Genomic DNA, 288,358 nt, shown 5'->3' with positions numbered 1-288,358 from the left:
AGAAAAGAATAATTATTGTTTTTATAAAATACATTTTATTAATGTAATTCTAGCAATATAAAGTATTAAGCAAACTACTAAAAAAAACAGCCCCATCAAAAGACATTAGTATCTGGAAACACACATCATGTGACAATCATTCCACAGTATTCTTTGTGCGTATAGAACAGATACGTAGAAAAAAATTAGAATTGTCTCAGTCACTTAGTGTGTTTAACAAACCACCCCAAACCTTAGTGGTTTATAACAGCAAAAACCAGTTACTGACTCATAATTCTCCAACTGTAGAGAGCTTGGTGGGATGGCTGTCTCCATTCAACATGTTGGGTGATGTCGTTCATGTAGTTGCAATCAGCTGGGGATTTGGGTGATTGGAACATCTAAGGTCACTTCCATGTTAGGAACCTCTGTTGGGATGGCTGGCATGGCTGGTTTAGCTCAGGGCCTATGGGCTGGGCTTCTTTTTTGCTTTGCATTCCATGAGTCCAAAGGATTAAGCAGAGTGTACAAGTATTTTAGAACCTGGGGGCATAAGACCCAGAACATCACTTCCACGCATTCTTTTGGGCAAAGCAAGTCACAAGGCCAGCTCAGACTCAAGGAGAAAGGAAACAGACTCCACCTCTCAGTGTGCAGAGAGACAGGTGCCTACGGAGTTGAGAGAAATTTCTGAGGATGTTAGGGAATGATCTACCACTGTGATAGTAATATAAATGCTGTTTTTCACAGTTGATCAGCCGCAAGCTGGTTTTGCATGGTTCTTTGAACAATGTCACTCAACAATTGTTATTGAATATTGTTCTAGGAACTGTTCTAATCACTGCAAGAGCAATGAAGCAAGCGACAAAATGTATTGCCCTCATGGAGCCTACACTTGAATGATTCAGGCAATCACTCAAATCATATGTTATTTTATATCAACAATCAGTAAAATTAGACTAAAGAGAGAAAGTTTGGTTAATTCAAAAAGAGAATAAGAACAAGTTATAGGTGTTGACCTTACTCAGTATTTCCCCTGAGCTCATATAGAAAAGAAGAAAAGTTGCCAGAAATATAAATCTTGAGATTCCATTCAAATACACTTAGCAAATGCCTACTTTACATAGAGGCCCTTGCTGGCCTGCTGGAATGGGAGACTGTTTTGGAAGCATTTGATTTAGTTCAATTTAATGCGAATCCATTGGATATATGTGAGAGGGGCCAAAGGAGATACAAAAGATTACAAACATGGGATTCACACCCTTGTTACTCACAACTATAATATCAAAGAGGTAAGGTAAGTGCCGTAAGTTGATTTCAATGAAGTGCTAGAGGGGTTCATAGCCAGTGTCTCGTTCATTGGTGGGAATCATTGAGTGCTCGTGAAGGGAGGTCGCGCTGGAGCTGGCTCCTGGAGACTGACTGCATGTTCGTTTGGAAGGGCGCCAGCAGGCTTGCTGAAGGACAGAGCAGCTGGCTGTGCGTCACCATTGCTCAGGGGGCAGGTGCCTATTTCCGCCTGTTTCCAGATGATGCAAGCTGGTATAGGCATTAATGGTGCCTCGATGATTTCCATTTTCTACTTGAATTCCTTGTTTAAACGGCCTGTTTACATTACTCCTCTGGGCGACACCTATGCCTAGAGATGCCTGCTAGTTGAAAAAGAACAAACAGCAGCCAGGTATTTCTTATCTCTAATGGATATCCTGCAAAGCCCTTAGCACCAGCGTTTTTTGTGCAGTGAATTTGTAAAAAACGAATAAAAGGAATAGAAGATGATGGGCACACACATCTAGGTGCTTTGTGCAAACATCACGTTATTCTCCGTCAAGGTGGCTGTAAGCATAGGATACGCAGTTCAAATGGGCTGACACAGAACTGCATGGGCCTCCTCGCTTCCTCGGTCTCCTCATTGTGAAAACTGGACTCGTGTGTGTGAGGTTACACTTGTTAGCCGCTGCTATACTGACATTCTTCAGGTATTGTTTTCGTCTGGGTAGTCCTCTACACCAAAGGCTAACCTGAGGTTTGAATTGTCTACTTTAGCCACACCTTCTCTTTTGGTGTCCTGTGTTTGCAGAATAATGTCTACTGGATTGCAAACCTCTCTCTCGTTTTCCACTGCCCTCCAACAAATATTAATTAATTAATCAATTCATTCATTCATTCATTCATTCAACAAACATTTATTAAGCCAATATATATACCAGCCATTATTTTATGGATTTGGGATACTTTTAACAAGAAAACAAAGTCCATACTTGATTAGAGCTTATAGTCCAGCAGGGTGGAACAAAATAAACACATGTAGTAAAGAAGGAAATTCTATAATATGTAACCAAGGTGGTGAGTATTCGGGAAGAACAGAACAGGGCAGGGGTTTGGGGAGGAGTGTGTGAGTTACAACTGGAAACGGATTGGAAGTGAGTTAGCCTCTGGTCATCTGGGTGCGAGACCCTTCGGGGCAGAGGCAGCCACCAGAGCTCGGGCCTAAGGCCCGAAGGGAGTTTGTGCAGAAATCTCCAGGAGCAGCCTGACAGGTTGGTGTGGTTGGAGCCCCGTGAGCAGGGGGAGAAGAGGGGAAAGGAGGGGAGAGGCAACAGGTCCAGACAGTGTGGACCGGGACCTGCAGGACGTCAGGACTGGCTTGCAGGGACGCGGGGAGCCACCGGAGGCTCTTCGGGAGAGAGGTGACCCTCTCCCTTTCTGTGTGTTCTCGTCATATATTTCACTTCTACAAATGTTACTGGTTTTGCTTTAAACTTCAGTTGACTTCTTTTGGGGGGGTAACTTTTGGATTAATGTTTGCACCACGTATCTTTTTCCATTCTTTTACTTTTGATCTACCTATGCTCTTATACATACTTGTAGTGAGTTTCTTGTAGACCACATATTAATGGGTCACGTTTTTGTTGTTTGTTCTTTTAAATCTACAGTGCCAATCTTGGTCTTTTAATTGGTATATTTAGAGTTTAGGGTAATTATTACTTTAGGGCTTAAGTATGCATTTTAATTTGTTTTCTATTTGTTTCCTATTTGTTTCCTCTAATTCTCATCCCTCTGTTTCTCTCTCACTTTTTAAAAGATTTTATTTATTTGTTTTTAGAGAGAGGGGAAGTGAAGGAGAAAGAGAGGGAGAAAAGCATCAGTGTGTGGTTGCCTCTCTTGCACGCCTCCTACTGGGGACCTGGCCTGCAACTCAAGCATGTGCTGTGACAGGAATCAAACCGACGACTCTTTGGTTTGCAGGCCAGCACTCAATGCACCGAGCCACACCAGCCAGGGCTGTTTCCCTCTTTTTTTTTTTCACCATCCTGTGGGTTACTTGAACATTTTTTAGGATTCTGTCTTGATTTATTTCTTATCAACGTTTTGTGCATATCATTCATGCTTCTTTACCTCTAAATACTTCCGTAGATATTTCCCAAAAGTGAGAACGATGATCTGAATCAGGAAATTTAACATTGACACAATATTTTATCTAATCCATACCCCATATCCAAACTGTGTTAATGGTTCCAATTATGTCTGTTATGGCTGGTCTCTTTAGTCTCCTTTAAGATAAAGCAATTTTTAACGTTTTCCTTATGCTTCTTGACCTTTTCTTTTTTTTAAAGTCAAGGCCATTGTTTTTTAGAATGCCCTTCAATTTGGGCTCGTCTGATGTTTCTTGAGGAAATATTCGCACAACTAATTTATAACAGAGGAAGTTTGGAAACAATCTAAAGCTGTTACTCTAAGGGTTTGTTTAAGTAAATTTAGATATACCTATACTAGGAGACATTATGTAGTCATCCAAATGATGGTATAGACATTTAAGTGCTAACATAAAAGTTGTTCTGAATATATTAAGAGCAAATGGCGAGGCACAAAGCAGCCTGTAAAAATGATACATTCTTTTGTGAGCAAACATGTGAATATTTACATGGATAGAATTGCTTAGGAAATAATCAAGAAGAAAATACACCAAGTTCTTATATGTAGGTGTTATTATCTCTGGATGACAGCCCAGAGGTTGGTTTTACCTCTTTTTCTTTTCAAGTTGTTCTACAATGAAGATCTATTACCCAAACAATTTTAAAAAGAAGTTTTTCCTGCAAACTTTTCAACTTTTAAATAGCAGTGCCCTGGTTTTTCCAGAAAAATAAAAAACAGAGATAGATGAAGAGGTGTTAGGATGTAATAGAAAAATACATTGAACTTCAATCAAGGCCAAGGATTACCATTTGCTATTTATAAGATCTCAGTCAGGAGCTTGATTTTTGAGCCTCAGTGTTCTCATCTTTAAAATGGGCACCACAGTGTAACTTTCCTGCCTGCTTCACAGAGTTGTTTGAGAATCAAGTGGAATAATTTATGCTGTTCCTCTTTCTAATCTTTCAAAACCAATACCAATATAAGACATTCTTATTTAATTTCATGGAAAATATTTTGCCGCATAGAAGAGATGAATATTTCCTAAAATTATTTACAGTAAAAAAAAAAACCTCCCAAATGCCAGGCATTTGAACTTCATCCTTGAAAGTTTCCAGAGTCACTAATCTTTTCATCTACTGGAATAGACAGAGCAGTAAGAAGAATTAGATCAACCAACATTTATAGCTTAAACATGTCCTCAGCTCACATAATTTGTTTTTCCATTTCTACTTCAATCTTTTTCATTTTTTATACGATCAGTTATTTTTCAGCTTTGAAAGAGTGTGGAAAGTTCTTTTTTCCTCTTTAGAAATTTCTGACATGCCACATCAGAGGAAAGAGAAATAAGGAAAAGCTATTAATGACCATGCAGTCACACCCAGATGCTTCTGGGGTCTCCGTGTGTCTGACAGTAGCACAGACCACTTCTGTGATGGGATGCTTTGTCGTCTCCTCCTGCTGCCTAGGACTGCAGGCCAATGGGAGTAGCAGGGGCTAGGAGAGGCAGCCACTGCGGCTGAGTGAGGCGATCTGGAAGGAGGTGGTGCCTTGGCTACGGCAGAGAGACTTCTGGAGCCATCTAAGAATTTTGCTGGAAACCAAAAGGGCTGAGGAAAAGGAGATGGGAGGAAGCAGGAATGAGGCTCCAGCAACCGAAGTCTTACCAGGTCACAGACATAGAACATTGGTTTGGTTGTGCTTATTTATCTGGATCCAGTGGATGGTCCTGTCTCAGGCTGGTAGTGTGACATGCCACACAATCATGTGTATTGTCATGGTGAATGTTAAATAAATATGCAAAAAACAATGCTTGTTCACATATGGAGTTTGGAGATCAAGCTCTCTTCTTATATCTTATATATGGCCACTCATTATGTTACACAAAGTTCATTGGAAAAAATCTCCTAGTAGCAATGCAAAAGAATTGTAAGCTCACAATACACCGAATCAGGAAGTCATTGAGTTACTGTAATACATAGTTCAGCTGTTTTTTTTATTGATAGCCTAAAATGTATCCCCAAAGCAATCTGAACAGTTTAGATATCAAGAACCATGCTGTGAAGCAATATAGCATAAAAACTAGTATTTTTTTTCCTTAAATATGAAGGCTGATGAAAAATGAACTCTTCAGTGCTTTTAAAAAAGATCTGAATTTTTTTCTTGTAAATTTAACACTGAAGAAGGAAATAGATAATGAAATAAAGCAATTAGGTGTATTTATCAAAAACATGGCAAACTTACCTTTATCGGGGTGCAAGAGCATTTTGATGCTGATTACCTTTTATTGCTCAGGCCCTGATGTCTGTCCTGGCCCCAGGACACTGCAGTGATGCTGAGGGCTTCCGTGGCGTGTGGGGAGGGCCCTTGCTCGGCACACAAGGTCAGGGAGATGAGTCGGCCCAGTTCACATACGCTCTGAGCCTTTTTACTTTTCATGTCTATTTTCTTTTGTTGGGTAATTCTTCAGATTATTCAGATACCATGAGATAATTTTTGATGGAATTAAATGCCAATAGCTCGAATTGACATAGTCATTGCACCTTATATAGAACTGGTATGAAACCATTAATTAAATGGCAATATCAGTGATCCAGGTCAATGATGGCTGGGGTTACAAAAGAAGCATTATGACGTTTTAAAAAAAGATTTTATTTATTTATTTTTAGAGAGGGAAGGGAGGGAAAAAGAGAGAGAGAGGGAGAAACATCAATGTGCAGTTGCTGGGGGCCGTGGCCTGCAACCCAGGCATGTGCCCTAACTGGGTATCGAACCTGTGACACTTTGGTTCGCAGCCTGCGCTCAATTCACTGAGCTACACCAGCCAGGGCGTTATGACATTTTTAAGGCACATAATGAGAAACTCAAAGGAGCATCTTTATACTTTTTTTTCCATTGCCACAGAAGATGATCGCTGAGTGAGAAAAAACAGCGTAGCCTGTGGAAAAACGCTACTCACAGAGTCAGCTCAGGATAGAGACACAGGGAGCTACAGCATCACACGGCTTGACCCTGCGCCGCACAGAGAATTTTGGAGGGAAACACAGTCTTCCCTAAACTCCAAATAAATTGCATAAGAATTAGCAATATCTTCCATGAAGTGATATGAAGTAAACATCCCAGTATAAACAAGCGGAACAAAGTCCAAAATGGGCCATAGCACATACCAAGAAGAAAAGGAACAGTTAGACAAACTGGCTAAGGTCATTTGAAAGAACAGTTGCTTGGCAACTGAGCTTACCTTAGAGACCCACTTGTACTTAATAGAATGCAGCAGAAGTGATGTCAGAAAAGGTCAGAAAAGGCCATGTGGCTTTCATGTTTATTTCTCGGGATAAAGGAGTCCTGATCTGTCCCTGGATAGAAGGGGCTGTGTAAGGAGTTTGGCAAGCCTAAGAGCACCATGCCAGAGAGAGAGCGGGTAATCAGCTGAGCTCCCAGCAGAAGGCTGGCCGCACTTGCCAGCAACGTGCCTGGGATGTCCAGCCAGGCAAGCCACCAGGTGCCACTGTGGCCTTGGGGGACGTTTGAATGAAACCTCATGACGGACCCATGGGAGAACTACTTAGGTAAGCCTTTCCCAAATTCCTGACCCTTAGAATTGCAAGCAAAATCAAACAATTGTAGTTCATGCTACTAAATGGTGGGATAATTTTTACACAGCAAGAGTGACTGGAAAAATCCTGTGGCCTCACACATTTTAACAAAAAGCAAAAGCAAAGTTTCAAGTGTCGTTATTCAGCTGTGAGAACCCCAGAGCAGGCACTCCTTGGCACTCGTCACTCCCCTGCCCGTGTCCTCCCTCGGTCGTGCCTTAGGGCTCTGCATCCGCCCCAGGTCTCAGCAAGCCAGTGTGGTTCAGGTGTGTCCTATACTTGGTCATCATTCTAGTAGTTTCCAGCTCTATAAAGTCTGCGTGAGGTATTATTGTTGAAAACTAGCAGGAGGAAAGAACATGTGTTTGCTCGAAGCCACTGATTGGATTTTGAATCATTTTGATTCTCTCTGACATTCCAAGAACAAGATGCCTGTTTTTGCTAGATGCTTTGCTGCTGCGTTAGACTCCAAATTGTGGTGCAACAGACTTTTGTTAGCTGTCCATGTGGGCTCAGCATTCTCCTTTCCTCCTCCCCTTTTGAGTTTCCTTAGACTTCCCTTCCTTAGGTTACCATGGAGGCAAGAGGAGCACGTAAGAAGTAAAATTTTTCTTGACAAATGTATAGGCGTTTTACATTTTGCCTCCTCCATTACTTCTCTGGCCAAAAGTTAAGGAATCTAATACATATTTAGTGAAAATTTATGGACTAATACTAGAGAACTTTCACAATTCAATAGCTACTTGAAGAGAGCCAATGCTCTTTCCCTCCCTCTCTCCCTCCTTCTTCCCTCCTCCCTCGTTCCCCCCTCCCAGCCCGTCCCTCCCTCTCCCTCCCCTCCCCCCTCCCTCCCCTCCTCCCTTCCTTCCTTCCTTCCTCCCTTCCTCCCTTTCTCCCTTCCTCCTTTCTCTCTCTTCTCTCTTCATTATTTCTTTCTTGATACAAGATACCCCATCCCTGGTATTTCCTGCCCCTCACCCTGTTTTTTGCCCTAGAAATAAAGGCAATTTTAAACATTCATTTATTTACTCAACAAACATTCACCGAGCACCTACCATGCATGTGCTTCACTCTGCTTTAGCCATGGGAACACGTGAGCGGACAACACGGTCCCTGGCCTCATGGAGACCGTGTGAATTAGTTGGCTTAAAGCGTCTGCAGAAGAATAAAGTGCAGCGACAAGGACAGGTGGAGGGATGGAGCAGAAGCTCTTCGTAGGTGTATCGGAGTCTTTTTTGATGAAGTAACATTTGAGCCAAGATCTGAAGGAAATTCTGTAGATAGGATAATGCCCCCTCCAAAGATTTCCATGTCTGAATCTCTGAAACTCGTGCATGTGTTAACTCTCATGTAAAAGGGACTTTGCAGATGTGAATAAGTTAATGATCTTGAGATAATCTTTTCCTTGCGATGCATACATTTTTTCATAGGGCCCACTTACATTTTTTTCTCTGTTTTTTTTTTTAATTCATGAGTTCTTTTTTTTTTAGATTTTATTTATTTATTTTTAGAGAGGGAAGGGAAGGAGAAAGAGGGAGAGAGAGAGAAACATCAATGTGCAGTTGCTGGGGGCCGTGGCCTGTAACCTAGGCATGTCCCCTGACTGGGAATTGAACCTGCGATGTCTTGTTCACAGCCCGCGCTCAATCCACTGAGCTACGCCAGCCAGGGCTCTTCCTCTGTTTTTTTTTTTTTTAATTAAAATTGAAATTTAAAAATTTTAAAGGAAAAATTTTGAAATATTTAAAAATTACAACGATTGAACATTTTTAAAAAATAAAACCAATTTAGTATATTATTAAGTTGATTGTCCCTTCAGCAACCTGGGTAGACCCTATCACATTTGTCTCTGCCAAGAGTACATGTACTGCAACCCATGGAAGAATCAATAATTTGATGTGTACAGTGCACTCTTGTTTTGAAGCAGCTCATGGCCATTTATAGACTTTTCATTCATTTTGACACAGTCCCTGAAGAAGAAAGGAAGTGCATTTATCTCTGCAGACAGTGGGTTGTCAGGGGCTTCCAGACGGGCGTGTGGGCATTCTGGACTAGATGTTTTCCAGCCAGGGTCTCCCCCCAAACTCCCCGTTCCTTTCCTCTGTGTCAGGCTGGCTCTGTTTTACCAAACAGTCTTGCCCCAATAGCAAGGGGGATTTCTCTCTACTACAATCTGCAGATACAGTGTACTGTAATAATTGTACTAAATTGTAAGCATTTTGGGTGCTGTCATAGTTGCCATGAAACTTTATTCTGTCCAAATTCTCAAAAGTGTAATACATGTCCAGAGAGCACCAAGATGAAGGGGGGTTTCCTGGCAGTTCACTGACTGTCATTTTCTCAGTTGTTCAAGACCGTGAAAGGACACAGATTCTTTCTCAGGGCACACGCACTCCGCACACCATTGTGCACCCTCCACCCTGAAAACATAAACAAGGGCAGTGAATAACTTCTACTTTTATAATGCATAAGCTGACATCCCTGCATGAGAGATTAGCTTGGTGAAAGTCAAGGTGACTTGGTGAAGAAGTTGCTGTTTAGGTTTGTACATTGTTAGAGCATCTGTAGCAAGTGGAGTTAAACTTTGCCGTCAAGCATCTTTTGGGCTCTCTCGTGCAGAATAAGTGTGCACATACTGTTTTGCTTGGGTCTTACTCATGTTCTTGGTATTTGTCTTTAATGGAGAACGTTGTTAATATTCAGCCAGAAAGCTTTGTCACAGAAAAAGGTGGTAGACCACTGGAATTTTACTCTCAGAAACAAAGTAGACTTTCTTCTCTACTTAAATCCTTCCAAAGAGCTGAGTTGCTGAGGAACTGGAATCGCTCTCCAGAGCCTAAGGACGATGTATGTATTTTACTTTGAAATAATGCTGAGAGAGAAAGAAATAGAGAAATAGATACTGTTGGCATACTTCAGTGAAGGATCATTTTAGGGTGTGGTTGATTCGAAACAGTGACTTATCTAATTGCCCAGTTAAACTGAATATTAAATCATTAAAAAATTTTTGGTTCCTCTTTTTGGTGACAGATACGCCCATTTGCCCATCTTGTGCCCTAGACTTCTCGTCAATTTTAGTGCCAATCAATGTTGCTACTTACATGTGCATTCTCCCTTCCATTAGCGCATTATTACATTGTTCTGGTCCATGCCTTCCCTGTGCCCCAGAGGCGACAGGAGACCTTAGAAAATCAACAGATTAGGGAGAAGGCATTCTGATTAAACACCAGAGGTCATAAAGAAATGTCAGCAAGAGAGTACGAAGCAATCACTCACTGACATAAAGATTCTTTCCCATATCTGACTTGGGCAGTGTACAATGGTGGTGAAGAGTCTGGAATCAGACTGTTCAAGTCCAGATTTAGTGGCGGCAGCCAAGTCTGCCAGACTGGTCCTCTGGTGTGGCCTCGTTTGGAGTGAGGCTGCTCAGCCTTTCCTAGTTCCCACTGTTCTTGAGGCTGCTTCTCCAAACTTCCCAGCAATTTGAATAAAGCCCTTATCAACCCAGCCATAATTTACTCTGTTGCTTACAACTAAGGACTCTAAATGTACATGGCCACCTAAGAGTAGTATATGTCTTCGTACATTTTCGTTCCCTTCTCCTACCTAACTTCTGTTACAAACATTGCTCAAACGTGGACACCTACCATTCTAGGCCATTGTGCGGTGGAGCTATGGGCCACCCGGCACTCGGCATGTGCACCGATGTCTGCTCCATCTATAAAATAACACTCTGGAAGTATTTGATATTTCTTTCACCCACTCTTCCCACAAGCACTTATTGAATAAATACCAGTTCTAGGTCTAGGCTAGGTATTAAAGTTGAATTATTTTTCAGTGAACTTTTATTGCACACATATATTCTTTTTATTAAAAATCAGAATGTAACAGATGATGGACAAGTTCCCTTTGACCATCCCCGCTCCTGTTCCTCTCTACACCTTTCTCACTCGTACCATTATTTCAATGTTAGAGTGACTTTCTCAATGCCTTTTTCTACGTAAAAAATAAAAACTATGAATAATAGAAAGCCACTCTATGTGTTCTGGGTGTAAGGATTTAATGTGGGTTTTAGGGACTTAAGCCTTTGGACTAGAAGACGATTGGAGGAATGACGGGCATTTCACTTCTAAATGGCTTTATCAGGCAGAGGAAGTAATGACATGCAACCGAAGTGGACTCTGGATTGGCAAAGGAGAAAAAGACTTCATTATAATTACTTACAATGTTGAAGTAGTGGGAGCATCTTCTGGGCACAAAGGACTATTCAGAAATGTACACTAACCAACCAAAGAAGCAAGCAAAATATAACCAGAGACACTGAAATTAAGAACAAACTGACAGTAACCAGAGGGGAGGTGGGAGGGGATAGCAGGGGAAAAGGGGGAAGGGTTTTCAGGAACAACTATAAAGGACATGTGGACAAAACCAAGGGCAGGTGGAATCAGGGGAGGGAGGTGGGGATGGCTGGGGTGGGGGGAAATGGAGACAACACTATTTGAACAATAAAAAAAATGTGGGGAAAAAAAGAAATGTACACTAACCAGCTCAGGCCCTGGGAAGTCCATGTACATCAGAGAAACAGTATGTCCCTCTGCCTCAGACGCATTTCTTGCTCATCCTGGCAAAGAGCGATGTGTTACCTACGTCCCTATGGAGTCACAGTGGAGCTGACTCCACCGTGGATTCCAGGTGCCTTTTCCGCGTGCAGTTCCGCCCCATTCTTGACTGCTCCTCATTCATTCATTCCACCACACCTCACCCTCCATTTAGCATTTCTGTGACAGAGAATGGACAAAGGACACAAGGGAAAGCCTGGAATCACAATGCTGCATTGAGATGAATGCAGGGATTGACGGAAGAGCCCAGGGACCTTAGGAATATTGTATAATGAATATTTCCTACACATAATACACAGTCTCTACTGAATGCATTGAGTAATCAACAGACACTTGTGCTCCATTGCCTGGGGAGCTTTCTAGTCTCTGCCTCATGAATCCCACTGGGCCATTCTTGTTTTGTTATTTGTTTAACGATATTGAAATATTGCTTTTGACTTAGAGTAGCATACCATTGAATGGCGACAACAGTGAAACGGGGTTAGAATAAGAACTCTTGCTACTGCCATTAGCATACAATGTTACAGAGGAATTATCATCAACACAGTCATTTCTGTACGCTTGGGGAGTCCTAAGAACTCTTCATCTTCGTAGCTTCTTGATTGTAAATAAGACAACTGTTTGTCAGTTGCACTAGCAATGTCCTCATTTACAGTTTTTGCCCCAGTTCAATTACTAATAGTGTCCTAGTTTGAATGCTAAATTATATGAATCATCCTGTTTATAAAAGTCTCCCTCCCTGTAGACATCATTATTCCCGTAAATCTCTATAGGTTTTTAAATCCCTAACTAGTGTAACTCATATTCCCTAAAGTTTGGGCAGATGTTTTCTGATTTTTTGTTTGTTTTCCACTCGTGCCTTTTTTTAAAAAAATAAATTTATTGGGGTGACATCGGTTCATGGGATCATACAAGTTTCAAGTGTGCATTTCCATGACACACGACCTGTACATTATTACATTGTGTGCCCACCACCCAAAGGCAAAGCATCTTCCATCACCAAATATCTTGCCCCCCTCTTCCCTCCCAGTCCCCCACCCCCTTCCTTCTGGTAACCAGCGTGCTGTTGTCTGTGTTCATGTGTTTCAGTTTCATATCCCACACATGAGTGAAACCACATGGTTCTTAGCTTTTTCTGACTCACTTATTTCACTCAGCATAGTGTCCCCCAGGTCCATCCACGTTGTTGCAAATGGCAGAATTTCATCTTTTCTTGTGACTGAGTAGTAGTCCATGGTGTACATGCACATTATCTTTATCCAGTCCTCTGTCGAAGGACGCTTTGGTTGTCTCCATGTCTTGGCCACTGTGAATAAAGCTGCAGTGAACTTGGGGGTTCGTGCCTTTTGAAATAGTGCTTTGGCCCCTCACGTACAGCCTCATCTGGGTGCTGACGTTGGTTACCTTTTCTGCTGTGAACATATTGGCAGTAAGGCACTATGTTTTCTTTTAATCCTCTCTTCTGTGATTAGAATCTCTGACGGCCCATACCCAGAATTACAAGCTTGGCACATTGTGGAAATTTGTAATGGCTAGAGGAAAATCCCATGATGCAATGCTAAGTGAAAGAAGAAGGATTTAAAATTGATTCCACGTGAGGTACTAATTATGATTTTTTAAATTAGTTGCGACTGGAAACGTAGCAATTTGAACTGGGGAATTCTTATCACTTCAGGAGAAGGTTATGAATCAAATATTTTGCTTTTTAGTCATACAAATTATTTTTATTCCATGATTCATACAGAGTCAAATCCTGTTTTACAATCAGAAAAAGAATGTAAAACAACACAGTGGTGTTAGTTGTCCCTTTTGCTTAAGGAGTTCAATGTTCAGAAAGTTCTAGAGGTTCCCCGTCAACTTTTTAGTGGATTTTAGTGGATTTTAGATTAGTGACAAACCCCGCCTTATTTACACATGAAAAGAGACGGAAAGATTTTCAAGGCTTTTGTCTGTAGCAACTTCAGTGTTTCTTCCAGAGAAAGTGGAGTCGAGGCCTCTTTTATTACTCAGAAAACCTCTCATTGAGGAACTCCTCAATCTGTCAGTGAGCCCGAAGAAGTTTGACTGGGCTAGATGGCCGGTTCTAGGCCCCTCTGATATTTCCTCTTCGTATTCCAGACACGAGTTCCATGATCTAATCCAGACCTAAAACAATCAGTTAAGAATGGTGGATGCTGTCTGAGGAACTTGACCAGCCAGTGCATCCTTGTGCGAATTCTCATCTCTTTAGAGGCAACCAATGTGATGCTGTAAAAAAACCCTCATCTTCCAAGTCAGGTTGACCTGCTGTTCACTCTTTAATCCACCATTACTAGCTCTGTGTCATTCGACGACCCTTAAAAAAAAATACAAAATAGCAACAAAGAAAAGCTTCTTGTGAAGTGTTTTGGCCCCCTTTATCCCCCCCAGTCCCCCACCCCCTTCCTCCTGGTAACCAGCGTGCTGTTGTCTGTGTCCATGAGTTTCGGTTTTATATGCCACATATGAGTGAAATCATATGGTTCTTAGCTTTTTCTGACTCACTCATTTCGCTCAAGTTCCCTCTGTTTTCTTAGAATAATAACAATGTCTCATTGATTGTGGGGAACATTTTTGAAGTTTCTTTTGTGGTGCCAGATTTGTAACAGGTACTTTGCAATTATTAGGAAAATGGTCTGCCCTAGCAGCTTGGATACAAGGACTGGCAAGTGTGTTCGTTTTCAATTAATTTTCCATGAATGCACGTGTAGTCCACAGGGTGTGAGTCTTACTTCCACATGCCAGGTGGAGAGAGGGGACTGGCAAGTTGAATCAGTCCATTGGCGCTATTGCTTTGGCTTTTGCTCCGTGTTGCTGCTGTGGGGAGGCTGGTCCCCCTCTGCGGGATGAGTGCCTGTCTGCAGTAGAGAAAATGGTCTTGAAGCTCTGGGTTCCTGCCAGCGCTGTGGTTCCTGGCTGGGCTGCCGCATTCTGTGCTTGGTCGCTGTTCTTCAGTCAGCTCATTCGATACCAGAAGGGCCAGTTCTGCAGGGGCTGCCTGTCTCAGCTGCCTGCTGCTGCCTTTCCCCTTGAAACCCAGGCTTGTCTTGAGGCTGCACCATTTACTCAAAAACAAAACACAAAAACTAACCTTTTCCCCCTCAGTGATTTCCCCTTTGGTGGACTGATTGTCTCTGTCTGCAAGCATCTCCTGCTCAGTGGCACCCTGGTTCATCCCAGATTTCCCTGGGGCTTGGACTGGGGGGGGGGATTAGAGACTGTGGTCTCCATCCTTTCCTCTTTAAAGATGCTGGGCTTCTTAGGAAAGTTGATATACTTGCTACCTAGAGCTTTCAGGGAAGAGCGGCAACCTTTCCCAGGTGAAAATATAGAAGCTGGCTTTATATTTGCATAATCAGGAGTTGTCACAAAAGTGAACTTTCACAGCATACACACCAGCTCTTTTTCTAGGTCTCTTCTTCAACCTAGATGTCGCTTCAGAATAAAAACAAAGCAAAGCAAAACAAAGCGAAGCAAAGCAAATGAAGACTCTGTGCCTCATCAATCACTTGTTAGAGTTCATATATTTTGTAAATTCTAAGACAACATTGACGGAAGGATGCAGCACTACTTTATGTCCCACTAAGGAAAATACAAAAGCGAGCAAGTAAGCAACACCTTTGCTGATGAAAGCATTATGAAGCTTTAACTACGAAACATTATGGATGGTAAGGCCCGTCCCAATTTCAGAGATGTTAAAATATGAAAACCAAACCAAACCAAACCCCCCACCCCCACCAAACCCAACCTGAGTCTTAGAGTTGGTGAAAAACGATAGATGATTTTACCATTAGCAAAAGTTAAAGAACCTCTGCTCTCACTGGTTAGGAGACTAACCAGGCCAGATGGCTGGCATCCTGCAGATTCAGAATGAGGTTAAAAGGTTTGGGGTAAGGAGGCCAGTGGGAAAGAATAATGAGGCAGCTTTACTTGGTCTGTGTTAAATGCAAGCATGTTAAATTCATAAGTGAGAAACCCCCTGCTTTAAGTCTTTGTTTCAAAAAAAAATATATATATATATATCTTCCTTCTTTCCATCTGGACTTTGTTGAAAATATCAGGTCAAGCCAGCTTGGAAAAAAAAATACAGTGGAGCTACCTTCTGCGGTATGACATCACGTCTCCCCTGTTTCTCATTATAAAATTGGGTTTCAGATGTTAAAATCATATCCTCCTCAGCCCTCTGTGCTTTTCCCCCCTACCCCCGCCCAGCAATCCCATCCTGCTGGAGTTTCATTGTTTTTACAGTTGAACCTCAGTGCCAGACACACAAAATTATTCACAAGGCATGGGAAAGTACATCTTACAATGAAGAACTAAGCTTTTACAGTTTTTTACTTTCCAGTTTTTATCCTACATACAAAGGGATATTTTATAAAATGACAAATTGTGGATTTGCTAAAGAGCATGATATACTTTCTTAGCGATATATGTGAAATTGTAACATAATTTGGAAACTAATTTATACAATTTTATTTTTAAAATTTATAAAACGAATAGTGACACCATTGAAATAATTTTTAAGATTGTGGAAACACGCCACAATAATGGGATGGTGCTCGTCTTTCTACCGGAAAATGTAGAAGGACTGTCTAAAAAGTTTGGCTATAATGTTGTTTCCAAAATCTTAATCTAAAAACATCCAAACTACATTATTGAAATTTAGTTAATTTCTTTTCTTTAAGGAGCAAGAATTTATAGTGAAATCACAACTTCAAATATGCTCCACTGATTTATTAATATTATTTGAAAATTATAGCCCCTAACATTTTGTTAAAGAGGCACATTTGTGCAAGGTGCTGTATTTTCTGTGTATAATGAGCACTTTATTTGCCCAAATTTTTGAGGGAAAAATAAGGATGCACATTATATATGGGGAGTACTAATTCCATATATATGTAAATATTTTTAATTCTTTTATTTATGCTTGTGCATTAAAAGTGTAACTCTAGCCCTGGCTGGTGTAGCTCAGTGGATTGAACGCGGACTGCGAACCAGGCATTGCAGGTTCGATTCCCAGTCAGGGCACATGCCTAGGTTGCAGGCCATGGCCCCCAGCAACCACACATTAATCTCTCTCTCTCTCCCCCCATTTCCTCTCTAAAAATAAATAAATAAATAATCAAAAAAAAAAGAAGAAAAGTCAAACTTTAAAAAAAAAGTGTAACTCTAGAAGGCAATAATGATATCCATATGCAAAATAATACCCTAGAATATGATAATCAGTTTTGTAGATATAAAGAAATAAATAATTGAATTAAAAAATTAAAATGAAAATTTTTTTTTCTGGAAGTTTGGGTCACAAATGTGGGTGTACATTATACACAGGAGTGCATTATATACAGCAAAATGTAGTATTTATTAATGTCAGTTAAAAATAGCAAATAGCCATTTCCAAGACAAGTTACATTGCACAGAATTATATCCATGGGACGTGCAAAGCTGTTACCTACCAATCTGTAATCTCTAAGTATTCAGAGAGAAGTTGTAGAAAACTGGAAAATGAGTCAAAGAACACTGGAAGTGTGGATTCTGGCAGGAATGACAGTTAAAGTGCTTTAGCTAAGAATAAACAGGGAGAATTAGGAGAGCTGATTTATAAATAGGCATAAAACTTTGTACCCTACAAAGAAAACACATTATTTTTCAGTATGTATAGATATTTAAAAATCTATAGTTATGTGTATTAAGATAGATGAATTATTGATACATTAAAAAATGAGAAATAATTTAAATCCCATTGTTTGATCCACCAGAAAAATATCAGAAATTGAAAATAAACAAGTCAGCTCATTGAAAATAGTTTTAAAAACTGGGTGGCAGTTACTTGTCCCTGTTTATTTGTTTTTCCATTTTACATTGTATTAGAATTTTTAATTGGGCCCATGGCCAAACAGGAAAAGACTGCATTTCCCACAATTCCTTCATTCTAGGTGTAGCCACGTGACTCGTGTGGATGGCAGTGCTATGCAACTTATACTTTACAAATTGTTTCCTTTCTCTTATGCTTCCGTGGGGATGGCCAGAGTGATCGAGTGATCTAAAATCATGACAGAGAAACTACCTACTGTTGTGCAGCAAGACAGAGGAAGGCGGAGCCACTCTTAGCCCTGGGCTGCCTGAGTGGACATTTACCTAATTTGCTGTGTATAATGCACCCCCACATTTGTGGCCCGAACTTGCAGGAAAAAAAATCTTTCATTTTAATTTTTTAATCCATTTATTTATTTATTTATTATATTTAGAAACAAAACCAATTATCATATTCCAGGGCATTATTTTGCATATGGATATTGATATTACTTTCTGGAGTTTTACTTTTAATGCATAAGCATTAATAAAAGAAAAACATTTATATAGATATGGAATCAGTACTACCCACATATAATGTACATCCTTATTTTTCCCTCAAAAGCTTGGGCAAAAAATTGCACATTAGACACGGCAAAATACGGCACCTTATCGTAGCCACTGCCAATTTGGACCTCTCAGAGAAGCCAAACCTGACTTCTCACTTCTCTGTGTCTTTCCGTGGGTTGAACAGGAAACCATTTGGAGCTGAGATTATTGAAAAGATCATGAGGACACTGGATATAAGATCTTACATATTGATGTGGCAGCACCTTGCTGTTAGAGCATGGTGCAAGGGAAATAAATATAGTTTTCTATGAATATCTTTGAATGAAACACAGTTACACAGAGGATTTAAACATCTTTCCTCTAAACCACAAATACCCATATAAGCCATTCCATTTAACTCCCCCCTCCCCCCACCAAATGTGTCCCTGTGTGTGTGTTTGGATAATCAGTCTGTTCTGTCCAACGGATTTAAATGCAGTGCCTGTTTAGATAGCATTGAAAGCAGCTGTGATGTGTGAATTAAATGCTTTGATCTGTTCTTCTGGAGAAAAAAAAGATCTTATATATTGAAAGCTAAAAGTGTATCTAGAATGCATTCTTTCAGGGCATTTCCATTTAATCATTAGAAGTTGCATAATAATCAAATTATTCTAAGGAAAGCAAGATAAAATAGATAAATGTAAAAGAAGAAATTAATCAGGACTGATAAAACAGAGAAACTACCAATAAAGTTCACCATGTATAAAACAATGTATTTACGAAGTAAAATGAGATCTAATTCTAAAAGTTATAGAAATTGACAAGAGAATATGATATTTAATATTAGCAAGTATGAAAACTGGCAGTTTTGTAGGAAAATATATATCACTCAAATTGAGTCAGGATAAAGAAAAATTGAATAGACCAGTAACTTTGAAATACTGCATTTTGCCGTATATAATGTGGACTTTTTTGCCCAAATTTTTGCAGGAAAAAGGAGGATGTGCATTATACGTGGGTAGTACCTGAAATACCTTCTATCTGTTCATCTGTTTTAATACGATAGAAATCTCTCTCTTAAAGTATCATTGGCATCATTTTAATGGTAAATGCTAAAGGCATTTTATAAAGACTACAAAGAGGACAAGAATACTCTCTTTCATCATTTTTTTCTTTCAGTTTTATTGAGATACAATTGACATACAGCACTGTATAAATTTTTGTGCAGTTTGAGCCAAGAACAAAGCAATATTATTATTATTTCTTAGTGATATTCTAAAAACTACAACAATAAAACAAACAAAAACTACAACAATAAAAAATTCAATAGAAAAAAGTGATGGAAATAAAAAAGTCCAGTTAAAATAACTATACTAGTATTTTTCTATATGTGAGAAACAACCTATTGGTAAGTATAATAGAAATATACATAATTAAAATTTCAACAAAGATGATTTTTGAGTTAAGGAAAATATTTAGAACTATGAGAGGGTATTCAAATAAAAATAAATAAATGGAGACATACATGTTTTTGATAAGTTGACCCAATAAATTATCAATTCCCCTCAGCTTAATTTACATATTTAATGTGACTTCTATCAAGACCTCAACACAGGTATTTTGAGCCTATCAATTTTTTTGGTGTGGAAGTATATGAAGTCAAGAATATGCAATACACATGCAACAGTTTTTTTAAACATTGTTTTTCTTGAGCTGTGATTAATACAGTAAAATGTACAAGCCTTGATTTTATAGCTTAATGAATTTCTACAAATGCATGTACCCCTTTGACCACCATGCAAGATATAGGACATTTTCATGTCCCTAAGAAGTTCCTTTGGTATCCCTTCCAGATGACAGCCTCAACCCAAAAGTAGTTACACTGTGACTTCTATCTTCATAGATTAATTTTGCTTGGTATTCGATTTCACAGAAATAGTACTCAGTACCGTTTGTATTTTTGTGACACTCATCTAGGGACTGTCATTATCTGTATCAGTCATTTGTTCCTCTTTATTGCTCTAGTAAGAATCCATTGCATGACTATAGCACAACTTGTTTATTCTCCTATTGACGGACATAGGGATTATTTTAAATTTTTGGCTATGAGGAATAAATGTGCTATAAACATTCTCGACCAACTCTTTCTGCGGCTACATGCATTCATTTCTCTTTGGTATATATATATAATGAGTAGAACTGCTGAATCATGGCATAGGTGAAAGTTTAACTTCATTAGAAACGGACAAACATCTTTCCAACGTGATTTTTGCCGTATTTCACTCCCACCAGCACTGTGTGTGAAGCTCAGTTGCTCCACGTTCTCATCAGCATTTGATACTGTCAGCCTTTTAGCGTTAGCCGTTCTGTGGTGTAAATGGTATCTCACTGTTTTGATTTTCATTTTCCTCATTGTCTTAGTCTGTGGAGCTGCTGTAACAAAAATACCATAGACTGCATGCCTTAAAAGCATTTCTTTCCTTTTTGGTATTTTTTTTATTGTATAATTCCATTTATATGAAAAGTCTAGAAGAGGCAAGTCCGTAGAGACAACAAGCAGATTAGTGGTTGCCGAGGGCTGGGGAAACCGGGGAGTGGCTACCGATGGGCACGAGAGTTCTTTTGGTGGATGATGAAAACGTTTGGGAATTAGGTAGTGATGGTTGTGTCACCTCACAGATACACTAAACTACATGGAACTGTGCACTTTTTAAAATGGTGAATATTATGGTATTTTCTCAAAGAAGAAAATGAAAAAGTAAAAAACAACCATAAAGAACAACAAAAACCCAGGCCTCGCGTTCCCTCTGCTTTTCCTTTCACTTCCCTGTTCTTTAGAAGCATTGTGAGCTCCAGTGAGTCTTCGCCCTTGTAACTCTCTATAGATCAGGGCATGGTGGGGACATCAGGGTCCCAGTGTGCCGAGGGTCAGTTCAGTGACCCCTAACTCTCTGATTGGACCCTCATTGCCACATTTCCATTGAGTGAGGACATCAGGAACCACATTTAAGTATGGGGGTGTGGATAACACTTTACGGAGAAACTCCTGCACTAGGCAGCCATCAGACATGGCTAGGGGCTCTGTATCGGAAGGTGTGAGAATCAGGTGTGGATGAGAAAGATTTAGTGAATAGTATCTGCCTAAGAGGCAGGAGGCCTGGCTTTCACTGGCTCTGATGCCGCTTCCTGAGTGGTTTATGGCCGATTGCTTTCATGCCTTTAGATTCAGTTCCCCACCCTCACTCCCATCATTCCTTAAAGAACTAAGCACCTAGTCTCTCCAAGTCCCAGCTCTGCCAATGATTTGCTGTCTGACTTGGGACAAATAGGTATCATTCTCAGGCTCTCAACTGATCATTTATACATTGAGAAGATCAGACCTGTCACCTGACCTTCTCTAGGCCAGAAGGTTTTATTTTCCGTGTCCTGACTGCTCTCTCTGCAAGCCTGGTTTTTGATCCATTGTGGAGTGTTCTGTGTTCATGGTATCTCAGCTTCCTCGAGTTCCCCAAACTCAGTCTAGAGCAGTGGTCCATAAACAAGTACATGTGTGAAATTATTAATTATAGATATTAGCTTACATCTCTTTTATTCTCTCCTTTTTAAAAACATTCTTCCTCCCATGTTTTAATTTGTTTATATCAACCTGTCTTCAAATTCATCGATCATTTCTTCTGCTACATCTAGTCTGATATTAAGTCTATCCAATGCATTCTTAATTTTAAATATTTTAGAATGCCTTTTTAAAATTACTATGAGTATTTTAAGTCCTCTGTCAAAATTATACATGTTTTCATACATGAGGTTTATTTTTGCTCTAATTTAAAAAATATTTCTCCTACTGATTTTATAGTCATTTTCAGCTAGTCTCACATTCAGGTCATCTATAGTTCTCCTTAGATTAATAATAATTTTCTTAGAATACAAGTCACATTTCCTTGTTCTGTCCATGAACTGTAACTTTTTGTTATGTTTGAAAACCATAGAGACTGAAGTAAATATTCCTTTCGCCCAGAAGGGGCATACATTTCTCTTCTAAGGAAGCTTGAAGCAGGGGCTGGGAGGGGTGTTGCTTTAATCCTGTCAGGAATTTAATAGGATTCAGGCTGGTTTGCAGCTTTAGTTGCTTTCAGGTTGCAATTGTTTTCCAGTTTCTTGGGCGTGACATCTTATCTGTGTCTATAACAACCTCTTCCTTCCCATGGACTTTTGGATCTGTGTTTGCTCTCCAGCCTTGCTCCCAGATTCCCAGATGCCTCTGCCAGACACCGAGCAGAAGCCAGTGGGGAGAATTGCTGGAAGGACAAGCTCTGCATTTGGGGTCCTGGAGATTCTATTCCATCACATCCACTCACATGGCCCATTCATTATGCCAGGGAAAGTTCCACTGGATTCTCCTTAACCCCCCAGATTCTCTCTGCAGAAGCTTGGCAAGGGCTCCCGGGGGAGAAGCAGGCCAGGGTCTCTGCTCACCCAGGAAGGGCCTGTGCCTCTCCGGAAGGCTTCAGATTCTTTTCATTCATAGGGCTCTGGTGTGTTAAAACATGGGAATTTAAAAGGTATCCATATTGCCCTGGCTGGCGTAGCTCAGTGGATTGAGCGCGGGCTGTGAACCAAAGTGTTGCAGGTTCGCTTCCCAGTCAGGGCACATGCCTGGGTTGCAGGCCATGACCCCCAGCAACCGCACATTGATGTTTCTCTCTCTCTCTCTATCTCCCTCCTTGCCCTCTCTAAAAATAAATAAATAAAATCTTTAAAAAAGAAAGATTCAGTAGAAAAATCTCTTTAAAAAAAAAGGCATCCATATTTTTTCTAATTGTTCTGGTGAAAGCCATGGTCTGTCACAACTTACTACATCTTAACCTGAAGTAAAACTCTGCAATAAAATTGTAAAAGACAAGGAATTATGAGGTGGCATTTGCATCACAGAATTTTAAAACATAGTATAATTTTACATTGTGGTATTGGCACAAGAGTAAACCAATGTAGTTTAGTAAAGCAGAACAGAATAGAAACAGACAAGGTTTTTAGCTTGTGATAAAGAAGAAAGATGATTTATCCCCCAGTTTTTCAGGGTAATATCTTATTCAACATAAGAAAAAAAAAGTAAAGTTACTGCCTTTTCTCACCCATTACTTCAAACATTATTGCATCAGGGTTAATTTGAAAAATAAAACTGCAAAAGAAAAACTCTAATAGATTCTGCTTATAAGGTTAGTAAAACATTTCTAACCATCGAATTAAATAAAAAATGATAAAGAAGAATAAAAAATAAAAATGTTCTACCTTTCAATTATTATAAACAAATTTTAAGTTCTACTCTAAAACAGGTAAAATATTTATTTATATTAAATAAATGACACAGTCTTATCATCCTTCAAATATAAGAGCTCTTGTAAATCACTAACAAAAAGACAAACAAAAAAATGTCTTAACAGGTAATTCACAAGCAAAAACATAAAAATGGCTTACAAATATATAAAAAATGTTTCCATCATTAGTAGTCAAAGATCTCTCATGCCATTTTTTTCCCTCTCCCTTTGAGGGATGGGAAATAACTTTAATAGGCTAACAGGCTTTTAAATGATAATTTAAAAATAAATTGAAAATTAGTCAGGGAGTGAATTGCTTACATCATAGTTAATGCGCCAGATTTAGAAACCTGCTTTGCTTCTACTCAGTTCCCTTGACTACTGAATTTTTTTCTGCGCCCATCTTGTGACACTAATGTTAATATGATTCTCTGTGTAAATTGATTTTCCCAGAACTCACCAGACCAGAGGTGTGGATAAGGGTCACTGCTGTCATAAATTCTACTGGCACTTGCCCAAGGCTGATAAAGGATGTCAAGTCCTTTGAAGTCCTTCTTGGTTGTTTGTCTCATGCCTTTAGCTCATATTCTCCCACCATGTGCACCGTTTTGAATGTCTGACATTCATGAAACTTCAGGAGAATCTCGACCTGGCATCATCACCACTGCTGGTGTGCACTGTGACAACACGGATGGCATTGCCCAAAGGTGGTTCCCCAAGTCCTCAGGCCCTTGGGCTGCCTAAGTGCCATTGTGGTTTTTCCAGTCTTCACCAAAAACCAAAGCTATGCTGCAGGTAGGCAGAAGGTGGGAGCCTGCACCCTTCTCGACTCTGTGTCATATTTTGTCACTTGGGTAACACTGTGCACCCTTTTTTCCCCTCAGGGAAACAGTTTCTTTACCTTTTTCTTACAACCCTTCTGTCTATTCCCAGGTGTCAGGCCAGGACCAAAAACAAGTCATACCCTTTTCTTCCACCCCAGTTAGAGCGCGGTCTCCCTCGCTAAGTTCACCTGGACCGTCTGCTCACACAAATGAACGCAGACAAACGGATACCCAAGCTACCCGGGCCACTCCTTATCTGCCATGTCCAGATGTGAATGACTTTCTTTGGACTCATCCACAATACGCAAGAACACACTCATCGGCTGAGTTGGAAACAAATGATGCTGCATTCTTTTATTTCTTCCTGAGTTTATCCTTCAGAGATGTCAGGAAGGAACAAGTGATGTTTCATTCCTTTATCTATTAAACAAAAAAAATTTTTTTTCACCCGTCGTGGAAACTTTACTTCAAACGGACTGTGCTGCAAACACTTGTTTGACCTCGGCTAACCCATTTTGCCTGATGGCCCTCACTTTCTTTCTCCATATGATAAGTCAATATCTCTACTTATGTTCTAGGGACACGGTGAGGCCCAAGTTATTGACTACAGAGAAACAAATGGCAGAGCAGCCCAAGACAGCCATAGCGAAAATCTGGAAACTAAACCAATGAATCAACTAATGAGGCAAAAACCTCCATAAGAAAGAGGGCTGACCTGCCGAGCTTTGGTCCCTCAGGGAGTATCAGTTTTGCCTTTCCTGTTAAAGTGATGGCAACCAGGCTGGGGACTCTGGATAGATTATTTATTCAATGTGACAGCCCCCCCCTCCTCTCTCTGTCTCTCCAACCCTTTACCCATGACCTTTTCAGATTCTTCAAGTTTTTAAAACAAACTTCATCAAAGAGCCAGAATTAGGTGAATAGGCATTGATTACCTGGGTTACCTTTGTTCTTCTCGTCTCAGAAAGAAGTTTAAACATTTCCCAGATGATCTTTTTTTAAATCAAGATATAATGACACATAACATTATATTAGTTTCAGGTGTACAACGTAATGATTCAATATTTGCATACATTGCAGAATGATCACCGCAATGCGTCTTGTTACCATCCATCACCACATGACTTTTATTTTTTGTGTGATGAGAACGTTTAAGATTTACTCTCTTACCAGGTGATATTTACCTATGGAAATGAAGGGCAGCAACAGCAGCCTTTTAAAATTTTAAATCACCTCACCGATGCTCAGGAAAAAAAAAAAACCCAAACATTCTGTAGTTCCAACTGCCTGTGTGGTGGAAAGAAAAATGAATGCTTGGAAAAGGCCTGTTGATTACAGCTTTCTCTTGTTAAAAGAGAGGTTGCTCAATGAGAAACGGGAGATCACAAATCTTCCTCTGTTGGAACCAAAAGATAGAGTTATAATACTCTAACAAAAATAAACCCTTCTCCTTCGGTGAGCTACCCAAACACGGCGCTGCTTGAATAATGTGCTAAGTTAAGTAGGGTGGCCTGCGACACAGTAATTACTCCAAGGAGGCTGCAGGGAAAGGAAAGTACATTCCAGACACCTAATCATTTACAATTGAGTTTAATGAGGTAATAATTTACAGCTTTGGGGGTGGAAGTATGGAAAGGTCCCTGCCAGGAATCGGGCAGACTCTTTAAAATCCTGGAGTTTAATGAAGGCATGGGAGGGTGGACTCATACAGCCGAACTTGTGTAACTTCATCTGCTCAGGGCTTGGACAGGAAGTAAATGACAGGCCACTTGGGACCTACATCTGGAAACAACATGTTTCAAAGGATTTTATAAATCCAGCAGTAAAAGAAGAAGAAAGGAGGAAAAAACCCCCCAGAGGTGAAAGGGCATAATTAATGGGGGGATGGGGAAGCACAATAGGGAAGGGCCATGGCAGGTTCTTTTTAGTTCGAAGAAATCACATTTCATAATGTCAAGGTCAGTCATTGATAATAATGGGCAAAACATGCTTGTCAAGCCCAACATGAAAACGAGGGACTGGAGTTTCCGTTGGGGATGGGATTTGGGTGAAGACCCCAAAGTAGTTCAGGATCTACACTGAGCATACCCGAATGCTCCTTTTCTAGGTTCACTATATACTGAGTTAATTTTCCTCTGTGTTCACCGGTACTCTTTAAATGCAGCTAATGCATGGAGGGAGTTTGTCTCAGAGCTGGAAAAGGCTCAAGGCACGATTACGGAGCGTGGAGGCAATGAGTGGCTGCTAGACTGGCCTTTCGTCATATCACACCAGTGACGGGACATACACATAAGTCAGGGTTTTGTTTTCTTCTCACTGAAGCTGAATGTCCCTCCTCTTTCATTTTCACCCCATTTCAACTCTCCTAAGAATCAACTGGGCACCTCGCAGTGTCCAAGTCCTCAAAAACATCGTTTGTCTGTAACCCAGTTTCCTCCTGTTTTCCTTCTCTAGTTGTTTCTGGAAGCCGGGAAGAAAGTTGAGAAAACAATGTGGGTAGACCCAATGGAACGGAGAGGAGCCGTTCCACACTTCTTGACTTCAGAGAACATGGATGCGGGTTGAAACTCATCCCATCATCAGGCTGTTATTAAATATTTAAGAAGGAAATATTGCCTGACTTGTGTGTGAGGCAGGCGAGGGATGCTGGGAAAGGGACGTCAGACTCCCAGCAAACTGTTCCACTGATCACGCGAACACTCCCCGTCAAAATCAGAATCGCAGCTAACGGTGCTAGAGCATTTACTCTGTGCTAAGTGGTTTGTGTGTATCACTTCATTATTTTTTTTCAGTAACCCCGAAAGTATGAAATGGGTCACACCTTTACCCCGTTTTGCAGATGACAGAGCTGAGGCTTATAGAAGTTGACAGCTCGAGGATAGTAGGATGATAGGTAGAAAGGAAAATTCAAACTTGAACTCCATCTGATTTGAGAGCCTATAGTCTTAACTCCAATGTTATATTGCTTGAATTTTACCTGTTTGGGTATCGGGTTGTAGGGACTTAACAAAAGATTTGGCTAGATAATAGAGTGATAGTCCTACCTCTGGAAAACCATTTCATGCCCTCCCCAGCAAAAAAAAAAATCTATAATTAAAGTATCACATCTGATATTTGAATACGGGAAAGAAAGGAGTATTCTTTTCCCCCTCATGCCATACCTTTTTATCACAGATCTCAGAAGCTGGCTCAAAGAAAAGGGGAAATTGGTTTCAAAAGCTTTATTTTCCTATTTTCTATGTCTTTTAATTTTGAACACAGGCTCTCACTGATTAAAAATCACAAACAAGGTTTTCAGCTTTCCAAGGTCTTGAGTCACCTTTTGAAAGTCTGGGAAGGCCTGTAGACTGGCACAGCAGTTATTCTTTGGAAAGCTGCGCCTGCCTGTCCGCAATGAGAAACAGGCGACAAGGTCATTAGTTATGGTTTTCGTCCACGTGAGCTGGGACGGGCTTTCAAGTTAAATAAATCTTCACCGTGGGATCGAAAACAAGCTTCAGTACACTATTGCTAATGCCAGCCGTGAAATCTGAGATGAGACGTGCTAATGAAGGTGGAAAAAATTAGAAAATTTTAACATTAACCTCTTATTTCTTCCTCTTTCTGGTCTGCAGAGTCAACAGCCTGATTACTGGAATTTCCTTCGGTACTGCTCAATTTATTTCCAGTTTTAAGAACATTACATTGCTAATCTTAGAAAAACCAGTCTCTTACTTGGAAAAAGTATAATTAGTCACCCACAAATAAGACTATTTTCTCTCTTTAGAAGATCACCAAACTACTAAAGTAAGACCCTCCCATTTCCCAGACCAGCTAATACCAACATGTGTTGGATTGTTGATATGTCATGTTAGTTCCATGATGCCAGAATTTTCATATACTTATTACCTATCAAGTTAAAAATAAAGATGAAGTGCACTTGCTGCTTCTGTTTTTATCCTTTGGAGGAGTACGCTAATCTCCTTACCCAGCACAACTAAGGGTTGAGCTCTTGTAACAGATTACCAGCCCCCCCCACCCCCCTCGAAAGTTTACCTCTTTAAATGCCAGATTTAAAAACTTACAACCAGATTTTATGTTCATCTTTTCCAAAATATAGGATGCATTTGCCATCTTCTTAAAAGAAAGCCACTGAATACAACGTAGCCTTGTCTTTTTGCGTCTCAGGTTGTTGACTTAAACAATTATTACCTCACGTTACCTTGTCTTTGACTGTGTGCTAGCAGAGTCACCCCTGAGGTGTGAAGAGTTAAGCTAAGGCTGAATGAAACCACAGTCGGTCATTTAAGTCCTTGCAAAACAAAGGCTTCTGGAACTTGTGTGTGTAAATGTGTGGGGGTGTGCTCCCTCTAGCACCATCCTTGGAGTTGGTTGCTTTTAATCATCTGTGGATGGACTGCCTAGCCCCTATATTTGGCTCTGAGAGAACCTGCTAAGCTCCTTGTGTGTAAGCTTGGGCTTTGGGACATCTGCGTAGGTCATTTGTAGGTTGCGGTTGGTCCATTTCTCATTCTGGACCGTGTTGTAGATATCCCAGACTGCCAGACGACTCACCCCTGAGTAAGCAGGCAATTTTTCTGATGTTATGCTCATTTTGCAAACTATTAAGTGATTTCACAACTCTCCATCTCACATCTTCCTTCTGTTATGGATCCTACTTCACTGATGATACTACCATCGATTCCAGTCTCCCCATCAGAGACACAGGCAGTAGCATGAAGCTTTGGGGTACATGATTTTATAAAGTCAGGTACATCTGGGTTTGACTGTCTGCTCCCCAACCTGGTAACTGCATGATCTTAGGCACGGTCATTTATTTATCTCACCCATCCATTTAGCAAATATTTATTGAATACCTGGTATGTGCCAGGCAATGTTCTGGGCCCTTGGGATAGAGTTCTTGGAGAATACAGCTTCGTTGGGAGAGGTAGGTGAAACCAAGCAAGTAAACATACGGTATGTCAAATGGTGGTGGTGCAAGGAATTGGAGGATAGAGAGTGTGAGCTATGCATGCAAGAGAGAATGGGAGGCGTGGGATCTGAAACACCAGGTATGGTCAAGCTTTTATGGCAGTTTTGCAGTTGAGGGAGGCAGAAATGTGTTAAGGTAGTTGGGAGGGAATGTGAGGTCAAGTGAGGATTTTCTTTTAAGAGCTAGCATTTTTGTCTGCTGATGTGAATGGCTTAGCAGAGAGGGAAATTGAAGAGGGAGAGAGGAAACAATTGTTGAAGAAAAACAGCTTGGAGGCCAAGGGTTTATCCGTAGCCACAGGAGGGATGGTGGAGAATGAGGGCATACACGCCAATTCTTGTTTTTCTGTTACTTCTGTTTTCTCAGTGAAAAATAAAGTAGGCTCATCATCTGGAGAGGGGATGGGGAGGAAGCACTGGAGGTTTGAGGAGAGAGAGCAAGGTACAAACTAGTCATTTTAGAGAACAGGTGAATGAGTGAGCTACGGAAATAGGGTTGAATGGCCTAGAGGCTCTGAGGGACGATTTGAGATTAGCGATCATCATTGTAAAGCTAGGTCAGTTATTTTCTTTTCGTGCAACACACTTCCACCGCTTTTCTGACTTTTTTGTTTTTTTTTAAAGTATATTTTATTGATTATGCTGTTACAGTTGTCCCATTTTTTCCTCCCTTTTATTACCCTCTGCCCTATACTGCACCTCCCATCAGCATTACCACCTTGGTTCATGTCCATGGGTTGTAGATATAAGTTCTTTGGTTTCTCCATTTCCTATACTATTCTTAACCTCCTGATGTCTGTTTTGTACCTACCTCTTATGCTTCTTATTCCCTGCACTTTTCCCCCATTCTCCCCACATCCCTCCCCACTGATAACCCTCCATGTGATCTCCATTTCCGTGATTCTCTTCCTGTTGCAGCTGTTTGCTTAGTTTGTTTGTTTTTAGGTTTAGTTGTTGATAGTTGTGAGTTTGTTGTCATTTTACTGTTCATATGTTTTATCTTTTTCTTAGATTTGTCCCTTTAATATTTCATATAATAAGGGCTTGGTGATCATGAACTCCTTTAACTTGACCTTATCTGGGAAGCACTTTATTTGCCCTTCCATTCTAAATGATAGCTTTGCTGAATAGAGCAATCTGGGTTGTAGGTCCTTGCCTTTCATGACTTTGAATACTTCTTTCTAGCCCCCTCTTGCTTGTAAGATTTCTTTAGAGAAATCAGCTGATAATCTTGTGGGCATTCCTTTGTAGGTAACTGTCTCCTTTTCTCTTGCTGCTTCCAAGATTCTTTCCTTGTCTTTAATCTTGGGTAATGTAATTATGATGTGCCTTCGTGTGTGCTTCCTTGAGTGCAACTTCTCTGGGACTCTCTGAGCTTCCTGGACTTCCTGGAAGTCTAGTTACTTTGCCAGATTAGGGAAGTTCTCCTTCATTATGTTTTCATATAAGTTTTCAATTTCTTGCTCTTCCTCTTCTCCTTCTGGCACCCTTGTGATTTGGACATTGGAACATTGAATGTTGTCCCAGAGGTTCCTAAGCCTCTCCACATTTTTCTGAATTCTTGTTTCTTCATTTCATTCTGGCTGAATGTTTATTTCTTCCTGCTGCTCAAAATTGTTGTTTTGGGTCCCAGTTTCCTTCCCTTCACTGTTGGTTCACTATATATTTTTCTTTATTTCACTTTGCATAGCCTTCACTTCTTCCTCTGTTTTGGGACCATACTCAACCATTTCTGTGAGCATTCTGATTACCAGTGTTTTGAACTCTGCATCTGATAGGTTGGATAGCTTTGTCCCTTAGTTATTTTTCTGGAGTTTTGATTTGTTTTTTCATTTGGGCCATATTTCTTTGTCTTGAGTCACCTATTATATTTTAATGGGCGGGGCCTTAGGTACTCCCCAGGGCAGGGCAACCCTCTTTGTTGGGTTGTGGCACTGTATGTAGGAGAGGTGTCAGAAAGGAGACAGTGCTCCTTGCTCAGCTCTTGTCTGGCTTACATTCATTTCCCCTGCTACCCACAAGCAAATTGGGCCCTTCTGGTGCTGATTCCTAGGTGGGTGGGTTTGTGTACATTCGAGGACCCTGTGGATCTCTCTAATGAACTCTCCTGTGAGGTTGAGAGTTTCTCCCACTGCTGCAACCCCCATGGGTTTTTACAGCCAGAGGTTTCAAGGCTTTCTTTGCCCATACTGGAACCCTGGGTTGTGCTGTCTGTCTTGCTCCCCAGTTTTTCCTCCTGGTTTATCTGCATGCAAATGTGAGGCCACCAGCCGCTGCTTTGTCCACCTGGTCCTCCAGCTGCCTTGCCACGTGCCTGCTCCTGACCAGGTGCCCATCTCCACCCCGTCCTATCAGTCTGGCTGAATGTTTCTTCTTTACCTTCTTGGTTGTTGGACATCCATGCAATTCAATTTTCCGGTAGTCTGTTTTTTGTTTTTAAATTTGTTGTTGTCCTTCTTTTGGTTGTGTGAGGAGGCAAAGTGTACCTACTTATGCCTTCATCTTGGCCAGAAGTGTGCCCTTTTTTTTTTTAAAGGTTGTAATACTACTATTGCCTCTGAGAAGCACTGGATAGTTCTGCTTCCATCCTTTCCTTCACATCCCCCTTCATAATTCCTTTTCCTTCTTTCTCCTCCCTTAGGAAAGTAAGTTAGTGGTTTTCTCTTTTGAATTTCTGGAACAGCTTACATATACCTTTATGATAGCACTCTTCAATAAACTGCACTCATTTTTTTACATTTCTGCCTCCATCCTCACCCCTACTATGCATGAATTTGTATTCCTAACCCTTCTTTACAATGCCTTCATATTATAGATTTTTTGGTAAATGTTTACTGAATGGAGGAAGGAAGGAAAAATAAAAGTTCTACCTCTTATTTCCATGTTTACAATCATTCCAGATGTCTTATTTCTAGTATTCAAAGATTAAAAAGCAAATAACCCTTTATGAATCTAGAGATGGAATGACAGTGATTTTTCTTTGGATTTATTTGGGAGATTCCATTTATCTTCTGAATACTTGTTATTTTTCTTCTGGTATGTCTTCACAAGGAAGAATATTTCTTGGCACCCCTTTCACAACACAAAGTAAAAAAGGTTTATTTTCTAACAACTGTTTTCCTTCCAGATAGTGGTAAATTACACAAAGCATTTCTAGGTTAACCAAGGCAACTGAGAAATTTTGACTTTGACCACGGCTGAGGCAACTTGCTTTGTAGATGGCTGCAGGCGCAGAGAGGTCCTGAAGCCGGTTGGGGGGCTGTAATTGATTTCAGATGTGCTCTGCACAACACTGAAGATAAACGTCCCAGAGGTAGATTATTGGAGAGCTCTTTAGCTGTTTCTAATAAAATTTTCTTAAAAATTCCAAGATACTTTTTCAACAGATGCATGTAATAATTCTAGCATGAAGTAAGTGGTCCTGAATGAAAACTACACGTTTGTTAATAATTTTTCATTTCCCCCTAATTATGAAAGGGCTTCATGGTCTTGGTAGAAAAATAGAAAATTACAGATCACTATAGAGAACAAAATAGAAAGACTCACTAGGTGTTTATACATACACTTATACAGAATGTAGTTTTGTATATTGACTTTTATGTGATATTATATTGTGAGTTTTTCTCTCATTACAATTTTTTCAGGGAACGACTTCAATAGTCTTATAATATTAAATATCAGTGTTCTTTTCACAGTTTTCCATGTAGTCTTGGGGATTCTTAATGGTGTTTCAGGGCCACCACGGGGCTTGGGGGAAGCAGGAACTGGAAGGGAGGCCATTGAGTTGATTGGGCTCTAGGCTCCCTTTGCAACTTTTCCAACAAGGCAGCTCCACATTTAACTAATTTACATGTCGGACTTCTGCACAAAATTCTCCTAGAAGAAGGGTTCCTAAGCATATAAAAATTTGAAATCAATTACTGATATATCATAATTTCTTTAACCATTTTGCACTTGTGCATATCCAGTTATTCTATAGTTCAAGTCATGTTATGGATAACTTTGTACCTACATTATGTACATACATACCTATATAATAAAATATCATATATTAAATATAATTATATAAAATATATAAATTAATATATTTTGCCTCTCTAAAATATATAAATATATAAATATATAATTATTTCCTCTAGGATATATAAGAATATACTGACCCAGATACTGGGTCAAGTTTAAACATAGTTACAAGGTCTGTCTAGAGGGTATCCAGACATGTAATATGAAGAATAGAGACATTTATCAGAGAAGATACAAGGTACAAGAAATATTGTACACAGGACAATGACATCTTACTCCCCTTCAAAGTAGGCACCTTGGGACCTCACAAAGTTCTCCCATTTGCCATAAGTTACCCCATTGTATTTTTTTGAATCTCATTGAGGATCTGAAATCTCTTCCCTTTCAAAAGTGATTTTAGTTTTTGGAAAAGCCAGAAGTTGTAGGGTGCCAAATCTGGGCAGTAAGGGGGCTGAGTCACCTGGGTGATTTGATGTTTTGCCAAAAAACTGCATGAGCTGTGATGCAGGAATGGGTGTGTTGGCATGATGAAGCTGCCAATCACCAATTGCCCAGAGCTGTGGCCTTCTGGATCATCCAAAGTTTCCACAGAGGAATGTTCAAGCTTCATGCAAGATTTGATGCAGATTCATTGCTCTACTTATGCAGTCATTCTCAATGTGATCGCCACACAGTCCACATGCTCACTCATTGGCATCTACCACCCCCACTGACTAGTACAGTGAGTTCGTCATTGTTCACACATGTGCATTCCAGTCCACTCTCCTTGGATGCTAGGTTATATCAATGTCACACAAACAATTTTTGTTATAGTAACAAATGGCTGGACTTTTTATGGACAGACCTTGTATATCGTGCTATATACATATGGCCTGGAGAACTGGTTATAGAATTTCAACTCCTAACAGAGGTATGCAAAAGGACCTGTCCCATAGCACACAAATTGCCTCTTCTTGATGTTACTTTCCAATTGCTGGCTGAAAAGTAACACATTATTTTTATTCAATGAACTTTTTGCTAATATTTCTATTGGAGCATTAGTGTTTTTTCAATGGACTTTAAGATTTATAAGTGTGTGTTGTATATTATGGGTACTAATCTTTGTCTTGGTTGTGGCTATTTTTCTATTTTGTCACTTAAGTGTTATGTCATTTTTTAAAATATCATTTAATGTGTTTTGTGGAATCTAATTTATCAATTATTTGCTTCATGACTTTTTCCATAGTTTTATACTTAGAAAAGTCTCTTTCCATTTACTTATTCACCTATAATTTCTGCTATTCACCTATAATTTTAGTTTCATTAAAAATTAACATTAAACCAAAATAGTTTATTTTGGGGTGAAGACATATTCTGTTTAAAATTTATAATAGCTATTTTTTATTATTTTTGGTAATCCATGCCTGCTGTATTGGATTATTAATGCAATTATCCATTTGAGAATGCAATTTAATTTATACATTTGCCTTTTATATAACAGCTTAACTAAACTATATTATTTGCTCTGATAGTTTATTTGAAGAGTTTCTTGGCATTTGTAAAAGGAAAAAATATCATGAGGAAATAATTATTGTTTTGTTTCTTCCTGTCCAACCTGGACACCACTTACCTTTTTTTCTCTCCTTACCCCTCTGGCAGGCGTCTGGTACATGGTTGAATAGAAGTAGTGGTTGTGGGTTCCCTTATCACGTTGCGGCCTTCCACAGGAACGCTCTAACTTTGCACGATTCGGGGCGATTGTTGTAGACTTTCCATAGATTCTGTTAATTGGGTTAAAGAATTCACTTTAATTTTTAATTGTTAAGCATTCTTTAAAAACATGATTTATCTTGGAGTAAGCAATTTTCCTTATCCAGAGAAATGTTTTATTTCTTTCCTCATTTAAAAGGGGACTGAATTACACAAATTAGGAATTCAGATGTCAATCCATCTGAAATTGGAGATGGTATTTTTTTATACCTTGCTGGATTCAATTTGATAATATTTTATTCAGGTACTTTTTGATTTATACTATTAAATAAGACCGGCTTATTTTCCTTTCTCACAGAACTTCAATATTCTTTTTGGAATCAAAGTTATATAAGCATTATAAAATGAGTTGGGGAGCATTTCTTATTTTCCTATTTTCTGGAAGAGAATATTTGGTAGAATTAGTTTTCAGAACCAGCTGGACCTGGGGTGGGTGTGCATACATGTGTATTATAATAATAACAAATATTATTCTGGTTGGCTGCTTGTAGAGGTGGACATAAGTCATAGGACAAGATGATCCCATCCCTGTATAGACATGAGAATTCTCCAACCAACTGTTAGAGGATATTTACCCTTTTTTTCACCCTGGGCTCATGTGCCTTTCTTTGGCCAATACAGTGTAGTCATAGTTGTGCTGTGCTAGTTGTGGGCCTTTTTAAAAGACTGGGCAGCTTCTCTTTTGGCTCTCTGGAGATCAACCGCCATGGAAAGAGACTCACGCTAGATTACTGACAGATGAGAGGAGAGAGAAGGATCTCCAGCCAGTCCAAGTCTGATCCTGCCACCCCAGACAAAGCACCAGACACAGGATCAAAGCCGTCCTGGAAACTTCAGCCCCAGAGGCGCTGCCCTAGACAACACAATGTGAACGAGAAATAAACCGTCTATTCTGAGCCCTACCAAGATTTCAGAACCATGGAAAGGAATAAATGGTTTTTGTCCTGAATTCTCGTGTGTAGTTGGTCTATTTCTGTTTCTTGTTTAGTGTGATTGATGGGACTGATATCATCTGGTTTCTCTTCTGCCATCTCTCACATTGTTTTTTCATATTCTTTCGTGACGTATTTCAATCTGGGAGTGTAATTCCCTTTTCTTATTCTTGTTGTTCAAAATAGTGTAGCTCTTCCTGCCTGGTTTTTTATTTTAGATGAACATCAGAATATTTTTGTCGATTGTTTAAAACCTTTGGAATTTTCATTAGTGTTGCATTAAATTTATGAATTATTTTGGGAAGGATGTTTTGATGATTATCTTTATAACCTAAATCATGATTTGTCTTTTCATCATATGTTCAAATATTTTTATATTTCTTAGTGACTTTTATAGTCTTTCTGTGTTTTATTTAATCCTCCATTCACTCATTCATTCATTCCTGCTTCAAAGGGCACGTTCCTCATGTTGCAGCCTAGTGCTACAAGTGTAACAGAGTTTATAGACTGTGCTTTGTTTATTAATTCTGTCACCTGATATTATTTTTGCTCTGCTTCACACTCTTTTTTTCTACTTTACACTCTTTTTCTATTTATTTTTATTTTATCTTGGTTCTGATGCATCAGGGCCACCTGGAATAATGCTGTGGGCATTCATGGCCAGACTTTTATACCCCAGCTTGCTTGGTCCTTGGACGTGGGCTGCCTGGAGAAGAGTATGACCATGGGCAAAGCAGTTCTAGGCAGATGAGTCTGATCCTAAAGTTGCCGTCAGCTGGAGGTTCATTGCCGACCACATTCCTCTCGGTTGTGCAGCAAGTTCAACCTTGAAGGAGGACCTGGGCGGTGCATTGCTGTGTTCACCACACACTGGTTCTGAGAAACCTGGGCAAGTCCTATCCTTGGCCCTGCCAAGCGGAGGTGTACGAGGTGGTTCTCTGTCATATCTGCTCCTTCTCACTGTGCTGAACTCCCCATGTTTTTCTCCAACACAGCTTTGCCTCTTTTCCCTGATGGGTGTTTATTTAACTTGCTTTAAAGTCACTGGAGAAGCTTGATTTACAGCTTTGATGTAAAGAGTGACGGCAAGCCCCTCAGCATGTAGCTGTTCACACATAAGCCGCAGCAAGGCACAGCCCTGACCGAGCAGGAGGCCTCGTTTCTGGCCCTGGAAAGAGGTCCCAGCTTAATTGCTTCATAGCTTTCCATTTAATTGAAACCCGTTGGTATGCCACTGCCATTGTTTTCTCTTTCTACATTGCTTTTGTGGCTTGCAGATATTTCCGTGAAGTTCTAACTCCCAGGCTCTCTGTAAGCAAATGGACCTACAATTTTATTAATACCTAGTTGGCTGCCGTCTCCACTTCTTTACACCCAGAAGATGATGTCCCTGGCATTTTTTTAAGATTTTATTCCTTTATTTTTAGAGAGGGAAGGGAGGGAGATAGAGAGAGAGAGAGAGAGAAACATCAATGTGCGGTTGCTGGGAGTTATGGCCTGCAACCCAGGCATGTGCCCTGGCTGGGAATCGAACCTGCAACACTTTGGTTTGCTGCCCGCGCTCAATCCACTGACCTATGCCAGCCAGGGTCCCTGGCATTTTCAACGGACGTTTCTGTCCTTGAAGCCAATTAATCAGATTCAGTTGATGCCATCACTGAAAAAAGTCCATAGGCAGAACAAAATTATTTTTCTTTTTACATTACCTGTCTCTCTAATCATCTCAATTGAGTTCTCCTTAGGACCACGAGCTAATGAAAGGAAGACAAATTTAGAGATGGATATGACAGCAGCAGAACCCTAACTTATGTAATTAAACAAAGGTATTTCCATTGAATTTTCAAAGAAATATCTATGTAAGTCCAAGTATCTATTTACAATGAGATACTCTGAGCAACTAATTTAAAACAGTAATCTGTGATCAAGAGGTTTTAAACACTCCTAAGTAGTGGCAACTGTTTATTTTAACAATGCCTACTTAGATTTAGTACTACCAAATTTGCTTTAAAAACTCAGTGTATGGCATGTCTTTCCCCAATATTCTGTTATTACTGGTATATAAAACTAAATTACTAAAGACTCGGCAAACTATGGATCAAAGGAGACCGTGCCCTGGAGAACAGAAGGAAAGTCCACCAGCTGCAATGCCATGGAAGTTGTGTTGAAACTGAAAGATCATGAACTGTACACACTCCCCGGACAAGGCCATGGAGCCTCGAGGGTGGGAAAATAAGGCAGAAAGAGATTTCTGACTCACCTCCGCTCTCGGCATTAGCTCTGAGAGACAGAAGATTCCCTGACCAGAAAAAAAGGTCAGCCTCTCTTCTCACCGCCTATGTATGAATTTTTTTGTCATGGTGCCAAATACAGTTCCCTTTCTCTCTCAAATTCCTAGTCCCCCCCATCAGTTATCCCCATTTTTCACCCATGGCAGCAACCTGATAGTTGCATGGACAAAAGGAGGGGAGCTCAGGGATGTGTGATTTCTCCGAATGTGTATTTGCTTCAACTAAGAGGTTGTACGTCAGGAAAGAAAGAAAAAGAATGTAGAGTGTGCAAGAAAGGCTTTCAGGATGGTGTACCTGAACAAAATAAGCCTCGGGCTGCATCCATTTTTCTACTGTAGTCAGAGACCTGAAGCCCCAACTAACTGGAAGGCTCTGCACATCTGTGTGTTTGAGATGGAGGTCTGGTCAGGCTGCAAATAAATGGGGGAGGGGGCAGAGTCTGGAGACAATGCACCACTTCTGACTGTAAACAAAAGTAAGGTCTGAATACACGTCGCCTTGTTTAAGCAAGAAAAACAGAAACAACACCAGGCCTATGAAACATTCTCAGATTTGCACTTTTCATACTGGCATAGTATGAGCATTTTAAATATTATTAGAAACATACTTCAAACATCTTTTCATAGCTATATATCACACTAGATGAATATACTAATATTTTCTAAGTTATTCCCCTGTTCTCAGAAATTATATTATTTTCACTAACATAAACTAATACGTGACAACCAAATTGGTGATAAAGATTCTCATGTAATTAAAGTATTTTTGTAAGAAGAGAACTCTAGACTTGGATTATTCATAAATGACGATTACTGTTTAAACTATCTTGCTATATACTATCTAGTTACTTTCTAAAATACTGTAGCACTTTTTTGCCACTATCAACAATGTATGAGAAGGCTTATTTTAGTGGACAGTTGCCAGCAATGGGCTTCGTGGATTTGTTCTCTTTTAATAACATAATTCATGAAAATGTATATATTATTGTTGTAACCATTTCCTTAATTAACAGGAAGTTTGAACATTTGCAATTATTGCAAGCAATAGTTATTATATTTTCTCTTTTTGTGAAATTTCTGACTGTGTGTTTCCATTTATTCCGTAGTAAAATGGTACTAGGAAAGCTTTCAATGGTTCAATTTTCTATCCAAGTAAAGGAGGAAGACAATTTTGTGGCAGTTGTGTGATAGGTTACAGCCCTAAATTAAACCATGAAAGCCATAACATCCTTAGTATTTTCAAAGACCTATTTGGATAACAGATATCTATTAATAATTGTAGTAATATCATCAGCTGGGGTTATTTCTTATTTTCCCAATGTGTAAGTGGTGTAAGTCTTAAATGAAAACGTTATTTCAAGGTCGAACTATATTTTGTGTTGTTAGTAGACAGGAAAAGTGAGGCCTATAGGGACAGAGCTAGAATTCAAATCCAGTAACTACAACTCCGGAATCCAGGCTTCCCCGCTTCCGGCGTCGTCCTTGAGCGCATTCACGCGTACAATGGAAGTCCTTGCGGGGGCACTGAGTCTTTGTTTAAGCGTCAGCATCTTACAAATTTTAGATGGTTTTCTTTTGAGAACAATGCTTATTTTTAAGAATACAAGCATATGTTCAATCACTGTCACAGGAAAACTAATACTTTTTGCTGGGTCGAGTAAAAATAACTATTATTAATTAGGAGTGTTTACAAGGTATTTCATTTCTTAAAAACTGTTTTTGCATATCCATATTTGCAACCTATTATGAAATAAAAATGAAGTGTATAAAACACCATGTATTTCTGATCCTACTTTTGTTAGAAAATATGAATGTCTTCACAAATATATGCAAATATATGGGTAGTCAAATGATAAGCATATATTTCAAAATGCACACTGGTGAGGTTATGGTGAGGTTAATTTGAAAAAATTTGGAGTATGTCTTTATTGAAAATACAATATTTATGTATTATTTTCATAATCATCACACTTAATATTTTTATATATATTTTATTTTTTATTTTAATCATTGTTCAAGTACAGTTTTTTGCCTTTTACTCCCATTCCAGCAATTTTTTATATTTTTAAAGCAGCTTAGAATTAAAGGCAAAGGCCAAAGTTAAACACTTTAAATGGTTAATACATTTAATATATAAGGAACTTGTATAATTTTATCAGAAACACACAGGAAACCTGAAGTGGAATGGTACAAAAGTATGACATTTGTTCCTCATAATAATCTAAAATAAATAGAAAAGATTTTAATTTTTTTTACAGATCAAGAAGCTACAATTTAGAAAAGTTTGAGTGATTTTTCCCAAACTTAAATAGTTAATAACTTAGGAAACCAGAACCAGAATGAACATTTTCTGAATATGAACAGACAACGTTAGACCTTCATTTTTAAGGACAAACATAGCCAAATAAAGCAGCTGCAGTCCCTTGTAACCAGAAAAATGAGAAAATGCCCTGGAGAAAATGAAGTCAGAACTTGGAAAATGAAGTAGAGATGGGAACCTGCAGCTTGCTGTCTGCTGATGATGTGCTTTTTTTTTTACAGTGGAAACAGAGGTGTGAGGACACCCTGAAAACCCAGGGGTGTGGTGCCTATGGAAAAAACAATTCCAGCTGGCCTGCAGCCTCCCACGCTCCTGGAGGGCCGCTCTTTGCCGGATGTGCTCTGAATTACCCGAGAGGCACCAGCCGCCGCCGCCTAGTGTGTCAGCGCCGGAGCCAGGCGTCCTCCTGACTCACGCAGTCATGGCCCGAATGTGCAGCTCCAGAGCCAAGTCTCCATTCCCTACTCAGAAATCTCTGTGGAAGCGGTTGGTTACTTCAAATCCACTTGCTTAAAATGGCCCGCTGTGCTTTATAAACTTCCATTCCTCTCCTGTGTTTAGCTAGCAGCTCTCCTAAGAAGTCAGGATCCTAGAGCACTCCTTGTTCTAGAGAGGGTTGGCCTTCAGGTGGATCAGGCTAGTAGTTCCTTGGGCTTCCTCAAGTTCTGATAAATTGTGTTGGATGAGCAGTCAGAGGTAGGTCCCATCAGTCACGAAACAGATCCCAATATCCAAGGTGATCCAGGGTGAGATACACTCGTGTGGGATCCCAAAGCTGAACCATTGAGGTCTTAGGTCCTTAGCCGGCATTGGTAGTGGGTATAAGGAGATAAGCTTCTTTATGAAAGTTTGGATTTGGGCTAAGAAGGAGAGCTAAATTACAACAATTTTATGTGGAGATTTTAAGATGGTTACAGTCTGACTGGGTCATAGGAGAGAGAGGGAAGTGAAAAACAGAGTGATTTTCAAATAAATAATACAGTATCGAGCGTCTTGTTAAGGGTGACAGGAAACTATATACGCCACATGCTTGTTTTGTTTGGGGGCTGTTCGACATCCATTTCAGTTTCTTTTGGTAACAGCACCTGCATTTCCATTTGGAAATGATATTTCTCCCCCCAGATACAGTCTAATAGTCAAGGAGGGCCCGTTGGAAATTCTCTGCCTGGGATTTGAATTGTGTGTAGAACGATGAAAGGCTGTTGATCCTCGCAGTTGACTGCACACAGCATCAGTCCCTGGCCAGCCCTGTGGTTCCCACAGTCCAGTTTCTGACGTTCTGCCTGGATTCCAAGTCTCGAGTCAATCCTGTGGGCTTTTCTTTACCCTTCCAATAAATTCTCTGTTTGCTTTAGTTAGTCATTATATGGCGGTTACAACCAGAGGACCTTCACTCGTATGCTCATATTTCAGATTAGGCAAAGTAATTACAGTTGAGCCAGTGATGTTCATAGTACTAGCAACACGGATACTGAAACTATATAGGCAATTCGATTTTTCTGAGAATCGAATGAAGCTGCAACTCCAAAAAGTTCAGGTGATCGGGACAGTGAGGAGGTTATGGGGGCAGATACAGCAAAGTAATATATTTACTTTATAATTTATTTAGAGCTTGGCCTGAGAATGTAAGTTGATTCTCCCTCCCCCATACTGTTTTATTATGAAAATGTTTAAAAATAGATAGCAAAGTGGAACAAATTTTACACTGGATGCTATGATCTATTCTGTTATTAACATTTCACTGTATGTGCTTTGCCACATATCTACTCATTCCTCTAATTATCTATTACTCCATCTTATTTTCGATGATGCATTTCAAAGTAAATTACACTCCTCAATATGCTGACATTAATGTACTATATCATATATACATCACGTATACATATATGAGTTTATAGTCTTTTGATATAAAACTCACATACAATGAAATACACTAGTCTTAAGTGCTAATTTACTGAGTTTTAATACATACACACATTTGTATGGTCCAAACCCCTATTAGGATACAGAACATTACTTTCATCCCAGAAAGTCCCCCTGTGTTTCTTTCTAGGCAATCCACACCCTTCTACCCTGTCCCACTGAGGTCAAGCACATCGATTTCTCATAGAGCTGATTTCATGTAATTGAGTCAACAAGACAGCAGCCTGGGTGGTAGAGGTACTAAAACATCACTGGAATGTTTATATGAAGAAAATTGTATTTAGCGTAACTACTCTTGGGTAGGGTTCTGTAGGTAGTTGAACAGTGTTTTGCCTACGTAAGCATGGGGGTGGGAGAAACTGGCTTCTAGGAAGTACCCTCTAGTCATAGTCAGGGGGTCTCTGGTTCGAAGAGAATGCAAGAGAGGCTGAGGGCCGTGATCAGCATTCAGGCGGTCTCTCCTCTAAGTAAATGTTGCACACATACCTGAGTGGTATCTGTTTGAAGATACACAAATGATTAGCTCTTTGTAGTGTCAAATGAGCTGTAAGTGTCCTCAGCTGTCTCTGGGCCTGAACTGAAAGGAAAATACGTGCGCTGAATAACTGTAGGGCAATTCTGTTTATGTTACCTTAATTACTAACAGGGAGACACATACTTTTGTATCTTTCTCTCGTCCACTTATATAGAACTTTTGGCTGAGAAGATTGGACAGAGGGGGCAGGAGAGCGGGGAGTTTTAAATTCACAGATGGTAGCCCTGGACAACAGAAGGGGGAGGGCCGGTTCTGGTGAGGACAGAGTATCCTCTCCTGTCTCTAGTCCTTTTTCTCAGAGAAGTTTCCCTAACAGTCTGTGGTTGTCATGAATTGGTGAAGCTCCAGATTTTGATGTTTTCTGTCTACCTTGCTGCTACTATCTCCTGCCATCAACAGAAGAGTTATCTGAGTATTCAGCATGATTCAATTTTAAACTTGTGTCCACAGAAGGGGAAGGCTCCTTAGTTCTTTCAAAAGGTTATCTTTACCCTAAAACAAAGGTGTATGTGGTCCAGTGAGACAGAGCCTCACATCTGTTAGGATGCTTATTATCAAAAAGGTGAGATAACAAACATTTAATTCTGGACTTATTTTCCTTTTATTCAGACCTTTTATATAACTATTTTATTGATTCTAGTAATTTATAGATGTATCCTTTGGCATTTTCTCCAAATCACAGTGACCATGACTTATGATACTTTGAGTAACAATGTTACATGTTATTATACATTTCATATTGCTTTAAACTGTGTTGTTCAATCATAAGAAGTTTCCGAGGTTACATCTTTCAAATACCATATGATCTCACCTACAAGTGGAACCTAATTAGTAAAACCAACAAGCAAGCAAAATCACCGGAGACATTGAAATTGAGAACAAACTGGCGGTAACCAGAGGGGAGAGGGGAGGGAAATAATGGGGGGAAGAAGGGAAAGGCTTGTCAATGAGCATGTATGAAGGACCCGTGGGCAAAGCCAAAGGGGGGTAGGATTGAGGGTGAGAAGTGTCCGAGGATGGAGCGGGAGAAAGTGGTGGTGGGAAAATGGAGACAGCTGTATCTGAATATTAATAAAAAATGATTTAAAAAGAAAAAAACACAAAAAAGAAAAAATTAATTAGAAAATTGTTTTCTAAGGGTTCCAAAATATATCACTGAGCTAACTCGTGATGAGGTGTTTAATTATTTTCCCACTCCTAGTCATTTTAGCTTGTCTCCATATTTTACTGGTACAATAACAGATTCTTGCACATATCATGTCCTGGATTTGGCACTTATGTACAAGTGTGAAGGGAAGCTATTGGTAAGGGATATGACTGTTTGTTGAGGAAGATGTATGCCCTACTCTTAGTATACATAGGAAGAGATAGTGAAGAGTCAACAAAGAAAGAAAGTAGTCCGTGGAGACGGTAAGTGTGCCCACTGCCCGTGCCATGGTTGGCTACTCTCCATCCAATCAGGCACGCTAAGCCACAGGAGCCTATTTTGCAGAAAATAACTCCTGTCTTTATGCAATTTTATATTTTAAATATTCAACTACTTTAAATTGCTAAATATATTGCTTGCCATTTTGTACCCATGCTGCTGCCTATTTTACCTCTCTAATTTTATATGCAATTCCAAAATGTTTATACTATATTAATGACATAAGTAATATACATTTCTGGTCTTTATTCCTATTACCATGTATGAAGATGCCACACATACGAGACCTTCATCTACATTCCAGTGTTTTTTTAAAACAAAGTTATCAATGTCACATATTTGAAATGGAGCTGTAGACCAGTAATCATAGGACTATGCGACAGGAAGACACTAAAACATCTGGAAAAGTAGTTTCTGTCTCACTGATTGCCTATTAAAAGAATTTATTGGTTTGTAACCCAGAGGTTGCTGACCTCTACAGTCGTCAGAAGGAGCACTTCCCTTTAATTCTTAATGAAAGAATCGGAGCGCTCATTATGCTTGACCGCAGGCAAGTTGGGTTCCTCCCATCTTCTCCTCCCCGAGGTCTCCGGGACTCCCTATAGAATACCAGAACGCTTTCCCGCTTATGCCTAGATTTCACGCATAGCTGGGCCAATGACCTTTCTCTGGCCTGTGTCTCCGATATTTGGATAATAACTCATTATCGTTTCTCAACTGGCTTCCTCAGTTACTTCAGTTCTCCCTCCAATCTTCAGCCTAAGTGTGGACATGGGCCCACTGACTCATATCCAAGCTGTGTCCATTAACCAAGTTTGCCAACAGCAGTCGGTGATGAAAGGGGATTTGAACATAGAGAAGAAAGTACTGGATGTTAGATATGAGTATTTCCAAGATTTTAAAACTAATCTGTAAACTATTTCTCAATCCCAGGACCCTCCAGGGCATCTCTTCTGTTACTACCACCTTATTGTCACATTGCATATTCCCTCAAATGGGATGTCTTTGACCTTGTGCCCGCAAGGGAGGCTAGGCCTATCAATTCCTCCCCAACCCAGTAAAGGGAAAAACCCTCCCTTCTCCCCACTCCACCACTTAATTTAGCCCAACGGACCCAGGTACAAAACAAACACACACAAATCGGCAGGTAAGCACCTTTGTCTATATGCAGCCTTCATGAATTTTAAAGAGCAGATTCAAAAAGACATAGATTGATTTTTAAAAATATATTAAGCCAAATCCCCATCTACAAGGAAATTTTTAAAAATGCTCTATGAAATAAGTATTGATTCAAAGATGAACTGTAACTACTAAGGAGAATATGAGAGGAATATAATATATGATAGAATATAATGGTTTTACTCAGAGTATCATCAGTCACAGTCATTGTGATTTGGAGAAAACTCCAAAGACTAAATCTAAAAATTATTCTTTTGGATGGGTTGAGTTTTACAAAACAAAATCTTTACACTCTGCCTATTTTCTTACACACACCAAAAAAGTCCATAACCAAACTCAGTAAGAAGGGCCCACAGTAGGACTCCTTCAGTGTTCTAGCAATGCTACTTTCTTTTTTTTCCCCAAATAAGTTCAATACTTTAACAAGTGTTTTTCATCAAGATGAGAAGAAGCTCCAGACACCATGTCTCTTTGGGGTAGGGGAAGAGTATAATGCTGTTAAAAAACAAAACGTAAAACTTCCTTTGCAAAAGAAAGGAAAGAAGGTGTCTTTGGCTTCCGTGAAGGTAGCACACAGAGAAAGGGGCAGTGTCCTGAGGCTCCACCGGGAATGGAGGAATAGCAGAGGACGGGAGGAAAGGACAGGATTCCTTTCTCAGGCCCAGGCCTGTGAAAAACGCTGGCCAGCTGTTCAGTCTTAGCAGGGCCCACAGGGGATCTGTGTTCCAGGTTAGCCCTCTGGAGTCTGGGGGCATCGGTGTCTCCGAGAATTCATTTGTGTTCAGTGTTGGGGAGGGGAATCCGCTGTTACTTGATGAATTGGGAAGAATAGACCCCATGGTCTGAGGGAGCATCCACAGTCACTTGATTTTGCAGGCTGCTGTTCTCCTCAACGGAACCACTGGCCAAGGGCACACAGGTGTACTGGGAGCCTCTTGCAGAGCTCCAGCTCAGGGAGAGGCGGCCCAGTTGCTGGGTAACAGGTCCCGTCACGAAGGCAGGCTGGAGAGAGATGGGGTGATCCCTCCCTGGTGTCAGAACTGGACAAGAGCGCTGCACAAGGTGGTGCATCCAGATGGGTTAGGTACTTGTGATGTCTGAGTTACTCTCTGATGTGAGGACCCAGGAGATGGAGGATATAGGGACAGCGCGGACTGAGCAAGCATCCTATGGGGGTGATGTCGTAAGGAGCTGGGTAAAACCCATTCTGGAGAGCTGTAGTGGGGTCATATGTCAAGGCCATACCACCCATGTCTCCATTCTTTGGCCAGGCGCATCTATTTTGCAAAAATTTCCCTTGGTTCTGTCATGTCTTTGGACCACCATCAGCAAATTTGCCAAGCAATGGATCAGATGGGGCTGGTACTCCAGGGGGTGTCTTAATATATTTTCCATTAAAGTGGGTGATGATGGCTTCACACGTCTCTGTGGACTCCACCCTTGCACAGCCACCCCCTCTGCCTGTCCTGCTGGTGTCTTGAAGGATTTGAGTGGCGATAACTTGGCTGGAGGGCTTCAGCATTCCCTCCAGTTCTTGCTTATCCACTGACAGTGGGAGGTTTGATAAGTATAGATTTGTGGGGTCCTGTTCCTGCAGCTTCGCCTGCTGTGCCTGTACTGCACTGGCTTTCAGCGCTGTTACAACTTCGTGTGCTGACAAAGGACTGTCCGAGTCCACAAAGCCAGAGCCTTTGAATCTGTCTGTGGTCTTGTCCAGTATGGCCTTATGGGAGACACGGTCTCGCCATATGACGGACACAACTTGACAAGGTCCTGCTCGGTAGTGCCTGGATGCAGTCCCCGGATGAAGAGGTTGGTTTTGCTCAGCTAGTCATTTCCATTGCTCCCACCACTACACTTAGGGATTCTGTTGCTTGGACCAGGTGGTGCCATCTGCTGAAATAATGACACATCCGGCTTTTTGTTGTTCTTGTTGTAGCCGAAAGTCTGAAAGTCCCACACAGTAGCATTTCCTCTTTAATAATAGGGAGCTGAGAGAGAGGAGAGGCAAAGGGACAGGGATGGGGCAGAGAGAGAGGGAGAGAGAGGGGGGGAAGAGAGACAGGGAGAGAGAGCGAGGGAAAGCAGGAGAGGGAGGGAGGTAAAATTATTATAATTAATAAAATAGCTAAGTGAAAGGCCCCCCCAAAGAAAAACATGTCCAGAACTAAATGTTTTTAACTATTTACCATAATAGATCATCAAAAAGTCTAATGTGGAAATGAAAGCTTTACGAAAAAGAAAATATTTAATGGTAACTTAAGAAATGTGGCAATCTAATATAGTTATCAACATACCAAGTTATTGATTCCATTATTTATACATTTCTTCTTCAGTCGCACAACTGCCTGTGCATGCCTGTGTCCCAGCTGCGGCATGGAGCACTGGGACACACCAGTGAAGGGGACAGATGGAGTGTCTGCCTTTGTGGAGATTACCGCCTATATAGAAGACACACATTGAAAATCTGCATATCTAAATTATGACATGTTAATTAAAACTGTGACAATTGCAGCATGTAAGGCAGGGCCTACCTGCACATGTGACATGAAGTGGGAGACTGTGGCACACCTGAGGAATTCAGAAAAGGCCACGGTGCCTGAGTGCAGAGAACAGTAGGAGAGTGAGTTAGAGGCGCCACGGGAGGGGGGCCCTTGTCACGCGGGCCTTGTTAACCGTGTTAAAGACCCTGACCATTATTCTGGGAGCCCTAGGAAGCCATCGAAAGGTTCCTGTGAGGGTTTAAAAAATGGAATGACAGGAGACAACCTACATAGTCAACAGAAAAGGGAACACTTTAGAAATTGTAACCAGAAATAACATCCTTTCATATTGAAAAATGTTTATTCAGAATTTTTAGTGGGAAAATAGATAACTAAAGTAACATTGAATATTAAGTGTGGTATCAGCTAGTTAATGTATGTACCTGAATAGAAAAAAAAACAGCAATGGTAATCTGTGATTGAGACTTTCAGTGAATCTTTTTTTCTGTAATATTTTTCTGTTTTTTCAGATTTTCAATAACCAATGCCCATTAATTTAAAAACTTCAGAAAAATTGTGTAAATAGTTTAATTTCTAATCCCATCTGAATTGGTTGCTTATCATATAATTTATTTATAGGCCCAATAAAAGTAAGTTTCAGGGTAAGATTTTGTTCATTTACTTTTTTAAAATTTAACTTCATTTGAATATGGGTGAGCCTAACACACACATGTACACGTGTGTGTCTATGGGTGATCCCACTTTGTTTCACTTAACATTAAGTTATGAATATTTCCAAATCATAAAATACCTTTCTAAAGCAAAGTCTCATTCACTGAATGGTGTTCTAACTTATGGATATTCTACATAATCAATTAACCTAATCTAATGGTACATATAGACAGTTCCTCAAATTTTAGTATTTAAACAGTTTTTGAAGGATTATATTTTAAAGCTGCTATGCTTTCTCTCCCTTTATCCTTCCCATTCCCTCTCTCTAAAAAAATAAATAAATAAAATCTTTAAAAAATAACTATGGAAATATATAAAAACAAAAATACAAAAATATAAAAGATTAAATTCCAAAGATAATATCATTGAACATAAGTTTGGTTTCAAATAATGGCAGAAATTACAATAAAAAGATTCTTAGCTTTGTCAACATAAGAAATGGAAATATTTACTGTAAAAGAAAAGCATAAAGGTAAAAGACAAACAAAAGAGAGAAACAAAGAAACTGAGAAAATTATTTGTAACCCATATAACAGGTTAAAATAACAGCCATAACTTACATGTTTATTGGAAAAAAAGAAATACAGTAATTGCTAAATAGGAATCAGTAGGGAATTTGCAATGGCCAAGAAAAAAGCTTTCAACTTCAACATTGAAGATATAAAAATGCAAATTAAAATAAACAAATACAACAACTCATTGTGGTGGTCATTTCACAGTATATACAAATATAAAATAATTTTGTTGTATACCTGCAACTAATATACTGTTACATGTCGATTATATCTCAACTAAAAAACAATACAAATGTATCTTGTCAAATTAAGTACAATGAAGAATCATAAGACCCAATGTGCATGTGGGTACAAGGAAAAACTCTTACTAGTAGTGGGAGTATAGACCAGCATAATTTTTGGCATCTACTAACCTCCCCAAATATTTGTTAATTGAATAAAAATGAAAGAAAGTAAACTTCTAGGAATGTTTATTAAAAAGTGGTTTGCGAGTAAATAGGCAACATTGTTCTAAGAAGGTAATTTGCGTTTTGTGTCAGACCAACCCCATTCCCTTCTCCGACAGGGAGCCAGGCTGGTAGGTGAAGCAAATTCAAGAGACACTGCATCTTCTCGCCTTCGGCAAGGTGTGGTGTATGACGTTACCTCTCCACTATGCTTATAGCCGATAGAGAGCAACATGGGCTTCCATAAATCTAAAACAGAGTTTTGTGGGTGTTTGTTTTAATTGTCAGTGGCTGGACCTTATTCTAGTCCTATTGACTCTCTAGAGTCAAGTTCAGAGAATCTTCAAGCTGCTCGGGTGACATTTAAATACACAAAGATCTGAGCACCTTTGGGCTAGATGCCAGAACCATGATGGGAACTAATGCATAAGGAGATGTTCGTATGATCTGTATTCTGGGTCCCCCAAGACCTGCTGATAATAATTTTATCAGTGACTTGGATCATGAGCTAAGGATTGTACCTTACAAGTTTTCACATATCACAGAGCTGGCCAATACCTTGAATGAGTGTATCAAATACCAAGGGTGGGACAGCTAGCCTGAGAGGAGATGTGATGGAAATAAAGGTAAGGTCATACACTTATTCTAAATGTGAACTGCACAGGGCACAAGATGACAGAGAGACAGTTTGGCTTAGCAGCAATGGGTACTAACAGGTCATAAGGGCTTTAGTCAGTAGCTCTGCTTCAGTGTGAGTCACCATGGTGAATTAGCTGTGTCAAGGGCTAATACTATTTTAGGATGCAATAATGCAAACAAAGTAACCAGAATACTCCCCAAAAGGCCTTTATTTTGTGCCAGTTAGTCCACATCGGATGTATTCAGGTTAGGTGCCAAACTCTAGGGAGGCTATTCATAAATGTATTTATGTTTAGAGAAGAAAAAGTGACTTGAAATTATGCATATTAAGATACAATGAAAGAAGAGGGATTTTCAGCCTGAAATAAAATGAACAGGTATGGGAGAAGGGGATGCACAGAGTATTTAGTTTTTAATTTGCCTTTTTGTTTGATTTATTGTTTTGTTATTATAAAAGTAATTGCATTACTTAAATTTTTTAAAAGTCTCACTGTATATGCTTTTAAACACTGTAGCATTTTGATCCACACACATAATTTCATATCCAGGAGTGCTGATCTTATGCCTTGACCAGCTTAAGTTTTATAATATTTCCCAGATATTGTTCTTATGATTCTCTCATGTTTATTTTCCCAGATTAAATTTGCAATTATTCTGTCAAATAAAAATAGAATCCAAGATTTTGATTGGATCTGCATGGGATTTATAGATTAATTCAGGGAGGGTTGACATCTTTACGATACTGAATTTCCCTGTCCCAAATTAGCCAGCCTTTATTTTATGTCTTTCTGCAGAGTCTTCAAGTTTTAAAATTGAGACATAGTTCAAGCATCATCAAATTTCTTCCCGTTACATTATAACATTCAGTGGATTGTAGTATACCCAGGGAGTTGTGCAACCGTCACCACTATCTACATTCAGATCCTTTTTATCTCCCTTAAAAGAAGCTCTACCTATTAGCAGTCACTCCCCATTCCCCTTGGCAAAAAAAAATCTACTTTTCGTCCCTATAAATGGAAGCATATACTACATGGCTTTCTGTGTCTGGCTTCTTTCACTTAATGTAGCATTTTCAAGGTTCATGTATGTGAGACATGTAGCGATACTTCATTCCTTTTTATGGCTGAATAACATTCTATTGTGTAGATACACCACGTTTTGTCATCCATTCGTCAGTTGATGGACTTTGGATAATTTCCACTTTTTGGCTGCTAATGAATAATTCTGCTGTGAACATCGTGTGGAAGTTTTTGTGTGAACATGTATTTTCAGTTCTCTTGGTGTTTAGCTAGAAGCAAGATCGCACGGTCATATGGTTACTCTGCTCAGCTTTTTGAAGGACTGCAAACTGTTTTCTTAACTGTTTACCACTTTACCATTCCATCAGCCATGTGCAATGGTTCAGATTTTTCCACATCCTCACCAACACTTACTGTCCATTTAAAAAAATATGTAGCCATTTTATTGGGTGTGGAGTGGTATCTCATTGTGGTTTCCATTGCATCTGTTGATGGCTAATGACACTAATTTGTTGATGGTTGAATATATTTTCACATGCTTATTGGCACATTTGTATATTTTCTTTGGAGAAATGTCAGCTAAAATCTTTGGCTGCTTTTCAATTGGGTTATTTATTGAGCTTAAGAGTTCTTTGTGGGATACAAATCCCTTATCAGATATGTGATTTGCAAATATATCCTCACATTCCGTGGGTTGTCTTTTCACTCTCTTGGTAGTGTCTTTTGAATAAGTTTTTAATTTTTATGAAGTCCAATTTATCTACTTTTTCTTTTGGTGGTTGAGCTTTTAGTGTTATATCTAAGAAGCCATTGTCTAATTCAAGTCATGAAGACTTACTCTATGCTTTCTCCTAAGAGTTTTATAGTTTTACCTCTTACATTTAGGTCTTTAATCCATTGTGAGTTAATTTTTGACGTGTAAAGTAGTGGTCCAAATGCATTCTTTTGTAGGTGAATATACAATTCTCTTAGCAATACCTGTTGGAAAGTCTGTTCTTTAATATTGAATTATCTTGGCACTCATCAAAAATCAATTGACCATAAATGTATGGGTTTATTGCTAGCTTATCAATTCTATTCCATTGATCTGTATGTCTACACATATTCAAGGGCCATACAATCTTGGTTACTGCAGCTTTGCAGTAAGTTTTAAAATTGAGAAGCATAGGTCCTCTACGTTTGTGCTTCTGTTTTGGCTATTCTAGATTCTTCGAATTCTTATATTGTTAATTTCTTCAAAAATAAAAAGCAGCTGGGATTTTGGTAGGAATTTCATTGAATCTGTGGATTGATTATTGGAGAATTTCCCTTGTAACAATATTAAGACCTTATTTTAATGAAGTGCTATGCTTTTCAGTGGTCATATTTTGAATATCTTTTTAAAAAGTTATTTCTAAGTATTTCATTTTTTGATACTATAGTAAATGGACTTGTTTTTTGTAAAATAGTTTCATTTATCCTCATCCTTTGTGCTACAGTGGCTATATGTTCTGCTTCTATACATATATAAATGTGTATAAATCCACAACATAATGCCAGTATGTTTTGCTTTATTTAAATTGTCAGTTATGTTTCACAGAAACTGAGAAAGCGAAAAAGTGCCAATCTTTATATTTGCTTAAATATTTACCATTTCCAGTGTTATTTGTTTGTTTGTGTTGACACGACTTTCGCTCTGATATATCATTTCCTTAAGCATAAAGAACTTCTTTAAGGTTTTTTATAGTGCAGGTCTGCTGAATACAAATTCTCTTAGCTTTTCTTTATCTGACAATGTCTTTATTTCATTCTCATTTTTTGAACATGTAGTCACTGGCTGAAGAATATTGAAGAGATGTTTTGTTGTTTTGTTTAGCATTTTAAAGATGACGTTCTCTTGTCCTCTATCCTCTGTTGTTTGACAGAAAATCAGATGTCATTTTTATCCTTATTTTCTTGTATTTAATGTATTTTTCTCCTATAGCTTCTTTTAAAATTTTGTCCTTAATATACCTAAGTTTTATTTTAATTTTTTCTTAGTTTATGCTACTTGAGGTTTGCTGGGCTACTTGGATAAGTAGGTTTTTGTTTAATACAAGTTTTAGAAAATTTCAGCCATTATATCTTCTAATATTTTTGACCCTTGCCATCCTTATTCTTAGAGCAGGGCTTTCACTTAAGGTCATGGTCAGTCCTTGCTCCCAGGACATGACGTTTCTGGAGTTTTCAACTTAATATCCATGGTCACCAACAAGGCCCGTCAATACTGGCTGGACTAGAAATCCAGCATTTCTCAGCTCCGTGCAAACTCTCTTGTCTCCAGTCAGCTCTTGGTTGAGTATCACTGACTCTTTGCTGGGCCTTGTGCATCTCATCCTGTGTATACAAGGTCTGTCCAGAACGTATCAGACATGGAATATGAAAAATAGAGACATTTATTGAAGAAGATAAAAGATACAAGAAACATTGCACATAGGACAATGATGCCTCGGTCCCCTTCAAAGTAGGTACCTTGGGATACCACACAGTTCTCCCAATCGCCATCAGCTGCCCTGTCATATTTTCCTGAATCTCACTGATGGTCTCAAATCTCTTCCCTTTCAAAGGTGATTTTAGATTTGGGAGAAGCCAGAAGTCACAGGGTGCCAAATCTGGGCTGTAGTGGGGCCTGAGTCACCTGGGTGACTTGATGTTTTGCCAAAAATCTCTGCATGATATGTGATGCCTGAGTGGGCATGTTGTCGTGATGAAGCTGCCAGTCACCAATTGCCCATAGCTGCGACCTTTTGAATCATCTGAATAGTTTCCATTGATGAATGTTCAAGCTCTGTCATGGAACCTGCCTTTTCATGTTAAATATTTTAGAATATGCAAATTATTGAGTCAGATACTTCTAGTTTAAAAAGGGCTAACAAATTTAGATGCCCACAGGAGTAATCCAATAATATTAAAAACAAGTAAGAAGGTCTAGATATAAATCCTGTAGATGCTGAGCTATATGTATTTCCTTTGAGAACATGCAGGCTAAACAAAATATTCTTTTTTTAAGTATACTTATTGATTATGCTATTACAGTTGTCCCAATTTTTTCCTCCACTTTATACCTCCCCTCCCTGCATCACCCCACCCTCCAGCACTCCTCCCACTCCCACCTTAGTTCATGTCCATGGGTAGTAGATATAAGTTCTTTGGCTTCTCCATTCCCTATACTATTCTTAACCTCCCCCTGTCTGTTTTGTACCTACCTATAATGCTTCTTATCCCCTGTACCTTTTCCCCCATTCTCTCTGCTCACTGTCCCGGCTAATAACCCTCCATGTGCTCTCCATTTCTGTGATTCCATTCCTGTTCTAGTTGTTCACTTGGTTTTAGTTTTTGTTTTTTTAGGTTCAGTTGTTGATAGTTGTGAGTTTGTTGTCATTTTACTGTTCATAGTTTTTTTTCTCCAGATTTTATTTATTTATTTTTAGAGAGGGAAGGGAGGGAGAAAGAGAGAGAGAGCAACATCAATGTGCAGTTGCTGGGGGCCATGGCCTGCAACCTAGGCATGTTCCCTGGCTGGGAATCGAACCTGTGACACTTTGGTTCACAGCCTGTGCTCAATTCACTGAGCTACGTCAGCCAGGGCTTGTTCATAGTTTTTGATCTTCTTCTATTTCTTAGATAAGTCCCTTTAACATTTCATATAATAAGGACTTGGTGATGATGAACTCCCTTAACTTTGCTGTATCTTGGAAACACTTTATCTGCTCTTCCATTCTAAATGATAGCTTTGCTGGATAGAGTCATCTTGGGTGTAGGTCCTTGCCTTTCACGACTTTGAGTATTTCCTGCCAGGCCCTTCTTGCCTGCAAGGTTTCTTTTGAGAAATCAGCTGATAGCTTTATGGGAACTCCTTTGCAGGCAACTGTCTCTTTTTCTCTTGAGGCTTTTAAGATTCTCTCCTTATCTTTAATCTTGGGTAACTTAATGATGATGTGTCTCAGTGTGTTCCTCCTTGGGGCCAATTTCTTTGGGACTCTCTGAGCTTCCTGGACTTCCTGGAAGTCTATTTCTTTTGCCAGACTGGGGAAGTTTTTCTTCATTATTTTTTCAAGTTTTCAATTTCTTGCTGTTCCTCTTCTCCTTCTGACAACCCTATGATTCCAATGTAGGAGCATTTAAAGTTGTCCCAGAGGTTCCTAAGCCTCTCCTTATTTTTTTTTGATTTCTTGTTTCTTCATTCTGTTCTGGTTAAATGTTTATTTCTTCCTTCTGTTCCAAATCATTGATTTGAGTCCAGGTTTCCTTCCCTTCATGGTTGGTTTCCTGTATATTTTCCTTTATTCACCTTATAGCCTTCATTTCTTCCTTCATTTTACAACCAAGCTCAATCATTTCTGTGAGCATCCTGATTACCAGTGTCTTGAACTCTGCACCAGATAAGTTGTCTATCTCCTTGTCAGTTCTTTTTCTGGAGTCTTGATCTGTTCTTTCATTTGGGCCACATTTCTTTGTCTTGGTGCACCTGCTATGTTGTAAGAGGGTGGACCCTTAGGTACTCACTGGGATGGGGCAACCCTCTTCACTGTGATCTGTGAGGGAGGGGTCCGAGAGGGAACATGCCACTTACTTGGCTCTCGCCCCAGTCTCTGTCACTTCCCTTGCTCCCCACAAGCAGATTTCAGGTGCTAATTCACAGGTGGGTGGATTTGTATACGTTCTAGGACCCTGTGGATTTTTCCAACAGACTCTCCTGTAAGACTGGGAGTTTCTTCTTCTACCATAAACCCCACAGATTTTTACAGCCAGAGGTTTTGAGTTTTTAGTTTCCCGTGCTGAAACCCTAGGGTTCGTGGTCTGTCTCACTCCCCAGTTGTTCTTTCCGGCTTGTCTGCATGTGAATGTGGGGTGGCCCAGTCTGCCAGCTGCTGCCTTGCCTGGCCTGGTGTGTCACTTAGCTGCGTGTCCTCGCCAACCCAGCTGCCCATCTCTGCTACTCCTACCAGCCTGTATGAATGTTTCTTTAACTTCTTGGTTGTCATACTTCCATGCAGTTTGATTTTCTGGCAGTTCTGGTTATTTTTTGTTTTTAAATTGGTTGTTACCCTTTTTTTGGGGGGGTTGTGTGAGGAAGTAAGATGTTTCTACCTACACCTCCATCTTGGCTGGGACCTGTGTGATGAAACAAAACATTCTAAGCACATTTTTGGCCTATTACAGTTCATGAGCTGGCGGTAGCAACACCTGTTCAGTTTTGGATCCTGTCTTCGCCATCTTAGTCTCTCTAAGCTTCAGTGTTCTCGTTTGTAAAACCAGAATAGTGACACTTAATTCACAGGGCTGTTGTATGGTTTAAATGAAATAAATGCAAATAATCCTTGGTGCATAATATTCACTTAATAAGTGAAGCTTGTCTAGTCAAGCGACTTGAGTCTTCTGGCTGCTATGACCGAGGACTGCCTTCTGCCAAGAGATTACTAAGACCAGATCTTCCACGCTTATTTCTTTCTAGCAAGTCAAAGCGTAAGTGAAGGCCCCATCATGCTCGCTGCTTCCGCACTCTTGAACTAGCTGCCCTACATGTCCTCAGCTCTCCAACCCTTTTGCTCTTCTCTCGAGACTTGCTGCTCCACAGCCAGTGACCCCTATCCTCATATATTCAACCTTTGCCTGAGTACCCCTCCGCTTCTTGGCCTGTAATGAAATCGGACTCTATCCTGAGAAGACCTGAAGTTCCCACACGTGGCTGTTCACGCTCACAAACCTTGTATGTATACTTTAGGACCAGCAGGTAGGACTGGTGTCTTCCTCACTTGTTAGCCACTTTCATTTATCTATCATCTTGTAAAAAACTCTCTCCACTAAGGCTTTTTACATGACGCTTTAGTACCCTCTACCTTATTGGTTGCCATCATGTAGCAACTTTCCCAGTCTTTTCTCCTGTCATTCATTTGAGAGATTGGCACCTGGGTGATCTCCATCTCAGATCCTCCCACCTTTTCACGTTACCTGTGGATGGTGATGGCACACCTGACTCATTCTATGCCATTAACTCTGAGTCCCTTAATTTCTTAATCGGTCATGATGTCCTCTTGCTTTCCACTTTTGCCATACTCTCTCATGTTAATTATTAGCACTTCTGATTAACCCACTTACAAAGTCCCACTACATACATCACTATTTGTAACCACCATCTCCTTTTCTTCTAGTTGCCTGTTGAACACTTCTTCTGGAATTTTATTCAACCTCTTCAAAACATATAATCCTGCCCTGGCTGGCATAGTTCAGTGGATTGAGCATGGGCTGCTATCCAAAGTGTCACAGGTTCGATTCCTAGTCAGGGCACATGCCTGGGTTGCAGGCCATGACCCCCAGCAACCACACATTGATGTTTCTCTCTCTCTCTCTCTCTTTCTCTATCTCCCTCCCTTCCCTCTCTAAAAATAAATAAATAAAATCTTAAAAAAAACATAATCCCATAACTCCTCTAGCTTCTTTTTTTTTTTTTAATTTTCTTCTTTGTCTTCAGGTTAGAGTCTAAGGCTCGTGAATTCAAAAATACTCTTTTCTGTAGCCAAAATTCTTCTTCACTTCTGTTGCATTCATCACCTCAGTCTGGCAAATGTCTGATCCTAGATGAATCTACTTATTTATTCCTCCCATGTCTGCACCAAGCGCAGCAGGAGGAAGTCACACAATAGCTCACAATGGTTCAGCTATAAAACCATAATTTACTCACCCATTTTCCACACTGGGTCTGTCAAATCTCCTTCTGGGTTTCCTCCCACTCTGAAGTTTTGTACCACTAGAGTGATGAAATTTGGGCCTTGCATTACGAGAGGTGTAGACAGAGGCTTCTGGTCTGAGCCAAGAGGGAGATATCCAGTCTCTGTTAATAAACTTGGGCAAATGTGCAGTGATTCTCCAGTCCCAGTTTATGCGTGAGCAACATAGTCCCAGTGCTCAGTTTTCCAGAGTGCGTACGGTTCTGGCTCAGCACGGCACTAGAGTCTTACGGTTCGGTTTCCTTCACCAAAGGGCACTGCAGTCCCAGCCGCACGGGCCTGTGTCCCACTGGGTCCTCTACGCTTCCTGACTTCAGCTCCCACCGAACATGATGGGTTCCTTCTCTGTTTCTCACTCCTAAGACCTCTCTCCTTCTTGCTCTTTGGCTCTGTAGTTTAAAATTTTTATTTATAATTCCATGTAGGATTTATAGTCATTAAGAACTGGAGAGAGTGATTTATAGTGCATGTATTTTTCCATCGTGACCTAGAAATCTAAACCTCTCTTTTGTTGCAGATGTACTTTATTTGGAACAGATGTAATTTTCTGTTTGTTTGTGTGAGTATTTGATTTGATTAATGTCTGTATCCTCCATCAGACTCAAGGCTTTGTTTGGGCAGAGACCGTGTCTACTTTTGTTCACTGTGTTTCTTCAGTACGGGGCACAACTTTTGCATTTTATAGACATTCAGTAGTCCATTAAATGGGTAATTTATTATTACATATGTAACAGTGTCTTTTAGCATCCTAGGCCCATGCAGTTCTTAGTACATTCCTCTTACCTCATCAATCTAAAATCTCCCCTCCCCTAAGACTCATGGCTGTTTGGATCAGGCCTTTCTCATCATCTGCTTGTCAGCTTCAGACTGTGCTCCGTATCATCACTTACAATTGTAAAAACACACTCTCATTATCTGAAAGCACCCTGGAATCATTTACGATGCCTTTGGTCACAAGGTACAGAAATGTACAGTGTAATTTGCCTTGAAATATAAGAGAGTTTATAAGCCATATAATAAAAATGAAACATAGGGTAGCCTCCGCCATATCTCTCGGGGCTGATTTTGTTTTTCTGTAGCTTCCTTGGGCTCTGTCCTCCTCTAGACATTGGTGTCATCCTTAAGCTGGTAGCAAGATACCAAGACAGGATAACATCCAAAGGTAGAAGAAGGGCTGGGTTTTTTCCCTGTGTCTCTCTTCTATGGTAACAAAAAACATTCCCAGGAGCTCCCCAGCAGACTTTCCCTCGTAACATCAAGACTACAGACCTAGTCCTAAACCTATGCTTAGTAGTGAGGCCGAGATTGCTATGTTTAGCTTCGTCTAATTACTTGGGATGGACTGGAAGTTGAGGGAGTCAACCGTGTTGACTTCCATAACTCTACCTTTAAAGTCTAATTTGGAATTCCAATTCTGATCGCACTTCCTATTCTTCCGTCTTTTTCACTTCTTGACCTCCATTCAACCTCTTTTTTGTCTCTACTGAATCCTGTAGTCTATCAATACAACTCAGTTTTTCTAATAGATCAGCCCTGCACTGCCAGCACTATCTTCCCTTCTTACTCTAACATTCGTTTCCACAGGGCTGTTCAGCACGTTCCGTTCCTTTGCCACAGCTGTGCTTCAGCCACAACAAGCAGATCAGCCCTCGGTCGGTCCTCCATCAGCCCTCGACTGCCATAACAATTAGCTTTCTTCATGCCTTTTCTCAAGTTGCCAAGCTGTGCTGGAAGAAGTGGCCTAGTTCTACAAATTTGTTTATAGGTGTTCATCTGAACATGGTTCTTACTGTCAAGCAGCAATTCTTTTCTTCTTCCTGGTCGATTCCTTTCATAGATAGTGGGTTGTATCCTGAGTCACTAAGCTGTGTGACCTTGAGCAAGTCGTTTAACCTCTCTGAATCTCAGGTACTTACTCTCTAAAAGGAGAACAATAGTACCTACTGGTTTTAGGAAGGTTGTTTTAGGATTAAAAGGGTAATGTATGCACATACAGCTACTTGTATACTGCTGGGCACATAGTCCTCAGTGCATGGTAACCTTGCCTGAATGGCAGATCCTAGCCCGTGCTCTTCTTAAGTCCTCAACCTTGAATCTGCTTTCCTTCCCCATTGCTGTCTACCCTTAACAACTGTTTTGATTTTTAGAGGCCAATTGTGGATCCCCTGGTTCCCTTTCATCTCCAAATATACTGGGAACTGAATTTATTATTTTTTTTATACCCTAAATGGCTAGCATGGCACATGAACCTATCCAGTGTTTGCACCACTGGATTTTGAATGTTCTCATTTTTTATGTTGATTCCATGAGATTAGGGAAAGATAAGGGGGCAAGAATCACAAAGCTGTAGTTCAAGATTAAGCTAAATGTTTGCTTCTGATCATTGCTGGGGGGGAAAAAAAACTCCCGGTATTCAAAATCCTCCTGCAGGACACTTGGGAACAGGAGATGTCTACATGAAGATTCATTTAGCTCTGATAATTAGCAACATAAACCAAAAGGAGATGGATGAGCTGGCTTTGTTTGTAAATAACATTTATGCTCCAAGTAATTTCCCTTCCGTGACAGAGACTTCCCTGCTCAATATTGCAACATCTCTCAAACACAAACAGTAAACCCAGATGACTAAGACAATGATCAGTGTGTTTTATGATAGCAATACGGAGGGAGGACAAACACTCCCTCCTAACTAAACACAGCCAAGCAAGCAAAGCCGTTTTAACCTGTAGGGGCAGGATTGGAGTATAATACCTATGGTTTTTAACACATACCCAAAATAAATTTTTATGGCCAATTCTGACATTAAATTAAATATCTTTTCAGGAAATAAGCTTGGATTTAGAAGAGAACGTTAGAATGACATTATTTTCTTGAGGATATTTATCCTAGTAGATGTGTGTTAAGCGAAGATCTTGGTATAGAAGTTGAGGTTGGGAATTTTGGTAAAGGAAGCTTGTGGATTCAAACTCCTTTGAAAAGTCATTCTCTCAACAACTGTTTTTCCCCCTCAAGAATCTCCGTTTTATTTGGGTTCCCTAGAGGTGAGCGTACAGACTTCCATAAGCCACCGGTCTTTGTGGGATTTTTCAGAAGGGAAGAGGCCTCTGGCAATTTCTGAAATGAGAGTATTCTGGCAAAGTGAAAGCAAACTGGTTATGAGCCAAATACCTTGTTAAAGATGTCTTCAAGAGCTATGTACCTTCTACATGAAATGTCATGTACATATTACGGTGATCCATCTTTAGCAATTTATCTTCCAAGAAAAACATATAAATGCCTGACACAGATGTCCCTCACCCTGACAGCACTACTACCACTCTCTGTGGGTTTGTGGACAACCCTGTCCGTTGTCATGGTGATCCGTACAATACTTCCTCTAAGAAATGGTGAAAGAAGTATGTCAGAGGGTATGTGCCCAAGAATTTCACTGGTATTACCATGTCCCTCTTCCCTAGAAGCGGTGAAGGACCCATTGGAGGGAGCTGAGAGACAAAAATCCTACAGGATGAAGCATATGCCTTAATATCTTATCGCATAATTCTTGAGGCTTTTAAAACATCTGGTCACTCTTTCTGTTTGAGCTATAAGATTTATCTTGATCTAGGCCACCCCTTCAGCTATTTGAGCATCAGGAACTCCCATTGGTGTAGAAACAAAAATCATATATCGAAAGTACTTCAAGTACCACATACTGGTTACAATGCATGGCAAACACTTGTTAAAAGTTTTCAGTAGTTTGACCAGATCAGTGCTGACCATTCTTGGTACTGTCGTGCTGGTGCTAGTGTCCATTTCTTTTTGTGTTTCATTGAAATGTATGTATATTCATGAATATTATTTATTCATTTAAAATATGTCTTTTATTCATGTGAATTGCCTTCTTAGATCCAATTCATGCTTGTTGTGCCTTACTTCAGATTTGCCTGACATTGATAGTGACCATTGCTTTGTTTTTGCTAGTATTAGCTTGATATCTTTGGACATATCTTTATTGTAGCTATTTTATATTATTTTTGCTTTGAATTTACGTCATAAAGATGGAATATGGCTGGATTTCATTTTCTGACACATCTGAGAGACTTTCTATATCCTAGAGAAAGTGATTCAATTTTGCATTTATTATAGTCAATTTATTTTTTTCTTATTCTGGCACTTTTGATAGTTTTCTGTTTGTCTTTTTTCATTTTGTGTTTTTCCTATTTTTGCTCTATGGACTATGTTTCCTTTGCTTTTATTTCTTCAAAGCTTTGGAATTTTATTAGTGATTGCTTTGACAGTTTTCAAAAGCATCCTTCATCTTCTATTTCTCTGGCTCTCAGAGAGTTGAGTATGTAGCAGTGTCCCTCCCACAAACACATTATTTTATTTTATTTTATTTTATTTTATTTTATTTTTTCTTCCTCCTGTTAGCTACTTGTGTACAAATAATATGGAGTCATTGATCTGAATTTTCCTAAAAAGTACACATAGATGGTACATTACATACTTGGAAGTGTAAATATCTTACCTTCACTGTGGCAGGCAGTTTGGCTGTCATCATTTGGATGTAATTACTGATTGCCTGCTGGTATTTTAGTGTCAGTGGGCATAGATGAAGTTATCAGGTAAGATGCAGAATGACTACAAAGAATCTAAAAACATGAGCCCTGGCTGGCATAGCTCAGTGGATTGAGCTCGGGCTGCGAACCAAAGCATCGCAGGTTCAATTCCCAGTCAGGGCACATGCCTGGGTTGCAGGCCATGACCCCCAGCAACCACACACTGATGTTTCTCTCTCTCTCTCTCTTTCTCCCTCCCTTTCCTCTCTAAAAATAAGTAAATAAAATCTTTAAAAAACAACAACAACCAAAAAAGAATCTAAAAACATGGTCTCCAAATTCTACAAGGGAAGAGAAAGGGGGACATTTGCGAGTGTGGAAAATCTAATCAATAGAGCAGAATAAAGGATGGATGTGTCCCTGCAGAATGCATCAGAAGAAAAGGGTGATGATAAGAAAAGGAAATGGTTCTACAGAAGACAGACTCAAAGATTCCTCACAGCAAAACTGGCGACCCTATGAACAAGACGCAGGACAGGTAGGAATGATTACATTGCAAGGTAGAAAAATGTTTCTGAACAAAATTAGTTGTGAAAATCTGTAAGCAAACACATCTAAGAAACACTGTGTACTGATAAGGATGAAGACAAACATCCTTCATGTTTCTAGGTAAATAAAAGAAGCAGTCTAGGTTGGAAGGTGACCTAGTTTTGATTTGTGGTCCATTTTCATTGTTTTTCCGGTGCCTTCACCATCTTTTTAGTAGGAAGTGGACCCGCTAAACGGGGAACTGCTAGTCAGATATCATTATGATCCTGAAGTGTTTTACTGAATTGTTAAAAAACTAGGGAAAGTTTTAGGGGTTTTTTTTTCTGTTTAGATTTTATTTATTTATTTTTAGAAAGCACAGAAGGGGGGAAAAGAGAGGAGGGAGAGGAATCCCGATTTGTGAGAGATGCATCAATCGGTTGCCTCTCACATGCCCCCAGCTGGGGACCAGCCAGCAACCCAGGCATATGCCCTGAGTGGGAATCCAACCCACAACCCTTCGGTTTTCAGGCCAGCACTCAGTCCACTGAGGCTCACCACTCAGGGAATGTTTAGTTATTCTGAACTCTATTAACCGTCCAAGATACAGCCATTATTCCTTGTAATTGGACATTACTGACCAGCAAATGACGTCGGTGCCCTTTTACTGCCGCAAGCTTTCCTATGGCTTCTACTTATTTCCTTATAGAGACTGCACATTCAAATTAGAGGCACAGGGCACTGAACTCCAATTGGATGAGTCTCAAAATCTATTTGCAACATTGAACAATCATCTATAAACAAGAAGAATGGGAAAAAAAATCTGCCTCTTATATAATTTCCCTAATTCTTGGATGTCCTTGTATATACCAGCCTGAATTGATGTTATGTGTTTTGCTCCAACTGTTGTCTGAAGGATTTTGTATCGAAGGCAGCTTGGCATACAAGTCATAGGTTAGTGTTTTTTAAAAAATTTTATTTAATTTTAGAGAAAGGAAGGAAGGGAAAAAAAGAAGGAGAGAAACGTCAATGTGTGAGAGATACATTGATTGGTTGCCACCTGGCCCACAAACCAGGCATGTGCCCTGACTGGGAATCAAACCAGTAACCTTTTGGTTCTCGGGCTGGTGCTCAGTCCACTGAGCCACACCATCCAGGGCTTAGGTTAATGGTTTTAAAGTCTTAGCCTGGACTGGAGTTCTGATCATCTCATAGAATAGTCATGTTCTTCCAAGATTTTAAATGTTAGTCATTGGATGGGGACTGTGTCTGCCGACCGGGGGAGCAGCAGATGCTACTCGTCATTAGGAACCTGGAGAAGACAACGTCCATCTAGCAAAAATAAGCAAACCAATTAAAAAAAATCTCAACCTTCTAGGCTATCTCATCTCTGTGTGTGTTTTAGCAAAGAAGTCACACTGAGGGGTGGCAGGAGAGCAACCTATCGGTGGGAGGAGATCTACACCTTATCGTAACTTCTTACAAAGTTTCACTACTTGAAGGTACTGCGAAGTTTCAAACAGTGTGGTGTAACCTGGGGGTGAGAGGAATCGCTTGCAAACCCCGCTGGAATGCTGTCCTAGGAAAGGAAATTATGACTTAAGGGCACTGAGTTACGGAATGTACTCTGTCCTGGGGCCAGAACACCTGGTTCCAAATCCTGCCCCTAAATAGCTGCACGTAGTACTGATTCACTTCTCCCGTCTTCACCTGGTTCCTTATCTTTGAAACAGAATGGCCACACCTGATCGCTGTGAGGACTGAAGAATAAAGCATACAGAGTGCTTAGCCTAACAGGTGCTCAATACTTGTAATGAGAACTCCCTCCTCACTTCAACCTCATGATACACATTTGGGATGAGGATGCTCTTAATTAATTCTGGGAGCAATTAGGAAATTGTGTCCCATGGTTCACAAATAGTTTACTATTGGTTTGTTTTGTGGAAATTCATGTGGCTGCTCTCTGTGTGCGTTTGTCCCAATTCAACAATTAATTGTTGGATATTCTGGAAGAGAAACACACATGTCTGTCGCTCTGTGGGTAAGGCAAACTTGAAGGGGAACTGGGGAGGAGCACCCCAAAGTGAGCAATTTTCTGATGGTCACGTCAAGACCAGCGCAGAAGAAACCCTCTGGAATAAATGTGGAAAGTGGCTACTGAAAGGTAGGAAGGCTTATGCACATTTAATATGGCAAGTCTGGCACCACTTCCAATACTGCTTAGTACATTTCTCAATAAAGCTATATTTATAGACACTTTCTGCCCAGGATGGAGTTAGAACAGTGTTCCTGTCTGTAGGATGATTGCAACTTACAATTGCAAGTCACTTGGAGAGGCGCTCGCATAAAGATGTGTATAAGAAGCTTTGGTTGTACACAGAAGGGACTCTTTTAGGTGATGGGGCATCAGGGAAGGCTTCCTGGAGGCAGTGACACCCAAATGCTGAAGAAGGAGTGGGAGGCATTAACCAAAGAAGTGGATAGAGAAAACTCATTGAGGGGCACTGTTAAAATGTGTGACCAGATCCTGGGGAGTGAAGTGTGGGTGGGCCAGGTGTCCAAATGTCAAGGTGGGCATTTGCCAAGTATAGAATTCAATAATTGTTTATTGAGTAATGAATCACAGATCTTTGTGAGGTGCCCTGATAAAGCACAGATAAAAATTTCTACTGCTTTTATGATCAGTCTATCTTATAACTCTGTTAAAAGAGAAATGAGGTTAGTTTATCACAGCTCATTTTTTATGTATGGTTTTAATGATCACTGAGTTGTTTTTCAATGGCTACATGTTGTCCTTTTAATAAAGGCCAGTAATAAAATTCCTCAGCCTGGGGCTTGCAGAAAGTATCTTTTCCAATACTGGAATTACATTTTTCTCACATTTAAACATTTTCCAAAATTCAAATATGTAGTGATTTAGAGATTTCATTAATAGGTTCACTCTGTAACTTGGTATGTAGTTATCATTAGCCAACTATTTCCTCTGTGTTGATCAGAATTAGGGCCAGAAAGGGAATACTTTTGTACAATAATGGAAAAGTATGGATGTGAGAACGAAATTAAACCTAGCTTTGATGTCTAGTTCTCTCACTTATCAGATGTGTAACCTTGAGGAGGTAACCTCTGTCTGAGCCTCATCAGAGAATCCAATGTGATAACATCTGAAAAAGGAATTATTATTTTTCTTTCTCTCTTCCCTCTGAGTAGTCAGTTCCATTGATCTCCTGCAACTTTTTCCACAAAAATTTTTTAAAAGTTATGTCCAGTCATCCCATTTCACTATATTGTTATTTATTTTTTCTTATTCTATTTTAGTTCTTCTCTGTATTTAGATCCCTTATTATATAATTCACTTTCACACTAGCATCTCACTGCTTTGATTACTTTATAAAATATTTCAATGAGGGATATTGAAATTATTTGTTGGAAACTTAAGAAGTTCATTAAATCTAGAAATCAGTTTGAAAGTCAGTTTAAGACTTTATCTATGGATAAATTGACCATCACTCACTCTATCTATATAGATTATGCAAGAAACTGATAAAAGTTTTGCATTTTACATGGGTAGCTATAATACTCTTTGTAACCCACAGAGTAAATATTATTGTACTCCTTTTAAATGGAGAAATTGAGGCTTGGGGGGACCCAGTAGTGTGTCCCAGTTTCTATCTAGGAATTGCCAGAGCTAGGGTTCAAGCCAGGTCTTTTCCCATTGGACCACAAGCCTTCCATCCTAATGCTGTTCATTCTTTCCATGCTTAATGCCTTTATAGTTCACGTAAATTTAGCATTAGCTTTATTCCCAAGGTTTTCATTGGCTGTTTTGAGAAAGTTGCAAATGGCCTTTACACCAGTACCAGATTTACTAGATGTTAAAGACACGTCCTAATTGCTTCACATCTTTTTCCCTATTAAAGAAGCAAAACATTACTGACACAGTTGAAGGCCATCTTTTCCTTTTTCCTCCCTCCTGGCCTAGCCAATATCTTGAAGTTCTCCTGCACGTCTTAAATCTTTTATCACCAATGTGTATATGTCCATAAACATAGTATTCTAAACACGAATAATATAGCCATTCCCTCATATTTTCATATTTAAAAGAATCAGACATCATTGCAAAATGAACCAATTCAAGATGAACCAATAAGCAGATGTATCACTGAACAAAAATGTGGGAGGAAAATATACCAAAAGCATTATATTTAAAACAGATGCTCTAGTATCTCAAGTGATTCAAATAAAAGAGAATTTTAAAGCACAGAATGAAACAGGAAAACTGGCCCCTTTAAAAAAAAACACTTGTGTTACCTTATATTTCAGGAGGGAGCTATGTTAAAATATTTACTTTGGTCACGACTAATCAAGTATGGAAAAACTGGTACTAAAAGAGGAAATGGACTAAAAGGAAGCCCAACGAGGCTTTTGAGCGCTTCGCATCCTGAGCACTATGATGTTTCCTGACATGTCAGTCAAAGACCCCGTAACAGGAGAGATTGCTGATGAAACAGATCGGTGCAGGACCTTTCTCCTTTGTCTAATTAAACTTCCTGAGTCATGGGATTGAGATTATACATGGAGATGCTCTGTCAAAACAGACTCTCCTGCTTCTCAAGTAATTGAAAGCAACTGGATGTTTGCCCCTGGCCCGCAGCAGCTGGGAAACTTCCTCCTTCTTTCCCCCAAGGGGATACGCACATCAGAGCAAGTATCTGTAGTCGTCCAGGTAAATTTCACGTTTCCCTTATTCAACATTTTATAGAATTTTAATTTGTTGCCAAAAGTATGTCATGGACAGAGCAAAATGAAATCGAGGTGAAGGGAGACATAGTTTAAGTTTGCCTACAATTTCTGCTTGTTTTCCTAGGCCATATGCTTACCCTGGCCTCTGGTCTCTGCTAAACGCACGGGGCTATTTCACTTGGGTTTCGGATTCTTTTGTGGAATGCAGCCACTGAATTATATATAGCCCCTGGGAGCCAGCACAGATACGAATGGAACTCAGGTGTGTTCCGCCCCAGAAGGTGAGACATACCTGGGCTATGAGCATTCTGAAGCTGAGATAGTGCCTCTCCACCCCCCTCACGGTTTCTCCAATGTGGGGCCAGTCTTCTCTTTACCTTGTTTTTAAGTGAGATGGAAGCTGTTACTACAATTATGAGACATAAGGGATCTTACAATGTACAGGTCTATAAATATTTTGATCCTTCATTGAAAACCGCCATAGACTTGCACAAGAAGTAACTCTCTCTACTTAAGCCGTAAGGCACCGATTTTCAAATATCTTGTTTTGTTTGAAAATAATTTAGAGAAATCCTATAACCATGTTAGAGTCCTTAGGCAAAAAGGGATGTAAATCAATAGTTAAATTCTTAATCAATAGTTAAATTCTTAATTAATCAATAGTTAAATTGGCATATGTTCAGCAGATGTTTGAAGTTGCTATTGGTAAAGTAAGGTTTCAGTAATTATCTCTAAAAAGATCAATTTACAAAATGGCACCAAACAACAAAAGAGTAGTTAAAAAAATTCTCCCTGCACAATTGGTAGGCTTTTTCATAATACAGAGAACTCAAACTTTGAAATCAAACATGTAAACTAAAAGCATATCAGAAAAAGAATTACTGACTTTGAAGGTCAGTATCATGGAAGAAAAACAAAGAAAGGAAAAACATCATGAGAGGCAGAAATTTTCAACACAATTTAAAAAGCTCAAATTTTACAAATAATTTTTATTTTTATCCTGAGTGTTAGTCCCTAGAGGAATGCTTGCCCATTAGAAAGAAGCGTTCCCTGCAGCGATGGAATATCCAAGCCTCTCTGCAGAAATTATCTCCTTCATTGGTCTGGTCATAGTCATCTTCCCCATCTCTATTCAACTTCCTGCCTGAAATTATCATCATTTCAAACCTCTTTGGTGAATTAGACATTTGATGAGAAAACATTAAACTAAAAGTACCTCATATTAAACTGAACTGTTTGTTCTTTTGAAACTTTTTCTCTGTGATGTTATCTCACGATGATACCTCCTCATCCTCCCCCTCCCCCTCCCCCTCCCCTCCCCCTCCCCCTCCCTCCCCCTCCCCTCCCCCTCCCCCTCCCCTCCCCTCCCCCTCCCCCTCCCCCTCCCCCTCCCCCTCCCCTCCCCCTCCCCCCTTCTTGCCTCCTTGTCCTTAAAACCCCCAACTTGACGACCTCTCCTCCATGAAAACCTTTCACAACATCCCTCACATGGTTCCTTTGCCTCTCCCTTCCTGCCGGAATAATGGCTTCTTATTTTGTGCTACTGCTACACTTTTTACAGACCTTAATTGCATCATTTATGACCATTGGCTCACACTTGGTTACTTGCACAGAGTGAAATGCACGGAGACCTTTGAGAGTAACAACATTTTTTTCGTCTGTCTTATGGTAGCCACAACATGACACATGCTCATGGGTGGGTAGTGGGAAGGCGGAGAGAAGCCCCGGGCCCACCATGCGGCGCCTCGGCCTCGCGGACCGTAGCTCTGGCAGCTTGAGAGGAAGGAGAGCTTTCAAACCCGTTTGGAGAGGAGTGGGGAGTTGCTATTTAATGTGTTGAGCTTTAGTTTGCATCATGAAAAATGTCTGGAGATCGGTTGCTTAACAACGTGAGTATGTTTAACGCTATCCAATTGTACACTTAGAAATGGTTAAGAGGGTAAATTTTATGTTTTGTGTATTTTACCCTAGTTGAACATAAAAATGAAAGGAACCCCCCCCAAATTTGTGTGGCAGGGAAGAGGACATAGGACCACGAGACATTATAAGTGACCCAAAGATCCCTCAGCTGTGCCTTGTGGAAGTCATAGTCATGGCAACTGGCTGGGTTTTATTTTTTTTAATTTTAATTGCTGTTCAAGTACAGTTTTCTGCCCTTTACCCCCATCCCAGCCCACCCCTCCCACCCAGCCCTCCCCACCTCCCTCCCATCTCCACCGGCCCTTGTTATTGTCCATGTGTCCTTTATACTACTTCCTTCAAACCCTTCTCCACTTCCCCTGGCAACTGGCAGTTTAAGCTTGTCTTTCTCCTCTTTGGTGCAAACTGTTTTGCAAATTTTATTCTGATTGATTTTCTTAGCAGCCATAGGAATGGAACACAGTTTTTATCCTCCACTTTCAAGACCAAGGGACTAAGATGAACAGAAGTGATTTGCTTGTGTGAATTGAACTGGGGATCCCTGGGGCCTGCTGCTAAGCTCAGTGTTCAGCGGTTCTCCGTTAACTGTGTGGGCTGGGCACGTGATCTCACGGCGACGGGTCCCACCTGGGATGCTTTAGGCTCAGCGGAAGCCACCCTGCACTCACTTTCCTTATGGGCTCCATTGGCTGGTCCAAAATGCTGCCAGTAGCTTGTCATCGTGGAGCAAACAAGGGAGCAAGTGTTTTTTCTCAGGGATGGCAACTGTCTTCTATCAGGACCATAATCCTCTGAAGTGGCTGGTCTCCTATTTGGTGGCCGAACATTGAGATCTGTGGTGAGGGTCCGTTCTCCACTCACGTTCCCTTGATGCTGTCAGTCAAGAAACATGGGTCCTGGTGGCTAATGGGAGCTCGAGTGCTTTGCTTGTACAGTATTAGTGTTTATACCTATTTGTCCTTGCCTGCCTGGACAGCCCTCGGGTCCCCCTGTTGTATAGGGGATCTCTGAGTGGGCAAACGCCCTGGTGCGCATTATAAATGCCCCTTTCCAAGCCAGCCATAGCTGAGTCTGTTGGACCACAGGATTGCAAACTCTTAGCTCAGTCTCCCCTATCGCCCAAACATCGTCCACATGAGCCTCAGCCAGTGTAGCCTACTGCGGCACAACTACTATTAAACCAACTCAGAGAAGTCCGTCTTTGAATGCCAACCAAAGTGCAGTTTGGGGAGTACGGCAGAGACTGCTAATTCTTCTCTTTTGGCTGCCTAGTTGGAGACCACGTCCCCAGCCTTTCTGGCAGCTGGGAGAGGCCATGTGACTGAGCGCTGGCCAATAGGACGCTAGCAGGAGTAGTGCCTGCAACTTCTGGATTGGTTTCATTTGAGAAAGTCACTCTGCTTCTTCTGTGTCCTCTTCCCATGGCCCCACCAGTGGGCAGGCTTCAGCCACTCTGACTTGGATTACAGTCTAGTCTGGGACTCTCTCTCTCTCTCCTTTTTAATGTCAGGACCTCTTCAAACCCTTAAAAATTACTGAGGACCCCGACTAGCTTTTGTTTTCGTGAGTAAAATTAGCATATTTAGAAAGTGGAACTAAGACAATTTTATTATTTATGAAGTCATTAAAAATCATGAATGAATCTATTACATAAACATAAATAGTACATTTTATGAAAAGCAGCCCCATTTAAATTAAAAATTCTCTATTAATTCACTTAAAATAGCTATAATAACTCTTGTACATGTTAATACAAATCACATTTTAATTAAATACATTTCCCAACACAGAAAACTCAGCAAACAGAGGGGAATTGTTTCACATTTTTGCAGCTCTCCTAATGTCTAGCTTTAATAGAAGACAGGGGGATTCTCACGTGTGCTTCTGCATCCAGTCTGTTGGGGTCTGTTCCTTTGGTTGAAGTAGATGAGAAAAATCTGGCCTCATACAGATGAGTAGTTTGAAGAGGGAGGAATGTTTCAGGAGCCATTTCAGAAAATTTCATGCTTCTTTGTTACTGTGCTAAGTGACAAGTGATACTATCTAAAGGCTGGTTGCAATGTGTAATCTGAAACTATATCAAATAACTTTTTATAAAAAAGATTTTATTTATTTATTTTTAGAGAGGGAAGGGAGGGAGATAGAGAGAGAGAGAAACATCAATGTGCAGTTGCTGGGGGTCATGGCCTGCAACCCAGGCATGTACCCTGACTGGGAATTGAACCTGCAACACTTTGGTTCGCAGCCCGTGCTCAATCCACTGAGCTACACCAGCCAAGGCTCAAATAACTTTTATACACACTTATATGAGGAATCTATTAGTCTGTTTAACTTTTATACACGCTTATATGAGGAATCTATTAGTCTGTTTTGAGGAATCTATTAGTCTATTAGTCTGTTTTGAATGGATCTTTTACCCATTCATGGTGTTACAAGATTGGGTCACTGAGTTATGTAGATCTTTCAAATGTTGACACATTTTATTTTACAACACCAGGACATCCCAACCATTCACATCAACACCAATCCTGGAAAAACAATTTACATAACTTTAAAAAACAGACACATCTTTAAGTAGTGGGAAGCTGTCAAGTTCATGATACAGGGACCAATTTTTCAAAGTTGTAATTTGTGCTGGGAAGCTCAAACTTTGTCATTGGCACCAAATACTGTCAGCCGTTTTTCTTGAAGTGACTGATTCGCTTGTTTAATTTTCACAAAGATGTCTGTCAGACACCCAAATGTAAATAAGAATTTTTATCTTATAGCTGTTCTTTCAAATAAAAATCATGTTCCATGACGACAAAGTAGCTAGTTGAGCTTGAAACTCAGAGCTGCCCCGGTGGTTTTCCTTGGGACGGACCTGTCACCTTGGGTGACCTCGGTGTGCATTAAGCTGAACACACACTGCCAAGTTCACTACACAGAATATTACAAAGAATCAAGCGTTAATGAAAACAGTACTTTTTACTGCTTTATCAACAACATTTCAAAGTGAAACTGACTGTTCCCTTTGCGAATGTGTGGCAGTAAAAATACAATGACTTCTAGCATGGTTTGTTGTGCCTGCCCTGATCTGCGACAGCAGTTCTAGCCACTGTTGCTTTTGTACCGTCAGTCTCAATGTCAGTGCGGCAACAAAGTCCTCTCAGGGCTTCCCGAGCTGCTGTGTGGGGAAGATAAAGGTCTCATGTTCTTGGCAATTTCTCCAGGGTCTGTATGGAGTTGTAACAAGACGCTAAATGCAACGGCACCATAGGGACTGCCCTCAGAACCCAGGCTTATGGTCTATTGTTCTGGGTATTCTTGATTCCTAGTTGAGATAAATGGTCAGGAATGCAAAAGTGAGTTCCTTGTAAAACTTCTTTTCAGGGCCTAGGCGGATAGGGCAGGGGCTGAAGAGACAAGGCCTGGAGGTTTGCCAAAGTCCCTGCAGCCACCAGACTCCCGGGAAGCATAAGGCACCCTGTTCCGATGTTTCTGAAAACCTGCGTGACAGGGAGTGCCAGAAGTTTCTGTGCCTTGGATCATTTCCACCACAGATTCTGTAGCTTCTGCAGCTGCATTTGGTTATCCCTCTGCTGGTCCTACAGAATCACTCCTCCTCCACCTCACTCTGCTCCAGGCATCGGGGGAGCCAAGTGCAGGGTGGGCTTCCTGCCTCCTCACTGACGGCTCTGCAGCTACGGCCCCAGGGGGCTGGCAGGGGCCCTCGCAGGCTTTTGCCAGCCTCGCTAATAGAAATACATTCTTCCGATTGTCACAGAAGCTTGTTTAAGAGCAAAGGACACACTAGGGAAATGGAAAAGGCTGCGTGACACCCATTGGGTGGGGATTCTGATGGCATTCTGGGAATTTCTGTTTGTGCTGTGATTCTGATGGTATCTTGGCATTTTCCTGTTGCTGGTTAAGGGTTCACCTTGTTTGGGTCTTGGAAGTGAGTAATCACTCATCTTCCTGCATTTTTAGCTTCCAAAAATCGTTCTTTTACTGTGAGTCAGCTCTGGGGTGGTGACAATAAACCTCTTTTCTTCCCTGGCATCACGGTGCCCTATCGGTCATGGTGCATACCTTGACAAGCATATCATATGTAATCTCTCAAGGGGACCCAGGGTCACTTCACATGATCGTAGAATTTGTCTGTTTGACAAAGGTGCCTGACCCATCGGGTGAACAGGGCCTGGAGCCCAGTGCCGCTCTACACACCAAACTGCCTCCAGAATGGGAACCGTTTTCTGTGGTCTCCACCAGCGGGATGCCTTTCTCTAGCTCATGCAAAATTGCTTCTGGGGAGGCCGGCAGGACCTACGTTGGCCCATCCTGGGTTCTTTGGATAACGTCTGGATATCTTTCTTCCCTCATGGTCTGCCCATTTGTGTCCTACTTGGAAGGGCTATGTTTAAGGCCTTCCAGATACAAGTCCAACTGCTTATTTCCTTCTTGCCCAAACTGGCCCTTAACCAGGGCCTGGAGGAGCGGGATAAGAGCTGTACGCATTTCCTCCCCGCCGGGCAGCTGGTGTCAATTAAGTTGCAAACAAGTTCTACCAACTAAATCCCTTCCTGTATCCACATCTAACACATGCCCTCTTCCTCCGCAAAAAGAAGGAGTAGAAGAAGGAGTATCTGATCAGCCAGAGACCAACACACAGCCAGCAAGCACCAAGCATCCCCTGGGGAGACCGCGTGAGTGAGGACACAGATGTGGTTTTGCTCTCATTGCAACCAGATGACCCTGGCTATGTCAAGGTCATGCACAATCCTAGCAGTCTACTCCTGCTGCCTCGGCCTCTTCACATCAAAGGGCACCCTTAGCTCTCTGCACTTGCTAGTCTCAAGGTGCCTGCCTCCAAACACCGGGGTTCCTTTCATCATGGCCCAGGTAACTAGTTCTTTTATTAAAAAGTCTTTAAAAATTCTACCTGGGACTATGTCAGTTTTCTGCCCCTGGCTGTTGCTCACATCATGATTAAGTCACAGAGCCCTGGGGACAAAGAGAAACGCCCATAAGCTTGGAGGCAGAGGTGAGCCGTGGGGGAAGGTGTTAGCAGAGAACGATTTTGGATTTTTTAATAGCAACAGTGGAAGTTAGAAATCAATGGGACAATTTCTTACAAATTCCAAATGAAAATTATATTCAAACTAGAATTCTATTCCCAATCAGAATACCAGTTAAATATGAAATAGACTGAAGATATTTTCCGACATTCAGAGCCTCTAGGAATTTATCACCCAAGCAGACTTTCTCCGGAAGCTACTGGAGGTGCTTCACCACAATGACAGTGGGAACAAATACAGAGGAAGGTGTGGGACCTGGGAAAGAAGAGACCCCATGGGAGGCAGCGGTGAAAGGGAATCCCCAAGGCGAGGGCCCAGGGAGATCCCAGGACGGCAGCTGTGCGGCAGGCAAAGGGAGCCACCAGACCAGCCGAAGCAGGTCAGTGAGATCGAGCAGACAGGGCTCCAAAACAACAACAAAAAGAAATTGATAGAATATTGAAAGGACATTTAGACAATGGAGAAGAATTTTCAAAATGCATTAATGACAAATACGTAGAAAACAAAACAAAAATGGCACACTTCATGGCCCCACTGTGCATAAAGCAAACACTGCTATTGATCTGATTCAAATGACTATATAAATGTGTGGAGAGTACAAGGGGATGGGAAATGTGTGACTGTGTGTGTGCATGTGTGTATGTGTGATCATGTGTGTGTGTGTGTGTGTGTGGTAGTGGTGGTGGTGATGGGGGGTGGGGTGGGGAGAGAACAGCAGCCCAGGCAGAGGTGTGGGCCCCTTAATAAATAACACCTGAAGCTGACAAATCAAGAAAGGTTACCGTAACAAGTGCGAGATCTCTGGAAGTAAGCACTTAAAGAACCAGAGGAAAGAGCCAAAAGATAGGGCAGCTGGAAATGGGAGGGAGCTGTGGTACAAAGGATTGCTGTTTTTTATTTTTGCTTTTTTTGTGGTTTATTTTTCTTTTCCCAACAACCCTTATAAAATGTAAAGTTATATGTGGGTTTACTTTTTTTTAAAAAAGATTTTATTTATTTATTTTTAGAGAGGGAAGGGAGGGAGATAGAGAAACATCAGTGTGCGGTTGCTGGGGGCCATGGCCTGCAACCCAGGCATGTACCCTGACTGGGAATCGAACCTTCGACGCTTTGGTTTGCAGCCCACGCTCAATCCACTGAGCTACGCCAGCCAGGGCGCGGGTTTAATTTTGAAGTATCCACTAAAAATAACGAAAACCTAAAGGTGGGAAGAAAGATGTGAGGATGATGGGGTATAGGTAATTTTTTTCTTTTCTCTAATTAGCTTTATGAATATATCATCTGTCCTGGGACAAAAATGAAAACCATTAACACGTGGATCTGAAGCAGCAGAGCTGGGTAGGAAGCATTGTTGTCCTGCTTCCCTGGGCGGGCTCCGTGCTCGGCTCCCACGTGACCCTGATCTCCGCACTGTGAACCGAACCCCACTTCCTTCCTGAGCACGGCCAGAGCGCTCTGTGTCCTAATCACTCCTCACCCTGTGACCTCCCATGCCCCTGACGGTTGTGGCGGGTTGAACTGTGTTTCCCAAAAAGATATGCCCAAGTCTTAACCCCAGTTACTTGGGAACGTGATTTTATTTGAAAACAGGGACTTTGCAGGTGTTACAAAGTTCAGGATCTCAAGATGACGTCACCTTGGATTTAGAGTGAGTCCTAAGTTCAAGGACCGGTGTCCTGATAAGAGAAACGAAAGGGAAATTTGAGACTTGTAGTCGCAGAAGAGACCCAGGGAGGAAAACGGAGGCAGAGGTTGGAGTTACATGCAGTCACGAGCCAAGGGATGGCAGGAGCCGCCAGGACTTGGAAGAGGCAGGAAGGATCCCCCCCTAGAACTTCCAGAGGGAGTGTGGCTCTGCCAGCACCTTGATTTGAGACTTCCGGGCCTTGGATCTGCGAGATGTGTTGTTTTCAGCCTCCAAGTTAGTGGTAGTTTATTATGGCAGCCCTAGAAAACTAACATAACATGCTGATGCTGACGGAGGAGGAGGAACCAACCTGGATATGTTTTTCAGGTGCTCTTCTCATTAAACAGCCATTTGCCGAGCACCTGCTAACTGTCAGGCCCTGCGCCGACCTTCGGGCTGGAGGTGAGGAGGTGGAGGCAGGGGCAGCTTGACACAGGCACTGCGGGCCCTTGTGAAGGCATCATCAGGCTTCTTCCCATGAACCAGAATAGATCACCAGTCTATTGTAAAGATGAAATCTGTGCTTTAGGAAAAGAACTTGGGAGCATGGGCCAGTAGCAAGGATGGATTATAATGGGGCCTTGAGAAATGACAGTTAGGATCAGGGTTTTCGGCTGGGGAAACCCAACGTTGGCTCCTTCGCTGAGGAGACTTGGGCAGGGGAGGCCTGTGGTGTTTGAAGCAGAAAATTCAACTGTCTGTTGTTTTCCTAAAGTAAATTGCAAGAAACGTAGGCATGAGAAAAATCTTGGTTGGTGGAGTTATGCAAGAGAGCATGACAAATATTACAGGGTGATGGATTTTAAAAGGTTAATAATAGTATACCTAATATTTTCTGAGTATTTCACTATGTACTACACCAAATGCTTTTTACCTCTTTCACTTAAGTCTCCAACAGTTCTATGAGGAAAGTACTAAAGTACAGTTATGACCTCTGTTTTAACCATGAAAATGTGTGGCTTAGACTTGGGTGAGGTTATACAATTAGTCGGTGGCAGAGCTGAGATTCTAACTCAAATGCATGTGCTCCCTAGCCATGACACAATATTGCATGACCTTCGACAGGTTCAGTTAGGGGCGTGACCGAATGGCCCGGAAATGATAAGGGTTTGAATGAAGGCAGCGGCCATCAGTTCAGTCAGTGGGGGAAACAGATGTGAGCACTATTTCAAAAGACTGGGTGACAAATTGAATGGGGAAAGGAGAGGGGAAAAATGTGACTTGGGAAAAAAGCAGAGACATTATCTACAATTTTTTTTCTTTTTGATTTTGAAATATGTTATTTAGAATTTTGTATTTTAAATATTGAGTTTTACATAATCAGCTCAATCCAGTCTACCTAAATCAGTTCACTTATATATTGAGGTACAACAGACAAGAACCAAACCCCCTCTGAGCCACAGAATGAATGTAATTCCATAAAACCCTGTTCATCAGTAAATTATGTAGCAAACATGATATAAGACTTACCACTTACTTGCTTCCCCTCTGGAGGGTTAGATGTTATGGCACTTTCAGATAGATGAACACCTTTTACACAATACAGTTGTGCATCATCAATACCCTTAATGGAGAAATAAGCCTTATTTTTTTTCCATTAAACTTCATCTTTGGGAATCTCTGGCACATAGTTTATGCCACATTTGTCTGTATTGGTTTGCTGGGGCTGCATAATAAAGTACCACAGACTTGATGGCGTACACAGCAGAAATTTATTTGCTCGCAGTTCTGGAGGCTGGAAGTCCAAGTTCAAGGTGCCAGCAGGCTTGGTTTCTCCTGAGGCTTCTCTCCTTGGCTTACAGATGACTGCTTTCCTGCTGTGTCCTTACTTGGTTTTTCCTCTCTGTGAATCTGTGTCCAAATTCCTCCTTCACATTGGAACACAGCCCACCCTAAAGACCTCATTTTAACTCAATTACTTCTTTAAAGGCCTCATTTCCAAATATGGTCACATTCTGAAGTACTTGGGGTTAGGACTTCAACATCCGAGTTGGGGGTGGGGGACAATTCAGACCATAACAGTGGCCCAGAGTCACGAAGGTCGGAACCACGTCCACACTATAGTAAGACACTGCTTGAGAGGATGGGATCTGATTGCTCGAGCCATTCGTACGCTAGGAACTGTGCCAAAAGTGACTTCACGGCCGGACACTTAGGGGAGTTGCCTCCCTCTTCCTACTATGTGGCCGGTTTCCCAGGGCTACATAGAGATTTCAATCATGCTTTGGCTTTCTTGCTGGCCACGGGACATCTACAGCTCATGCTTAGAAGGAATGAGAACATGGGTGGGTGGCAGTGGAAACTTTTTTATTAGATACGAGCACAAGGGGAGGCTGAGTGAGATGGTGTGACTTCAGAGGGTGTATTGGAACTGGCAGGAGACTTGGAAGGTCAGTCCTATGGGGCTTCTAGAACTATCCTCCCTTTTCCCTATGGCAGCTCTGCCTATGAGAGGTCACCACCCATTCATCAACTGACCATCACACAAGAAAACTTTCCTCCAATCCTGTTTTTCCTTATGGTTCAAAATCCACTTATTAGGAGGAACTATGTTGAGGTACATGTATAGTTCCTAATAAAACAGAGTAAGGGTGAAGATTTTTGCTACGTTTTGCTTGATTAAAACACATGGTTCCAATTAATTAACTTTCTAATAAAACAAAACACTATGAAAACTTCTATTGTTTAAAAAACCTCCCCTCCCTCCCTGAATTTCTCCCGCTCCTCTCTTCACTGAGGGCCTTCATTTTTTGCTTCACCTCTGGCCTCACACTAATGTGTCTCAAATGTGTATCTACTGCCTAGAATGTTGTCCTGAGCTTCAGGAACGTATTGGCAGTTCTCTCTAAGTCTTGCCACTTGAGTGCTTTACAGAACTCTTACAGTCCGTGTATAAAACTGAACTTCCTCAGGTCCTCCAGAAGTCTGCTTGTTCTCTACAACCGCCATCATGGTTCATCATGAAACTTCATCACCCAGTTTCTCAAACAAAAAGCAGAGTTACACTTGCTTTCTTCTCACCCTTTATCTCCCTCCTCTGAGACCCCAGCTCCTGTTAGCTGTCTGAAATTCATGTCCTGGCTTTGGTCTCCTCTTCGTTCTCTTACATTTAGATCGCAATCATCTTCCAGCAAGACTATTGCATCTGCTTCCCCAAGTGTCTTACTGTCTTTCATCTCACCTCCTCTTCCTTTCCTTGATACCCTAAATCTCTATGTAAATTTCAACTTCCGTAGCCCAACATTCCAGACCCCCGTCCTGGGACTAGCCACTTACCCGACATCCTTTCCTGAAAGCATCCTTTGCTACATATTTACAAACAAGTCTTGTTGCTTTTATGTAGCCTGACATTCACTGACTTGAGGTCATGAGCTCATCCACAGTTTGTCTTCCTGGCAAGCATCACAGCCTCAGGATTCCTTCTTTGGTTCCCACAGCCTGGACCTGGTGCTCTTCTCTGTGTCTCATGGTGTATCGTGCATGTCCTTTATTTCACTGACCAACTGAACTGGGCTGGTTTTCCTGCCTGTCTGACACATTGGATTCCCAGTTCCTTGTACCCACGGACAATTTTATTCACCTTTGTGCCTACAGCATCTAGCTAATGCATGCCACATAGTAGTGCCTTAAGTATATTGGACAAAAAAAATGTGAAAATGTTTTTAAAAATTTTCAATTTGATGGAAGTATGAGGAATATTTTTATGAACATTATCCCTTAAATGTCTATGAGCTATGGTTTTACTGTAAGAGCAATGGGATCAGGGTTAGAAGCTTCAAGTGCCCGTCTGTATCTCTCTGAGATGGTGAATTTCATTGATTGTAAAATGAGGTAATGATTCCATGTAAGTCACTTGTGAGAATCAGATACAATAATGTGGGCAAAATTTACTTTTGAACTACACATACTGTTCTGTAAAGTCATGAGTCATCATCAACTATACTCAAGTTTTTCTAAAACTGAATATATGTATATATTTGCATATTTGTATATACATATATACACACATGATTTTTTGTACTTTGCTTATTTACTTATTTATTAATAGTTTTTATTGTATTTTTTCCATTACCACTTATTCCCCTTACACCTCCTCCCTCCTGCAATCACTACATTGTTGTCCATGTCCATGAGTACTTTTTTGCTTGATCCCTCCACTTACCCCCCCTCCTCCACCCCCACTGAGCTGTCAGCCTGCTCTCCATCTATGAGTCTGCCTATTTTGCATGTTAGTTCAGTTTGTTCAGTAGATTCCACATATGAGTAAAATCATATGGTACTTGTCTTTCTCTGACTGGCTTATTTCACTTAGTATAATGCTCTCCAGGTTCATCTGTGCTGTTGCAAAGGGTGAGATTTCCTTCTTTTTTTATAGCCAAGTAGTATTCCATCATGTAAATGTACCATAGTTGTTTTATCCACACATCTTCCGATGGACACTTGGGTTGTTTCTAAATCTGGGCTATTGTAAATAATGCTGCAGTGAACAAAGGGCTGCATGTATCTTTTCAAATTAGTGTTTCAGGTTTCTTTGGATAAATTCCCAGAAGTGATATCATTGGGTCGTAAGGCAGTTCCATTTTTAACTTTTTAAAGTAACTCCATGCTGCTTTCTATAGTTGCTGCACCAATCTGCATTCCCACCAGTAGTGCAGGAGGGTCCTCTTTTTCTACATTCTCGCAGCACTTGTTGTTTGTTGATTTGTTGATGATAGCCCTTCTGACAGGTGTGAGATGCTGTCTCATTGTGGCTTTAATTCACACTTATCTGACCATTAGAGATGTTGAGCATCTTTTCATATGTTTATTGGCCATCTGCATGCCCTGTTTGAAGAAGTGGCTACTCTGATCCTTTGGGCGTTTTTAAAATGGATTATTTATGTGTTTGATGTTGAGTTTTGTAAGTTCTTTATAAATTTTGGATGTTAACCCTTTATCAGATATATTGACAAATATGTTCTCCCATTCTGTGGGTGGTTTTTTCATTTTGTAGATGTTTTCCTTTGCTGTGCAAGTACTTTTTAGTTTGATGTAGTCCCATTTGTTTACTTTTTTTGTTTCCTTTGCCTGAGGAGATATATGAAAAAAATATTGCTATCAGCAATGTCCAAGATTTCACTGCCTGTGTTTTCCTCTATGATTTTTATGGTTTTGAGTTAATATTTAAGTCTTTCATCTATTTGAATTTATCCTTGTGTGTGGCATAAGAAGGTGGTCCAGTTTCATTTTTCTGCATGTATTTGTCCAATTTTCCCAACACCAATTATTCTTTATTCTTTAAAGAATAAACTATCTTTAGCCCCTTGTATGTTTTTGCCTCCTCTGTCAAATATTAATAGACTATAATGGCATGGGCTTATTTCCAGGCTCTCTCTTCTGTTCCATTGATCTATGTGTCTGTTTTTATGCCAGTACCATGGTGTTTTGATTACTATGGCCTTGTAAGTATAGTTTGATATTAAGTAGCATGATTCCTCCAACTTTGTTCTTCTTTCTCAAGATTGCTGTTGTTATTCAAGGTCTTTAGTGGTTCCGTATAAATTTTTGGACCATTTGTTCTAGTTCTGTGAAACACATCATTGGTATCTTCATAGGAATTGTTTTGAATGTATACATTGCTTTGGGTAGTATGGACATTTTAATGATGTTAATTCTTCCTATCCATGAACATGATATATACTTCCATTTATTTGTATCTTTTTCAATTTCTTTCTTCAGTGTCTTATAATTTTGTGAACACAGGCCTTTTACATTCTTGGTTAAATTTATTCCTAGGTATTTTATTCTTCTGGAAGCAATTGTGAATGGGATTTGTTTTCTTAATTTCTCTTCCTGATAGTTCATTGTTGGCATATAAAAATGCCACTAATTTCTGGATGTTAATTTTGTATCCTGATATTTACTGATATTTCCTATTTATCTATTCTAGTAGTTTCTTGGTGGAATCTTTAGGGTTCTCTATATACAGTGTCATGTCATCTGCAAATAATGAGGTATTACTTCTTTCCTTTCAAGTTGGATGTCTTTTACTTCTTCTTATTGTCTGATTGCAGTGGCTAGGAATGCCAGTACTATGTTGCATAAGGAAGGTCAAGTAAACATCCCTGTCTTATTCCTATTCTTAGGGGAACACTGGTAGATTTTGCCCATTCAATATAATGCTAACAGTGAGTATGTCATGTATGGCCTTTTAGGTGTGTTTTCTCTATTCTCACTTTGCTGAGAGTTTTTGTCATAAATGGGTGCTGGATTTTATCAAATGCTTTTTCTGCATCTATTGATATGATTATATAGTTTTTATCTTTCATTTTGTTTACGTGGCCTGTCACATTTATTGGTTTGTGAATATTATACCAACCTTGCATTCACAGAATAAGTACTACTTGATCATGGCATATGATGTTTTGATGTATTGTATTAGGTTTGCTAATATTTTGCTGAGGATTTTAGCATCTGTGTTCATCTGGGATATTGACCTATGATTTTCTTTCTTTGAAATGTCTTTCACTGGTTTTGGAATTAAGATAATGCTGACATCATAAAATGACCTCAGGTGTCTTTCCCCATCTTGAATTTTTTGGAATATTTTAGAAAAGAAGGGTGAATTTGAGGTGTTGCAAACCTCCCAAAATGATTTAAAAAAAAAGAAAAAAGAAAGAAGAGTGTAAGTTTTCAGAATATTTGGTAAAATTCACCTGTGAAGTCATCTGGTCCAGAGCTTTTGTTTGTTGTGAGTTTTTTGATTACTGCTTCAATTTCACTAGGTGCAATCTGTCTATTCAAATTCTCTGATTCTTCTTGATTTAGTTTTAGAAGATTGTATGTTTCTATGAATCTATCTATTTTATCCATGTTGTTCAATTTGTTGGCATATAGTTGTTCGTAATGTTTTCTTACAATCTTTTGTATTTCTTTTATGTCAGTTGTAACTTCTCTTTTTTAAAAATGATTTTATTTATTTATTTTTTGAGAGGGGGAAGGGAGGGAGATGGAGGAAGACAGAGGGAGAAAAACATTGATCAGTTGCCTGTCAAAAATATGCCCCCAACCAGGGACCTGGCCTGCAACCCAGGCATGTGCCCTGATTGGGAATTGAACCAGCGACCCTTTGGTTTGCAGGCGGCACTCAATCCATTGAGCTACACCAGCCAGGTCTTTTTTATTTCTGATTTCATTTATTTGAGTCTTCTCTCTCTCTCTCTCCTTTAATGAGTCTAGTTAAACATTTGTAAATTTTGTTTATCTTTTTAAAGAAAAATCTCTTGGATTCACTGATCTTTTGTATTGTTTTTTTTTAGACTCTATTTCACTTATTTATTTCTGCTCTGATGTTTATTATTTCCTTCCTTCTTCTCACTTTGGGCTTTGTTTGTTGTTCTTTTTCAAGTTCCTTTAAGTGTAACATTAGATTGTTTATTTGAGCTCTTTCTTACTTTTTAAGATAGGCCTGCTGCTCTGAATTTCCCTCTTAGGACTATTTTCCCTGTGTCCCACAGATTTTGGGCTGTTGTGTTCTCACTTTCACTTGTTTCAAGGCATCTTTTGATTTCTTCTTTAATCTCCTTGTTAACCCATTCATTATTTAATGACATGTTATTGAGCTTCTATGTCTTTGCATATTTTTCAGTTTTGTCCTTGTGATTGATTTCTAGGTTCATAGCATTATCATCAGAGAAGATGCTTGATATGATCTCAATATTCTTAAATTTACTGAGACTTGTTTGATGTCTTAACATGTGGTCTACATGGAAAACATTCCATGTGCACTTGAAAAGAATATATATTCTGCTGCTTTGGAGTGAAATGCTCTGAAGACATCAATTAAATCTATTTGATCTAGTGTGTCATTTAAGGCCACTGTCTCCTTGTTGATTTTTCTGTTTGGAAGATCTAGCCATTGATGTCATGGCATGTTAAAATTTCCTACTATGACTGTATTTCTCTCAGTCTCTCCTTTTTGACCATCAGGATTTGCTTTACATATTGAGGTGCTCCTATGTTGGGTGCATAATATTTACTAGGGTTTTAACTTGTTGCTGGATTATTCCCTTTATCATTATGTAGTGTCATTCTTTGTCTCTATAGTCTATTTTGTTGGATATAAGAATTGTTACCCGATCTTTTTTTTTCCTTTCCATTTGCATGAAATATCTTTTTCCATCCTTTTAATTTTAGTCTGTGTATGTCTTTTGTTCTGAGGTGGGTCTCTTGAAGACAGCATACATGTGGATCTTGTTTTCATATACAGTCATCCACCCTATGTCTTTTGATTGGAGCATTTAAGCCATTTACATTTAAAGTGATTGTTGATAGATACATATTTATTGCCATTTTACTTTTTAAACTATTTTCCTCCTTCTGCTCTTCTTCTTCCTCCTCCTTCTCCTTCTTCTTGCAAGACTTTAACATTTGCTGCAATACTAACTTGGTGGTAACACACTCCTTCAGTTTTTTCTTGCCTGGACAGCTCTTTATTTGTTCTTCAATTTCAAATGATAGCCTTCTTGAGTAAAAGTTGCCTTGGCTGTTGGACCTTGTTTTTCATCACTTTGAATATTTCATGCTAATCCCTTCTTCCCTGAAATGTTTCTGTTGAGAAATCAGATGACAGTCATATGAGAGTTCCTTTGTAGGTAACTAACTGCTTTTGTGGCTTTTAGGATTCTATCCTGTCTTTAAGCTTTGCTACTTTAATTATGATGTGTCTTGGTGTGAGCCTTTTTGGTCCATCTGGTTTGGGAGTCTCTGAGCTTCCTGGACTTGTGTGTCTTTTTCTTTCGCCAGGTTGGGGAAGTTTTCCATCATTTTTTCTTCAGATAGGTGCTTGATCCTTTGCTCTCTTCTGCTCCTCTGGTATCCCTATGATACAGATATTGTTACATTTTATGTTGTAGCAAATGTCCCTTAAACTATCCTCATTTTTTAAAAATCTTTTTTCTTTTTGGTACTCTGCTTGGGTGTTTTTTCCTACCTCATCTTCCAAATCACTGATTTGATCCTCTGTTTCATCTAACCTACTATTTATTCCTTCCAGGGTATTATTTATTTCAGGAGTTACATTCTTTATTTCTGACTGATCCTTTTTTATGATTTCTTTGTCTTTTTTCATGCTGCTGAGCATCCCTATAATCATTACTCTAAACTCTATATCTGATAAATTGCTTGCCTCCATTTCATGTGCCTCTTCTTCTGGAGAATTATCTTGTTCACTCATTTGGGGCCTGTTGCTGTGTCTTCCCATTTTTTGCCACTTCTTTGTGTTTGTTTCTATGTATTAGGTAGATCTGCAAAGACACTATTACAAACCATTGTCAGATGCTGCCTGTGACTGGCTTTGGGCCACTTGTTTAGAGATATCAGCAATCAGATCACAGCTTGTGGCTCCCTCTGCTAGGCCTGGGCACATGCGGAAAGGACCAACCTGCTCACCAAGGTTGCCTTTTAACAGCACCAGGCCCAGGGGTGGGTCAGTTAAAATCTCAAAGCACCCAGAGATCTGCCACTGCCTGTAGGCTGTCTGTGAGGCTTTATCACTAAAAGAGCCTCTGGCTGTACCCCTCAGCAGGGCTTAAGCATCACAGGGTGGAGTGAGAGGAATTCCTGTGGGTGGGGCTATTGCATCCCCCAAGACTGATGCTGCACGGAGTGGATTGCTCTGCCTGAGAGGACGGCCTTGCAGTACGGGGAATGACTGAGCACAGGGGTCCTGGCCGCTGACCCTTCAGCTTTCTTTCAGAGCCACCAACCCTAGACTCTTCTCTGCAGCTCTAGTCTGTTCTGCCCTCCCTCCACCAGAGCCCAGGGGAAGTGGCTGCAAATGAAACTTTTGTGCATTGGCCTTTTAAGAGTTTGTCTGTGTCTCTAGCCGTCTCTCCCTGGTGGATAGATAACCCACTGCTTTTCACTGCCAGATGGTAGGTGGACATCTTTCCCACCTCTGGTGCTCTATGCTTGGGAAACCAGCTTGTGATTTATGCCCACAGTTTTTAGGCGGAATGCCCTGGCCACGGGAATATCCCTCTGGAACTTCAGCTGCCTCCTGCGGGTGCCCAGCCAGCCCTCTTGTGTCTCCACACTTCCTGCCAGTCTCCATGCGGTGGTGTGGTTTTTTCCTACAAGTCCTTGGTGATAAGGCTCCTTCCCAGCTAGTCTTCAGTTGATTGATGATTCAGGATGATATTTACATAATATAGTTGTAATTCCAGTTTTGTCCTGGGAGGAAGTTCATGTTGCTTCTACCTACTCTGGGGCCATCTTGGATCCCCTGTCTTGCTCGACTATTTAAAATAGATCTCTACCATCTGTGTAATGTTCCCTAGTGTGATAATAGTGATTTCCTTGTTTTTGAAAGAGAGTAGCATTTTGTTTTGTAAGATTAAGTTTAAGACCCTGGCTGGCGTAGCTCAGTGGATTGAGCATGGGCTGCGAACCAAAGTGTCGCAGGTTTGATTCCCAGTCAGGGTACATGCCTGGGTTGCAGGCCATGACCCCCAGCAACTGCACATTGATGTTTCTCTCTCTCTCTCTCTTTCTCCCTCCCTTCCCTCTCTAAAAATAAAGAAAATAAAATCTTAAAAAAAAAAGATTAGGTTTCAGCAACCTGCTCATTGTATATTAATGCAATTAAATTTAGAATTGCCTATAAAAATTCAACCTGTTCTCAAAAAAAAAAAGCCACAGGGAATCAACTGGATCCTATTTGTGTAGAGAGATTATTCCAATCCAGAAAAATCACTGGTTGAATGACCTAAGCACGTATTTACCTGAACGAACCAATAGGTTTTATCAAGACCTTTTGGTCTTCTGAGAGAAGGTGGGAGTCAGCATTGATTTTCCATCCAGGAATGAAGAACAGCTCCTCTACCCAACCCCATAGACATTTTCTGTTTTTACTTAAAGTGTATAGAAAGTGCTCACCAACTTGGGGGGGGGGGCGGCGGGGCACACCTCCCATTCTGTTCAGGACAGTTCTGGCAGGTCCTTTTGTCTTGGTGGAGCTAATAAAGCACCCTCTTCATTCTCCAAACTCTCCCTGTCTGGACGGTACATTGTGTGCTCCTCCCAACCCCAGGGTGTGTTGAGTAACTGACCAGAGAAAATCAAGATCAGCGTTTCCAGCGCAGCCTCCATTCTGCATTCCTGGGTTTTACCTGGAAGCACAGTTCAGCCACAGAGATAACGATTCAGGTTTCCTAATATAGGACTAAAAAGATCCCTCTTCTCTCTCCAGTTCTGTCCTCCTCTCTCTTAACCTTTCCCATTTTCTTCTTAAAAAAAATGAACTCAGTGAGCGGGCCTGGCAGCCCGATGGAGCCGTCGAGATCAAGGAGACGGAGAGGCTGTTGTGATATAAAAACAGAGAGACCCTACAGATCACCAGATTCCAGCGTTATTTTCTGAGTATGTGTGATTTTACCTTTAACCGGGTGAGGAGGTTTGTAACATTTATCTGGAGAATTAACATTTGCCCTATTTCAGCAGTAACTTGAGTAAACTTAATCTGAGATTCAAAACTGGGATTAATATTATTACAGTTACAGGTTTATTCTGTGTGTCCTCTGACCTCTCCATTTCGGAACACCTAGAGATCATGGGAAAACAAGCCCTTCAACGTGTCATAAAATAAACACCTGACACCTGCTGACCCCTCGGGAGTCTCTCTAGAAATAAATGCACACTTACAGACGTTTTTTTGAGGAGGAATTCTAGGTGCCTTTGGCAGCAGCTCTGGTCAGGCAGAGCCGGGTCCTTGAAATCCTCTCCTCCGGACAGAAGGTGTGATACAAACGCTCCAATTAGCATTAGCAGAAGCTGTCAGGGCAGGGCGCCTGCTGTGAGCTGCAAAAAGCCCTCTAAAGCTATGGGCAATTGCTCCCAGGTATTTACTTAACACTCTTGAGCCCAGAAAGGAAAGTTTATGGAGTAGGATCCTGCTAAGCGAACAAATGCCTAAGGGAATGGAGGAAATTAATTAAGGAGGAAAATCAGACTCCTGCTGGGATTTCATTTCCTAATGTGCTCTAGACAATCCAAGGCTGGTTTGCCTGACTTTGCTGCTGCCATCTTGTGCTTCTGCTCTGGGCGCAAAGCCCCACTAAGTATCAGCCCCTGGCGTTTGAGAATGCTCCCCGGGACAGCTAGTGTAACGGGCGGGGCCTCTCACCTGAAACCGGGGACTGCAGATCAACAGGTAAAACACCACGACTGAGAAGGAAGAAAGACCCTGCGGGCTCACTCCTGTGTAGACTTTAAGAACTCAGCTCACAGAAGCAGAGACTAGTGTGGTAGTTGCCAGGAGCAGGAGGATGGGGAAATGAGGACAAGTTGGTCAAAGGACACGAATTTTCTGTTTGAAGATGAAGAGTCATCTGAAGTTCTGGGATCTCATGGACAGTGTGTCGACTACAGTTAATGGCACACTATTGTGCAGTTGAAAGGTGCTCAGAGAGTAGACCTTGTGTTCTCACCACAGAAACAAAATGAATGGTTAACTATGTGAGGTGAGGGATGTGTTAATTAGCTTGACTTTGGGGACCGTTTTACAATGCACGTGTAAATCAAATCACCACATTGTGGTTTGTGCCCTTCGGAGAGGAAGCATTGGGACGGAGTCTTTGCACCTGGGTCTGCAGACAGGCGTGCTGTGCTAAGGGTGGAGGAAGGCAGGGCTCAGGTGTGAGTTCAAGCTGGTAGGGCTGGCTCAGAATTTCAGCGGAGGCCTCCAGGGGGTAAGTGACTGGCATCCCAAGTCATCATTAAGAATATTACTTTATCAACAAAGTGAAATCAGGCTCACATGAGCTGGGAGGTCTTTTGAGCTCCTGAGTGAACAGCTAATACTTTCCCAACTTTTTTGGAAAAAGTCTTTTAAGAGAAAGAGCTTAACATTCTGAAATTTGAGAGTTTCACGTGGTTGAGGTCTTGTTTCAGCATGGCTGAGTGTCGCCTTACAAACGATTTGTCTTTGCTTATTTTGACAGTGCAGCAAAGCGAACATTTGCTGGGACAATGGTTACCGAGGAAGGGGAACATACAGAGTGGTTACAGCCTGGGCTAGGGGTGCAGACAGACCCAGATCTTGGGAGTCGCTTTGCCACTTTCAGACCTTCTCCCATCAGTAAAGGAGAACTAAAAGCAATTAGGGATTCCCTGAGATTTCAGCCTGCATCTTTACTTAGTAAGCCCATATTGAATGAAACCAAATGGTTTATGAATGGAATTGTTAGGGGGAAATGAATCACCGCTGCTCCTTACCAATGCTGGACACTGGGGTCTGGATTTCCCTGTGCTGCTCACTCCAGCCCTCTCAAGGGAGCTGTCCTTTGGTCAATCATTGACAGACTGTGGCTCTGCCTGACAACGTTCCCATCCGCAAGCTGTGGCATTACAGACACATCTCCTTAAGCCTCCTAGAACTGGTTATGGCCCCTGAGGTGGGAAGGTATAGATAGGTTTTTTGAGGTATAGGTTACACAAATTCCATCATCACAGTAAAAATAGTATCTAACATTTTTCGAATATTGCTATGTGCTGAAGATTGTCCTCCTGTTTTAAATGCATTTTCTCAATCAGCCCAACAGTGACCCTATGAACTGTCAATATTAAACGTATGACCTTCATTAAGAAAATTAGGTAGGGAGAAATTATCAGGGAATGACTTCAAACTGCAAAACTGTAAGCCTTTTTACTAAAATTGATTTTAGAGAGAGAAGATGGGAGAGAGATGGACTTGTTGTTCCACTTATTCATGCATTCATTGGCTGCCTCTTGTGTGTGCCCTGACCAGGGATCAAACCTGCAGCCTTGGCATATAGGGATGATGCTCTACCCAGCCAAGCAAGCCTTTCACCCCTGATGTGGTGGTTCTCCTCCAGCAGTTTAATTGACAGATATTAATTGTTTATATTTAAAGTCTACAATGTGATGATTTGACATACACATACTTTATGAAGTGGTTGCCACAATCAAGCTAATTAACACAGCCATCACCTTACAATTTTTTAATTTTTTTTTTGTGGTAGAACAGTTAAGATCTGGTTTCAGCAAATTTCACCTGTAGAGTATGGAAGTTTGTACGCTTTGGCTAACATCTCCTCATTTCCCATGATGGTGCAATGAACGTCGGAGCGCAGCCATCGCTCAAGATACTAATTTTTTTTTTAAGATACAGTCTGAGAAGCAAGATTGCTGGGTCATATGATGGTTCTAGTTTTGTTTCAGGAACCTCCATACTAATATTTCCCAAAATGGCTATACCCGTTTGCATTCCCACTGACACTCTGCAAGGGCTCCCTTTTCTTCCACGTCGTCATTGACGCTCGTCTCTTATATTTTCAATAATATCCATTCTGACAGGTGGCAGGTGACATCTCATTGTGGTTTTGGTTTCCATGTCCCTGATGATTCATGATGTTGCGCAGTGATTCAAAATACCGTTTGATAGACAAAAATTTCTATATATCAATACAGATTTTTACACACTCGTTTTCCGTGAGGCAAAGTGCATGAATGGGTTTGTGGTTCTGAATAGTTCTTCCATGTCCAGTTCATCTGTGGTTTTTTTTTCTATTTTTTTATTGTTATTTAATTACAGTTGTCTCACCATTTTCCCCCTTGCCCTCCCTGCCCCGGCCTCCAAGTCAATCCCCACCGTGTTGTCCCTGCCCATGAGTCCGCTCCTCATTCCTTGACTTGTCCTTTCCCCGTCTTTACCCCTGTTATGCCCCTCGCTGCCCCCCTCCCACCGGTCACTGTCAGTTTGTTCTTTATTTCCATCTCTCTGATTCTGTTTTGCTCATTTCAATCCGGTGGTCAGAGAGGGAAAGGGAAAGGTTTGGGAGCAAACCTTGGGAAGCAGCAAATGAAAGCCTAAATGCTTTCCCTTTCTCAGGGCGTCCAATACGGTGCTCCCTGAGGTTAGGCGTGCTGCTTTTCCTGTGGGAACTTGGAGTTGACTGGCCGGCCTGGTGCAGACAGTTTGATCTTCACCGCTTGTTCCTGTCTCGCAGCGACCTTTGCAGCTCCCCCTCTTGCTTTGTGCACATCTCTTCTTTGGGCTCCCCCGCTCTGTACTCTGGGCCCTCACGTGCTTTTCTTTCTCTCCCTGTCCCCATCGAAGTCTACCCCAGATTCTTCTACTGCACTAAGGCAGAGGTTTGCAAAATGTGACACAAAGACCATGCACGTCAGAATCCCAAACGAGGCTTGGGAAAACGCAGACCGTGAGCCTGTTTCAGACTCGCCGAAGGAAACTCTCCGGAGATTAAAAAAACAAAACAAAACTGGGAATCTGCATTTAAAGAAACAAATCAGTTTTTGCCATTGCAAATTAACGTTTACTAATCAATGTAGAAAAGTAAAGTGTTATCTTTCCCAGGGAAGCTACATTTTTAACAGAAATGGTCACTTGATGCCAAAGGCTGTTAAATCTAAGGAAGAAAAAATCTTTCTATAGCAGTGGCTCTCACCCTTGAGTTTCTATTGAACCCCCTGAGGAGCTTTTAAAAAATGAAAACTACCATGCCTGGGCCATACTCTGCAAGAACTTCTGGAGCGGGGACATCAGTAGTTTCTAAAAGCTCCCTGCCCCCCGCCCCTGCCCCTCTCCACTGCCCAGGATGCCAGTGCATAGCCAGGGTGAGAGGTACCCCTCTGCAGAATGGAAGGGGGGTCAGGAACGTAGGGCCACCTTCTCCACGGAACATGCCTAGGAGTCACCTGAGAGTTTTATTAAAGTGGAGATTATGGTTTTGTGAATCAGGATGTTGCCTGAGATTTGCATTTCTAATAAGCTTCCAGATTCTCAGACCACACTTGGAGGAACAAAACAGTAGAGACCTTGTTCTCAAACTCTGCTGCATGTTAAAATCAGAGGGGAACTAACCGTACAATAAGTTGGTGCCTAAGATGCACTCTAAAGAAAATTAAATCAGAATTTCTGGGACTAGGACACAGGCATGAGTAGGTTTTGTGTTTTTTTTTTAAGCTTTGCAGGTAATTCCAATGTACAGCAAAGGCTGGGAACCAGTGCAGCAGCAGAGGATGAGTAAACTCATCTAAATCCCAAGGAATTTAGGAGGTTTTAACCGCATTGAAACCCCACAAAGCAAAAGAGGTTGACCTCTTAATTGATGATGTCAGAATGTAGCATCACTAAATGTTTGTCTTAATTTGTTCCCCTTGGCTGTTGAGAAAATGACCCTCCCGTTAGGTCCCTCTCACCACCACCACCTCCACGACACACACCTTCCTGGTTATACCTTCGTGGCCAGTATTCAAGTGTTCCCAGAATTTCCGAGTCCCGAGCATGACCGGGGTGAGTTTCGCTCCCAGTTAATCTGGTTTATTGTGTTCCATTCTCAAACATGGGCTGTACTAAGTAGGACTTGCAGTCCAGAAACTTAAAAATATGTGAGGGCATAGGAAACCTTTTTAAAACAAATTATTTGGTGCTCATGGAAACAAGAAGCCTAATGAGATTGTCTAAGCAGGCTGTTTGGGGGGGCTTCCCGCAGCTCTGCAGCGGCTCCGGGAGCATCCGGGTCGGCTAGAAGCGCGTGCTGGATGGACCGCAGGGGAGAGCTGCCGTCAGATGCCGGCTTCCAGACTTTCTCTCCATGGGTACCTCCGTAGGGACTGCAATTTCACTTTTTCCTGGTGGTCTAGTAATTTTGATTTTCAAGCAAGAAGTCCTAAAAATAAACCCATATGAGCCCTGGCTGGCGTAGCTCAGTGGATTGAGCGGGGGTTGCGAACCAAAGCATCGCAGGTTCGATTCCCAGTCAGGGTACATGGTTGGGTTGCAGGCCATGACCCCCCAGCAAACGCACATTGATATTTCTCTCTCTATCTCCCTCCCTTCCCTCTCTAAAAATAAATAAATAAAATCTTTTTTAAAAATAAATAAATTCACATGCCCTCGCTAACGGTGTAAACTTCATTTTTTTCCCCAGTGTGGGCTATGATGGGTGTCATCCAAGGTCTTCAGATGGACCCTATCGCTTCTCTCCTGACGCTCTTCCAGCACATGACACAACCAGGCAAGCCTAACCTAGTGACTTTTGTGTCTCCTGTGGGATGTGACACACAAGCTTTCTGCTCTCTGCCTGTCCCCCAGCTCTGTGTTGGGATAAAGGTTTCAGCACTATATTCGTATTTAAATTTAATGGTTGTTTTCTGCAGGGGGAGGGGAGCTCATTCAGTAAGGACTTAGTTGTCACAAACACAAGAATCCCTCCAATTGTCTTTTAAAGGAATTTAAAAAATCAAAAAAAGATTTTTAAAATATTTTTTGCCGTATATTCTCTTTTACTGCTATGCTTACCATGTTTTTTTACTGCCCTTTATACGAGTATTTTTTTGTCTTTTATATTTACTGCCAAATTTATCATATAAATACTGAAGGAATCATGAGATTCAGCCAGAACCACCAACTATTGTACTCCTGAATTTCTGTTTCTTGGCAGTTATGGGATAATAAATGTTTGCTATTTACACTGTTAAACTTTGGGTTAATTTGTTACATAGCAACAGATAATCAATACAATATTTTAACATAGTTATAATCTCTGTTTTAAAGTCCTTGTCTGCTTATCCCATCATTTCTTATGTTCCTGGGTCTTTACTATTGTCTGATTTTTCTCCTTGTTTTATAACAACATTTCCAAACAAGGGAAAGAAAACACACATAAGAAGCTTCCTACTCCTCGCCATATATAATCATAATTTTTAAAAATTGTGAGCCACACCTGGCTGGTGTGGCTCAGTTGGTTGGAGCATTGTCCCATAACCAAAAGGTTGTGGGTTCGATTCCTGGTCAGGGCACGTACCTAGGTTATGGGTTTGACCCCAGTCCAGGCATGAATGATCCCTGGTCCTGAGGCCGATGAGAGGTACCCAACTGATGTTTCTCTCTCACTCTCCCTTCCTCTTTCCCTGAAAGCAATAAAAAAATGTCCTCTGGTGAGGGTTAAAAAATAACAAAAATTAAAAAATTGTGGTAAAATATACATAACATGAAATCTACCATTTTAACCATTTTATAGTATACAATTCAGTCAACATCAAGTACATGCACAGTGCTGTGCAACCATCACCTCTAGTTTCAGAACATTGTTTCCATCCCCAAAGGAACCTGCACCCATTAAACCAGTCTTTCTTAACCAGCCCACCCCCACCCCGCCGTCTAGCTTTTTGAATCTATGGATTAGTCTATTCTAAATACTTCATATAAATGGAATCATACAATATGTGATCCTTGGTGTCTGGCTTCTTATACATAGCACAGTGTTTTCAAGTTGTAGTATGTATTATCAGTATTCCATTCCTTTTTATGGCTAAATATTCCATTGTATGGACATACCATAGTTAATTTGTTCACCCATTTATCAGTTAATAGACATTTGTGTTGCTTCCACTTTTTAGCTATTATGATTAGTGTTGCTATAAATATTTACAAATTTTTGTTTGAATACCCGTTTTCAATTATTTTGCACATATATGTAGGAATGGAATCACTGGGTCATGTATCCTATGTTTAACTTGTTGAAAAATCACCAAACTATTTTTCACAGTGTCTGAACCATTTCACATCCCCATTTCAGTGTGTGAACTCCATATCCTTGCCCGATACTTGTTATGTTCTATATTTTTTTTATTATGGTTGTTCCAGTGGGTGTGAAGTGGCACCTCACTGCAGTTTGGGTTTGCATTTACCCAAGATCAATGACATTGAGCATGGGTAATAATTCTGTTGGATGCTGGACATTGTGATGTCTGTTTAGTTGAGCATCCGGACTTTTTCTTTTCTTTTTTTTCCCCTTTTTTAAATTAGTGTTGGATTTCATCCTGGAAAGCAATTAATTTACTTCTAGGTCTTCTTGATCCTATCAAGGAATTTTTAAAGCTCTGTCAGAGCATGTTTAAGGTAGCCTTTGCTCCAGGGCTAACCCCGCTTCCTAAGGTAGTGCCTTCTGCAGATTCGAATGAAGACCTGAGTGTTCATTGAGGTTTCTTCACTTTGGTTAAGAAATTTTCAACTTACAGCTTTGACATAAGTTTTCTTTCCCTAGTGGATGTTCTTGTATACTTTCACCCTATATCCACAGCTTATTGTTTATTCAAACATTAAAAGTAATCTTTATGCAGATTTATGGAGCAATTTATCTATGCACCTTATTCTTTTCTGGCACTCCACACAAATTCTCTCCACTTTGTCCTCCCTGAGCTCTGCTGTCTGCCTCCTCAGCTGATTAAGACTCTGTGCTTTGCTTGAATGCTTTCTCATCTCAATGTCTGGTAAATGCCTTCATGCAGAAAGCTGGGGCAGTCACTGGACTCAACTCATTTGTTTCTCTTCTTTCATGGGTCAGAATCCTGTGCTGACTACTGTATGGTGTCTAGAAATAGATGTTTTATAAATTTTGTCCACTTTTCTGGATGTTTATGGTCAAAAGTCTAGTTTGAGACCAGTTATTCTATTATGGCCAGATTAGAAATATAAGCATTCTTTTTAGGTACTATCTCATAAGAAAGAAAGCTTCTTTCTCAAAGCTTCAGTTCATCTGCAAACCTACACATGGCTTTTATTGGTCAGTCAGGTAATGAATTGGCTTATTTCTCAACTGATCTCTTTGGTTATCAGATTATGCTCATTGTAGATCAATCATTATGGCAAAGTGGATTGTAAATAGTTCCTGCTTTGCTTAGTCCAATTAGGATTCACCCTTGAACCCTGACTGATGTGACTCAGTGGATTGAGTGCTGACCTGCAAACCAAAGGGTCATTGGTTCAATTCCCAGTCAGGGCATGTGCCTGGCTTGTGGGTCAGGTCCCAGTAGGGCGTGCATGACAGGCAACCACACAATAATATTTCTCTCCCTCCCTTCCCCTCTCTCTAAAAATAAATAAAATCTTAAAAAAAAAGACTCACCCTTGAAACGGAAAGGAGTCAGATGATCTAACGTATTTGAACTCCATGGGGCAGGGGTAGATTTATGAATTAAAATTATGGATAATGTTAGGATGACAGAAAGGGGGACAGAATTCTAAGGTAAGTAACGAACAAATATTTACTACATTTATTTTGTAAACAGTAAGTGGAAGGACAGACAGGTAAGGCGACCTGCCCTGTGGCTCAGGTGTAATCAGTGACTGAGTTAGGACTTAAACCCTGGCGCATTTGACTTCAAAGGCAATAAGGATGATGGAGCAGTATATTATTTAAAGGACTTTACAAATATTGAAATACTTTTGTATGCCTTCTCTTGTTTTCATTCTTCATACAGTTCAATGGGGCAAGCAAGGCAGATAGTGGCCTCATTTTGCAGATGAGGAAACTGTATCTCAGGGAAATAAAGTGGCTCAAGAACACGTGGCTTGTGCGGAACTGGAATTAGAACCCCACCCCCCTGCTCTTTCCACGAGACACCGTTATTCCAAAATTCCTTTGGTTACTTAGCCCAGTGGTTTGTTTATTCCCTTTCTCTTACCTGTTAAAGAGAATCGATTTCAGAACTTCATCGTGAACCATTTGGTTTTCATTTCTTAATTTTACAGCTGAGCTCCTTTCCCTGGGAGTCGCAAACCACATAAAGAAGATGAAATACTGTGTTTGTTTTATTCCTCTTCTTGGTGAAAGATCTTGGCTCACGGGATGCGTTAGCTTTGTTTGGCAACTTGATATACTCAGACATTGATTACTTGAATCATTTAAATCTCCTTATCTTTTTAATCTTTCATGCAGAATTAAAGATGGTCATAGGTCAGGGATTATAGGCGGGAAGATTGCATTACATGCTTTTTCTAATAGTAAAAACAGAAAACAAAACAAAACAAAAGGAAAGCAGTTCAGAAGACAGGGTCTTGGAAAGAACACGGGCTTTGGCACCTGGGCGAGGAGAATTAAACCCCACCTCCACGACCTAGTCACTTAACTATATTAAGCCTCCGTCTTTACAGGTGTGAAATAGGGGGAATAATAAATACTTGGAAGAGTAATTCTAAGAATTAAATGAAATAGTCACATAGTTGATGATTCTAGGAACTATTATTACAATATTATTACTTTAAGACTGTGGAGAATTCTGGCACTCTGGGAGCAATGCTATAACTTTTCGCTCTTTGTGAGATCCTTTCTCCAAGGCTCATTAACATGTATCAGGAAGAGAATCATGGTCCAAAGTCTTACAAAAACATTGGTCAGGCTGAGAGGGTTGCTTTTTCTTAGCCTGGAAATCACAGTAGCTTTGAACCCTTGTGTGTAGAAGATGTTCTAAGCTGCAATCTCAACATTTACAAAGTGAAGGTGGTGATAATAAATGTATAAGCTTACGGAATTAGTTAAAAACAAAAAAAAGATAATCTCTGTAAAAGACTCAGTGACTAACAACTAGTAAGAACTCAAAAAGTGCCGGTTTCTATTGCTCAAGTTGAAGATGACCCCGGAGTGAAGTGCAGAAGGGAGACGACGTGTGGGTGTTCTGTGAACTCTGCTTTTAACTCCTAACGTGTAGGGTTTCACAACCACGCCGAGCTACTTATTGGCTTCCCCTTTTTGGTTAATGTTTTCAGTCTCTCAAGAGCTGGACTATCTCTGTCTCTGGAAACTGGACCTCAGAGAAACCACTGAAGCTGTAATAGATAAATGCTATGCTGGGCAGATTTGACAGAGGCTGGAAACCCCCAAAACAGAGTGAGCAAAGTAATTGAGTTAGAAAATGCTGCCGACAGCGGAGGCTGAGAGGCATGGCGTGAAGGCCAGAGGGAACTTGGGGAAATGGTGTTCAGTGCAACGGTGGGGAGCAAAGGTCTGAGGAAACTGTGAGGTCTACCATGGGTTTTAGGGGAGGACTAACAGCGTATTTCTACATCTGATAGTGGAAAAATAGGTAAAGGAGTTCCAATACTACAGGAGTGGGCAAAAGTAGGTTTACAGCTGTAATACAAATAAATGATTCAATATTTAGCAAATAATTATACAAGAAAAAACTCTGTTTCCCGTACTCACAACTGTAAACCTACGTTTGCCAACCCCTGACCATTCAGCTAGTGACAGCCCGATAGCCAGGCCAAACAGGAAGCAGAGGAGGAACAAAGAGTCCACCACCCAGACAGCCCAGAGGGCACCTCCAGTCATCAAGCAGCTCTTAGAGACCAGTTGTCGTCACATATATGTTGCTTCAGTTCATTCTCATGCAACTCTGTGGGGCAAGTACTATTGTCAAGTCCATGTTGAATAGATGTACAATTACTTTCCAAGGTCACATGAGTAGTCAAAGTTAGAACTAGCTGTCTTATATGATTCAGTTTCTCATAGTTACCTTGCCTTCTGAAACCTGTGGAATAATTTCAGTGGAGATAGCAACGAATTTATATAATCGCAGCTTAAGACACATGTACAATTACCAAATACCATGTCACTAAGAGACTAATATGGCTGACAAAGAGAAATGAGAGAAATTATTGATAATCTAGAAATCGTATGCGCTGTAAATGCCAACTTGGAAGCAATCTGGAATTATTTGGTTGTTTAATGAAGACTACTTGCATTAAAATAGTTTTTAATATAAAGTTTATCCTTCTCTTTCCCTGACTCCCCAACATGAGAATAATCCCTACTATATCTGGAATCCTAGGAATCTAAGCTTAAGGAGTTTTTCCAAGAAATCTTAAGGAAACCATATGGTTCAGGAGGCACTTTCCAGAATTTTCCACCAAATCCCAAGGAGTTCCTGCTGGTCACATATGGTGGCCTTGGAATCAACTCTTGCCTCAATAAATTCCTTCCAATGCTAGAAATCCATTCCAACACATTCAGGTTCCCTGCCTCCATACGCTCTAGGAAGTTGGGGGCAGAAAATCTCTTACCCCTAAAACTTTTCTTCAAACAGGCTCCTTCTCTAAATAACCGCTGGTATGGCAAGATGACCTCAGATTTGACCTGAAACCAGCAGACCAGCTCCCAAGAACAAGATTCGGCCCTCTAAGTTATCACCCTCTGCCTCACAGACCCTTCTGAAGATCTCTGGCGACCCGTGCGGTAGGCATTTTAAATCTGATCTCTAAAGTTCTTATTGATGAGGAATCTTTACTCTCCCAGAAGCCATGGGGAGTCTTGGCTCTCATTTGAAAACTACCTTGCCCCTACAACCAAGTTCATATTTTTTATTTTCATACTACCTTGGATCAGTTTCCTCAAACACTCTCTCATTAAATTATCTAATTTTTGTTAGCTTTTCCATGTCTCTCTGTACATGCTTTAGCCAATGGGTAACCAACGGCTTTCTTAAAGATTTCCCTCAGACACGGGTTCCCCACCCACACCATTTATTTCAGGAAAGACAACACTGCTCAGTTACCCCTTTCTAGCAGTCATTTCCAGATAGGGGTTTCCTGTTATTTATAGCTCCGGGCAGTCTCCGCAATTACTCTCACTTCTCCCTTCTTCCTTGCACAAGGTTATTAGTTATCACAATATCTCAGGGTGTGAGTGCGAGGAGAAGCATTGGGTAAAAAGAGCGCTGTCGTTCCCTTCTAGTGGGATATTATTGGTCACACTCTTCAGTGACTTTTCCCCTGATACCCAGCTCATCTGAAGCTGGAAGATTTCCAGGGAAATAAGTTACCCCACCAAAGTTTCTTACCGGTATGATTTTGACGTGTCCTGATTTTCCACTTGAACTTGAGCAAAGAATTGCTTTTATTATTTTCCTATGGCCTGCAACTGAGAAGCTAGAGTTGGGGGTGAGAATGCTGGGACCTACTTCCCTGCAGCCAGCGGGCTCTGCGGAAGCATGTTGAGGCTCTGTTTAGAACTAAATCATGTGTGATTTAGCAATTTCTGTTCTAGTCAACAGGAAGCCCCTCTACTAAGAAGAGCTCTAAAAGTTCAATGAGACTTTAGTATTGAGATGATGAGTGTGCAGAGTGCTGAGGTGGTTTCTTTTCATCTGTGACCAGTCCCTGTGGGCAGGGTTTGGACTGTGATTCTTACTGAGCAAGAAGAGGAAGTGAGTAAGAGAAAAAGCTGATGAGGACAGAGAAATAGTGACAGGTTCCAAATGTCCTTTGTTTTTCTTGCCTTTCCTCAGCTCAAGGGTGGGAGGGAGATAATAATGATAATTTTCAAAGTCTACTAGTGTTACTATCTTAGGGCACTAGAGGTGGAATCTTTAAAAATAGGTGAAAATTACCTGACGTAGACATCTTTTGGGAATTTCAGTTCCTGGGAAGTACAGACATAATTCTAAGATTTCTTTACCATCCTACCTAAAGTGTTCTTTTATTGCCTCCTCTCATACATTATCAATTCCTTTAATCCACGATCTAATAAGTAAACTTAAAGGTAAATTCATTCAAATAATAAAAAAAAATAGGATAGCAGCAAAGCAGCATAGCTGAAGTCCAATTTGAGAAAGTCACTTTTCTCACACATTCTATGGGGTTTGAAAAAACTAGGAATATAACATTGTGGAGAAACAGCCTAAATGTAGCAGGGAAAAAAAAGGTCACAACCTCTGGGATTTGCTACCTAAAAAGAGGGAAGTCGTCTGCTGCGTGCTCTCAGGGTCCAGCTCCCCTTCCCAGGACAAGCATGTGGCTAAACTGACTTCTTGCTGAGAGGCCACTGAGGAGAGGGGAGGCCGTGGTTCTGGAGCTGGGTCACTGACCGAAGCATTGTTAGTTCCGAGTTTTCAGCAGTTCTCTGTGTTTGTGTGTGTGTGGGGGGGGACATTCCTTTGTTATGGGAAGACCACCACAAATACCTTAATTTGACCATGTGGTTTTTAGGAACTAAAGTTCTCTGCTATTCCTATAAAAGGTTGACTTCATTGTGGGCAGAGTTGGGTTTTTGCAGACTTTCTTTCCTTCAAGAAAATGCTGATGTTTCTAAATATGACTTAGACTCCATTTGGTATTAAAAATTATTTGTTATTCCTGTGAAGCAGGAGTGTGTATGTGTGTTTTCACAGTGATCCACAGGCTATATATACATGGTGTAATATTATCTATTTTATAAATACATAATTTGTTTCATGAAAATCCGTTGTCAGCTAGGCCAGTGAGGGGTTAGGGAATTGCTATGCTTATTTTAACTTTTTTCTCAAAAGACCTCTAATGAAGGGTGAAATTTCAAGAGCTCTTAGCATATTAAAAAAAAAAGGGGTTAGAACTTGGCAAATAGTGTTGCAGAGTAGGGCATAACCTGGTAGATGTCAAAGATAGGAATATGGGAACATTGCAATAAAAGGGCAGCAAGAAATTTAGCCTGAAAGACGTGAACACGTTATCAGAGAGAGTATCCTGGAGAGAATTAAAAGTGGGGAAGTCAGCAGATAGTGTGAGACCCTATGTGTGCAGTGAGCTATGTTGTTTGCATAGATGAAGAGGTCTGAACTTGGAATTTATAGTAGAATCTGTATTTTTTTAAAAGTAGACAGATGACTACTTTTTAAAAAATTTTAAACAATATTTTATTTATTTATTTATTTATTAGAGAGGGAAGGGAGGGAGAAAGAGAGAGAGAGAGAAACATCAATGTGCGGTTGCTGGGGGCTGTGGCCTGCAACCCAGGCATGTGCCCTGACTGGGAATCGAACCTGCGATGCTTTGGTTTAGAATCTGTATTTTAAAGTGAGAAGGGACTTTAGAAGGGACTGAAGGTGCTGTGTGCCAAGCACAATGCTCTCCTGCTTGTATTTCCAGGAGAGGCAAGAGTCCTGAAGCTAGTTAGACATAGACTCACAAACTGGCTCTGCCACTTTTTCGCTTTGTGACCCCAAGCAAATTAACTAACCTTTCTGAACTCTAGTTTTCTCTTGTATAACATAGGGCAGGGAGGGTGGGGAGTGGAGAAAGTCTTCCTTTGCAAGATTTTTGTGCAAATAAAAATGACAAGTTCTCTGAAGTACATGGAATATTTTAGCTACTCTGTGAATGTTGATTTTCTGCTATTTCTTTAATAGTTTAGAACACTGAGGTTCAGAGATTCGGTGTTGTTTTTGATAAAGAGTTTTGGCCAAGTTTAGGCTCCTTTTTCTCTGGTCGGATTCCCCCACCCCGATTAGAATTTGTCACCCCTCGAGTTTGAATGAACACCACTAGGCAACCGGACCAATGGGGTGATGCTAGGTCATCAGGCAGTTTGTAGGAAGACAGCTACTCCTTTCTGTTTCCTAGAAAAGCACACAAAAATAGCACTATTATGAAGACAGTAAGGCAGAGGGCCAATCAATTGTCCCTGAAGGTACGTAATTTAATCCAGTGTTTGAGTTAGAGAGAAACGAATTGTGAGGTATTATGCAGTAGTGAATGGCAGGCACTCAGCAGGTCTGAGTGGAGTAGTAAAAGCATTTATTGAGGAAAAAAGTGTTTCTTGATGAGCCACTGGGATGATAAAGCTAAGCTTTTGGGTGATTGCAGATATAACATGAAAGTTATGTTTCAGCTCTGAGATAATATTTCCTCTGTCATTTCCTGGCATAATTATCTGGACATTAGCAAGACACAGGGCTGACCTTTGAACTCACTGGTTCAAACACAGGGAGCAGAAGCTCAAAAAAAGTCTGTGAGATCAGTCTGTGCTTTTTTACCTTAGCACTCTGAGGCTGCAGTCCTGTCTTAGTCACTCTGGGTAGATTCAAAAGGGCACCGGCCCCAGCTCCCTCTCTTTCCCCATTTGTTTTCTATGGTAAAATGTACAAGGGTGATTGTATCTGTGCATAGTACAAGTCAAGAGCCATGTGACTTGTGGTTTTCTGAATGTACTGGTTGCTTTTTCCAATGTGTGATATCCACCCTGCTCCGAGGAGTACAGCCTAGGAGCAGATACGTAGATTTGTGAGTGTACAGACATGAGACGTAGTGCCCTCTACTAGGGCCGTGGTCCTGGTGGGCAGACGGGAGACAGACATGCGGGGCGGTGTGTCCTTGGACCGTCACCCGAGAGACTGATGTTGTTTTATAGTCCATATTTCACAATAAGGCGCTAAGCCTCACTCTCTATCCTTTCAGAACTGAACCATGTGCACAGGCCTAAAAAAGGAAAGCTAAAAGCAGAACATGAAGAATATGTTCCATTATAAGCTTAGGAGGGAGGTGAAAAGTTTAAGCAAATGAAAAACAGAATCATTGTCAACGGTTGGATATCATGGTTCAGCCTACAAATGGACCCCGCCATTAACCAACTGCCAACAGTCTTTTGTGGGGCAAAAGAAAATACTACATGATAGGAGAGAGATATTTAACTCTTTTTCCTTAGCTTGATAAAATGCAGGCGTTCAGTCTTTTACCCACTCTCATGTGCTATGGAGAAAGAGTTTTAATAGGGAGCGAAATAACAGACCCCTGCCACAGAGACGTGAAGCTGGTATAATCAGAGGAGGAGAAAGACCATATTATTTAGGATAAACAAGAAGGGGAGAGCAATGTAATTGGTTCCTGATGTTCCACATAACACAGGCCAGAGCTCTTAAAACCTAGTGGCTTATTTTTATTTGTGAACAGATTTGATTTTTTTTTTAAATGGGTTTTCCATCTGTGTTGGTGGAATTCCAGTCAAGGAACTTCGATCCTGGCTGCTTTGATCTGGTGCTCACCTTTCAAAGCCATAAAAAGGTCTTCTTTTTCCTTTATGTAAAAGTACTTCCAGCCAATATTTAATATGAAAGAGATGTTTATCAGACTTAGGATGGGCATATTGAAGCTATTCAGGGCTTGGCGTTTCCTTTCCCTGTCTCCTTTTTCTCATACGCTCCCTCCCTCCCCCCTCCAGCCGTCTCCATGCCTTGCCTATATTTCCTGTTGTGAGTTTGTACAGCTGAGGGAGGTGTAGGTAGCAATTAATAAAGTTCTTATAAAAGAGAGAAGGAAAGAAGGAGAGGGGGTTGCTGTGTAAGGAGAGACGCGCTTTAATGCAGTGGTAAAACCTCTGACGGACAGCGGGCTCTGATTATTTCAGAGAGCTGACAATTTCAGAACTGTTTGCCAGATCTTGATGCGAAGCCCAGACTCAGAGGTGGTATTCGGAAGATAATTCTCAGTGGGTGCTGCTGTTCCTCCTCGCCTTTCTGCTTCTAGGAAGGCTATCTGTCTGTACATTATTTAAATGCAGCAATCAAATAAGTCCTCTTTGTGAACGCTTGCAAATGAAATGGAGTTGGTTATTTTAAAACTCAGCCAATGGTGATAAAATAGATCTTTCTTCACGTGAAAGAAAGAAGTCATCTAGTGTCTAGACACAAAACCTAGTCATCTGAGATGATTTGAGAGCAGACTGACATTTTTTCGGCTCACTTTTCACATTTTTTAATATAAGCTGTAATATCAGTTTCTATTAAATAATTAAAAATTAGCATTGTTTCTTATGTAAGGTAAGTGTGGTGATAACAACAGAACTTGTGTTTCTCTCAATATTTAAAGCAAAACACTCAGCAAGACAGAAATGCCTCCACTTTAAGGAAAACGGATTTTTATCAACCTCAATGTGCAAAGTGAGATGCAGTAGAATGAATGTGTGCACATCAGAAAGAATTCATTATCTGACCCCCAAAATACTATAAAATTCCTTTTAAATTACAGACTCTGGAAATATAGTTTAAAGATACTTGTATTGCCCTGGCTGGCGTAGCTCAGTGGGTTGAGTGCGGGCTGCAAACCAAAGCATCGCAGGTTTGACTCCCAGTCAGGGCACATGCCTGGGTTGCAGGCTACGGCCCCCAGCAACCGCACATTGATCTCTCTCTCTCTCTCTTTGTTGCTCTCTCTCTCTTTCTCCCTTCCTTCTCTCTCTAAAAATAAATAAATAAAATCTTTAAAAATTAAAAGAAGATACTTGTATTAACCATAATCTAATTAATATGCAATTTTTAAGTAATATCAATGACAATAAAAATATTACATTTCTAAACAGTTTTCTCTTTGTTTTGTGTTTTAATAAAACAATGGCTACAGGCTTTGCCTACATTACCCGCTTCTGCAGCCAACAGGTTTTGAAGAGATTTCTTCATATTCTACTAACACAGAATTCTAAAACCACATGGAGGAACGAAGCCTTTTTTACATAAGGGCCATAGGATGGATGCTTTCTTGAAAAATAATTAGTGAAATTGTAGTGAAGAATAAAGGAGGCAGGACAATGTCAGCTTTTAAATATTCCTTTATCTCCCAGTCCAGATGATGGCAGAAATACGCTTAAGGTATAGGTCAGCTGTTTCAATGTTTCTCCCCAAATGAGAGAGGGAGGGGACTTTATGGATCCCAGCTGTGCTTACTTTCGGGTTTCCTGGCTCTTTACTATTCTGTAGTTTGTAGTCTACGTGTCCAAAGCTCAAGGGACGTTTCAGTTCAGCAGCTTGCTCAACTTTGCTTTGCTTTTCGAGTGTCATATAGTCATAAGGATCAGCTTACTGTCATGATGCATGTAAATGGCAGGCCAAGGCAGGAACACAGAGAGAGAGAGGGAGAGAGAGAGAAGAATGGAGAAGAGGAAGAAAGACTAGACACCAGAAAGTTAACCCAGTGTATTTTATTCAGTTTCAAAGAAGCAAAAGTGGACGGGAGAAAGGAAGAAAGGAACTGAAGCATCAAGAATTGGGAAGACCGAAGGCCTTTTCTATCTTTTACATCCTAAGTTTTATTGTGCATCATGATCACCTGGAAAGCTTGTAAAATGAAGAATTCCAAGACTTGCCGACAGTTTTGGATTTGTCCAGGGCCCAGGATTCTGTATTTTAACAAGAAACACATTAATAGTTGTAATAATGTTGAAGGGCAGTTCCTCCCAGGTATGGGGGCCTGGAGCAGTTGCCCGAAGATGGGCGAAATGCACATAATACAGCCACATAGACAGAAGAAGCATGAGCGTTTCGGGGGGACAAGGGGAACATAGCTGGAGAAGTGCATGGGGAGCAACAACAACAGGGAGACTAATGAGATGTGGAGAAAGAGGGCGAAGGAGACAGTGAGTAGCTGCAGAGATTCTTGTGAGCTTGCAGCATCCAGATTTGCCTGTGGGGTTGAAATACGTGATAACTAAGTGCTGTCTGTTAGCCAGAACATCCCTTGGGCAGTCACGTGTCCCAGCCTCCCTCTTTGAGATACTTATTGCACAACAGGGACATCATAAGAAAGTGTATCAGAAACAAATGACTAATTGAACCCGTTGTCCTCATTCCCAGAAGTTCTACTGAGGCACCTACTTTCTGTTCATGAGAAAAATGGAATTTTAAAGTAGCTGAAAGGAAATCAGATCCAGAGAGATAGGATCTAAAATTGCCAGTAGAAAGATGGGAGCCTGTTATTCTCAGCCTCAGAAACGAAAACTTCAAAACTTCGAAGTTCAAGTGTGTGTTTGAAGAGTTTAGAGTTCAGAATGGTATCTGGTTAGCCACTGATAATTACAAAATTTCTATGCGTGAGGGACTTGGAGGCAGCCGTAAGTTTGGAAGAAAGCCTGAGGTTGGGTTTGCATTAGCACTTTACATAAGTTTGAGAGCGGTTGTTCATCTGAAACAATAAGGGGTGATGGAGATTACTGGTGATAGGGTGGGTGTGCTTAAAGTGATCCCAGACCCTTTTCTGATGAGCCAACAATGAGGCTACTACTCCCTGAAGCAAACTCACATAAGGTCCCACTAAAATATCTACGAAACCACAGAGAAAATGAAAACATGAGTCTTACAGAGACTCACCAACAATTGCCCACATCCTGGAGGGGACTCAGCTGACTACGAAGACCTTGAAATAACTTCTGCACAACCTACTGTCGAAAACGAAGCAAGGTGGAAGTCCCTACCATGGCAGTCTCTTTGTTTCAACAGCAGACACTTGCTGGTCTGCCAATCCATTCAGTGTCCTTGGGTCATCCACATGAAGGCACATGGGAACACCTGGTTCCCTTGTGTGGCACACATAGGTATGGGAAGCCATCACTCCAGCCACCTCCTTCTGCCAGTGCTGCATTAGAGCTGTCACAGACTGTTGGACACCCATCACGGTGAGCAAGTATGCACAGGACTACCCTTGACCGAGGGAAGTGGTCCACTCACTCCTGAGTCCTCAGTTTCCCTGATACCTTTTCTTTTCTTTTTTTTTTTTTTAAGATTTTATTTATTTATTTTTAGGGAGGGAAGGAGAGGGAGAGAGAGAGAGAGAGAGAGAGAGAGAGAGAGAGAGAGAGAGAGAAACATCAATGTGCAGTTTCTGGGGGTTATGGCCTGCAACCCAGGAATGTACCCTGGCTGGGAATCGAACCTGGGACACTTTGGTTCCCAGCCCGCGCTCAATCCGCTGAGCTATGCCAGCCAGGGCTCCCTGATACCTTTTCTAGATGATTTTTAGTGATCTATGCCCTAAGAGGAGGAAAGTGAGTTCACTGGGATCTGAAGACCTGCTATCTCGTCTCTTTCTCCAAGCTCCACGAGAAAAACAAAGTTCCTTCCTGTGTGGCCAGGCCTTTGCTTACTGAATACTCTCTTCTTTACCCTTGCAGAGGAATTCTATGATCACATGAGCAATTATGAAGTGAGAGCTCAAAGAATTTAGAAAATTCTTTTCTCTCTGGGCAAAGCCATTTGACAGTCAGAAGCTAAACATGGACTGCCCTCTTTCTCTTGCATTCCTGGTGTGAATAGTTCTAATTACCCCTGACCATCATTTACGTTAGAATGCCCCAAAAGGGAAAACCACATTCAAATATTTTGAAAAGTATTATTCCTATTCCACGAACATTTCCCCAGGTAATCACTGTGAAAGAGTCGCTTGTTTTTATTTACAGGCATGTTCAGTTGGTGTGTACTCTCCCTATTGAATAAGGGAAGCAAATCGCCTTCTCGCCTTCAGCCCTTCCTCATCCCCTTATCTGCCTTCCTCAGGGCTCTGTTACACAAGGTCTTTCCTGACCATTCTGCCTAAAATAAGCACTCCCTTAGAGACTGCGCACTCACTTTTCCCTACTCTTTGTAACACTTATTGCTACCCCACGTGTTATTGGCTGATTGGCTGGTTTTCTGTCCCACTCTCCCTGCCCCCAATGTTGGAATGTCAGCTCCTGGAGGGAGAGCTGCAGGGTATTTTGTTAACTGCGGTATCCCTAAGGTCCAAAAGGGGGCTTTTCTGCATTTATTAAAATGTATTCTTTCTCTTTTAATGTCACTTTGGGTCATTTAAAATATTGCTATGTGTTCTAGAATGTTGCTTTTAGAATATTTTCATCTAACTATATAAGTCAGATTGATTTGTACTTTTTTACTGTATTAAAATCTCCTTGCATTTCTAATAATTTTTGGTTTAGATAACTATTGCAATATTGCTTGATATACAAAGGTTCATTATGACATCTTTTTGATAAATTATTACTACTACCATTTTGATAAGTTATATTACAAATTATCCATCTCCATCTTACTTAAATTTTCCCTTGAATATTACTTATTCTGATCTTAATAATACCATCTATGATATTTTAAACTAGCATTTACCTAGCACTTTTCCATTCTGCTTATTTTCAAACTTCTATTTTTATTTCAGGTCTGCTTCTTTTAAACAGCTGGTAATTGTTATTTTATTTAAACACTCAACCTTTAAAATTTTTTCAAAAATATTTTTCATTAATACCTGTACCCACATGTACGCTCTGATTATTTAGAAATAATTCTCAGACAATATTTAAATATTTTTAGAGAAAAGAACTCTTTATAGATAACCACAATACTATTACCACATCTAAAAATTAATAATAGTTCCTTAATATCAAATATCCAGTGACAATTTATATTTCCCTATTGTCTCATTTTTCAAACATAATTTATTTTCTTGAATCAGGATCCAGCTAGTACATTACAACTGGTCAATGTCTCTTAAATTCCATTCAATCTAAAGTTTCACCTCTATCTCTGTGTTTTTCCTTAGTCCTCTACCCTTCAGTCAAATTCCTCACCTAAAACTGTCTCAAGTTGAGTTGTCAGTAGAGAGCCCTTGGACTTGACAATGAATGATATTCTTCAGTGGTAGCTTTCCACTTATTTTATATTTCTCAGATTTCATCAATATGCTGGACTGAGTCAGGTGCAACAAGTTATCCATCCCTATTGCTTCTGCTATATCTACTGGTTTCACTCAACATGATATATAATTAATAAGAATCACATGTAGTTATTTATGTAAGCTCCCTGAAAAATCTTTCCTTTCTTACTTTCCCCTATTGCATACTGGGGTTGGGAGAAAGGGTACTGTTAGTGGCAAGGGACTTGTGCAATTTCTTATTACACCAGAAGTCCAACCCCACTAGTTCATATCTCTCTTTAGAAAATGTATACTTGGAATCTCTTCATTTTCAGCTGTTGGCCTTAGTTGTCCATTTTTGTAGAACTGGAAAAGTTTTACTCAACACCCTATTAGATACATATAAAATTTGATCTCTCGTATCTTTCCACATTCTTTATTTTCTCTCTTAAAAATTTCACCTCTTTGCTTTTTGCTTGGTATTAATAACAATAGCTAACATTTAAGTATTTTATATGTCAGACATTTAGATTTTGTATAAATTACCTCATTTAATTCTCATGGCAATCCAATAAAGGGATTATTGGCTCACTGTTATAGATGAGGACTCAGCATCTAGAATCAGTACCTCTGATGTATTCTCTAAGGCACAGAATAGGTAAGGCATTTGTCACAGTAATAGCAAGACCTTGTTCACATTAATGAGGTCTAAATAGAGGGCAGAGAATCTAGTTTTATCATTGTTCTCTTGGAACCAGATAGATTACTGTAGTTCAGACTTAAACAACTCATTGTGGGGTAAAATGGTTAAGACCCTGAAACTTTTTTCCCTGGGTTAAAGTACTACATCTTCCACTCGCTGCTGACCTGACCTCAAGTAAGTCACTTGATTTCACCATTCCTTAGTTTCTTCATCTATGAAGTGGAAATAACAATAGTATTGACCTCACAGAGTTGATACGATGCTTATGAGAGTTAATATGTATAACATGTTTAAAACAGAGCAAGAACTATGAAAATAATGTAAGAGCCATGTACATACATAGAAAAAACTCGGCTAGCTGTTATTATTTAGTTTTTCATGAATATTCATACATAAATTCAGTGAACAAAGTGAGGGAAGTATTATTCAGTAGCAAGTTCCATGAAGAAACAACCAAAGCACAAAACCCACATTTTCTTTTCATGAATCCTGCCTAAATTATCCACATCTGAGTAAGAAAGTGGGAATGACATACTAATGGAAAAACAGGCTAATAAGCCTACCCTAGTTTCACGTTCAAGGGGTGGAATAATTTATGGGAAAGCTCTTAAGACTTCTAAATGCTGCAATCAAATCACTATATGGAGAAAGTTACAAAATCAAATTCCAAACAATGAAAACATCAGTTCCTTAATGGAATAGTTCCAACCATCTGGCATTCATATGTTGTTTGCAGGGGCGGCTATTGTACAGACATAATGACCCAATCCCACCTCTAGGCAAGAAGCTGCATGAAGGAAGTTCAGCCTGGCCATTTGTAGTTGGTTAACATTACTTGAAGAGGGTTTTTTTTTTTTTTTTTTAAAGACAGCACAGAAAGAAGGTGCTTCAAATATTCATGCATTTGTAGAGTGTAAGAGAGTAGACAGATTTCAACACCTCAGAAATAGATTTTTTCTTTGAGGCAACTTTTATCAAAGAAGTGTCCCATTACACGGCTAGATAGAGTCTTGATGATAATCTCTTGTTTTTGCAAAACAGATTTAAATTAAATATTGGAGAGTTTTCTTACTATAGCTTAAAACTGATTTTAGGTAAAACCTGAAACACAGAAAGTACTGACATTTCATTTTCTTTGAGGGAACTGATCATTTTGTTAGCATATGATCTTTTCCCTTTATTAAGGAACTTGACTTACAATAGAAGGTTCCTTCATTCACTTAAAATTAATTAATCCAACATGTATTTACTAAACCTCTACTAAGTGCTAGATACTAACTTAGGCATACCTATTTAATAGAGTGTGAAAAGACAAGCTTTTAAGAAATAGGACCAGGTGTGTTATAAAAAGGGAAGGTTGACCTAAAATGTTAATGGCAGGAGAGATTTAATGAAGGTGATTGAATAAAATGAAAAAGAAGATGGAAGACAAAAGGAGATGCGTAAGACAGTTTAAAATTCAATGTAAATAAAATATACATTGGAGAGATTAAAAAGAAAAATGCTCTCCCAGGATGTGGGGGGAAGAGGCAAAGACATAAAAATGGCAAGAGACGAATTAAATGGAGAGCAGAGAGCGGAGGGCCAGAATACAGCTAAGCGTGTTTCTAAAGCAGACGGAACAAGTGAGGTATAGGCAACCATCAGCTGGGTAGTGTAAGAAACCTCTCCTGAACTTATTTTATAAAGTTTTATAAAGTTATTATTTAAAGATCTATTTTTGTAGATGTGAAGGGCTTTCTAAGTTAGAAGATAGTTTTCTCTTTTTGAAGAGGACAGAAGCAGTCAGAGATATGCAAAGGCTGTATATGTGTTACTTATAAAGCCTACCGAGAAATGTCAAGATTAGTCCAAGTAACCGTGTTGTGTACCTAATGGAGATCGTTTAAAAGTTGTTGTTAAAAAAAGAATAAAATAAATTAATTTAGCCTTTAGCACCAGAAACTAAAGAGGATTACAGAATGAACCTAAGGAAATCAGTAGGAAGGATTGGACTACAGCAAACAATTATTGACATACACAGCAGAAAGTGAATAGCACTGATAAATACATCCTAGATCTGTTTTTTTTTTTTGTAGAGAGTAAATAAAAAGACCTTTATCGAAGCAAATCATTTAAAAAATAAAATGTTAATGTATAGTACTAGGATAAACAAAGGCATACATACTATAACAATTCTAGTTCAAGCAAATTTTTAAAATGTATTTTTATTTTTCTAGTTCCTGCCACTTGAAAATCTCAACAAAATGACTATATGTGACAATTATTTAAAGATAAATAGTAAGATAAGTTAAATAAGATAGTGACTGTAGATGATGCTTATTGTAGATGCTTGTTCTCTGGGAAGTAGATGCTGAGGCTCAGTTAGGAGAGCAAAGTGTTTGTTGACAAACAGCATCTATGAAAGGACAGGGTGGAGAAGCAGGATAGGGAAGGCGGAGCCACCGGACCATTGATACAGACCCCATACGGTCTTTGCAAACCCAGTGTGGATCTTGGGAGCAATGATGGTCCAGTAGAGAGATCCCTCATTGGGCAGAAATGGCTAGGCCCTGGCACCACCCCCTTGCTCAGTTATTGGCCACGGTCCACCTTGAGAAGAGCATCATCTGAGAAGAATGTGGTCTTATCTCAAAAGCTTCAGGGGACCCTGAATGTGCTGAAAGCCACAAACTAACAGCCAACCATATTCTTTGCAGCTGGTCAGTGAGTTCTTTTTTGAAATGGATCTGAATGGACATCTCCATGTCTTTTTTTAAAGATTTTATTTATTTATTTTTTTTAGAGAGGGAAGACAGGGAGAAAGAGAAAGAGAGAGAAATCAATGTGCGGTTGCTGGGGGTCGTGGCCTGCAACCTAGGCATGTGGCCTGCCTGGGAATCGAACCTGCGACACTGACATCTCCATGTCTTACATAGTCGACTTCCTGCTCCACATGGGTCCGCTTCTCCAGACTTGTTGAGGTAACAGCACCTCCCAGGCATCTTGTGGGTCTCTCTTCCTGAGGAAAATCTCAGAAGAGGTTCATGGGATCAACTACAGCCTTTATCAGCAGTTAGTGTCATGGCCACAACTGGTCTTAATTTTTTCCCTTCAGCTTCCCTCCATTATACATTTTAAATTCCCCTCACCCTCAGCTAACATCTCTAGCAGTCTTCATAACTGAGGTCATGGTGTGACCCAAACTCTCCTTCCTCAGAGGAAGGAGAGTAAACATAATCTTTGGTTGCTATATTTGTCCATTTGTAGTCACAACTAGACAGAAGAGTACCAAAAAGCATCCACCTGGGCCACGTGAGTTCCACACTATCATCCCTCCACGCCCCCATTTATTAAAGGTGGTCCTGTCTTCTCCTGCTAATTATCAGGGTGCATTACCTCTGAAAGGTGACTGCACTTCTTGTCTACTGATATCTGGTCACAGGACCCAAAACTAGTTGGGCAGCAATCACAGCTTACAGTTTAACAGGGCTTTTGCTCTAAGACTTTGACCCTGGTAAGAGTGCAGAAGAACCAAGGCTGACAGTGGTCACTGAGAGTGATGCATCCACCCTCTAACTCCACGGACCCATGCATTTTTCCTACTGGTGACAAAGCACCACATAAAGATTTCTCTGATCCAGTGCATATACTGCATCCTGAAAGATGGTTCTCCGTCTTTGCCGAGTACTGTCTCCAACTTGGAGCTTCATCTGTGTCTTCAGCAGGACATTCCATCCCTCCACAGGAAGCTTCTGGATGGAGCCCTATGTGACAGGACCACATGATTCATTCTTGCACCTTCTTCACTGTAAATGAAATGCCTTGGTTGAATGTTGTATGGGGATCAAGCATTACATAAACCTTGGACTGTGCTGCTGGCTGAGAGAGGCCCCGAGGGCATGAAGGGCAATGCCAGCCTTATCCAGAATAGGTGTCTATTCTTCTGGGAATGCACCACAAGCCCTTCTAGGATGGAAGGTGCCCAACCTAGTCAACTTGCCACCAAGTTGCCAGGTGGTCTCCTCAAGAAATAGTCCATACTAGAGGCTCAGAGTTGGTCTATACTTTGGTTGTGAATTGCTCTCTGTTGCTGGCAGTTTGGACATGAGGAAGCAGCATTGGAGGGATCAGCTTTGCTACGTGGCAGTCTATACTATCAGGCCCATGCATAGCCACGGTGGCTACTTCATTCCTCTGTCCATTGTGCTGCTTACAAAGGTGGCCTCAGTATTCCTGCTTGTGGAGATGAGCAGGAATTCTACCTCTCCCCGCTCCTTCACCAGTTGGAAGAATTATGGAAGGGGGAGGATCATGTTCATTCAAGTTCATTTGGGGATAGATTATGATACTCAATGCAATCTACGCTTGCCAAAACCTATACCTTATGGGTCTGATCCATGCTGTCTGTCTAAATTTCTACAAGTCAGTGCAGATCGCTCTGGGAAGAAGTTCAGTTATTGTTATTGCTATTCATCTTTCAGAAACTTAAAGTCCCACACATGGGTTTCGAAGGTAGCTTTTTGCAGATATTTTTATAGATGTTGTCTTGGAAATTAGAGATAAATTAGCCTCATCAGGAAATTCTGTCAAGACTCAGTTGCTCTCACATTTCCCTGATCATACTGCATCTTCCTGGGGATGTTTAAGGGTCCTGTGTTATTGTTCAGACTTCTTACAGTCTTCTATACTCTGCGAATTGGCAGTGATTTCTGCAAGGTCAACTCTTGTCTGCATAGTAATCCTTCCAAGATTATGGCCACATCATAAAATTGGCTCCTATTCTAAGATTGTAATCTTTTCATGGTGCAGACAAGAGGTGGCCAAGGGTTCTTAGCAATCATGGATGAGAACTTCACACTTAGTGGGTGTTAATAGGCTGCATTGTGCCCCCCCACCCCCCCACCCCCCCCACCGAATTCATTTGTTGAAGTGCTAACCTCTACTACCTGAGAATATGACTGTATTTGGAGACAGGGCCTTAAAAGAAGTAATTAAGGTACAATGAAGTCAAAAGGGCAGGCCCTAGTCCAGTAGTACCGTATCCTTATAAGAAGAGGAGATTAGAACACAGAACCACAGACTGGGGGAAATCAAGTGAAGACACGTGGAGAAAACAACGACCTACAAGTCAAAGCTAGAGGCTGCAGAAGAAATAACTCTGCCAACACCTTGATCTTGGGCTTTAGCCTCCGGAAGAGCTGGGCAATACGATTCTGTTGAGCTCAGTTCTTTTGTAGGTCTTTTCTATTCTTAGGGAATTAAGACCACTCCTTTATAGATTAGTCACCATTCCAGAGTTTTATATGTCACCATATGAGTACCATCTAGCACTGATCCTTAGAGGTTGCCTCTGAGACTTCCTTAGTTCAAGTTCACTGCTGCTATGCCACCCAGGGAATGTGAGCATCTTTTACTAAACTAGTTCGGGTTCCATTTACTTAACTACTCCTTGCAGTTTTTTCTTCTCAAGGGTCTGCCTGTCTCCCCAATAGCATTGCCAGCAAGCAGGGCAGAGGGACCCTCTGTTCTTGGGGTACACCGATCTCCCTCTTTTGCTCTCCCACTCCTAGAGTATTGTTTTTCCTTTGGGTATATACACACCATTCTATGCCTGTAAATCCCCTTTTCCTAAGAGCTTAGGCTTTCTGTAAAAATTTTTGGCTCTTCCATTTGCTGTTTGCCACATACTTTCCTAAGCAATGAGCTCAGAGCATGTGACTATTCAAGGAGAGGAAAGTGGAAATACAGGGAGAAAAAAATGTGGAATAAAATCTAAAAATATAGTCCTGTTGTATAAGTATCATATCCCACTAAAGACAGAAGAAATTATACACTGTTGATGATAGAAATATATTTTTTGGCTATATAGAATTATCAATAGAATACCAGCTGTGGAAAATCACAGGCTTTAGCCATAGAAATAAACTACTGACTTGTTTATTATAAAGTTAATTTTTCTTAGGACATGTTTATAGTGTGTTTTGGTTTTATATCGGATATAGGCATTTTCTGCTCTTAGACGTTACAGTGTTTATACATGTTTAATCACAACTGTAGCCTCCTAAGGAGGTATGTCATGGCTCAACATTATTCCACAATAGTCTGTTTTAGAACTATTATTGTATAGGTAGACCCAGGTAATTTCACTTGCACTTAAAGCATATTATTTAGCCCTGGCTGGTGTAGCTCAGTGGATTGAGCGTGGCCCAGTGAACCAAAGGGTGTGGTTCGATTCCCAGTTAGGGCACATGCCTGGGTCATGGGACAGGTCCCCAGCAGGGGGAGTGTGAGAGGCAACCACACATTGATGTTTCTCCTTCCCTTCTCCTCTAAAAATAAATAAAGTCTTTTTTAAAAAGCATATTATTTAGCTGTAATTCACAAACAATAAATTATACCAATCTTAAATGTTTAGGTCAATGAGTTTGAACAGTTTTATACACCCATGGTACCACTACACAAAGCAAGAGACAGGGGGTTTCCCTCACGCCTGGAAGTTTTATTCTGTGACTTGTTAGTCTGTCCCCACTCCCTAGCCAATCGCTGTTCCTTCTCTAACATCAGAGATTGGGTTTGCCTGTTCTGGAGTGCCGTGGTAGCATGTGCTGTTTTGTGTCTGCCTTCTTTTGTTCAGCATGATTTTGGGGGTTCATCTGCATTGTTGCATGTATCAGGGATTTATTCTTGATATCACTGATGAGTCTTCCATTCATGTCCACTTTTTTTTTAAAGATTTTATTTATTTATTTTTAGAGAAGGAAGGGAGGGAGAAAGAGAGAGAGAGAGAAACATCAATGTGCGGTTGCTGGGGGTAATGGCCTGCAACCCAGGCATGTGCCCTGACTGGGAATCGAACCTACGACACTTAAGTCCACTTTTTAAAAACCTTTTAAAATTTACTCTGGCAGCGTATATGTTGGCAGAGAAATGGGGAGGGAGGGTGGCAGAGACATTCAGTTAAACATAATCCATGCTTATTCAGTGCAAAGGTGAAACATCTCTAAGGTGCTCAACTTGGGTGAGTGCCTGGTCCAGATGGCAGCCCATCAGAATCTCCCCGTTTCTCTGATCAATCCACAGCTGGTTACATGACGTCACTGAACCCCTGAGATTACAGTCAGAATGTGTGTGACATTATACAGGGTCCAGCACAAAGAACGTCCCTGTTTGTTACAAAATCTTTTATTACAAAATCACAAGCATGTAATGCTGTAACATAACAGTGTCACGCTCAAGCACACCATATGGTATTTTAGGTGAAATATTCCAATTAAAACTATAATTTATTACACATGTATTATTACCCTACCATCCACACTCATGCAGGCCTTACTTCTGCTGGACCTTGTATATTAGTTTAAGTCAATTCCCAAAATTTAGTGGCTCACAGAACAAGAGACTTCTTTCCAGGCAATGGTCCAGAGAGGGTGTTACATCGGTCGAGAGGCTCTCTTTCCCCTGGACACTTAGGTGTCAGGACTTTCAACTGCCTGTCACCTCCAACCCATGGCTTCCGAGGTAGGTGTACGCATTGTCATCGCTGTCAACCAGAAGGGCCAAGAGCACGAGGGAACCCATGGGAGGGCATGTTATTAGTAATCCTAGAATTGGCGAAAGTCACCTAAGCGCACGTTCTACTGGAGAGAACTGTTATGTGCCCTCAACTAACTACAAGAGAGGCTGGGAAATCTTGTCTAGCTGGGGCCAAGAAGGCAGGAATGGAGAGTGTAGTGAGAGGCCTCTGATAGCATGTGTATACTCCACCTTGATCAGTACGGTCCGTCCATAGCTTTGGTTAGGTTCTGAAGGGGCTCTACAGCCGAAAATGTTTCAGAGCTTCTGTTAAGGGGCCACAGTACTGCCGCTTCTACCCTGCTCTAGAAGGTATAATAGGCTGTCAAATCAAAACAACAGAAAGGACATAAAACACACAGGAGTTCGGAAACCCTGATGCCCCATTTTTGCCCAAGACAGCACAATACAGTTTATGTTCCTAGGAACACTCACGGCAGGTTATGAGGCCAACATCATAGCTGCTAGAACTCACATGAACTCAGCATATTAAAATCAGCTGTATTTTAAAAAATATTTTATTTATTTATTTTTAGAGAGGGAAGGGAGGGAGAGAGAGAGAGAGAAACATCAATGTGCGGTTGCTGGGGGCCGTGGCCTGCAACCCAGGCATGTGCCCTGACTGGGAATTGAACCTGCAATGCTTTGGTTCACAGCCCGTGCTCAATCCACTGAACTATGCCAGCCAGGGAAAATCAGCTGTATTTTATTTGAAAGAAAGGAAGAGACTCTTTTATGGTTTGTGCTTTTTGTACTTCATGTAAGAAATTTTTCTCTACTTTGAAATGATGAAGATATTCTAAAGTCTGGAAGTTTTACCTTGTAATTTATGAATTTATATCATTAAGAACTGATTTTTGTTTACAGTGTGGGGCATAAATCCTGTGTTTATTTTTTAATACACAGTGTACATACAATATATATCATTAATTGTTTCAGCACCATTTCCTCAGGAGAACATCTTCAATGCACTAATTCACCTTGACTCATCTGTCATTTATATATGATCTGTTTCTGAACCTGCTATTCTTTCAGTAGATTATTTACCAATCACTGGACCAATGCCACATTATTTCAACTGGCAAGGCTTTAGCATATTATGCTATCTGGAGGGAAAAATTTCTCTCCTATGCTTCTATGGAATAACCTTGGATGTTCTTGGCCTCTTTTACTTCCATGTGACTTTTAGAGTCACTTTGTCAGGGTCTATGAAAACCTCTAAAACAATTTGGAGTAGATTGTTTTGTGTTTATGGAGTCTTCTCAATGAACATGATGGATCTTTTCATTTATTTAGGAATTTTTAAAAAAGATTTTATTTATTTACTTTTAGAGAGGGGAAGGGAGAAAGAGAGGGAAACATCAATGTGTGGTTGTCTCATGCGTCCCCTACTGGGGATCTGGCCCACAACCCAGGCATGTGCCCTGACTGGGAATTGAACCTGCAATGCTTTGGTTCACAGGCTGGCACTCAATCCACTTAGCCACACCACCCAGGGCATTTAGGAATTTTTATATATTTTAGTAAAGTATAATTTTTACACATTTATATTAGTTTTTATCCAAATTATAGTAAAGGTTTCTTGCTTTCATAGTGAGACCTTTAAAAATTTATTGTTTCTAATGGCTGGGTCTTCTTTGTATATTGATCTTTTATTCAGCAATGTTGTTAAACTCTCTTATTTGCTCTAATACTTTATTGCTTGGATTTCTTAGTACACAACTATATCATCTATAAATCACGTTTTTCTTGTTTTCTACACTATGTCTTCAAATTTCCTTGTATGTGTATGTGTGTGTGTGTGTGTGTGAGTGTGTGTGTTGACAATGGCCTTCAGTATGATGTTGCGTAGAAATGGAACTGCTATCTTTGTTTTGTTTCTAACTTTTAAAGAAAAATGCTTCATGAATTAACATTAGATTAATGCTTCTAGAAATATGTTGTCCAGGAAGTTCCTCCCTTTCCATTCTTACATTATGTTATCAGCCATTCTTACATTATGGTATCAACCCAATGTGCTTATGATTTTAAAACACACATTGCTGAACTTGGTTTGATAATATTGTATGTATGAAATATTTACTTCTTTTGAGATTAGCCTGTAATTTTCCTTTCTATGTTTTTGACTGAATTTGGTATCAAGATTTTATTAGCTCATGAAATAATGTGGGTGCTTTTCTTTTTTTCCTGTTCTTTGAAACTATTGGAATAGAGTTTATCCGTCTGTGATGATCTGGTGTCTTTCCCACTGAAATTTTGATCCTTTTTGTAGGTAGATTTAGAAATATAAGTTAAAAATTTTTAATGGCTATAAATATATTCATGTTTTAAATTTTTTGAATCAGTTGTTTTATAACTTACATCTCACTAAAAGTATGTACTTCAGTTGTTTTTGATTGTCCACAATATTCTTTTAGTATTAAAAAACTACTGAAACTCTAACTAAAATCTCATTCATAGTCTTGTTTCTTTCCTTTTTTCCCCACTATCAGTCTTACCAGAAATTTGCCTATTTTATTATTGTTTTATAGAACTAGCTTTTTGTTTTGCAACCCTTTCTATGATTACTTTGTATCTATGTCTATTTTTAGTTCTAAAATTATATATCTAACGCACATACATTTTTTGTTCTTCAGTTTCCCCCCTTGGTTTTAGATCGAAGCCTTTTCATCTGTGTGAGGAAGATTACAGGATTTCCTTGTCCTTGGTCTGCTTCAGGCATTCTTGCCCAGATTACTCATGCAGAAACACGAGGTAAGAAAAAAGGTGAGCCCGGAGTCACTCTTTAGGCCACATGCAGCCCAGGATGGCCGTGAATGCGGCCCAACATGAAATCATACATTTACTTAAAACATTATGAAGCCCCGGCTGGCAGAGCTCAGTGGATTGAGCGCAGGCTGCGAACCAAAGCATCGCAGGTTTGATTCCCAGTCAGGGCACATGCCTGGGTTATAGGCCACGGCCTCCAGCAACGGCACATTCATGTTTCTCTCTCTTTCTCCCTCCCTTCCCTCTCTAAAAATAAATAAATAAAATCTTAAAAAAAGAAATTTGGTGATATATTTAAAAAAAATTAAAAACATTATGAGATTTTTTTCTGTGATTACATGTTGCAATGTATTTAATGTGTGCCCCAAGGCAACTCTTCTTCCAGGGTGGAGCAGAGACACCAGAAGGTTGGACCCGCCTGCTAGGGTTTCCATTCCATCGCAGTCTAGTCTCGTACGAGATGGCCACACGCATGATCCCCACTCCTGGAGTCTCCCTATGCCACTTCTACCCTGAAGAGTGTGTTTTGTTTTGTTTTGTTTTTAAACTAAATTGGGCTGCCTCACCCACCTCTGCCACTGGCCTTTGAAAATAGAAGGCTTCCCTAAGGAGGATGTTTTCTCTCCAGCCAAGAGGAAAAATACTGCAGAGACACAAATACCCGGTTTGAAAAGGAAGACACCTATGCCTGAGGGACGTCTGAAAAGCTTTCCCAAGCAGGCTGAATTCTCTTAGGGGATCGTTTCACCAGAATATATTCTTTGAATTCGTCTCTGCATCAAAATGGACTGGAGGGAACGTTTCCAACAGATCTTCTTGGCTGATAGTTTTGATTACTCTCTAGTAGAAAATTTCAAAGGCTTTTTGCCAGAAGGAAGGAGACGTGGGGAGCAAGGGAGAACAGAACCCAGAGCAGCGACAACCGGTTTTTCCATCCTAAATGCTTCATAAATTATAGTCCTTGAACCACTAGCTAACATCGATAATTGGACAAAGTCTATAGGATCCTTTAAGATGTTAATGTAAACTGTACTTGAAACACTCTCATTAAAATTCTCTTCGTTTTGCTGGAAATTTCACGTTTGACCACGCCAGCTGTGTATTTGGCTCAGCTGAAGTCATTTGAAGAAACAAATATAGAGAAACATCGCTTGGCAGAGGATAACAGAGGGAGGTTAGGACAGAAAACATTAGGACGAGTCCTCAAGAAAGGGAATGAAATCTGAATGGCGAGAGGGCCACGGACAGAAAACATCATTCAAGAAGGCCTACCAAGGCATCCTGCGTCTCTGCTGAAACAGCATCATCTGCTCAGTGTATTTTAAGAGGCCTATTGAAAAATATTATCTTACTTTGATAAAGAAACTTGGAACCCAATAAAATACTGTTACGGGTATTATTCCATTTCACAGATGACAGAACGGGCGCACAATGGAAGGGGCTGGTTTGGAGCACAAGACTAGTTTTGATGGCTAACTCTCTGGGATGAATAGGGTTTGATTTTAAGGTTATCGACCGAAAGCTGGCTGCAGAACAGGCGTTTTCCGACAGGCCCACACTCGTGAGGAAAACAGGTCTGTCCAGGGTGACCTAGCGTTTTGTTTGCCATTTCATTTTAGGACAGGGTAGACCAAATAAAGAGGAAATAAAGTGTTTTACAGCGAATACCTGGGAACTCTTCAGTACACATTTGTGTGGACAGAACTCCTTATTTGATGTTGGAAAGGACCACAGACTAATTAATTACAGCAGTTATTATATAATCTAAGCAGAAGTAGCCATATTCCTTAAGACAGGAGAGGGAAAATCAATATACTGGAAACTATCCAAGTTCAATGATAAGCAAGAAACTTATTTTCACATTACCTTTGATTTATGAGGAAGGACTAAATATTGGAATAATTATTACACTAATGACTTAATATTTATTGATATAATTAATAGCAATAACTATTTAAAATAAAAAAATTGAAATATTCTCTTCACTAGAAGATGTATAAGTTTTGATTTTGAGAAACCTAACAGCAAATAAAAAGGGTGTATAGTAAGAAGGAGATAGGAAAACCAACTAAGTGATTTTTCTGAGTTGGTGAGAGTTATCATTGAAACAAAAGCCCCTTGCAATATATTCTACTTTTCTTAACAATGTACAGTTTTCATTATACTTAGATTTTATGCTGGACGTTTTCTTCCTTGTCCTCATGTAATATCCTTGTAGAGTTTAAGATCAACTCCTCTCATTATTTGTGAGATAAAGCGTATGTGCCTTTTCTGCATGTCATACATGAATACGTTAGTGCTGTGTGTGAATTAAATTTTCCGATTCGTTTCATATTTTCAGTGGACTGTTGTAAAATAAATCATACACTGGTTGGAAAGGAGAAAAAGCAGAGTCATTTAAAGCTGATTTTTAAAAAAGGGGGATTTGATAAATTGTTTTGAAAGGAAGCAGCTTCAGAAGGCAGTCAGGGCTTAGCCTTGGGAGGCCTGTAGAAACCACAAGGCCGGCGCAGTGGGGGTGGTCAGCAGTCTCGGGCAGGAGACGGCCGTGCTCTCTTGGAAGCATACCTCCCGGAAGGCTAAAACATTTCCATTTCCTCGGAGAAGGTTTCCCCTCCCGCGCAATGCGGTTTAGTCACCTCTTCTTTCTGAGAAGCCCATGGTTACGGAGTGACCACCACCAACGCAGCCCTCCCTTGCTGTTCTGCATTTCTTTCTTAGGTGTAGTTGTATCAGTCCTGCCAGGTCCCCTGTCAGACTGCTGTCGTGGCCTTCCAGATGCCATTCCAGGTGAGAGTTCACTAAGCTTTTTATTCCTAAGCAGCTAGTTACGATGTGTGGCAGCTTTAGCCGAGGAGTGAGAGCCAGAGAATTTGCCAATGCTTCGGAAATCCTGGGAAACCAAGGGTGGGGGGCGAGGTGGGGGGCGAGGTGGGGGGGCGGGGAGTGGCGCGGCTGGACATCCCCCAGTGGCAGGGTATTGTTTTAGGCCCAGGCTGCCACCTTCCTCAGACGATCCCCGGGCCTGAGTCCAGCGCCTCTCCCGCCCACGCCTCCAGGTGTGCATTCCCCGCCCTTCATTACTCTTCTAATATTGATAGTTCGCACTTGCAAAGTTTCACTGCGAAACTCATAATCATGGACAGAGAGGACTAAGGGAGCATCGTCACACTTGCTTTGGTCTGCAGACCCAGTCCCTCGGAAACTCAGAAACTCCTGCAACTTGGCAGCAGCGAAGTCAACGGTCTATGCTCTGCAGCCTCTAATGAAAGGCTGCGCTGGGAGAAAAACTCTGTGCCTTCTGTAAAGTTTAGGAACTGAACTAAGAGAGGCCATACTTCAGGGGTTTTGCGGGCCCCGCGATGTTTTCCAGAGCTTTTCAAGTGGGAGGAGAAGAGCAACAAAATGAAAATGCAGGGTGTGAGGGAGCCCACCGGAGTCCTGCCAGCTGTCGGGGCCTGAGGTGAGTTCTGGAGGATCTGCGGGTGGGCACCCCGAGCTGGTGGCCGCGGGTCTCCCGCCACGGGTGTGTCTGCTCCGCGGAGGAGGAGGAGGAGGCGGCGGCGACTGGGGGCTGGTAAAGTAATGAATGGGAGGCTTGGGCAGCCGGAGCGGGAAGTTCGGTGAATGAATTGGGGGAAGGGGATCGCAGAAGCTAAGGGCTCGGGGGTGTCACACCAGGTAAGGGAATGAGCTAGGGGGGGCGGGGGGAGGGGGAGGGGGAGTGGGGGGGGGCTGTAGTTGCTGACTTGTGCTACGTGGAGCTAGCAGAAAAGAAAGAAGGCGGGGAAGAAGGAGGCTGGCGTCCGCGCTGCCTCTTCGGCCCTCCCTCGGCGCCCCCTCTCCGGTGGCCCCTGCCCGCACACCAAAGCCAGAGCAGTTGGGGCCGAGCAGCGTTGGACACTCGGGGAGTTGTGACTCCCCTGTACCCCTGCAGAGCACTGCCTGGATCTTGGGCAGCCTGGACTCCGCCGCCTCCGAGCCCTCTGCGGCCTCCCGGCCTTACGCCGGACCCCGGCAGGGTGGGCGCAGGGGGTGGCCCGGCTCCTGGCGACAGTCAGCCAGTTCAGCTGGTTGCGGGAGGGGGCACGCGCAGGGACTGACCGCTTAGCCGGAGGCCAGCCCGGGGCGGCGGGAGCCAGACTCCAGGCGGCGGCAGCAGCGAGCGCAGGTAAAGAGGAGGGTGTGGGCGGGGGACGGCGCCCCCTGGGCTCGGAGCCAGAGGCTGCGGAGTCGCCTCCAGCGGGTTGGGATACTCTGTCTGGCGGCAGGCGGGCTTTGTGGTTGTGCCTGCGAGTGTGTGGGTGTGCGCGCGCGCGCTCGCCCGTGTCGGGTGTGGGTGGGTGTGCGTTCTTGCGAGCCGGCCTGCAGGAGGCGAGGCTATCCTGGCCTCCCTAACCAACCAGTTGACCGAGCCCGGGGAGGGAAGTTGCCGCAGACGCCCGGGCCGCCGGCCCTCCTGTACCCCGGCCAGGTTAGTGCGTCCCGGGGCGCGCCCAAGTGACACGTAGGTGGCCTCGGGTTACCTGGGACCGGGTGGGGGCACGGGAAGGCTTGCCGGGGGCACTGAAGATCCCCCAAAGCCGCGTCCGGGTGGACATGGACTGCGGGGTGTCCCTACACCCAGCAGCTCGGATCTCCCGGACCACTTGCTTCTTACCGACGACTCAGTAGTCTGTCCCGGGCTGAGGACTTTAAACTTAAGTATCTGTCCAGCCGCTTAACAAACACGCTTAGCAAGTAACTGGAAAATCTAAGGCAAGGGAGGGACCTGGCTTTGAGCTGGTGGTTTTGAAATCAACGGGCTCGTTTGGTTTGTGTAAGACTAGCTTGTGTTGAATGGATTTAAAATTTATCGTTGTTTTTCTTTGCTGCCATTCGGCCTTTTGATGTGTAGGAATGACGGCATCCAGGACTTGTTGCCTTCAGTCTGGGGCCCGAGACTGTTGCTTTCTGCTGCTATTTCTGCTCTCCTTTCTTTCCCTTTTTGTTGCAATCCATGTCTCCTCCCCCTCCTCCCCCCCGTAAATGTGGGGTTCCAGCGAGCATTCGCTTGTTGAAATTTCACTGTGAATGCGTTGTATCCCATTGACATAGGTACGTATTTGCAAAAGTGCATATTGAAGACATGTAACTGCAGTTACTAGAGCAAAAATCCTCTATTCCTTCAGGCTCTAAGAGTCCGTGGTTTTCATCGCCTTGAATTCGTGTCGTTTGCCTGGTGGAAGCGTAACTGTGAAGTGAGAGGTCTGCGATTCAGAGCCTGCAGTTTTGCTGAAAGGGAGACCCCACACTGGAAATAGTGATAAGTTCTTGGAAGGAGACAGTGTCTTGTCAAATTGAAGACTAAGCCCCAATGAAAAAGGGTGTAGACTGGAGTTACGGTTGTTTGGATCGAAGTAAATTCCATTGCTCATCCACTCCCTCCCTCTCACTGTGCCGCCTGGTTGTTTCAGCCCCGCTTCTCCCAATCCGGAGGAGGAGTGAGCGTATTTGCCCCCAATGCAAAATTGTTACCAGCAGCCAGCGTTATAAGCATGTTACGGCTGAATCTTGCTTGATACCGTTTAATTCTAAGATAACGAAGCCACATAGCAGGAGAAAGAAGTACTGTGTGGCGGGAAGGCGAGGACGGAGGGCCAGGCAGGAGGACGGGGCTGTCACAATTCAAGCCAGCACGCACACCGCGTCCCCTAGTGGTGCGACCTTAGCCGGTCAGGTCAGCCTGTTCTCCTTCTCCGTGCGCTCATCTAGAAAATGGAGGGGTTTAATGATCTTTCCTGTTCTTTCCAGTTCCCCAAGTGACTAGAAACTGGTGGGTGGCTGTCCCATGTTAGAACAGTAGGCAGAGGGCAGAAGGGAAGTGTGAAGGGGTTAGACCTGGAGGGAATTGAGAGGGCAAGAGGGCCAGGAAGGTGGAGGAAAACCAGCAGTAGGAGCTGCCAGCACGGGGAAGAGCCTTGAACTGGGAGTTCACTTTTTCTTTCTTTCTTTCTTTTTTTTATTTCTTCTTCTATAAGGGCATCAATAGTACTGCCTCCCCCATCAGTCTTCCACTACTCTTATTTAAAACGTGTGAACCTGCTTAGCCTTAAAATCAAAGAGACCCTTACAGCTGACCTATGCTCCTTCTAATCTGCAGCATTGTCTCTCAGCCAGGCAGCGCCGCCCAGGGCGCTCGGCCTGGATCTCGGAATCCCTGCGGAGGATGGGAGAGGGGAACAGAGGTGGGGGTGCGAGTGGCAGCCCTTTGAGCAACTTGCAGTTTAAAACGTCTCCTTTCATTTGAAGTTAATATTTTCCAAAGGGTAATTTGATAAAAAAAAATTACACCATAGTATTTTCAAGGTTTTACTGAATCTGTTCTGTTACACCTACTGGAAAATTCAGAGACAGCAAAATGCTTAACTTACTAAATCTTTTTGATACATAATGACATTCAGTCTGATAGTGGCTGTTAGGGCCAGAAACCATATTTCAAATGCTTTGTAGGGAAAGTTGCATTCTGGGATGAATACACTGTCATATTCACGGGGAAGCTCCAAGTGTTCAGGAAATCACAAGAGTTTTAAAATTTAGTTTGAGGTCATGATTTGAATGTCTACGCCTGATATGTAGCCTTTCTTTTACTTTCTGGTACTGATATACATATGTACTTGAGGAACATGATTTATTGTAAAAGTGACGTGTAATGGTGATAAAAACTCAAACACAAGCTCTTGGTTGAAAGTCTTAAAAGTCTGCTCCGGCCTCACTGACTCAGCATCACACTCGTGTTTGTTTTCTTCTTTTTACGTAGGTTACCTAAGAAGTCCCTATCGTGTTATTAGTTAACTGTTTCATGGAGAGCCATTATGGATGTCTTAGAGTCGGGCTGGAAGGAGGAAATTTTAATTCAGTTAGCAATGACTGAATTCCTCCTCTAGAGGAGATATTGGAATGACAAAAAGGAGGCTCTAGAAAGAGCTGCAGTGCCGGGAAAGGATGCAGCTAACTTCAGGACAGCAGCTGGATTGCATAGCTGGGCGGCAGTGGCAGAACCCAAGAACCTTGGCACGCCAGGGAAGGGAAGACTTTGGGGAACGCTTCTGAAAGAGGCTTGAAGCATGCAAATGATGCATCTTTTAAAAGATGAATGTCAGGGGTGAAGATGTGGCTGGAGCCCAGGGTAATGAGAGCTGGGAAGATACAAGGTGGTACATTATGGGGGGCCTTGGGTGTTATTTTAAAGAGTTGTGCTATGCAGGGTGGGGAAAGGAAAGTAGTATTTAACCCGAAGATATAGGAAGACACCGAGTAACACATATTGGGGCATTGTGAGAGGGAAATGATTGAGAGGTGATTGGGCTTTTATTCTATCAAGTTCCATTGTAACTCATGGCTAGTGAGTTCTATCTAGGGCACTGCTGCTGGCTTATCCTGATTATATAGAAGTTGCAGAATAAATGGATGTGTGGTTTCTCCCCACCCCCACAATTGATAGTGATTTTTCTACTTGTGAGAAAATTTAATTTAGTAAAAATGAATGACGCTACTGTGTTATGTCTGGACCTTTGGACTATGTGGATTAAAATCACTCTCCAGGCACAGAGCTGACCAAGAAGGCATTTTGTTTTGTTTTGTTTTGTTTAGGGAAGGGCCTGCTGGTTAATGTTAACTTAAACATGACTCCACTGGCAACCAGCATTCTTGACCCTGTTTATGTTGTACATAGTATTTAACCACAATGGTTGAGTATCTGTAGTACAAAATTATTATCAGTTTGGAATTGGGGTTAATGCCTTTGTAGAGAGTAGGGGTGTGGGTGGCGGGGAGGAGGTGAAGGAAGAGTAGCACCCTGAATACTGCAGTGAGGGCTGACCCAACTCAGAAAATCCTTTATTAAGTTTAACCTCCAATAGAAGCAGCCTGCTCAATCCTGGAGACTCATACTTCTTAAACAACATTCCTTTTGGTCATGTGCTCCCCCAGCCCCAAATCTCTAGAGCTAAGTAAGGTGTCTAGCTTATTATCTCTTGTATAGGAAAAATGCCTGTGGGATCCATTTGGGAGAGGTGCTTAGCAGCTCTGTAGGTTCCTTTCACACCCCAATCCCTCTGTCACAGGTACAAATAGATGGCCTGTCAGCTGAGTGTTCAAGGTGGAGTTCATTTGGGTAAGCGTTCTAATTGCCCTTGAATCTGGAGATGCTGGGTTACCAAGGAGATAGTTAATTAAAGAAGATAGGTCAACTGCTTTTTACTATTATCTGAATACAATTTGAATGAATTTGAATGATCTTCCCAGCAGTTTGAATAATTTCTGCCAGAGAACTCGGGTTTGGCTTGTTTGATCATTTCATTGAGTTAAGTGAAGGAGTGCAAGGTTAGTTTACTGTATTTATTAGAAGGATATGCTTTTGTTTTGGAGGGGAGGACATTAAGGGATTTTATTTAAACTCTGTGGCATTTTTTTCCTGCAGATTATTATGATTTCTTTTTTTTAAGATTTTATTTATTTATTTTTAGAGAGGGAAGGGAGGGAGAAAGAGAGAGAGAGAGAGAAACATCAATGTGCGGTTGCTGGGGGCCGTGGCCTGCAACCCAGGCATGTGCCCTGACTGGGGATCGAACCTGCAACACTTTGGTTCACAGCCTGTGCTCAATTCATTGAGCTATGCCAGCCAGGGTAGATCATTATGATTTCAAAGAAGCATCATTGTTGTTGTTATTAATGGCCTATGGGGACGGGTCAAAGAAATTGTTTTAATACTTCATTGTTAATGAAACTTTACCCTTGAAGTTCATGTAAAAGTCAAATTTCTTTCGGAAGTGAAAGAGGACTATTTTAGTCTGTGCATGGATTTAGGTTATAATTTATTTTATTTTTGTGGTACTGCTTTTAAAAAGTGGTATAATGACAGGACGGCCTCTTAACTTTAGTCCAGTGCTAACACGAGCATGGATAAGCCTGAATGAGGTAGATCAGGCTGTGCTTGTTGTATTTAATATTCTTAAACAGCATTCCTTTTGGTCATGTGCTCCCCCACCCCCAAATCTCTAGAGCTAAGGTGTTTAGCTTATTATCTCTTGTACAGGAAGAGATAATAATAAGAGGAGATAAAGGGAAAATGATTTCAAAATCAGCCTCTTTCACTAAAAGAGGAAAAGAAAGTTTAATAACACCTGATTATGAATCTTTTTGGGGTGGGATTCCCAAGGTTGAAACTGTTACATGAAGGGAATTTTGTTCATTTTGGCCACGTGTGCCTTTGCTTCTTTTTATTTTATTTTATTATTTAAAATTATATTTTATTGATTATGTAATTACAGTTATCCCAGTTTTTCCCTCTTTGCTCCCTTCCACCCAGCACACTCCTACTCCCTCAGGCAGTCCCCACACCATTGTTCATGTCCATGGGTCATGTGTTTAAGTTCTTTGACCGTTCCATTTCCCACACTGTACTTTTCATCCCCAGGGCTGTTCTGTAACTACCTACACGTACTTCTTAATCCCTCACCTCCTCACCCCTCCCTCCCAGTTCCTCATACTTGCCTCCCATTGGCAACCAGCAAAATACTCTCTGAATCCATGATTCTGTCTCTGTTCTTCTTGTTTGCTTAGTTTGTTTTTTAGATTCGATTGTTGATATTTATTTGTTGTCATTTAATTTTTCATAGTTTTGATCTTCTTTCTCTATATAGTCCCTTTAACTTTTCATGTAATAATGGCTTGGTGATGATGAGCTCCTTTAGCTTTACCCTGTCTGGGAAGCTCTTTATCTGACCTTTGCTTCTAAATGATATCTTTGCTGGGTAGAGCAATTCTGGCTATAGGTCCCTGCTTTTCATGACTTTAAATATTTCTTGCCAATTCCTTCTAGCCTGCAAAATTTCTTTTGAAAAAACAGCTGACAGTCTTATGGGAGGTCCCCTGTAGGTAACTGACTGCTTTTTTCTTGCTGCTTTTAAGATTCTCTCTTTATCTTTAACCTTTGGCATTTTAATTGTGATGTGTCTTGGAGTGGGCCTTTGTGTACCCATCTTGTTTGGGACTCTCTGTGCTCCTTGGACTTGCATATTTGTTTCCTTCACCAAATTAGGGAACTTTTCTTTCATTATTTTTTCAAATAGATATCCAATTTTTTACTCTTTCTCTCCTTCTACTGGCATGCCTATGATGTGAATTGTTGGAAGGCTTGAAGTTGTCCCAGAGGCTGCTTTCACTATCCTTGTTTTTTATTTTTTATTTTTGGATTATTTTTTTCTTCTTGTTCTGATTTGTTGTTTTTTGCTTCCTTATGTTCTAAATCATTGATTTGATTCTTGGTTTTATCAACTGTACTGTTGTTTTCCTCTAAATTGTTCATTATCTCAATTAGCATATCCTTCATTTCTGACTGGATTTTTTTATGCTGTTTCTCACTAAGTTCCTTGAGCACTCATATAACCAGTGTTATGAATTCTGTGTCTGATAGATTGCTTATCTCCATTTTTTTTAAGTTCTTTTTCTGGAGTTTGATCTGTTCTTTCATTTGGGCCATGTTTCTTTGTCTCCTCATTTTGGCAGTTTCCCTGTGTTTGTGTCTATGTATTAGGTAGAGCTCCTTTGACTCTGTGTCTTGGTAGTGTGGCCTAATGTGGTATGTGTCCTGTAGGGTCCAGAGAAACAGACTGTCCTATCAGTCAAGCTGGATACTCAAGGTGCTCCCTTCCGGTGGGCTGAGTACACCCTCCTCTTGTAGTTGAGCCTTGGTTGCTGTTAGCAAGTCAATGGGAGGGATTTACCTAGGCCAGTCAGTTGTAAGGACTGGCTGTGAACACTGACTACCAACCTCCACCCTCTGTGGAGGATCAGCTGTGCAGGAGCAGGGTGGTGGTGTCCAATGTGGTCTGTAGCTGTCTACTAGGTGCACAGGTTCTGGGGTTTCCTGGGTGGTGCCGGCCAAGGTCAGCCCCTACTTGTGTTCTGCCTGTGGCCATGCTGCATGAGCTGTAAAGCAATCTGAGATGACTGCTACTTGTGTCAGGCTTGGAGATTCCAAAGAGAAGTCAAGCTGTGAATCTAGGCTGGCTGTTGCTAGTGCTGGGCCTGCAGCCATTTAGCAAGAGGTGAGGGGTCTGAGGGGTTACTGAGGCCTGCTGTTGGTTGTTTGATAGGATTTAGGAAGTTGTGAATCATGTGCCAAGACCAGCCATTCATATGGAAAAGTCGGTTAACAGTTTGGGTGAGACTGTTAGTTGGGTGGGACAGAGCCTGGGTTGGGGGGATCTCCAGCTCGAGGCAAACAGTGTTAGCCAGGTTAATGGAGTATCAGATTTGGCATCTAGCTGCCAGTTCTGTTGCCCTGTTGGGGAAAGGCCCAGAAAAGGAACAGTGTCCTCTGCCCACCTTTCTATCTGGGACAAAGCTGTCCCCCAGCTCTTGCCTTTCCAGACACTTTGGTTCCTCCCCATATGACTCTGGTACCTTTCAAGCTGCTACCCCAATGTAGGAGTTCAGAGGGAGTGAGTATTAGTAAGTGCATATGTGGACTCTTTAAGGGGGTTGCTTGAGACTCTAGAAGGTTCTTCCGTTAACTCAATCCCTGCTGGTTTTTGCAGCCAGAAATTATGGGGACTTATCTTCCTGGCACTGGAACTTTGGGCTGGGGGGGCTTGGTGTGGGGCTGGGACTCCTTGCTCCTGAGATATTCCTTGTGAATTTTTATCCATGGGCTGATGTGGAACCAACCCATTCTGTGTCTCTGCCTCTTTTATCAATCTGAATGGACGTGGTTTCTTTAATCCTGTAGTTGTCAGACTTCCATTAAACTGGATTTCTGACAGTTCTGAGTGCTGGTTGTCTATATTTTAGTTGTAATTTTGATGTAGTTGTGTAAGGAGGTGAGCCATGTTTACCTATGCCGCCATCTTGACTGGAAGTCCACCTATGCTTCTTAAAGTTTAGGGTTTACTATACAGAGACTGCTATTGTGAACAATTTCTTTCTCTCTCTCTCTTTCTTTCTCTCTCTCTTTCTTTCTTTCTTTCTCTCTTTCTCTCTCTCTCTTTCTCTCCTTCCTTCCTTCTTCCTTTCCTTTCCTTTCCTTTCCTTCCCTCCCTCTTTCTCTCTCTCTGTTTCTTTCTTTCTTTCTTTCTTTCTTTCTTTCTTTCTTTCTTTCTTTCTTTCTTTCTTTCTTTCTTTCTTTCTCTCTCTCTTTCTCTCTCTCCACACCCCCTCTCCCTCCCTCCCTCTCTTTCTTTCTTTTCTTTCCCACAAGTTGCCCCTTATTAATTTTCTTAAATTTCAGAACAGTGGAATGGATTGATTTAATATAAGGGTGTTATACTCAATTTTCTTTCTCTCTGTTTGCGCTTGACCAATGCCTAAACTGCTTTCTTTCTGAAATCCTTCCCCAACAGAAGGATATTCCTGGCTCCTTGAGAGGAGAAATGATTCAGGGACAGAGGAAATAAGTTGTTTTCAACCCTAGCAGCACAAGTTGACTGCCTATTATATACTATCCATTGTGCTAGGTACTAGGGGTAAGGATTAAGGGGTGAATAAGGCAGGCTTCTTATCCTCCATGAGGAGCTTACAAACATATTCACAGACGATTGCAATTCACTATAACACACATGGTGAAACCAGGCATGGGGAACCTTACTATTGGGGGGTACCTGACCCTCAGGGGCTTAGGATGGGTGTAGGATGGAAGGTGAGGTTGGGGGTGTTTCAGGAAAGGCTCCTGGAAGGTTAGAATCTAGGAAGACCAGAGGAAATAAATTAAGAAACCTAGAAGAGGAAAAAGGGATCACAATAGTGGGAATCCAGAGGCTTTTTATTTTTAGTTTTGCTGTTGTTGGGTAAATCAAAGGTCCTCTCTTTTAACATCTGTAAAGTAGGAATGAAAACTGATATCCGCTTGCTAATACTAGTTTTCATTTACTTGTTTCTTAATTTAATCTTTTATTTGTTCATTTATCCATTCCATAGTGAATAGGTATTTGTTGCACACCTACCATGACTGAGGAACAGTAGAAAACAAGACCTGTAAGGTCCCTTCTCTCAGGGACCTTGGTTTCTGTCATATCATGTTAATAGAAGTTCTTTTGAAATCCCCTCAAATATGGAGCAGTTTGTTGAGCTATTCTTCAACTTTAGGAATGTTTTCTTCAAGCTAGTCTCAGTATTTTCAGGTCAGTTAGCTTTTCCTTCTTAAATAAGAGAAGAAGAAGGAGACAGAGCCTGGTGTCCTTTTCTTTTTTTATAAACTTGAAATGTACTGCCTACATTTACATGATAGTTGTCAAGTCTAGGAATAGATGTAGCTGTTTCTTATCTGTAATGCTGGCTTTCTTTCCTTCCTTCTCCCTCGTCCGTCCTCCCTTCCTTCATTCGTTTGTTCGTTTGTTCCTTCCTTCTCCTCACCCAAAGACATTTTTTCATTGCTTTTAGTGAGAAAGGAAGGGAGAGAGGGAAACATCGATGTGAAAGAGTAGCATCGATTGGTTGCCTCCTGAACACACCCAGACCTGGACCAGGGATCAGGGACTGAACTCGCAACCTATGTATGTGCCCTGACCAGAACTGATCCCAAACCTACAACCTTTCGGCTATGGGACGACACTCCAACCAACTGAGCCACCCAGCCAGGGCTGGCTTTGTTTTTTTAAAAAATATATTAGTAATAGATGGAAAATTTCATTGACATTCAATATTATTTTGTATTTCAAGTGTACAGCACAGTAGTTAGACAGTCATATATATGATTTACAAAGTGATCCCCTCAATATTTCAGTTACACTCCTGGCACTGTACATAGTTACTAGGGTATGCAACGGTGGCTTTCATCTCACTTGGGATCTTTTAAATTTTGACCCAACTTGTGTTTGTATTTCTGTATTCACTGTGTGACTTGCTTCCTAGAATAATCCAAATCTAGTGTTCGTGGGAAGTCAGACCTCTTCTGAGGTCACGCTATCATAATACTTTGCTCTGTTAATATGTTTTACTTATCTCGTTTGAGTCACTCAGGGATATGAAAATAGAAGAAAGTGTTCCAAGCAGAAGAAGGAGCTGTATTCATTTGTAAAAGATGTGGTTTTTGTAATGATTCAAAAATATAGACACGTCAAAGTAATCATCTCCCTCTGCCACTTGAGCCTTGCCTGAGGTAACCCCTTTGTCATCAGTTTGTTACGCAGCCTTCCATACTTGTCCTTTAGCTTATAGAAATCTACAAGAATGTGTGTGTTTATATATATTTACATGTGTGTGGGATGTGTGTGGGCCTGTTTATGTATTCTCATATGTATGTTTGTATGCATGTGTGTGCGTGCCTGTACTTCCTTTGGCCCCAATTCTCTTCAGTTTTAGAGAGGCTGTTGTTGAGGCTGCCACCATGAGTCACAAGTTTCAAGTCCAAAGAGCCTGCACGGCTCCTCTTTAATCGGGGCAGCATGGTATTACTCAATTAAGAGTTCTTGTCAGAGAGATATGAACGTCTGGCTGTTATGAACAGGGAACAAGGAAAGTATTTCCAGCTGCATGAGCACCGAGACAACAAATGTCATTGCAGAGAATGTTATTTCCACAAGGACTGTGCTTCATCTGGAGCTCAGGAAGGGGAGGAGGGGCATTTCGGAGCATGTATTTGGCATCTGTGAACCTTTTGTTGGGTGGCAAACAAGGCGATTGTGGAAGGCCTATCAACCGCTTCCAGAGCGCAGCAAAGCAGATAGGTAGCATTACTCATTATAGGCAGGTCTTATTGGGGGAGTATGAGAGGACCCCTTTAGGAGGTGGCAGTCAGCGGAGGATAGGGCTGGAGTGTTCTTACTCAGGGAGAAACAGAGTTGCCTTTTGTTAAGAGGGTTGCTTTGCCATCTTGGATTACAATTTGTTGGGAAAGGGATTATTGTCATGTCAAGAAAATGAGGCATTCATTCCGTACCCAGTATTTATTGTAGTGTCACAGGGCTTGCTGTACTTTCTGAGTAGACAGAGACTTAAAGGTTCAAAGGCTGGGGCAGGATGACCAACTTTTCCAAGTTCACTAGTCACTTTATATGAGACCCTGTCAATTCAGTTCGACGTAGCTGCATGCTTCTATGGTTAAGTCCTTATGCTTGGCTGAGAACACTAAAATTAAAAAAATATATATATAGAAGAGAAACAACCACCAAGAAAGTATGGTCCCTGCTGTCAAGTAGCTCATAAACACGGAGAGCCATGAATACAAATGCCCAAGATTAGACAGACACAGATAAATGTAAACCGAAATTTAAGCCAAATGTCATCTGAGTATCTGAGACAAAGAGAGTAACTGCTTTGGAGCAAAGATTTGCAGCAAGAGTCTGTCCTCCACGGATAAGCTGGCTGAAAACTCACTCCACAGGGAAGAGTCATAGTTAAGGGAGGCCCAGGTCCTGCGTGTGAGTGACAGGTTACGGTTTGCAGCACAGTGCTGGTATGCTTTGCATCAATTCTCAAGGGCCACTAGAAGGGTGCTGAAAGCTGTTAGGGACAAAAAAAGGGCATGCTGATGCCATTAACAGAGAGGAGGGACACGAGAGTGTGAGGATTGTTCCAGAGAGGCATGGAAGCAGAGTTTTCAGCTTGGAAGCTTAGCTGAGAGAAGTCAGACCTTGACAGCACTTAGGATGAATTGTTACATGTCAGAATAAATACGGTCATGTGCCACTTAAGCGTGGGAATATGCTCTGAGGAATGCATCGTTAGGCCATTTCATCCTTGAGGGAACATCACAGAGTGCACTCACACAAACTTAGATGGTCCAGCCTGCCACACGCCTAGGCTGTATGGTATAGCCCATTGCCCCTAGGATAGAAGCCTGTATAGCACGTTACTGTACCCAATACTGTAGTCAGTTGTAACACAGTGGTAAGTACCTGTGCATCTAAACATAGAAAAGGTACAGTAAAAGTATGATATAAAAGATTAAAAAATGATACACCAATATAGGGACTTAACATACGTGAATGGAGTTTGCGGGACTGGAAGTTGCTCTGGGTGAGTGATGAGTGAGTGGTGAGTGAACGTGAAGGCCTAGGTCATAGCTGCATGCTACTGTACGCTTTACAAACACTGTGCACTTAGGCTACACGAAATTCATAAAACAACATGAGAGTAAATCAAGTACCAGAGAAAATGATGCCATCAAGAGACGTGGGTAATCATGAGATACTTGAGGCTGCTTGCTGGCTGCAAATATCTCGGCATATTTGGCATATTGTTTTACAGCAAACTTCTTTTCACACATAGAAAGAGTGCACTCTGAAACAACAAGTATAGCATAGTAAATCCATACACCCATAACAGTCCTTTAGTGTCATTATCGAGTATTATGTACTGTGCGTAATTGTTTGTGCGATACTTCTGCACCACTGGCAGGGCAGCGGGGTTGTCTGCACCAGCGTCACCACAGACATGAGTAACATGTTGCACTATGACGTTATGTCAGCTGTGATGTCACCAGGTGGTAGGGATTTTTCAGCTCCATTGTAATCTTACGGGACTGCTGTTGTGTATGTGGTTTGTTGTTGACGGAGACATCTTTGTGCTGGGTGTGACTGGACCAGTGAAATGTGTGTGGCAAGCTGCAGAGAACTTTTTGAGTGGGAAGAGTGGGAATGCCTGGTTTTTTAAAAAATTTATTTTTGTTTCCCCCAAGCTCTGTTGATGTATCATTGACAAATAAAATTATATTTAAAAGGTACGACATGATGAAGTGATATAGGTATGCATTGTGAAAGGATTCACCCCATTGAAAAACTTGACGTTTTAAGAAGGGCAAGAAGACGCATTTTGATTCTGTACATCATTTTTCCTTCTCAGATGATTAAAATAGCTTCGTAGGTTATTAGACAGTCAGTCATTGAGCATCCACTACGGCTTCTCTCAATGAGGTGGTTCTAGGATGATAAAAAGGAGCTGGAGTTTCACCTTGACGTTTCTCTGGGGTAAATAAAGGCTCTTGAACCAACCTATTCCAGCAAAGAAAAAAAAATCCTGAAAATCATTGGAAGGCATGGTGATTTGGGGGCCGGGAGGAATTGCAGATACAGTTTTAATTTACTGCGGGTATAACAGCAATGAGTGTCGTACTACTGTCATTACTGCTCTCAAAGAGAAGCTGGAAAACTTACCAGAATAACTTTGGAGATCCCAGCAGCCTAAAGACCAGACTTCGAAAAATGCCAACAGGTTTGTCATGGGGGTTTATAAAATCTGGTCAAGTAAATTTAAGCTTTAATTCCTGAATTTAAGATTAAAAGTAAGATACAGTATAACTTTGCTCTTGGTTAAAAATAAAACCTTTTCCAATTAAAAATGTATTTCCATTTCAGACAATTACATTGGCATGCCTTTTTCGCATGTAAGATGGAACAAAGACAAATGTGTTCTTACTCTTTTTCCTTCTGGCCTATTATAATCCTTTAAAAAGTTATACTCATTTCCACTTGGTGATGAAACAGTTCGTGCTGATAAGGAACTTGGAAAGCGCAGGAGGCTCATGGATTGTTCCACCGCTTAAGAACACTCCCTTACTTCGTTTGGGGATCATTTCTTCCAGTACAAAACATACTTGATTTTCTTAAATATTTAATAGCATGCTGCTTTGTATCATAGGTACACGTGCCATTAAAACCTATTTCATTTTTCCCTGGCTGGCGTAGCTCAGTGGATGAGCGCGGGCTGCGAACCAAAGCATCGCAGGTTTGATTCCCAGTCAGGGCACATGCCTGGGTTGCAGGCCACAGCCCCCAGCAACTGCACATTGATGTTTCTCTCTCTCTCTCTCTCTTTCTCCCTCCCTTCCCTCTCTAAAAATAAATAAATAAAATCTTTAAAAAAATTGCATGACTCTTTCCATGTATCGAATTTTCCTATGTATCTTCTCCATCATATTTATCTTCTTAGATGAGGGAAAGTATTAATTTTTTTAAATTTTCTGTTTAATTCACTGCTGTGTATCTAACGCGAGTATTAATAATACCTTGTACCTAGTAACACTCAATGTTCATAGAATAAAATTTTTGTTTGAGCCAAAAATTTTTTAATAAAAATTACTCTATGTACCTCCTACAGAGCACATTAGAGTAAATATTGTAAGATGTGGTCCGGACTGCATGCGATTTACGATGTAGTGGAGGAGACCGTCTCTGAACAAGTAACCGCAAGTGTGGGTGGGATGAGGGAGACACGCAGGCTGTCCTGCGAGCGCGCAAGGGGGAGATAAACTTGGGGAGGGGTGAAGGCAGTTTCTCTGAGAAAGGGGCATTTATACTAAGGCTTGAAAGATGAATCGAATTAGTTACATGAAATTGGGAGGTGAGGATGGAGGAGGAAGGAGACATTGATACAGAAAAAGAAGATAGGATTGGAAAAAATCAAGAAAATAAACAAAAGTCTGATTCTCACTTCTTGAGTTGAAATTAGGTCATTTGTTTGAAATGATGGAATTATGTAAGGGTAGAAGTAGATCAACTGTCTTGACATTTTTGATGTATAGTACTTCCTTTTCAGTAACTTTGAAATTATCATCAGCAGTGTTTTTTTAAAAAATTTTAAGTCGGTCACTATGGAGGGAAGAGGAATTTGTATCTGAAAATGGCAATTTTTCTAAACTGGAACTAGATTAAATTCTATTTTGTGCTAATAGAAATCACAGTAAAAATAAAAACAGTTCAGGGAAAGTAAATATTCTTGTTAATATCTGACTCCATTGGCAATAACAGTGGTTCAAGATGACCTGGCTGATTATTGCCTTATTATATACATGTGAACTTCTGAATAAATTACTGGTTTTGTTTATCATGGTAACCAAGTGAGGTTTGTACAGTTTCTATTTCTTGTTGATTAAGGGTTTCTGTGTCCTGATGCTTGAAAAGATCATGATTTTTCTCTAGGTGACAACTACAGACTACAGTATGTTTATTAATTCAGCTACTATAATAATATCATTCACACCCTCTGTGCCCTGATTCTCTCCTTGAGCTGCCACTGACTGATAATGGTCCTTTAGTCTCTTTGTACAAATGGGCTTTTGTCAGTTTTTTATAGCAATTTCTGTGTGTTGACATATATTAAATACATAAAGGTTCCTGTTAGACCTTTACTATGTACTTATTAATGTAAAATAACCCTCGATGCATTTGGGACTACATTCTTTTTTTTTTCTCCCTGATCTTAATGTTATCCTCGTCCTCTTTTTTTGTCTTTGTCTGAAATGACTTCACTAATCCTTCTGATTTTAAACTTTTGGTGTCATTTTATTTAATGTATTTTTGCCTGTAAGCAACGTTCAATTACTTTTGTTTTAACATACTTCTTATAGGGAGATGTATTACTTTTTCATTTATTGTTATAACCAATACATTTTATCTTACTTCTTACCCTTAAGCTTTCTGTTTGTTTAAAAAAACAAAAAGCAAATACTCACTTGCCTTTTACCACCAGTATTTAGCCACATGGCCTTTGGTAAATTACATAACGTTTCTAAGACAACAGTTCTCTATTTGTAAGAAAACAACACGAATGGAAAAATCTTTAATTAATGCTTTAAAAATGTTTGGCACACTGAATGTGTTAACTTCCATTTTTCTCATTGTTGATAGATTGAATGATACTTGTTGGTATTGTTGTCAGAATTGCTGGTATTTGACTGTTTTTGACCGATAAAAATGACATTTTCATAAGGTTCAGGGTAATCCTCTCTCTGGCCTTTCTTTATTTTCTGTCTTTTTCGATATATTGTTTGTTTCACACAGCCATAGGATTTTGAAATGGCCAAGTCCAGTGTTTAATTTTATGAGTGATTGCTTTTGTGTTTCCAATACTTTTGTAAACCTATGTTTTTCTGGTTTCCAAAGTCAACTAACTAAATAGGTTTTAATCCCACTCTTCTGCACAATAAATTTAATATGCCTTTATTTTTCTTGCCTTCTTACTCCTTCCTAATTTTTGTTATATATAATAAATTTTTTAGATTTCACCTTATAACTTACATTTTAAGGATAGTTTAGATTTGTATTCTATTTTATAATAAAATCTGCAGCAATATTTTGTATGTGTCTGTAATTACTTTTGACCCTCATTAGCATTTGTATCCATTTAGGCCCCTTGCTTTGGCTGGCTTCGCAGGTGCCTGTATGTATTTGGAGGGTGTTCTCATATTTATCGGGTCAGTTGTATCCTCTGCATTTCCGAACCAGGCTCAGGGTTTTTCATACACTGAGAAGAGTACCTGTCTTGTGAAGTTCAGAAAGTACAATGCACAGCATTCAGATTCATGTGGCCCAAGAATCTGCTTCTGACCCATCCTTTGCAGAGTGTAGTTAGTAGGAACAATGCCTTGATTTTGGCTGTTTTTTCTCCTCTCTTTCTAGTACCATTAACATTTTTTTTCTGTTGCCATTTTGTGCACCTTCTTGAGCATTCTGCTGGGAAGTTTGAAGAGTTGTATTGGAACATGAATAATTCATTGGCTTCCACACTTTTCTCACCATGACCCATAATTAGAAATGGTCATACACACATGAATAAAATGGTTTCATGCCATTTACTTCATACAGTAAACTCTGATTTGTTCTCTTTATTTTTTCTGTTATACTCTGTATGTTTTTATTTTTTACAAAAGGGCTGGTCATGACTCAGAAGTTTTGAACACACTGATCCGGCCTTGAACTGAAGTTTGAAAAACACAGATCTAGCCTATTGCTCTTCTATGTAGAGTTAGTGTCATTTGTTATTTAACATGTCTCTATTATGTGCAGTACCAGTTCTGTGCTAGTAGCTAGGAGGAGAGCCGTGAATAAAGCGTCATTATCACTGGAGGCGTGCAGCAGGGAGCCTAGTGGGAAGGAGGGTACTGACCAGATGACCACTCAGCTATATATACACAATATGTGGTAAGTGCTATGAAGGAAAAGAATAGGGAATGTGAGAAGAGATTAAATGGGGACCCTCACCTGACTTTGAGGTGATTCAGGACTTTCCTAGGGAAGTGACGCTTGATGAGGTCTGCAGAATTAGAAAGGGGTTAGTTAACTCTGTTGAAGGGACGTGGTTGGGGGAGTGCGTGGGATTGTAGTAGAGTCACGGGACAATTGAGTAATCGGACCGAAACACAGGACTGGAAGTGAATGGCAGATGGAAGCCCATCCTTTTTGTTGGATGATCTGGCACTTTTTGTGATACGTAATGGGCCTTCCTGTTTGTGGCTTTTAAAATTTTTCACTTGACAAAAGTCAGATAAGAATAGAAAGTACATTTTTCGGAGATGAGTGTAGATAGGTGTTTAAGCAGTTTTTTATTAAGCAATTTTTGTTTCTTGCTAAATAGTAATAGCATTTATAAAAGGCTTGCTTTGCATGAGAAACTGCAGAGCTCTGCATGGGTATATGGAAGTACTTTTGGTTAGATTAAAAATATTTTTTACATGGTGTAGTTACGAAGTTAGTAATTATGTATAATTTGTAAAAAAAAAGGAGAATGCAGAAGTTAAGTTTTGCTAAGTGAAGACCAGGTGATTGGGTATTTCATAGCTCCCTGGTGATTTTTTTAAAAAAATGCCTCGAAATTACTGCTGCTAGGCTATTTGTCTTTTTATAAACTTATTTTGCTGTGATGGGATGTAAGGGCTCATTCCTCTCCCCTAATGTTTTAAAACTGTGTGAAGAGTTTAAAAAATACTTAAAATTGGAAATTTAAAAGTAATTTTAAGACCGAAATGAGTCATGAGGCTAATGTTTGAGACTAACGAGGCTGTGAATCAATTGGTTTGAGACTCATGAGGCCACGAGTCAAGTGCCGGTTTTCCCGCTGCTGCCCGTGGGGCCTCGGACACCCCCAACCTTTCCAGGCCTTCGGGTCTCTGTCCTGAAATAGGTGACTTGGAGTCAATTTGCACAAACCATTCTCCCCATCATATTATTCATCGACTGTAAGCTAAGTCTTTTCAAATACTTAGACTTTGGTCTGACTGTTTACTCTTCTAAGAAACGATGATCCCATGTCAAGCAAGTTGAGTGTGAGAAGCTCAAGCTAAACACCAGAGGAGTCCTGGTGTTTGCATCCTCATGTTCATTGTAAGGCAAGGCTCAGATGGCACAAACATCCTTTTTTTTTTTTTTTAACATCTTTCCATTATACAGCACCGCTCATGCTTCTCCTGGAAACATGGAAGAGTGGGCAAAGATTAGGACTTAGCTGAGCAAACACTTAACCCTTAAACATCATAGTTTGTAGTTGGCCCACATTAGAAATGAATTTTTTGACCTTTCAGATTCAGTAGAGATGCAAAAATCATATATGCTGGATGCTTGCTTTGGGGGACCTGTGTAGTATCTAAGTCATTATAGGTAACCCACCTTTCGTGAAAACCCACTGAAGAGGGAGAGTAATGTTACTTCAAAGGGATTTAAAGGGCTAAGGAATAACTTGGAGGAAGCATTAAGTTTTCATGACTATTCTTAGGAATGTGTGATAAGGAATGGGTTTTATGTGGCAGGGAATGAAAGGTACTGGGCAACTCAGCTTTTCTTACCAGTATATTCAATCAGTCAATTCAAATATCTTCTTTTTGTAATATCAAAACTTTTAGCCTTGCAAGTTCACTTGTTATAATATGAACACTTTGTTATCCCCATTCTTATTTTTGCAGAAACTATATTTGGGGGAAAAAGATGAGATGAATGCTTTTTTATTTATTTGAGCTTTACCTAATTCCTCACCCATAATAAATATTGATTCAGGAAGTCCCGGTAACTGTGGGTATTTTCCTTAGTGTGTTTTGGTGCTGATTCATCAGCTTATATTCCTTTATTTTCTGTTGAATATCTTCTGTTGAAGCTGGTACTGTATGGAAACCTGGTCAGGCCCGCAGGCTCCCGATCTGGGACACGGCCAGGGCAGGCCGCGGTGTTTGGGATCATGGCCAGGCAGGTAATAGGCAGAGGTGTTGCTCAAGGCGAGTACTAGAAATAGGTTGGATCGGAAGGAGCCAGAGTCATGGGGTCAGGGTAGGGTCAAGGCAGACGAAACCAGGAAGGGCACAGAGTGTTCCGAGGCACTGCCTCGTGTTCTAAGGAATGGTGTTCTGGATAGCCCCAAGAGAAAAGCTGTGTGGATGAAAGTCGAAAGCTCCCTGGAGGCATTTTATTTTCAGAGTGGGAAGTATCTATCAGTCGAACTTCTCTTTTGGTTCAAGGGAACCTCCGCACTCAAGCAGGGCTTTGTCATCGTGACCCTGGGAAACAGTCCCAGCAACTCCTCCAGCATTTGGCCACCTCAAAGTGGAGGGCCGGGGCTGGGGATCACAACTTCTTATCTGATTCAGGTATCAGGGACCTCGTTGAACACCTTCTCCAGTAGCAAGAATTAGCCCAGGTTTCATATCTCAACATATTATTCCTGCAAGAGATTTATTGTAAAACATATTTAACACTACATTAATTTGGTGGAAAAATATCAGCTCTGGCCAGTAGCTGTTCTGAAAGGGGCTAGTGGACACTGCGGTTTATTTTAATACAGGGAGGACACTCAGAGTCATTTACCTACCAAAGTTCCTTTTTTTTTCCTTCTTCATCCCATTTTGATTAGCTCAGCAGGTAAAAGGGTACAATTTTTCAGTGAACACATCTTAAAATATTTAAGACTATTGAACTCATTTAAAAATATTTGTTTTTATGTAAAAAAAACTGCCTAGAATATTCTTAAAGTGTTTTTAAAATTATTTTTGAAACTACATTATGGTAATATTTAAATAAACAAATATGCACATTTGCAGTTCCCTAATGTAATATACTTTTTATTTAAACCTGTCAGGTTTTGGCCTCTCTCCTTTATGGCCTATTTTATGGTCTGCTTCTACCTAGAGACCACAGATGTGTTTTTGTTCCACTGACCATTTCCCATCTTCTGTTACACATGGCAATAGAGTCTGAGTCATTATATTTTTTAATAGTAATCCATTAGGTTGTTAAACTGTTGTTCATTCAACCATTGTCCTATTTTGGGACATTTAGTTTTATTTCTCGTTTATTTCACATTTTAAAAACACTGTGCCAATAGTTTTCTATGTAATTTTCTGAGACTAAGGTGGGATCGTTAATTTGAGAGTAATATCATTTGGCTTTCAAGTAGATGAAAAAGGAATATTAAGAAAACCTTTTAAATGACAAAAGTAATATGTGCTTATTGTAGAAAACAAAAACATATATAAAGAAAAAGAAGAAGTAGCTATAATCTCCATTTGGAGATAGTCATTATCAACTTTATAGGGTATTTCCTTTTAATATTTTCTCTGTACACTTTGTACTGTTTAAATCCTACTGGGTGCAATGCATATCCTGTTTTTTATCTTAACTGTACATCATAATTAAAGGCGACCTTAATTCTGTTCAGTAGCTCTGCCTCCCTGCAGTGAATACTCCTGTGCGTGAGGCTTTTCCTGCATTTCGGCTGATTTCTTTAGGGGAGATTCCTAGTTACAGGATTCATGTCTCAAAAGTTAGGGATGATTTTTATAAGTAGCAGTGATAAGTGATTAAATCTATTTTTACAACAGTGCAAACAGTTCATTCTTCCACCAGCAGAACTTGAGAAAAATTTAAAGGTCTAAATCTGCATGAATGAAACGTGACTTTGTAGAACTTGGAAAATGATTGAAGCAACTGGAAGCTTTACTACTAGTCAGCCCTGGGTGGCCCTGAGCGGAATCGACCCGACATCAGTAGTGGATGCGCTTCTCCCCACTGCAGTGCCATCCTCCACTGCCCACAGCTTTGTATCCTAACACACAGCATCTTCCCCAGGCTTTCCCTGGTCCTTCTCTGCCCTTCGAGTGCACGTATTTTAATACGCTGCAAAATATTTTGGTTTTCACTGCATTCACTGCATGAACTAATTGTGGAATGTCCTTGCTTAGCGCACTTCTGCAAAAGAACTGGCTAACTACTAGCAGATGGAACAAATACTCAAAAAAATGGATAGCAAAAACTTAAAGACTAAATCGTATTTATACCTATACTTGTTTAGTCTGTATCCCCCATATTAGTCCCCATAAGCTTTATTTTCTTCCAGATGCCATTGATATTGAAGTCAGGGACCACTTTCACTCTTTAGGGGAAAGCAAGTTAGCTTCCAAAAGAGGTAATTTACCATTTCATCCACTGTTGGAAGTAATCACATGGGATGCAATTCAATTTCACGTTCAATTAGTGATCACTTATGAGACTCTGGAGACACGAAGGTGAGTCAGGTGGAGGCCTCGGCTTCAGAAAACTCACAGATAATAGAGGTGTGAGCAATGCAGTGCTAGAAGTTTCTTACTTGTGTGTTTCCCTACTGAAGACAGAGAACTTTAGTAAGCACAGGAAGGAAATGCAGGCAGATACAGTGGGTGTAGGTTTAAGCAGAGACCAAACCTGAGGGCCCACCCCAGGGTCCTGCCCAGGTATTAGAAAAGGGCCACACGTGTCACTGTTTTTACTGGTAGTTGGCATGAAGAGGGGACGCAACGGTCTGTACGATCCAGAGATCCTCTGAGGATAACGACTGAACCAGGGACCCAACGCTTCATGGCGCTGGGAGGAGAGAGGTCGTTATCTATCTATCTATCGTTCTTTAAACATTAGATATGCTAATGCAATGAAAGTGGTCTCCAAACACAGTCTTTACAGTGGCTACAACAGTGGGGTTTTAAAAAGATAATGTTGCTCAGTGTAGGTCAGCAGCATGGTGCCAAAGCACATCTCAGAAAAACTGTCCTAAAGGAGCCAGAGCAAGACAGGTCAGGCACGGAGCTCCTTGCTGGGGAGGCTTTGTCCGAGGATAGACCGCATTCCTTGTGGATACCTTTCTGCATCTTGCATATGAATGTTATCCTCACGAAATAGTATTTTTGGTAAGACTTGAGTGGAAGTGAGTTCAAGGGGATAGAACTCAACACTGTATCCTTTTCTTGTCAGCGAAGTGGGGAATCTGTGTGTAAAGTCAGCCCCGCTGACGTGAGGGAGTAGCATGCGCGCGGATCCGCCTGTGACCACAGGTATTTGGGCTATGGGAATACCCACAGGCGTGTTCTGTAGTCTGTTCACTTCAAGGAACTGAGGGAAGAGACGTGGAAGCTTTGACGTTTTATGCCTTTGGCTAGAGTTTGCAAAACTGGCAGTCCGTGTGCTAAATGAACTTGGTCCCATATTCTTTTTATTTGCTCAATACAAGGTTTTAAAAGATGACATAGCCAGGAAAGCATTATGATTGGTTCTAGTATAAATGCAAATTTAAGATCTGTTTTCACTAGGTTATTTTATTTATCTATGATACCTGGTTTGTCCCTTATGGGTATTTGTGTTTGTGGCACCTGATGAATTTAGGTCACATTATAATGTGAAGTATGAACAAGTTTCAGAGACAGCATAGAACAGTTAGTGATTAGTATGGATGGGGAGGAAGGTCTTAGAAGGTCTCACTGAGAGGTGATTCTGAGGCTGGGACTGACAGGATGGGATGAAATAGGTACTTACCCAGCAGAGAGTTTGGAGACAAGGGAGGGTATTCTAGGAAGAGTCAAGTGCATGTGCGGACTATTGCATGGGTCAGCATTATGTGTTAGGGAAGTTCTGAATAGATTTAAAGTGCAGGGGCTAATGAGCAAGGCAGGTTATGGCTGAAGCAGGAAGTAGCTGGCGGACTCAGTATGCTGTGCTCGAGGACATTGGACTTAAAGGCTACGGGAAATCATCGAAGGGTTTAAATCTGAGCATTGGCATACCAGATTTTTGTTTCAGAAAGACTGTTCTTCACACAGCCCAGGAAAGTGCTGGCAGGTGGAAGGGGTTGGAATATTCTAGCAGAGATCATTAGGACCTGAATTAAGGCAGTGATCATGGGTTTGGAGGGAGGGAGGCAAAGGAGAAAGATATTTAGGGGAAAGAATAGGCACAGCTTAGTAACTGAGTAGATATGGTAGGTGCTGGAGAGGGAGAAGTAATGGTGAGGGGCTGGTGATTCCACTGACAAAGGTGGAGAAGCAGGAGAGAGTAAGGAGGACACTGGGAGTGTATGGGTTTGCTAGGTCCGCCATAACAAAGTACCACAGACGAGGTGGCTTAAGCAATGGAAAATTTTCTCACAGTTGTGGTGGTTAGAAGTCCAAGATCAAGGTGTTGGCAGGGTTGGTTTCTTGGGACGTACCTCTTCTTGGCTTGTTAGAGGGCCATCTCCCAGTGTCTTCACGTAATCTTTCCTTTATTGTGCGTGCATGTCTGTATCCAAATCTTTTCTTCGTGCAAGGACACTACTAGTCCTGTTGAGTTAGGGCCCACCCTAATGACCTCATTTTCACTTAATTTCCCCATTTAGACCCTATGTCCATAAGAGGTCAGATTTTAAGTTACTAGGGGTCAGGACTTTAATATATGAATCTTTGGGGGACACAATTCAGCCCGTAACAGGAGGAACGAGGAGTGTAGTTTGCTATCTGTTGAGTTTGAGATGTCTAGGAAGATACGGGGGGCAGTAGTGGTTCTAGAGTGCATTTAGGTATGTGAGAATGCAGGTCGGAAGAGTTCCAGATTTGGTAGTTAAAACCATGGGAGTGGATCAAGTTGTCTTGGCCAGTGTGGTACCCACACTTGGTTTATCTTAAGACTCACCCAGGGGAGCTTTAAAAATAAACCACAGTCAGGGGCCCCAGTTCCAACCCATTGTCCCAGTCTTCAGGAGAGACACTGAGGCAGCCCCGTGGTGATTCCAATGTGCATCCGAGTTTGGGAGAGCGTGGTAGGTGAGCCAGAGAAACTATGTGAATGAACGGCCCGTATCATTCATGTGGTGGGTGGTAGAAGAGAGAAGGAAGGGGAAGGCCAGAACTTAAAGAGGCTTTTTAAGTTCTGATTTCTCTATGATGACGATCAAAGTTTGGAGTTTTATCAGAATTGGGGTATTAGAGGGCAGAAAGAGTGTGGGAAGTAGCAGGATGGTGTGAAGGGAGCTCATGGGGTGGGCCACCGCATTTAGGCTGGACATTATGAGAACTGCGGCTGGGTGGGACTGGTGAACGGGGGAACATGGAGGGGGCAGGAAGCCAGATCGTTTGATGTCCAAGGGCAGATATGGTGTGAGAGCGAACATCTGTACGGATGTACGGTTCCAGTTAGAAAGGGGATTTTGAAGTGTCACGGGGCGATTCTGGGTAATGAGGGGCTAAGCAGAGAGGTCAGACTTTCAGATATGTTAAAATTGCCCTTGATAATGACTTGCTCGATGACTGAGTTGTTTGGATGAGAGTGGAGGGGTAGCGGAGATGGACTAGATAATCTTTAACATCCCTTCCAGCCTCATGATTTAGCAAAAATGTCATTGAGCCACTGCTTTTTGTTGTTTTGAAATCAGAATACAGCAATTTGGAAAGTTACCATTTAACAATTCCATTTTTATTGACCCCCTTGTAATTGTAAATGTTTAACAGATTATGGCCTCTTTAAATGCCTTTGGAATCCACTAATGCATGTTTCATAGAGTTTACAGAGCGGAGTTGTACGTTGGTCAGAAAATGCTTGTCTGTGTGTCACTGATCTGTCTCCACCAAACAGCTGGCTTCTGAAGCCGATAATGTACAATTATGACAGGAAGGAGAGGAGTTACTCAAGTTCTTTTTAAGGTAACATTAATTGCATTCATCTTTTACCACATGCCAAGGGTCATCGTTATTACATTTACCATTTCGGGTTTGGACTTGAGCCTCTTTATTGTGGATTTGTTGGTCCGGGGCATTTTCAGATTTAGTTTTGTGGTAGGATGTTTTGTCTGCAGTTTGCAACTGTATTTGAAAATAGAACGGAGTGCAATTTTAAACACTAGGACCTCAAACAACAGAAAGAACTTATGAGCACATTTTGTGTTCAGTGTTAGGATTTTGCCTTGATATTTGAGGAAATAAATTGGATCCTCTTCCAGGAGTACACAAATGACTTCTGAAATGTTGTTGTTTTTGTAGCAAATGCAGAGATCAACTACTTCAATTTTGAGTTTGCTCATTTTGGGGAGAATATTTTCTAAATCGCCTAAGCTTAATGTTCATACGAGAAAACTTGGAAATTAAAGTTGTAAGGGTGAAACTCGAGAACGTTCACAAAGCTACAGGCTGAATCCAACTGGTGTGTCCTGTTCGGCCACCGGAATTCCCCTCGTTTACCGCTTGGGGTTTTCCTTCCCTCTTCCTCTTCTCTCACTCCCTGTCCTCTCCTCTTTTTGGCAGGTTCCTCCCAATTGAACAGTTTCTCAGCTTTTTTTTTACCACTCATTTCCAAGGGTCGAGTGTGAGTGAAGAATAGTTTTAGGGTATTTACTTTGCCCAGTTTAGCCCCATTGAATAATCTTCCCCTTTCCTTATCCTCCTGCTGTATCCGAGTCCTGTTCTTCTCTTTAGGGATAAGCTTGGACTGGAGTTAAAGAAGGGATTACTAGTCCCTTGGTTCTAATCGAAGTTTAACCATTAATTGAAACCAGCCCAGATTGTACTAGTCATTTCATATCTGTCTTTGTGAGTTGCCAGGAGATAGAGGAGAACTAGAAAAGGGAAAAGGAATGAATGAGTGTGTGGGTGGTAAAGCAATAACCTTTGGCATCATGGGGTAGGTAGGGCATTGGTGCTCCAGCGCTCTCTCAGAAATGCTGACCTCGGCAGTCAGGGAGGGCACCAGGACTCGGCATCACCCACAGCTCTACTGGTGGACCATGTTCTTTGCGAAACAGTGGACTGGGGACTCTAATTTTTATAATTCTTAGTTTCATGGTAATGGTATTTTTCAGAGCTCAACCCATCTGAATGGCTGTTCTACCAATCTGCAGATTTAATCGCATTATAGTGAGTTCCCTAAATGCCTGAGAGTTAAAGAGAGCGAGCGAGGTGTTGGTTTCACCGCGTTCTGGGTTGGCATCAGAGCCAGCCAGCAAGGGCACTGTGTCATGTTTTAGGGGCCATCCTTTGAGAACAGTGGTGTTCTCCCAGAGAGTGGAAAGGGGTTCTGAAGGACCTGTGACGTAGCACTTCTCAGAAACAGGAAACAAAGAAACAGGTGACCTGACTTTTATCTTCAACTGTCTGATAAACCTTCAAGTGTCTGAAGAATGAGATTCAACTTGGTTACAGGGGAGCACCTGGGGCCCCCGGATGGGTTTTCTATCATGAGCTAATAATATATATTTAAAGTCACAGGCAAGTATGTTGCCCAGTATCTGATTTTTTATTCCTGAATAGATTAGAGATTAACATCTGTGGTTTCTAGCTCAATGATATTGTACGTAAACACACCAATCTTATACCTGATGTGGATTTTGATGCCATTAAGGAGACGTGGCAGCAGCCAAGTGTGATTATCTCTGCCTCTTTTTCTCAGTTGCCTTGGTCTTTTTGCCTCATGTCAAAAGGTCATAGCGAATGTTGACTTTCCCCCTCTAAACGCACATGATTGTAAATGGTAATGTGTTTTAAGGTAGGTGGTTTCAGCCCCTGTGTTATTTTCCTGGTTCCCTCGCTTCCACTGCTCTGGTTCCCAAGACTCGAAATTGAGGCCATATGTGTGTCAACACGGAGAAGGCCTGACTGGCCCTCTTGTTCTCTCCTCCCCCAGATATTAATGCGAGAGGGAAACGGCAGTACTGGGGACGGCCACCGGTAACATTCTTGTGTTATTTCTGCCCGTTATTCCCCTGCAGGTTCCTTATGACATCTGCTCGTGTTTTGGTTCGGTGCTTTGCATTTTTCATGTGTAAAGGCAACACTTTCCCATAAAGTCATAAGTCTCTGAAAACATTGTATGTGAATATATGGATATGCTGCGTGTGTGATTTCGATTTTGATTGTTTTAAAACGGGGTTTCCTTGCACAAAGGTTAACCCAGAATTGGACATCAACTGCAACCGACCTGCCTATGTGTCCACCTGCATATGTTAACCTTTTTTCTTAATTGTGAAATGACAAATAAATGTGTAAATGTAAACAATAAAGCAATGACAATTTGAAAATTAAAACATTATAAATCAGGTAGTAATTTGGGAGCCATAATAAAACCACTATTAATACTTATAAATATCAACTCTTCCTCTGATTTATATATAAAATTTGTATAGGCATAAAACCATGCAAATTTTTACTAACTAGAAATATTAGCTATTAAAATTTTGGGTATATGTTTCTTTATATATTCAAATACATAGATATGTTCAGTATTATTGCCTTTGAGTTTTTAGTAACTTTTCTTATAAAAGTGATATATATATATATATACACACACACACACACACACACACACACACACCAGAATCCCTGGAAAAGATAAAAAACATAAATCAAAAAGTTGACAAAATAATCATTTTAAACTAGTTCTTCCAAGTATGTACACATGTCTATAAACCCACACTTTTTAAAAAATAAAAATGACACTAGAGTGGACACTGCTTTGGTGTGTTTGAATATACCCAGCATTCTTGCACCCATATGGGCACTGTTAAATCTGTTTTGGTCTGGATCTCCTTTTACTGATATCGCTGTGTCCTGAGTGTGAGGAGGTCCACCATGGTGTTCAGGGGCATTTTCGGTCCATTATTTCTCTGAAAGACATTTTACTCCTGTGTTGTCGGTTCTCTGGTTCCGGGTCTCCCTTCGACATCTTTGAGACTTTTTCACTGTCATTCCTGCCTGGGAACCCCACTTCCAAATTTTCACCTCCGTGCCTCTGTCCTCCATTCTGTGTGGCTTCTTTGTAGCGATGGTCCTGTTTACTGATTTTTCTCATCAGTTGCACTTAATCAGCGATTTAACTCACTCGTCCTGTTTCTAATTGGAAACACCATGTTTTTCTTTCCTAGAAACTCAGTTTGAATCTCTTTCAAAGTTGTGTGGTCATTTTTAATATGTCATACTCTTTTTAAATTCCTCATCTGAGGATATGTCTATTGATTTTAGAGAGGGAAGAGGGCTGTGGGGCGAGAGGAGAAGAGAGAGAGAGAGAGAGAGAGAGAGAATATTAATGTGAAAGAGAAACATTGATCTGTTGTCTCTTGTATATGTTCTGATTGGGGATCGAACCTGCAACCTAGGTGTCCCAACCAGGGAATGAACCCGCAATCTTTTGGTGTATGGGAGGAGGCTGCAACTAACTTAGCCACCCTGACAAGGCAATATATCATAACTTTAACATATTCTCTTTTATTGTCACACATACTAAACATTTTTATCTTATGGTCTGTATCTGATCATTTTATCTGTAGACTTTGATTCTATTATTTGTTGTTTTTGATGACGCTTTTATGTGTTGCCTTGCTTCCTCGTGTGTTCTGTGATATTTTTTTCTTTTATGTGAGCTCGAGTTTCTAGGAATTTTTTTCTTCTGGGAATTCTTTGAGAGCTTAAGGTGAATTAGTTCAGGAAGTGCTTCTGTTTGCTTAATACTGGATGCCTCAGCTTCAGATTTTTTTGATGGCCCACAGCTCTTGTGTGAATTCAGGCCCCAAATCTGTGAAGGACAAGGATCTGGATATAAACTCTCAGGGGAGACGCTTCCCTACCTACATCCAAGTCTGAGATAGTCGAGTTTCCTCACCCTCTCCCTGTGTGACCTGGGTCAGGATTTTTCCCCCCTAGTTCACCTGTTGAGGGTTTTGATCTGCCTTCCTTTCACTTTCTACTTGATTTCTGCCTGTAAAAGTCAAAGGTAGAAGTCACCTGGCATTGGGATATAACTGATTGCTAAGTTCAGCGTTCTTTTACCTCAGTTGATTTCCTGACATATTTTGGTTTCTCAGGAAGGTTCATTACTTTTTTTGCCAACTTGACTAAGCATTTACAAAGGTTACGGGTGTGTGTGCGTGCTTCCCTATGTTTACACACACCCAGCAGTTTCAGGTGTCAGGCGTTTCTGTATAGGGAAGGTAATTTGTCCTCAGCGTTTCTGGGATGGAAGTCCACAGTATAACTTCTTAACAGTAGGGCATATTTCATCCTCAGGGTAAATTTTGTTTACTTCCTTCCTTGGAACCTTTTGCTTTCAATTTCTCTGTCACACAGGATGACTTTATATAGTTATCTTAGGTAGGTTGCTGATTATTTCTTCAGGATGAACATCCTGAAGCAAAATTGCTGGCTATGCTTGTTTGACTTTGGATAGATATTGCTAGAGATGCCCTGAAGGATCGGGATGATGGCTGGATCCTGGAACTCCCAATCCCAGTGCTTAAAGGTGCCACACTTCAGTAACGCCGAGTGCTACAAATTTAAACACATCATCAGTATGTTGAGGGAAATGGCATTTAATTTTTAAAATCTAGATTTCTTTGATCATTCAAGAAGAAAAAGTCAAACACAACTTTTTCTCAATGCTAATTGACCATTTGCATTTTTCTTATACATTTTCCATTCATATTTGTCAATCATTTTTTCTATTATAAGACTCATGTGCAGGCTTATTTTAAGCTGTTTCAACTATACATTTAATATACATAGTCTTTTTAAAACTTAATGTATTAATGGCTTTTCTTATGATGTAAAACATTTTTCTAGTGCGCATTTCCATATATCTGTCTGGGCAAAAGTAGTTTTACAGTTGTGAGTATGCAAAACACAGAGTTAGTTCTTGTAGTTTTAATAATTATTGTATTATTATCCATGCAAACAAATGTAAACCTACTTTTGCCCACTGCTTATATATATATATATAAGCTTTAAAGATTTGGTCAACTTTATCAGTCTTTAAGGTTTTTGCTTTGTCATTATGCTAAAGTAGCCGCCCCTCAGTTTAGGACAATCTTCTATTATGTTAAATCTTCTATTATGTTTTCTTTTAGGTTTCTTAAGGCTTTATTTTTCATGGGCTGTATTCACATGATGCAAAAAGACCTGCCTCTCACCTTACATCACTGTGAGTTTATTACTCACGTTGGTTTGCCTGTGTGCCTGTTTGGAAGTGTGATTTGGGTAAAGCCAAATCATTTGGGGATTTTTTTCATGCTGAGGCTGTGACCTTTGAGCATGGAACTGGCACGGTGTGGGGTTCGTCATGTAGGTGTTTGTGCGGGCAGCGGTGAGCCCGGGGAAGGAGCTGGAGAGTGTGCTTGGAAAGACAGAGTGAGTTCAGGGTGGTGTCAGAGAAGAGAGCTGGCTGTGGTGCTTGGCCGTCGTAGGGTCATCCTTCCACCACTGCGTGCATGTGTGTTTTCCTCATGACCCCTGGGAATAGAATTATGGGACTCACTAAGGAAGGCTCTTGCGTGGTCAGGGTGTGTAATGAGTTGAGAAAGGGGGGAGGAGTTCATATTAACAGTACTTAACTTTTTAAAAATTAAATTTAATTAATTAATTTTTTTCTAGAGAGAGGGCAAGGGGGGGAGAAAGAAAGGGAGAGGAACATCGATGTGAGAAACACCCATTAGTTGCCTCTTGTATGTGCCCCGAGTGGGGATCGAACCTGCAACCCAGGCACGTGCCCTGACCTTTCACTTTGCAGGGTGGCGCTCAATGAACTGAGCTATCCCAGTCAGGGCTATATTACCAGCACTTTATTTCCTGTGTGGTGCAACCATCTGTGGTCAGTGGGTGAATAAAGATTCACTGGTTAGGAAAAAAGTTGTGTTTAAATATTTTGTACTTTTGGGTAAACAAATTCTTTAACTCCTTTTTTATTTCTAGTGGCTTTGGGTCTATGTTAATTATGACTTTTGTTATTCAACAAGCTTTTATTGAGGATTGTTTATATGGCAGGCACAATGAGCATTAGGATAAAAAGATAATTATAGCCCTGACTTTGACCTCAAGGAGTTCAAAGTCCAGTAGCTGCCTCACAAAAGAATAGAGTTTGGTGGGATGAATATTATCTCTACGTGCCAGGTGCAGAGATGATGGCGGATGGGAGGGTGACTTCCTGCTGATGTGACGTGTGTGGGTGACAGAGAAGGAGATATCTGAGACTGGGTAACGAAAGACGGAAAGAGATAGAGCTCTGTAGAGCTGTGGATAGGTAGCGGAAGAGGACATCTCATTCAGTGAGAACAGAGTATGAAAGCGCACGATGTGACACTCGAATGACTAGAAACTCCCGGTAGGTTGGTTGGGAAACAACGGAAGGTGTGCTCGTGCAGGAGGCAGAAGCCAGGTCATGGGAGGGCCCGGGGAGTATGCAAAGAAATCTGAAGTTTGTCTCCTCCCTCTCAATTCCTGACAATTGAAGGATTTCTACTGTTTTGTCAGATCATTATGGGAGGTTAAATTGGAGAGGGACAGAAACATGAAATAAGATTAGTGATAGAGACCCCTGCAATTGTCCTGGGGAGATGGCCTGAACTAAGTAAGTGACTGTGGTGGCCAGCGGAGAGAGAACGGATTTGAATCTGTTCAGAAGTGTGTAGTCAACAGGCTTTAGGGACATGCTCAGTGTAGGAAAATAATAAGTTGGACATGGCATATGTTTTGAATTGGAGGTTGTTAAATGAAACACAGATCATTCTCTAGAATGGAAATGCATATTTAAGAATCATCAGTCTGCAAGTGTCTGTGGAATCCATTGGTAGAGATCAGATGGCCTAGGGCGAGTGAGCAGAGGTGGAATAGAAAAGGACTAAGCTAAAAATGCAGGGAGCACCAGCGTCTCCAGCTCCTCAGAGGAAGAGGATCGTGCAAAAATGCCTGAGAAAAAGCAATCGGAGAGTTGGATAAGAACCAAAGGAGCATGCTGTCACGAGTAGGGAAAGTTTAAAGAGACAGTGATTAACAATGTACAATGCCGCTGAAGGGTCAAGTAAGATAAGGACAGAGAAATGTCCTTATTTAGAGGAAAGTGAGCTTTTCTCAAAATTTCGAATTGTGAGGCAGAAGTCATGTGCATCATATAAGGATGCTAAAGAAGCGAGCCCACACTGTATTCTTGGCCTTAAAGAGAGAGAGAGAGAGAGAGAGAGAGAGAGAGAGAGAGAGAGAGGGTGGGGGAGGCGACAAGGAGGGGGGAAGTAGGAGAAGTAGTAGTTGGGGTCAAGGGAGTATATTTTTCTCTTTTCTTTTAAAAATAGGATTTATAGCATGTTTTTATTTGGAGGGCTGGGAACTGAGGAGAGAACAAAGCTGAAGGCACAGAAGAGAGAAGAACTGAATGAAGCAAACTTGAGTTGAAAACTAGATACGGCCAGTCGGGGACTAGGGTGAGAGAAATGTCTTGCAAAGCCTGTGTCCGCCAGAATCGGTGGCTGTTCCTGTCATTGGCAGATACAGTTTTTCAAGGCAAGTGTTTCCCAACTATGTATGGCATAAAGACCTGTGGCAGCTGTCCACTGGGTGTATGATAAGCCTTCATCTTACGTCTTCACGGAACAATTATTTGGTTGTTTTCCCCTAAGTCTGAATTGTCGGGGTAAACTCTGTAGAAATAATGAACATGACTTTGACACTACTAATATTAGTGTAAGAGTATTATGTGTTGATTGGCACAGTGGTCAAAGAATGTGAGGGGTATACCCCCCAAATGGAAATTATTTATGGAAAATTGTGTATTTATTCTTACATATTTAAATTTCAGTTACTTGCAATGTACTCTCCATGTGATATAATATGCCTATTGAGAAGTTTTTTTTCATTGCACAAAACAGTTTTTGAACTCGTTGATTTGGATACTATTTAGTGCTTCTGCTGTGTTTTTTTGTCCCACTTCTTCCATATTGCCAAAACATTTCCCTTTGAGGCTTTTTTTGTTTGGGGAAACAGAAAAAACAGTCGCTTGGGGCAATCTCGGGTAAATAGGGAGGGTAGGGCAGGGGATCATGCTGTTTTTGGTCAAAAACTGCTGAACATTCAGTGTGGTGTGGACGGATGCACTTATAAATCATCCATCATGAGATGGGCAAATACATTGAAAGAGTCTTCAAAAAAAATTCACTGAAGCCGAATGCAGCCTCTCACAACAACACCAGTTGGTACAATGATACAGATGGGTTCCTAGAATGCTCACTTGGGTGTGTGGCAGGGGAGTCTGTACTACAAGGGGGCTGCCTTCCAGAAGATAATTCTGTTTTTTCTTTGGGTCCCCTCTTGTGTGTAAATAAATTCAATACTTTTGGATTGTTACTGCTTAGCCCAATTCTAGTTTCCATTGCACACTTGTTTCTGTGAGTCAGAAGAACCTGAAGTGCAATCAAAAGTTTTGGGGGATAGTTACTAGGGTATGTGGCTCCAGCACCTTGCCTCTACTTCCATAGATGTTTGGTTAGTTACCATGCGCCAGTGTGTGGGATGGCACTCTTGCAAAGGAAGGAATCTCTTGACCCTACCGCGTTACATTGGCATTTGGGTGACTCTGCCCATTCTGTGATTGCTGCTACCACTTTTCAGTCCCTGCACCCCAAATAATAGTTTACCTTACTCCACTCCCCCGCCTCCCAAACAGAAGGAAGTTTTCCTTCTACGTAGGAAAACTCTTTAATGCCTCCTCAGAGATGACTAGATGTTTATACAAATAGCCTTTCTCTTTCAATTTGCAGTATCGTCTGTCAAGCAAATTGCACTATATTTCCCCACAGGGAGACTCTCCATGATCTGTCTGCCACCCTGCTGGTCTCACTCTTGCCAGCCTTCATCTGAACAGGCCCCAGTGACGCCGCTGTGCACCTATTTAGCCTCCTACCTTGGCGTGTTCTGGCTTGCCTACGGAACTCAGGGGTTGGGGCAGCCATAGTCTGTCTTTTTCTGTTTGAGAATGGATCTCTGTGGTTTGAATACATTCTTATGGACTCCCCAGAATTTAGGGATTCCCATTCTAAATGGGCTTTCAGTGACCTGCCTGGATTCCTGGAGTTCCTGCCCTGGATATGCAAATTAGGCTTCCTGTAGCCAACACTTTCATACTTTAAAGAGAAGTCACACACCCCTAGTACTTTAGACTTTGGGTGGACCCATCTTACTGGAGCCTGGCACTTATGTTCCTCTTCTATTGACAGTTTTAATTGCTCTGTCCCTGCCTTAGCAGGAAAAATCCTGTCTGTGTTTATGGCTTTAGATCCTCTGGTTTATGATTTGATTAGGGATAAGGGAATGCCCACCTATCCAGTTCACCAAAGGTGAAGGATATAGCTTTACATCCATCCTCACTATTTTCCTATTGTTAGTTTATGTCAGGTGAGACTCTTTTCCAATTTTAAAGATAAGTTCTTCCTGAAATATGTTCCCACTTACTTCTAGTTTTGGGTGTTTAGCTTTGACACACAGTGAATATTGTCCAGTAAAATGAAATTTGTTTATTTTGCTGTAAGCTAACTACAATACATACAAAGGATGAGGCAAAAGTAAGTTTACAGTTGTCATTATGTGAAACAGAGTTTATTTTTCTATTTATTAATTATTGTGTTATTTTCCAAACGAACAGCTGTAAACCTACTTTGCCCCACCCTGTATGTATTGCAATGATTTACTGTTTAGTGTACAGGTTGAGGTGGTTTAGCCATAAGTTTGAAAATTGATTTCTTAAGGGAGTTTTACAAGAAAAGTATAATAGATGAATGTACAAATAAAACTTTATTCTTTTTGAGGAATATGACTTGCGAGAGCTCAGCATTTCCATGTGTTTGAGTCTAGGATTCGAATTAGAAAACCCACAGTGGACAAAAAGACTTACGGTTAGCATATTATACCTGTCTTAGTGTATACATTGTTCTAGACGCGTGTAGTTCTAGTTTATTCTGACTCCAAAAATGACAGAACTCCCTGGAGACCACATTTTGTAGAGGGAAATGATACTACTTCCATTTTAAGTGAAAAGTAACCAAGCTTTTTCCACCTCACAGTTTCTGTGGACAGTGTGCCAGCATGACCCAGCGCTGCAGTGATGGAAACGTTTTGTTTTTGCGCTGTATACATACAGTGTGCGACTCTCATATCGGACAGTGCGGGCCTAGATTTGGAGTTAAAACCATCCACCACTTACTAGGTATTTCGCTCTTGACTGATCTCAGGGGCTTATTCTTTTCAGCATGCACAGCTCCTCACTCAGGCACATAAGCCCGGCAAGCAGCGCAGCGTTTGCTAGATCCCGGCCCTGCCCCTCCCTCGTAGTCACGTGTCCTCCTGCAGTGAGCAAGGGCTGACACCTTCCACAAGGATGGTCTTCCCTCAATCCCCGAGGACCCCTGAAGCTATGCAGCCTGACTGCTGGAACAGGAAAACCCTGGTCGCGTTTCCCAAAGCAGTCTTCCAGTCAACGTGGGATCCCTTTCTCTCCCAAGTTACAAATCAATGCTGAGAGACGTGGCTGGTGACAAGGAAATTCTTCATGTTAGAATTTTCCCTGCACCCAGATCTTTTAAAGGTGGACTTCTGTTCTCCCTTAGTCAGAAGGCCCTGAATCAGCCAGTGGATTATTTATTGTGCTTTCTGATTTATGAAAACACTTCTTTGCACGGAACTTCTGCAAGGGCTGGGAGAAAGGGAGCATAGTGGGTCACAGTCTGGTTGTTTCTGAGAGCAGAGCTGCGCGGCACAGGGCTGCTTGCACTGCCCTCGTCCAGCCCCGCTTCCCACTCTGCAAAAGGAGGCGGAGTGGGAGAGGTCTGAACGCTGGCTCTTCTAGCTTTTCCTTCCCAGCCAGCAGCACATGCATTGGACACTGCTTTAAACTGGGCTTTATCTTCGCTGTGCTTAATAGATATTACTCCCGGTTCTTATAAATGGCTGGCTGTAATTCTTGGTGTCAGAGCCATTCGGAGTTTAGTCTTTCTGTTTGTCTTTCTGTGTGTTTTAACTGGAAGTCGGGTGGGGAAATATGAAGGGCTGATATCATCTTTATTCAGAAGTCAGTGCATGACCATTCACAAGATTCATGATTTAATCACAGCTTTCTTCTTCTTCTTCTTTTTTCCATCACAGCTTTGATTCTAAGGAAATGTCTCTGGGTTGAACTGACTTTAGAGTTTCACATTTTTCTAGACTTCCGTGTATTTTTGAGAGTATGGATACAGTCACACTGAGAATCACGCAAAGTAAAGGAATTATCTTTTGATGGAACAGATTTCATTTCTAAATAATGGAAAGCCTAATCCGTGCTCACATCTGTCCTCCTTTTAAATTTATAATTTAAAAACCTAAAAAAAGCCCCTTTTTATGAATGAGATACTGACTTTCCAGTACAGCCATCATATAATCTTCTGCCCATGAACAGGAAATGAATTGAAGAAGCCTCAGACCCGTGGGTCAGTCCTTTCCTTAAAGGACAGCTTGCTCTTTATTAGCTTTGTCCAAACTAAAGCTGTTGCTTTTGGCAAACACCGCCTGCCATTCAGCTGGGCGGCGTCAAATAGCTTCCCTCCGCAGATTAATTCATACGATGATGTTCTGGGTACATTCTGCAGCTCTCTTATTCTTGTGGACGCATATTGGGATGGAATCTTGTTCAAAAATAACATGTTCTCCGTAGCTTCACTAAGTGTGTTATTTTAATGTCCGAGGTTTCTAAGTGGTAACGCCAGACCTCAGACCTCTTCCTCACGGGTCCATGGAGTTGCAGTTTGTCTGGGACATCGTGTGTCTCTCGTAAGTGACACATGAACATGATCTTAGTTTCAGGTGTGCATATGAGGCAGTATTTGTGAAATGACCACCACAGTAAGTCTAGTTAACATCCACCACCACAAATAGTTATGATATTTTTGTAATGAGAACTTCTAAGACCAATTCTCTGAGCAAACTCCACATACGCAATACAGTATTAACTATAGTCACCATGCTATACATCATAGCCACAGTTAAATCATTCAAAAGCTCCTTCCTAAGAACATTTCTGGCAACCCTCATAATTGGATAAGTGGAATGGCTCTCAATTTGGATTACAGTCTAATTTATTTTGGTTTTTTAAAGAAAATGCTAAATTTGCTTTTCATGTCTGGTATCAAAAGCACACGAAGGTTTTTTTTTTTTTAATTAACAGCAATGAACACTTCAGACACTTATCAGAGACTTTAGTGATGAATTACCTACTTTCCAGTTGTGTCAAAGGAGATGACTGGCTATTAACCTAATGGGTGGTTTTCAAAGTGTAGTGCCTGGACCAGCAGCACCAGGGTGGCTTGAGGACTGGCTAGTGAGTACCGATTCTCAGGTCCACCCCAGACTACGGAACACAAACTCGGCGGCATGGGGCCCAGTCATCTGTGCTGGAACAAGCGCTCCAACACAGCGAATTCTGGGCGCTGCAGGGGGCAGATTCAGAACCGCTGGTCTGACGCAGTAGTTAACACGTCTGGCTTTTGACCTAGGCTCCCTTGGGGCGTTTGTGAAAATACAGGTTCTTGGTGCCCATCTGCACAGTCTGATTCCATAGGGCCCAGCAGTCAGTGGCCCTGCTGTCACCTGCATGGTGTTTTCTGTGCGTTTGTCACACGTGGCCTTTATTGTGTTGAGGTTACATTCCTTCTCTTCCTAATTTGTTGATAGTTATTATCCTGAAAGGATGTTGAATTTTGTCAAATGCTTTTTCTGCATCTATTGAGAGGATCGTATGATTTTTATCCTTCATTGATATGATGTATCGTGCTTATTGATTTGCACATGTTGATCTTCCCGTGCACTCCAGAGGTAAATCCCACCTGTTCAGGGTGTAGGATCCCTTCAATGCTGTTGAACTTGGTTTACTAGATTTTTGTTGAGCATTTTTGCATCTGTGTTCATCAGGGGTATTGGCCTGTGGTTTTCTTTTGTCACCGTGTCCTTATCTGGCTTTGGTATCAGGGTAGCGCTGGCCTCGTAAAATGAGTTTGCGAGTGTTCCCTCCCCTTCAATGTTTTTTGAAGAGTTGGAAAAGCATTGCCATCATTCCTCCTTAAGTGTTTGGTAGAATTCGCCCATGAAACTATCTGGTCCTAGTCTTTCTTATCTCGGGAGGTTTTAGATAACTGCTTCAATCTCATATTTGTTATGCTTTACATTTTCTGTTTCTGTTTCAGTTTGGGTACATTGTACATATCTAGGAATTTGCCCATTTCTTCTAGATTATCCAATTTGCTGGTATATAATTGTTCATAGTCATGACTCCTGTTCATTTATGACTTTCTGTAACCTGGTTGAAACTTGTTTGGAAATGGATGGGTCGTGAAATATCCGCCCTTCACCTTGACCTGAGCCTTTTGCTTGGAGACTCTTTCCCAGCTCCGGGTCAGTGTCTCCTTATGTCTTCCTCCATATGATGGATGCATTAAAATCGTCAGTAGCCTGGCCGTGAAAGAGTTAACGTTTCCCATTACCAGGCACTGACATAGGCAGTAGGGGAAATCTGGTTCATTTTGTTTCAAAATACACCAGACCTCGAATAAGTACAAACAGCTGCAGGGCAGGACTGGAGCCAAAAGAAATCAGTGTGGTGCTAGGAACTCCAGCAGAGAGGAGTTCATGTAACAGGGATCTGAGATCAGGCTCCAAAATGAAACCATCAGGCCCCAGCAGGAGAAGGCTCCTTGCTTGTTACCCTAGTCACCTCCAAAGCCACCACCCAAAGAAACTGGGTGGTTCTTTGGAGAGGTGGCCCTTTGCTTTTTCCTGCAGTGGATTGAGCACACCACATTCGGCTTCTTGGAGCCCAGAACTCCAGTAGTACGGGATGGAGAATTCTTGGAATATAAAGGATTTATAGATATGCTGCCTGCTTATTTGGCTTAAAACAGCAATCACATGAAGCCCGGCCCTACCACACACTCCTTCCTTTTCAAGCCTCAGGAAATTCTTGGTAGAAACTGGATCCACCGAATCTGTTTGGCTGTTTCTCCTTCTCTCAGATTTTTTAGGTAATATCAGGTTAGCAAAACTTTTTTTTTCCTTCTGCTTCTTTTTATGCCAGAATTGCCTTTCTAATATTCTGATGCCTTACCATGGCTTTGGGGTGGCCACATAATCCCTTTTCACACTACTTGGAAGTTTGCTGCACGACAGCCTCCCATCCCTCCATGTTTGGGCTCCCACCCTGGGGTTTTCTGGGCATGCAGGACAGCATCCTGCAAGCTAACAGTTAGGCGGTGGGAAGGCAAGTGGTGGCTCACAGCTGTTTTTAGGGCTCCAGCCTTGTCTCAGGCAAGGGAGCTGTGTGGCTACATTGTGGTTTTACTCTCTCTTCCCAGTTTATAAAAAGGCTTCTTTCTTTTCCTTTTTTTTTTCTGCTTTTGTGATAAAGAGCTTCACCAATCATTTTTAAAAGGTATCCCCCTGTTATGTTTAAAACACTTTGATAAAAAGATAAGAGGCATTAGAAGACTGTTCACCAAAGCTAGGGAAGGGCCCTTTTTTTATGCGTTTTCGTAGTTAGTTACTAAATCATCGGGGATGGAGAAGAGTCATTTCATTCTTTTGGCTTCCCATTCCCAATTTCTTCTCCAGGGATGATACTCTTTGAGATGGTATTCATAGCATTGTTAATATTAATGAATGAGGCCAGCCCTTTCTTGCTGACCTCTCAAGCTGGCAAAAGCGTGTATGTGAATCCTTGGGCAACTGTGGTGTTTGCATAGCCACAACCAGCCGGGAATAATTCATCCTCTAGCACAATACTAGTCTTCTTTAGATTTCCCTCTGTACTCACAGTTTTAAAGAAGTCTGTTTTAAAGAGATAGTGCCCCGAGGGACTCCACGGAGGAAAAGTCGTGTATATATTGGGAGCAGGAAAGGAAAGGAAAGGAAATGAAGGGCCTCATTATTTTTCCCATGGCAGAGCAGATACTAGGATTGTGTTTAACAGGTATTTTTTTCCCTTTAGAACTTCGGGCAGGATGTACAAGTCTAGACTGATGATGTCCACTGATTTTTTTTTTTTAAAGCTAACTTATCTCCAGTTTAGTTAGCGATTAGTGAAGGAAACTAGTTTTCTTATTTGGCTCTTGAATTTTGAAAATAAACAAAGCGTTTGTAGTTTTTTTTTTACGTTTGGTAGTTTTGAAGAGCATGCCGTGGGCCAAACAACATCTGGAAGAGATTATTTTCACTGTAGGCAGAAGAAATTCCGTAATCCACCATCTTCAAAGAACGTGGTACCTTTTCCCAGTTCCCTTCTGTCCTGGGAGCAGAAGAAACAGATGGCAGGGCCTCCTGCCTCTTCCTTGGTTTTACTGAATGCAAACGTCTCGCTCCGATGCTGTAATATTTCTTTAGCTTTGGAAAATATGGTAAAACTCGGTGGCGTGATGCTGCCTGCACTGTTCACTGTGGTCCAGACGTCTCCTTTTCTAAAGTCCTCGTTGGCTTTTGGCAACATGCCGCTTATACTCTACGATTTGTCCGAGACGTCTGTTCCTGTCTTCTCTAAAATCAGGCACATGTGTGCCTGGGATAGTCGTGTATTTTGTAACAGTTACTTCTAACTAGATTAAGGCTTTTTTTTTTAAAATTAAATTTATTCTTGGGAATGTCTGTTCTTACAGTTGGTAGTGGCACATGAACACACTCTTCTAATTAAACACGTTTATGTTGGAAGATGGGGCTCCTTCTCTTGCCCCTGCTCCTCGCCTCCCCCGCCCCCATGCTTTCTCCTCTCTCGAATGTACAGAAAAGTTGCAAGTGCAGTACCGAAGTAGTCAACTGAGAATGAATTACTGGAACCACCCTAATGCCCTCAAATACTTTATAGTGCATTTCCTGCAAACAAGGGTGTTCCCCCACATCGCCACCAAACCACCACCAGAATTAGGAAGTTAACATCTTTATCTCACCATCAGCTAATTTTCGGATCCCGTTCAAGTTTCCCCCAGTTGTGTCAATAACATCCTTTACAGTAAACGGTCCAGTCCAGGGCATTGCACCGTCCTGGTCGCGTCTCCTGTTAGTCTCCTTCGTATGAAACCATTTCTCAGTTTTCTTCCTCTTTTATGATCTTGCCGTTTTGAAGATTATAGGACAGTTATTTTGTAGAATGTCTTTCAGTTTGGGTTCGACCCATGTTTTGTTTTGATTAAGGTCAGATTTTGAAACTTTGGCAGACATGCCACAGAAGCGATGCCACAGTCTTCTCATTGCAAGCTATCGGGTGGCGCACAACGTTGATTTGTCCCAGTCTCCAAGGGTGCTTTCCTTGGTCACTGGGCTGTGGGGGTGTGCCCCAGACTTCTCCACTGGAAGGCTGCTCTTTTCCCCTTGTAGTCAATAAGAAGTGTGGGGGGAAGGTATTTGAGTTTACGTAAATATCCCATTTCTTGTCAAACTTTTATTAGTTTATATTAAAATGAACTCACGCATTCCTATTTTATTCAAAGGGTTGCAATTTGTTGTGTCATGAGTTTTTAAGCTCAAAAATTTCCATTTAGGCCAGGGGAACCTTCAAGCTAGTTTCCTTGGTCTTTTGACGCGTCCCTTCAGTTCTCCGAGTGCCGTCTTACTTCCTGGCACAAGATATTCTGAGTCATCATGCACCTTTCTTGGCCCAGCTCTGGCAAAAGACATTCCTCCAAAGAGCCTGGTTTCTTTCAGGAGAGAATGGCACTTAGAGACTGAGATCTCAGGGCTAGGACACTTGTTACTGGAGTGTCACTACCCCCGGGCCTCTCGCTGTGTACATGCACGTGCATACTCTTACGCCTATTTTCATCTCTATCGCTGTTGGAACCGCGACTCCATACCTCTCCCCCCACCCCCTTGGATGCCCCACACTCTCAGGCTCTGGCAAGTGCTCTGGGCTGCCTTCCCATAGGGACACCCTCCTGACCTCACGGAGTCTCTAGCACTCCCCATTGCGCTGCCCTCGTGTTGTTGCAGATCTATATATGTGTATGTTATATATTATATAGATATGTATTCGTTATAACAAATATATATACTTGTTATATATTATATATTATATATTTGTTATAAATACATGTATTTATTATATTATATATATTTGTTGTATATTATATGTCTGTTAATATTTGTTTACATATAAATAAATATTAACAGACATATAATATATTTACATATATTATATATATACATATATATATTAGTCATCAGATTTGCTTATAAGCCAGTGTTTTACATTCAAGGAAAATGTTCTTTAAATATTGTACTTAAAAAAAAATCTATACTATAGTGTTCTTCTTATTATAAGACTCATGGTTTCTTTTAATATTTCTTGAGGACCTACCTCAAGAAAAACTGCACACATTTAAAACAACTCGATTTGTTTTGACATGTGTACATACCTTGGAAATCATCACCAAGACGGTGAATGTATCAGTCACCCCTCAGATTTACCCCTGTCCCTTTGAAGTTGTTCCCTTTCGTGGCCCTGGGCGTCCCTTCTGTTCCTGTCTGTGTAGATCCGTTTGCATTTTCTACGGCTTCAGATAAATGGAATCATACAGTACGTGCTTTATTTGATCTGGCTTCTTCCACGCAGTGTGTTTATTTTGACCCTGATGCATGCTGTTGTGGAAATGAACAGCTCATTTCTTTTTATTGCTGAGTAGTATTCCACAGAATGGGTATAAAACAATTTATCCATTCGTTTCTGAACCGATATGTGAGACGTTTCAGTTTTTGGCTTTAGAGGTAAGCTACTATAAACGTTTGTGCTCAGCTGTCTGTGTTGACAGGTTTCTTTTCTCTTGAGTAAATACCTGGGCGTGAAAAGACCTGGGTAGGATGGTAAGAATATGCTTAGTTTTAAAGAAACTTCCAAACAGTTTCCCAAACCAGTCCCCTCTTGCATCCTCACAAGGGGGTGTGAGAGCTGCGGTTCCTTCGTGTCCTCACCAATGTTTGGTACCGCCAGCCTTTTACATTCCAGCCATTTCAGTTGATACATAGTGGCATTTCATTGTTTTAATTCACGTTTTCCTAACTGCTATTCCGTGCTTGTTTGCCCTGCCTGTGTTATCTTTGGTGAAGTACCTGAATCTTTGCCTAGTTGTAAAAATTGATTTGGTTTCTTACTGAAAGTTGACATTTAAAAAAAATACACTTTGGATACAGGTTCTTTATTAGATATATGCTTTGAAAGGATTTTCTCCCAGTGTGTGGCTTATTTTTTTCATTTACTTTACATTGCCTTTGGAAGAACAGAAGAACTTTTGTTGAACTCCGGTTTTTCTTTTTTTTTTTTTAAAGATTTTATTTATTTATTTTTTTAGAGAGGGAAGGGAGGGAGAAAGAGAGAGAGAAACATCAATGTGCGGTTGCTGGGGGTCATGGCCTGCAACCCAGACATGTACCCTGACTGGGAATCGAACCTGCGACACTTTGATTCGCAGCCCGCGCTCAGTCCACTGAGCTATGCCAGCCAGGGCTGAAATCCGGTTTTTCAATGTGTTCTTTTATGACTTGTGTTCTTGCTGTCTTACAAGGTAACTTTGTTGAACTCAAGCCCAAGGAGAGTTTCTTCTATGTTGTCTTCTAGACGCGTTATAGTTCTGAGTTTTATATTTAGGTCCGTGAGCCATTTAAGTACATTTTTGTACACGGTGTGTAAATATGAATTGTCCCCTCCACTCCCTGCCGTGGAAATATCTAGTAGTTCCAATACAGTCTATTGAAAAGGCTCTTCTTTCTCCACTGCAGGCCTATTTACCTTTGTCAAAATTAGTGACCCATGTAAGGGTTGGTCTACTTCTGAAGTTTCTGTTCTGGTTCACTAAGCTACTTGTCATTCTTTAGGCCCATACTATACCGTCTTTATCATTTATTATCCTTTTAATATCTATGGGGTTGGAGTGACCGCCCCTCTTTCATTTCTAGTATTAGTAATTCGTATCTTCTCTTTTCCCCTAACCACTCTGGTAAGAGGGTTAGCAATTGTACTGATTTTTCTAAAAAAACAGAAGCCAAACAAACAATGCCCCTCCCCAAAACAGCTTTTGGATTTCTCATTTTCTGCCTTCTATTTCATTGTGATCTATTTCTTTTTCTTCTGGATTTAATTTGGCCATATTTTTCTAGTTTCTGATGGTAAATGAGACTTATTTTGTAATATAAATGTTTAATGCTGTAATTTTTCTCTTAGGAACTGCTTTAGTGGCATCCCATCAATTTTGATGTTTTGTTTTTATTTTCATTCATTTCAAACTACTTAAACTTTCATTGAATTCATAGTACTTGCTAATTTCCTCCAGTTCCCTCTTTGATCTCTAAGGCATTTAGAGATTGGTTGTTTTTCTAGCGTTTGGTCATCTTCCAGAGATTGTTCTGTTATTGATTTCTAATTTAATTCAGTTGTGGTCAGAGAACATACTTCATATGACTTGTAGCCTTTTAAATGTACTGAGACCTGTTTTATGGCTCAGAATATGCCCTATCGTGTACAAGTTCATTTTGCACTTAAGATGAATGTATATTTCTGCTGGCGATGGGTTGAATGTTCTCAAAATGTCAGTTACATTGAGCGGGTTGATTGTGTCGTTCAGGTCCTTTATATCCTTACTAATTTTCTGTTCTATAAATTTGTGACAGAGGAATATTGAATTCTCCAGCGGTAATCATGGATTCATCTATTGCCCCTGTCACCAGTTTTTACTTCGTGTGCTTTCAAGTTTCCTTATTAGACGCGTGAGCTTTTAAGGATTGGTATGCCATCTTGACGAATCAACCCATTTGTCAGCATGAAAGGACCTTTTATCCCTGGTAATATTTTTTTGCTTTAAAATCTACCCTGTCAGGTACTAATATAAGCATTCTAGTTTTATTTCGTTTATTGTTGGCTCGGCATATCTTTTCCATCCTTTAACTTTGGAACTATTTGTGTCTTCATAGTCAAAGTATGGCTCTTGGAGGCAGCATATGGTTGGCTCTTGCTTTTTAAAAAAATCTGATCTGACAATCTCTGCCTTTTAATTGAGTTGTTTAGATCATCTACATTTAATATGCATGTGTGTGCTTTGCTATGGCTATGTATAAGTCTGTCATCTTGCTGTTTGTCTATTTGCCCTACCTATTCCCTGTTCGTCTTCCTTTTTTGTGTTTGGTGTATTTTATGATTTTATGTACTTCTTGGAATATTAGCTATAATCCTTTTGTTTTTTAGTGGTTCCTTCAGCATTTGTAGTAGGCCTTAATTTATTGTAGGCTATTTTTTTATGATATTATACCTCTTTATGAATAGTGTAACTTTCAACAGTATACTTATATTTTTCCCTCCTAGCTTTGTTTTTACCTTTGTAACACTCTGCATGTTGTTTTTGTCAATTCTTTTAAACAGCTTTATTGGAATATAATTTACATATGATTCAGCCACTTAAGGAGTATAATTCAATGGTTTTAAAAATATATTCAGGGTTTTGCAACTGTTACCACAATCAGTTTTAGGAAATTTTTATCTTCCCAAAGGAAAATCTGTACCTGTTATTAGTCATTCCCTGTTTCTCCTCCCTCAAAGCCCCAGTGAACACTAATCTACTCTCGTGTGTCATAGGTTTACGTGTCCTGGACATTTCATATAATTGGAGTCATTTGGGATTTTGTGACTGGCTTCTTTCACTTAGCATAACATTTTTAAGGTTTATGCATGCTTGTAGCATTTATCATTCTTTCATTTCTCTTTATGGCCTAATATTCCATTGTTTAGAAATACCACATTTAATTTGTAACCTATTCATCAGTCACTACAAAAGTGGACATTTGTATTGTTTCCACTTTTTGGCTATTTTGAATAATGCTTTTATTAACAGTCTTGTATAAGTTTTTGTGTAGACAATGTATTTTTGATTCTCTTGGATATATATGTCTAAGAGTGGAATCTCTGGGTCATATGGAAACTCTGTTTACTATTTGGAGGGACTACCAGGATATTTTCACAGTGGCTGCACCATATCACATTACCACAAGCAGTGCATGAGGGTTCCATTTCTCCAAATCCTCAGCAACCCTTGTTGTCGTCTTTTGGATTAGAGCCATCCTAGTGCGTGTGAAGTGGCATGTCATTGTGGATTTGACTTTGTTTCCCTAATGGCTAATGATGTGGAGTATCTTGTTATGTACTTATTGGTCGCCTGTATATATGTTTTTGCATAATGTCTGTTCAGATTTTTTCTCAGTTTACAATTGGCTTTTTTTTTGTCTTTATTGTTGAGTTTTAAGAATACTTTTTATATCCTGAATACAATTATTTTTTTAGATATATGACTTATAGATATCTCTCCCATTCTGTGAATTGTCAATTATAATTTAAAAAGACATATAAGAAAACTGTTTTTTACTTATACTAATTTTATTACCATTTTTGGTGTTCTTCATTTCTTTGTGAAAATTTGTATTTCCATCTGATTCAATTTTCCTTGTGTCTGATGGACTTCCTTTTGGACATTTCTTTCTTTCTTAAAGATTTTATTTTTAGAAAGAGGGTAAGGGAGGGAAAAAGAGAGGGAGAGAAACATCAGTGTCTGGTTGCCTCTCGTGTGCCCCCTACTGGAGACGTGGCCCACAACCCAGGCATGTGCCCTGACTGGGAATCGAACTGGTGACCCTTTGGTTTGCAGGCCCGCAGTCAATCCACTGAGCTACACTAGCCAGAGCCCTTTTGGATGTTTCTTATAGTCTAAGGTCTGTTTATAATTCATTCGTTCATCTTTTTATGTTTGAAAACATTTTTGTTTTATTTTTAGTTTTGGAAAGCATTTTCCATGTTTATAGAATTCTAGACTGATATCATTATTCTTTCCTTTTACTTTAAAGATGTTTATCTCTTTTGCTTGCATTATTTTTTATGAGAAATCTTCTGTCTTCGTTATCCTTGTTGCTCTCTGTGCCACAATTCTTTTTTTTTATCTGGCAACTTTCAAAGATTTCATTGTCACTTTTATGTTTTGATAAATTTGGTCATGATGTACCTTTCTGCACTTCTCTTTGTTTCTTGTACTTGTGGCTCATTAAGCTTATTGAAGTTTTGAATTTATAGTTTTTATTAAATTTTCAAACTTTGGCCTTTCTTTTTCTTTCTTTTTTTTTTAAAGATTTTATTTATTTTTAGAGAGGGAAGGGAGGGAGAAAGAGAGAGAGAGAGAGAGAGAAACATCAATGTATGGTTGCTGGGGGTCATGGCTTGCAACCTGGGCATGTGCCCTGACTGGGAATCGAACCTGCGACACTTTGGTTTGCAGCCCACACTCAATCCACTGAGCTATGCCAGCCAGGGCCTATTTTTCAAATATTTTTCTGTTTTCCTCTTTTCTTTGGGGATTCCAATTATATGTATATTAGTCTACTTGGAACTTTCCCACATTTTGCTGATGTTCTTTTATTTTCTCTCAGTGCTTCATTTTGCATAGTTTCTGTTTCTGTCACTTCGCTTTTCCCTGCTACTTTGCTTGACAGGTAATCACTGATTGGATGCCAGCCTGTGAATTGTACCTTGTTGGATGCTGGGCTTTTCTGTGTTCCTGTAAATATTCTCAAGCTTTGTTTTGAGTCATGGTTAATTACTTGGAAACAATTTACTCTTTTTGGGTTTTGCTTTTAAAATTTATTCTGTGGGATCGACTTAGTGTTTAGTCTAAGGCTAATTATTTTCCCACTACTTAGGCAACGTGCTTCTGAGTGCCCTACCCAACATCCTGTGAATTATATGAGGTTTTCCAGTCTCGCTGGTGGGAACAGAAACTGTTCCGATGGATGTTACTCAAGCCTCTAAGAATTTCCTCGTGCGCCTTCTCTGATCATCGTGTAGGCAAGACGGAGCTCTGGGATTTTCTGTCTTGTCAGTTCTCTCCTTAGCTATACTCTGTACTGTAGCTGTCTTGAGCTCCTTGGGTTCTCAGATCCGCCTCTTCAACTCAGTAAGTTCTCTGGATTCCACCGGACTCTCCCCTGGCCTGGCTCCTGTAGCAGGGAGCTGGAGCAATCATAGGGCTCACCTTGTTCTTTTCCCGCTTCCTAGGGATCGTTGTCCTTTGTTGCCCCATGTCCAGTATTTTGTATAATTTAATCTGCTCTTTTGGTTGTTTTAGTCAGGCAGCTACATCTGGTCCCCGTTATTCCATCTTAGCCCTAGCCATTCTAAAATTGAAATGCCTGTACCACTTCAGTGCATAATATACACATAAATATTATCTTTCTGTGTCTGTATGTTTTCCTAAATGGGGAAGATATATAAATATTTACAAATTTCAATAGAATTTAATTTTTATTGGCTGTATAAAATTGGATTGCATGTAAACATAGTTTTAATAACTCAGTTGGCAAATACTGTATTATTAGATGTTTACATTCTTTCTAAAATTTCTGCTCATATATGATATCCTGTTAAGCATCCCTGTTAAGCAAAATCTTTCCCCTTAATATTAATTCTTCCCATGGTGTAAATTCCTTCATATCCTCGGATTCAGCGTATGTTTTAGGATTTTGGTGCAACACACACACACACACACACACACACACACACACACACACACACACACTGTATTCCAAAAAGATTTTAACAGTTGCATCAACACCAGAGATAAATTTGAGTGCCTGTTTTTCTACATTGTGGCAAATACTTCTGAAAATTATTTTTCAAGCGTAATTTTCCTTGTCGAGGTACAGTTTTAAATCACTCTTCTTCAGTTTAAGCACTCAGAACTGATTTTGACTTCTACTCTTTATGTTTAAGCTATTCAGAATTGTAAATAACAGAGAACCTTTGCTATCACAAGCTGTTCTTTGGATCGCTTTTCTTATGACAGCCATAGGTGTCTATATTCTGGACGGCTATCTTGACACTTTGCCCAGCGCCGTTTTCTCTCTTCCCTCTTTCTCTCCCCTTCAGCTCCACAGTATGTATATGTATATTCATGTTACTCCTATTCTAGGCCATTTAGGAAATGCTTCTGAATTTAGAAATTTGCACTTCCTCTTAGCAGGAACTATCTTCCAAGACTCCTCCATCGGTGGTGGTTGGAAGAGTCTAGCTCGGCTTGGGGCTTAGTTGTAGAGGTCATAATTTATCCCTCCTGAAATCTGTGGACTGCAAATACTCCGCTTGGCTCAGAGGATGGCGCTTCAAGAATTTCTCAGTAAAAATATATCCACCCTGTTCTTCAGGTATTTTCTCCCTTAAGTGGGACTCTTTCTTAATTTCCCTTCATCTTTGCGCTGCTCTGGGTCCCTGTTCAAATAGGGTCATGGCTGCAGACACTCAGATGATCAAGAGTTTAGATACTGTGGGTCCTGGACGATAGAAACAGGGCAGTGGTGAGTCTGTGTCTTATCCAAAGTGTGGTTATTCTAATTGTCCCGCTGTTCAAAAGGGTTTTCTCGATCCTTTTGTCTTCTGTTTCTTAATTCCCATTCCTTCTTTTCTTGTTCTGGCCCTTTGGGATTGAGCACACTCAGTTCATTTTTTTTTCTAACTTTTTTTTCTAACTGTAATTCCAACTCATTCCTGATCCACTAGTCCCCAACTACAGATTTCCCCTGTTTTCTAGGCAATGTCACACAAAGCAGCTTAAGATTGAGACTGTAAGGAGTAGTGCCAAGATATTCTCTGCCCTTGTAGTGACGTTTTTTTACAATTCCTTTACAATTCCTAGTTGTTTTGATGGTCAATGCAGTCTTAGAAATCAGGACAATGAGCTTATTTAAATCATGTTCGGCCAGTTTTATCAGTCTGTAGGATACTGGACTCTGAACTGACAAAATACATGTAAACTAGCATGATCATGGTGCTTGAGTTTCTCTTTCTGCAGGCAGCGTGAGCAGGATGGGTGAGCTGTATTCTTCCCTCAAGTGTATCAGCTGAGTGCCATGTAGAAAGAATGATAGACTTTTAGGCCAAATGTAGAAGAACAGTTCTGATGGAAAAGCTGGAGAAGCAGATGGAAAGACCGATCCTATGTGTGGCAAAGGAAAGATTTAAGAACATGAAATATATTGTCATCTGTGAGTATATTGAAGCAAGATCTTGGCTCTGGTGCTTTGAGGAAGAGAGGAAAGTTTCAGCTGTCCCAGGTAGAGATGCTATTTTAAAACAAAACATGAGAAATTATTTTGGTTTCTCAAGTACTTTTCTATTTTGTTTGTTCTAACTCTGCATGTCACGGATTTCTTCACCGCAGCTGGACCACTCGCCCCACTGGTTTTATGGGGAGTGGTGGTGAGGATAGGATGCTCAGATAAAAAAGTATAGTGTGGCTGTTCCTTTGTCACCCTTTCCTCCTCTTTTCCTTCCTTCTTTGGGTTTTTAAGCCTGAAATTATCGTTTTATCGACTTTAGAAATACAGCAGTATTGATTAACTCCTTTTTCAAAAGCTGAAGAATTTTCTCCTTTTTCTTATGATTTCCTGCAGTTTTTATCTTAGATTATTAGAGTTTTTCATATATACATACACATTTATATGTAAGTAAATATATTTCTATTACATAGCTTTTCTTTTAATGGTTGTAAAAAACACTTTACCTGTTCTTGCATTTGCGGTCACCATTGTCAGCACAGCAGTCTGTGTTTCCATAGGCTGACAGGCCCTCCTGAGCGCACTATGTTGGTCCATCACGTGATTAGTTACCCTTTGTCACCGAGTGGATTTTTCAGAATGAAGTACAACCTGACAACCTGATATTCAATAGCGCCTTGTTCTTGCTGCTCTTGCAAGTAAAAGACACCTTGGCCGAATGTATAATTAGTGAGTCTCTCCACATTTCTGACAAAACCTTGAACGTTACTCCTCTGTCGTATCAAGTGTGGCCCTCATATGATGGCTGTGTTGAGCTTAGTGTTTTTTCCCCTTAGGATTTGATTTTTCCCCACTTGACTTTTTGTGGGAATTCTTCTAACTCTTGAAGTTTAGTAACTTAAAAATCCAATTGTAGATCATGTATTTCATATCTTTCCTGGAATGTGGTGAGCTTTTTAAAAAAAAGTTGTGGTACTGTAGACAAGGTCTGTCCAGAAAAAGTCCAGCCGTTGTTAATATAACGGGAACAGTTTGCACATCATCGATGTAACCTGGCAGCCAAAGAGAGTTGACTGGAATGTGCGTGTGTGAACAATGGCGACTTCCCTGTACTAGTCAGTGGGGGCAGTATATGCCATTGAGTGAGCATGTGTACTGTGTGCCCATCACATTCAAAATGACTGAGCGAGTAGAGCAATGAATCTGCATCAAATTGTGCATTAAGCGGGCCTTTTTGCAACTGGCTGATTTTACTCAGCATAAACTATTTGGATGACTCTGAAGGCCGGCGCTATGGGCAACTGGTGATTGGCAGCTTCATCACGACAGCTCACCTCGTGCTCATGCGTCATGTCTCGCGCTGAATTTTTTGGCGAAACAGTGAATCACCCTGGTGACTAATTCCCCGTACAGCTCAGATTGGCACCCTGAGACTTCTGGCTTTTCCCAAAACTAAAATCATCTTTGACAGGGAAGAGATTTCAGACTGTCAATGAGGTTCAGGAAACTACAGTGGAGCAGCTGATGGTGGGTGATTCCAACAAAGGATTATGCAGTGTTTTGAACAGTGGAGGAGACGCTGGGAGAACTGTGTGAGGTCCCAAGGTGCCTACATTGAAGGGGACTGAGGTGTCATTTTCCTATGTACAATGTTTCTTGTAACTTCTTCAATAAATGCCCCCATTTTTCCTAGCACATGGCTGGATACTTTCTGGACAGACTTCATGTATTCCATAAAATTAACTATCTTAACCATCTTCAAATTCAGTTCTGTAAGATATATTCACATTATTGTGAAACATCCCCAGAGCTCTTTTCATCTTGTAAAATCGAGGCTTTATACCCATTGAAAAACAACTCCCCATTCCCACTTACCCCCAAGCCACTGGAAACCACAATTCTACTTTCCATCTCTCTGAATTTGACTACTCTAGGTATCAAAAATAAGTGTAATCACACATTTGTCTTTTCGCACTGGCTTATTTCACTTAGCATAATGTCCTCATGGTTCATTCATACTGTAGCATGTGTGAGAATTTCCTCCCTCTTAAGGCTGAATAACATTCCATTGTATGTATATTCCACATATTGTTTATCCATTCATGGGTCTGTGGACACTCGGGTTGCTTCCACCGTTTGGTTATTGTGAGTAATGCTGCTCTCTTTGAGACTCTGCTTTCAATTCTTTGGGCTGTTGACCCAGAAGTTTCCTGGATTACGTGATAATTCTATTTTTAATTATTTGCAGAACCATCACCCTTTTTTTCTATAGCAGCCGAACCATGTTATATTCCCACCAGCATCACATAACGGTTCCGCGGTTTCCACATTGTTGCAACACTTATTTTTGCTTTTTATTTTGTATTTTTGGCAGTCCCTTGAATGGGTATGAGATAGTATCTTTTTGTGATTTTGATTTTGACTTGCATTTCCCAAATGCTTAATGGTGTTGACTATCTTGTTATGTGTGTTTTGTGGCCCTTGTATATCTTCTTTGGACAAATACATGTCTATTCAAGTCTTTTGTCCATTTTTAAATTGGGTTGTTTGATTTTTGTTGTTCAGTTGTGTGTGTGTGTGTGTGTGTGTGTGTGTGTGTATATATATTCTGGATATTAACTCCTTTCCGGAAATATGATTTGCAAATATTTTCTCTGCCTTTTCACTCTTGATTGTATGTCTTTGGATACACAGATGTTTTTAATTTTGATTCAATATATTTAATTTTTTCTTTTACTGCCTGTGCTGCACTGAGCTCTTTAAACCTATGAATTTAACGTCTTTTCAGAAAAGTTTACTTTCATTGTTAAATAACTTCTGTTCCATTTGTTTTCCTCAGGTGTGCCAATTATTTGCACACCGAGTCCCTCTGTTTCTGTGCTCTAGAGCCGTCGTTTCTGATCAATTCAGTGACTTCCGTGATCATGAGCACCAGCGATTTGTACCGAGCCAAACTCCCAGGACATCCGTTCGGCTGCTACGGTAGCCCTTCTGCCTGTTGTGGCTTTAAACTTTCTGTTTCAGCAGTGACAATATGTTTTTTAAACTTATTTTTTCTTTTATTCCTTTATCAAAGTTAGACATGTTTGTAATTTGAAGCATCGTGTAGCTGTTGGAGGCTTGCTGAGAAAAAGGAGTCTCCGCCCCGCTGTACCGTTTCATCTTCACCGTCACTGCCACTTTCTGTTGTTTTGGCTGCTTCGTTTGTGTGTGCGAGGCACGTCAAAGGTTTTTGTCTGCACTTTTTGGTATATCAGTTTGAAAACTGTATAGACTTTCCATGTGGAAGGTGTGTCGTACACATATTGCCATCCTCTACCGTTTTGTCCTAACTAGTGACGTCCTGATTTTGATTAGGCCTTTATTCGCTGTCAGTGTGGTCGTGAGCTTGTTAATGGCCTTCATAGTTGAGCCACTTAGAATTCTAGGAATCGTCTTCCTTCTGTGAAATCTTTGTCCTCTTTTAAATTAGTCAGCCCTTTTATGTTTGCTTAGTTCTCTACGTGCTTATTACTCATTCGTCCCAAACTCCCTGTCAGTTCTAGAAATCTGAGCTTAATATGTACACCTAGAGGCACAGTTACTCTGTCAAGGCCACTGTGACTCTTCCTACCTGGCATCCATGGGTCTCCTTTCACAGTTACACCAAGAATTCCCTTTGTTTTTCTCCCGTATTGGCTTCCTGTTCCTGTATCCCATACCTTCCTTTTTCTGTTTTCCTCCCTGTTTTGCTGAATAGAATTCTAGGTTGTAAATCACTTTCCTCATTGCTCTGTTGTCTTCTTGCTTCTAGGCTGCTGTTGAGAAGTCAAAAGATTGATTCCTAGCCCTTGGTTTATGAGCTCTTCCACACGCACACTTCCTGACAGCTTATTGGACTTTTAAAAATCTCTAGTGTGAAAACAGAACGTCACAATGGTGTGCTTTATGTGGGTGCATTAAAATAATTGAGGTGGGCAGGTAGGCACTTAGTAGGCCCTTCCATTCAATAAACTTAGGACTTTCCCATTTTCGAAAATGTTTTGAGTTAGTTATTTGATTTCCCCTCCTTTTATTTCCTTTTTCTTTAATTCTGGAATTGCTTTTATTTGGCTACTAGGTCCCTGGACTAGTCCCCTAGCTTTTTCACTTTGTTTTTTTGCTTTACATTTTGGATTTTTACATTTGGATCTTCTTTACATTCCAGTCCTTCTACTGGATTTCCAATGACTAAGTTTTAAGCATTTTGTTTTTGTTTCAACGGGTCAATGTCTTCTTCCTGATGTTTCTATATTTAAATCTTTTCATCTGTTCAGATTCCAGAGAGAAGAATCTGCCAGCCTCAGGCCTGAGATGATAGAAGGTTGGCTTCAGATGCTATTTAGCTCCAGTAGGGAGAGGAGACAGTAGGAAAGCTAAGCTATAGCTCTGTCCTTCCTATACCTCATTGTTTTATTCTCCCAGGTTTGGGGTTCAGTTCAGAGTTTTTTTCCTTTTTGCCAGACCATAGAGCTCTCTGCAGTCAACTTGAAGTCTATTTTTTTTTCATATTGGATTTAAATGTTTCTGTATATGTACAGCACTTTACTAGAATTTTGAGGGTAAATGTATCGGTGTTAGCATCGATGGCTTCCTCTTTCCTCCTTTGTACTCCTTGTTGCTCTATTCTGTCTTTGGGATGGAAGCTTTAAAGTCTTTGCTTGTGGAGCTCCCTCTAAGCTCCGGTTTATCTTCTGCTTTAGTAATACCATTTCCTGCTTTATTTTTTTATTCTGTTTTCTGCTTTATCAACTGCCTTTATTTAAGTTCATAACTCAGGATTTTTTTTCCTCCTTTTTTTGGTTAATGCAGACTCATTTCTGATGTTATATATATGTTTTTTAAGATTTTATTTACTTCTTCTTCTTTTTATTATTATTTTTGCCCTGGCTGGTGTGGCTCAGTGGATTGAGCACTGGCCTGTGAACCAAAGGGTTGCAGGTTCAATTTCCAGTCAGGGCACATGCCTGGGTTGTGGGCCAGATCCCCAGTAGGGGGTGCGTGAGAGGCAACCAGACATTGATGTTTCTGTCCCACCCTTCCCCTCTCTGTAAAAATAAATAAGTAAAATCTTTTTTAAAAGCCTTTATTTAATAAAATGAAAGATTTAATAAAATCTTCTTTAAAAGATTTTATTTACTTAAAGTAAATAAAATGTACTTAATAAATTAAAAAAATAAAGATTTACTTAAAATCTTTTTAAAAAAGATTTTATTTACTTATTTTTAGAGAGAGGGGATGGGAGGGACAAAGAGAGTGAGAGAAACATCGATTGGTTGCCCCTTGCACGTGCCCCAACTGGGAACCGGCCTGCAACCCAGGAATGTGCCCTGACCAGGAATCAAACCAGCAACCTTTTACTTTGTGGGACAATACCCAACCAGCTGAGCCATGCCAACCAGGGTGATCTCATATATTTTTTAAGTTCTCTTTTATGTGGTACACCTATTTCTTAAATAAATATTTGCTCTGATTCTAGAGTCTTCCCTTCTCTTGAATCATAATATTTTTCATTTGCCTAGTGAATTTGGAATTTTCTCCGTTGCTTATCCTTTGAGAGGAAAGTCTACACATATTCAGTGTCGGGTATGGCCCTGTGTTCTTTCAAGAGACTGAAATGAGTCACTGTTTGACTCAAGTCCAGATGAAGAAAAAGGGTTAGATTTATAGGAGATTAATTTGCACATTAGAAATTCATCTTCCTGTAAGACCTGGGGAAGGAGCTAGCATCTGCTGCAAGAGTCAGCAAAATGAAGTTTGGCTCAGGACCAGAGACTTCCTTTTAGGTACTTGGTGTGGTACACTCGGTAAGGTTATTGTCCCTTGGCATGGCTGCCCGGATCCGAAGCCAGCTGGTAGTGGTTTTTATTGCCCCCACGTGTTTTCTTGTGCAGTCACATGGCCACATGTAAATTAGAAATAAATACAGCCGGAGATGGCTTGCTCAGTTGGAGCCAGGAACCCCTTTTAAGGAAGGAGTATATTTTAAATGTACTCCAGCTCTCCCTGGCTTTGTTCCTTGCAGTCCTCGTCTCGCTGAACTAGGAGCATCAGTGTGGCCCCTCTGGGGTCTCATTGGCTGAAGTTCTGCTCGTGCACTTGCAGTGTCGCATGAAGGCAATATTGTACCTTAGTCCTTCTGTCAGCCTCTCGTGCTGATTTTTCCTATATACACGTGCGGGCGAAAGTAGGTTTACAGTTGTGAGTATGCAAAAGAGTTTATTCTTGTATTATATGTTTTTCCATACTAACAACTGTACACCTCCTTTTACCCACTCCTGTGATTCTGGAAGTTTAAGCAATAGTTGGGATTCCATCTTTGGCTTGTAGGGGTGATTCAGGATATTTCCTATTCTTATTTGTCTAGTAATCTGGCACTGAGGAATGAGCCTATGTAGCTTTCTTATTTGTAAGTTGTATTTTACATATCCACTTTGAATTGCAAGGAGGGTTATTGAGGTGAATCATATCCAATGACAATAGGGGAATGAATAAGTGGATGAGGAAATAAGTAGGTGACAAAGCTCACCTTTGCAAGTGAGGGGCCTTTAGAGGTAGTTTTGTGGCTTTGCAAAGGGACGAGATGCCTAGAATAGAAATTGGAGAACACTAGAGAAGAAGAGAAGGGAACTACAGGAATGATCCAAGGGAAGTTAGCGTTAGCGGGGCCAACCCACACTGCCTTGTGGTTTCCTGTAGCTGGAGCACAGTCTTGGAGCTCAAGCAAAGGAAATGCAGAGTTGGGTTGACGACAGATAGGAAGAATGGCAGGACAAATTTCCAGGTACTTGGAAGAGTTCAAGAGGGATGTAGTTCTTTAAAAACTCAGTGCAACTCTGTAGTGGACAGCCTGAGGGGAGAGCAGGGGACTAGTACATCAAAGTGAACCAGCTTGCTTAGCTGGAGACCAGGCAGCAGTGTTACTTCGGATACTTAGTAATCCTGAGGATTACTTAGGCTATTGTCTTTTTGCCATTAAGTCTAGTTCTCCCATGATTTGTTCAGTTTTGTAAATAAGTTGGGAAGTAAATAGGTTTCATAAACGTAATTTTAAGACCACTTCCAGGTGAACACTGATTTATACCCTTTGAGGTAATATTGCTTAGAGTTTGTGTTTTCAGATTTAAACAACCGTATACCATCATATAAAGGGCTCCTATAATCTTCTTATATTATTAGGTTCAACAAAAACCTCAAAACTAGATACTTCTTAAGTACTTTAGGGAAAGGTAGTTCATCTTCCTTATTTTCTTTTTGAAGAAGTGGAACTAATCATCTGTATCATCTATTATATATCTCAAGGATGTGTAACATAAATCAACACTAGGGGCACGTCATTGAAATTTTATGTAGATGAGGGCAACACAGGCATTTCTGTTTCAGGGTTTGGGGAGAACTGTTAATTCTGCAGGACCCCTGATTTTGTCCTGCTTTCTTTGGGGCTACCTGCAGTCTGTGCTTAAAAAGCTTCCAAGCACCTCTGCTTAATTTTCGTTCCCTTGAAGGGTTAGTCTATAGGGCTCTGGAGTGGGTCCTGGTCCAGATCTCAGCTCCCTCATTTCCCAGCTGTTGTGACCTTGGGTATGTTGCACAGCCTTTCCAAGCCTCGGGCTCCCTGTGTATGAAGCGAGTTTAACAAGGTCGGCCTTAAACTGTCTGTGAAATGACCACTCCAGTGCTCGGCATCTAGGAGGGTTTCAATAGATCCCAGTCCCCCCACCTCTCCTTCTTTTGTTATCAGCAGTGACGCCATGTGGTATATTTGTCACCTTGATTTCTACATCGCTTTCCTGACTCCTGGCCAGGGGCCCAGGATGCACCTTTTGGGTAACTCTTTGTACTCTGAATACAGGGGGAGGCGAAAGTAGGTTTACAGCTGTGAGTACATGAAATGGAGATTTTTTCTTGTATTATCATTTATTAATTGTTGCATTATTTTCCATACGAATGACTGTAAATCTACCTTTGCCCCACCCTATACGAAGGTTATATTGCTGAATGACTGTGCTTGGCAGAAATGAAATTGAATCTGAGCACACAGGGTGAGTCTTTCAGAGTGGAATCTCGCCTGCTTGTTGCAAATTTTGGTCGTCATGCTATTTATGTATTCATCTGTGTACCCTACCCTACGTAAGATGGAGCAAGGTAACGTGAATTATAAACACGTGAGAAGAAGGAAAGAGCGAAATAAAGAAGTTGAGGTGGGAGCAGAATGATGCCAGGAGCAAGTTCAGCATGAAACAGCGCACCATGGGGCCCTGTCGTTTTCTCAGAGTCCGCTGCAGGCTGCGGCGGCCATCGTGAAGGGGGAAGGGCAATCCAGCACACACGTCCCCACCGTTCGTTCTGCTGGGCTGTTCATTTCAGTCCGCGGTGCGATAAACACTAGGTCTCCCCCAACCCCCAAACTGTATCTAAGGAGAACATCTGTGTTTTCTCAGGGCACCTATGAATTTTGTGTTGACTGTTACACCAAAACATCTTGACAGCTTTCCTTCTTATTTCTTAATAAAGATTGTTATTCTAGGAGAGGGAAGCAAATAGGAAGGTGCCGCAGTTCTAAATATTTTAAACCTAAGCGGGGGTGTCCAACCTTTAGGCGTCTCTGGGCCACACTGGAAGAGGAAGAGTTGCCTTGGTCCACGCATTAAATACACAAACAGGAATGAAAACTGATCAGCAAAAAAAAAAAAGGTTTCAAGTAAATTTATGATTTTGTCTTGGGCCACATTCATAGCCATCCTGAGCCGCAGGTTGAACACCCCTGAAACAATGGAAACTACAGTGGGAGGGGGAATACCTAGAAACACGATACAAATCAAAATGTGAAGTTCATAGAAGTTGATGCCGAACCTAGATTATTTCTTAGGAAAATGTTCTGAGGTTATGTGGCTTGCTCGGCATCATCCAGCTAATACAGGGTCATGCCAGTGGATGCGGGGACAGAAGACTTGGATTAAGCATCCAGCTTCCCGGTTACTACTGCTCAAAACTTGAATCTTGTGATCCTAGTTCATTACTTGCATTATTATTAAAAATATTAATAATTTAAAAGTATTCAGATATCATCTCGCATGCTGGTGAAATTAAAAAGTGTATTTATAGACAAAAGCTTCCTGAAGGTAGGGGGTGGGTCAGTTTTATTCATTATACCCTCAATTCACTGTAAATGCTCAACAAATAGCTTTTGAATAAAAGGCTTTTGTTAGGTGGTATGAAAACAACCTAAAAATAAAAAAGAAATTCTTAAAGTAGAAGAATTTTAAAAAAGATTTTGTTTATTTGTAGAGAGAGGGGAAGGCAGGGAGAAATAGAAGAAGAGAAATATCAGTGTGTGGTTGCCTCTTGTGTGCCCCCTACTAGGGACCTAGCCCACAACCCTTGTGCCCTGACTGGGAATCGAACTGGTGACCCTTTGCTTCGCAGTTGGGCACTCAATCCACTGAGCCACACCAGCCAAGGCAAAATAGAAGAATTTAAAAAAATTCTTTCTTATAGTGAGAGACAACTTAATGAGTTAAGCATTAATGCAGCATATTTGTGCACAATTCAATAATGTTTATTACACCTGAACATTGGTGAAAAAAATGTTCTCTTCTGGACTAAATTGCAACATGAAAAGAATGACAATCTTTTGGCAGAATTTGGGCCATGCTTTACTGCAGGGAATTTAACATATTAATAATGAAAGGTTTAGTTATATTTTGTGCTCATCGAGCATCCTCTCCTTGAGGATGTCAAGGGATTTTAAAAATGTACTTTTCAGCCCTGGCTGGCATAGCTCAGTGGATTGAGCGCGGGCTGGGAACCAAAGCATCGCAGGTTCGATTCCCAGTCAGGGCACATGCCTGGGTTGCAGGCCACGGCCCCCAGCAACCGCACATTGATGTTTCTTTCTCTCTCTCTCTCTCTCCCCCTCCCTCCCTTCCCTCTCTAAAAATAAATAAATAAAATCTTAAAAAAGAAAAACCACTACCTTCTTTAAAAAAAAAGTACTTTTCCTCACACAAGTCCGAGGTGCAAAGCCCCTGCCACCTCCCCCCCAGTACCTGACTCATCCCTGTGACTGACTCCTGTAACTTTGGGGTACCTTGCCTTTCTTTAACCTTGAAAGCGGTAACTACGTTACCTGAGGAAATGGAACAGTTCATGTTCTTCTGTTTCCTACCAGACCGAAATGGTTGTTGCTCTAGAGCTGGTCTGCCGTTAAGGAAATGTATGACTTTAGTCCCTTCCCTTCTCCAGCCCTCAGTGTTTTCATCTGCTAATGGGCAGGGATGATCTCTATGACACCTGAGGGTATTATTCTCTTCACCCCTTTGTATGTACACTCTCAGCCCTCAATTGTATGTCACTCAATTTCCTTATTGCTTAAAGACAGGATGGCTTCTCAGCCTGGCCCTTCTCCCCAACTTCACAACTGCCTTCCCCAAACATCTAGCTAGCCTGCAGAGTTGGATTCAGACTTATGAAAACACACCAGCTTAACTTGATTTGGATGCAAGGCACAACAATCTTGACGACGAGATGTTAGATTCTCTCTCCTGGTTTCCTCTTTCTATTAAAGGTAGTAGTTGGCATTCAGTATCAGGGATATTTGCTGCCTCTGGCAAATGGCACTTCACTCCCATGTGGCGGTCCTCTAGGGCTAACTGTGGGTTTTCCTGTTCTTTTCCAGGTGCACGGTTTCTCCTAGCATGACTACGATCTGATCAGCAACCACGAGAGTTTGACTCCTGTGTCTGGCGCCGTAGTGCTGGGGCCCGGTCACTGCCCACAACCGCAGAGCCGCCATGGCCGCTGCCTCTACTGCCTCCCCTGTAATTTCACAGCCCCAGGTAAGTGATTCCAGCCAACACAGGTTTGAGCTAATCATAGTTTTCCGAATATTGACATGGAGTTTCGGAAAGTGCTTTTGACCCTGGGGATCACGTATATCGTAATTACAATTTGGTGGGTATTTGGATACTAGTGCTTCTGTGAGCGAGGTGCTGTTTTGTTCAAGAAGCAGCTGGAACAATGCGCAAGTGATTCCAGGGAACTGATCCCTGTTTGTAGGGGCCGTGGTTTCCAGTGCTGAGGCTGTTCCAGTGCTGTTAACTGTAGGCATCGAATTCCAAATCAAGACAGTCTGAAGTGCATCTTGGTGCTTTTCCTTTCTTGTTTTTTTTCAGGGCTTAATGAAATTTCTCAGAACAGATGTAATCTTACAACAAGTTTTCTGACTGCTGTCTCATTGTTCTCCTCCTATCTTATTACTATTATTTCGCCAAGTAGGCCTAGTAACTTAGAAAAGAAAATGCAATTCTAGAAACTTCTGAACAGTAATATGAGTTAGCTTTTCTGTCCAGTGAAGAACAGTAATATGGCAGGAACACTGCCGTTGTTCAGGTTACTGCACCATCTGATCTGTCCCGGTACTAACCGGACTCGGTCAGTTTCGGCAGGCAGAGGGGCTCCATGGGGAGGGAACCTTTGGAGTCGTTAGGCCTGAGTTCACATCCTGATATTACTGGATGAGGAGGCTGAGTCCTGCTAACCTTGCTCAGCTTCAATTTCTTCTGTGGTCACACTTCACAGGATGGCTTTATGGTTTAAATGCCAGAATACATACAGAACACGTAGTAGATACACAGTAGTTTCCCGTTTGCTCTTCCTTCATCTCCTCCTCCTTCTAGAGTGTGACCTCCCATCTCATTCATGACCGTCCCTTTTTAGACCAAGGCTAGAGAAAAAGGCTGACCTTTGAGAAAGAGCTGTTTTGGTTGCAACTTGAATTTTGATGATATAGAAAGTTATTTCACAATTTTTTTGTGTGTTGTACAAGCTACTACATTTTGCATGTATTTCAAGGGGGGGAGGGCTGTTAGTAAGGGTAAGGGAGGGAAAGAAAGAAGAGCAGGAGAAAGGAGCATTTTTACTTTTATTTATTATGCTTTTAAAAAATCTTTTAAGAGGCCTTGGGATTTTATCTTATAGATAAATCCCTTGCTGCCTTTTTTTTTTTTTTAACATTTTAAAGCTTTTAGTGCTACTTTCCAGGGTGTTTAATTACCTCCAGTATGTGTATTTCTCTTTCTGGCAAATGGACCATTGTCTTTGTAACACTTCATTCACTTTGGGGGTTTGGTTTCCATCGCCCTCGGTGGTGGTGGTGGTGCCTGAGTAACTTGGTGACTGGGGAAAAAGATTTGGTGCCTGCTGTCTGAGGTCACCGTTGCAAAGGGCACTGCGGCTGTTCCCACGCGGGGACTATTCTTAGCCTTTTGTGAAGTTAGGCCCTGTACAGGTTTTCTGGACAAGGCATTCCAGCATCCCGGTCTTGCTGCTGTCATTTGTCAGTACCTCCAACAGCATCATCATCTTATCTACACACCTTCCCTTTGGCACTAGCTCCTATCAGCCGGTGAGTAATGTATTTTCAAATGAGTCATTTCATTAAAATGTTTAGCACCACCCAAGGCAGAAACAGGTCACGGTCAATATAGACGCGTGGGGAAATGTGTATCCCTGTAAATTCTCTGTGGGAAAATAAATTGGTATAAGTCACTCTGGAGGATAATTTGACAGTATCTATTAAAGTTATATACTTTGGCACATACCCTATTCCCATCTTGGTGTCTACATTAGAAAAACACTCATGCATGAGCCCAAGGAGACACGCATAAAGAGATTCACTGAAGTCTTAGTTGAAGGCCAAGAAGTAAAAAACTTTCTGAATATACAATAGTGGGAGGACTTAATACATTTAGGCATATTGATGTGATTTAAATACCGTGCAGCAGTTAAAAAATGATAAATATACAGAGAGGGCAAAAGTAGGTTTACAGTTGTAAGTATGCAAAACACAGAGTTTATTCTTGCATTATTATTCATTGTATTATTTTTCGCACAACTGGAAATCTACTTTTGCCTTCTCTGTATATCTCAACCTAGCTATGAGTCCCCAAGATATCTGATGGAGGGTAAAGAAAGCAAGATGCAGAATAATACTTACAGGAAGATACTAAAACTGTAAAAGAAGACCATATGCTTTTAGAGATAAACATACGGTACATTAATGTAAATGCACAGAGAAAGGTCTAATAGAACAGACATTGTACAAGGAAATACTATTGCCTCCAAGAGGGCAAAAATTGGTGCTTGGGAGATGGGAAATCCTTCCAAAGCTTAACCCTACCTGAAGAAATCTTATTCTTTTGTATTTAATTTCCCTCATAGGGAGAATTTAAATTTAATTAAAGCACTCTGCTTGAGAGTCACCAATGGGGAAAAGAGTCCTGGCCACAGCGGTTAGTAACGGAGCACACAGGAGACAGGGGTGGGGGAGAGAGGTTTCCTCCTCTCAGTACCCCCAATTCCTAGTCTGGAAATTGAGCACAGTAATAATAAAGCCAACTTCACAGGGTTGTTTAAAGGATGGAAGTGGATCATGTGTGTAAAACTTAGAATAGTATCTAGTGCATATTCTTTTTTTTTTAAGATTTTATTTATTTTAGAGAGGGGAAGGGAGGGAGAAAGAGAAGGAGAGAAACATCAATGTGTGATTGCCTCTCATGTGTCCCCTAGTGGGGACCTGGCCCGAAACCCAGGCATATGCCCTGACTGGGAATCGAACTGGCGACCCTTTGATTTGCATGCCGGCACTCAATCCACTGAGCCACACCAGCTAAGGTTGGTATGTATTCTTAATATATCTAAGCATGATTATTTAGCAAGCACTGTGGCAGACCCGGGGATACAAGAATAAATAAGATAAACAAGGCTGTTGCCCTGCCAGAGCTTAGAAATGCAGTAGGAGGTAGACAGATAAGGAGACAGCAGACTGCAATGCTGCGTCACAAAAGCTGTGATACAGGAAGTCTCAGGGCTCTAGGAGCAAAGAGGAGAACCCAGGAAAGCTTTTCAGGATCAGTGAAGGCCTCTTGAAGGAAGACCCTGGGCTGGAATCTTATGAATCAGAGTATGAGCGATTCTGGTAAAGAAGAGGAAATAGCATGTGTGAATGTCTAATGTTCTATCATGAGCACGGGCACAGTATTTGCATATTAGTTCAGGGTAGTTGCAGTATGGAGAGGCATGAAGTTGTAAGTAATGTGCTAGAGCCAGCTCTGCCAGCTGACAAATCTGGTTGTTAAGTTTGCAGGAATTCAGTGAGCCCATTGACTTCATGCTTGCAGCTTGACATCAGCCAGGGTGGAGTATTTACATCATGGAAATTGGCAAACACGGTCCTTCGCTCCTAAGAGTCTATTGTTATGTATTTATCAGCATACTTCTGGTTGTAGAGGAGGCAGATAGGTTAGGTTACAAGGTTAGAGAAGATTTTGCAGGGCCTGGCAAGCCACATGAAGAAATTTAATCTGGAAGAAGCCTGTGTAGCTTTTAATTCTTAGACCCGAGTTCAAACCCTAACTTTTGACGATTAAAACATTTTATTTTATCCCCAGTGAGGACATTTTTTCGTTGCCTTTGAGAGAGAGGGAGAGGGAAACAGACTGACAGACAGACATTGATGTGATGAACGCAAGAGAGGAACGTCAATTGGCTGCATCTCCCGTGCACCCTGACCTGGGACCAAACCCACAACCTGGGTGTGTGCCCCGCCCAGGAATTGAACCAGCCACCTTTCAGTCTATGGGATGACGCTCCAACCAACTGAGCCACACCGGCCAGGGTGACTTTTGACAATTTTGTTGAACAAGCTTATTAATTAATCTCAACCAAGATAGTGAGCCCCATATTCTTACCACATGTGTGGAACAGTAGTAGCCTGTGATTGTTGGGGGAACTCAAATCCACTTGGAAGGTGTCAGCTGTAAACTGGGGTATTAGGTCACAGGGAGAGGCAGCTTACTCTTCCAGAGACATGCGGACCATTAGGTTACTTGTTTCCCAGGATCCTCTGGTTGACCGTGGGCCTCCTGATTGATTATATGTCAAATCTCACATGTGATCTGTGCAGTCAAGTTTTAGTCCAACACTGACTTGTCTTTGCCCCTAAACCTGCATTGATGTTTTCTCTCCTATTACCAAGTTTTCCCCAGATTCAGAGAAGGTAAAAGTAATTTAAATATAGCCTTTCCCTTAGGCAAGGCGAAACAAGCAGTTCACTCAATCAGCTCAGCCTGGCATTGTCTGGCACATCAATTGCATTCTTTCAGAGTGAATTCAGGGACCGGTGTAAAGATAAGCCCATGTTCAAGTGTGAAAGTCCTGACGATTCTTTTCTAAGGCAAAAATTCTTTGCTAGGGCAAAAACAACAGTTTTAAAGAAAAAGAGCTTTTGGTTTTGTTTGTTACTCTTATTCATCTGGTAACAAAGAGCATTTTTCTTATCAAGGCTGCCAACTACTAGATATAAACTAATTAATATGAACAAATAGCTTGTGATTGTTTGAAATAATAATAGGGAAGAAAGCGTTCATTGTCACTCCTGCTGGGATTGCTATTTAGTTAGTGAAAGATATGCCTTATGCTTTGAAGTGGGGCAAGTTTGTATTCCCTGCGCCACTCCCGCCTACACTGTAAGATGGATTTTTGTTTTCTCATGCCCCGGGAGCACCTTGGTCTTGCAAAGCAGGATGAATAGTGAGGCGAAACTGGACTAGCAGCAGCAGGAAGGTTGTGTGTGTGAGTGATTTATAGTTCTGTTAGTCCAGACGCTGATAAAGAGCTTCCTTACCCAGAGGAAGCTCTGGGGGTGTTTGCAGACAGGAACGTGCTCATTTGGTTAAATGAACGTGTTCTGCCCTGTGCATGTGGTGGTGGGAGGGGGGCGAGGTGGGATAGGACACCAAAAAACCTGCCATTCTTAATGACTGTTTTCTGTTTCTAGAACTGTGTTGAGAATTACTTTAATTGTGGTTCATCGAGTTACTGTGGGTAGAAGATGGATTAAAAGTTTTATTTTTCTTTTGAATGGAAGGGTCAATAGTTCAGTACATGAATGAGTGGGTTGGCCTCTCTCAAATCTGGGACTGGTATTAGAGACCAGCAGAGTTGTTTGAAAACTTCAAAGGTATTCAGATCTCAAACCTGTGATTCCAGTTAGGAAGGATTCTTTTCTATCAGCTTTTTTTTTTTTTTGCAAGGTATTTCATTCTGTCTGTCATTTGTGAAGTGGCTATCTTGGTTTTAATGCAAGGAAACAAGGACATTTTGATTTCTCCAAGTTCCTACAAGATTTCCCGTAGCTTTCATTAAAGACATGAATTTGAGTAGATTTTTAATGTCTTAAACAACAGAATTGTTTCTGTAGTTCTTACCCCATGTTCTGATCTAACACAATTAAATCTCCATTTATTGTCTGTTGGAAAACAGGTCTTTTGAACATCATTACCAGCAGGTTATCTGAACAAAATTCATAGTATTTCTAAAGTCTATGTTTCAGAGGTTTTAATTCTGACATTAGAAAGTGGATACTTGTGGATTAAAGTAATTGAATTCAATATTAAATAGGCTGTGATTTCGAGATCGAAAGACTTTTTTTTTTACAAGAATTTTGTATTATGGCAGCTTTCAAACATTTACAAAGATAACAAGAATAATATAATGAAGCCCAATATAGCCATTACCTAGATTCAACGACTATTAACATTTTGCCTTACTTAATTTGTTTTCTTCCATTTGGGGGGGATGCAGTATTTTAAAGCAAATCTTCGACATTGTGTCATCTTATCTCAACCTTTATATATCAATCTCTAAGACATAATTCACTTATATAGCCATTACAGTGCCATCATTATCCTTAGAAAATTTTTAAAACTCTCTAATGTCATTTTATACCTGCTTATATTCGAATTTCCCCCATCGTTTTTCTAAAAAGTGTTTTTGTAGTTGATATATTATGTCATCCTTTAAAAACATCGATTAGATTAGTTTACTCTTCAGCTTAAAACCATTCCATGATGTTTTAAAGGTTTAAATAGTGTTTCCCCATTTATTCTCTAAGTGAGGAAATAGACTGAAATATTAACCAGAATATTTCACCACGGACGAATAAAAACACGAGACCCACACTGACGGCTGCAAAGTCAGGGCAAGGTTGATCGCAGATGTCTCGCTAGTGCTTTCTTTTAGATTAAAGTGGGAGCCAGTAATTGCAGTCTGAAGCACGTTTCCAGTGCTACGCAATGAGACATAGTGTGCTCTGGCTTCACCGACCATGACACTGAGAAAACAGAAGATCTAGGTGGGCTTTGATCCAGGTGGGTTTGGGTTCAAATCTCCTAGCTGGGAGATTCTTCAATACTCTTTTAGCTTCATTTGTTTGAGTCTCTAGAATTCAAATAATACACCCTGTGCTCATGGGTTTACATGGCAAAATATCTGCTAAGTGCTCTGTACAGTGTCAGCCTCTAAATAGATAACCTGCCACATGTTAGTTTGTTCCTTGTCCTCGTCATTATTCTGGGAGCTCTTTACAGGGAGAAAGTAGTTACCTCTTCACGTGGCCTGTGTGTATGGGGTGCCTATGCAGTATGCCAGAATATCCATCAAAGGAACGCCAAGTTAGATAAACACTCTACGGAAAACGCCAATGTATTGCCAGGAATAAATGCATGTGGAGATAAACATTGAAATTTCTGACTTAACTCCGTCTCGAACTATGTTTCCATTAGAAGTTAAATTCGTTCTCATGTTGCAGTGTGAATTCATCTATGCCCTCCTCTGTGTTTATACATTCAGATAAAGTTTGAGAGGATATCACGTTTCAGAATCTGAGGGCACATTTTCGGTTTTCTATTCATAAAACAAAATGATCCTGGGATACCTAGGGTCGACCACAAATGTGAACTTTCACATTTGTTTCTTTTTTTTTCTAACTGCTTAGTCTTTAAAGATTAATGGAGCTACCCGTTTATCCTGCAAAGGGATGTGGCCTTCTCCCTCTTACTGCCCATCATGGCGCTGTTTGCCTCCTGGCTTCCTCTCCCCACTCCTGTCTTCTCCGGCTAGTTCTCTTTCAACTTCTGGTGCAGCTTTTCTCAGTGCTTATTCTTAGTGAATAAACACTAAGGTGGGTGCCTTTTGACTCATGTGATCTGAACATTTGGAGAGAACAAATGTTACAGAAAGAGTAATCAGTACTCAGTCCTTAAAAGGAGGTGATGTTTTTCTCTCCATTATGCAGGTGGGACAACGCCCTGCTGTTCTAACCAGCTGAGGAGGTCATAATAATAGGGCCTACGGGATTGATATCTTTGGAGAACTGTACCTTGCTGTAATGAGACTGTTTGCTCTGTCATGATACTGCCATTTGGCAATGGCCTAGCATCACTTAAAGAACTGCCCTTTTGTTACACTTATCCCATGTCATAAATGATCGTCCTAGGCAGGCTCATGCTGGGACAGAATTGATAGCGGTTGATACCTGCTCTTTAGGCAGCAGACAGAATGTTCAAGAAAAGGCCATGAAGTGGGTTAGTTCTTGAAAGGCTAGGTTGGCAATTAAGCAACTTTCAAAGATTTGGACAGTGTTTGAGAGCCAGAGTGCCAGTCCTGCAGGGAGAGGGGTAAGGTGTGGTTGTTGGTGAACTTGGTAGCTGCCTGATTTCAGAATGTGTGTCCTTAGGTGAATCTCCACCAGCCACTTTAAGGAGGTTTTAGAGCCTTAGTTCAGGCTTGGAAGGAAGAGATACTCATCTGGCTTCAGGTCTGGGCCAACTCTAAGGGCTTTGCATATCTAGAACTCTATTTAGCATTAACTCAATTGTGGTTGATCAGGTTACTGGGGTAACCTGGCAAAAACAATAGAGGGGAGGACCCCGGAAGAATCCCACCCCTAAAGCCTGTGTTTAGGGCTTACTCTGACATGCTGTATTGTGTGTTGATGACCAGTGAGAACTTAGGACTCAGCAGTCCTGTCGGGGGGCGGGGGGGGGGCGGCACGCATAGATCCCATCTCCGGGAGACATATCGGTATGGAGAGGCTCAATTGCCTATCAGCCCACTGTCTACCTCAAGATTAGCTTGGAGCCCTGGCTGGCGTAGCTCAGGTCTGCGAACCAAAGCATAGCAAGTTCGATTCCCAGTCAGGGCACATGCCTGGGTTGCAGGCCACGGCCCCCAGCGACTGCACATTGATGTTTCTCTCTCTCTCTCTTTCTCCCTCCCTTCCCTCTCTAAAATAAATAAATAAATAAAATCTTAAAAAAAAAGATTAGCTTGGAAAAGTGGGGCACCACTGAACCTGTGGGTGGGAATTCAACTCTGTGATGGTGGAAAAAGAAAAGATACAAGGATCAGGGAATCTATAAGGATTATAGTCTTAGTTACACTATGATGTTTAACTCAATCATAATCAGGAATATACATTCATTCTTATTAGGATTTTTTGAATGATTTTTCCATTGAAATTATTAAAAATAAATTGCTTTAAATATTTAAAATATTAAATGCTGCCTATTTCTGGTTGTACATTTTATTGCTTTCCTCTAAGCTAGTTATGGGGAAAAGGCATAAACAAGCTGTTTGTAAGAAAAAAAAGAGTACAATAAGTATAAGTAGCAGAATAAAGAAAAACTTAAATGAGTATACAATCCTAGTCTTTTAAAAATTGAACACATACAACTAATACGATGTTATATGTCAGTTATATTTTACTAACTTAGATGAGTAAATTACCCCCCAAAGTATTGAGTAGTTTAGAATAACTCTAATAATAAAGTAAATGTAAGAATTATGTGAGATTATTCATAAAACGTTATTAATAGGCATTAAAGTTAACTTAAATAGATATATCTATGGGTTGTAAGGTTATTGATTTGATGTCAGCTCTCTGAAATTGCATCTATAGATTAAATGCAACCATGATAAACATTCCCCCCAAAATTTGAGACCCAAAATGCAAAAGGTCAGAAATAGCCACTATAATCTTGAAGAAGAACTAGGTGGGAAAAACAAGGCAATGTGGTATTTGTGTGGGGTTAGAAGAAAACAGTAGAAGAAATAGAGAGCCTAACCACCAGCCTCTCTCTCTCTCTCTCTCTCACACACACACACACACACACACACACATCATCATTGTAAAAATATTGAATCAAGATAATAAAGAAACGTATTTAGCTATTCGCCTATGAGAGAAAATGGGCTAATGGAAAATAATTTTTCATTTTCTTCATACAATGACTTATTTCCTTATATTGTCTTGATCTGTGAGTTCAAGAAAGCTGCATTTTAGAGATGGTATTTGGTGAATGGAGGTTCAAGCCTTCTGAGTCATGTGATTTGAACGTTTCAGGAGAACAAATGTTACAGAAAGAATAATCAGCACTCAGTCCTCAAAAGGAGGTGATGTTTTTCTCTCTGTTTTGCGGGTGAGGAAACTACCTCCTGAGAGGGGAGTGTTGCATAATTCATTGGGGTCGTATTAGTAAACTACATGAGTGGGATTTGAACCCAGGTCTCACTGGTTCTAAGGCGTAAGCTTTCAGCCACTATAACTCTACAATGCTACCTCCCCATACTCTTTATTGTCTCCCAAGAAATAGAAAATGTAAGCAAGGCATCATCACGTATTTCAGTTTTTATCCATGAATCATTCTTTGGACCTGGTGAAGTGTAGCAATAGTGCCTGCCGCTTCTTTCGCCCTCTGCTTCCGTCCTTTTCATCTTTGATTGACAACAGAACCGTTTGCTGTGCCTCAGGTTAAATTCAAGCATACAGAAAAGTGTAAAGAGAACTATATAATACAGTCATATATCTATTACCTATTTGTAAAATTTAAACATGTTGATGTAATTGCTTCACAATTTGGGACTTTAACAAATAAATGAATAAAGTTGGAGACCTGGTACTGTCTGAGTTCATTAATTTTCTCTTAGCCAGACCATAAATTGATATTTATCACCTCCCCACATGCATGTGTGTGGATATGTACATATGTGGGAAAATATAAACAGTGCATGTGTTTCTGCAAATGTTCGACATTCCTGTATAGTGCTTACATTTGTAAACATTGCATTCTTGTATACAATGTATGTATACTTGTGCAAATTGCCGTGGTCATCAGCACACCTAAAGCTTTACTTTATTCATTTTAACTGCTCTATAGAATGGCTTTCTGGTTATATTGCAATTTACTCATTCTCCAACTGGCGAATATTCACGTTGCTTCTAATATGTTGGTATTGGAAAAGAGGAGCATGGAAAATTGTTATGCCTGTGTCCTGTGGCATGCATGGGAATTTTTCTAGTTACACTCTTTCAGTCGTGTGTGTGAGCATGACTAACTTTAGTGATTTCTGCCAAACTGTTTTTCAAAGTAGTTGCACTAAATTTTACTCCCATCAGCATTATATGGCGGTCCTCACCACCACTTGATACTTCCATACTTTTTGCTAACCTGATCAAAAAATGAATTGGATCTGGCTATGGTTTGTATTTAATTTTCTCTGATTCCCTGGAAGGGTAATTATCTGTTCGTGTGATTCTCGGCAATCCGGTTTGCTCATCCGTGAATTGCCTGCCCCCGTCTTTGCCTGTATCTACTGTTGAATTGTTTGGCTTTTTCTTTTTGATTTGCAGAAAGTCTTTTCATTTCACTGTAAAAACTAAGCCTTTTTAATGTGCATTGTCAAACTTTCTACTAGTCTTCAGCTTTTCAGTGACTACAAAACCTTTTGTATCACAGATGTATGGAATTTTTAATTAATCAGATTTTGTCAATGTTTTGGTGTTGTTTAGAAAATCCTCTTATTCACGAGTTAAATTTTTTAAAATTTTTTTTATTTTTTTTATTTTTTTTTATTGCAAGGGTGAGGGTTTTTTTTTTAAGAGTTTATTTATTTCTAGAGAGGGAAGGGAGGGAGGAAGAGAGAGAGAGAGAGACATCAATGTGTGGTTGCTGAGGGTCATGGCCTGCAACCCAGGCATGTACCCTGACTGGGAATCGAACCTGCGACACTTTGGTTCGCAGCCCGAGCTCAATCCACTGAGCTATGCCAGCCAGAGCTATTTTTTTTTGTTTTTTATATGTCTTTATATCACCTGAAGTTAATTTCTTCTGTGTATCATGTGGCATAGATATGTAATTTATTTTATTTTTTTCATATAGATGACCAGTTATGCCATTGTCCCCATTGATGGGTAAAGCCCATGTGTCGTATCAAGTTGCCATAGTAGTGGGTGTTTTTGGCTGTCTATTCTATTCCATCAGCTTATTCACGTATTTCTGTATCAGTGTCACAATGTCTTTTCTGCTACCACCTTAAGTTAACATGTGTTTTTCCGTAGGGCCTCTAGTTCTTGGTCACCCAAGTTAGCTGATCTCGGATACTCTGGTTCTTCCGTGCTTCCTTCCATATCGCAGTTCAGGGCGTGTGTCAAGCTTCATGGAAAACTCTTGGAATTTTCATTTTGTCGCATTGAATTTAGAAATTGATTTTGGAAAGATTGACCCCACATCTTTCTCTGCTCAGGAAACATTTTCCTTCTTCATTTATTTAGGTTTTCTTTTAAGTTTTTGAATTCTTGGTCTTATTCTTAGCTATATTAGAGTTATTATTGTAAATATGTTTTTCTTGAAATAATACTTGAAAACAAACCACATGGAGGCTTATCAGCAGGGAGGCGGAGGGGAGAGGATGAGAAAAAAGGTACAGGGAATCAGAAGCATAACTGGTAGGTACAAAACAGACAGGGGGGAAGGTTAAGAATAGTATAGGAAATGGAGAAGCTGAAGAACTTGTATGTACAACCCATGGACATGAACTAAGGGGGGGGATTGCTGGAGGGACTGGGGGTGCTGGGCAGAGGGGGACAAAGGAGAGAAAAAATGGGACAACTATAATAGCATAATCAATAAAATATACTTAGAAATATTTTTCTGGTGTTTCCTCTAAGAACACAGTTGATTCATGTGGCTCAACATTTAATCCAACACATTTGTTAAACTCTTTTAATGCAGTTTGTTTATAGACTGTATTATAGCTTATATGTAACTGATTATATTCTGTGTGGAAAACCATAAGTTTTTTCCTTTTTTTTGAATCCTTTCCCTTTTTTTGTTTTTGCCATCATCACCAGTATATCCTAAAAGCCACTGATGATTAAGTCAACTTTGTTTTGTTTTTGTTTTAAAAGGGACTTCTTCCATCAAATATCACAATTGCCATACACTTTTTTTTTATCAAATTAAGGAAGTTCCCTTGTAATCCTGGATTGTCAAATTATCATGAAAGGTAATTTGTATTTATCAAATGCATTTCCATGTCTGTTGGTGTGAACTGGCTATTTTATTTCCCTGAATTTGTTCATGTGGTGAATCATATTACCACATTTTAAAATGTTTGCACTCATCTTTGTATTTCAGTATAAACCCTATTTAGTCACTATGATACATATTATATTTATATATAATATGTATATAATATATGATATGATATATAATCATATCATATATAATATGTAATGTATATTGTGTTCTTAAATAATATTGGCTATTTATTTTACTCTTTACTTTTCTTCTTGCAACCTGGCTGTGCTGGCTTCACACAATGATAATCTAATGTAAAATCAAATATAAAAAGTACTTTGAAAATATAAAAGCAAAACTGTAGTACTAGGTAATTTCAGGTCAGTTTCAAAACAAGTGGAAGTAAACTGCTTGAGAGTAAAATGTAACTCTTGAACTAGCTGAAGTGGAAAAGGGGGATACAGAAACTCAGTCGGTTCAGTTTGGTCTCACACTTTGGGTCTGATCCTGCTGTGGACTGTTCTGCCGTTTCTCATGCGTGATTTCCCTCCTGCCCCCAGTTCCTTCGGATGGTGAGTTCATCCACAGTGGGGCTGAGCTGAGAGACCGCCACATGGCTTCGCTGAGGTCGGGTCCTCCAGAGAGTTCTGATGCTTGCTACTGCCGGCGGAGTGGGAGGGGCTGGGGACATCACAAGCTCAGGACCACAGTTTGTGTCACTTTCTCCTTTTGTGGGTTCTCAGACTTGGCAGAATAACTTCAGATCCATTTATAGGATCAGGATCATGATTTCTAAAGGGAGTCTTTTATTCATTTTTCAGCCTGGATCCTCAGCTAAAATAAACAAACTCTCTTCTTTTCCTTAGTGCAAATGGGTAGATGATGATGATGATGATCTATTCTTTTACTGATAGGGAGACCTTCAAAACTACTAGCTTCATGATTGGATCTCAGTTTTAAGTCATTGCCTCAGTCAAGGCCAAGGACTCATCTTTTCCCAATAATATTTAACACACTGTTTTCGTAATCTGCCAGTCTGCTGCCAGAGGAGCCTATAACCTTGGTTTGTAATCCCTTTGACCTCAGCAGGGCATTTAGAAGGCTTATCCTTTTCTCCAGCGTGTCTTTGTATGTTCAACGAATTCTTTCATTCCTTCCTCTTGGGACCAAGTCAAAACTCTCTCTCTCTTTGGAAATTTGACAAGTGTGGTGTTCCCCGCTTTATCTCAGCCTGTTACAAGGGGCTGTAAAAAAATACAAAGTATTTTCATTGATTTATCATTTGTTTCCTATAGGTCCTTTTTACATGTGTGTACAAACTGGGGCAAAAGTAGCTTTGCAGTAGTTCGTATGGAAAAGGACACGCAGGTCGTGATTATTTCAATAGCTTTATTAACTGTGTTTCGTGCACTTACAACTGTAAACCTGCTTTCACCCCACCCTGTGCGTCATACTCGTACACACTGTTACTTTCTAAGAACTAACATCTTACGCACTTTTTCAGATAACCCTTAAAAATCTAGTTGTTACGTATTCTTCAGCTATTTTAAGGATTCTAGCTTTTAAAGATTTTTAGTGGGAATCAGCTTTGTTTTGTGGCCTATTTTCTAGCTCTAGTGGCAAATTATTCCACTTTTTAAATTGTTTCTTATTTGAGGCTATAAAAAGGGTGGGAACTCTTTTTCTTGTTAATAGGGACTTAATGGCATTTAATTCTATGCTGTCTCTCTCCTAGTCCTTTTTTGGGGGGGTGGGGAAGGAAATGTATGAAAGGTTTGGTTATTTTAGATTTAAGAGCCACAACTGAAGAAGCCTGTGAGAAGACTCATACCTGGCTTTACAAATGAGAGAGTTGGCACTCGGAGCACGTATGAGACTTACTGGAGGCCAAATTAGCTGGTGAGCGTCAGCATCAGGAGGAAGTATTCCTCACCCCCTCTATTGCTGCACTTAACCGAAGTGGGAAAGCGAGAAGGCTTGATTTGTGTCTTATTACTGGTCCTTCATCCAGCATAGATTAAAATCTTCCTTTTGGAATGACAGTGGAGTGCATATTTACATTCTTATCTAAGTGCTTACTAAGTCACATAGGTTTAATTGCCAGTCCGTGAGCCTGTGCCAGCTGTTCCCTCCCCCACTCTGCTAATGAATATGTGATTGTCTCTGAGGAGAATGAACAACACAGCGGACGGACGGACTGTGAGCGGCCCCACCGCAGGTGCTCAGGTGCATCGTTTGGCCGCCCTGGAAGGCGCACTGCAGTGCCGCAGCACGGCCATACCTGGCATTCCACAGACGCTTGCAAATGTGCGAATGTGCGAATGAACAAATGGAGTGCGCGGTGAAGACGAACAGCCCCTGTGCCTCTTGAGTGGGGGCCTGGCAGATTTGTTATGACTTCTCTGGAGGTCACGTGACAGGGGGAGGTAAATTTCTGAGATGTGGACCATCTGTTCCGTAGAGCAGCCAGTGACCCGTCATCCTGAGATGTAATTGGTGGATGTGGAAAGGGCATGAAAGTGGACTTCTCTTTTTAGCTTTGAGGACAATTTAATTTTGGGTTAATCCTGTTTTATTTACATCTTTGTTCCTTGGGCAGGGTGTATTTCTGTAACTTATGAAAGAGATTTCTAATTACAGTGATTTGGATTTTGAATAATAAACGTAACAAAGTATTTATTGAGTTTTGTCTGATTATATATTTGTTTTTCCCTAAATTTCCTGCAATTAATATTACATGTCTAAAGAAGAAAAAAATATCGTTTGCAGTCTTACCTATATAAATTTTACAAAATTGTCATTCTGTACATTGTTTCTCTTTTCCCCCTACTTTCATTCTTTATTTCCAGTAATATGAAAAGTAGTCATCCTACTTGAGTATATTAATTACTCAATTTGATGGTTTTTGCATCATCACATTTAAATTTATTTCTGAAAATTTTTGTTGCAGCCCTCGAGTGGCTCAGTTGGTTGCAGCGTTGTCCTGTACACAAAAAGGTTGCGGGTTCAAGCCCTGGTCAGGGCACATACTTGGGCTGTGGTTCAATCCCCTGTCAGGGTGTGGGTGGGAGGCAACCCATCAACATTTTTCTCTCACATCAATGTCTTTCTCTCTCTTTCTCAAATCAATAAACATATCCTTGAGTGAGGAGTTTTTTAAAAAAGAAAATTATCGTTACAATTTAAATAGTGTGTTTTGATTCTTATCTGAGTAATAAAAATTAACAGGTGTTTACATATTTCTATTTCCTTAATTTCAAGTTCTTATTCATACAATGATTTAAATCTCAGATTATTATTAAATTATTATTTGTAGTTATACTTTCAAGAATTATTTCTGATATTTGCTTTAAGTTTTGTAACCATATGAAGGGCGGTTTCTTAGACCCATATGTCTAGTGGGTTTTTGAGGCTTGCTGCCAGTGTTTCTATTCTATTTCGTTTTGTTTTTACTTTTCTTATGGCTTAGTTACATTTGTATTTTCCTTAGGAAGAAAATGTGGACGATGTGCTTCCTGAGCTCTGACATCCCTGGGGCCATGTTCTTTACCGTCCACGTGTGAGAACATCAGTGTACAGTCATTGGCTTTGGAATTTATGGATCTCCCACATTTTCTCCAAATAATGGAGATTTTCAAAATTTAATCTTTCTTGTATTTTTTCCATTACCATTCAGTCCCCTTATACACCCCTCCCCCCAGCAGTCACTACACTGTTGTCCATGCCCATGAGTCCCTTTACCTTTTTGCCTAGCCCCTCTACCCCCTGACCTCCCCCTCCCCGCCCCCAGCTGTTATCTGCTCTCCATCTAGGAGTCTGTCTCTGTTTTGCTTGTTAGTGCAGTTTGATTGCTCTGCTTCTGTCCTTTGGAATTCTGCAGCAGAGACTTGGGGATATCCTGTTCTCTGTCTCTCCCTAGATATTTGACTTGTTTGCTTTTTGTTTATTTTTTTATACTATTCGAATTTTTAACTTTACCCTTGAGATTCCAACATCTAAGCAAGTTATATTTAAATTTTACTTCCTTTTAATTGGCTCTTTTGTAATTTATATAAACTTCAATGGTAATCTGAGGTCTTTTTTTTTTACAAAAGGTTTTCATTGAGTTTATTGGGGTGACGTTAGTTTCATTGAGTTTATACAGATTTCAGATATACGGTTTTATAATACATCATCTGAGCCCTGGCTGGTGTATCTCAGTGGATTGAGCGTGGGCCTGAGAACCAAAGAGTTGCTGGTTCGATTCCCAGTCAGGGCTCATGCCTGGGTTGGGGGCCAGGTCCCCAGTAGGGTGTGTGTGAGAGGCAACCACACACTGTTTTTTTCCCTCTCTTTCTCCTTCCCTTTCCCTTTCTCTAAAAATAAATAAACAAAATCTTTTAAAAAAATACATCAACTGTATATTGTACTGTAGGTTCACCACCCAAAGTCAAGTGCCCTTCAGCCACCATTTACCCCCGCTTTACCCTCTCCTTTCTCCCCCTATGAGATCGATCTTTCTTCTTAAGCAATAACTTGTCTTATGTTTTAGTTGTATTACATTAGTTCTGTCCTACTCTTTCTTGGGTTCCTAGAATACCAAGATTTTTTTTCCTACATGTATCTTCTTTTCTTTTATTCTTGTCATCTCTGACCTTCTTCTCTGAGTGGTGAGGGAATTTGTTAAGTATGGCTTCTAGTTGCCATTTCAGTTTTCTGGAATTTCTATACTTGTATTTCATAGCCTAAATTGCTATTTTTAATTCAGAAATTGTTTTCATCTCTTTGTCGGGCACAATAATGGCTTTCCAAGATTTAATCTCTACAACTGGTGAATATGCTACCTTACATAGCAAAAGGGACTTTTCCGATGTGATTAAAGATTTGAAAGGGGGAAGTTATCCTAGGTTACCTGGATGCCTCAGTGTAATAAAAAAGAGACTTAAATGTGCAAGAGGGAGGAAGAAAAGTCCATGCTAGAATGATATACTGTGAGAAGGACTTGACTGACTAGTACTGGCCTTGGAGATGGAGGGGTCCAGAAGCCGAGGAACGTGAGTAGTCTCTAGAAGCTGGAAAACACAAGAAAAATTCTCTAGAGACTCTGGAAAAGACAACAGTCCCGCCAAAACCTTGGCATTTTAGTCTAGTGAGACTGACTTTGGACTTCTGATTTCTAAGACTATTAGATAATAAAATATGTACTTTTTCTGTTTGCTGTATCATTATAGCCATAACTACCTTAGTGACTTACAGGGATCATAGTTGAATTGGATTGTCCCAGAGCTTGATGTGGGTTTCTGCCTAAATCCATCGGGCCCTAAAGAAGTAAGAGAGCCCATTCATGCAACCCTCTGCCTCCTATTAGAGGTTCTGCCGGTGTCTCCTTCCCGTATGCTCCAGACCTGCTGCTTTTTGTAGGTGTAGGAGAGGAGATTTAATTATTTCAATTCAGTCCTATCGTACTACATTTAGCTGAAACTCCCTGACTTTTTCCCAGGTATATTCTACCATCACCATATTTAATTTCTGGTCTATGTTTTACTGTTTTCATATTTAGCTGGCAATTTTTATGAACTATAGAGTTCTTACCCAGAATTCTTCATATAGAATTTTAAATCTGAAACAGACCTTATGTATCATTTAGTCTAATTTCCTCATTTCACAGATGATAAAACTGAGGTTCAATAAATCACAGAAACTGTGTCATTAAGTATAGCATGGTTTTTATGGTGTCACTGCTCAATTTTTGAAAGCGAGAGATAGCATAGGATGGGGTTACATGCCATTTATTGAGTAAATGTATGGGGCACCATTAGAGAACACTAGTCGGTTTTATTCATCTTAGCATATTGTGGCTTAAAAAGAAAAAAATACTTTGTACTTTGTTTTCTTAGCCCTAACTGTATAGTTGTTGTTTTTTTTTTTTTTTTTTAACTTTGGAAAGAGCAAAGAAGCTACACATATAATTGCTTGGCTTTGTTGGCATTCAAAAGTTGGAGTGCTGTGAAATTCTACATGCTTCATGTTTGATTTTAAAAAGTCTTTAACAAGTCCTGACCAGCGTGGCTCAGTTGGTTGGCCATCATCCTGCAAAGTGAAAGGTCACCAGTTCGATTCCTGGTCAGGGCACATGCCTACACTGGGGGTTGGATCTCTGGTTGGGGTGTATGTGAGAGGCAACCAACAGATGTTTCTCTTTCTCATCGATGTTTCTCTCCCTCTGTTTCTCCCTCCCTTCTACTCTCTCTAAAAAAAATGAAAAAATAAATAAAATAAAAATGTCTGTCCAGAGAAAGTAAATGGTCATGGGGCTAAAGAACAGAGTTTTGTGTTTATAGTTATAATTTTTATATGTCCTTCGCAGACTGGAAACTTGTAAACTGTAAACATTTATTGGAATTAGCTTTAGTTTATTAATATAATCAATATATATTTAGTATCTGAAGTGTCTAACCATTGGATGCTGTACAAAAATAAACAAGAAAGCTAGAATCTTTGCCCTCATAGGATTTATAGCCTAGTGTGGAGAGGTGTCAATAGATAATTAAGCAATTATTGTATAGTGTGGTTAGTGTTGTCACAGGAGTAATACAGGGAACTGTGACAGAAAGCACCTCACCTAGATGTGAGAAGGTCTAGGAAGAATGACTAGGAAGAGTAACACCCCAACTGGTGCACGAGGAGGAGTATACGGTGAGATTGGGGGAAGAATGCTCCAGGGCCCGTGGTCCCTGGACCAGCACCATCAGCTTTACCTGGGGCCCCACCTGAGATCTATTAAATCAGAAATTCTTAGGATGCGGCCAGAAAACTGTGTTTTACAAACCCTGTGGGTGATTCTGATGCAGAAAACCACTGTATTTACTGATGCTGAGAACCAGGTGTGCGAGACAGCACAACACATTAAATATAGCTGAAACAGAGGGTTTTAATTCATTGATAGCTTGAGTTGAGTCTGGAGAAGCAAGGGAGGCCCAATTAGGTGGTGGACGAGTTTAGATTTTCATCTTCAGTGCACTTGTAAGCCAATGAAGCATTTCCAGTAGGAGAACAGCTTGGTCAACTTGGTCTTTTAGGAAGATCACTGAAGAAGAGATTGGTGTTGGGTAGAAAGAACATTTTGGAAGCCAGTGTAGTATTAATGCTGTGGCCATGAGAATGAACAGTAGACAGCTTGAGCAGATACTTAGGAAGGAGAAGCTACAGGATTGGGTTATTGAGGAAGTGATGAGGATGAGGGGTGGAGGAGGAATTCCCAGGTTTAGCACTCAGACCACTGGAAAGGTGACGGTTTTCTAGTCTCTGGAATAGAGAACCTGGGAAGAAGTCATTGGGGGTCATGAGGAAGATTATGATTTTGAGCTTGGTTTTGCACACAGAGATGGAACTGCTTATGGGGTAGTCAATTAGAGATACCAGGAGGCAACTTGGTATTTGCCTAGACCTCAGGAAAGAAGCATGGGTTGAATATGCAGCTATGAGAGTATTTGGGATATGTAAGATAATTGAAATCTTGGAGGACATATTAGAAAACTCAATGAAATTGTGCTGAATGAGAGCATCAATAGTGTAAAAGCGTTAATATTGCACAGAGTATGAGGAATCCAAAGAAACAACTGAGAAGGACCAGCCAGAGGGAGGGATCAAAACCCTGAAGAGTATGATCTTATGAAAGCCAAATGGAGAAATTTCTAAGAAGAGCCTCGCAGTCACGTATCTCACACTCTGAGGAGGTCAGCAAGGTGAGGACTGAGCATTTTCCATTGGAACAGCCGTAAGATCGGTGTGATTTAGGAATGTGACTAGAGCGGATTTGATGGAGGGGTGGGAGTAGCAGCCATCCTATAGCTAACTGACAAATTAGAGAGCGTTTTCCATGAAAGAGAAAAATAATCAAGGGCAGAAGGTGAATATGAGGTCATGTGAACTTCTTTTTAAAAAAAAAAAGATGGCAGATACTGAAATTGAATGTGGATAGAGAAAGATTCAGGAGAGGAGAGAGAAGAATTGGGAGAAAATGGAAGACATAAGGAGGGGAGAGAAAGCAACTGTAGAACAAGTTTCTGGACTTGGTAGGAGTGGATGGGATTCAGAACACGTGGCTGGCGGGGTACACCTTTTCCATTGTAACAGAAGAGGAGGAAAGGACGGATTCTTGAATAGGTAATTTGTCTTTTTGGTGGGAGAACGGTGAAGGAGTTCACATCTGATGATTCTCCTGTTCTCTTTTGTCAACTGCTGAGGGAGAGAGGGGGAAGATGGGGCTCAAAAGAGAACAGTAGGTGAGTTTAAAATAGTCACTGTAGAGAAGAAATAGAATAATAATTAAGAGATAATCGGGTTTCTTTTGGTACTGAAGTCTCGGTGGAAGACAGAACTCATGAATTTCTACCGGAATCATGAGTAGATATTTTCCCTGACACTTCTCAGTAGCCTTGATGTAGGCCTGGAAGTAGCAACCAGTTTCACTCACCCAAGTCTGATGTTGTTCTAAGACATAGTTATGCAATCCAGTGGGGTGAGTAGATTAAAGGATAAAGGTCTCTGCTTCCTTATCTGAAAGTAGAAACTTCAACAGGGTATGCCAATTTAAAAATCTGTCATAACTCAGTGGCTAAACCAGCTCTGAGTAGACAGATAGGAGGCTATTTATAAACTTTATCAAATTTAATGTTTACAATACTGTGTTTTGCTTTAGAAATTAATGTGTATGATTCTGGAGTGCTGTCTCAATTTTTGATCAGGATGGTACATCATATATTGATTATGTGCTGTGTAACTAGTCTTGCAACCAGAAAAAATTCGAATTCTGAAGGACATCTGACTTGAAAGTTTCAGGAAGATAATGTATTCCTGTGTTAGTGACAAAACTGTTGAAAGGATATACTATGGAATGTAAGTTGGATAAAGGGGGGCAATCCACTGGGGGAGAAATAGAATGCTTAAGGAAATAGAAGACTTCAAAGAAGTGATATAAACATGAGAAATTTGGAAGAATGGAAAATGTGGTGGTGAGTATTTAGAATGTAAAAATTAATCATTTCCAAAGGGAGACAGTTCTGATGGTGACAAAGTCCAGGGTGTGGCCGTGGGAGAGAGCAGATATGGTATAATGAAACAGAAGGTCATCAGAGGTGAGGTCAAGGAATTGAAAGGCAAGAAAATCTAAAATTAGATCTAATTTTAGATCTAATTAGAGTAATGGCAAGATTCGGGTGGAATGGAACACTACAAGCCAAATTCTCAGATATCCAATGAATGAGGTTCTGTTGAAGGAATATACAATACCAACATGTGGATGACAAGGTCTTCACTCCTCCCCTGAACTTTGCTCTCTTTAAGGAACAGACATACTAAGCTATAAGTAACTATGCAACATAGTGTGTGTCATGATAGAAGCATGATCGAAAATCCATTAAAGTCTAAATGAGAACAGAGGCTGTAGATGTCCGGAGGAGTTAAAAGACTGACCATTTAATAAGCGTTTCCTACTGTTTTGGAACTTTCAGGGTTTGGTAAACATTTATGCATAACCTGTGGGTATTTGGTAGAATATTTGGTCTAAAACAGTGGTTAAGTCTGCTGCACATCTGAAACTAATCTAATATTAGAATGTCCACAGTAATTGAAAAGTAGAAAAATAACTTTAAAAATAGTGGTTAAACCTCTCACATTTGCTAAGTGATTGATTAAATGCCGTGCACACCACAAAGAAAAAGTTAAGATGTGAACTGTCTTCAAGAAATATTTTCTGATTCCAGGAGTCTCAAATAAACCTGAAGCTTCAGGAAAAGTGATTTACTGTATTTGATGTGTAATTTTCTGATTTCTCCACATTCATTTTATTTTCTAATCTTGTTTTAATAGTTTAATGACTACATATATTAATCTATTATAAACTTCCTGAATCCTTTTTGGATTCAAGTAAGGTATAAATAATAAGCAAATATATTCTAGTTGATGGTGTTGAGAAATAAGAAAGCACATGATACATTGTTTATCACTCTACATTTTGAATGATATGACTTTAAGTATACCTCACTTTTTGTAAAGCAGTGTCAAAGTGTCAGCTGCTCTTTGGACGTTCTATTAGGTGACATTTCTTATGCCCTCCAAAAAGAAAAAAGCTCTCAAACATAGATTGGTTGACGAACACTATTCTGGGGAGAAGGCGTTGTGGGGGTGGGCAGTGCTGCCCACAGGAATGTCGAGCAGCAAATGCTGGCTTTTGGCAGAGAAGCTTTGATCCGTAGTGACCTCTTTGAAATGCTGAGACTGATGGCCCTGGTGGGGACTTGCACTGAACATGTCTGTCACAGATGGGACATTCTATGTGAGAACAGAAATGCTGAATAATAGGGCAATAACACCCTATCTATAAACCAACTATGTTTACAGATTCCTTAAATAACAGGTCAAAGTCAATTTCACTATAGTAAATATTGCAATTGCAGTGCCCTGCAGAATTCTCATCTTTCTCGTGTATTTTAAGCAAGATTTCTGGGCCATGTGGCTTTTCTAGCAGACTTCAATGATGTGCGACTGCCAAGTACAGACCTTGTCATTTATTTGACTCCGACTGTCTTTAATCTTGAGAAGCTTGAGGACAGTAACACAGTGAGAAACCTTGAGGTTTCAGCATAATCATAGCACATTATGCAGGGTCAGATTTTCAAATTCTTTGCTTTTTCAGGGGCCCACATTTACCCTAGAACTCTCGTGCTATCTACACATCTTTAAATTTGGATTTGTGGTTTCTTTTTTCTTCTGTTTTCATCTTTCTTCCTTTCTCCCCTAGTTCACAGCCATGAATGAACAACAGTGCTTCCACAATGAGTCCATTGCCTTCTTTTACAACCGGAGTGGGAAGCACCTTGCTACAGAATGGAACACAGTCAGCAAGCTGGTCATGGGACTTGGAATCACCGTCTGTATCTTCATCATGTTGGCCAACCTCCTGGTCATGGTGGCAATCTATGTCAACCGCCGCTTCCATTTCCCTATTTATTACTTAATGGCTAATCTGGCGGCTGCGGACTTCTTCGCTGGGTTGGCCTACTTCTACCTGATGTTCAACACAGGACCCAATACTCGGAGACTGACTGTCAACACGTGGCTCCTTCGTCAGGGCCTCATTGACACCAGCCTGACGGCGTCTGTGGCCAATTTACTGGCTATTGCCATCGAGAGGCACATTACAGTTTTTCGCATGCAGCTCCACACACGGATGAGCAACCGGAGGGTGGTGGTGGTGATCGTGGTCATCTGGACCATGGCCATTGTCATGGGTGCCATACCCAGTGTGGGCTGGAATTGCATCTGTGATATTGAAAATTGTTCCAACATGGCGCCCCTCTACAGTGACTCTTACTTAGTCTTCTGGGCCATTTTCAACCTGGTGACCTTTGTCGTCATGGTGGTTCTCTACGCTCATATTTTTGGCTATGTTCGCCAGAGGACTATGAGAATGTCCCGACATAGTTCTGGCCCCCGGCGGAATCGTGATACCATGATGAGTCTTCTGAAGACGGTGGTCATTGTGCTTGGTAAGTTTTGTTTTCATTGTTACTTACTTTACAGAGTCTCAGTGTCTTAATACAAACTGCATTAGTTTATGATAGTGATAAACAATGGTAAGAATATACAACAGCATATATGTAGGAATTGGGAAGGGACGAAGTAGTTTTTGGCAAATCTCTGTGGCGACGGCAGTGTGCCAGTCCTTCTGTAGTTATAGAAGTGGCTTTGGGGGAATACCTGTCTCAAGGTGTGCATAAATATGACGTGAACAACATCACTGATGAGTTGGCTATCAAGTATTGAAAATTCCAGCTTTTGACAGGTTTTCTTTTAAAAAATTTATTGGTGTGACATTGCATAATAAAATGACATAGGTTTCAGGTGTACAACTCCATAATGCATCACCTGTGTGTTATATTATGTGCTCATCACCCGAAGTCAAGTCTCCTTTCATCACCATTTATCCTCCCTCCCCCTTCCCTACCATTCCCCCTCCCCCCTTTCCCTCTGGTAATCACCATACTGTTGTCTGTGTGTATGAGTTTTCTTGTTTTTAGTTTTTTTGGCTTAATCCCTTCACTTTTTTCACCCAGCCCCCAACCCCCTCCCCTCTACAGCTAGCAGTCTATTCTTGCTATCCATGAGTCGGTTTCTATTTTGTTTGTGTTGTTCATTACATTCCACCTATAAGAGAAAACATGGTATTTGTCTTTTTTGAGTGGCTTATTTCACTCAGCATAATCCTCTCCAGGTCCATCCATGCTGTTGCAAAGGGTAAGCTTTCTTTCTTTTTTATGGCTGAGTAGTACTATATTGTGTAAATGTACCATAGCTTCTTTATCCACTCATCTACGGATGGGCGCTTGGGCTGCTTTCAAATCTTTGCTATTGTAAATAACGCTGCAATGAACACAGGGGTGTGTATATTCTTTCAAATCAGTGTTCTGGGTTTCTTTGGATATGTTCTCAGAAGTGGGATACCTGGGTCATACTGCAGTTCCATGTTTAGTTTTTTGAGGATATGCCATTCTGCTTCTGCAGTGGCTGCACCAGTTGGCATCCCCACCAGCCTGCACGGGGGCCCCCTTTTCCCCATGCCTTCACCAGCGCTTGTTTGTTGATGGCAGGGTTTCTTTCTTACAATGCAGTTGTGGAATTTTTGCCTTCTGGTCTCTGTTATAGATTTTCAGATAGAAAGTGTTTTTTATGTTAATAACGATATATTTTTTATGAGCCTATTTCTAAATAAGTCATGCTTCACATTCTGTAATTGTTTCTACATACATGTAGGTTCATATTTCAAGTTTTGTATAGATTTGCTATACAAAATGGTTTCAGATTAATAGCATTCTGTGATAGTCATCTGTATGAAAACTTGTGTTTTTTCTATCAGTTTTCTGTAGTAGAAGTCAATTTATATTTTAAGGTGAACAGCCAGTTTTTATAATTTTTAAGTATTTTTATTGATTATGTTATTACAGTTGTCCCAGTTTTCCCCCATTTACCCCCATCCGCCTGGTACCCCCATTCCTTCCAGCATTCCCCCATACTTAGTTCTGTCTATGGGTCATGCATGTAAGTTCTTTGGTTTCTCCATTTCTTTACTATTCTTACCCCGGCTCTGTCTATTTTGTTCCTACCAATTATGCTTTTAAATCCCTATACTTTTTCCCCACTCTCTTCCTTCCCTCTCCCAACAGATAATCAAATGACTTCCATATCTATGATTCTATTCCTGTTCTAGTTGTTTGCTTAGTTTGTTTTTTAGGTTCAGTTGTTGATAGCTGTGAGTTTGTTGTCATTTTAATATTCATGGTTTTGATCTTCTTTTTCCTAACTAAGTCCCTTTAACATTTCATATAATAAGGGCTTGGTGGTGATGAACTCCTTTACCTTGACCTTATCTGGGAAGCACTTCATCTGCCCTTCCATTCTAAATGATAGCTTTGCTGGATAGAATATTCTTGGATGTAGGTCCTTGCCTTTCATCACTTGGAATACTTCTTTCCAGCCCCTTCTTGCCTGTAAGGTTTCTTTTGAGAAATCAGCTGATAGTCTTACGGGAACTCCTTTGTAGGTAACTCTCTACTTCCTCTTGCTGCTTTTAAGATTCTCTCTTTATCTTTTAATCTTTGGCATTTTAATTATGATGTGTCTTGCTGTGGTCCTCTTTGGGCCCAAGGTTTTTATTCTTTTATGTGCACTCAAATAACTTTTGCCTGTAAGTAACTATTGGTTTCCCTGGATGTAAAAATTCATGGCAACAATCAGGAGGACTATATTTATTTCTTCATTTAAGCACTCAGAAAATTAAAGAGCATCTGAGTTTCAGGTCCTCCTCTGACCCCTGAGATTTACCCAGGGAAAGGACACACACAGAACAGTTCTTTTGGAGTTCAGAGCGCCTCTTTTCAGAGTTCACCCTGTGAGAATTTGTTTAAATAACTCCCCTATTGAATTACATTTTCTCCACAGACTATATTCAGAATAATGTTTGATCATGTTTTCAAAAATATCTCTGAGCATTTCCATGTTCCCCATGGAAATTCAGTGGAAAGTTCCTGTAACGCTCTTTGCTCTGGTTCATAAGGCAGCATTGAATGAATGTAACCTGGGCTTGACCGTGTGGCATCTCTGAAACTCTGGGAGCGACATGAATGACACTCATTTAGTCACTGGGAAGAGACACAGCCCCAATTACCCCTGAGTAAACTAGCACTCTGGGTGAGGCATTGGTCCCATTTATTTTGCATCGGGCAAGTGCACCCTGGAGCTCCTGTCTGGGTCCCCTCACTGGGACCCTCATGTCGATCTGAAGGATAAGGACGAGACCTTGCATTGCTGACACAGCTAAAGCCCTGTCTGTAACTAACTGGGCCCTTAGATAATATTCCCACTGGGGACCCCGGCCCCTCAAGTATGCGGTTATCTCATTCCATCCAACAAAGCTGGCCCTTCTGGCCCAAATTTTTGAGGGAAAAATAAGGATGCATATTATAAAATGGGTATAATGATTCTATGCCATGGGCATAATAATCCCGTGTGTAATGCACACAAAAGCATAGGTGTGCATTATACATGGCAAAACACTGTGTTTCCATTTCTGCATTACAAATGAGAAAGCTGGAACAGGAAAATTATGCAGTATATCTGCTCGAGATGCCCTTTCCACCCCAGCACACCAACCCTAAGCAAGAAAATAGAACATTGCCCTCTGAGGTTTAAACTTATAGACTCTACAAAGATCAAATACAGGTTTGATATTTTTTACCTCTGGGAAAAAAGGGCATTATTTCCATAGATATGCAATGGAAAGAGTTTTAGCGCATGGAAAACTTCAGTCAGGGTAACAGGTAAAGAAATTTGGTGAGACCATGTGTAGATGTGACTGTAATATAGGACAGATAAATTAAATAAGTGGGCTGTAGCCTTTAAATTTTTAGTTTTCTTTTTATTGATTTGAAAGAGAGAGAGAGAAAAAAAACATCTCTTTGTTGTTACAATTATTTATGCATTCATTGGTTGTTTCCTTTATGTGCCCTGACTGAGGATCGAACCCTCAACCGTGGCATTTTGGGATGACACCCTAACCAACTGAACTAACTGGCCAGGGCCTAGACTGTAGCCTCTTTGAGAAAAGAAGCAAGGCTGGGAGAATGAGAGGGGTGAGAAGGCTTAGAATAGGGAATTCACAATCCTATTGCCCAGGTGGTCTAATACCCTTCGTACAAGGCACTCTGCTACTTGAATTCTGTGTAGTCACAGTTGCATGAAGGAGATGGGTTGGTCTTGTAGAAACAAGAATTCTAGTCTTGAAGCTCTTCATATTGTAAATTAGTTTATTGACAATATTTTGGGATTTTTTTGTTTGTTTTACATTTGATTTTTAACATCTATCTTGCCAGATCACCAGCTTGGTGACAATAGGCAGGGATTTTAATGATGGGTTGTGCATTCTCTCCACATTACGTCCCAATCAGAATACAACAGCTTGCAAAGTGACTGGCCAAATGGATGTTCAATGAATAATATATTTATCTTTCATTTATTAGGGGGATGATTATAGTCTGTGTAGAAAACCTTCAGTTTCCATTTCCCCTCATCAAAGTGACCTCTGGGTTTTAGGCCATTAGTCCTCATGATCAGGAAAAGGATTCCTTGGTCAACAAGTCAAATTCCCAGGAGTCAACATCAAATATAGGCACCTTAGAGATTGGCGATGACAATACCGGTATCCATTTTTTAATCCCAGGTTATATATACGCTGCTTTTGAGTGAGTACTGGATCTTCATATTTTTATTTGTCAGACCCGATGTAGCATTCACCATTTGTGCAGTCCTGCTCTGCCACAGAAATTAGTATTTGTAAATAGCAGCCCCGTCACACACAGGCACTGCTATTTGTTATCCTCATCTTTCAGAGCTGAGAACTTGGGTACCGAGAAGTTCGGTAACTTGTGCGAGGTCACACAGCTCAGAGAGTACAGGAGCTGGGGCTCACTCAGACACTCTAGGTCCCAGAGCCCCAGAGTTTTCCAGTTTCATCCCATCCGCTATCTCTATAATAAAAACAATTATCAGCGCATGCTGGGTTTTGTTCTGAAGTTTGAACAGTGCCTTGCTATTAAATTGAAACTTTGCGACCCCATTTGTTTCTGTGGATCCTGCTCACTGCCTGCGCTTGTTCCCTGGGGTAGGAGAAAGCTTTAAGAGAGCATTCCTTTCCTCCCTTTGTTTCCAGCGATGACGCTGGTGATGCGTTTTCTCAACCCTTTTCCACTGCTGGCTGCGGCGGCCCCTTAACTGACGGCTGGTGATTGAGTGAGTGTTTTGTTACAGGTATAGTTAATTTGAGGGTTTATTGTCCCAGCATGAAGTCATGTAATCCTTCCCCAGGCTTGAGTTCTCCCCACTTGACATTTTACCAAGAATTCTTTCTGCGTTGGGTACACAGTTGAATCAGAGTGGCAGTCAAAAAGTTCTTCCTTATTTGACCACAGTCTGTCTCAACTTGTAAGTCCTGGCCTTTCCCACTCTGTTCCTTGGGATGACACTTCTGTTGGGGATAATTAGAAAGGAGGGAAGCCAACATTTAGAAGGGGAAAATAATGGTTATAGCATTGAGGTTTTTGCATCTGAGCTTTGGGGACAGAGGGAGGGACTCCGAGCACCAAAAATCCAGGCGGGCCCTATCCTTCTGTGGAAGAAGAAGGAGACACTGTTTTTCTAGGGCAATCTGTTCTGACTGGAAGTGGTCACCGCTGAAGCTAAAGTGCCCCTTACTACCTACGTTCTCTGTGCCAGGGTCAGTACTGGGCACTATTGTTCATACCCTGTTTATAATGTTGCACCAAGGAAAGCTGTCTTTCTCCCATCATACTGAAGGAACTGAGTTAAGACAGGGTGTGTAACTCGTCCAAGATCGCTTCTGTAAGCAGCAGAACTGGAGTTCAGCGGCAGGATTGTTGCAGGCCATGACCTTGTGTACACCAGAAGAGACCGTTACTGGTGATGATAATAGTGGTGGGGCCTGGTGAGTTTCCGCCCACCGTCTTCTTGTTGACTCTGATGTAACATAATTTGGCCAATATTGTGCTAGTACATCTCTTATGTACTTCTCTCTTTAATTCTTCGAACATGTTGTTGAGTGTGAATTGTGTGCTGAGGGATAAAAATGAGTAAAATTAAACTCTGTTCTTTCCAGAGCTTACAGCGTAGGAGAGGCGACTAGGAAAGAGCTTCAGAACAGTGAGTTCTGTGGGATAGAAGAAGGATGGGCAGAGTAGTCCCGAGTGGCGGGAAGGGAGGACCTCCCAGAGGAGGCAAAACTGAGCTTAGTCTGGATCACCGTGGAGGACCTTGCCATCCGTGGTGTGGAGGTGCAGGAGAAGCTGAGTGCTCGCGGGAGCCAGGGTGATTTGGAACTGACAGCAGTCAGGTGTGATTAGCAGACAGTAGGTATGTCCGATGGTGTTTTGACGGGAGAGATCAACGTCTTCACAACGTACTAAAGAGCCTGGGCTTTTGTCTGCAGATGATTGGAGATGCTGAAGGATTCCCCGAGATAAAGAAAGCCAATTTCTTACAGGGCTGACCCTATCATGATGATGTAATGATGATATAATTTATCATCTGAATGGACACACTTTTATTAGGGAAAACAGGCCTTAAGTGGGAGGGACACCGGGAAAACGGGCATAAACCAAGAATGGTTTCATCAACCCAGATCGTGTGCTGCCCTCCTTGCGGGCTCTGCTGTCTCCCTGTTTGTTCATTCACATTCTTTCTGTGTCTTCTTTTGGCATTTGAAGTGTAGAGCTCAGCCCTGGACTTCCACTGTGTAAAGATGGTGAAGAAGAACTTTTATTCTTTCTTAAAGCAAGGGTCTGTCTAGATTTAGAATTAGAGCTGAAGGAGTACTTAAAAAGCACACCATCTCATTCAAGTTTCCAAGTCACTTGTGACATGTGGTTCATCGGTGGCCCAAACCAAGATCCAGGTTTGCTCACTTCCAGGACGGGCTGTTCTTCCTGCCCACACATTCCCCTTGTTCGGTCCCATCCGCACTCGCATCGTTTTCTTCCTTGTGACCATGAGTATGTATCGATGCGACTAGCCAGGGTCAGGTGTAAACACTGGCTGTCACCTACCTGGCACCCACAGAAAGGGTCCCCTTGAATTTACCCTCATTATAACCAACTCTTTGTAATGAATCTTTGACAAAATTCACTGGGAACTGACTGACTTACACGTTATGGAGTGCATACTCAGGTTAGCATCCTGTCGGCTTTCTTAACAGTGTTGTATTTGTGTGTCATTACCTTGGTGTTTCATTGTTTATGTTTTACCCAGTGTGTGTGTGTGTGTGTGTGTGTGTGTGTGTGTGTCTCATTTGTGCTCACTGAGGCAGAATGCGTCTGGGATCTGCTCCTGACTCTGCCAGTAACGGGGTGATTCTGGGCAGCTGCTTTTGCTCTGCATTAGTTTCTCTGTCCCTTTGTCCACAGGACGAAGTTGGCCAGTTTGATTTTTAAGATTATTGAGAGTTCGACTTATTACTCTGTGAATCAAATGATCAGGGCATAGCTACTATGGATCAGCCTTGTAGATTTTTCTAGTGGAAAACATAAATGGAGTTGGAATAAAAGCAAAGAACTACTGTTTTTCTTCCCATCAGCTTCTTTAATAATTAGCATTAGATACACATCCCCTAGTCAAGGGAGTGGCACATGTACAGGGGATAGTCTCAAAGAAATGAGATTTTTGCATTAGTCTCCAGCAGAGAGCCATGGGACAGGAAGAGAAGGTTTCCCAGTGGCCCTGTTGCTAGGGGAAGGGAGTAGACACAAGACTTGCTTATTCCCTGGCCACAAGTGACCAGCTGCATATCCTGTCGATCTGAAGAGGAACCAAAGCTCCCCCAAGTCTCCTCAGGTCCCTGTGGATTCTCACTGAAGGCCTCTTTGAGGAAGAACCCGAGAGCGTATTCATGAAAGCTGTGACTGTTCGGCCAGCGCTGGCGTGGCCCCATGGGTGTGGTCAGGAGAGACGCTGCAGAAGACCCAGGGGGCTGCCCGGACCCCAGAGCTTGGGCCCCGGTCAAGAGAGAGAACAAGCTTCACATGCCTGCTCTTTAAACCTTTTGTTACTCAACTTTATTCAAATATTTTTACTTAAAAGCAACTTTAAAACAAACAAAAAACCAGAAATACCACATTAACCTAACAGAGTTATTTTTGAGGTGTGGGCAGAGCTGCTAGAACACGAAGCTCTTTCTTAGTTTGGGTCTGATGAGAGGGATTCAGACCTTGTCTAGAGGAGATTCCTGTCGTTTTCAATATGTGTTGCACAGTCACTTGTCTTTATGGGTAAAGGTTCTAAGAGATGCAAAGATGCCTTGAATGAACGTGGTGATCACTGGGAATCATGGTTGCTTAGGGCTTGAGAGCTTAGAATTTGAACTCTGACTCCTTATTCAGTAGTTTCATAACCATGACTTAAGAGTTCATGACTTAAGCTCTCTGCTGAGTCTCAGTTTCAGAATTAATAAAATAAAGATAGTGGGACCTTTCCCATCCAGCAGTGGTGAACATTAGACAGGCTGATTCATGTAAACCACACTTGGCACGTGATCTGGCTAACGTAAAACACCCAGCGGTAGCCAGCATTATTACTACTGTTAGGTCTTATCTGCATGTACATTTGCTCCCCACTTCTTTCTTCCTCTTTCTCTTTCTCACACACCCACACTCCCCCACACGCCAGCACGCATAAACAGGGAATTTGATGGTGGAGATGGTGCTTCATTTCTGCAACGTGGTGCACAGCTGTTGCCTCTAATAACAGGCTGTGAATTGTCTTCTGACTGGCCTTTGCTTTTCCAAAACTATATCTACACTGCAGGGTTGCTGACACCTTGTTTGTTGAGCCTCAGCCCCATGTCTGAAAATTCATGTTAGTGCCACAAGAAATGGCATTTGGGGCCTGGTCACTCCCCAGAGATGATTAAAAAATGGTGTCAATCATTAAAATGCCACAGGCCACTTGGTCAGTATGTATCGGAAAGGGTCATCAGCCCCTTCAGATGGACCTGCAAGGCTTAGGCTCAGCTAGATAGCGGCCTGGTTACCATCTGGGGCCTCATCTGTTTCCTTTTGATCCGCAGCGAAGGGCCATTTCTGGCAAAGATGGAAGAAAGAGCAAATGGATGGGGTTATGAGGCTTTGTTGCTGTTGTCTATCTGGTCCCATCTGCACAGTGTGACCACCAGTGACTCCTTCTTTCTGGGCTTTGTCACTGTTCACCTGGGAGGAAAAGGACGTTTAACTCCTCTTCTGACCTCTCCTGCTACTTCCTGAATCTCTTCGAGCACCTTATGGACATTGCATGATCGCTGGGCTTTGTCTTACTTTCCAGCACCTAGAACAAGGCCCATCACTTAGCAAATGCTAGACATTCTTTGAATGAATAAATGAAATATATCTTTTATTCTGGATGGAGTTCTACAGGTTCTCTAGTAACAACAGTACTATACCTGTATAGCCTGAGATTCAATGTGATTTAATAATGAGTCTCATTTAAAGAAATATTTGTTATAAAGTAGTTATAAGGCAGTTCCACATCTTGCCTGTTGAGGACATTTTTTAGGCTAAGCTCCAGTGTGACCTTGTTAATAATAGTCATTTTGCCAACAAACAGGTGTGGAATATCTACTAGGCCCTCTGATAAGGAGGAGGGATGCAATGGTCAGCGTAAATATGGACCTTGCTCTGAAGGAATTCTCATTTTAGTAGATCGTGACTGATAATTTAAACGAATAAATACAATACAATGTGGTAAATTAAGTGTGCATGGTGCTGCAGGAGTGTCCTCTTCTGTTTGGACAGTGTCACGATGAAGTGTCACCTAAGACGATGGGTAGGAGTTGGCTGTGTCAGCCCAGGCAAAGGAGTTATTTCTTTTAGGTTCTCTTTGCACTCTGAATTGAATTCAATACACAATCGCATCTTTATATTGCAATTAACGTGCCACTTAGAGCAGTGACTCCCTTGCATATCTCATTTAAATTGCTGGGAGTGGGAGGAAAGACTTGTATAATTTTAAGGTGATACTGTGCTTTAATATTTTTGCTGCCTTTTACACTGGTATATATGTTCACTTTTTGTTTTAATTGACCATGGTTCACAGATTCACATCATTGAATTGGTTATAAAATAAACGAATCTGAATGGTTACTGACCTACCATGGAAGCGATGAATTTCCTCATGTGCAAATTAGCATCCTGTGGAAAGTAAGAAAGGGTCTCTAGTGACAGTGCGTATCATTGAAATGTCATTGCCAGGAAATGTTGACACACACACATATGACAAGCACACACACACACATATGCAAATTGCCAAATTTAGCAAATAAAAATAATTGCATGGGATGTAACTACACTAACAGAAATATTCCTTTTTTATCTGAAAATCAAAGTTAACAGGGCATCATGTGTTTTATCTGGCAACCCCAACACACGTGGCATTAATGTCGATTAAGCACTTTAGATGACAGTCAACTTGCTGTATACAGATTTTCCTCTTTGCCTTACAGGTTCTCATAATATCCTGGAGGTGAATTTAAGTACATGAGGAGTTTCAGTTAGTTAATATTTCTGACTTTTAATTTGAGTTGTCTGGAAAGAAAGAAATAAAGGGACATATCTGGTTTATAGAATCTTATATTTGTTTCTCAGAAATTAAGTGTGCTTATGAACAGATAATATTGTATACCTCCAGTTGAAAACTGAATTATCTCCTACATATTCTTTGTGGTGATCTTTGAAAACATCTTAATGAAATCTGTTTTTCAGTATAAACAAAGGGTTTTTTTCTTGTGTTTCTGCCTGTGATTTTTTTTTTTTTTGAGGACTAAACTAGAGCCCATGCCTCTGAGAAGCTACTTTTTATTCATGTGTTTTAGTGAAGATGATAGTGTCTAGACTGAGTGTGGTCATGGCTTTACTTAAACGCTGGCAAGCCGCCTCCACCAATAGAGGGGTTGTTGTAATGATCCAAAGCAAATACGGCATGCTAGTGGGATGACGCAGCAGGAACAGGGTCTTTTTGAAGAAGCGGGGTTTAACCTGGCATCGGGAGCCTGGAAATTCATGGCTTCACCTATTTATCCTGCCCTAGTTGACTTTTGTCCACACAAAGGGCGCTGCGTTTTAAGGAGGGCTTTCCATGAGTTCATTCTAAATGGGCATTTCTGCCCTGGAGAAAGCTTCTCTTCATGTGGCAGGCATGAGTTCATTTGCTGGAGTTACTTGCTCTCTTTGGGGAGAGAGAAGCTAGCTCTTAAGAGCCCAGCCTTGCAGGATCTGCGCAGGAGACTGCAGTGAAAAGCTGACGCGTTTTTGCTGTAGCCAGCGAGTGATTCACCATGTGATGCTGGGGGATTTGCTTTACTAACCTTGCTGAGCACGTGGTGCCCAGGAATGCTTCTTCGTATATTGCTCCAGCCCAGAAGGAAAAGCTGAGCTGTAAATTGAGGAGCTGGGTTTCTGAAGGAGAGCAGGAGAGGTTGTATTTGGACAGCCTACAAAGCACATATAGAATGATCAAATAAACAACAGTTGCAGAGATTCGAGCACTAGCTCTATTTAATTTGGCAAATTCTAATGTCTTGAGGGGAGGGTAAAAATGTTTTATTAAAAAACACTTTCTAAGGCACCAGGCCTATACTCGAGGATATTTACAAGTACCAATACGAAGTAACAACTTGTCTAGAGTGGAAGAGAATGCCGTAGAAACCAAATTTGAATAGTGAGTTTAACTGTACTATAAATTATTATATTGTTATTGCTAAGATAAGATTGACATAATTTTACAATGAAATTTCTTTAGTTCACTTTGAATTGGTTCAGCTGCTTTTAAAGTATGCATAAATTTAAAAGGTACTAGAAGCAGAAACAGAAAAAATTAGAAACAGAATTAGAAAATTCATTTCTATGTATTGATCTGTCTATAATACATTGCATTATAAATGATTTACTGCTATTACCTTACATGTTCAATGTGTTGCCCCTCAGAAATTGTTGACTTATAACTTAATAATGTTGTATGTGGCTTTATTACTATGTAGTTCTTTTGGTTATGGGATATTTTGACCCATTGTTTTGATTAACCTTTGAAAACATTATGTAGTATCTTTATTACTATAGCTATATATTAACATATAACTCAGTTACATATTAACTTAGTTATATATTAATATCTATATATTTATAGATATTAATATATATCTATATATTAATATTTATATATCTATATATAGATATTAATAGATATCTATATATTTATATATAAATATTAATATAACTCAGGAGTAACATTCAGTTTTTGTTGAGAAGGTATCTGCTTTAGTCCTTTCAACAATTTAATATGTAACACCATGAAAACATTTCTAGTTTGCCATATTTGTTTTCATATTTAATTTAACTGAAATTTTTATGGGAATCAAATGCCTTCATATAGGTTATAAAATGAATACTTACTATATACATTAGTTTTTGTTCTGCACATGTCAAATTGTAACAAAGTGTTTACCATTGTGCGCTTTCATTTTTCCTCCCACATTTACTCTCCTTGGCCTTATTTTATAGCTAAATTTTATCAAAACTATTTGGGGAGTTAATATGGAATACGTTCTACTATGTACAGTTTGACTGTTAATTTTACTGGAAATTAATTTTATCTACCAACTTTAACTTTCCCTGAGTCAATATTTATGGTTATGAGAATTTCTAAAAAAAATAAGAAGGATAATTATGTTAACATCTGAGTGCCTGCTAGTCATCAAGACTCATTAAGTCCTACAATTTTGCCCTAAATATATATAATACAAAACTTGAAGCAAGAACCTTAATCTCTCTGAATTTCAGTTCCAAATCTAGATAATATCGTTTATGAAGATCATATATGATAATAATTGTGAAAGCTATTTTTATAGGAAGTGTCGCATAAATATAAGCTATGACTGTTTTCGTAGTTGCTGTTCCTAAAGCAGTAACAACAAAAAAAGTCTGGAATGCTAAGCAAGAAACGCAATGGACCGTGGTTGGGAAGACATCAACTGTATTCCAGTTCCTGATTTGCCGCTTACTGTTTGCAGTGACTTTGGGCCATGCACTTAACCTCTGCAACGATTTTCTCATCTGTACCATAAAGGGTTTCAGTACTTCAGTGTTTCCCCAAGTGTGGTCCGAGGACCACCCACATCTGAGTCACCTGGGACGCTCCTTACACAGCCTGGTTCCTGGGCCCCAGCCCAGACCTGTGGAAGCAGAACCTTTGTGTTGGCCTCCAGGCATCTCTACTTCAGTCACACAAAGCTTGAGAGTGACAGCGATAGGAGTGTCTGGCTTTGGTTTAAATTACATGGCATGAAACCTGCCCTTGCTCCTTTCCAATGTCTATTGTTTACCTTTTTCAAAATGGACACATTATTGGCGCCAGTTTAACAGTGGCTCAGGGCCTGGGATCGACCCCACGCATGCATGTTTGTATACCTGCTTTGCAAGGGAGAGGATGAAGAGAGAAAGGGAAGGGAAGGCAAGGCGAGGTTAGAGAGGAAACCCAATGCAGCACATCCAAATGATGGAGTATTATACAATCACTGGGCATCTAGGTTCTATCGTTCTTGCTCTGTCTCTCTCTCCCTCCCCTCTCTGCTATTACAAATAACACTGAGATAAATATCATCTCACATGAATCTTTGCTTTCTTCACTGAGACTGTCTGAATTTTGATTACTTATGTTTAATATTCTCCAGAAAGTTTGTTCCAATTTATACTCTCACCACAAGGGAATGAGAATATTTAGTTACATTCATGTCAATATTGGATGGCTTTTTTCCCTTTTAATGGTGCATTTTGTAACCATTTACATTACATTTATTCATGAGGATAGACATTGGCAAACCTAGAAAAGAGGTGGAAACTCTCCTAGGATCTGAGACTAAGAATAAACAAAAATAGAAATGCATTTAGTCCCCTTTGAATATATGTGCTATTTGAAGTATTTTGTTCCATGTGAAGATCTAATGTATATTTATTTCTTTAGAAACCTAAATGCCAAACAGCTGAACAGTATAGCACAGGAGGTAACAGTTTCACCTCTGATGTGCCAAGTGCCTGGATTCTAACCCTGGCCCTGCCCCATACCAGCAGAGTCAGCGCCAGCAAGGTGTTCGGTTGCTCCAAGCTTCCGTTTCCTTGTCTGTGTTATGAGGGGCAGGGCCGGGCAGAAACAGTAAAACCTCAAGTGATCATGTAAGATGTAAGATAACAGGCATGTAAATACTTGGTAGACACTATTGCATAATACATGCGTGGTGTTTTCATTGAATGATCATATTGCCATGTTGAGAACTAAAGTCCTGGATTAATCTGCATTGTGCTAGATTTTTCATTGTATTGTGAGAAGAAGGGGCAGGCCAGAAGGATCAGGACCCACCTCGCTTCCCAAACTTGGCGGGACAGGTTTTTCCTGGACTGGAAGCTGGTTCCACGTCAAAGGATCTGAAATTCACTCTGAACATAGGTATGCAGAACTCACGTCTGAGACCTTTTCTGTCTTCCCTAGACAATTTGAATCCCTAATGCAGAGGTTCCCATGATTTCTCCGTGCCCTTTTGTCTCCATCATTTTTTTTTTCACAGTACCTTTAAGGACAAAGGAAATACCTAACAGTTTTGTTTGGTAAGCAGTTAAAGCAACTTAACAAGTACATGGGTCCTAATAAATTAGGAGCCACTTCATCAAAACAAAAACACATACATTGTAAGAAATACTTTTGTGTGTATACATATATACTTTATATATACTTTAAATGTATATGTATTATATATTTACATATACTAGAGAGAGGGGAAGGCAGAGAGAAAGAGAGGAAGAGAAACATCGAGGCCTGGCTGGTTCAAATCCTAGTCTAGGGCACATGCCTGGGTTGTGGGCCAGGTTCCCAGTGGAGGCTGTGTGGAAGACAGCCACACATTGATGTTTCTCTTTCTCTCTTTCTCCCTCCCTTCCCCTCTCTAAAAATAAATAAATAAAATAGTTTTTTAAAGAGAGAGAAACATCGATATGAGTGAGAAATGTTGATGTGAAAGAGAAACATCAATCAGTTGCCTCTCATATGAGCCCTGACGGGGGACCAAACCCACAACCCAAGCATGTGCCTGAGTGGGAATCGAACCAGCAACCTTTCAATTTGTGGGATGACAGCCCCACCAACTGAGCAACACTGATCAGGGCTATTTTTATCTAATTCTTAACAGCAGTGATTGAGGAATGTGTATGCCTGTTGGGCAGAGCACAACTTCTCAAAACTTGGAATCAGATGGGACGCTGCTCTCTTCATCCCTCAGCTCCACGCTGAGTTTTACGCAATACTTGAGTTTTCACCATTGCAGACCTTGCCAGGACATGACGTCACTGGAAGGCACGTAACGCCATCTAACGTTGAAACTGGGAACTCGCCTGTGCTAGTAGGTCACATGGCATCTGACAGATGCTGTGTGTCACTGTTCCCCTCAACTGTAAAATTCAGCAATGTTCTTTTAAGATCACCGTGGAGCCCCAGCGGAGCTCAGGGCCCCCAGTTTGAGGACCAGGGCCCTTTTGTGTTCCTGGTTTCTGGCTTCACTGCGGTTTCGTTTTGTTTTCTTCTGGCTAGTTGACTCTTCTTGTTTCCTGACTCGTGTTCTTATTGATTTCTTAGTTTTTGTTATCTAGTTTCCTTCCCCTTTGCCCAGGGCCGTTCTCTGCCTGGTCTCCATCAGAGGCAGCGGTGTCTGTTCTGCTCCCAGACCTTTGCAGACCTAGAGAGAGCCCCGGAGGCCCTGACTTGCTTTGGCGCTGGCTGTGGGTCCGTCATGGTGCTCCTCTTACAGGACTTACGGGGAGCACCATTTCCGCTGTAGGCTGCCTAAGTGGTATGCCAGGGGTGTGGTTTATCTTTAGGTGTGGATCTGGGGAGGTATCCCCGCAGCGTGGCTGGGCATGCCCTCCACACTGGACCTCCCAGCTCACGAGGGGCACTTTTTGCCTTAGAGCAACAAAGACTTGCCCAGACCACAGCTCACTGCTGCTTTTCTTGGATGTCAACCCAGAAAATGATCTGAAGCAGTCACGAAGTTAATTGTGGGCTCTGGACTAGACTACTTGCTTTGATATCCCAGGTTTAGCACTTATTGCTAAATTTCCTGAAACTTCAGATTCCTCATCTTCAAAATGGAGATAATCATAGGTCTTCCTTCGTGTGAGAATCAAATGAGAAAATGAAATGAAGTGTAATTGAAAGGGGTGCTCCTTCGCATAATGCCTGACATTAATACATGTGACTAAAACACTTATGCTATTTTTCTGTTTGTTCTGAAAGCAACTATGAAATTTACAGTCAAATATTTTTATTTTTGTTAGAAATAAAGTAACACACCAGTCACCTTTAGAATTTAGCATCTGTCTTTGCCAGTTTATGAGTGAAAACATCAGTATTAAAATAAATAAGTGCTTAGCCTTTATATAACTTTGGTTTATATACTATAAACCAAATATAGTACCTTAGTACCTTGTATACTAAGGTACCTCCATTGACATATGGACTCTCTTAGGATTTTCAGCACAGGTCTATGTATTGTGTAGGTATGACCGCACAGATAGCTTCCCCATTTTAGAGATGATAAAACTGAGGCTGAGGAGGTCCTATAAATTGCTGAAGATAACACAGTGTTTGCAGGAACCTGTACCCCAACCCAGGATTTGTAATTTGAGTGTTACGACTCCATACTTGCTACGTTGCTACCATTTAATATTTTAGAAGTTAAAATGAAAGAGGAAGGTGGGAAGGAAGGTAGTTGGAAAGAAAAGAAAGGAAAAAAGTGAGAATTGGTATTTTCTTTGCCCCTTACTTGCTCTGTTGTTGCCTTTAATATTTCAAAAGTTGAAAACGAAGGAGAAAGGAAAGGGAAGATAATTGTTTCTCTCTCTGATTTTTGTAAGCCATGAACATTTGCTATTTTGGCTGTATCCAGCACACTTAACTATTATAGTAGTTTTCATTGGTGTATAAGAATCACAACACTTTGAAAAAAAAATGACCAATGCTTTGTCAGAAATAATTTCAAAAGAGAAAATGCTTGTTGGTGGCCTTGGAATTGCATATCAAAAACATTGTGTTCATCACTCAAAAAACATTAATACAAGAATGTTTAAGTTCAGTTTCTGGATGACAGAAAAATTCTGTAAAGAGAGACAAACTTTCTCTTCCCCCATTCTCTCTCTCTTTTTTTTTCCCCCCCAAATGTTCACAGGCCTAACCCTGTTACCCATGCTGGAGCCATTGCTGTCTAACCACTTTCTGGGCACAGGGGCCTGGAAATGCATCATCGGGGAATCATTTTCCACACAGCAGAGAGCACATGCTGCTATGAAACCCAGTCTCAGCCGAAGAGGCTGGCCTTAGATGATGTTTTGACCTCAGTGTTAAAATGGAAATGAAACCTTGGCTCCTTCTTTCAGGTCTGTAGGAAGTTCGCCGTCCCATGCTTGTTTGGTGGTTTTCCTGCCCAAATGGCAAGTGAGGGGAGAGCAAATGGTCTTGCAGCTTTGGGGCTGAAGGCATTGACTTGAGTGTGCTGAGTCACTGCAGCGGTCTCAAGATGTAGCTTGTTTCTCTGGCTGATTAGAAAATTGTGGAAGTCACGGGCTGGCTAGGCTCAACATTTTCTGGGCTGCTGGAGACCAGCTTCTTTGGGTGAGGAGCACTGAATCCTTGCAAGGACACTGTGCGGTGGCCCTCCAGCCGGGCGCCGTGGATATGGGGCAGCAGCTTTAGTTTATGAATCTGTAATATTTAATGTGGGAGATCTTGCATAAATATGATGCAAGATATTAAGAAGAGTGTCAATAAAGTGGTTTGAAAATAAGCATTAATACTACAAAAAGGTACGTGATAGAAACTCTTGAAGAGAAGGAGTCTGAAGTTTCCATTCCATTTTTTCCTGTGTGGTCAATATTATAAGGTGATTGCCATGCAAGTTGACTGTCTGTATTAGTTTTCTGTGCTGCACAGCAGATGGCCACAAACTTAGGGACAAAACATTCATTTACTACCACACAGTTCTGGAGGTCAGAATTCCCACCACTCCTTAGATGGTTCTCTGTTCAGGCCTTACTAGGCTGAAGTCATTGGGCCAACTGGGCTACATGCTCATCTGAAGCCCACACTGGGGAAGAATCTGCCTCCAAGATCTTTCAGGTAGTTGGCAGAATGTATCTCCTTGTGGTGGTAGCATTCTTGGCTTTCTACACCTTGCTTCTTCAGGCTCAGCAACGGAGGCGGTGGAGGAGGGGGGTTTAGGGGGAGAGAGGGAATAAATATCTGTGCCTCCCACTCTCTGACCTCTGGAATTATTTTAAAAGAGCTTACTTGATTAGGTACAACTGACCCAAGATAATCTTTTTGATCAATATATAGTCAACTTAGGAGGAGAGAAGAGAGAGCAAGAAATTGAAAACCTATTTGAAAAAAAATGACAGAAAACTTTCCTAACGTGGTGAATAAAATAGACAAGATGAACCCAAAGAGGCCCACACCAGGACACATCATACTTAAAATGCAAAAGGTCAAAGACAAAGAGAGAACCAGCAAGAGAAAAGCAGTTAGTTATCTACAAGGGAGCTCCCGTAAACAGCTGATTTCTCAATAGAAACTTTGCAGGCCAGAAGGGATTGGCAAGAAATATTCAAAGTGATAAAAAGCAAGACCCACAACCAAGATTATTCTACCCAGCAAAACTATCATTTAGATTTGAAGGATAGATAAGAGCTTCCCAGACAAGAAAAAGCTGAAGGAGTTCATTATCACCAAACCAGTATTATATGAAATGTTAAAGGGTCTTAAAGAAGAAGAAGGAGAAGGAGATAAAGAGGAAGAAGAAGGGGAGGAAGAAGTGGGGGAAAGGGGAGGAAAAAGGGGAGGAAGAAGAGGAGGAAAATGAGATAAAAATTTGAACAGTAAAATGGAAATAGATACATATCTATCAATAATGGAATCCAAAAACAAAATAAACAAGCAAAACAGAAACATTCATAGGTACAGAGAACATTTTTTACACTTGCCAGATGGGATGGAGGTAGGGGCATTGGTGAAAAAGGTGAAGGGATTAAAAGTATAAATCGGTGGTTACAGAATGGTCATGGGGGTGTAAAGTACAGCATGGGGAATATAGTCAGTAATATTCTAATAACTATGTATGGTGTCAGAGGAGTGCCAAATTTATTGCGATCACTTAAAAAATTAGGTAATTCTAATCACTGAGGTGTACACCTGAAACTAATATATGTTAACTGTAATTGAAAAATAAAAAAGTGATTTCAAGTTAATTTAATCGTATCTGCAAAATTCCTTTACCTTTGCCATGTAACAGAACACACTCCAGGGAATGGTGTCCTGTAATTATTGCCAGGCTCTATTTGTCAGAGGCAAGTTACAGGTTCTTTCTACACATAAGGAGAGGGTTACCTTCGCGCATGTCCTTCCATGGATGTACCACGTGTTTTGAGTACAGTTGGGAAAAAAAGGTAGCCTTTGCAAAGCACCATTTTAAAAGAAATTAATGTTATTAGATGGAAGACTAAAGGATGGAATATTATGTATTTACATCCACATTTATTATTTTTAAATAGTTTTCCCCAGACATATTTGTCTTTCCTTAAAGAATGTATCATGTAACACTTCCTTCTTGAGTTTTTTCTCTTCCGCTGGCTGCTGAGACATTGTTGTGTTCTGATTCAACCTCTTAATTTGTTTGTTCACTTGTACTTTCTCCATTCACTCTGTTCTCGAAATGCTGCATGTCTGACCTGACCATGCCTTTGGTTAGGACAGCTAGAAGTCTTATACCCCCACCGCTTACTTCCTGAGCACAGTGGCACATAATTGTGATGTCACTGTGACCCTGCAGATAAGCCAGCAAATGTGTTGAGGCCAGGTTGTAATCTGAGTGTCTGCTGAATGGCCTGAGAGTGATGGACTTTATAAGTTTGGACCTCACCGCTCAAACAGAAGTGAAAACTTGTTTTCTCCTTTTTGGTTTCTAAGAGACATGCTGGCTCCATTCATGTTGGTGGTTTTCATGTCCAAATAGCAGAATTACCTACATAGTTTTTACAACCATGTGCAGAGTATGTGCCTGTGTTTATTTATACTGAACCTTGTGTAAAAGAAGGATTTAAGGCAGCTTTAAAAGATGCATACAGTTCAGAGGACAAAGTCGAATTAAAAATGAGCAAGAAAAAGGAGGGAAAGGAAAGAGTCAATGTAAGAAAGTGACATGGAGTCACGTAAAGATGTACTTCCTACAGCGAGTGCAGGTGTAAATACAATTAGATTCATGGTTTGGTGGCCATGAGGTAAGATCAGGAGAAACAGCCTTCAAGTCCTGAGCCCAAAGCAACATTTCCCCTATGTGTCTTTATCCGTGATGGCCACACCGGCCACACCGTGATGTCCTGAACAACCCCAAACATTTAGCACATACAGTACTGTGTCCCGTAAGGTCATTTCTTCCCAGGGGCTGGTGGGCTGCTGCCCAAGTGCGGTTCAGTGAAAGCATTTCTGCAGGGCTTGACTTTCTGATACGCTGACTGGCTCCCCCTAGAATGCAGTTTAGCAGAGTGTTTCTCAGTCTTTTTGAGACGTGTGGCCCTGTGCCCAAAAAGTTTAAGACATTGAAGAATTTTATTTCATGTTCCATATCTTAGATTTTTCAAAGAAAAAATCTTTTGTCTTTCAATTATGAAGTTGTTACAGTATTTAAAAATGCACAGACAGAGCGCTGGGAAATCTGCTATATGTTCTCCCAACAGCTTTTAAGAATCTTTATCTCAGTGTATTTAGAAGAATGAATTATGTAGTTTGCCACATTTCCTGCTAACATCTGGACACTGTTATTTTAAAATTTCTAGTTAAGTATGGAATGCTTGAAGCTGTGGATTTATTTATTTATTTATTTATTTATTTATTTATTGGTGGGGGAGGGAGGTGGGGAACGTGTAATTAACACTCTTAGAGAAAACCCAAGGAGCTGAAAAAGACACCGACCTCGTCAGGAGACTGCAGGGAGAGGAAAAGGAGCACCCACGGCCAAGCAAAGGACCTCCTTGTAATAATGATGACTATCTTCCAGGGCAAGGGATTGAGGCCTTGTGGCTCTGAGTCACAAAGGTGGCATGTGATAGTCATTAACTATTCACTAATATATTCCTGATCATCAAAGTAAGTCACATCTACTGTCAGTGTTTTATAATGTCCAGAAACATTTCAGTAAGAACGCACAAGCCACCTGCGTTTGGCCACCATCACGGTCACACATTTCCATGCAGCGCACTGTTTTCCGTGGCAGCATGGCCTTGTGACTCAGAGCGACGTCTCCCGGAGGCTCCCAGGTCTGGATTTGCATCTCAGCTCTGCCATTCGTCAGCTGTGTTGCCCAGAAAAGCTTCCTGAGCTCTCTGAACCGCAGTTTCCTCATTTGTACAACAGAGATAGTAGACGTGCCTGTTTCATAAGGTTATTGTAAGAACTGCATGAGAAAACATATCTGATGAGCTCAAGGCGTGTGGCAAAGCCCCAGCAGAAGCTCGCTGTTGTGTGCGTGCGTGCGTGCGTGTGAATACGGACAGCCGTGTTGTGATGATGTCATACTCGATACCGCTTCCTGTACCCTCAGCACTTAATCCGCCTAATGTTTTACGGCAGGATTGTATCATTCCATACTTACCTGTTTGCTTTATTTTGGCCATTTGCATTGTTACCGTGGTTCAAAAATTGATAATTTGATAACTTATTAAATTATATGGATAGATACTCAGAAGTAGGCAGGGAGATACAAAAAGAAGCAAACTTACTCAATTTTTCTTCTCAGGAAAGTCAGTTAGTCTTTCCTAATTTATGATAATAAGCATAGAAAAATAAGAAAAAATATTCATCTAAAGAGTTTAAACTGATCATATCCTTTTATGTCTGCACACTTCAAGGAATTGATTCTAAGGAAAAATTTGTACAAAGATGTACTTATGCGGTAGCATGTATATGTGTGCGTGTACACACATTATAAAATGTTTGTGGGTTTGATTTCAAACATGGAATTATGCATTTTGTACATTTCATTTTTCAAACATTCAACATTGTTTAGTTATTACTCTCATGATCGTAAAATAGCAATAAATATAATTTTTTAAAAGGAAAGGTGGCCCCTGGCTGGTGTAGCTCAGTGGATTGAGTGCGGGCTGTGAACCAAAGTGTCGCAGGCTCGATTCCCAGTCAGGGCACATGCCTGGGTTGCAGGCCACAGCCCCCAGTAACCACACACTGATGTTTCTCTCTCTCTCTTTCTCCCTCCCTTCCCTCTCTAAAGATAAATAAATAAAATCTAAAAAAAAAAAGGAAAGGTGAAGAAAACCTATGAGATCCTAAACAGAGCCGTTTAAGAGTACAGCCATACAGAGAGTTGAAAAACAACTTAAAGTCTCCTCCGGACAGTGTCTGCGTCCCAGACAGATGAGCCGTGCACTGCACGTCACTGCACTTTGTGCGGAGAGGCCTCACCGTTCCAATCCCCGAGTTCAGACTCGCACCCTTCCCTGGTGAGGTCTGTTGCGCTCACGCCCCTGTGCAGTCCAGGTGGTCAGAACCGAGGACAGACTCCGTTTTCAAGGATGAGATAGCACTTCGTCTGAAGAGGTCGAATATTCCTTTTTAAGGAGAAGTGAAACACAGAGGCAGCATCTCAGCAAACAAAATGAAGCAATCTTTTTCTGAGCCTTTAATGAGGGAAGGAAGTGGAAAGAGGGAGAGAAGTCTTCTGCGTGCGTGCGTGCGCAGTGTGTCAGGCGTCTTTCGTGTGAGTACGAGGGTCCTGCCTCCTTTGGTGAGGCTCAGTCTGGGAAGAAGGAAACCGTGAGTTATTTTCCCAGAACCACGATTGTTTCAGATGTTTTAGTAGAAACACGTTAAAGACATTTGTGTACTCCATGACAAAACAGTTCGAAAGTCATGGAGTCAGCTGGGAAGAGAAAGGAAAGTAATGATAAGAATTGGGCACAGGATGGGAGTTTGTGAGTTCGTCGGTATGGAGCTCGCTTTCCCCGGGGAAGAGGTGCCTTTTGGCATCCTTTGTGGGAAAGAACCAAGGGGGAAAGGCAGTGGGAACTTCTCCTTTTTGCCCCTCACCCCCTGCCGAAGATAAAGGGCAGTGATACTCTTCAAGCTTGGACATATCTTCTTAATACAATCTAATAATAGCCAGCCTCCTGTACAGGGATAAAGCAGGTACTGAATTGAACTTCTTAGCTATTGTCTTTACTTTTAGCATCTCACCTTTCCTCTATGTTCTACCAAATAGTCTCTTTGATCTTCATAATTAGTAATTCAAATGGATCTCCACTGCCTAAGAAGGAGAGCTGAAACCTGTCACTTACCCTTCCGACAACGTATTGCAGCCTGTTCTTCAGACTCATTTCCCATGATTCCCCTACACTTACATATCCCATCCAAAGTGGGCTATTGTTCCTTGGGTCTATCATGCGCTTATCTGCTGGTCTAGTCTGGTTCTGATATGGGTTTATAATATCCAAAGCTAAATATAGATATACTAACTTTCAATATATAAATACCTTACATTACTACTTTTGCGAAACTTGGACTTAGAGACTTAGAATCAAGTTTGTGTGTGTGTGTGCCCATGTGTGTGTCCATGCAGTAACAAGCTAGTGCTGATTTTCATTTCTCTTAGGAGAATGAACATTTCTGATTTGGCTCTAGGACAGGCTTATAATCGTGGTAAATACTACCTTTGCAGACTTGTGAGTAATGTAATAATGGCTGCTCTGAAGGTCTGTATTTTCCATGTGGCATGGTCTAGTTGAAAAACTCATTTGAGTCAGATAGTTCAAGACTGTTTCCAGGAAGAAAGGAAAGAAGGAAGGAAGGAAGGAAGGTAGGTCAGTCTCTTATATGCCGGATGAATTTCTAGGTCTGGGAATACAATGGAATATCTAGATTTGAACATGGAACTCAATTTGAGTGGTAGCGTCACAAGTCAATTGAATTCAACTTTAGGGACCTCATCTTGGAAATAGAACAACTGATCCTACTTCATACAAATGCCAAATGTTTGCTGTGGATCCTTGTTCAGTGCCGGTTGATTGCCTTGCCTTGTTCCTGTGCCAGACCTTCCTGAGGTAGAAAATGCGACTTCCCCAGGTTCGTCCCATTGCTCGGTCTAGTTGAGCTCAGCCCAACTTACAGGGGCAATCCCAAGACAGGCAAGATTAGCAGTCCCTTCTCATCTCAAGGGTGAAGAACGAAGAGCTGAGTATGCTGGTGACATTTAGATTAGAATCTCTAGCCCTTCTCTTTGGATGCAATCTCTGAGTGATGAAAAAACTGTGATGCTGAGACATGATCTTTAGCAAGAGACATATGCCTATATTTTAATATACTATTTTAATGTTATCTAAATTAGGTTCAAATTTAGACTCTGGCAGTTTCTATAGTTGATAAGAGCCTGAATATTTACACACTAGCTCCATTAAAAAAATTTAGTGCTTTCTGGATGTTGAATGTCTGAAAATAGGCTTTATGGTGAAAGAAGAAGCCTATTTCACTTTCCTCTCATTTCTTTGCTTTTAGAAGTAAAAATAGTTGAAACTCTGCAGTCAGAAAAAGGTCATTGACCTCTATTCATTCTCCCTCTCTCTCTCTCTGGTAAACTGTCATTAAGAGACAGTAGTTTTCTCTTTTCAAAGTTTTATATTCTATCTCTGCGTCTGGGATCAGACATTTGTACCTACAAAGAAGTCAGGACCACCTTTGAGGGAGGGAGATTCTTGGCAGTGGTTACGTTTCTAAGTTCCAAGGTTCTGCGGCATGAAGCTGTAGTCACCTTCATGGGGGGAAGGGGTCACAGGGAAGAGGCTTGGCCGCATGGGTGGTCAAGAGAAGGGTGTGGGTGGAAAGAAGCTGTGTTTTTCTTTCCGTGCTCTCTTATTAAGTATCAAAAGGCTGCGTTTAACTGTTCTGTTTCTGCATTGCTTTTGTGCTTTCTGTTCTCCCTTCCACAGTCCTCCGTGACCCGGACTGCTTTTCATCTCTGTCCACTTCCTCTCCCACTTGGGGTTTTCTGCCTCTGAGGTTTTCTTTAGACCGAAATGGTGTCTCCCCAGCCTTTCTGCTTTCTCACTGTCCTTTGTACTTGTCCTTTGTGTGTTTTTGAGCGTATCATTCCGATATCCGCAGAGAAACCGAAGGGAATGGAAGTATAGGGAAGGGACAAAAAGGGGTCAGGATCATACAGATCTTCGCCACCCTTGGGGTCTGGTCTGTAGTTCTCTTGTCCCTTCTGAAGTGCAAACTGGAAGCCCCATTGAACTCTTCCTGTGTGTGGAGCACACTGCTCTCCCGAAAGGACGCTGGGCACGCCTGCTTCCTGGCACCCTGTGGAGCTGCCCCTGGATTCACAAGGCTTTCTGGGAAGTTGTGCCCATGTCAGGGAGTTTCTGGTTTGCAGAGGATGCAGAGGAGAAGGCATTTCTCCATAGTGTTCCACCCAGTGAGTCTCTCTCCGAAAGACTGGAGTGTTCTATTCAATGCAGTTACTAAAATGTCTTTAGGCTCTTCAGTTATTTTTCTACTGTTTATTTCCCCTTGGGTTTCTTTCAAAGATATTTTGTGATAAGCCATTACTTTACATAGGGGATTCCTATTTTAAAACTTTAGTAATTAAGAGTAAATTTTCATAACTAAGATATTTTAATAGTAAACATATCCACCTCAATGATTGTTAATATTTTAGTGTGTTAATAAATCATTGTAAAATCATTTTTAAAAGATTAAAATATTTTTAAATAATTAAAATAAAAATATTTAAAACATCTTACTAAATATTCTTAGAGATTTAAAATTATTAGTACTTTAGTTCCTACTTTAAATGGCAAATATTCTTAAAATGAGCTAAAAGGGAAAAAATAAGAAAGAAAACACATGGATTACTTATTTTCCAAGAACAGATAAACAGGGAGCAGTGGAGGGGAGGCCGAATGAATTGGATTGGACTAGAGCTTAGGCTCTATCTACTAAAGTATAATTTTCTTAGAATCCGTTTTAGCTGTTTCCTGGGACCAGAAAAGGAGTGTGTGTGTGCGCATGCACATGTGCATATTTTAAAAGAAATGTCTTTCTTTTTTGGTGTCAGGATTTTAGAACGATTAAACTGATACGAACCAGAAATCTCAAATATTTTTGAATAATGTTCAGAGCAGTTTTGGAGACCTCTGAATCATGAGGAATGGCACGGGGTAGATCAGGAGAGTGGAGAGGGTAATAATTTACAGAATAATCCAGTTTTAGCACTGGAAATGGCCCAGGGTGTCTTACAGCCACTCTTCTTTTAAAGACGTGAAAACCGCGGCCCAGGAACTTGAGGGTTTGTATTCCCAGTGTCAGACCATGGTCTAGTCTAGATCCACTCCAGAGGGGGTAGCTCCGATTCGAGGACTTTTCCCTAAGCGACTATGCACTTAACCATCTAATAGGCAGAATCCCAATGAGATATTTCGGGCTTTTAGGGTTGCATCTTGATTTATTTACACTGTTTTGGAGTGTTTTGTGTTGTTTTCTTGTTGGTTACTCTGGATATTACAATATACATGTGTGAAGTATCATCTGTTGAAATCAACATTTACCACTGTAAAGTATGGAAGCTTTACTGCCATTTAGGTACCTTTTCTCTCCATGTTTCTCCCCACATGTGAGTATCGTTGTCTTGATTCTCAGGGGGTGTTATAGCATTCGTTTCAATCGTGTCATGTGTCTTTAAAACCCATGAGGAGGGTCGCCTATTGTATGTAGCCATTTTTCTGTTTCTTTTGTTGTTCTTCCTTCTTTCTGATGATCCAGGATTCCTTCTTTTTTATTTTTTAAGATTTTATTTATTTATTTTTAGAGAGAAGGGGAGGGAGGGAGAAAAAAAGGGAGTGAAACATCAATGAGAGAGAAACATCAATCTGTTGCCTCTTATACTTGCCCTGACGAGGGATTGAACCCGAAGCCCAGGCACGTGCCCTCACTGGGAATCAAACTGGTGACCTTTCACTTTTGGGACTAGGCCCAACCAGCTGTGCTATACCAGTCAGAGCAGGATTCCTTCTTTATCATTTGCTTTCTGTTCAAAAAACTTCTTTCAGCCATGCACTAAAGGCAAGTCTGCTAACCACAAATTCTTTCAGTTTTCTTTCATCTAAAGATGTCTGTTTTCCCCTAATTCCTGTAAGATACTTTTGCTGGATGCAGAGTTTGAACATGGAAGCATTATTTTTTTTCAGTATTTGGAAAATGTGCCACTTCCTTTAACCTCGATGGTCTTTAGATAGGAAATTTGCTGTTTTTTAAATGTCCTGTTACGGGTAATGTGCCATTTTTCTTTGGATGCTATCAATGTTTTCCCCCTCCTTTTTGCTTCAGTTCTCAAAAGTTAATTATGAAATGCCTTGGTGTGGATTTCTTTGGATTCATCTGCTTTGAAATTCATGCAGTTTCTTGAATCTAGGCTTCTATTTTTTGCTAGATTTGGACATTTTAAACCATTGTTTTCTGAAAACATTCTTTTAAACTTACTCTTTGTTCTCTCACTCTGGGAGTCTGATGATATGTGTATGTGTATATATATATGTCTATATACATCTATACACATGTCTATATATGTATGTGTGTATATATATACACATATATATGTTGGATTTTCTGTTATTGTCTCACCATCCCTGCTGCTTTGTTCTCTCTCTCTTTAAGTCTACTTCTCTCTGTTATTCAGATTATGGGAATTCTATTGATCTGTCCTCTGGTTCATTGATATCTGTCCTATTGATACTGAACTCAGTAAGTTTCTTTTTGCTGTTGCCTTAACTTTAATTTTTGTCTTATAACTTCCAACTAGTTATTTTTATAACTTCTAGTTCTTTGCTGTTTCAATTTTTCATTTGTTCTAAAGAATTTACAGTTGTGTGTTGAAGAGTTTTTATGGTGGCTGCTTTAAAACCCTTGTCAATAATTCTAACATGTGATTCATCTCTGTGTTAACATCAGTTGATTGTCTTTTCTCAATCAAAGAGTGATTTTCCTGGTTTTTAGGATGATGGGTCATTTTTCATTGCATCCTGGACATTTTGGCTGTTAAATGAAGAGGCTCAGCATCCTTTTAAATATCTTTTTTAGCAGTTACCTTTTTTAGGCTTAGCACACAGATCCGTTCTGTCCTAATTTCATAGGCTGTGCTTCCAAGGCCAACCACATTTTCAAAGACTTTGTGCTTTGGTCTGTTTTGGTCTGCTTGGTTTATCTGTGGCTGCCAGGAATCCCACTGGTCTGTGCTGGAGCTGCCTGAGGGGCTGGAGGGGTTTCCCTAGTGAAGCTTCCTAGTGCCTCTGCTGCTGGAGGAGCTCTTTGGCCTGGTGGACAAATAGGCCTCCTAGTACTAATTGTGCTGTGACCCTCCTTTGCCCTTCCCCTCACCCCACAGTACAGAGAAGGAGAACTGTTTCTAGGTGAGGCCTTCTCGTGGCAGAATCCCCTCTCTTGGTCCTGCCAACTGCCTGCTCTCTCTCCTCAGGGGAAGGGACTCTGAGGCCCAAGGAGTGAGGAGTGTGCTTTTCCTGGCCACTTACTGCCTGTGGGGCTCCCATGCACCCCCATGCCAGTGGAGCTGGCCAGCCCCGTGTGTTGGTAGGACTCCCATCTCTTCTGAGGAGCAGTGAGCCTACCTGGGCTGACTTCTGTTGCAAGATTGGGGGTTTAAAAAATCTGGGCTTCGCTGGCCTTCTCTGAGGTCATGGGTTGCAAGACCAGTCAGTCCTGGGTGTCCTACGTCTGCATTTCAGAGTTCTCTTTGGTTGCCTCTTGTGTTTTTTCCAGGATCTGTATTGGCTGGGAGGAGCAGGGAGAATGTAGTTTACACCATCTTGTCTGGACCAGCAGTCTTGTTCAGGGATTTTTAGAGGGTCAGGAAAAAAACCCTTACGACTACTCATAACAAAAAAAAAATTTATTGAGTCATTCATTTTTAGTAAACAGTACTCTATTCCTTCACGTTTCTCCTTCTCATAGTTCCCTGTAAAAAACAAAACAAAACAAAACCAAACCAGGATGCAATCTACCATCTCTCTCTCTCTCTCTTCCCCCTTCCTTCCTCCACCTCTGTCATCATGCTGCCACCACAGGCTTATGTGAATGGAAGTCCCAGTATCTTTGAGAATGCAGAAGAAGAGTTAAATTAAAGGCTCAGTTTCAGTTTGCCACTTTTTGTGGTGGGAAAGGGAGTCAGGTAATACTCTGGCCTTAGGCCACTGCTTCTCCCTCTACCTTCCAGCGAATGCCTCTTGTCAACCTCACCAAGCTGAATTTCCTAAGAAACAGAAATGGACTTTGAAAGACAATTAATCATGTCTTGTACATCAGACTCAGAAAGGGAAAGAAACCTTAAGTGTAAATGCCATCTGGCTTTATTTACTCCTCATCACTTATCTCTTTCAGATACAGTGGAGCAGATGCAGGCTTTTACTGGAAAGAGCAGTTTATATGACGGGTTGACGAAAGGATTTGTTTTAAAATCTTTGAACAATAATTGGATTTAATTAACTTTGCCACTGATTGTTCCGTAACTGAAGATGCCCCAACCCTTGGCACACTTGAACAGTTATCTAAAATTAAAAAAAAAAAAAAGACAGAGAGAGGGAGAAAGTTACTGATGAAGGTTTTGGATTCCAGTTCAGATAACCAAATACTCCACTCCTTTTACTTTTATGGGAAATAACAAAAAAAAAAATTAAAGGAAGTTTAAAGAAGTATTCAATAGTATATATAACAACTACCATCCGAATGTGTTCCCCTCACATTTCTGTGTTGAAATCCTAACCCCCAAGTGGTGGTAACAGGAACTGAGCCCCTTGGGAGGTGATTGGGCCCTGAGCAGGGAGCCCCATGAATGGGATTAAAGCCCTTATAAAAGATCCCACGGAGCTCCCTTGCCCCTCCCACTCTGCGGTGATACAAAGAGGAGCTGGCAGTCTGTACCCTGGCACATGGCCCTCACCAGACCGTCTCACGCTGGCCCCCTGATTTGGAATGTCTCACCTTCAGAACTGTGAGACATAAATTTCTATTGTTCCCAATCTACCCAGTATGTGCTGTTTTGTTAGAGCAGCCCCAAAGGACTAAGACACTAACTATAAATATTTATAAATGGAATTCTCAAATTCTAGGGAGAAACCCAAAGATTAGGAAGTGAATAAATTTTCTCATTTGTTGGTGTTAAGAGTGCAATTTTATATTAGTTATCTCAAGGCTTGGGGAGGTATGAGGTGACTCGAGAGTATTATAACTTTAAGAGTAGAAAAACTCGATTCTTTAGACAGATTTATGTGTGCATAGAAATGCTATAAATTGTTCTTAGGAAAGTACTTGTAGCACAGAGGAAAATCACAATTTTGTAGGACTTTAGGGGAAAAACTTTATCTTAAGTTATTTTAGGTACAAAATTATTTACTGCTTTAATTTTTAAAAAATATTGTAGTAGGGAGAAAAAATGGCCCACCGAGGAAACCCACATCCTTCTCCCAGCAACCTGGGAATGCGCTGGCTTTGGAGGGGGCAGAAGGGTCCGGGAGCCAGGCACACAGGTGGCCTCCCAAAGCTGCAAGAGTCCGGGAGACGGGGTCTGCGGTGGAGAGTCCCAACAGAAACCCAGCCCTGTGCTCTTTGGTTCCGGCCCGTCTCAGACTCCTGACCCCAGCGCTAGAATGAATGTGCCTTGAGGCACCAAGTTTGTGATAATCTGCTATGGCAGCAAGAGAAAACTACCACAAATACCTGGGTTATGCCTAAGGAAGCTGTTGTTCACCTCTTTGTATCACATCCACTCATGATAGTTGACTCACGAATTCAAGCTGGAAGAGCTTCGGAGAGGCCTGCCTTCCCCCTGCTTCTGCTTCTGGGCACAGTACTTTTCTATAAACCAAGCCTATTTCAAAGGATGCACATTATTCCCTTGCTGCCCCCGCTACCCCAGTTTTTATTTTATTTTATTTTACTTTATTTTATTAGTCCCATCTGCCCACCCTCTTTCCCTTTGGCAACTGTCAATTTGTTCTCTGTATGTATGGCACTATTTCTGTTTTGGTTTTCTTTGTTCATTTTTTTTTTCGATTCCACATAGTGAAATTGTGTGGTATCTGTCTTTCACTGTCTTACTTATTTCACTTAGCATAATACCCCCTAAGTCCTCTGTTTACATTTTTGATCTGTACGAGGCCTTGCCAGTGTACTGAGAGGTTTGGAGGGTGGGAAGGCAGGATGCAGGAAATAATTTTTTCCTACCTGATTAGAAAACTGCATATTCGTATGAAAGTTACTGACTCCCCCCACTCCCAACTTTTAACCTATACTTAAATGTATTATATATTTGTTAAATGTTCATACAGTACTTGATCTTCAGAATCTTCAGTCTAGCAACCTCACTTTTCTTATGCTATTATAGTAATAATAGTTTCATCTTGTTGGAAATGTCCAGTCTTACAATACTACTCCATCTTATTATACTATACATTTTATTTTCCTGTTCTTGCTAATCCTTGCTTTTTTAAAACCTACTTAATTAAGTATAGGTTGCTTTCCACATTGGACCATGGGGCCACTGGGGGTATTTTAAAAAAATCAAATACTTATGTGTAAACTACAAAATAAGTTGCCACTGAGTAATCAGACTAAGCAACTAAATTTCACATTCTGAGGTGCCTTGTAAATGTTCCAAGTGTGGGTTGCCCCTGATAAGTTCATGTAGGCATTATAAAAGATATCATATAAAAATGCATTTAAGATATATTATTGTTCCTCAAAACTTTACATAGCTAAAATAAAAAAGCCACAAAAGACTGGAAAAAAATAGCAGAGATCTACAAAGTAAAGGTTTATTAAAAGGAAACTATTTGTAGCATCCAAATGAATTGAAAAATGAGAGCCCTAGAAAGCACCAGCAGAGTTTAAAATGTTAAGTGGTAACAAGACTTAAGTAAAAAAATTCGACTTGAAACCCCTTATTGCTATCATGGCCTTGGATTAAATCAAGAAAGCCCATTTCTCTCCCCATTCTAAATTGGAAGCAGACATTTTACCAACAACTTGGAGCTAAATGTAGGCAGATGAGTCAACGCAGCTTACACCTTCCCTAACAACATTTTTCCCTCTGTAAATGTGATCTAAGATCTTTGATTAAGAAATATACACAAAAGGGGCCTTGGCTGGGTGGCTCAGTTGGTTGGAGCATTGTCCCATACACCAGAATGTTGTGGGTTCGATTCCCAGTCAGGGCACATACCCAGGTTGCAGGCTCCATCCCTGGTGGGGGCACATGCAAGAGGCCAGTCCATGTGTCTCTTTCATCTCTCTCCCTCTCTCTCTCTCTCTCATCAGTAAAATATCTTTGGGTGAGGATTAAAAGGAGAGAGAAATGTATGCAAAATGGGTGGGTAAATGTGGTAAGAAAAGAGAAATGTCCAGAGTGGTCCAGAGGTTCCCTTCCCGTTCCTCACAAAGCAAACATGAACCCCCATGGACGTGGATTTGGACTGTGTTGTTGCTACTCTGTGTTTTAGGAAAATTATTTTTTGCTTTATCTCTGTGTGTGTGTTTTCCCCTTCAGCCCAAACCGGGCCGCTATGAAATTCTCTCAGCACTGGCGCTTTCCCAGCAGCCCGACCGTTTCAGGAGGGTGGGGTCCGATCCTGCAGAGGTAGCTGGAACGCACCCAAAGCCGAGCACCCCACACTTGGTGCTCACAGCGCTTGCACTGCCTGACAAGTCCCCGTCATCCCTTCCTAAGCTGTAAGCTGTGAAAAACAGAAACACGAGGCCTGTGTCCACTGCCTGAAGTTCCCTTGCTGCCTTATCTGTTTTCCTCAAACATCTCCGCTGGGTTGGGCCCTGTCATTGAAAACAAGTCAGTCCCACCCCGTTTCCCAGCCAGGAAGACCTTAGGCCCTGGCTGGGAGGCGCTCAGTCCTGCCTTTCTTGATCCTGGGACCCACTCTGCCAAGTGGCCAGGCCCCAGTGTCTGCGCCAGAGAAAGTTGGAGCAAGCTGCCCAGAACCTCTCCTGGCTGTGCCTGGGCTGCAGGCAGCCGCCCTTGCCCCGCAGCCCTGAGCGTGCTCAGGGGAGAGAGAGCATCACCACTCCCAGGCTCTCCGAAGCCAGGAGGATGTCATCCTTTTCCAGAATGCTACAGCAGTGCACAGCCCGCCACTCTTTAGAAAGTGCTTCCCTCTGACCACAGCACGGCAGCATCGAGGATCACTTAGACTTTTTATACATTTGTCTTGTACTTCCAATCCTTCTGTAAATGAGATATGGTCTAAAGGAAAGAAACTAAAAGAAAATACATACTCATTTTATTTTCAACTTAATGCAGGAAGGGCACTGACCCTGGAATTTGAGAGCTCATCGGTACCTTCAGAAGCTTCTGAGACGGAAGGAGGGAGGCCTGGTGGCCGCCGTGGGCTGGAGCGAGAGCACACCAGGGCCTGCAGCTCTCAGCTGGGAGAACCGATCATAGTTCACCCAAATAGTCATTGGGTTTTCCTGGAAAAAGAAAGAAAGAAAACCAGGGGAGCCTGTGAGGTGGCCCCGTGCTTTGTATTCCTCCCTCAGTGTCTCACGCCGTCCTCAGGTAGTTCTGAAAGGAGATCGTGGCCCCATTTGAAGGAAATTGAGGCTCAGAAAATGGAATAGCTTGTCTAAGCTCAAACCACTAGTGAGGGAAAGAAACAGCGTGTGACGTCAGGTCTGGCTCTATTCCCCCACAAAATATGAATGTATACCCTTAAAATCCGCCAAATCACACAGCCTGGGAGCTTCAAAGAAATTTTATCTCCGAAGAAACTTGGTCTTCGTTCTCCCCTCCATCTGGCCCCCTGAGTGCCCCTGGGAACAATGCCTGCATATTGTCACCTGTTTCCTTAATTATTAAGGTGAAACATGCTCTTTATTAAAAAAAATATGAAACTTACAGAAATGTTGACATTAACATTTCAAGTCCCACACTACTACGCCTGGCCTCCTGGGGTAACCACTGCTAACAAGTTGCCGTGTCATCTTCGGCACTTTTTATAACGCATGCAGAGTGCAGGTGCATAAAGGTACAGTTTTATAAAGTAAGTGGGATATGATGTGTGTTGAAACTACAGACAGTATAATTTGGCTGTCTCCCCACGTGGGTAAATACAGTAGAGCAATGTCAGTCTGTCATGATGGCTGCTTATTACTCCACTACTTATAATAGGGGTGGATGTTTAGATTTGTAATTTTCCACCATTACAAATATTGCTGCACTGAGCATTCTGTATTTATAATTTTACATGGTGCTTCAAGCATTTCTGGATGACACATTTCTAAAGGTGAGGTTGTTAGGTAGATTTTAAATTTAAATATTACCAAATGGCCCTCCAAAAAGATTGTCAAGTGATTCTTCTATTGACAGTTGGGTGTGTGCATTGATTTATGACTCATTCTGTCACTAACAGGAAAACTATAAATCTTTCTCAATCTGCTGTTTTTTCAAGATAGGACTATCATATCTAATACTGATGACATTTAGTTCTGCAGCCAAAAGGGCTGGCTAACATTGCATTCCTGGACCAAAAGGCTGACCCCCAGTCAGACACTGCTGGACAGCCCAGGGCCTCCTCAGCACGCAGGCTGTACTCCTGAGCATACTGCGTGGCGTTGAGCAGGCCAGGCACACGCTGACTTTTGACAGACGGGAAGAAGAAACTAAAGATGGTTGGTGCTCATCTTGGTCAGTCTCTTAGTCTGAACCCCCTTCTCTCTCTCCTCTTCCCTCCTTTGTCCTCTTCCCCTTTGCTGAAGCATAATTGACATATAACAAGCTGCACATATTTAAAGCACACTCTTTACATATAATTGACAACAGTCAATTTCTGGTGTAGCATTCTAAAAATATTCTCTACATATATGAGCATATATCTGTGTGGGATGCACACACACACACACACACACACACACACACACAGAGTATAGACCTATTCTTAACTTTCTCTTCACCAACTTGATTGTTCATGAAAGCTTTGTGAAACATAATTCATGCCTATAGCCCATTTTCTCTTATTCCCTTTACAGCAAAACTGCCTAAAAGCTTTGTCTATACTTGTAGTGTCCAATTTCTCTTGTTTGCTCTTTTAAAAAAATTTTATTGAATATACTGGGGTGACATTGGTTAATAATATTATATAGGTTTCAAGTGTACAGTTCCATAATACATCATCTGTATATTGTACTGTGTGTTTGCCACCCAAAGTAAAATCTCCTTCCATCACCATTTCCCCCTTTACCATCTTCTACCTGCCCCCACCCCCCTTCTCTCTTGTAATTACTGTACTATTGTCTGTGTCTATAAGGGTTTTTTTTTTTGCTTAAACTCCCCACCTTTTCACACAACCCCCAATGCCCCTCCCCTCTGACAACTGTCAGTCTGTTCTCTGTGTCTGTGAGTCTTTTTCTATTTTGTTTATTTTGTTTATTAGATTCCACATATATGTGAAATCATATGGTATTTGTTCTTCTCTGACGGACTTATTTCACTTAGCATAATACTCTCCATGTCCACCCATGCTGTCACCAAAGGTAAGCTTTCTGTCTTTTTTATGACTGAGTAGTATTGCATTGTGTGAACACAGCACGGCTTCTTTATCTACTCCTCTGCTGATAGACACTTGGGCTGTTTCCAGATATCAGCTATTATAAATAATACTACAGTGAACATAGGGCACATATATTCTTTCAAATTAGTCTTACAGGTTTTCTTGGATATATTCCCAGAAGTGGAATCACTGGGTCATAAAGCGGTTCCATTTTTAATTTTTTTAGGAAACCCCATACTGTTTCCATAGCGGCTTAACCAATCTGTATTCCCACCCACAGTGCACTAGGGTTCCCTTTTCTCCACATCCTCACCAGCACTTGTGTGCTGATTTATTGATGATTGCCAGTCTGACCAGTGTGAGGTGATATCTCATTATGGTTTTCACTTGCATTTCTCTGATGATTAGTGACATTGAGCATCTTTTTATATATTTATTGGCCATCTCTATGTCCTCTTTGCAAAAGTATCTATTCAAGTCCTTTGCCCATTATTTAATAGGATTGTTTGGGGTTTTTGTTTTGTTTTGGTTTTGGTGTTGAGTTGTCTTGTGTTTGCTCTTGAATTCACTCCAGTCAGGCGTCCATCCTCCACTGCACTATCATCCATGACCTCCTTGTCTCTAAGTCCTGTATTTTAGTTGCTTACAGGTTTCCTTGACCCCTCTCTCTCCCCAACATCCAGCCTATTAGTAAATTATATCAGTTTACCATCATCATGTATCTGTTATCACCACGTTCTCATGTTAAAAGGCATCATCATCTCTTGTCTTGACTACTGTGTGAGCCCCTACCTCCACAGTTGCTCTTCCACAGTCTTCAAATACGATACCCTCTAAACAATATTTTATTTATATGTTCTGTTAGTTGTCGCTCACACACCTCCTAGAACCTGAGCTCAGTGAGGGGAGAGACTTTTACTGTGGTGTTTCCAGTACCTAGAATAATATCTGGCTTATAGTTCACACTCATGTGTTTAGATGAGTAAAAAGAAAAAGGAAAGAAAAAGATTAGTAGACGATAGCCTTAAGGCCAAAGAATTCAGCTCTTGACAGTTACCAAGAATCAACTGTTTTTGCTCCTAAAGATGTTTATGCCAGGTAATTATAAAAATGATGTAACTAACTAAATATTACATTTTCTAATAAAATGAGTACAATGAGAAAATATCTCTGGGAAAACCAAGGCAAATGCTTTGTTAAGTATCCAGTGAAGGCAAGTTGCAAGAAGAGATTGCTTTCAATTTGCTGGTGAGAACAGCTATAAATTTGGAGAAAGCCATAAAAAGTCTGCAATGTTTTTGCACTCAAATTGCTTTACAAAAATTTTAAGTTCTAAGTCCACTTTTTAAGAGCCAATTTGGAAGTACTACATGATGCTTTATTGGTGTGGCTTTGCTTGGAAGATCTTGCAGAACTCCAGTTAGCAGACCCACGTTCAAATTGGAAGGCTGGCTCTACAGCAAAAGGTCGATAAATGAATACAAACTGCTATTTTAAGGTCAACTAAAATACTTAATGTATTATTTTTATAATTTCGTGTTCCAAATATTTTAAATTAATTATTAGCTTCATTTGGGGTTCACTATAGGACATCTGTGATTGCTAGTACACATGACTTTTGGTTGTTGTTCAGGCAGGTTTTGTCTATATCTTGTTTGTTTTACTTGGCAATATATCTTGGAGATCATTTATTACCAGTAAGGGTAGAACATCTTAATAACTTTAAAAAGTTGAATAGGATTCTACTTTATGAACACAACAACTTATTTTACTTCTCTACTTATGGCTACCTAGATTCTTTTCGATTTTTAAAAATAAAGAATGCCACAAAGAATTCTTTGTACCTGCGTAATTGTATTGTGTGTGAATAGATAGGGTAAATTCCCAGAAGGAGTATTGTTGCCATTTATTTCGATGGCTTTAGAACTGATTGACTTTTGCTCAGGATTTATGTATTAGAACTCGCTTTGTGATACTTAGTATTGTTAGTTTTGAGCAACCGATATTTTACTTTGAACTTGTAGTTAAAATAATGGACATTCATGTAGAAAAATATGTTGCCGATTTTGAATTTGGAACTCTTTAGCCTAAATACCCACTTCCCACTCGAGTAATTGTTTTTGTGCCTTTAAAAACATTTTTAATAAAAGGTTTTGATAAGGGCAGATATCTTTGGCACACGGCTATCATATTGTAGCAGAACACCTTGTATCTCCCCCTGTTCTGCCAAGAGTCTGTGCTTCATAAATATCAACCCAGGACATTAGGAGACATAGCCAATCTCAAAAAGAGTGATCATATTTACAATTTTTGCTCTTCTTCTGTGTGTGTGTACATTAAAAAGTACACACACACGTATAATTTTTTAAATAAACACTTTTAGGTTGTGCGACTGTTTCACAAATTTGTCTGGATTAGCTGTTCGATTACATTATTTTTTTTCTCCCTTTTGTTAGTAAGAAAATGAGTTACAAGTGAAATTTCCACTAGGTTTCTTTGTCCTTGAAGTCTGTCCGTTGAGTAATACAGATCCCGTTGCTCCATGCCCACAGTTCATGAAATGCAGAGTGAAATCCACAGGCATCTGTCATCAGCTGCATTCTGTGAGCGTTTCAGCTGGATTATTGTACTTGTTTAGACTTATATCATTTTGGGACAATCCTCATTCACAGCTGAAAATTAAATAGGTTGCAAAACTACTTATAAATTCCCTGTTTATGGTGAACCTTTGCTAGGGAAAAAAATTCCTCGGGGGAATTTCATTTATCCTTTTAAAGGGATAAATATTATTCAAATCGCCTTGGAAACAGCTGGACCACAATCATGCAATAAGTTTAGTATCACTTTCTGAGTTAGATGGTGTTGGTCTGAAGTTGACAATATTGATTTTCTGTGAGAACTAAGACTTCTTTTTAAAATAAGGGGGGAAGTTTGCTTTTTAAAAAGTTTGCAGTCTATCACTAGGTTTAGGAGTGATTTAAAAGATTTAACTATTCTGAGAATGGTGAGTTATTTTCTAGATAAGAATATGTAAGTAGCATTATCCTTCTTGGTTGGGTCTTATAGCCTACTGCATGTGAAAGAAAAATATTACTGTGTTTTTTAAGATACTCAAATGCTGTGACTGTTCTGAATGTGTATGTGGGTATAGATATGCGTGTATGTGTATACAAAACACATATACATTTATGTAGCATACATAATTTGCATATACACAAATTATATTTTTTCCTAAATTTAAACTATATCTCATTTTAAAGTGGTAGGAGCCCATACGAACATGCTTTGGTAGGCATACAGAGTAGCACTGTTTTGTTTTGCAGTTCACCCTAAGACAGAAGTGAATGGAAATCAGGAAACATATTTAGGGACAAAGGGTAGAGGCAGTGACCCATCGTATCGTGGTTTACCATGGTTTGGTCTTGTTGAAAGTAAATTTCAAGCATTTCCTGTTTTGTATCCCCACAGAGACCTCAGGGGTCATGTACTGCACCAGGAGAACATTAGCTGCTATTGGAGTGAGCGCGTGTGTGTGTGTTTGTAAGGACATATAACTCGGGGCACCTTTCGTTTGCTAGTTCTCTTGACTTCTTAGTATTTGGAGCTACAGAGATGGCCACCCTACTTCCATATTGTTCCAGCATTATCATGACTTCATTTTCTCTAGTTGCAGATAAGAACTTTCAGAGGAGCACACCTCCCTCAAAATGATTGTCTAATATATCATTTTGCCTACTCATGAGAGGGCATCCGGATAGGAAAAAGCTGGCTCTGGTGGCAAGTGACTGTCGTGTCTTCTCAGGGCGTGTCCCCTCCAGGAAAGTCTCCTGCAAAACAAGCAGATGTCCACTGATGCCCCACACCTGCACTTGTATGTAATGCGGCATCTTACGCGGACACAGGTAGTACAGGAGACATAGTGCAGTGTCAAAGAAGTTGTACTTGATATCCTCACAGATTCAAGAGGATATTATAGTGACCAAATCAGGCCACATTGCTGTATAATAACACCAATCAGAACAAAAACATGCTTCTGAAAATAAAAAATTGGATTGCCTAATTCTCTTACTCATCACTAATATATGGACTTTCAATGTTAATTTTATATGCAGTTAGAAAAAAGGCACAAATTTAGAATTAAAAGAAACAACATTTTAAGAGTACAAGATTATATACTATTGTGTCTCTAGACTGCATTACTGTAAGTGACTTTTAACATTTTTTATTTTTTAAAAGATTTTATTAATTTATTTTTAGAGCAAGGGGAAGGGAGGGAGAAAGAGAGGGAGAGACGTCGATCTGTTGCTTCTTGTATACCCTGGACTGGGGACTGAACCTGCAACCCAGGCATGTGCCCTGACTGGGAATCAAATAGGCGGCCTTTAGCTTTGCAGGACAATGTCCAACCAACTGAGCCACACCAGTCAGTGCTATAGCTCAGGGCTCTAAGTGATGCCTGTTTACATTTTTCTCTATTTCTCAAACTTTCTTTTGGAAAAAAAGGCATAATAATTCAAGAAATTAGCTTTATGCCATCATTTAGATATGATGTAGGGAAAGCAGCTGACAGACCATTATTGAGAATTACTGATAGTTAATGAGAATTATCCTTATCATCTCTCATGAATTATGTGTCCCTTTTAAGTAAACTGTATTATAAGTTATCAGAATGTAAATGTATGAAAATACTTCACCAATTTGAGTTCCTGCCAAAAAAATGCAAGTATGACACTTGAAAAAGTCTTGTGAATATTCAAACTTAACATATGAGTGAACAGCAATTTTGCTGATAAATTATAAGGACTGTCCTTTGTATTTTAAAAAGTGGTCAGACATTATATGCTGGATGGTAGGATGTTTCCTCTCTCCCCATTCTCTGATAACTAGAGCATGGACATGAGACTTAGTCATGATTTAATAGCCCTATATGGAACTTGGAATCTTGAGGGATTAACACAAAGGCGTGTGGGGCCATTAGTAATTGTTCTGGGCAGAGATTGTGGAATCCAGGGTCTGGTGGAGTAGCGTCATCTTGTGAACCATGCTTGTAGCAGCAACTTGACTAATGCCATCTCTGCCCTCATTCATGACCCAGCCTGGTTCTCAAGAGTGTAGTAGATCCCATAGATAATCTGACACCCATCACTATTAGTGACAATAGGCTAGTTTATGCTACAGCAACAAATGTCTATTTATTGAGACTTTTGCACTGCATGTCCCTTTGAATGTCTTGTGGCTCTCATTCAAAGGCCTTGCACACTGTAGGGGTTAATATCGGTGTTCCAAACAGAATTGAATGACTTTTCTACTAAGTAATTTTTCTTGTTTTGGATATGTCTAGTAGGCACTTAGCTGTGACCTGCCAGCCCAGTCAGCAGAAGATATATTGAGTGTCCACGGCAGGCCGGATACTGTTCAGATACTGGAGATACAGACAGGAAAGAGATAGCTTCCCTTCCTTTCCGAGGCTTACATCTTCACTGACAGAAGCTAGAACGTAAACATGTAAACCAATAAATAAGACAATTTGGTGGGGGACGGGATTATAAGGGGACTAAAGGGTAATGGGAAAAATACTATAACAATTAAATTAAAAAGAGAAAATTTGGGTATAGATGAGGGATATGAAGATGGTAAAGTGGAATAATGCAGTGGGGGAGAGGGGGCCACTTTAGCTAGGGTAGTCACGGGTAGATTTTGCGGTAAGCAAAGTAGATAGGAAGATCTACAGAAAGAGCAGTCCTGGGTGAAGAAACCATCAATGCAAATGTCCTGAGACAGAAGTGAACTCACTTGGTGTGTGTGCTTAGAATCTAGTGAGTGAGAGGTGAGTGGGAAGAAATCAAGTTGCAGAGTGTGGTCTGGGGGGGGGGGCGCATTAGGGACCACAGCAAGGATTTCAAACAGGAAGCCTTTGTAAGATTTTAAGCAGGAAAGTGATATGCTGTGAATTGACTTACGCATTCTGGTTGTTCTGTGCAAGTTGAATTTTAGAGAAGAAGCATAGGGGAAGAGGAATTGGTTAGGTTAGGGACCTGTGGCAAAAAGCAGATAAAAGATACTGCATGCTTAGAGTGGCAGCCATGGAGAAGTGGTTTCCACTGGCTGTTCTCAAGCACAGATGTTCTTTTACAAGAGGTCGTGCTAGCATGCATGCCACGTCAGCATGCGCTTTCCAATGTACAGCTGCAGCATGAGATTCAGAGTCTGCAATGGGATACGGAGCAGGTACGTGCATGCTACTCACTGCTTGCTGTGAAGGAGAGGATGCAATGCCAGAAGGCATTCTCCTTTACAGGAAGGCCAGCACTGTGATCAGGACAGTACGACGGGGCTGAAACTTGCACCCAGGAACATTCACATACTGAGCGTTCGTCCCTGCTTTGGAGATCTGTGAACTGTGAATGCCCTTCTCTAAAAGATAAACGTGCCTATCTGTAGTAAGCAAAGGGAACAGTAGAGTACATCACACAATGAATAAAAGCATGAAACTTTAAATATATGAAACATTTACTATGACCATGAAAAAGTGCAAGTGTTGGGCACTAAACTAGGTGAAGGGAAATTGCTGTTGAGAGAGGAATGACTTACTGTGGCACTCTCTCAGTTGTGTTAATTGTATATTCTTAATGTTCTAGGAAACAGATTTTAAAATCAATCTAGGTTACTCTTTTAGAGGAAAAAAAACTTGAATCTCAAAACTATCATTCACACATATTTATTTCCATTGCAATGATCGCTTAACTAGGAATAAACATTTTCTAGGGTCTGTTATCTAACATAGGATCTCTTAGGATACTATAAAATTTAGAAGGATTTCCTAGCTAGCCAGGTCTTATATATCTAACTTAATAGCAGAAATCACTATATAACTAGAGAAATGAATTAAAATTTGATTGGATTCTGGGATACCAAGGTGCTGCCCTCGAGAAATAATGTAACTTAGGGACAAAATAAGAAGTTGTTTATGTATTCGAACACTTACTTCCATCCCCCAGTCCTTGATCTGCACCCATGACCCTGAGAATGAGAAGCCTGTTTCTGAGATTCTCATTTAAAGAGCAAGGCCAAGTTGAGATGAACTTGGACACAGCCCTGGTGTAGAATTGATTTACCTTGTTTTAGATCTGTGGAATGTCTGATTTTTTTTTCATTTTGGTAGAAACACAATTTGCCAGCCAGACTGGAAATGCTTTCTGTTTTTTCCATCAACACTCCTGGGCTCTCTCCCTACAGCTCTTCTCCGTCCGATACTTTCCCTCTTTAACTTCGGTTCTTATATTCCTTATGGAAGTGGAGTTCCCCAACTAGTCAGGGAAAGGTCACTCTAGAACAAGACGAATTGTGAGGCCAGATGGTGAGCATGATTCGGCTGATGGGGTTGTGGAGATGTGAGGGAAGGCGGGGTGGGTAACAGGATCAGGTTCTGCAGCTGTGACCTGATGTTCCAAAATATCCTCCTTCCTCCCCGCTCTTGGCGTCCACATTCCAGCACCTCTCCTTCCATCTTTGTGGGCAGCAGGGCCCTCGCAGATGGGCTTGACGGGTGTGTGAGACAGGAATGAAGCTTGCTCTAGGAAGAGCGAATTCTGTTCTTTATTCCAACCCAGATATGTTTCTGAACATCCTTCTCCCCATGCTACTTGTAATATTGGCAAACCACGCAGAATGTAACTACTCGTGTTCAGCACACTTAGAGACAGTGTTCCTGGGATTCAAATGGCCATCAGCCCATCATGATGTCTCCATGATGTCACCTCCACCTGATCCTGCAGGTACCTCAAGCTAAAGATATGAACTGAGGTCCTCATCTCTGCTCTCGCCTCACTTCAGAAAACACCAACCTTTTCCCCTGTGTCTCCTCCTGCAGTGAAAAGTAGCACTGTTCTTCCCTCACCCATCTGGATAACCTGGGAGGCATCCTAGACGCCTGCATCTTCCTTATCCATTTCTTGCAGTCCATCTCCTAAGTACTTTTCTACTCCTTCGATACGTCTCTCCTCATGGTCATGGCCCCAGTTCAAGCTCTCATTATTTCTCCTCTGGAATTTGGAAACATCTGATGCTTTTGCCTTTACTTTTATCTGGATCATCTTTTTCATCCACTCTGTTACAGTGTTGTATATTTAATGAGACTCTAACCAATGAGACCAATGAAATTAAACTCTTATAAGAGGAGGGGTAGATGAGGATCATTATTTCTTGCAAGTTCTGCAGGTTATTATAGTGTGTGGCTAGGGCTGAGAATCACTGATGAGCTGGAGAAATTTGCAATGTCTGAGTCAGGCCATGTGCAAGGTCTTCATGACCTTGGACATCTTATCTGCTGCCACTTCTGCTTCTGACTTTACAATAAATAACCATAATCCACATGTGCTTCCTCTTACTTTCATGCTGTTGCGTACCATTCCCTGGTTTTATGCCTTAGTCCGTGGGGACTCACTCGTCCTTCAGAAACATTCTGGAACTAAAGCCCTGTTTCTGTGGGGCGCCGTGTTGTTTTCTTCTACATCTCGGTAGGTATTGAGTTGACTCGTGAGAAACCCCAAAATGATTTGGGGCTTCTGTGCTTCTGTGTGCTTCCTCACTTTACCCTCATGTCTTCCTCCTTACACCCAGGTGCAAGCTCGAGGACTCTCTTACCGTCAGGATGGTGTTATGTCAGAGCTTTGTGAAATGCCAGGTCTTTGTGGTCCAGAACGTGCCTCCATGTTCTGCCCCAGAGGAACTCTGCCCTGTGCTGTGCTATGCCAGCCTTTACCCAGTATGCCACCCACAGTGTAGGTCCGGGAGTCAGGTGGGCGTGCACTGTGCAGAGGGTTTCGCATGCTGGTCTCAGTTTGATCCTCGCTGCACCGTACGGAGTAGACAGGGCGCTATTACTCGCTCACTTTGCGGATGTGGGCATTGGAGGTCCTTTTCACTGTTCTCAACCTGACTTATAGGCATGTACTTGAGTCTCTACAGATTGTGTGTTGACAGGGTCCACAGTGTACTATGACCCGACTGAATGATGATTACCTACTTATTATTAAGGGGGCTCGGGTGTAGTTTTTGTTTTTAGAAGCCTGTTGGTAAATCCCTAATTTCAAGAAACTTAATTTCGTGATGTTCACTCACTATTATTTAGGAGCCTAATCACCTTGCAATTTTCCAGGCTCCGTCTTCCTCTTATGTAGTCCATCATCATCCTTTGGTCAGTTTGGTCTGTGGTACCTCTGTGGAAGAGGAGGGAACACTTGTGCAGTTGGGTTTAGATGTTCTTTTTTGGAGGCCTCTACTACGAGTTCCTTAAATTACTCAATCAATTCTTGACGATCCAAACACAGGGCTGAGGCTGTGTCATGGGGCCCGACCACAGTACTGAAAACAGCGCTTTTCGGTGAGAAGAAGGGAAGGGGACTCTGAGTTCCTCAAGGACGCGTCCGTGCAGACGAGCTCTGCACGGCGTCAGGCCACAGCGTTTCCCACTTCTCGTCTGCAGTCAGGCAAGGCTCCTTGCATTCATTTTTGGGGAGAGATCGAAAATTTAGGCCTGTTAGACTAGTTTGTGAGGCCATGGCTTTTGTTTTAAAAAATCTCGCTCTTCTTGAATTTAGACATTAGAAGAAATTATAAATAACAAATGACTACATCTGACTTCTGTCATTTTTGAACAAAGTCACACAGTCTGAGCAAGTCCGTGTGAATAAGGATTTCCCTTCTACTGCCTGGCGGGAGCAAGAGATCATTTTGTTTTAAATAAATCTATTGAGACGCATGTTGCTGGTGTCTAATCAAGCCCTGGATTTGAGTTCAATTAGAGCTTTGATACAAGGAAGGGGAAAGGACACTTGGAAGAATGCTGTCCCATTCATGAAGGACTTGCCTGTTTTAGTCCCCGAGTAAATGGAATAATGGGGCCATGCATGTGCCATCCAAGCGTTTTCCTCCCTGGGAATGATCCCTTTCCCGGCTTCTCAATGAATAATGCATCATTTCGGAAACTCAAGAGGCATTCCTTTGATTTTCCTGTATGTTTAGCTTTCTGAGTGATTTTTGAGCAAGGCAATGTGAGGACTTGGAATAAATACTTTATTAACAGATTTATTTGAAGTTCAAATAGCTTCTTGGCTCTTGTCTCCTGCTATCTGCAATATTTTTTTTTCTCTCCAAGGAAAGTTAAGGTATTGCATTTATTAGAAAATGAAGCACCTTGGACAGTTTTCAGAGTGAATGGCAGTGTACAACCAATACACATTTGTGTTTTCGAACAAAGAGCTTTACAGGGATACTTTTCTCCCATCTTTATTTTCATTTCTCCGCTAAAAAGGTTCAAAAAAGAAAGCTCACATTCAGCACAACTGGGCTCTTTGGAGACTAAACCTTGTTTGTTTACATTTTGTGAAACTCATTCCTTGAGGCCAGTCCAAGGCCACCGCCACCCCAGGCCAAGCCCGCGTCCACCCAGGCCAGGGCCATTTAAATCTGAAAACTCAGAAGCTCTTCTGGGATCGTCTCTATTTGCTGTCTGCTCCTTGTGTAGCTTCTTACGCATGTGGGGGAGATGCAGTGGGACCTGACAGTGCCACCCGTTCTCCTGGCGCCTGTGCCCTTAGCTGAGGACCCCAGGTCATCCCGGGCCAGCACGGTGGGAGATGGGAATGCTGTTTCACAAGCTCCGTTTTCCCTGGAAGCCAAACGAGTGATGTCAGGAACTCAAGAGCTGGCATTAAGAATATAACCTATATCTCCACTCCTTTTACAGTGGTAGTAAACGCTTAATGATTCAGAGTAGTTGAGGAAGAAAGAGAATAAATAACGTTGATCTACATTGGTAAAACATCTAAAGCATAAAACTTGGGTTAAAATATTTAATTTTATTCATTTGAAGAATTGGGAGTACAACAGTATTTTCTGGAACATGGGCTCTGGATTCAGCCACTAGAAGTGGAAACTCTGGGGTTTGCCTCCTGTCCGCCAGTTTCTAGTATCACGGCTTTGCGCAAATTGTTTAACTTTCCTGGGTCTCAGTTTTCTCATCTGCAGGGTGGGACAACAGTGTCTCTCTCATTTGGCTGTTGTGTGGTAAATGAGTTAATATTCAAAAACCACATAGGAAAGCACCACTTAAGTGACTGTTGAATAAAAATAAAAGTAAACAAACATCTTATTGTTGGAAATGGCTCTTTCGAAAGAGGCTCATGCTACTGAGCAGATACGAACATTATTGTTATTGTTACTGCTAAAGTATACTGAGTGATTTTTTTCTTAGCACTCATTTACTCCTCACAACAAAGCTAATGAAGTAAATGTAATCTTTATTTTTTAGAGGAGAAAACTGAGGCATGAAAAATAATTTGCCCAAATTCACCCAGTTTAGTAAATGTCAGAGCAAGGGTGTGAGCCCAGTTGACCCGAATCCAGAAACTGCGCCTCAGCTAGCTATGGAACAGCATTCGTTAGAGTGCTGACCTTTGGCCTGAAAACAGTCTTACGCTATTGAGAACCATACCTCTCTCTGTAAGCGTCCAAGTGTGTAACCCGGATGTAGTTTTTCATGTCTCAGTTGCTTAGCAACTCTGTGTTTTGCTCAAAGTAATTATCATCATAAATGCCTCACAAATATTCAGTTTTAGTAGGGTCTGCACTAATAAGATTTTATTAAATTGATTATTTGATCATCATTAAAACTTCTGATTATTCAGACTATGAATAACGTTTGATTTCAGATGGTGATCTGGTGGCTTTGAATTTCAGTATTTTTATATTAAACTGATATTATTTCACCTTATGGTTGGTTGCTTGCTTCATAATTATATACATACATATTTTCGTTCTCTCTTTTTAAAATCCTCCCGATCTCCATCCCTGTCCCTGTAGGAGCCTTCATCATCTGCTGGACTCCTGGGCTGGTCTTGTTACTTCTCGACGTGTGCTGCCCGCAATGCGACGTCCTGGCCTACGAGAAGTTTTTCCTCTTGCTTGCTGAATTCAACTCTGCCATGAACCCCATCATCTACTCCTACCGCGACAAGGAGATGAGCGCCACCTTCCGGCAGATCCTGTGCTGCCAGCGCAGTGAGAGCTCCAGCGGCCCCACGGAAGGCTCCGACCGCTCAGCTTCCTCCCTCAACCACACCATCTTGGCTGGAGTTCACAGCAACGACCACTCCATGGTTTAGAAAGGAAACGAGGAAGGCAGCCATCATCCATTGAGGGATGAAGAGCCTCCCCCCTACCCAAATGCCAGGGCGAGGTGTGGGGTGTCAGACAGAGGAAAAATAAACTCATGTACTTAAACACTAACCAATGGCAGTATTTGTTCCTAGACCCAGCAAGACTTGATAAACATTGAAAATTAGCTCATGTGACAAACCTCATCTGGATCCCCATCCCTTCTGAGATTAGAAAGTGGAGACCTTATCGTGGAATTTATAAATAGACGCTGGAGTGTCCATGTAGACAGACTACACTAACTAGACTTGAAAGGGTTGTGTGTGGCTTGGTGCAGGTCAGAGTCAATTCTGACTAATTGAATCCACAACTTCATTTACATACAGACTTCCCGTTTTTGTTTTTAAAGGATACATTTCATTTCATAAACATGTTTATGCCTATCAGCATGCTTGCGATGGATAAGACTATAGACTGTTTTGAAACTACCGTAACTTCATTTTTTTCCGTATGTAGGAAAACTGTAAATTAGAATTATTCTTTTTAGAAAGCATGCGTGGAGTGTATGTATGCAGGATGCCTTACTTAAAAAGATAAAAGGATATTAATTTCAAATCTTCTAGAACATAGAAGAACCTAGATGTCAAAGCTGTTATTTGTTTAGGTTATGAAACAAACAATACTCTAATCACAATATTACCTTTCATTAAAGTGTTGTAACACATATAAAACAAAAATGGGATGTAAGTTTATTATCAAAATAACATGTACTCTAAAAAAGGCATAGAAGATGCACATTAATATTGTTCCCATATATTTATATCAAGTACATTCTAATTATTAGTACATCTGAGGAATTTTTAAATAGTCTGTGTTTTTCTGTATTATGAAATAATACATAGTCATTGTAGAAAACTTGAAAAATGCAGACATGTATAAAACAAAATATAATTACTGATAATACCACAACCCAGAGGTAACCACCGTTAACAGCTCTCCCCCCACCCCGTGTATGCCTATATATACATATTATATGCCTTTTTATATAATTGGGATCATCCTGTAAACAATTTTATAACCAAGATTTTTTTCGCTACCGAATTGCCATATTTAATATCCTATGGCATTAAAAATTTTACAAAAACATAATTTTCATGACTATATAATATTCCATGTAATGGGTACAACTCAGTTTATTTAACCATTTCCATATTGTTGATTACTTAGGTTATTTCTAATTTTCATTATTACAAATGATGTTGCAAAAATTTTATGTACATAAAACTGTCCATATAATTGATTATTTACTTAGGACATGTTCCCATGAAGGATTTTTTTTTTAAATGTGAAATGTCTTTTTATACTCATACCTTTTATAAAAAGGGATTTCCTGCTTTGCACCGCACGGGTGACAATTGTGAGGAAAGCCAGTTAAATGACCTTTTTACAAAGGAAGCCCAGTGGTTAGTTTAGAGTGACTTTTTTCTATATACAGAACAAAATGAACTAGAAACAGTCAGCTGGCACAAATAACCAGGATACCCTAATTCATATGTATAGTAATTCCAAATTTTGCTTGAGGGACCAATGATTCAGCTCTCGGTAGCCATACCTGTAACGTGTCATTAGAATTCAAGAAAATGCAAAATCAAATGTGCCAAGTGAGTGAAGGATCTTCTTCATAATAAGTATCTTGGGACCCTTCTGTAGCAAATTGGTTGAGTGTCAATATGTGACTGGATACCTTGTATTCTCTCAGAATCACCCCAGATAGACTGCGGCCATATTAGGTGATACCTACTTAATTCATTGTCTGGGAAAACGAGTGATCGCACCAGTTTGTTGTAGTAAGGAACCAGTGAAGTCACAGTCGTGAAGCAGGTCTGGGAAAGTCGGGAGGACGTTTAGGAGGAAGATGTCCAGAAGGAGGATGAGCGTCTGGGGAGGGGAAGCCCGTGCATGGTCACCATTGGGACGGAGGGCAGACAGACGTGTGGAGTGCCCAAAGTGAAAAGAGTATGGGTAACCTGTTAGCAGAAAGGTGTTTGCACACACTTCATACAACGCAGAGCTTTTTATACTGGAAGTGAAAGGGATGAACTTGGACTTGTACTCATGTGCATGTATTCTGAAGGTGATATGGACTCTTTGACATTAAAAACATACTAATTGGACCTTAATAAATCCTTCCCAATCAGTGTCTGGCAATGTGTGGTTCTGGTCAGTGCTATTCTCTTGTTCAAGTCTTCGGTTCGCGTTGCACGCCTCCTTTCTTCCCGTGACCTTCTTTGTTTCTGACTTCTGGGGTGAAGCTCCCACCGTGTGCTTCCCCAGCTCAGAACTGCTGTTTTCAGTCTGAGGGATACATTTTTCCAGTGTCCCGTTTATGCTGCGTTAAAGTCTGAGGACACTACGTTACTTCAACTGTATAACTGTGAGAGTAAGGTTCTTTTGGAAAAAAAACCCTGATTTTATAAGATGATTTTTTTTTATGTTGGCTTATGAATAACTCTGACTAGGAGTTTATAATGTCACATGGTCTTTACACTGATAGATTTAGTAATGAGATAAAAATGATCGGTATCTTCCCATTATAGGCTAATTCCATGCTTGTCAATATATTGCTAAGATGTTGGAAAGTGATAAAATGTTTATTCAAGTGAATGTCTTAATGAATATTTGGAAGAGAATTCTGTACCTTTGCATTTAGGTGGATGTTAAGATTTTTTAGAAATCAAAGGTCTTAGAACTCTTCACAGATTAGCCACCGCTCACACATACTAGTCCCCTCTTCTCCACAGTTTCACTTTCCACGGTTTCCGTGCCCATGGTCAACCACAGTCTGAAAATACATGGAAAATTCCAGAAACAATTCCTAAGTCATAAATCGCATGCTGTTCTAAGTAGCGTGATGAAATCTCGAGTGATCTGCTTCACCCCACCAGGACGTGGACCGCCCCTTTGTTCAGCATCTCCACACTGAGGACACTCTTCCCCCAGCCTGGTCCTCACTGCGTGGCCACCTTGGCTATCAGATGGACGGTCACAGCACTGTGGTCACGTTGCCCTTATTTTGCTTCTTAATGACCCCAGCGTGCAAGAGTAGAGGTGCTGTGGGTATTCCAAAGAGAAGCTGTGACACGCTTTAAGTCAAAAGGTTCTTAAGGTTCTTAAGAAGGAAAGAAAAAATCACAAGCCGAGGTTTCTAAGATCTACGGTAAAAACAAATCCGTGAAATACAATATTTTGAGAGAGAAAGACCACATTCGTATAACTTATTAGAGTATACTGTAATGACTATTTTATTATTAGTTATTGGCTTACTGTGTTTAATTGATGAATTTTTATTGGCAGGTATGCATAAGAAAAACATAGCACATACAGAGTTCAGGACTTTCTGTGGCTTTAGGCATCCACTGGGGGACTTGGAATGTCTCCCCAAGGACAAGAAAGGATTACTGTGTTACCTTTTTTTCATATAGGAGGCCAATAATTTCTATATTCAGCTAATGTTACACAATTAGGGAGTCTCACTGGTTTTTGCATTCTCTTTCCTAATGATTGCCTTAGGTTACACTCTTCATCTTCTAATTTATTCCGTTGTTCTCTCCGTTTCTGAAATGTCAATGTGTGACATTTCTAGCCCTTCTTTTTAAACCGAGTGTGATTCATGCTAGATACAAACTGTTGAAACGTGTATTTATCAGGTCTCTTCATACCAAGGTAAACAGAAAATTTTTATGTAAAGACCTTTGGAAACACATTTTTTATTTTTTAACAGAGCAAGCTTCTCCTGATCCCCACCCCTCAGTAGGATTGGGTTTCATCTGTGTATTGGGCTGGTTTGGGTTTAGACACTGTCTGACAGGAGACACGTGTGGAACTAGAAGGGCCAGAATGGGCTCCCAAGCTGGACCATTTGTGCTGTAACATTCTCCTGTACCTTGTATAGTCTACGTAGTAAACCTCTCATTCTCCCCCTGAATTTATAATGCTCATAAGTCACAGATTATTCACTAATAATCTGCTTAATGGTGTGGCATGTAAAGGCCATTTTTAAATGTAATGCGGAGGTTGGCAAACTTAGACACATGGGCCAAATCTACCTGTTTTTGTATGACTTCTGTGGTAGGGATGGGTTTTACATCTTTATACGATTGGGGAAAAAAGAATATCCTGTGATGCGTGAGAATGATGTGGCGTTCAGATGTGAGTGGCCGTAAATGGAGTTTTCCTGGCGCCCAGCCGCACTCACGGGGTCAGGCGTTGTCCGTGGCCGCTTTTGCCCCACAGCAGTGCCGCTGCAGAGCTGCAGCGGAGGCCGTTTCTCAGTCTCTGAAATATTAACAGCCTGACCCTTTACGGGAAAAGCGTGCCAACCTGTGATTGAGAGAATTCCATTTTCAATCAGGCTATCCTCATCTGACCATATGTTTACTGGGAGAGGAGAGAGAAATTGGGCACACTTATCATCTCTCGAGCACCAAACTGCAGAGAAAATTATCACAACTGCATGCTTAATAATAAGAATAATTTTATTTTGAAACAATCTCAAGCTGACAGAAAAGTTTGCTGGGTTTATAGGACGTTTTCCCCGAACCATTTATAAGTTGCCAGCACGGTGGCCCGTCACCCTTGAGTCCTGTGTGATCGTGACAGACCAGCACCTGGTCCTCAACCCCCTCGAGGCGATCATCGAAATGAGGAAGTTAGCAAGGATGCATAAACTGACATGCGGTTCACAGGCCCCATTCAAGTTTAACCTATTTTTTTTCCAATAATGTTTCTTATAGTGAAAGAATCCTGTCTAGGATTACTGCTTATATTTAGTTGTCCTATCTCTTAAGTCTTTAATCTTGAGCTGCCCCTCCGTGTTTTCCTGACCTTTATGTCCTTGACATTTAAAGAGCATAGGTCAGTTAGTTTATAGAATGTCCCTCAACCCACGTTCCTCTGATATTTCCTCATGATTAGAATCACGTTGTTTACCTTAAACAAAACAACACGGAAATGTGGTTGTGGTTCTCACTGTGGTTCATCCCGTGGCGGAGCACGTGACGCTGCCTTGTTCCTTTATTTAGTGACATTAACTTGGATTGCTTGATTAAGGGGATTCTGCCAGGTTTCTCCACTGTGAGAAGAACTACTTTTTTCTCCCTTTATAATAGGGATTTTGTGGGAAATATTCTGTTCCTCATCAAATTTTGACATCTCGTCTCAGCATCCATTGATAGTGCTTGGATGAATTAACCATTACACTAATGGTTGCCAAATGAATTTCTTTTCTCTTTAAAAAATGCATTAGTTAGCTCTCTACTGTGAGAAAAAATTTTGTCCTCTCAATTATTTATATCAGTATGAGCTCATGACTTCTGATTTTAGTCAATTAGTTGTCGTGTTGCTATCATTTTAAAATTGAACTTTACTTTTGAAATAATTTGGGGCTCATATGCAGTTGTAAAAAATAATATGGAGAGGTCCCTCTACACTTGACCCAGTTTCCCCTAGTGGTGATATCTTGCAAAAGCACAATGTAACATCACAAGCAGGATATTGACATTGATACAGTGAAGGAAGGTATAGAACAGTTCTATCTCCACAAGGATCCTTCCTGTTCACTTTTATAGCTACACTCAGTCCCCATCCCCCCTCATGACCCTTAGCTACCACTAAACCTGCTTTCCATTTCTTCAATTACATTTTAACCATTTTTTATACTGAAGCTTCTACAATTACTTTATAACAGGGATTTCAGGGTGTGGGGGCTGATACATTGGGTTGGCCTAAAAGTCCATTTAGGGTTTTTTTTCCGTAAAATAAAACACATTTTTCATTTTCACCAATAACTTTGGTTTGGATATTTGGAGTATGTCAGCTATCTCCCACATGGTATAACGTTGATTGTTCTCATTTAGTGTCTCAGTTTGATTGCCGTCAACTTCAGCTGGTCTGCCTGACCATGGGGCATTGTCCAGCAAGAAATCTCCAGCATGAAACTTTGCAAACCACTTTTGACACATTTGATCAGTCACAGCACCTACTCCATATACTGCACAAATCTTTTCTTTTTTCATTTCAGTTGCATTTTTACCTTTCTTGAAATAATAATGCATCATATGCTAAAAAATATTGCATCTTTCTTCCATCTTCAATACTAAAATGGCTACATAAAATTCACCAATTTTGATGTTTTATTTTAAATGCACACTGACATGACAACTGTCACAATACAATCTAACAAAATTGTTTTGCATGCAGCTCCAGGCCACTAAATGCTACTAGAGCCATCTTATGGAAAAAAACAAATGAACTTTTTGGCCTAACCAATACTTCCCCTAGGGGGTATGTGTGCATGTAGTCTGTCCAGAGAGAGAAAGGGAATTTTTTTTATTATAAAAGCTGTAGAAATATGTACATATTTTAAGGAATACAGAAATGAAAAAAGTAGAAAGTAAAAATCTCTCTCCAAAGGCCTTGTAGGATGGAAACTAGACCACAGGTATTTGTTAGCTCTTGTTATCTGATAAACGGTAAATACAGACATTCACGGAATGACTTTATGTTTTGTTTTGTGGAACTCTTGGTATCTTCCTGTTGGCATCGGGGGGGCCAGGATTTGTTCTGCTTTGTATGACATTGTCTGTCATTGGTTTGCATCTCACCTCCTAGTTTGCATTTCCCTTTCAGGAAAGGAATCTTGTTTTACTTCATGTCATGCTACTCACACAGCATAGAGCCAAGTAGTACTTAATACTTATTTGTTTAAATAAAATAAAATGTGTGAGTCACAAGTAAAGGCCTCTTCACCAAGAAATATTCCTTAGTTCCATAACCCCGGTCAAGGTTTTCCCTCGTGTTCAAGAATATTGCAGTTAAAATTAAGCAGGAACATGAAAAACCAAGGTCAAGGCCTTTGGATGATATAGTGTTTTATCAATATTCCTTTGTGCTTTCTGAAGTATGTTTTGTTTAACTTAGTTTGATAGGCTTTGCTAATTTTTTATTACTTAGTTTTTAATACTACTCTAGGTTGAATTTATAATGTGATCTATAGCTTATAGAAGATAATCAGACAATTGGCATTTTGATCTTCTCAATAACCTTGTTATACATGAGGGAACTGAATCTCAGAGAAAAAAATGGGGACCTAATTTTTGTTGTATGCCAAATTATTTAAACCTAATGATTTTTTATATTGTAATCCATAATTTCTCATAAGCATTTATCTATGTTTCCTACCCAAGAGATTTCGAGTCCCTTCAGAGGTATGGCACATAATATTTTATAAAATCCTTTAAAGAACTGACCACAGTAAAAGTAATAGAAGGTAACACGGAATTATTAGCAGGTGCATGAATTGTTCATTCTGGTGCTCATTTTGTTGCAGGTGTGTCTGTTCCCAGGTTACTTTATAAATTCTTTGAGAATGAGATAATCTTGTAATTTCCACCTCCTTTTTCTGATTGAAATGACTAGAATGATACCAAGCATATGGTGCCATCTCAAATGATTCTTGCTTGAGAACTGCTAGACCATAATTAGGTGTTGTTATAGTTGTTATTACTATCGCTCATTCCTAAGTTTATTCATTCACTCTTTTTGACAGCCTTCTCTATACTAGGTCCTTAGAATACTGCTGTGAATGAGATATGCAAGATCTCAAATGGAGCTTAGATTTTAGTAGGAGTGAGGGAGAAAATGTGGAGAAATAAGTTAAAAGAAAAATGACCAATTGTGTTCAGAATTATGAGGGAAATTATGGCATGACATATAAATTCAGGAAAATAAAAGGGAGAGAGAAGGCAGGAGAGTAACAACCTTTGAAAGGATAGGCTAGGAAGGCTTCATTTTAGGACAGGAACTATCCTCTGTCCCCTTCGAGCCCTCGCTTTGGGCCTGACTTGCTCAAAGGTGTGGCTCAGTCCAGCTCTTGAACTTGCAACCACTTGTAACCAGTGCACATCACACAACCCATTAGTAAAATGAGCACACACGTAGCGTAAATAGATAGGAATTCCAGGCAAGATGTGTAAATCCTTGTTGAGAGGATGCATGTCATTTGGGAAGAAAGGCATGTATAGACTGTGAGAATGAGGCTTGAAAGATAAGGAGGCATGATCTCTTGAGTAATTTTGAAATTCATTTTATCCTGAGCATTACGGGGGATGAGTGAAAGGATTGAGTGAAGGGATGGCAAAGTCTGGTTTACGCTTCAGAATAAATTAAATAGAAGGCACCCTGGAATAAAAATACAAGTGGAGAAGCTGTCACATGAATTGAGGTGAAAGATGAAGGTGGTAATGAAGGTGCAGAGAAGGAGATGGGTGGATTCGAGAGGTGTTTGGGATCTGGTGATTGTATGGATGAGGTCAGAACCTGGCCACTGGGTAGGTGGGGATATGCTATGGGGAGATAAGAATCAGTCTGGGGAGCAAGTTCACAGGAAAAGGATGATGAGTAGGTTTTTAAACATCTATGAGCTATCCGAGGAGAACTTTGCAGTCGGGAGGTGGCTGTGTGACACATGAAGCTCAGATTACATCTCTGGGCTGATGAGCTAATTTTCCGAGCCTGAGTGCTGCTGATTTCCTGCCCCATTCCTCCTGAAGACAGGAGGCACAGAGCCTTTGATCTGTTTGAATAGGAAGGAAAAAAAAAGGAAGACAATGGAGAAATAAAAGAATAAAACTTAGTAACTGAAAATATTATCTAGAACTATGTAGAGATGTTTCCTTTTAACAAAATGAAGTAGCTATATATAACATATTCAGGGTTTTTTTTTTTTTTTACTTGATAATACATTACAGAGATCTACCTAAGGCTGATAAATATGTTCCTACTTCACTGTGTAGGCAAGGCAGAGATGTTTAGAGCTCATGAATATCTTATTTTCTCCTAATTTCTGGGCTCTTGAATTGTCAACAATTCTTTAGGCAGGTTCATGTAACTAGTGATGGCCAGAGGACTGTGAGTGGGTGTGACAAGTGTCATTTCCAGGCTGAGGAAGTAAAAAGCCCCTGTGCTTTCTCTCCATATATTCCGCCCCCCCCCCACCCCCAGCCCCGGGAGCTGAGCACAGAGATTAAACATGAAGACAGTGAAGTCCTCATCGGCCTGGGACCTTGAGCAACTATGTAGAGCAAAATTCCCACCAACTCATACTGAATGTATAGCATGGCCAAGAAATAAATATTTGCTGTGTTTATGGTGAGATTTTGTGGTTCATTTTTTGTAACATAACCTATCTTATATTGACTAACAAATAGTGTTAAATGTTGATGAATATTATGATACTTTCTTTTTGTTGTTGTTTTTCTGGATCATAGAGAATATGCATTTAAAATTTTAACATTGGTAAAAAAAATACCCCCAAATTGTACCAGGTTGCAGTCCTATGATATATAAGAATATTTGTATCTACATCTTCACCATAACTGGATGCTATCAATTTTTGAAATTCCATTACTTAGAGGAGAGTTTGGATAAAAATCCCCAAATACTTGGAGATAAATCACTTCTAAGTAACATATGGGTAAAAGAAGAAACCTCAAAAGAAATTTAAAATATTTTAAACTAAATACAGTGTATATGCAACTTATCAAAATTTGTGGGGTGCAGTGAAAACAGTGCTTAGAGGGAAATATAAAGCAGTGACTTTACATATTAAGAAAAGAAAGATCTAAAGTCATCTAAGCTTTCAGCTTAGGAAACTACTAAAAGAAGAACAATGAAAACCAAGGTAAACAGTAGAAAATAAATAAGATTGGAGCAAAAAATAAATAAAATTGAAAACAAAACAAAAAACCAGTAGAGAAAATCGATGGAACCCAATACTAGTTCTTTAAAAAGATCAATAAATGGATAAACCTGTAACCAGACTAAGAAAAAAAGGACCCAAATTACCAATATCAAAAGGGAATGAGTGAAGGTGAAAGAAGGTACAGGGAGAATAAATGGTAATGGAAAAAGTACAATAAAAATGAAATATTAAAAAATGGAAGAGGGGACATCACTATAGAACTCGTGGACATTGAAGGATAATGCAGGAATACTATGAACAGCCCTGTGCTCACAACTTTGATAACCTGGGTGGAATGGACCAGTTCCTTGAAAGACAATCTGCTCACCCAGAAGAAATAGAAACTGTGAATAGGTTTGTATCTACTAAAAAAAAATGAATCAATGATCAATAACCTTACAGAGAGCCTCAGGTCCAGATTTTTCACTGGTGAATTCTCCTTAAGGAAGATATTATATCATTTCTCTACAATCTTTCAGAAAATAGAAGCAGAAGGAATACTTGCTAACTCATTCTATGAAACCAGCATCACCCTCATACTAAAACCAAAGATAAAACAAGAAAACTAGAGACCAGTATTTCTCATGAACATGTATGCAAAAACCCTCAGTAAAATATTAGCAAATTGAATCTAACCATGTATAAAAGGAATTGTATACCACAACCAAGTAGAATTTGTTTCAGGTATGAAAGTCTTGTTAAACATTAAAAAAAAACAGTTAATGTAATCCATCATATCAACAGGTAAAAAGAAGAAAAATATTGTTATATCAACAGATGCAGAAAAAACATTTGACAAAACCCAGAGCCCATTCATTATAAATAACTCTCAGTAAACTTGGAGTAGAGGAAAATTCCTCTACTTAATATAGAATACCTACAAGAAAAGCTACAGCTAACACCATACTTAATGATAGGAAACATAGTTTTCTCGCTAAGATCTGGTACAAGGCAAAGATGTCTTCTCTCACCACTCCTTTTCAACACCATACTGGAAATTACAGCTAATGTACTAAGACAAGAAAAGGAAATAAAAGGGGTATAGATTAGGAAAGAGGAAATCAAGATGTCTTCTTGTTTTGCAGTTGTCATGGTTGCCTATGTAGAAAACAAGAACAAATCAACAACAACAACAATAACAAAAAGAAGTGGAACTGATAAGTGATTGTAGTAATGCTGTAAGATACAAGAGTAGCGTGCAAAAAATTAATAACTTTCCTATATGTCAGCAATAAACAGGTGGAATTTGAAATTAAAAACACAATATCATTTGTAGTAGCACTAAAGGAATTAAGTAGTTTTAGTATAAATCTAATAAAACATGTACAAGATCTATATGAGGAAAACTACAAAACTCTAATGAAAGAAATCAAAGAACTAAGTAAATGGAGAGATGTTCCATGTTTATATATAGTAACTCAATATTACTATGATGTCAGTTTTTCCCATATTGATCAGTAGATTCAAAGCCATCCCAACCCAAATCCCAGCAAGGTATTTTGTAGATACTGACAAAAGGATTCTGAAGTGTTTATGGAGAGGCAAAACACTTGGAATTGCCAACACAATATTGAAGTTCAGGCAGGAAGAACAAAATTGGAGAAGCGATACTCTCCAACCTCAAGATTTACGATAAAGCTCCAGTCACCAAGGCAGCCTGCTGGTGGTGAAAGACTAAACAAACAAGTAAGTGGAACAGAATAGGAAGCCTAGAAATAGACCCACATAGATATAATCAACTGACCTTTGGCAAAGGAACAAAGGCAATACCATGGAACAAAGATAGTCCTTTCAACGAACGGTGCTGGAACAACTGAGTATCCACACGCACAAGCGTGGCTCTAGATACAGACGTTACAGTGTTCACGAGAATTCACTCAAAATGAGGCTTACATGTAAACGCAAAACTATAAAACTCCTAGAAGTTAACACAGGAGAAATTCTAGATGACCTTGAGTTTGGCAATGACTTTATAGCTAAAACGCCAAAGGCATGATCCATGAATGAAATAATTGATAAACTAGATTCACTAAAATTTAAAACATCTGCTCTGTACAATTTAAAACACTGTCAGAGAATGAGAAGACAAGCCACAGACTGGGAGAAAAATATTAGCAAAACACATATCTGATAAAGAACTGTTATGAAAATATACAAAGAACTCTAAAGACTCAGCAATAAACAATGAAATTTAAAAAACAGAATTGAACAACAATAAAATAATTTTTTTTGAATGGGCAAAAGACCTGAACTGGCACCTCACCAAAGAAGATATGTAGATGGAAAATAAAGACATAAAAAGATATTCAAGATCATATGTTCTTAAGAAATTACAAATGGAAAGGACAATGAGGTACCACTGCACACCTATTAGAATGGCAAAAATCCCAAACACTGACGACATCAAAGGCTGGCAGAAATACGGAACAGCTGGAACTCTCACTCAAGGCTCGTGGGGATGCAAATGGTACAGCGCTTTGGAAGACACTGTGGCAGTTTCTTATGAAACTAAACATCCTCTTGCTGTGTGATCCAGCAATTGTGCTCCTGGGTATTGTACCCAAAGAAGCTGAACACGTATCTCCACACAAAAACCCTGCATATGGTTGTTTATAGCAGGGACAATACTTTTTAGTTTTTCAGATGCCCTGTTGTCTGAAGGGTCCTTGGAGGCACCAACTTAGATCTTCCTAAAATCTGAAGAAAATAATTTGCAGTCAGAAACTTAGTTTCTTCATCTTTAAATGAGCATGTTTTTCTGATAGAGCCATTCATATCCTCTTTGCCTGAATCCATTTTTTTTTCACTTAGTATCATTTGCCATTTTTAGAAATTGACGGCTTTCAAACCAAACAGTTCCTGGATCCTTTATATTTAACAGTCTTTTCTTTAGCCCATCTCACTCATAGTACATTTTACTATAAATGGCAAAAAGAAAACAGGCAAAACCTCCCAAACTATACCTGGAAATCCCCTCAGCTGAACCATCACATTCATAGGTACATTTTCGACTTTCCATGTTAGTGTAGGTGTCTGTGTTACTAAACTTTCTGCCACTATGCCATTCATTTTATTTTTGTTATTGTATTTATTTATTTACTCTCATCAACATCTAGAAGATGAGAGCTTTGTAACGGCTTTGTTAGAATATAGTTCACATGTAATTGGCTTATTTAACATGAACAAGTCAATGATATTTAGTATAGGCACAAAATTGTGCCACCATCACCACCACTTAAGAGCATTTAACTGGCCTGAACTCTATTTTATCAGTCACTCCCCCTTTTCTCCCCACATTTTCTCCCCCATCGTATGCTATGTTGTTCTTTATGACTGGCTTCCTTGATTTTTAAGGAGATATTTTCAAGTCTCACCCATAATGTACTTCATTTCTTTTTATTGCTGAGTAACAGTCTATTGTATGGATATACCAAATTTCTTTATCCATTTGTCAGTTCTTGGGTATTCCTATTGTTTGCACTGTTAGCAATTATGAATAATGCTGCAATGAGCATCATGCACAAGTTTGTGGGTAGACATTATGTTTTTATTTCTTTGGGGTATATACCTATGAGTGGAATTGCTAGATCGTATGGTCATTCTATGTTTAACGTTTAAGGAACTGCCGAAGTATTTTTCAGAGCTGCTGTTCCGTTTCACATTCCAACCAGCACCATAGCAGGGTTTCAAATTCTCCACACCGGTTAATACTCTGCTGAAACCTTGATTTTGATCTTCTGAGACACAAGCAGAGAAATCAGTCAAGTACAATGGGCTTCTGACCTACAAAACTGTGAGAAATAAACCTGCCACTATTTTCATGGGACCCTCTTTCCTCCAGTTTCCAATACCATTTTCCTCATTTTCTTTTACATCTTCACCAAAGCAGTAGCCTTGAAGGCCACCTTTAGACTCTAGTTTTTGTAGTTTCACACTGTCACGTGTTTGTGTGTTATTGGAATACACTGCTGAATAACTTTTGCTGGGGTCTCCCAAAGTTCGGTCCTGTGCCTATTCTGTCCTTACCTTTTCTTACTAGGTACTTTCATCTAGTTCCATGACTTTGAAACATCTATAAGCCAACAGCTTTAAGTTTTTATCTGTGACTGCTGCTTGGGCTCTGCACTCCCTACACTAAGGTTCCTCAGGATGGGAGAAAAAAAATAAAAGCCCTAATTTGTTCTTCAAGTATCTCTTCATCACAGCTGAACACATTCTTCTTTACATATGCATTATATTACACATCTGTATGTATATTTTATACTTCAAAAATAGGATGATACTTTACCTTACCTTTCTCAAACTCCTTTTAAATATTTTTGTGGTTCCTAGCGAAGCATTTATTAAGCATATGCTGTGTTAAACACGATGCCACATATTTGAGAAAGAGTAATAAGCAATCAAGACATGGTTGTTATCCTGCTAGAGCTTACAGCTTGGAAGAGAGGACAGCCATTGGAAGAGTAATTATTACCAGTGAAATGAATATTACAGGGTACTTTGCCCTGGCTGGTGTGGCTCAGTGGATCAAGCTCCGAACTGCAAAGCAAAGGGTTGCAGTTTCTATTCCCAGTCAAGGCACATGCCCGAGTTGCAGGCCAGATCCTCAGGAAGGGGGTAAGTGAGAGGCAACCACATATAGTGTACTTAACCTTGACTGAGAAGGGGTAAGGGGGCAGCAAACAGGCTTCATGGAGACAGGAACTTTCAAGTCTATAGCTCAGGACTGTGTAGACATTACCTAGGTGAAAAGGGGTGGGAAGGCTGATGCAATGTCATGTGAAAGGTTGTAAAGCTTGCACTTGAGTGTGGGAAAGATTATGTACGTGGAGCATGAAACAAAAGGGGCTAGAGTTGGGGTGATTATTAGGAACGATATTGGACAGAACACTGTAATTCACGCCAAGGAGTTTTTTTCTTTGTTCTAAGGACAATGCACCGCTGGTGGGTTTCAAGGCAGGGAGAGAAATCCTGAGGTATGCAGGTTCAACCCTTGCTAATTGGATCATGGTTCTGATGGGGGCAGGAGTGGATGAAAGGAGATGAGGACACTACTACTTGTGAAAAACTATGTTACTTTAGGGTGTTGGTAGTGTAGATGCGAATGTGGGGATTATCTGTAAGAGAGAAGGCCAATCAAGAGTTAGTGATTTGAGGGGATGTGTGTTATAAGGGAAAATGAAATAATAGAGAATATTTTCTTGCCTCTGGCTTATGCATCTGCATGGTCGCGGTGCCATTTGCTAAGACAAGATACTCGGAGAAAGATCAGATGTAGGGTGAGGGCAGGGAAAAAGAATATGAGTTCATTTATAGACACGTGTGGTAGTTGCTGCCTCTGGCATATCTATGAGGAGGTCTGTCCACCCCTGAAGCACGCAGCTAAGTGTGTGTTGACACATTTCTCATATTGAAAAATATCACTGTTGTATTAGTTACGTTCTCTTCTCACTGTTAATTTATTAATATTTTCTTTCTATTTCTAGATTAGCTGTGGTAGAGTTTGTCAAATGTGTTAGTTCTTTCTAAGAAACAGCTCTCTGGTTTTGTTGTTTCTCTTCCTGTCTTCCCATATTTTAATCCATTAATTCTTGCTTCTACGTTTGTTCATTCTTTCTTCTGATATCTTTACCTTATTTTGTGACACATGAGTTGAATGCTCCATTCATGTCTAAAACATTTTAAAAGTTTGAATTTACCCTGAATCCTAAACTCACATTTGGACTAATCTATCAGACTATGTCTAATTAAAAATTAATCTATTGTGTACAGTCTAAATGATCATTTCACACATAATAATAGAGAAAGGAATGATCAATTCAGAATATCACACATGTCATCTAGAATTATGTGGATAAATTAAGTGAGCGCATTTATTTCTGAGAGTGCTGTTCAAAATAAGAATCCTTAAGTACCCTAATTATTTACTGCATTAATTTATACAAGTATATTGGAGGAGAAATGGCTTAATAGACATCAAGTAGCATCTATATGTTAATGAGACCTTGACCCCTCCCAGGCCATTTAGTAGGAAGCTTCCGGACTCACCGTCATGGGAAGGCAAACCTAACTAACTAAAGCTCAATGTCACTGCTCCACTGGAGATATGTTCTCTCCTTAAGGACCAGAGCACAGGTCCCCACAAGATGCAGAATGGTATAATTCAGTGGCTTCAACTCCATCAAAACCAGTGCCTATCTTTATTAACAATTTTTTTGTTTAAAAATTATTCTGAAATGAGATTCTTAGATAAAACCACCTACCTAATGCACGATTTAAAAATATATAATTCTCTGAGTGTAATACAAGGGAAAATATGAAAGAAACTAATTTAGAATAAAATCGTGTTTCCATATGTAAATGTTCAGAAAAAAAAAACGCTACAGTAGAGGAAATAATGAGGTAGTCAGATGTTTGTACTCCATAGGCTGAGTTAAGTTTAGATTTCGGAGAGACATTATTCAACCACACGTAGTAAATCCCACCAGTAACACAGTCAAATCCAACAAATGTAATTACATTAAATGCAGGGTCACATTATTTAGAGCTCAATGAGATGGCTAAGGCCAAAGGCAAGCGGTGAGCCTCCTGAGATTTCCGGGGCGTGGCTGCGTGGGCGCAAACTATCAGCTCCCAGCTGCAGTTTGGAGCCTCCTGGTGGCGGGTGTCCTGCTCCAGCTTCACATTGACGGAAATAATTCTAGATTCTGTGATTTCAATTCTCCTTGAACTGGACTGTAACGCTTACTGGTTCCCTTATTCATTAATGAGCTAAATAAAGTCTTAGCCATGTATTCATATAATTTTTGTATGAGAGTCATGATTTTATAACTTTAAAAATAACCGCTTAACACTATCATCAACCCCCCACAGTCCCCTCCCCAACCAAACCAAAACAACTTGCTTTATTGCACAAATGCTGAGACCTTGTGGGTGCAAGGGGCTGAGGGTCTGGAATGGGGAAGGTTAGAATGTGCATGAATTCATGGCCCGAGGAATGCCAGGAACCATCGACAGCAACGGTGCACACGGCAAACACACCTGAGCAAGGCAGGATGGGAAGCCTGTGTCCCCTCCGCAGACACCGGCTGGGACGAACCTGGAATCCTTGCGGGTCTCAGAGATGGGCCACACCTCCTCTGCCCAATGCTGTGATAGCCCTGAGCTTCCTCCGGATCTGGATGCCTCAGGGGAGAAAAAGAAAATGGAGTGAGGAGAGTTTCTCCGAGGAAACTGAGTTAAGTTTGCATGTACTAACTTTTACAATAATTTTTGAAGTTACCTTGCATGAGTGAGATTATTTTTCTATTGAAATAGGAATTCAGATGATTGAATTCTGTTATAAAAAAATAAAGTAACACTTTTTCACCTCCAAGTGGAACTCTAAATTTTAATTGCATCATGCCTAAATCGGATTGCGGCATTTATATTGCATTATAATCTTTTCCCCACTTCCGGCAACTTTCATACACTTGGATACACATGTATCTTAACTTTTAAGTTGCCGCATGGTATTCCATTGTGAGCATGCATTGTAATTACAATAATGCTCGGTGAACAATTAAGGTGTTAGAGTTTTTCCTTCATAAAAATGCTGGGATAAGAATCTTATATGTCTTTTGTGCACTTGTCTGATTACTTCCATAGATAAATTTCTAGAAGTGAAATTGCTGATACAACAATTCAATATGTCTATTTAGTATCTGATGCTACTTACTGGAGGTCCTTGAAGGTTTCCAATTAATAGGAAACCCATTTCCCTTTGTCATTATCAGTACTGATCTTGAGTAATCTTTTGATTCTTAGCCAAACTGGTATGAGCTTATTTCTTGCTTTCATTTTAATTTTTGTTTTTGTTCATTGGTGAGGTTGAGGGGTTTTTCATGAGTTTATTATTTTCTTTGCATATCCTTTTTCTAGTCTTATGAGTTATTGGTCATTTTAATTTGGAATTTATTTACTTTATTAATCCTTTGTCTTTCTTATATAAGGTAGATGTTTTTCCTAGCTTTGATATAATGTCTGCAGCTACATAAAAGTGTTTTATTTTCCCTTACTCAGTTCTATATTATTTTCATTTATGTTTTCTGAATATTATGATAAGGTTAGAACTGCTTTGTCCTGCCCATTTTATAAATGTATTTGACTATCTTTTATTTGATTTATTTTGTGCTTCTATTATTTCTTAGTGGTTAAATATTCAACGTAACTGCTATTAACTTAAGTGTATAGTAAGAAGTGGAGATGTACCTTTATTTTCCCAAGAACGAAGGCAATTCTTCTAACACCAATTATAGAATTATTCATAAATGTACATATATGCATTATAAATGTATGTACCTATGGGGGAAGAGCAAGGATAAGAAAAAGGCAGTCTGTTGATTTCAACTCTTTTAGTTTATCAATTTATATACTATAATTTACTATTTACTATTTATTTTTATTATTACAGTGTTAAGTGTTTTGTTATATGACATGGAAATTTACTTGTGCTATTCCTTTGTGTCAATATTTTTGTAGGTATTTTTATATATTTGTTGTGTTTACAATTTAGAATTAATGTTGTGTCAAATACCACGCCCCCAAACTTGTAAAGTATGAGAGTTCTTTGCTAGATATACAAATCTGTTTTCTTTCTAATAAAGTTTGTGATTGGCATATTTAATTTGATATATTGGAAGTTATTTTCTTCTGCTTTAGGTATCAAATTAAGATGGTTTTACCATAGAATCCTACTGTGAATTTGGCCAAATTCAATGCTTATGACTTAGATGTATATGGGTGAGCATTTTTTTAAATTCACTTGATAAAACAGAACTTTCTATTTAAATTTAGACTTCTACAAATGTTAGTATTTCCAAGCCTGCTGTTTTCTTTTTAAATTCATTCTCCACCTCTACATTATTTTGTGCTGGGGATGTAGCTTATAAACAGCAAAAAGCTTGATTTTGCTTTACTATTCATTTCATGAGGCTTTGTATAATAGGATCACTTGGTTGCTTCTCTTTAATTCTCTTTATTATGCTTCTATATATGCTTATTTTTCTTTGTTCTAAGTTGCCATCTTGAAATCACTTTTCTAGTTTCTCTGGTCATACTTTAAAAAATGTTTTTCAAAAAACATCTTAACCTCCAACAATAAAAAGAATGTCGTTCCCTTTTTCCAGTTTTACTTCCTTCCCACCCTTGTGTCCAAAATTCCTCATATATTAAAAAAATATCTGCACATTTATTTTCAGATCCTTTTCATCACAATGCAGTTTCCCTTGGAAGGATCTTAGCTGACATGGGCCAGCGAGGCCTTGGATCATTCTGCTTTGCTGGTTATCTAGCTTGTTAACTTTCTTTATGCCACATCCTCCTCTTTCCTTACCTCTTTAGCTGAATCATTTTTCTTTTGTCTTCCATGAATAATTTTTTCTTTCAGAAAGCCTACTTTGTGATTGTTTTTATGTGTAAAAATATATTTCATTTTTCCTCTCATGTGAATATTTTTTTTGGCCAAGTGTATAGTTCTTGGGTAATGGTCTTCCTAAGAAATTCTTGAACATTGCTCAATTGTCTAACACTGAGTGTTGCGGGAACGATAAATGATATCAGCCTGACACATCATGACAGTGCCTGATTTAATTTTCGCTTTGGAATCAAGAGGTTCTATCTTAGTATCTTTCTTTCTTCTAAATGTCTTGCAAATTTGAGAAGAACAAATATTCTCTAATGGTTAGATGTAAAACTCTGCATGTTTTTATTAGATAAAGCATATTAATTATGTTATAAAAATCTTTGCTATTTTGCTGTTTTCTGAATTTCCTGTCAATAATTGAGAAGGACAAATTGAGATCTACTTTGAGAGTACGTTTGTCATTTTTTTCCTTGGGGGGGGACTCGATGAATTTCTACTTCATATATCCTGAGGCTATTTTATTAGGAGTATTCATGATCTTCCTACTAAGTTAAATCTGCAATCATTATGTAGTAGCCCTGTTTTATCCATAATGCTTTTTAACTTAAATGTTTAAAAATGTGGTATTAATACAATACAATCGAATATTTCTTTACCATTTCTCCTCGGGACTCAGTGAGTCTTTTTTACATAAACCTCAGTCAGCTCAGAGAAATTCAATCTTGTTATTTCTTTCATGCGCTCTCTAGTGCTTCTGGAATACCCCATTGCGTAGATGTTGGATTGTTCTGACCTATCTTTCACCTGACTGACTCTATCCCTTATCATTTACATTAGTGTCCGGTTTTGCTGTAAAGTCTCTTATAAGTTCTGCTAGAATGAAAGCCCCATGAAAGCAGGGATTTATTTCCTTCCTGTGTCCTCAGCGTCTGGACATGAGCCAGAAGGGCCAACAGAGGAAGCACTTAAGTAATATTTATGGAATAGATGAGTGAATTACCGGTGGGCTTGCTCTATTGATTTTCAGCAGTCCAGTGTTTATTTTACAATTTCTGGCCTCTATTACTTAGTTTTTAATTGTATAAATCATCTTTGTCTCCCATAGAAACTCATTTTTATTCTGATCACTCCTTTTCCCATTGCACCCTACATTAGTCTTATGTGTCCCTATAGTCTATCTACTAAGTTACACTGAAAGTGCACAATGTGATTTTTTAAGTTTTTCCTGTTTTTTTGCTGTTGACTCTGCTTCTCTGAGAGGAGGAGCTTTGGCGATAAGCTAGAATATCTTTCATCACTTGAGTACGTCACTTTCTGGTGTCCCCAGTGTGGCTCAACCTGACCAGATTCTTCCACTGACTGGAGGAATCTGAGAACGGGCTTTTCTCTGGGTCTGGTTAGTAGATGTGTAACAGGGTGCAGCTGAGAGGGGAGCCCCAAATAGGGGTTTGTCATAGGATCCAGAAAAGCTTGGAGATAATTGGCTCCACACCACAGGGCACACCTGCCCGGAATGCTGGCAGCCGTAGCCAATTGTGGGAGGAGCCGAAAATGGGACTGCAGAAAAAGATTGGTGCTGGGATTTAAACCCAGCGAGGCAGCCATTTGGCATCTCTTTTTGGGACCAGATGTCTCTCTTTTGGGACCACGCGTCTGTTTAGGACCATGCGGCTTGGGTGAGAGTCAGGACCACGAGGCTTTGGGAGTGTTCCCTTTTGCCACGTGGAGGGTGCTGGGAGGACTGCATTTGTGGGGAACTTTAATCTGTGTTATTTCAAATGAATAAATAAATTCCTTTCCTTTTCACTGAATCTCGGGCATTGAGAGATATCTTTCCTTTAGCGGCGGACATCACAAACCTGGGGGGTTCCTTTTGGGGAATAGTATATTGCCCTTTGAGGCCCCCCCTTGTTGCTCTGTAACAGATGGAGATTATAGAATTCATGCAGTGTGGATCTACAGTGAGGGATTCTTAACAGCATGAAATGGCACTGCTGCACTGAAGACCCTTGAAGGCTTGCTATGGGTGAAGAACAGAGTTAAGGACAAAACGATGCCAACATTTAAAGCTTTGGGTCACAAGATTTCTTAATGAAACTGAGAACTTAATGCCAGGATAGGGTGTGCAGACACACCTCCACTCTTCAAAGACAGAGCACCTGAAAAAGAGGTACCAGTGGGACTCTCCAATGCGTCCAGGTTCTGACTCGCACTCGTTCCCCAGGGGTGGGGGAGACATTCTTTGCGTAGGTTGAGGGGAAGAGGGACATCTACTGGTAGCCTGCAACAGGAGGATTGTTACTGAGATGAAACTTCAGTGCCAAACATCTGGGACAGAGCTCCTGTCATGACTGTGATTGAATACTGAGTTGAACGTGTTTGCTTCTCAAGAATTTGAGCATCCAAGGCATCAAGGGCTGAGGGAGGCTGTGACTGACCCCCAAAGACATCCAGAGCACATTACAAGGACGATTTCGATGTCCTCAGTAGAAGAGAGAGGGAAGGCTAGACTGGACATGAAAAGAGCTTCTGCAATCCCCACTTAGTGTAAGAATTCTCTTGTGTGTGTTTGTGGTGGGGGTCATTTTGACCAGCAGGCAAGGAGACACAGTCAGAATCATTAATCTATGTAAAGTGTTTCAGCATCTCACTTTTCCCAAGAGAAAGCTCTTTTCCTACTTTGGCTGTTTCCTCCTCGGCTGCTCTCTTTGGAGCATTTTCTGTCTCCCCAGTTCCTGGAAGCAGTGAAGGGGAACGGAAAGCCCTGACTGGAGGGGAGAGTATGAAGAGGGGAAAACAGCTCAGGGGAAGAGATAGGAAATTGGTCTCCACAGCAGATCAGAGGGAAAACGAGATTTTGAGTTGGGTACACCTTATTGTTTTTTGTTTGTTTTTGAGATGCATGTTCCAGATTGAAATTTTAAAAATATCAGTAATTATTATTTTGAAATTATTATTATGCTTTTGTGAAGGTGACATCACCCAGGAACCAGGTCCGCTTGTGGCCAGGATTCTTAATGGAGACAGTGTCCGTTCTTGCCACCATATCCCCACCGCTGCTTACTCTTCACCAGGGTTCAGAATTCTGGCTCTTTCCTCACGCGGCTCTTCAAGCCTCAGGCCCTGAACATCTGACTCTGACCTCTCCGCTTCCATCATAGGAAGAACCTGACCCTTGACTCCCCATTTAATCTGCTTGGTTCATCTCCAAACTCCTCCCGACAAATCCAGTCCCTAATCCTCTCTTCCGACATCCCACTCCCAGCGTTCCTGTTCACAGAGCTGCCAGCCCTGCAGAGCGGGAGACACGGTTCTGTTCTATTGTTTCATAAAGCTCTATGTTCCTTTCATTATTAGTTCCCAAACAGAATCTTTTCTAATTAACACTCCTGCCATTTGATTACTCGGAATCTCATACTAATTTCTTTGGTTTTATAAACTGGTGGCTCCAGAAACAGATAATTTCTAAACTGTTATTTAGCACCAATTGTCTATTAGCACACAGATGGTATTTATAGCATACCATCATGCGTATTTGTGATATCCTATGAAAGAAAGAGATTCTGGCTACTTTTTGCTTTTCTTGCTTCTTCTCCTCACCCTACCTTACAGTACAGGCAATGCTGGGGATATTTGCACCAATATAGAGTACTCCTTTTACATACCCTCAATTTAATGTCAAGATACACACAGGTATGCAGGAAAAAAATTAACTTTTTCCTGAAAAGCAGAGCCTCAGATGTAAAGCCAAACACAGCAGGTGAGTTAATTTGAATCTCTAAAATTCATGGGCAGTTTTTAATGCCAAGCATGTGAAGGGTTGCTATGAACAGGATTGGGCCCAGCTGCTTTTATTCGCATTTGTTGAAAGCCAAACAGGCTGTAGGCAGAGCATGGAGCTACCAAGTAAAGGAAGCCTTGGCTTGGCAGATGAGGTCTGCAAACTCATTCTCTGAAAAAGAAATGAAAACAAGCCGCCTACGCACATGAACCCTTGACAAAAAAGCGGACTACTTTTGCCGATGAAATATTTCAAAGCCTTCCATAAAAGACCGAGGTATGTTTGTGTTTAATCAAGAAAACATGTCATGAGTGTTTATGGATCTATAACTGAAGTAAACAGTATCTGTCTCAGTTGCAATGCAGTGGAAGGATGGTAGCCTGTGTGGAGGCTAGAAACATAGAGCCAAAGAGGGAGTCATTTATGTCCAACCCCATTTGGCAAAGGGGCTGTGCAGCCTGGGATGAGGACTGGGGCCCTTGATAGGAGCATCTCTGAGAGGAGATGCCGGGGACATTTTCACCCTGCTTTGTTCCGGTTCAAGACTCAGTGGGAAACCTTTGGGTTTTTTCTTTTTTGGTTTTTCCTCCAGTTTTTATTTGTAGGTGCTGGTTTTATGGGAAGCATTTATTATCTTCATCATAAAGTTATATTTTTACATTGCATGTTGTGAAAAGTAGAAGTACTTCAAAAAATCACTCTTAAGCCCTGGCTGGCATAGCTCAGTGGATTGAGCACGGGCTGCGAACCAAAGTGTCGCAGGTTTGATTTCCAGTCAGGGCACATGCCTGGGTTGCAGGCCACAGTCCCCAGCAACCACACATTGACGTTTCTCTCTCTCTCTCTCTCTCTCTCTCTCTCTCTCTCTGTCTCCCCTCCTTCCCTCTCTAAAAATAAATAAATAAAATCTTTTAAAAAGTCACTCTTAATTTCACTTAGCTAAGAATATTTTTTGGCATGTACAGGGTCCGGCAGAAGTAATGCCTGCTTGAGTGTAGTTGGTAGGATAATAATATGGGTGCAATAATTTACAATTTTAATTTGAACATTTCACCTAAAATATTGTATGGTATGCTTGAATGTGATATTGTTATGTTGCAGAATTATGTGCTTATGATTCTGTAATAAAAATGGAGTGTTATTTGTGCCAGACCCTGCATCTTCTGCCAGTCTGTTTTCAAGGAATATGTCTTAGAATAATAGTGTGCAAGCAATTTTGTTTTCTGTGTTTTTCATTTGACATTCTATCAGAAGCATGTCTCAGCTAATTCATATACATAATCATCACTTTTAATATAGCTGCACAAGCAGCACAAGGCTTGTCTGTGTACCCAACACAAAAGAACTCAATATAAAATTTCTGTGCCACCATGTGAGAAGTTTTACAGTTGAGGGCGTGCATGCCGTATGATGCTCACCTGACTCTGAGGCCGCACTCTTCCCTAAGCAAGTGCAGTGGTACCTTTCCATGAGTGTAAGCATCGGGTACCCACGTTGCCTGTCTCCACACTCACATTGGGATTCTCTGCCTGCCTATTCATCTGGGTTTGGTGATCACTGTGAATGGTGGGCCGGTCTTCTTGATTTAGCATCTTCCTGAGACAGTGCTGATTTCGGGTTTCTGCTCTCTTTGACAACCCTCTTTGCCCTGCCACCACCCTTGTAGAACAGGCTTTGGAACGCTGCTCTGAGCCCTCAGTGGGGCCCACTGCCCAAAACCTTAGCTTGTGGCAAGAAAATTCCAGACAAAAGTATTGAGAAAATAAAAGTATTATATTTGCAAAGTTTTTCAGGTGACTCCAAATTTTAAGAGACCTGGGCTCCTCAAATAACCGATGTTAAAGTTAGCTTATTTGTGCGTGGCAGAACGTGTTTATCCACATGATTGTCATCTATAAATAAAGGTTCACACACAGGTGTAGGCATTGGTGTTGTGAAAGTCAGGGGTAGAACTGTTTTGATTAGAGAATTAAGAGCTAATGGAAAGGACCCAACGCTTCATTTATCTGGGGGGAAATAGTGCTAGGCAGGGTGTTCTTGACGTCTTTAAAAAAAAACTGTACCAGAACACAAACAGGTTTTTATCCACTGTGGCTGGTTGTGAGGTGCTTGGTCATAATGGCAGCTGGGCCGTGTGCCAGTTTGCTCTCTCAGTTGTCTTGGAGCTGAACCAGCCATGCAAGGATGCTATGGGAAGACAGAGAAGGGACAAATAACCTTCTTGGCTCCATCAGTTCATTCATTGCTACAATATACCACCTATCAGACCATCACAAACTGTCAGTTGCATAAAATAAGCATTTACCTCACATATCTGTGGGTCCTCTTAGGGTCAGCTGCTGGAAGCTGGACTCGGTTGGTTGGGTCAGCTCACAGATAAGTGCTGCTCCATGAGTTTCTCATGCTTCTGCTGGGACAAGTTCAGACATGTTCTTCCCATAGTGAAGGCAGAAGTGTGTTAAAGGGACATTGAACAGATGCTATCATCCATGTGCTTTTGTGCTATTGGCCAAAGCCAGGCACAAAGCCAAACTCACAGTTCAAGTGTGGGGAAGTAGCCTTTGCTTGTGTTAAGGCCACAGCAAAAATGTAAATGCAGAGAACGGCAAAGAACTGTGGCCACTAATGCAAACTCTCACACTGGAGATGAGGGAAGACTTTTTATGAAAGGGGCCAATGATCTCATCCTAGCAAGGTGGGAAAAGAGGAAGCTTAAAGGTTTGGAATGGCATTCCAACAGAAGGAGTGGAATGTAGGAAGGCAAGTGTACGTGGAACAGCATGATGTGTCTGGGAGGCTAGAAGCAATTGGGAATGAAAGAAGCAAGGAATGTGGGAAAGTGATTGAAGCTGAAGGCTGGGGTGTCTAACCCTTGGCCCATGGGCCACGTGTGGCCCAGATGGCTATGAATGCTGTCCGACATAAAACTAAATTTTCTTAAAACCTTTTCTTGCTCATCAGTTTTTGTTAGTGTTTGTGTATTTAATGTGTGGCTCAAGACAACTCTTCTTCTTCCAGTGTGGCCCAGAGATGCCAAAAGGTTGGACATCCCTGGAGCCTAGAGAAAGAATGAGGTCATATCATGAAGGGTATTGTGTACAAAACAAAGGAGCTTAAATAATTTTAGAGCCATGGAAAGCCACTTGAGAGTCTCTTGAGACTCTCAAGAGCCATGGAAAGCCACTTGAGAGACTTACTTTTGATAAAGGTCATTAAGGGAGAAATATGTAGGAAACAGTGGCATCATCCAGAAAGTTGGCAGGGAGATCAGTAGGGCTATTAGAGAGGCTACTGAAGGAGACGTCAGAAGATCTTGAATTAAGGCAGTGCAGGTGGAGGTGATGATGAGGAAAGGATATAAATAAACAAGGTAGAATCCACAAATCTTGACCATCTAGTTGTTGGGATTATGAAAAGGAGCATTGCTTCTCAAAAAGGTATCCACAGACTAGAAGCCTCAACATCTCACGAAAAGCTCCTTTTCTGATTTGAACAGCGCGGGAGGTAGAGGGGTAGATGTTTGTTGGTTCAGTTTGGGGCCAGCTGTGTTTAGGTCTGCATGGCTTGTTCTAAGGAAGATGTCCAGTCTGTCGTTCTGGGTCTCAAGGTAAAGATTTGGATCTTGCATCTGTGGATTTGAATGAGACAACCCATGGCAAGAGAGCTAAATCCATCTGAAATGCCAAATAAGTGAGTACCAAAGTTCAATCCTAGATGTAAGGAGTGAGCTGGAGATAAGAAGAATCATCTGACAGGCAGGAGGAAAACCAGAAAGGTGCTGTTATAAAAGGCCAGGGAGGAAAGGTGATCAGCAGGGTCCAAAGACATAGAGCAGTTAAACAAGAGTTTGATAAAAGGGTCTGTTGTACTTGGGGACAGCAGGATAAAGGTGACCTTGATGAGGCTAATTTTAGGTGAACAATGGGTTAAGTGGCTCAGCCAAGATCACACAAAAGATTCAGATGGATAATCTGGGATTGAGACCAGAGTTCTAACTCCAGGTCAGTTTTCATTTGGTACATCCCAGCTACTGATCTATTTCTAAAGATAAATTAATATATTGACTTCTTAGCCACCAGAGGTTCTGTGGGAGGGAGGAGAGTAAAGATGCATAAAGGAATGCTTCATCAAGAAGTGTCTGATAAGTTCATTACGTTAAACTCTGGATATACTTATTATCCCTAATTGAGCAGACACATTTGGACTCCTGGAGATGCAAACCCGAGGCTTCCCTCCAGCCCCAACCCCCGTGACCCCAGGGGTCTGCAAGGCACTCCACCACGTTGTCACTCTGATTTCCTCACAGCCACATGGACATCAAAGGACTCAGAGGTCCTTTCTTTTAACTCCATGTAACTAGAGGCTCTGACGAGTAGGTCTGGGAAGAAGGGAATACAAATGTAGGTGCTGAGCTTCTCCACTCTCCCTTTGCAAAAGTTCTTTCTTTTTCCATGTGGGCAATAAATCCTGTAAATAAGAAAATGTCAGCTTACTGTAACCTAAAGATCCAGGAAAACTCCTCTCTGCTTCCAGTTAAAATACTGCCACACAAAAATAAACTCTCCATCCAACATTGTGGTTTCAAGTATTCTTCCAGGCAAAATAGGCAGGGGGAAAGAATGTAAAGAATCTTAACTGGCGTGCATTCTTGGGAGGTGAAGCAGGACTCAATGATTTTCAGTTCCTGAGGACTGTGCTGCCTGCAAGACAGACTTGAACTCCAGTCCTCACTCCCCCGGCCTCTCCCACGCACATTTATCTTGTTGTGTCATTTTTCACGGTCTTTCGTTCACTTTCCAAGATTACTGGAAGGTCGTATTCTTGGCCATGATTTTGAAGTTGATTTTCTAGTATTTTTCTATTTATATAATCTATTATATGGAAATAATTATTTTGCATTTTTTCAAGAGGTTTCATGTTTTTCCTTTTACTGACTTATTGCATTAGTTGAGACTTCTAGAGTAAAGTGAAGTTAAGGTAATGACAATGAAGATATTTTATTCTTTATTACTTAAGTCTGGCTTCATTGTGTCACTATTACGTATTAGAGCTACTTGAGATAAGTGTATAAGCCTATGTCAGCTCTTCTTAGAATTTTTTTGCATCTTTTTTTTGTTTTGCTTTCTTTTCCTAGAAGTAGTTATTGAATGTTATCAAATGCTTTTTGCCATGTGCTTTTTACTGCATTTATTGATACATTTAATTACTAGTTTTATTCAAATCAAACCATTCTCATGTTCCTGAAATAATTCCTACTTGTTCATGAGTTTCAATTTTTATAGTATAGTGTTGTAATATAATATTACAAAGTTTAACATAAGTTTCACATTTTGTAATGTAATGTAATGTAACATAATAGTAGTTGAAAGAAGTGTTGTGAAGGCAGACTGTGTAAATTTAAGTCACAACTCTGCTGCTGGCTCGTTGTGTAAACTTGGGCAAGTTCCTTAACTCTCCATGCCTCAGGTCCTCATCCGTAGGGTGGGGGCGGGTATTAACTCCTGCCATATAGGACGTGTGCAAGGACACAATAGATTATGCCAGTCGAGTATTGGTATGAGACCTGGGCTGATGAGTTGTGGAGTGATAGCTAAAGGTTGTGAGTTTTCTTTTTGGGGTGATGAACATTTTCCAAAATTAATTATAATGGATGCACACATCTGTGAATGTACTAAAAACCATTGAATTGTGCACTTCAAATGGCTGAATTGCGTTGTATGTTGATACCCAGGAAATGTCCACTAACAATATCAGTGCTGATAACATATTTGGTGTTCCAGTTCAGAGCTTGGGTTCTGTAATAGGGTTTCCTGGCCTGGCTCAGCCATTTCCTGGTTCTGTCACTTCAGACAAGCCCCTTAACCTTTTATGTGTGTTAGATTCGCTCAGTGTGTAAAATGAAAATAATTATAGCATGTACCTCTTGGGTTGTTATAAACAATAAATATGTTAATACACTTAAAGCACTAAGAATAGTGTCTCAAACAGTAGGTTCCCAGTAAATGTTACCTATTTTTCAAAGGAATTGTTAGCTATTATTTTACTTAGGACTTAAAGATCTTTATTCTAAATTATATTGGTTCATTATTCTCCTGTTTTTGCTTTTTAAAGTACCACCTTCTCTTGTAATAAAGGAGATGTTATATTATTATATATCCACTTAAATGATAAGCAAGAGGAAAGAAAGAGAATCAACCCATAAGCTTATTGTCCTAAGAAAGTCATCGTGATCATTTGGCGTGCAGCCTTCTCACTCTCGCGCGCTCTCTCTCCAGGTAAATGTGCGCACATGCGTGGTTTGTTCTGTATTATCAATTCAACGTGTCTATTACTTGTAATGTATCTAGTGCAAATCACACAACTTTTAGGGGGAGCTCACAAATGGAGTTATACTCTTTATACTGTTTTATTACCTAACTTTAAAATTCAGTGATTCATTATGAACATCTTTTCATAGTATTAAGTATCCCTTCATGCTTTTCATAGATGCCTGACAGTCCATGTGATGTAGCACAATTAACTTAAGCAATTTCATACTGATAATTTTAGGATGTTTCCAATTTATATTATTGTATAACAGAATGTAACATCTAGCATATTGCTACTTAGACTATTCAAATTGGTTTAAACACTTAAGATTAATATCGTTCCTTCTTGTTCTATGCTGTAGCTTGGTTCCTCATATGTGAATCACGTGAGGGTTATTTGGTGTGTGAATTGGTCTAAAGCACCTCTTTGCACTGCGCACACTGAACAGCTGAAACCTGCGGTTCTCATGCACCTGGTCAAATACTGTTTCTGAAGTGATTTAGGCTTTGTGAATGAGACCTGTGTGAGACTTGACTTTTCCAGTGACTTGAATGGGGAAAAAGAGAGTATATGAGACATCTATTTCAATGATCCAGAAACTGGCAAAGGCAGCGTGGTTTCAGATCCCTCAGCTGCAGAGGTAACTTCTCAATGTGGCACCAAAGCTCTTACCCAGTCCTGCCATGTGGCTTTGGGAGTCATTCCTGGGAATATAACCTATAGTCCGTTTAGCATTTTTGTTTTTCATTCCTCTTATTGATTCTGTGAGCCGCTTAGTACCATGTAATAAATCTCTTTTTGCTTAAACTAGCTAAAGAAGGTACTGGGTTTTTGCAACTGAATGTGATAGATATGTAAGAATGGTTCTAACTTTATTTTTTTTCAAATATAATGTATTAACTAACCCATTCTCTTCCCACTGGTTTGAAATGTAATCTTTACCATATGTCAAATACGTACATGTATTTTAGTCTGGCCCGCTCCCAGTTGCCCTTCTTTGTCGGTCTCCGGCTATCACAGGCTTCCAGGAGGCCAAGGGCTGGGGGGAGTCACATGTCTGCCCTCCATTGTTCTTGTTACTGGGGGGCCAAAAAGTCTGTATGGTTTTTTCCATTCAATCAAAGACACATTTTTTTTTTCATTTTCAACAATAACTTTATTGACTTGGATCTTCTCAGCATGTCAGCTATATCCTGTGTGGTGTCATGCGGATTGTTCTCATTTAAGGTCTCGGTTTGATCGCTGTCCACTTCAGCTGGTCCAGCCGACCGTGGAGCCTCGCCTGGCAGAAATCTGTAGCACAAACCTTCACAAACCACTTTTGACACATTCGCTCAGTCACAGCACCGTCTCCATACACTGCCCAAATCTTTTTTTTTTTGCATTTCATTTGCATTTTTACCATTCTTGAACTAATAAAGCATAATATGCTGAAAATGTTTCATATTTTCTACCATCTTCAACATTAAGATGGGGACACAAAAATTCATCAATTTTGATGCTTTTTTAAAATGCACACTGATATGACAGCTGTCACAATACAGTCTAATAACATCATTTTGAATGAAGTTAAAAACAATGAAATGCTCTAGAATCATCTTACAGAAAAAAACAAGTGAACTTTTTGGCCAACCCAATATTTAATAGAATTTTTTTTGTTGTTTATTCTACTGCCAATTCCATACTTTTCTGATTACTGCTTTATGATAATCTTAAATATGCGTTTGGATAAGTACCCCCTATTAGTTCAACATTTTACAAACCTCATGGGCTTTTATCCAGATGACTATATTGTCAAGTTCTAAAGTATCTCCTTTCTAATAATTACACCTCCTCTTGTCTTATTGTGTTAAGTTATAATTAATGTAGTATGGCGAATTAGGTATCATTCTGATGGATCAGCTTTGGGCATCAGCGGTATCCTGAGAAAAATAAATCCTTGTGGGTGGACAGTTTCCTTGAGACTCAAGAGGTGTCTCCTGTGTCCCATCCCTCCTAGGCTATGATGCATCACACACTTATCCACCCTGTGTCCATTCATTCTGAGATTCCCTCACTTAGCATGATGTTACTATTCCATTTTTAGTCACAAATGATCTCATCATTTTCTCAATAGAAGATAACACCAATTTTTATCAATGAGTGTTTGTTCTCTGCATCCAGAATCTCTTCCTGATATCCATTACTTCTGTGTTTCTGTGGCAAAGCCATAGTGTGCAAAAGCTATTTCTGAGTATGCCAGCCATTAGAATATAAAAGAGAACTTGTAGAGATTTGAAAGAATGGAAATATCCAGAGTTAATAAGAGTGGAAAGAAACAGGATCCTGTTGTTGGGTAAATGAATCCCTATGAACTTTCTGGAGAGTAACTTGGCATTATGCTTCAAGATCTTTATAATGCGTACATGCTGTGTTAATTAAAATGCTGTGGTTGCAAGTAACAGGAAGCAACTTGCATTGATTTAAAGAAAAGGGGTCAAGAGTTTATTATCAAAATGCAGAAGTATTACAGGCAATTCAAGGGAAGAGT

At 40.6% G+C, this 288,358-nt stretch overlaps 1 protein-coding gene and 1 pseudogene across 8 annotated transcripts; one reads left to right on the top strand and one right to left on the bottom strand.

Annotated features, from left to right (window-relative positions):
* Positions 1-46,253: 46,253 nt before the first annotated feature.
* LOC123820167 lies at positions 46,254-47,354 on the bottom strand (annotated as a pseudogene).
* A 76,297-nt stretch (positions 47,355-123,651) lies between these two features.
* LPAR1 (lysophosphatidic acid receptor 1) lies at positions 123,652-258,744 on the top strand. 8 transcript variants are annotated; one of them, XM_045840875.1, is made up of 5 exons: positions 124,802-124,997; positions 125,695-125,770; positions 185,047-185,206; positions 208,350-209,097; positions 256,243-258,744. In XM_045840875.1, exons 3-5 carry the CDS (start codon positions 185,162-185,164, stop codon positions 256,542-256,544), a joined length of 1,095 nt encoding a protein of 364 aa, XP_045696831.1. In that variant the 5' UTR covers positions 124,802-124,997; positions 125,695-125,770; positions 185,047-185,161; the 3' UTR covers positions 256,545-258,744. The 8 variants fall into 8 exon arrangements, with proteins under 8 accessions (XP_045696829.1, XP_045696834.1, XP_045696830.1 ...); XM_045840873.1 differs by lacking the exons at positions 124,802-124,997; positions 125,695-125,770 and adding an exon at positions 123,652-123,986; XM_045840878.1 differs by lacking the exons at positions 124,802-124,997; positions 125,695-125,770 and adding an exon at positions 124,125-124,204.
* Positions 258,745-288,358: the final 29,614 nt, after the last annotated feature.

This window comes from Phyllostomus hastatus, unplaced genomic scaffold (assembly GCF_019186645.2).
Source record: "Phyllostomus hastatus isolate PE091 unplaced genomic scaffold, TTU_PhHast_1.1 phas_contig_34, whole genome shotgun sequence".
Lineage (NCBI taxonomy): Eukaryota > Metazoa > Chordata > Mammalia > Chiroptera > Phyllostomidae > Phyllostomus > Phyllostomus hastatus.
The sequence above is the reverse complement of the archived record's forward strand: the minus strand, read 5'-3'. Positions and strand labels throughout refer to the sequence as shown.

Excerpts from the sequence above, each read along its gene's own strand:
- LPAR1 (XM_045840873.1), top strand. The coding sequence starts at position 185,162 with ATGGCCGCTGCCTCTACTGCCTCCCCTGTAATTTCACAGCCCCAG. Across the intron at positions 185,207-208,349 it reads CTGTAATTTCACAGCCCCAG|TTCACAGCCATGAATGAACA; the intron begins GTAAGTGATTCC and ends TTTCTCCCCTAG. Across the intron at positions 209,098-256,242 it reads GACGGTGGTCATTGTGCTTG|GAGCCTTCATCATCTGCTGG; the intron begins GTAAGTTTTGTT and ends CTGTCCCTGTAG.